At 39.3% G+C, this 288,358-nt stretch overlaps 2 protein-coding genes and 1 long non-coding RNA gene across 5 annotated transcripts; 1 reads left to right on the forward strand and 2 right to left on the reverse strand.

Moving 5' to 3' along the window:
* Positions 1-1,851: 1,851 nt before the first annotated feature.
* LOC121142800 lies at positions 1,852-75,134 on the reverse strand. Its single transcript, XR_005879905.1, has 3 exons — positions 74,999-75,134; positions 4,458-4,645; positions 1,852-3,630 (listed from the first exon to the last, which is right to left on the reverse strand). It is a non-coding gene; the product is annotated as an uncharacterized LOC121142800 (long non-coding RNA).
* A 230-nt stretch (positions 75,135-75,364) lies between these two features.
* On the forward strand, positions 75,365-141,461 carry Bard1 (BRCA1 associated RING domain 1). Of its 3 annotated transcripts, none has more exons than XM_005070529.4 (11): positions 75,365-75,616; positions 86,769-86,825; positions 89,801-89,949; positions 96,426-97,363; positions 104,027-104,107; positions 105,609-105,781; positions 114,595-114,703; positions 121,718-121,850; positions 122,456-122,548; positions 137,679-137,776; positions 139,068-141,461. In XM_005070529.4, the coding sequence occupies exons 1-11, from the start codon at positions 75,477-75,479 to the stop codon at positions 139,398-139,400; spliced, it is 2,304 nt and encodes a 767-aa protein (XP_005070586.1). In that variant the 5' UTR covers positions 75,365-75,476; the 3' UTR covers positions 139,401-141,461. The 3 variants fall into 3 exon arrangements, with proteins under 3 accessions (XP_005070586.1, XP_012969107.1, XP_012969106.1); XM_013113652.3 differs by lacking the exon at positions 75,365-75,616 and adding an exon at positions 75,659-76,088; XM_013113653.3 differs by lacking the exon at positions 104,027-104,107.
* A 56,170-nt stretch (positions 141,462-197,631) lies between these two features.
* On the reverse strand, positions 197,632-197,895 carry LOC106021176 (60S ribosomal protein L39). The gene has a single exon (XM_013113718.3). It carries the CDS (start codon positions 197,840-197,842, stop codon positions 197,687-197,689), a length of 156 nt encoding a protein of 51 aa, XP_012969172.1. The 5' UTR covers positions 197,843-197,895; the 3' UTR covers positions 197,632-197,686.
* Between the last annotated feature and the right edge of the window lie 90,463 nt (positions 197,896-288,358).

Here is a 288,358-nt window from a genome sequence, read left to right on the forward strand (position 1 = left end):
TCCTTTGTTTTTTTGTTTGTTTCTGTTTTGTTATTGTTATTGTTTGCTTGTTTGTTTTTTTTTTAGTATAGTTAACCTCTTTAGGTTGGAGTTTTCCTTTTCTAGTGACTTCCGTAGGGCTGGATTCGTAGATAGATTTTGATTAAGTTTAGTTTTATAATGGAATGTCTTATTTTTTTGACCTATGGTGATTGAAAGTTTTGCTGAGTGTGGTAGTTTTGGCTGGCATTTATGATCTTTTAAAATCTGTAGCCTATCTGTCCATACCCTTATGAATTTTAGAGTATCTATTGAGAAGTCAGGTGTAATTCTAATAAATATGCCTTTATATGTATGTTGCTTTGTCTTTTTCTCTTACAGCTTTTAATATTCTTTCTTTGTTCAGTGCATTGAATGTTTTAATTATTATGCTCCCATGGACTTTCTTTATGGTCCAATCTACTTGGTATTCTGTATGCTTCTTGTGCCTTGATAGGCAAATCCTTATTTAGACTAGTGAAATTTTCTTCTATGATTTTGTGGAAAATATTTTCTGAACCTTTCACCTGGCTTTCTTCTCCTTCCTCTATTCCCATTTTTCTTAGATTTGGTCTTTTCCTAGTGTTCCAGGTTTTCTGAATGTCTTGTGCCAGGATTTTTTAAGATTTAACATTTTCTTTGACTGAGGTGTCCATTTCTTCTATAATGTCTTCAGTGCCTGAGATTCCCTCTTCCATCCCTCTGTTGTTGAGTCTTGCTTCTGACATTCCTGTTTGAGCTCCTAAATTTTTCATTTCTAGGTTTTCCTCAGTTTGTATTTTCTTTTTTGATTCTGTTTCCACTTTCAGGTCTTGTACTAGTCTATTCATTTCCTTCTACTGTTCATGTTTTTGTAGATTTCTTTAAGAGATTTATTTATTTCCTCTTTAAGGATCCATATCATATTTATAAAGGCTATAAGGTCTTTGTTCTGTGCTCCAGCTATGTCTCAATACTTAGAGCCTACTGTGGTACAGGATTTCTAAACTCCAATGGAGACATAGTGCCTGACTGTTGCTGCTGTTGTGTTTTTATGCTGGAGTTAGAGTCTAGGCACCTGGTAGAAAATTCTTCTGTGTACCCTATAGATGTGGTCACTGGGGGTTCTGGGTAAAATATGCTTCTAGGTATTGAGAATTGACACACAGAAATGAGAATGCACTGGGAGGCAGGTGTTGAAGGGCTCCACATGAGGGAGGAAAGTAGAGTGTTGCACCAGGATCTGCTTTAAAAAGAATGAGGGAGTGGGGGGGGGAGGCCACAGTCAGTAGTCTGCTGCAAAGCTTGGGATGAAACTAGGGGATTAGATATGGAGAAGAGGAGGGAGAGTAAAGATGTGAAACCAGCCTTCCTGCCTCTCCTATGTGTTTCTTTGGCAGGCTTGGCTGCCTGGTTTTCAGAGAATTCCTGCTAGAGCTGGGAGCTGAGATACCAAGGTGAGGAGGGTTGAAGGGGATCTGAGTTACCCACTGGAGATGGGGGCAGAGAGGAAGGGGAGGCCACGCCAGCTGGTCTGCTACAGAGATGGGGGTGAGACTGGGGCATTGGGTTTGGAGGGAAGGAGGGAATGATGAAGATTATCAGTTATGCTACCCGCTTCCCTTGCTAGTGACAACAGTGAACTTTTGAAAGTAGGTTTTCAATTCTCTTCTCCATAAATAAGTGGATTTCACTAGCTGATCCCTAAATTCATTCCAGCCCCATGAGCCTGGAATTCAGTAATTCTTCTATTTGAGTACCTCTGAAAGATTTACCACTGTTTTGAGGGAAAATAAAACACCTCAATGTGATTGAAAAAATCTTATTTTTTATATTTTATTTTGAAAACTTTTCTTTAATCTTCAAGAGACCATCAACCATATTAACACAACATGAATGTGTTCAATGTATGTAGCTATTGTTAAAATCCATTTTCCTCTGCCACAAAATGAGAGAATCTCTTGAATATATGACCTTCCAGTTGTACAATGATATACTAATGTACTAGTATCTTAGTTACTTTTCATGTCTTGTAATAAGTTACCATGACAAAACCAACATTAGGAGAATGGGAAAATTTTGACTCAGTTCAAGGGTAAAGTCCATAATGGTGGGGAAATTACAGCATCAGGAGGTTAGAGCAACTGATTACTGTATACACCCCCACCCCTGGTCAAGAATCAGAGTGATGAATGCTTTTGCTAAGCTCAATTTCTCCTTTTCAGATGGCCCAGGGTGGTGCCACCCACAGTGGGTGGTTCTACCTATCTCCATTAATTTAATCAAGGTAATTCTCTAAAAGCATGCCAAGAGCATCACAGCTCAGTAAACTGCATGGGAACCTTCTGAGTGATAGCATAGGACACACATACACATAGTCAGCCCAACTATGGGACCATATGTTTGACTGATCCTTCTGGAGTCTTTTCAGCTGATCACTGTTAAGATTTTTTAAAAAGTAGGGTAGCAGATTCTGTTATTAAAAACAAGCTGTTGACCTTCAATAGTTCTCAGTTCTTACAGATAAAGCATATACCCAGCACATCTCATGCACTAAAATTCATCAGTTACAGCATCAGATCAAAGCCAATGCCTTCAAACTTTGAATCTAAATATAGATGAACAGTCTTGATTCTGTGATTGTAGTTTCTTAGGAACAATTGCAGAAATACTGTTCATCCATGTCTGTGAGCTTGTAATACCCCCCCCAAAAGCTGTCTGCCTTACTCCCATATACTCGCAAAACCGTGGCAAAGTAGACATAAGGTATTATAAATAAATATTCTTATATTAAAAGGGGAAAACCTGGGTCAAGATGGATTTTATATCAATCTTTTGTCTGTTCCTGATTTTGTTGGTAATATTATTTTAATTTGTTTTTTATGTGGTTGATTGGTTGTTCATCATTTGTTTTCATTTTTATTACAATTGTTGTGGGCTTAGGCATGTGTTGGGCATGGCACATGTTTGGAGGTCAGAGGACAACTTTTGGGAGTTGGTTCTTTCCTTGAATTACGTGGGTCCCACGTTATCAGGCTTGCTCAGAAGCAGGTTTGCCCACTGAGCTGTCTCACTGAATTCTCCTTTGTTTGTTAAGACATTATCTCACCTAGTCCAAGCTGGCCTCAAACTCATTATGCAGCCAAGGATGACCTAGAAATTGCTAATCCTCTTGCCCCTAGGATCAATGTCTGGGGACCGTGCATATATGAAACCATCCTGTGGCAATATTTTTGTGCTAACATAGTTCCTCAAAATTCTGTGCATTTTCTGTGAATCTTCCCGATGTTTCCACACCTTGTCTAACAAGGTCACACCTTAACTAATGAGGCTCTTTGTAAAAGATCTTTTCTCTTTTCAGGCTTTCTATTGAAAGCCTGGAAAGCCATGTGCTTATTAAACTTTCTGGAGGCCTCTCGTGTGTAATGAGAATTTATGGAGCACATCCTCAACATCCTTAAAGTTTTTGACAGCCAGTGAGATGGCTCATCTGGTGAAAGCACTTGACAACCAAAGCCTGATGGCCCAAGATGCATGTATGATGGAGGAGAAAGTTGACCGTTGTAGGCTTTCCTCCAGCCTCTTTCTGGGTCCTCGAGAACAGGGATTCTTAAGAGTTTTCTACTGGTGACCCTGGGAATACGGGTATATAAAAACACAATTATTTGCAAATAAAACATTTACTGATGATAAACTGTAAAGAATATGGGTATATAAAAGTAGAACTATTTACAAATGAAATATTTACTGATGATAAACCATAAAGAATATGGGTATATAAAAACAGAACTATTAACAAATAAAACATTTACTGATGATAAACCATAAAGAAATCTAGTTTAAGTTAATCCTTTGACATACATACAATTTTACCATTTATCAAAGGCAGGAGCAAATTTTACAAAGTTGATGTGTTACCTTATTTTTACATAAAGAATTAATTTTGGCTATTTCATGCTTTAGGATACAGAGCATCTTTGGTTTCTTTTTTTTTTAATTGCTTGGTACTTTGATTTTATAATAGTCAACACTGAGAATGCTGCTTCTCTTAAATATATAGTACAAAATGGCAGAAGTCCAATTAGGAGATCTCAGAAATTATTGAAAATTCTGTTCTAATCACAATGCAAAATTCGTTTGGCAATTTTATTCTTATTTTCTAATATTTTATTGTTCTCCCAGCAACAGTCCCTAAAAACACCTTGAAACATTTCTCTTTCAAACTTTAAAAATAGCACATTCTAATTCAATTTTTTTTTTTTTGGCTTTTTCGAGACAGGGTTTCTCTGTGGCTTTGGAGGCTGTCCTGGAACTAGCTCTTGTAGACCAGGCTGGCCTCGAACTCATAGAGATCCGCCTGCCTCTGCCTCCCAAGTGCTGGGATTAAAGGCATGCGCCACCAACGCCCGGCTACACTCAAATTCTAATGTTTATACTAATACATGATTTTTTTTTCTTACTTTAGATACTTTCACTTCTTTTCCTCTTTTTCCTTCTTGTTTCATCACTCCTGATTTGATCAGGTTCCAGATCTGGTCCCCAATTCCAGTGATGTTGCTGTTTCCAGGACAATCAGAGCATGATGCTCTCCTTGACAGAGCTGCTCATTGAAGGAGGTAATGGACACATTTCAGTTGAACCAGTTGTCCTAAAGGGACAAATAGATTATTTTTTTATCTTTTTTTAAATTTAAAAGGAAGGGTATGGCCCTTCATGGGTGATCTCCAGAGTCTGGATGTTGCATCCGGAGCAGGGCCTAGGCCATCTCCCATGTGTCTAGGCTGAGAGAGCATCCCTCCATGTGGAATGGGCTCCCAAAGTCAATTTGTATGCCAGGGATAAATACTGATCTACTACCCAAGGCTCCATAAATTGCCGAGGCCTCCTCCCTGACATCCAAATTTAGGCTGGTCTGGGGTCCAAGAGCTCCCTCTTGTTCAGGTCGGTTGCCTCTGTGGGTTTCACCAGCCCAGTCCTGACCCCTTTGGTCATCACTCCTCCCTCTCTGCAACTGGGTTTCAGAAGTTCAGTTCAGTTTTCAGCTGTGGGTGTTTGCCTCTGCTTCCATCAGCCACTGGATGAAGGCTCTAGGATGGCATATAAGGTAGTCATCAGACTTATTATCAGAGAAGGGCATTTAAGGTAGCTTCTCCACTACTACTTAGATTGCTAGTTGGTGTCATCCTTGTAGATCTCTGGAATTCTCACTGGTGCCAGATCTCACCTCAAACCATTTTAATGACTCCCTCTATTATGGTATTGCTCATGCTGCTCTCCTCCATTCTCCCTCCCCCCACTCAACCTTTCTGCCCCCCCCCCAGTGTCCTCCTCTGCCCTCCTCTTCTCCCACTCTCTTTTTCTCAGCTCCCTCTCCCCTGCCCCATGCTCCCGATCTGCTCAGGAAATCCTGTCCCATTCCCCTTCTCTGGGGTACCTCGCATATCTCTTTTAGGGTTCTCCCTGTTTCCCAGACTCTCTGGTAGTGGGATTGTAGGCTGGAACTGCGCTGATCCATGTCTAAAATCCATATATGAGTGTCAGGGCCCAAATAAGATACTTCAATATAGGCCTCAGCTCAATTCCAGGAGCTCTAATCTCCTATTGTCTTTTAGAGTAGGCTGGTACCTTTGGATGGCCTGGCCACAGTGGGGAATGCCTTCTAGTGTGCATAACAATAGATCTAGACCCCTCACCCATCATCGGTGCTAGTGGAACATGCATGGGGGCCAGAGAGCTTTACCTGAAGACTAGTGAAACCTGCATTAAGGAAGGTCTCAGGGTTTGTGTGCATGCATTCTAGGACCCTCTCTAGGGTTAAAGGAAGTGTTTCCTAGTTAGCCCTATATACATGATAATAGATGTCTTATGGCAGTACCCCTGCTTTTGGAAAGCTATTTAAGAAGATGCTTGAATAAACTGGTGTCTCCAGTATGGACTGAGAGCCCTCCTGAAATGACAAGATGTCTCTGTCTCAGGGTAGCCAGGACTTCCCTGATCCACACTCCCCCACTCAGGGTCGAACCCAGGGGTGTTCAGCTGGTTCCAGGATAGATGTCCTAATACAGCTTAGGACTGATACAGGCTGGACCCCAACATATGAGTGAGTACATACCATATTTGCCTTTTTGTGACTGGGTTACCTCACTCAGGATGGTTTCTTCTAGTACTATCCATTTGCTGCAAATTTCAAGATTCCATTGTTTTTCTTCCTCTGAGTGGTACTCCACTGTGTAAATGGACCACATTTTCTCTATCCATTCTCCAATTGAGGGGCATCTAGGATGCTTCCAGGTTCTGGCTATTACAAATAATGCTGCTACAAACATAGTGGAGCAGATGTCCTTGTTGTATGAATGTGCATTCTTTGGGTATATGCCTAAGAGTGGAATTGCTGTATCTTGTGGTAGACTGATTCCCTTTTTCAAACTGAGGAATCTTCATACTGATTTCCAAAGTGGCTGTATGAGTTGGCACTCCTACCAGCTGGAGTTACAGATAGCTGTAAACCTCCAAGAGGGTCCTGGGAAGTAAACCTGGGTCCCCTGCAGAGCAACACATGCTCTTAATTGGGAACCAACTCTCTCTAATCCCTAAAGATATTTTTTTTGTAAAACTTATATAAGCAACTCAAACAGAACATTTTTAAAACCAATCATTCTAATATGGCATAATATAAAGACACAAAACTTTATGGATGTCAAGTAATGATAATAGAAAAAATATCAAACAATAAATTGTTTAAAGAATCTGGGCTCTACAGATTATTCTACCCAACAAAGCTTTCAATCACTATAGATGTAGAAAACAAGATTATCCATGACAAAACCAGATTTGAACAATATATATCTACAAATCCAGACCTACAGAAAGTACTGGAAGGAAAACTCCAACCCAACGAATATATCTACACTCTCAAAAACAGTAGGCAATAGATAATCCTACTTTACCAAACACCAAAAGAAAAAAAGGGGGGAAATTCACACACAATAATACCACCAAAACAAATCCAAAACAAACAAGAATCAACAATTAATGGTCATTAATATCCCTCAATGTCAACGGTCTTAAATTTCTGAAAAAAAGACACAGGCTAACAGAATGGAAATGAAGACAGAATCCATCCATCTGCTGCATACAAGAAACATATCTAAACTTCATAGACACAAGAAACAAGCTGGTATAGCAATCCTAATATCTAACAAATTAGACTTCAAACTAAAATCAATCAAAAGAGATGAAGAAGGGCATGTCGTATTCATCATGGAAAAGTCCATCAAGATGAAGTCTCAATTCTGAACATCTATGCCCACAATACAAAGGCACCCATATTTGTAAAAGAAACATTATTAAAGTTCAAATCACATGTAAAACCTCACACACTTATAGTGGGATACTTTAATACCATACTCTCACCACTAGACAGGACCACCAGACAGAAACTTAACAAAGAAACAAAGGAACTAACAGAACCAATTGGGATTAACAGTAATCTATAGAACATTCCATCCAAACACAAAATAATATACCTTCTTCTCAGCACCACATGGAACCTTCTCTAAAATCAACAACATACTCAGCAACATAGCAAACCTCCACAGATACAAACAAACTGGATCACCATGGTTTAAAGTTAGAATTCAACAACAACCCAAATTTCAGAAACCTTACAAATTCATGGAAATTGAACAATGTGCAATTGTACCATTCCTGGGTCAAGGAAGAAATTTAAAAAAAGAAATTAAAGACTTCCTAGAATTCAACAAGAATGTAGACACAACATACCCAAATTTATGGAATACTTTGAAAGCAGTGCTAAGAGGAAAGTTTATAGCATTAAGTACCCACATGAAGAAATTGAAGAATAGCCACACTAGAAAATTAACAGCACAACCAAAAGCTCTAGAACAAAAAGAAGCAAACTCACCCTGGAGAAGTAGATGCCAGGAAATAAGCAAATTGACATCTGAAATCAATAAAGTAGAAAGTAGGAAAACATTACAAAGAATCAATGAAACAATGATTTGGTTCTTCAAGAAAATCAACAAGATAGACAAACCTTTATCCAAGCTAACCAAAAGGCAGAGAGAGAACATGCTAACAAAATCATAAATGAAAAGGGGGATATAACAACTGACACTGAGGAAATCCAGAGAATCATCAGGTCATACTTTGAAAACCTGTACTCCACAAAATTCAAAAATTTAAAGAAAATGGACAATCACAGATAAGCAATTTAAATAGACTTATAAACCCCAATGAAACAGAAATAGTCATCAAAAGTAACCCACAAAAAGCAAACAAAAAAACCCAGGACCAGATGGTTTCAGTGAAGAATTCTACCAGAAATTCAAAGAAGAGCTACAACACCAGTATTCCTCAAAGTGTTACACATAATAGAAGCAGAAGGGACAAGGCCAAACTCTTTTAATGAGGCTACAATTTCCTTGGTACCCAAGCCACACAAGAAACAAGTAAGAAAGAGAACTACAGACCAATATCCCTCATGAACACTGATGCAAAAATACTCAACAAAATACTGGCAAATCAAATCCAAGAACACATCAGAAAAATCATCCACCATGATCAAGTAGGTCTAATCCCAGGGATACAGGGATAGTTCAACGAAAATCTATCAATGTAATCCACCATATAAACAAACTGAGAAAGAAAAACCACATGATCATCTCACTAGATGCTGAAAAATCCTTTGACAAAATCCAACACCCCTTCATGATAAAGGTCTTGGAGAGATCAGGAATAACAGGAACATACCTAAGCATAATAAAAGAAATATACAGCCAACCAACAGCCAACATCATACTAAATGGAGAGGAACTCAACGGAATTCTTCTAAAATTAGGAACAAGACAAGGCTGCCCACTCTCTCCAATATCTCTTCAATATTTTAATTAAAAAAGTTCTAGCTAGAGCAATCAGACAACAAAAGGATATCAAGGGGATACAAATTGGAAAGGAAGAAGTCAAATTTTCACTATTGCAGTTCATAAGATTGTTTACATAAGTGACTCAAAAAAAAACTCTACACAGGAACTCCTACAGCTGATAAACACCTTCAGCAAAGTGTCAGAATATAAAATTAACTAAAAAAAATCAGTAGCCCTACTATTACAGAAAATAAAAGGGCTGAGAAAGAAATCAGAGAAGCATCACCCTTTACAATGGCCAAAAACAACATAAAATATCTTGGGGTAACACTAACCAAACAAGTGAAAGACCTGTATAGTAAGAACTTTGTGTCTTTTAAAAAAGAAATTAAAGAATATTCCATAAAATGGAAAGGCTTCCCATGCTCTTGGATAGATAAGATCAACATAGTAAAAATGGCAATCTTGCCAAAAGCAATCTACAGATTCAATGCAATCTCCATCAAAACACTGGCACAATTCTTCAGAGACCTTGAAAGAACAATTCTCAGCTTTAAATGGAAGAACAAAAAACCCAGGATAGTCAAAACAACCCTGTACAACACAGCAACTTCTGGAGGCATCACCATCCCTGACTTCAAGTTCTATTATAGAACCATAGTCCTGAAAACATTTTGGTATTGGCACAAAAATAGACAGGTAGACCAATGGAATGTAATTGAACAGCCTGATATGAACCCACACACTTATGAACACCTGATTTTTGACAAAGAAGCTAAAGTTATACAATGGAAAAAAGAAAGTATCTTCAATAAATGGTGTTGGCATAACTGGATGCAAACATGTAGAAGATTGCAGATAGATCCATACCTATCACCATGCACAAAACTTAAGTCCAAATGGATCAAAGACCTCAACATAAATTCAGCCACACTGAACTTCTTAGAAGAGAAACTGGGAGGTACCCTTGAATGAATTGGTACAGGAGACTGCTTCCTGAACATAGCACCAGTAGTACAAACATTGAGATCGACAGTTAATAAATGGAACCTCCTGAAACTAAGAAGTTTCTGTAAGGCAGAGAACACAGTCAGCAAGACAAAACAGCAGCCCATAGGATAGAGAAATATCTTCCCCAACGCCACATCTGACAGAGGGCTGATTTTCAAAATATACAATGAACTCATGAAGCTAGACACCAAAACACCAAACAGTCCAGTTAAAAAGTGGGGTGCAGAACTAAATAGAGAATTCTCAATAATGGAATCTAAATTGGTTGAAAGACACTTAAGCAAGTGCTCAGCATCCTTAGCCATCAGGGAAATACAACTCTGAGATACCATCTTACACTGGCCAGAATGGCTAAAATCAAAAACACCAAAGTGTTTATGCTGGAGAGGATGTGGAAAAAGAGGAACACTCCTCCATTGCTTGTGGGAGTGCAAACTTGTACAACCACTTTGAAATCTGTATGGTGGTTTCTCAGGAAAAAGTGAATCAGTCTACCTCAAGATCCAGCAATTCCTCTCTTGGGCATATACCCAAAGAATGTACATTCATATAACAAGGACTTATGTTCATCTATGTTCATAGCAGCACATTGTTTGTAATAGCCAGAACCTGGAAGCAACCTAAATGCCCCTCAACTAAAGAGTAGATAGAGAATGTGATACATTTACACAATGGAGTATTGCTTAGCGGAAAAAACAAAACACAAAAAACAATGAAATAGCACAAAGAGGGATGCTCTCTCAGCCTGGACTCTTAGGGGAGTGCCTGGACCCTACCCAGAGTGAAATGACAGACTCTAGATATCCCCTATGTGGAAGGATTTGGCAATAGGGTGGGAGTGTGGAGGGGAAGGGAGTGTGGGAGGAGGGGAGGGAGAGGGAACTGGGATTGACATGTAAAACAAACTATTTAAAATTAAAATAAAAAATGATAAAAAACAATGAAATCTTCAAATTCACAGGCAAATGGATGGAACTGGAAGAAACCATCCTGAGTGAGGTAACCCAATCACAGAAAGACAAGCAGGGTATGTATTCACTCATATATGGATATGACTACCAGCCTATAGTCCACACCACCAAAGACACTAGGTAACAAGGAAGTCCCCAAGAGAACGAATAGCCTGAAGTAGGGGAAGGGAACAAGAACTCCTGAGCAAATTGGGAGGGGGGGGGAAAGGAAGGTGGGAAGGGGAAAGGGGGAGAAAGGGAGGGGGAAGGAGGACAGGAGGACTGGGACAGGGTAGGAATAGAGGAGGGCAAGAAAGGAGATGCCTTGATAGTGGGAGCCAGTATAGGCTTGGAGAGAGGTCTGGCACAGGGGAAATGTTAGAAGATCCACAGGGATGACCCCAACTAAGAATCTTGGCAGTGGTGAAGAGGCTACCTTTGATGCCCTTTCCCTATAATGAGATTGATGACTACCTTGGTTGCCATTCCTAGAGTCTTCATCCAGTAGCCGAATGAAGCAGAAACAGGCACCCACAGCTAAACACTGAGCCATATTCCTGGAATCCAGTTGCGGAGAGGTAGGAGGGATGAGCAAAGGAGCCAAGAGGGTACTAGAGAAACCCGTAGAAACAGTTGACCTGACCTAGTGAGAGCTCGAAGACCCTAGTTGTAAAGCTGGGGAACAAACATTGGACCGAACCAAGTCCTCTGAATGTGGGTGCCAGCTAGGAGGCCAGGGCAGTCTATGGGATCTCTAACAGTGGAGCCAGTGTTCATCCCTTGAGCACAAATGAACTTTCGGAGCCCATTCCCTGTGGAGGGATACTATTGCTGCCCAGATCTGGGAAGGATGGTCTGCGTCCTCCCCCAAATGATGTGACAGACTTTGATGGTCCCCTGTAGAGGGCCTTACGATATCTGGGGACTGGGTGAGAGGTTGAGTTGGGGCATCGTTGGGAAGCATGGGAGGAAGGGAAGGCAAGGGAATGGGAAGATGGATATGTAAATAAGAGAGCTTGTAAAATAAAATTAAAAAAAAAAGAATGTGGGTTCTACAACATGTTCCTTTTTAAAATATATGCCCTGGTTATTGAACAGTGGCCTTGGGAATACTAAGCATGGGATCTACCATGCAGCAACTACACCCCAGCATGTTTCTTACCTAAGTTTCTAACATACTTCTTACGTTGCTACATTTGGATGGCCTAGTTGAAGTAATATGTGCCAGGAACATAGTGCACTAATGTGTGTTCCAGTGTATTCGTTTTTCTATGTCCATCCAGAAAATGTGCTAGGATATATAAAAATTAAGCTAGTAGCTGTGGATATAATTAGGTGCTAAGGGGGCTTGCATATGCATACGCAGCCATATATTTGCTCCTCGGTAAGCCCCCCCCCCAATAAAAACAAAATGCAGACCTGGATATGAAACAAATCATGGAAGTTTACCTCATATGAATAAAAACTGTTTCTGATCTGTAACCAGTCTTTCTCTGTCCCACTAGCCAGCTCCAAAATAATGATTTGGAGACTTACTATTAATTATGAAAGGCCAGCCTTAGCTTAGGCTTGTCCCACTAGCTCTTTTTAAAAATTAATCAATTTACTTATTCTAAGTGTCACATCATGTATCTTGGTCCCATTCATTCCTTATCCCTTCACATCTGCCCTGCCTCCCTGGACTCCTTCCCCGAATTCAAGAGAAGAAAATGAAAAAAAAAAAAAGGGAAAAAATTAAAGATCTCGTAACGGAAGCTGCAGTGTGACCCAACAAGTCACACCGAATTCGGCTGTGTCCATACATCTCTACATGCAAGTGTTCATTGCAAAGAGTCACTGGTCTGATTCAAGGCCCCTCCTCTCCACACTACATGTTCTATGCTGGTCCCCCACTAGGACTCTTCCTGGATATCTTGCTGGCACCCTGTGTTGTGGAGATCCTACAGCTTCAGGTCTGCGGGTCAGGTCCCTTCACATGCTCCAGAAGATCATAGATGGTGTGGATGTTGAAGTAGGCCAGTCATAACCCTGCGTCTCGGTCTGGCAGTGTAGAGTTAGTCCACCAGATGGAAAATGGGTACAGCTCTCCCATGGTTACAGTTTCGGGCTAGCTCAATTACACCTGCGCTAACTGTGCTGCCACATGAGGTGCAGGGCCTTATCTCCCGAGTGTTGAAGCTGGTGGAGTTCAGAGATGGTTTGGCAGGGCAGTACAATAGAGCCCAACCATGTTAGCGCAGGTGTGAGTGAGCCAACCCCAAAGACGTGAAGGAGCTGTTCCCATTACCCACCTGTCCTGTGGTGGCCTGGGCAGGGGAGAGCTATCTTCCCTACAACCCATGCCCATCAATGCCTGGAGCAGGTGGAAGAGCTGTCCTTATGGTCATAAGAGTGGGAGAGCTGTCCCTGACCCCCACCAGCAGCACCACTCTGATGTGGACATGGGATAGCTGTACCCATTTCTCATTTGTCTTGTGGCAGCATGGGCAGGGGAAGGAAGCCTTCCCTTCACAAGCCCATCAATGCCTGGGGCAGGTGTGAGAGCTGGTCCTATGGTCCTAACAGTGGGATAGCTATCCCTGACTCCCACCAGCAACAACCCTCGGGAGAAAAGACCCTGTACCTCACCAAAGTAGCACAACAAAGCTAAGCCTGTTAGCAGAAGTGTAGGTGAGTCGGCCTGAAATCATGAGCATGGGACATCTGCCCCCATTACAAATCTGCCTTGTGGCAGCATGGACAGAGGAGGGTACTTCTCCTCAACCATGCTGCCACAAGACAGATAAGAAATGGGAGCAGCTCTCCTATGCTCACATCTATGGGGTTGGCTCACCCACACCTGCACTAACAGTGTTGGCCCCATTGGGCTGCTCTTGAGAGGTGCAGGGCCTGCTGTCTGAGTGGTGCCCTTGGAGAGCAGAAGAGAGTATCTGATTCCCTAGAACTGGAGGTACACTTACGAACAGCCATGTGTGTTCTGCGAATTGAACCCAGATTCTCTGAAAAAGTAGCTAGTGCTCTTAACTGCTGAACCATCTCTCCAACCCCAACAAACAGAAGCTTGCTACTACTTGGACTACTTGGTTGAGTTTCTGCTAATTTTCTTTAATCTACCTAGATATGTTTTCCAAGAGCCAAAATAGTGAATTTCACAGAGATATGACAGGGCCATAAGACCTCATCTTTAAGTCTTCTGTAATTCTCCCTAGGTCACAGAAGACATAAAACCAAGAAGACATCAAAACTTTGAATAATGCTTTCTACTAGGTCCATGGCACTTATACAGCAATTTACTTAACAATTACATAGTAAACATTCTTTTCAAGCACAAATGGAACATTCACCAAGATGAGCTATAAATGGATCTATTAAACAATTCTTATTGTTTAAGGATTGTCTAAATTAAGGATTACAATAGAATAGACTATATTCACTGAGAATAATAGAATCAAACTAGAAATCAAGAGCAAAAACTCATCTAAAAATCCTCCCATATTTTGAAGTTAAATAACATCCTTGTAAATATCCCATGAGTCTTAGAAGAAGCAAGGAAGACTAAAAAATACTTTAAACTCAATGAAAATGAACTCTACCTGTAGATAGAGTTGATGTTTGCTTATATTCTGTACTTGTCTGAATTACCTAGGTCTGTCCAGAAAATGTGCCAGGGAAGGTAGAAGGTAGAAGGTAAAAGTCAGCCTACTAACTGTAGTCTCAGAACTAGAGCAAATCAAGACCTCTAGATAATGTTTCCATGTGCTTGGTACCACTAGAAAAAGAAGTCAGAGATGAGGGTATGTTAGGAGTGTTTTATTGCAGGTTGTGATCATGCATTCAAAAGGAAACTCTGGCCTCTCAAGAGAGAGTTGCATCACTGGACTTTTGGCTAGTGCATCTGCATGGGTAAACTTGAATGAAGGTGAGGATTATGCAAGTAAGGGGAAGTGAGGGACTATTCTAGGACCAAGGTTGGTTTTTCCAAGAATACGCTTTTTTCCTCTTATATTGAGTTTTTGGATGTGACTTGGTATCAGGTGCAAAAATCAGGCCATTTTTGTCAGATACTGATGCAGAGATGCCAATTAAAATGTAACAGAGAAGAGAGAGACGTCCTTATGGTTCACCATATTGGATCCTAATGGCTTTTGAGTGGTCGTGTGTCCATAGCTTCAGCTGTCATGTGATATGCTACTCTACAGTTGTTAGTAGCCTCCAGCCACCATGCCTCTTGTTTTTCCTATGCCTATTTATTCTGACTCACTCAGAAAGACATTTGTAATTATTAATGTTTATAATAGATAGGAGCAAAAATCTAAAATCAGTAAGTTAAGCTTTAACCCAAAGAACTTAAGAAAAAAGAGAAATTAAGCAAATGAAAAGAATGAAGAGAAATATGTCAGACATATTGTAATCATTATGTCTGGAGGCTGAGGCCTAGGCTATTTAGGGAGTTAGAGGCTAGCTTGAGATACACAAGGAGAGTCAAAAGGAAAAGGAGGAGCAGGAGAGATGACAGCAGTTAAGAGAGATTGTTGCCCTTCCAAGGGACAGCTCACAATTTCCTGTCAGTCCCCATCCAGGTGATTTGATGTTCTCTTCTGGCCTCCTCAGGCATACACATATACACAAGTGGACACACACACAAATAAAATAAAGAAAAATGATCTTAAAAAAAGCTAAAGCTGTCAATTTAGTTTAATTTCATTCAAAATAAAATAAAAGAAATACAATAAATTATATAACATTATATATATAGTCATTAGCTGTTGAGAGAAATTATTTGTCACAGCACAGTCCCGCCACCCTTGAAAGCCCCAAATAAACACACAGGACCTATATTTATTATAAAACTATCGGCTGGTGGTTTGCATTTCTTAATTATTAACCCATTTGTTTTAATCTATGTATTTTCATGTGGTCTTGGCTTAGCAGAGAACACCTTGCACATGTGTCCTCTCTTTCCAGGCTCTACATGATGACTCATCTGCCTACATTTCCTAGCCCTGCCTATACTTCCTTCCTGGCCAATCAGTCAATCAGTATTTTATTCATCAGCCAACAAGAGAAACATACACACAGAAGGGCAGCTCCCATCAATTATCTCTGAGTTCAATTCCTTCTGACATGTACTCAGGACTGAATATGTACAACATGGTTCTTTAGATACTGGAATAATTCAGACTATAAAGTCTCTTTCTCTGTAACTTGACAGTTGTAAGCTGCCATGTGCGTGATAGAAATTGAACCCAGGATGGGGGCGGTCAGGAGGAGGGGGACTGGGACTGATAGGTAAAATAATATTGTTTCTAACTTAAATTTAAAAAAAACAAATGAATGATACATAGAAAAAAAGTCTCTTTCTCCCTCTCTGTCTCTCTGCTTGTCTTTTATTTATTTATTTTCTTTCCTTTGGTTTTTCAAGACAGAGTTTCTCTGTATAACAGTATTGGCTGTCCAAGAACTCTCTCTGTAAACTAGGCTGGCCTAGAACTCACAGAGATCCACCTGCCTCTGCCTCCCAAGTTAAAGGGACAGGTCACCATTAGAAAGGTTTCCTGTCTTTTATTAACACATTTCACACACTATGAGAAAGAAAGCAGTCATCCACTTAACCACTTTAAGGTATGTCTTCGCTGTTACCTGTGTGATGAACATGTTGGATTTTTAAGTTACGACATAAATGGTGCCACGGATGAGGGCATAACCAGTCCAAGGGCAGCCTGGTCTTCATAGTGTCATCTGCAGGTCAGCTAGCCTGGAGTATATAGGGAGACACTATTTGCAAATAAATAAAGCAAGGGAGTTGTTGTTTGGCTTGAGATTTGAAGGAAGTATTAAAAGGCATCACAATTTTTGTTTGTTTATTTTAAATAAGAAATATCTGATTTGGTTTCTTCATAGACTTCCTTGACTTGGTCTTCATCACAACACTTAGCAACCAAATTTTAATAATCTGTTTTACAAATACACCTAAATGTAGCACTCCAGAATTTAATAATCATATCATTTTGCTTCTTAATAAGTCCTATTCATAAATCAAATGTAAAGCTGAAGAAAACAGATGATGCCTCTTGTTTTGTGACCATTTTTAAGTAAGAACCTGAAGATTGGTCATACTTCACAGCTTCCTGCAGAATAGTCCTCGCCCCACAGGTGAATAAATGACTGTATGATGGTTTTAATAAATCATGGATATGAGTATAAACTCTAGAAAAAGCCAACAAATACAGAATTGTTAAAAAGTAGAGATTTTTCACAAGAATCAAAATACAAGTAAATATTTGTTTATGTTAAAATTCTGTCTTAATTGGTGGGTAGCTCCTGGCAATAAATTAGTCAAATGAGGCTCACTGGAGATGAGTGGAAATCCTGGGAGTTTCTCAGCATTACCACGGAGCAAAGATTTGATGAATCATTGTCTTCAAAGATGCTGACTTCCTTTTAATCTTACAGTAGTTTTTCTTATCCTTAATGATGTGTTGGTTGTACAATGCCATTAAAATACAGTTGATAACTTTTTTAAAGGTTAGGTGTATAGTAAAGCCTGAGGTTATGCTTATACACTGGAAAATGGTTTCTCTCATATTTCTGGGGGTGGGAATTGTCTAAGATAAAATCACAAGTTCTGTTGTGCACGTGGAACTTCAACTCTTTATCAATGTCCTTCATCTGGCTACAGTCACTTTTTCATGTGCTCTATCCAGGATTACTATCATTTCTGCATCTCCTTCTTCCAGCACGCCATTCTTTCAGCTTACTACAGATCGGGATGCAGGCACCCTGGTTTACTGTGAGTGCCTCCCTCTGAATCTTTGCATTCCCGCATTCCCTTACTTGGTGCTTTGTGCATTTGTGGCTTCTCATCCCTCTTGGAGTTATCCATGACTTTGAATTTGCATCAGATAAGCCTGAGTCGGAGAGCAGAAGGGGTGGTTGTTACTGTGGACTTACTTATCCCAAGAGGTCAGTGTAATGGTTTAACAGTAGGGGTTAAGGGACATCACAAGTCATACCATGCAACAGGACTCACATAAGAAGTTTGTTGGGAGGGGGGTGAAGAGGCGGTCTCTGAGTGAGAGCAGAAGGAAGAGCTCACTTAATGAAAAGGGGCTGTGTACCTTGACCAGCAGGTCTGCCCCAGCAATCTCCCACAAAGGAAGAATGGTAACAATGGAATTAAGCCTGGGATAGAGGGGGTCCCACTGTGGAGGGAGGGTGGCCGGGGGCAGGGTGAGCTGAAGGCTGCTGGTGGAGTTACAGTGGGAAGTAGAGTGGGGCAGGTAGGGGCCTGTTGCTGGAGAGACAGAGGAGCTGAAGGAGAAGTGGCTGTGTTCCTATAGTAGTCAGGATACACGCCACAACCACGGGACACTAAGTCAACCGGCTATGCCAGGTATACGTTCTGCTCCTGGTAAAGTTGCAGGATGGCTAACTAGTTAGACACTGAAGACCTGCAAGCAGACATTTAGAGTTCTGCAAACGAGCCTGTTGATAGACAACGAGTCTTACTAGGAAACCAAATTTGTCCTAGGATTTTTTTCCTATGACAGATAATGGCATATTTTAGAAAGCTTTGGCATAGAAATTAAGCTGTCTGTGACCTTTCCATGCTCTACTTAGGGCAATTATGTCTCAACTTCTACAAGAAAATTGATGTAAATCAAAGTTCCCAATCTCATCAAGATCCCCTAATGTGTCTTAAAGCAATAATATGTGACTTATGCTCTTGCTTCAGAAGCTTAAATATAAATGATATATCATTAGCCAAAAGACTATCTTTTGAATCTGACAGATATTACCTTTCTAAAATCTTATATGGCCTATATATGTCTTAATAAAAATAGTAAATTTTCCCAATGTAGAAGCCAATATTTAATTATTAAGCCAATTCTTTTGAATTTGCAAATATTTAACCATTTTGACCTATAAAATAGCAATTTCATATGATTTAACTAAATAACTTTGCATATATTATGCTGTTGTATTTTTCTCTGTGTACATAATGAAAATGTTAAAAAAGAATCTGATCATTTTTCTTCCTCAAACTATGCTTATACTTCTGTATTACTCATCTTAATGGATGTACCATTGGTTACTCAGGTCCCCATGTTGAACAGGTGCCTGTAGCTAAGTGATAATTTTACTTTGTTCTTGCATCCAGTGGCTAAGGATCTCCATCTCTCCTTAATTTTAATTTTATGCTGGCTCCGTTACTACTACCACCTCCTGGGCTCAAATGTAATTTGCTATAGATGGGGTCTCCAAGGAAGTTGTCTAAGATAAAATTGCATAAAGGTGGTTATCTGGGAACATCCTTGATCTTGCACCATGTTTTGAGGGAAGAGATGTGAGCAGGACTGAGGCAAGGAAAGTTGGGCTATGGTATCCTAAGAGAAGCTTCAGCATCCCACAAGGTGTTCTAAAGCTGATGTGGCCCCTGTGAATAATGCCAAGTTGGGGAAAAGGGATGAAACCTCCCTGTCTCTGCATCAACAATTCATTGAATGCAGTCTGGGAAAGGACAAAGCTTAGGGGAAGGCTGCTCTCTTCTATGATGCAATGTCTAAGTCATATGCTAGCTGTTACTGACTGTGTTCTCAGATGAGAAGATGAATTCCCCACTTCCAAAGAAATACATAGGTGTTGCATCACAGCATCCACTAGAGTCCATATGGACAGTTAGATTGTGTATTCATTAAACTTCCAAAGTCAGTTCCTCCAGGTGCTCGCAGTCACCTTTTCCATAAGAAATTATGGAAACAAAAACCTTATCTTCACCTTGGTACTTAGTCTCGAAGCTACAATTGCTCTGCAATGCCCTTCTTCTCTGTTGTTCCATAAAGATAGCCCTCTTCCTCTCAGCTATTCCTGGTGCAGCAGTCAAGTCCGTTCTGGTGTTGATTCTGAGGTCAGGGACTGGTAACTTCGCCTTTCCCAGATCACAAGTGCTGTAGTGTCTTTCAACATTAAAATCGGCAAAGGGTTTACCAAGAGATAGTGAAGTGTTTCTCTAGATGACAAATAAACTCCTCATTACTCCAATAGGTAAAAGCAGCTCTAAACTTTGCTGACCATTAGGGCGAATTACTCTTATGAACAGGATGACTGCGTTTCTTGCCTGCTGCTTCCTGGTTATGAAGAGCTTAAGGTTTCTAAGCAACAGGTATAATGGACTCGGGTATCTTTGAGGTAGAGTTCTCTCTTTGGGAACCAGGGTTCCTTCTAAATTCATGAAACCAAGAGTTGAGAAAAACAGAAAATTCTTCCCAAGTCCATTCAACCATAGTGACAGTAAATGGGATTATTTTAGCTTCTCATTTATAATTCCCATTCCATTAGATGTGGGGCTGTAGCTCTGTGTCAGAATATTTGTATAGCATCTGTAAGGCCCCGGATTCAAGCCCAAATAAATAAATAAATAAGGCAAAAGCCCATATTGGCACAGCAGCCAAAATCAGAGCTGCTGATTGGTTGAGCTTGTGACAGACAGGTGTCATCCTTCAGATAGGCTATCTAGTTCCTGTAGGGGTGAGGCTGGTGCACTAAACAGAGACATGAATAGGAACGTCAGTTACCTTTGCATCCTGCAGACCTTGAGGGGGATTACACTAGTCTATGTTATTTCTTTGGGATGCTATATTGTTTTGGATTTTAGTATATGGGCTGAGGAGGGGAACAGTATTTTAAACTTCCACTGTTGAGTAGGACAGTTCAGGTATCTAATACCTCAGTTATTATAGGTCATCACTTTTTCCATGCCTCTAGAAAAAAAAATCATGCCTTATGGTCTTTTCCAAGTACTAAATTCTATATATTGGAAAGATCTATCAAATCAATAAACAACATTGGATTTCCTTCCTTTGATCTAATACTTTGTGAATCCATTCCCATGTGTATTTTGGCTAAATCCTTCAGCATTTTGTGGGTTCTATTAGTTTTCTATTTGCTGGAAATGAATATCAAATTAGTAGCTGAGCTGTCTCCTTTGGACTCAAGAAATCTGAAAACCATGTGCCTACCAGGCAAGGTTCTCATCTGGACATTCGGGGAAAATCTGCTTCCACGATCAAAATTTATTTCTTGAAATTGGAGGACTAAGGTCCCTGTTTTTTTTTCCTGCTTCCTAAAGATCAGCCTCTCTTAGCAGCTAGAAATCTTTGGCATCCCTTGACATGTGTACCTCTCTACTTTTCCAAACCAGTAGTCCTGTGTTTCATTTCTCTCTTGCTTCAAATCTCAAACTTACTACTTCCCTATCAATTGAAGAAACATTTTTTTCTTTTTGTGTCCCCTTGAGATGGAACTTTGGTTCTTTATCATGCTAAACTAGCATTCTACTCTATCACTTGCTTAAATTCCTAGCCATTTCTTTGGAGATAGGGCAAACTAATTACTTTTCTCTTTCCTTCGACTAAGTATCTGTCTCAGAAGCAACTTGAGGAAGGAAGGATTTATTTTGGTTCACAGTTGAGGGTGCAGTCCATCATGGTTGGGCAGGTGTGTAGTGAGAGCAACTATAACCATGGTAGCAGCAACATGAAGCCATGGCAGCAGCAATGTGAAGCCACTGGTCACAGTTCATCTTCAGTTGGGAATCAAGATAGAGATGGACACTAGTGTTCCACAAACCTTTCCCATTTCTCTCAGTCTGGGACCTCAGACTATGAACTGTGTCTTCTTATCTCAGTTACGCTTCTCTAGAAACATCTTCATAGATACCCCCAGAGTTTTGTCTGTTGGGTGGTTTTAAATCCCACTACATTGACAATAAAGACATTCCACTAAACGTCTACCCTTTGTCAACTTGATACCCAAACACATCACCTTTATTTCATCACTGTGTTCTGCCTCTGATCCCCAAAGTCTCAGATTCATTGCATACAACAAGATGCATTTGTTTCATCTCTGAAAGTCTCTAAAGTCATAACAGTTTCATTGTTCAAAAGTATAAGTACTGAGTCTCTACTGAGACTAAGGCAATCTCTTCGCTGTCAACCCCTGTAGAATCAAAAGTGCAACTTACACACTTCTAATGTAAAATGGTACACAGTAATATTGCCATTCAAAAAAAAATGAAGGATGGGAGCACAGCATAGACTTATCATACCAAAGAAGGACAAACATCCAAGTCTGTAGCTCCATGTCCAGTATTTTGGGTTTGTGATAGAACCATCAGGACTCTAATAGCTATGAACAGCCCTACCCATCTGGCTCTGATGAGCAGAAGACATGTGATGTTTCTCATGAGCTGACTCCACTCTATACCTGTAGCTTTCCTCAGCAGACATCCCATAGCCTTGACATCATCAACATTTTGGGGTCTATGCTGCCTCTTAGGCTTCACCTTTACAAATTCACAAAATTATTTCTCAGGACACCCTTGCAGTAAATTCAACCTTGTCACAAATTTTTTTACCTCAACAGCTTTCAGGAAACTTGTTGCGAGCTTCCATAACCCCCTAAAACTTACATCATTCATGTTTGCCAAGGCAGTACCAAGGGGATGACTTAGCCAAGTTCTACTACCAGACCAAATGTGATGTAACCTGACTCCCTGGACCACAGTTGCAGCAATCTCTATGTAACTTTAGGATGAGCCTGGGGAAACAATTCCCTCAATGGTCATTCTGGAGCAGGATAGTTCTGCATCTTTAACTTAGACAATCTCCCTTATAATGAATTTACACCTTCACAAGTTGGATTTTGGTGTCTGATGTCTTCTTTTCGAGTAGCTTTCTCCTTGTCCCATAGCACAGTCCCAGGCTTTTCTTTAGTGGTGCTGGCCTTTTAAACAATTACATCTGCTTTCCCTTACCTGCTTTGTTTGCAACTTTTTTTTATTCTTTATTTTATTTTATTTTATTATTTTAATTTTAAATAGCTTGCTTCACATGTCAATCCCAGTTTCCTCTCCCTCCCCTCCTCCCGCACCTCCCCACTATCCCCTCCCAGCCTCCCACCCTATTGCCACTTCCTTCCACATAGGGGATATCTAGAGTCTGTCATTTCACTCAGGGCAGGGTCCAGGCACTCCCCTAAGAGTCCAGGCTGAGAGAGCATCCCTCTTTGTGTTATGGACACACGAAGTCCGTTTGTATGCCAGGGATAAACGCTGATCCACTGCCCAGGGCCCCATAGGTTGCCCAGGCCTCCTCACTGACTCTCACATTTAGGGGGTCTGGATCAGTCCCATGCTGGCCTCCCAGCAGTTCGGTCTGGAGTCCAAGAGCTCTCCCCTGTTCAGATCAGCTGTCTCTGCTGGTCCTGCCAGCCCATTTTTTGCCAATTTGTTCATCGCTCCTCTCTCTCTGTCACTGGGTTCCATGGGTTCAGTTCAGTGTTTAACTGTGGGTGTTTGCCTCTGCTTCCATCAGTCACATACCACCCTGAACGCGCCTGATCTCGTCTATTTGCAACTTTTAACTGGCTCTTGCTCCTTTCCTCACACAACTGTGCAATTTTTATAACTAACTGCCTCCCCCCCCCATTTAAAGCAATGAGCATGATCAATGGCAGGTCCTGAATGCAGTGGCCTAATTTTCCTCAGTTGAAAAAATTAATTCATCATTTTTGAAGTCATTCTCACCCAAACTTCCAGGTATAGGCAGGATAAAGCCAGACTATTTTCTAGAAAAGTCAGCTCTTAATAGAATCCTGGTCTCCTCTTAAACCTCTGATGTAGACTTGCATTGTTCCTGTTTTTAGTATTAGCTCCCAAACCCCTATCAGAATAGTCTACTAAGATCTGCTTACAATATTCAAGGGTTTTCTAGTTCCAAACCCTTCCATGTTGCTCACACAAACCAGTTTCCACACCCTAAAAGTCATGTGATCAGATTTATCATGGCAACAGCTCACCTCCCAGAACCAGTTTTCTGTATTATTTTTTTTTCAAGGTCTTATCTTACCAAGAACACTAGACTTCATTCTCTCCTCCCAGGATCATGTGGTGACTCTCCACTCGTGACTACATTTCCCAGAATTCTCCTCAGCTCCTAGTCCCACCTATCTTGCTTCCCTGTTGGCTAACAGTGGTTTATTTATCAACCAATAAGACAGCAAATACACAGAAGGACTTCTCCCATCAACTGTCAATATTAACCATCTCAGGAAGACGAGGTTTATTTTGGCTCATGGTGTTTGAGAAAATACTCCATTGCAGTGAGGAAGGCATGGTGTCAGGACCATGAGGCACCAGGTGATATTGCATCCTCAGTCAGGAAATAGGGAACAATAAATGATGGTGCTCCCCCCATTTTCTCCTTCTTACCCAGGCTAGGACACAGCCTATGGAATGATGCCACTGCCATTCAGGGTAAGTCTTCCCACTTCATTTAAACTTCTGGAAATACTCCCACAGATATATCCAGAAGTTTATATTTTAGGTGGATCTAAATCCTGTCAGGCTAAAAATCAAGATCTTGAGAGATTGTCCAGGCTAGCCTTGAGTTTGTTCTGGAACTTACTCAAAGAGGCCTTAGACTTTCAATTTGCTTGGATCAACCTCCCCAAGGAGCTGAGAGTTCAGGTCTGAGCCACTAGAAAAACTTTGTTTTCACAGGTACATGTCTGTAATGCCAGCACTTTGTGGGCTGAGGCATGAAGGCTGTGGGTTTGAGTTGTATAGTAAGTTTTAAAGAATAATAAAATAAAATTATATTAAAGTTGCTGCCATAAGTCAAATTCATCCAGGAAAAGGTCTCTACCTTAAAAATAGATTTAAGGGCCTAGGGAAATGGCTCAGAGGCTAAGAGCACTGATTTCTCTTCCAAAGGCCCTGATTTCAATTCCCAGCTACCCACAAAGTGGCTCACAACCATCTATAATGAGATCTGGTGCCCTCTTCTGGCATGCAGGCATACATGCAGACAGAACACTGTATACATAATAAATAAAAAAGTCTGAAAATAAAAAGGAATAGATTTAAGCTTGACCATGGTGGCACATGCCTTTAATCCCAGTACTCAGGAGGCAGAGGCAGGTGGATCTCTGAGTTCAAAGCCAGCCTGGTCTACAGAGCAAGTTCCAGGATGGCCAGGGCTGTACAGAGAAACCCTGTCTCTAAAAACAATAACAAAACCCAAACCAAACCAACCAAGCAAACAAAAAGATTTAAAACCTTACTTAAATCTGCAAAATCCCTTCATAGTAATATTCGTATTGGTGTTTAGTTTAGTTGGATAACTGAGAGGAGGTAGGTGTACTCTTCAGGGGTCTTCAAGGCAATCTTAGAATTCTTCCTGTTTCAAGGGCAAGGAGCCTTTATTCCCTTGCATTAGTAATATATTAGATGTAGGCTGTCATGAGTATGTAGAATGACCTTGGGAAAGATTAATCTGTGCAGCTGAAGCAATTCCACAGTGGGCTGGCAACTGGGAACTGAGATCTGCCTGTCAGTTGCATTCCCTGGAGCTTAGAAGATAAATTCTTCCAACCAATAGAGGACCTGGATGGTTGATGGTTTATCTCTTCCTTTTCATTGTCACAGATCTTACTATATCTCGATTATTCAATCCACATTTTAGGTTTGCCACCTTCTTTTCCATTCTTTACCTGCAAACAACAGCATTTTTTTTCTACAGAAAATACAGATCATGCAGTTCCTCAAATTAAAGCAATTCCCTAACAAAATTGAAATATGTGAATTATTTATTAATAAAAACATGAGCAGTGCCCTTCACACATATGCGCTTCTTGTTTGGAAATGATCTACATGAACTGTTAGTTTGTTATATGAAGATACCAGTATCAAATGCTATTTTCTTACTAAGAAAAGCTTACATTTCTTCCTTATTTTTTAAGAGGAAAAATAACCCCAAATATCCTACTGTTTTCTCATTGACTTCACTCTAGAGGCCCATGCTATAGACGCCAGATTTTGAAACAACTTTAAATTTCACTTGGATAAACAAACCATTTCCATAACCTGCCTGATAGAAAGACCCTGGTGTACCACAACACACCCAGTCAGCTCTGAGGAGGAGTTCTGATCCAGGCTATCCACAGCATTAAGATGATGAGGTTGCCTGAAAACAAGATTGCTCGGGGATTTCTTTACATTGTGATTATTCACCCTGGTGATTGTGAGTGGAATTCCAATTGTTTTAAGCAAGCAGAGGAGCTGTTGGACCACCTTGACTGTAGCTGTACAAACTTGAAGGGACAACCAGGAGAAGGAAATGATCAAATGCTCAATTAGAATTTAAGAAAAAAAAGACTACAAAGCTGAATTTAAAACCCTTCAGTTGTAATGAATTATAAAGTGTGGAAAGTATTACTTCTGGTTGTGTGATTTGTAGCAGATCACAGGGAGAATGCGTGCAATCTTTTAGCAGTGTCACTGTCTTTCAAGAAAGGGCTTTCCCAGGAGGGAGAAGAGGAGGTGATGGAGTATATAAACATGAAATTATCAATGTTAAATTAGAAATAGAGAAGGGAACTTGCTTCAGTGTTGTTTGTATGGCAAAATTTTTCATGTTTTTTACTCAGCTTTGGTTTATAGTTTTTAATAATTTTTTTCTAGCATGGAATAAATACAGCTTACCTGAAGCACATTTAAGCAATGTCAAAATGTAATAAAATTCGTGGCTCAATTTTTGGAAATTGTTTCAAAAGTCTTCTTTTCTTCTTTTTTTTCAATAGTCGATCCGACTGGAAGCAAGAGAGAGCCACCTGTGCCCCGACCCCAGATCTAAAATCACTCTCTGTCAGGTCTGAACATGTGACCATGCCCAAATGGGCATGGTCGGCACTACAGGGTAGATATCTTACTACAGTCTTCCTTTATGAAACTACAGTTATGAGTAAAAAGTCATCTCTTTTTAAAGTGACTTTACATAATAAGAATATGGAGCTCAAATGAAATTGATCTCCCTACTACTGTTTGTTCTGCCATATTCCCTCCATGAGATCAATGCTTCACCTTCAATTGTTTAACTTCAACTGAAATTGGGAGACCAAAGCAACTTAGGCTATTTAATAATAAAATTACCCTATGCTGGCACAGTTTTATATGTTTCAAAGCACTTTTACCTTATTCAATTTTGTCTTACAACAAATCTAGTTTTTATTGTTTCTCTTCTGATATACAAGTGAAAGGAGGCTTCAAGTATTCTTGGTGTGTTTTTAGTTATCCATTTAATTAACATTAAAGCTAAGGCTAGAACAGAAAGGTTTCTGTTTCTGGGATAGAATTCTTTTCTTCTCTATGTCATTACTCCTGATATGTTTATGGAAATGAATCAAGAGTGTATCTTCTAAGACCTGCAATGAAGAATTCACAGCTATTGTGAATTTTTCAAATTCCCCAAGAGAGTCAGATAAGTGTAATGAAATTAGCATTATAGTCTTTAGATGGATGAAGAACGATCAAGAATATTCTTGTAAAACCCAAGTAAGAATCAGACAAATGAAGCATCAAGAACATTGCCAAAGTTGAGGAAGCCTGTGAAACCATGCAATGAAGCAGAAAGTGATGGTACTCCAGTCTTCAGTTTCTCTAATAAGGAATTTTGATTGGGGTAAAGCTCAACCAGGAGAATTAAAGACAGGTAGACTGAGCATACTTTAGTCCTTCAGTGATTGAAAAGATTTTCAGAAAAAATCTATTAAACTACATGTTACTAATAAATATAAGCATTTTTGAGATACAAGTCTGGAAGGGAGGCTAGCTTGATTAAAATTAAAATGTTAGCATGAGGGACTGGAGAGATGGCTTAGAGGTTAAGAACAGTTGCTGCTCATGCAGAAAGCCTGGTTCGAGTGACTGGGATCCACACTGTAGCTTGCAACAACCTATCACTACAGTACCAGGAGATTTGACCCCCTCTGCTGGTCTCTATAGGTACTCATGTGATGCATATACATACATACATGTAGACAGGGGACACACTTATACACATGAAATAAAAATAAACAGTCTTTAAAGCTATATCAGGCTGAGCATGGTAGCACATGCCTACAGTCTCAGAACTCAAGAAGCTAAGGCAGGAGTATTAAGAGTTCAAGGCTAGCATGAGATACATGAGATACTCAGCAAGATTCTGGTGTGTGTGTGTGTGTGTGTGTGTGTGTGTGTGTGTGTGTGTGCGTGCGCGTGTGTTTTCTGAACAGGTCGTATGCCTTAAATGTCCTCTGCCACCTCAAACAAGTAACAGGCTGAACAAAATCAAAGAATACCAGAATTTATAAGAACTAGTGTTCCAATTTTGAGCATTCAACTATAAGGAAGCAAGGTCTTCACCTGTGTGCTAGGAATAGAGCCTGTGCTACCATGGTTTCCAATAAAGTCAGAAAAAGGATTCCAGTTGCTATGCATTCATGAGGAATTTATAGTCAGCTTTTGTGTTTGAAGAAGCATCCAGGTTTCCTATGAGACAGAAGCCATGAGAAAGAAGTTTACAAAATTACAGTGTGAATAAAGGTAATTTGGAAGGAAAGGCATTTATTTGGCTAGTTTCAAATTATACAGCCTAGAATACTGTTTAAGCAGGAAAATTCCCATTTCAACTTGGGCAGCTAGAGTTACTTAGCATGATTTAGTGCCCCAGCTTCCATTCATCTGCCTGCACTAATATTTCTCAAAGAGAGGAAAAGTAAACCTGAAAAGGATGCACTCACTAATGTGTCAGTAGTCCTAGACCAAGGTGGAGGTAACAGGTTAGGTAACCCACCAGAGAATTAGTCCCATGGCATCTTACTTGGGGTTTTTATTGCTATGAAGAGACACCATAACCACAGCAACTCTTTTTTTTTTCTTTAGAATTAAAGGAGTTTATACAATACAACACCAATAAAAGTTATTGACAGAAATTTCATGCTGTATAAATACTTCACAGCAACACTTATAATAAGGAAAACATTTAATTGAGGGGGCTTGACTACAGTTTCAGAGGTTCAGTCCATTATCATCATGGTGGGGAGCATGGGCAAGCAGGCAGTTGTGATACTAGAGTAGTAGCTGCAAGTCCTACGTCTTGCAGGCAACAGCAAATTGACTGAGACCCTGAGCGGATCCAGATCATAGGAAACCTCAAAGCCCACCCCCACAGTGACACACTTCCTCCAGCAAGGCCATGATCACTCCAACAAAGCCACACTTCCTAATAGAGCCATTGTCTATGAGAGGATGGGAGCCAATTACATTCAAACTACCACACGTGGTGTCTTAGCTCATGCTACCTTAACAGCTCATTACAGAACAGGCGACTTCATCAACAAACACAGTTATGGAAGCTGCAAGGCCAAGGTCAAGCTCCAATTATGGTATGAAAATTTCCAGTTAAATGATTATGTTTTCACTATGACACTGTTGGAAAATAGAGACTCAATCCACGCTCTAAAGGTCTTTCTTATAAAGACACTAACCACACTCATGACTAAGCACTTCCCAAGGCTGCATCTCTCAATACTACCTCACTGGGGATAGGAATTTCAATTTATTAATTCATTCGGTCTATAATGCTTGCTAGCCTGAGAAAAACAGAGTGGAGAGTTCTCTTTGAGAATGAGAAGCAGACTCACTACTGAAGGGTAGGTCTCTCTGAGTGTACCTGTAAGGCAAGAGCTCTTCTGTCCTCCGGATATTGAGACCAGACGGTGAGAGAGGAAGAAGGCCAAAGGATACTTGGCTTGCTAGGTCTTCTCACTCCATGTTCCCTTGCTAGTGGCAAGGAGACCAAGATAGAGATTGACATGCCAAAGTACAGCTTTAAAGACAGTAGGAGGTAGTAAAGGGAAATAAGCATGGAGATGAAGGTTCTGGCTTTGGGCTAATTGAGGACCCAGCTGAGACTGTGAACCTATTCTAACTAGTAGCTTTATGTCCCCAGGTGCTTGTAACGAGCTAATAAAAATTCAGATTATCCACTCTGCAAGAACTACAGAAAAAAATTGCAGACCGGGAGGTGGCTAGGGTGAGCAAGATGCCACGGGGAAGAAGTAGAAATACTTCCTGTATCCCAAAGCTTGCTCATCCTGGAGTGATGGCTGAGTCCTGAGATGAATGAAACTTGAGAACCACTTATAAAGCTTGTGTTTTCCTTCCATGAATTCAGCCTAAAGGGATCAAGTTGATAAATGATTTGTTAAGATGACAAATATTTTCTCAGGGGGAATATATAGAACCTAGACAAAATGTTTTTTTTTTTCTTTTCCCAGCAGCTAGTTCAGGAGAATTCCTTTGTAGGAAAAAATGGGCAGTTTTGTTGCAGTAATATTCTGCTCATAATGGAATCCCATGAAGCACTCTTGTTATCTCCAAAAATTTATTGGTAGGAGAAGCAGTAACTGATGTAACAGGAGAAAGGGGATAGGCATAGGATCTGGGAAAAACAAATTTTCAGGAAGACAGGACAACAGACTTAATTGTCTGGCTTATCAGATGTCAAGGAAAAGAGAAATCATTAAATCATTGGCTAAGTGACTTGTGCAGAATTCCACCAGTCCCATTACAAAATTACTTGTAAATCTTGCACTTCTCATTAGTATCTTTGTAGAAGGATGTGTGTGTGTGTAAAACCCAGAGTAATGAAGTAATGAATTATCTGTCAGATATTTGAGCTAGCATATGTGATGATTATTTCTACGTGTCAAGTTCACTAGGTAAAAGGATTCAAACAAAATTATTTTGATTGTGTCTGTGAAGATATTTTGGGGAGAGATTGGCACTTGAGTCTCTATGCTGAGTGAACAATATTGTCCCTATCAATGTTGTGTGTGTGCGTGCATTCATGCATGCGTGTGTGTGTGTGTGTGTGTGTGTACAGAGAGAGGGAGAGAGAGAGACAGAGACAGAGACAGAGAGAGACAGAGAGAGCTTAGTAGGAAGAATTTATTGATATTCAACCCTCTTCTTGACTCAGAACATAACACAAGAGTGCCTGGAACCCCCCCCCCAAAAAAAAACAAGAGTGCCTAGAATCAATCTTCATATGCTACTAGAATGAATCCTTGAAACTTGAAGATAAAGATGGTCTATCATGATGAAACCAGCACTGTCTCAGCAGAGTTCTGAGGCTCAGAGATGTGGTCATTACATAAGAACAGAAACCTGTTTGCTTATCTTGTTTCTTGGAAAACCTGGGAATTTATTTGCCACTGAAACTATAAACAATATGCCAGTAAGGGAGTAATAGCATGAGTGAAAAACAAATGATGAAAATGCCACTTTTTAAGACACAGCTATAAAATCGAGTGCCCTGGTAATAATTAAAGTAACATGATTTTAGAATAACAGAACCCAGGTGCCATCACTTTATAATTAGTGATGAGGTTGACATAATTTATATAGTAGACACAGGGCATATACTAGCCAAGGAAACTTGGCCAACAAGAAATGTAATGCTGGTTGGTTGGAATAGTGGGGAAGACAAGTAATTGAGCACAAAGTATGACACATACATGTGAAAATGCCATAATGAAGCCAATTATTTTATATGCTAAACTGAGAAATTAATTTTTACATTGAGATTTTAAAAGTTCAACCATCTTTCCTTAAAGTCTAATCTGTTGATTTTTTTCTTCCCAAAAGAGTACTTCTTGGAGTTAGATAAATAAGCCACCAATAGCAATTAATTGTTTATTAAAAGCTAGAAATAAAATAATTCATTGTAATGGTTTCTCATTTAGGAATTGTCAATTAAGTTATAATTAAAGATTTTTCTACGAGTACAGTTGTCCAATTAGAAACTGCCATCTAATACCTAATGGGGACAAAGTCAAAAGTTTCTTCACCTTACTTCCTCATTTACTTTACAAAAGTCTTCTTGCCATTTTAATGGAATCCTGAACTTCCCTAGTAGTCTGTAGCTGTGTAATTCATGGCATACATCTTTGATTAGATGAATTATTTAAAAATTGAATGTGCCAAGTTATCTTTTGCCACATAAGGTAATTTGATACTGCCCAGAATGGCTGGATTTTGGATGTATTTTGAAGTTTAGATGAGTGATGGGAGAAGGAAGTTGTCTAGATGTCTAAAAAAAAGTTTTCCCTGGCCCGGCATTGGTGGCACACGCCTTTAATCCCAGCACTCAGGAGGCAGAGGCAGGAGGATCTCTGTGAGATCTAGGCCAGCCTGGTCTACAGAGTAAGTTCCAGGACATCCTCCAAAACAATACAGAGAAACCCTATCTCAAACAAAACAAAACAAAACAAAAGTTTCCCCTGATTAGCTGGAATCATTAAGTATCTGCCTGACAGAATGGACAAGATTTCAGGGAAAGCAGATTTTTCTGGAAAACAAGGAGTTGGATTTCTGTTAGCTTAAGTTGAAGAGAACTAGTAAACACTCATATGCTTTCAAGTGAACAGTTTGCTAGATCTATTTAGAATTCAGGAGGAAATCCACATAAGAGATACAAATTTGGGGCCTCGAGAGATGACTCAAAGCTTAAGAGCACTGCCTGCTCTTGCAGAGGTCCTGAGTTCAATTCCCATCAACTACGTGGTGGCTCACTATCATCTATAATGAGATCTGGTGCCCTCTTCTGGTGTGCAGGCATATATGTAGGCAGAGCACTGTACATAATAAATAAACAAACAAACAAACAAATAAATAAATCTAGAAACTAACGAAAAGAAAAGAGATACAAATTTAGGAGCCACTGGCAAATAGATAATTTTTCAAATAATGAGAGTGAATGAGTATACTACAGGAGCAGATGTAGTAATAAAGAAAAGAGGGTCAAGGCTGGGCATTGAAAACCAAAATGCTAAGAGCTTGAAAGAGCAGGAAACACAGATGAAGGAGACTGAGAGGAGGATGTCAGCAGGATGGATGAAAGCCCAGGAGGCCAATGGGTGATAAAATGTAAATTAAAAAAGAGGAAAACGCTCTCCTAGTGCTGCTAAGTCAACCCAAAAACGACTGGTCATTTATGAGTGAATTGAGCAGTGCCAAGGTCATTTTAGTTTCCAACTATATTATAAGGAATCACTTCTGGAATCTACTGAGGCTCAGTGAACATGTTAGTATTTCTGGAGCTGAAGACAACACAGACTTTCTCAAAGATATGAGAAAAGTATACATGAACAGAAGGTAGGACTCTTAGGATAAACTATAGTCATTTTGCAATTTGCCTAAGGTTAGTCTCATTGTTGGCGATAAACACTTGAATAATATGAATGGCAGATGAACAGCCAGCCTTGGTGCCTTAGGGGAAAAATACACTAACACTAGGATTCTCCTGGCAGTCAAGCCAGATTAATTTACTGAATGCTCTTACAATAGATTTCGCTGTAAAAATAAATTGGATAGTAGTTTCAATTGAACAATAGTACCAAAAGTTTCCAATTTCAAAGTGGTTTGGGCTACTTACAATCAATGGGAAGCCCCCTAGGTGCCCTGGAAATGATGGCTGGATTCAGTTTGGTACTGCCACTGACAATAACACTGGAAGCCAGTTGGCAGTAGGTATGAATTGTTCAATGAGAATTCAAAAAGGATAAATTTTACCCCCCAAGAAATATGCTATACATGAAAATAAACCAACTCAATTCCCCATCAACTCCCCCAAAACAGAGAACAAAATAAATCCAGATCATCATTTCATTCATTTTTATTATGTGATTAAAAATTTATTCTAGGTCTAGTTTTAACTTTGATGCAATAGCTTTTTCTTTACAATGACAACATTTGATTTGGATATAGGAATTGTCTTTAGCTGACTTTATCAATATTTAGTTTCTTCTTTCTTAGTGGAGAACACAGCCTCCTCCACTCTCTTGACAGTAAACATACTCAAGGCAAAATGCCTATACCTTTTTTTGGTCCTTGAAGATCATGTGACAATCTAGCACCCACATGAAGAGGCTCACACCTGTCTATAACTCCAGCTCCAGGGGGGATCTAATGGTCGCCTAAATTCACAATTTAAAATAAAATAAAATAAAATCTCTTAGAAAAGAAGTAGCAAATACAAGAGAAGTTCTTTCCATCCTCCTTTTACTGCCTAGAATTAGGGGATAAAGTCTCCTTAGCAGGAGGTGCCACAGGAACCTATAAACAAAACTTGTTCCAACCTTATACCATTCATTTCCTCCCCCTTTTCCGGGGGAAATGTGTACAAATGTCTGCTTACTCCAGATAGGGAACTGGTAACAGACCAAAGCCCAACTTGATGAACCAGTGAACTTTCTTGGGGTTACTTATAGGCATATGTGTAAGGGGTTACTTACATGGATGATTGAAAAGCAACATATGACCAAAAGCCCACCCCAGCATGAGTCACAACTCACAAAGGCTGGAACCCTGGAGTTCTCTGCACCACTTGCAGGCCAGAGGTAAGAGAATGTATCCTTAGCAGTTCTTCCTGCTTGTATGACCTTAAACATGGAGAGACCTTATAAATCTGCTCAGTTTCAGGGACTCCCTGAGACTTCTGAGTTATCTACTTCTTGTGTCTTAATGAACCTCCCTCAACTTTCTGGGTCTGTGGTATTTATTTTTTATCATATATATTATACATGTATCTGTGTGTCTGCCACATGTGTACAAGGGACTCTGGGAGCCCAAAGAGGGTGACAGATCCCTGGAACTGAAGTTACAAGGAGTTGTGAGCCACCTAACATGGATGTTTAAACTGAACTCATACCCTTTGGGAGAGCAGTAAGTGCTTTTAACTGCTGAGCCATCCCTCTGACCCCAAAACTCTCTGGGTATTGAAAGTGTCCATCTAAGATGGTCTGTTCCTATTCAGTGCCTTTCCCTGTCCTTTTCTAGAATGTGTTGTTCTTTACTGATGATATTTATATAAGTCAGAGTTCCAAGGCACCGGTAAGTGATTGTTCACTGTTTCTTCTGTGTCACTCATATGTGTTTTTGAATTGCATATTCCTTTGCTTAGTTCCTTCATTGTTGTTGTTAAAGAATATAAAAATGAGAAGTAACAACAGTTTGGTTTAAAGCTCTTAACTGATTTTATTTGTGATTCTAAATCAGGCAACACTTCATTCTACAAACTACAATAAGTGCTCTGATGAGCTGAGCACAACAGACTGGCTTTATAGCCTGACAAAGGCTGACGAAAGCAGAAACAAAGAGCAGAAAGACCATCATTTCAAAAGCACTTCCCTCACAAGGAAACAAGGAAAGAGAAACACAGCTGATGGACTAATAGCAGATTACTTCCGGTGACTTCTTGTTTTAGTTCTATTGTTGCTTGTTTGGGGCCAAGGTTTTTGTTTTGTTTCGTTTTTTTCCTTTTTGGTAAGGATTAATGCGAGAGAGAACCTTACTGCTGTGCCAACTCTGGGCTGTTCAGAAATTCATGTATCAATTTCCTTGTTTCTTAGAAGGTCAGATAATAACATGCTTTTGCTTTGGTGATGTGAAATTTTGGTACAAATGAATCTGCTTTGGCTTCAAGTCTGATCTGGAGGATCCAGTGCAGTAGCTGTAGTCCAAATCAGTGGATTTCTATAATTTTCATTTACTAAGGGTCTCAGCTGAAAAATGTAACTAGAGGTAAAGCTCTGTCTCCTCTGTCCTGATGACAAAGTTACACCCTGAGATCCCTGTGGAGGCCGCAGACTTCGATAATTGGGCCCAGGCTTTCTCCTTGAAGGTTCTGATACCTTTCTGGATGCCTTGAGGAGCAGGCATGCTACTTGCAGAATCTCTAGTCACCTCCATTTCCATGTCTGGGAGCTTCATTAAACTCCTGTCACACCTTGCTCCTGAATTCATACTTGGTAATGCCCATCCCCTTGATCTATTTTCTTTTATTTAAACAATATTTTAACTTACTCTGTAACTTTGATAGAGCAAAGAGGAGAATTAAACAGAAACACTTTATGTTTTTTATTCATCTATAGACATGCAAACAAAATACAACTTAATATCTTGAGTCCAATAAATAGCAATGAAATAGGCAACACCATTTCTTGCCTTTGACCCTCATCTATATAGCTTCCTTTTTTCTTAGCTAGCTAACTCCAACTTACTCCACATCCTAGTTTAAATCTCATTGGCAACATTAAACTATAGCTTGGTTATTTCAGAAAATCAGTGATTAGCGATTTCAAGAACATTTACTTCCTCATCCATAGTGTATGCTGTCAGAGTGAGGTCAAGGTGGAAACCTGGTGGCCTGTGAGTGAGATCCTCCTTCCTTCCAGGGATCTCCTTCTGAAAGGATGTCCCTTTACAGGGGTGAGTTTTTCTTTCCAAAGTCTCTGTAAGTTGTATTGAGCCTTCCAGGGCAATTGCAGACTAAAGGAGGCTCTATGTGGATAGAGATACTTTGTTCGTCTGTAAAATGGAGTTAAACTGCAGGAAGACATATTTTACTTATTTCAGTTTGGTCCTAAGTGACTTTGAGCCAGCCCTAACCCCTCGCTATCAGTAAAATAGTGCTGAATGTATTCTGGCTTTCCCAGGGGCTATTTTGGAAACCAAATGAGATAACGTATTTGAAAGTGTCCATAAGAATAAAGTGTTACACTAGCACTGAGTCTATTCTTAGCAAGTTGTGTGAGTTTAACATTCATTGGCATTCATGGCCAATCTGAAGATTTCTTATTCATAACTCCCAGGTCTATACATTGCTTCCTTCTATTCTGTATTCAGTAGAACTGTAATTCCATGTAGATATAAGAACAGGCTCAGACTAGTTTCAGAAAGCAAGAAAACATTTTTCCCCTTAAAACAATGCAAGTGTATCATAATGATTTTTTCCTAATCCTGTTGAGTTTTCTTCTTGGTCTCAGTGGGAATCTTCTGAGCCTTCCTTACACTTTCACCAGAGAATATTTATTTTCCCACATAAGTTGAAATATTCTTTTTGACAGACTCATAAGCTGAATTTTGATTGTTTATTAAAAATAAGCCATTGCTTCATTTTTCAGCAAGAATCAATTAGTTCTTCCAGAGAAAAGTATTTTTATGTATTATTTCTTTTAGTTAAATTACACAGATCTGACAAGGTAGTGATGGTTTATACCTTTAATCCCAGTCAGAGTAAGGCACAACTCCATGGGTATGAGGCCAGCCTGATCTACAGAACAAGTTCCAGGATAGCCAGGGATATTATACTGTCTCAAAAACAAAACAAAACAAAACAAAAACCAAAAACAGAGAACAAAATTACATAGATCTGTAGACACTTATCTTTAAAAAACTACATTTTTGTGTCCTATCAAACATTAGCATGTACTTCATTTCCTGCCTGCCACCAAGGCATTATGTTTCTCTATTCATCAAATATTATGAATTTGCATCATGAAAAATAATCATTGCCTACTCACATTGGATGTTTAAATTTTCCAAGTGGTTTAAGTTTTCCTATTAGTGTCCTTATAAATCTTTTTTCCCCTGGAACAAGAAATACTTTCAAATTGGCAATGAATTACCTTAGGGGAAAAATATAAGGATCTATCATTTATTTTATTCTTTTAATTTGTTTTATTTAGTGTTTTGGCCATACTAAGGATCAAACCTAGATCCTGTTACACTAACAAGGGCTCTGCTGCTTAGCTGCATCCAGGCCCTGTTTCTCGTAAAATGATAAGCACTGGGTAAGAGTATTTCTGCTTTGATGTGGCTCTCTCAGGTAAAATTCTCTGAGCCATCGTGATGTGTTTAAATAAAACCATCCAGTCAGTCTTCAAATTCAACCAACCTACCTCAAGGGACTGTGAATGTACTCCACAGTCTGCACACCAGAAAATGGAGCAGCATGTCCCGTATCAGTTTATTTATTCATTTAGAGACAGCTCTGAGAGGCTATTAAGCAGTAGTTAATGGGTTCTGGTTTCGTTTAGATCAACCTCAACTAGGAAATGTAATATACCAGAATCTGCAAGTGTCATGTTGGAGAATGAACTATATCAGCCAGCATTTTAAAACTGCAATCCACCAGGATACATGGGTCATTCAAAGTTATCTTTTAAAGATTAGTTTATTCTTATTTTATGTGCATGAGTGTTTGCTCACACATATGTATGTGGCCCCATGGGTGCCTGGTACTCACACTGGCTAGAATAGAGTGTTGGTTCCCCTGGAACTGGAGTTATGGGCCATTGTGAGCTGCTTTGTAGGTGTTGGAAGCTGAACCCAGGTCCTCTGCAAGAACAAGTACTTTCAATCACTGAGGCATTTCTCCAGCCCCTCTTTCAAAGTTATCTTAAACACAGAATATTAATAAATTAATGAATAAGCACAAATACTCAGTAGACTATAGAACTGGGAGCTCAGCGATTGTGTTAAGGCAGAAAAGAAAATAGGTTCATAGCTGTGTGACAGAACACCATAAAACATTGATGCGTTTAATTTCATCATAGAAGTTTGGAAATATTTTGCTAGTAGAAAGATATATACACATACATACATATCTATCTATATATACACACAGAACTGGAAAGAACCTTGCGTATACTTTATGCTCAAGAAATATTTACTGAATTAATGCATGTATGTGAGAAACATAAAATAATTGTAAGCACATGTGACCATGAAAAAGGCAAGAAAGCATGGCCAGTTATCTATAACTGTTCTAATCTGCCTTAGTTATTAGATGGACCCATTCTGAACTGGAGCAAAACCTAGATTCACTTTGTGTGTATTCTCTAACCTGGGACAGCAAGCACAACTCTTTCAGGAGCTAGACAAGACATGAGGGAGCAAAGGGACTGGAGACTAAGGATCTGGTAACTGGACCCAGAATGTCACAGCTCTTGCTGCCTATCACCACAAAGGGGATGAGTAGGTACAGGGATTAAGTCGTTAAATTGTGCTTTATTCAGAGGAACAGCAATCTGAGAAGGCAACAAATTAACATCTTTAAAAAAAAACATAATTCTTTATTGATTCTTTGGAAATTTCACAAATTGCATTCCAAACCCACTCACCTCCCAATTTTTCCATATCTGCCCCAACCCCTGCAGTATGCCCCTCAAATTAATCAAAAACAACAACAAACAAAAAACTCCAAATACCTCATTCTTCCATCTTTCCAACACTTCTTTATTCATTCCATTAGCATGAGGAGGTGGGGTGTGTCTTGAAGTATACCTACCCCTTTTGTCCAATCAGCCCCACTGGCAAAATGTTCGTTGCAGTGAATCATTGTTGAATTCAAGACCACTGGTTTCCGGTACACCAACACTGGGCTGGGACCTCCTCAAAACTCCTCTGGGATATCCTATTGTTGCCCTGAGTCATGGAGATCTTGTGGTTATCATTCTATAGGACCAGTCCCTCTGTGCACTCCAGCAGGTCAAAGATGGGCAGCTATTAGGATGGGCCAACCCAAGATCCAGGATGTAGGTCTGGATGGTAGTAGAGCTGGTGGGTCGACAGGGGCCATTGGAACCACCCCCTCAGGTGAAGGGGCAGAGCCAGCTCTCTTAGGCACATGACTTTGGGGCCACCTCTTCCATGCCTATGGTGCAGCATGGGGCCTTCTCTCCTAAATGCTGGGGTCTACTCTCCCATGGCAGGGAGTGGGTATATGCCTGCTCCATTGCTACGGGCCAGGGCCAGCTATACCCGGGCCAATGGGGGACAGGTCCGGCTCAGAATGTCCCTGGATTTTAACATGCATGTTTCCTATGATCCGCTGTGACAACATGAGCCATGGGCATCAGCCCAGACCCTGGCTGCTGTTGGGCCACAGACCCAGAAATGACCCTCGGCAGCAGCCCTGGCCCAAACAATACTGTGGTCCCAGTGACAATACAGCCCTCAGACACCAACATGGCCACAGGATGCAGCCTAGACCCCAGACAGCAGATTAACATCTTAAAAGTCTGCTGCATGTCTCGATGTCTGCTAGCAAACTTTATAGGGAATTAAAAAAAAAAGGCAGCGGATAAACCCACAGCTGATTGTTGCCACTCTGGTCCAGGTGGTCTGCCTGTCTCTGAGATTCATGGTGTGGGCTCTCTTCTTATCATTTGCATCTATGCTCTTTGTCTTCATCATGGTCACTCTCTGTGCCCTTGGGGTTACATCCTAGAGCCATTGAGCCTCATGTTTCTCCAGTAGGGTCACTTGGCTAGAGGTTAAACCACAACAAATCTTTAACAGTGAGTGCATGCTGAGCTATTTACATGGTGTGTATACATATGAAGTAAAAATGTGTCCTTAACATGAAAAAGTGTCCCTATCTGTCCCCTATCATTTCTAAAACTGCTTGGTACTAGACATATGTCAGGTTATGGATTTTTTTCAGATTTTTAAATACAAATCCATGAGCTATCTTAGGACCCAAGTGTAAGCATAAAAATTCATTGGTTCTGTTCTAGAAAAAAAAATGAGAACTGCATTTGGGCTGCAATCTTTTATATGAGGTCAGGTATGGAATGTCCTACATGTGATGGTTTGCTGCCACTCAAAGTTTTCACAATTTGAAGGCTTTGAATCTCCGTATCAGTACTGGGAGTGGCGAGCGCAGACCAACCTGTGCTTGGTCCCAAAGGGCAGGTTGTTCTCAGTTTTAGCAGACAACTGCTACCATGCAGTGAAGAATCTTACTATGACTCTTTTTTCCATTTTTCAGGACAGAAAAAAACACAAAACAAAGCATGACTAAATCCAGAAGGTTTTGTTGTGGCTTGCTTCCTTTCCTTTCTTTCTTTCTTTCTTTCTTTCTTTCTTTCTTTCTTTCTTTCTTCACCTCATGGGGCAAATAAACATATTGATTAGAATCTGACTCTTGGACTCTTATTTTTGACCTGGAACTTAATCTTTCTGGGTTCCCAATCATATAAAGGCGTTGGTGAGTGGTGTGTAAGGAAAATGCCACTTACGAGTGATTTCTAACATTTTACATTACAGCTCCTTTAATGGACGTGAAAGGAAAAAAAAATAGTTGCCAGGCAGTGGTGGCACATGCCTTTAATCCCAGCACTTGGGAGGCAGAGGCAGGCGGATCTTTATGAGTTCAAGACCATCTTGGTCTACAGAGCGAGTTCCAAGACAGTCTCCAAAACAATATAGTGAAACCCTGTCTCCGAAAAACCAAAAACTAAAATAAAAGAATCTGGAAGTATGAGTACTTTTCTTAAATTTCCTCAGTGACGGCATTTGGGATAAAATTTCAGAGTATCCACTGGCTCCCTTAAGGTTGTTAATAAACTTTTAAGAATCATATGGATCAAGTCAAAGACTCCCTGGCTTAATCAACTACAAAACTAAAATATAACAATGCCTATCTTTTTCTAATTCCCAGGAATTTCAGACCAAAATCTGGGCTCAATTATAATAAATAATTAAAAACTTTAAATGTCTGCTTTTCAGTTTGATTTTTTCTCCATGCCCTTGATCATGTATTTTATTTCCTCTGTTCCCTTAAATAATAGCCCTTTCATTCTGTTTATTGTTTTTTGCTTTATTGCTTGCATTTTTCTGTAGTCAGTCCATCCAAAATTAGTTAAGCAATAAATAAGCGAATAAATGAATAAGAAATGACAGTAAATTGCAATACAAGTAATAAAAATGTATTCACATAATTTTGTACCAAATAAAAAACTGAAAACAATCAACAAAGAACAGTTTGTCTCTAGGGTCCTTGTACCTCTCTCTTGCCCTGTTATTTTCTCTGTGGGTATTCTATTAGCCCTCCTAACTGCTCCCATGCTACCTTAGCTCCGCAGAGTGTGCCATGGTTGTTCACAACTGAAACGTGTTGTCTTGTGGCAGCAATCTAGGTCACAAATCCATGCTGGGCCAACTTTCCTAGCCCTTTTTTGATTTCTTTCTCTTTCAGCAGAATTTCAGAAGCCTTTGCTAACTGTATGCCTCATTTCTGACCCTTGATCACATTCTGCATTGTAACGTCACTGCTCCACAACATGACTGTGCCATGATGCTACTCAAAGCTTGGCACCTCGTCCTTCTTTTGTTTTTGTTTTTTGTTTTTTCGAGACAGAGTTTCTCTGTAACTTTGGAACCTGTCTTGCAGCCTGCTTTGTAGACCAGGCTGGCCTCGAACTCACAGAGATCCACCCGCCTCTGCCTCCCAAGTGCTGGGATTAAAGGCGAGTGCCACCACTGCCCCACATTTATAAACTTCATGGCACCTAGCAAAGTGGTGAGGATGGCTTGGTAGGCATTGCTCGAACTGCTTCTCACTCGGAGCTTCCTAGTTTTCCAAATTATTATAATTGTATCAAAGAGAGCAAAAATCGTTTGACAGAAATGTCAGTTGTTAAAAAGTTTACACCTGGTGATGCAATGAGAACATGGGAACCTAAAGGTATGGGTAGGTGAAAGATATTCCTTTCTGGAAGCCGTAAGGGCTCATGCTGTAAGGATTTGAGTGGATTCCAGTCATGATGAAATGAATACAGAACACGCGGAGCAGTAGATTAAAGAGGGAATACGTTCTTTAATATAGACTAGTAAGGTAGGAACTTATGGCTTCTGATAATTTACCTACTCATTTTACATTTTTATTAAACCTGCGCTGTTGGAGTAGAAGTTTATTAGACTTTGGGTGTCACCTGCTTTTCACTGCAAAACATAGCCTTCAAGAAAATGCTAATATGGCTTCTAAAGGTTAACGTTGCCAGTGTCAGATTTTTCTAGGCAGCAGTTTAAAAGGTTTGACATTTGCTGAGTAGCCCCTGAGAAAGTGCCTCTTATTAAAAGTGTGCCTCCTCTTACAAAGCAGCACTTCCCAGGGCTAGCCTCCTTTCAGCTAACATGGAGTGCCTACCGTATATGAGGCACACAAGGATGGAAAGGAAGAAGCTCCTGCTTTTAAGTCAGTGGAGGCAGTGAGACTGGACCATTAAAGAGCAAACACTTGCCTCTCTTCTCTCCCACTGTTTATTGAAGAAACAAGGGACAAGTGCCAGGAAACTATGAAGAAAGACTCCATGCCCATGAAAGGATCTTGGCCCACGAAGCCTTTCGGGAGCATAGACTTATGATGATTTTTTGATTTTTTTTTCTGTTTAGTGAGATGGATTCTAGCGATGGAAGCCAAGGTCTGGCACATACTAAGCATTTGCTCCGTTCCTGAGCTGTATCCTTACATCCGGTTTCATGTACTGCATCAGCATCATCTATGAATAGTCTATTATCTATTACGTCTTAAATTTTTATTTCTCCCTGGACATGGGGTTCCAAACACAAACTATCACATCTAGAATTTTAGTGGGTTCTGGGGATCACACTCTGGTCCCCTCCGTGTGAGGCAAGTGTTTTATCAACCGAGCTGTCTCCCCAGATCCAAATCCTGAGTTCCATCAGGATCTTCCTTCTAAAATAATTTACAGAACGAAGATAAGTGCAAAAGATATTGCACAGAGTTTGGAAAACAGCTGCACTCTTGAGAAAGAAAAGTCAGTCAGTCTATCTGTCTGTCTGTTGCTCTCTCTCTCCCTCTCTCCCTCTTTCAATCCCCCCAGCCTGCATACATGGGCGCGCACATACACACACACACATAATTAAATAGTATAGTTTAAAGGTTAAAATTTTATACTTTCAAGTTGTTTTAGATTAGAAGCTTGGGACAAGCCATGGGGTAAATATATTTTTCTAATAATCACTTGGTTAAGATCAAATACCAGCTGGGTGTTGGTGGTGCAAGCCTTTAGTTCCAGCACTCAGGAGGCAGATGCAGGCAGATCTCTGTGAGTTCTAGGCCAGCCTGGTCTATAGAGCGAGTTCCAGGACAACTTCCAAAGCAATACAGAGAAACCCTGTCTCGAAAAACCAAAAAAAAAAAAAAAAAAAAAAAGAAAAAAAGAAAAAAAGAAAAAAATCAAATACCAAATTGTTTGTCATATGAAAATATGCCTTTAAAATACCATAGCCTGGGGCAGTTATTTTGAGCACAGAAGAATCTATTCGCTGATTTAGCTTTCGTTGTGTAACGACATGTCTGAACAGAAATGGTCCCTCCTGAAGGCAAGGAGAGCTACAAGACTCAGGAAGGAAAAGAAAATTACAAGGCTGAAGCAACTCATGAAAGTTCCAAGCTCCTCCTCATTGCTGCAGTGAGCAATTACTGCAAGAGAGGAGACTCTGCTGTCAGTGGAGCCTCACACAAGTTGAGCAGGAAGATCTGGGGATGCAGTCAGTGGAGACTCTGTAAGTTGAGTGGGGAAGATCTAGGGGTCCGTGAAGACCCTGCAAGTTGAGCAGGGAGCTCTAGGGGTGCAGTCAGTGAAGACCCTGCAGGTTGAGCAGGGAGATCTGGGGATGCGGCTTTTGTGGGTGCTCATTCATGCTGGTGTTGGGGAAGTGCGTCTGGTGATGCAGCTGCATTTGAGGCAGGTCCCTAGAAAACACCTGCACCTAAAACCTACATAAGCCCAATAGATTCCTTGGTTTGTCAAGCCATACTGGAGTGAAATTGCTTCCATTTGGGGTAAACAGACCTTTGTTTGAATCTCCCCGGGAGGAGTCACACAATACTCCAAACACTAACCACAAGCTCATGTCATCAAACTGTTAGGCTTCTTTATTCATAATTTGACCTTCAAAATATAAAAATATAAATATAAAAGTGATCACTAGAATCTGTAGAATCCAAAATTTGAATGCTTAAGTGAGATTATTCAGGGTTTAGAACTTAAAGGCATTCTTATCTAATAACCTAAAAAGTATCCTAAAAATAAAACTTTAATGTCTTTTAACAAAAACTGTTCTTCCCTCCCTTATTTTTAATGATATGTATTCATTGTAGTATTGGGTTTTACATAGATCATTTTTTTCAATTACATTATATATTTCTTTGCTTTTTAATTACAATTTGTATTTTTTTCAGATAGTTAGCTGAATATTGCCTTTAGGATGTAATAATATTTTTCCCATTCCTAATCTGATATCCCTATTTAAAATGTCTTCACTTTTAGGGGAAAAGAGTATTAATAATGTTCAAAGTTTATGCTATACATAAAATCCCACCACATTACAATGTGATTGGTTTCTCTAGCCCTAGGATGCATGATACATAATTTAGAATAAAATCACAAATCCATCAACATAGACTGAGTCCAACTTTTCTTAATCTAGTCTATCTGATCCATTAGAATCAAGATCATTCTGCCTGACCTCGGGCTCCCATTTCTTTTGTCTGCCTAGCCTCGCAGCATTAGTGAGGGAGCTGGGATTTCTTAAGAACATCAATGCCCAGGATCTTTCCCCATGTATCTTAAAAGTTTGGGTTTCACATTTTTACCCCAACAAATGTAAATTCTGTGGCTAGTCAGCAATAAGCATGACAGGCCCTCCAATGGGTCTTTGAATAACAGAACAGGACATCATCCAGGTATTGAATGGTGACAACTTTATTCTTAAGCCTCACTGGAAAGAGTGAGGTCTACCAACCTGTAGTTTTGGCCTATTGTACTTCTGGTGCTAGGCAGCTGCACACTGGCTACCTAGTTGGATGCATGCGAAGGAACACAGATCTTTCCCAGTGCTTTGTTTGCTTTTGAGGACTTGAGGTTTTGCTTCCAACCACTTATTCTCTCTGCAGCACATCTTGCGTTTGCGGCTTGCTTTTCCACTGGGTCCCCGCCCCCATGGCTCTGCTGTTCCTCTTCCCACATTGGCAACATTTCACCTATGGCAAACTCATCATGTTGGTGGCACAGCTTTACCTCCTCCTGCAGGAACAGCAGGCACCAAGTGAACAACTGTCTGCGCTGGCACATGTCTGAATATGAATATCATTCTGGCTCGCTGGAGTACTGCTGGCTGCGGTACCTTGTTCATTTGGACACCCCCTTTTGCCAATACAGAATAGCTAGACACAAGGGCAAAGTATCCCACGATTTTCCATACCCGACTGCTAAATATTCGTCATGGGTACCCATGACACTAGTTACCCCCAAATGGTCACCACAGTGAAGATTATGTCAACCCAGGTCTGCCAGCTGCCACCAGATTCTCCTCCTAACAGCATTTATATTCTGTGTCCCTAAGTCACTGGGGCCTATTAGGTGGTGGAAACTTGGAAAAATAAGGTTTACAGAGAAGATAGGTCATCGGGGTGATTGCTTTGAAGGAATATTTGGACCATGACTTATTCCTGTCTTTCTTGCTTTCTGGTTGCCTTGAGGTAAACAGGTTTCCTCTCCCACACCTTCCCTCCTTGTGATGCAACTGGGCTACCTATCTTGTGTTCATAGCAACACCATCCAGAGACCATGAAATAAAAATTCTAAACTGTGAGCCAAAATTAACCTTTCTTCCCTGTAAGTTGACTGTCTTAGTTATTTCACTACGGTGGTGTTTCACTGACTAACACATTGTAGAGAAACGATATATTGGGAAGCATAGAGGAACATAATACTGTTTGGGTAAATTGGACAGAACCTTCAAATGTTTTTAAATCTAATAGCTTTAGAATAAATTTGAAAGGAAACAGGTTTTATACTTCAAAGTTGATTTAAATAAGTACAAATAAAGGAATAATCACAGACTCTTTATAAATTAAAAATAACTGTACAGATAAAATTTTCAATTAATTATAAAGTGTACAATGAATGGAACTTCGGAACAATGTGTTACTAGTTTGTTAAAACTGTATAATGGGTGCTGGAGAGATGGCGCAGAGGTTAAGAGCGTTGATTGCTCTTCCAGAAGTTGTGGGTTCAATTCCCAGCAATGACATGATGGCTTACAACCATCTATAATGAGATCTGGTGTCCTTTTCTGGTCCTCAGGCATACATGCAGGCTGAACACAGTATACATAACAAACAAATAAATCTTTAAAAAACAAACAAAAACTATATAATAGGTCAGAATGATATAGACAGCCAGCTTTCACATTTTTGGTATAATCTCAGTAAAGATGATACAGAAAATGCCATTCACACTAGTATTAGTAGTTTCGAGAATTTGCTTGTTAGTTGAAGACAAACAAATACCATCATGCTTCATCAAATTTTTGCCAGAGTAATCCCTGATTGTCAACTTGGTGAGGTAAAACACCATGTATTGTACTTTCTCAATTTTTAGAGACAGTAGTACACAATCAGTTAGTTTGTCTGGCTTGAATATATATATTGCAATATGTGTTGCCTGTACTCACTGGAGAGCATGATCAAACTCCCCATAGTCAGCCCCTTAAAGAAAACTGTGTGTTTCCTACCCCTATTCCCACCAGAATTCCCACCAGAAGGCATAAACTATGAAGAGTTATACTTCAATATCCTTATCATAACGTTTTAAAGTTCTCTTCAATGGCTCTCTCTCTCTCTCTCTCTCTCTCTCTCTCTCTCTCTCTCTCTCTCTCTCTCTCTCTCTCGTGTGTGTGTGTGTGTGTGTGTGTGTGTGTGTGTATGTGCAGGGGGAGGGATTGTCACAGAAGCTGTCTATGTCTCTCATTCTCAACTGTGGGTGTGCAGTCATCAATACCACTGCAAAAGAAGTCAGCATCATCTTGGATCATGAACTTCCACTGGGTTTTTTGGCCACAGCATCTTTTAATCTCTTCTCACCTCATAGGGTCTACTCTATACTATTTGTGAACAAATTCCCATCTCCCTCTTATAAGGACACATGTGGTTGCATTTAGGGCACACGGCTGAGAACTTTCTGAAAGACATTCCTGTATCAAGTCCTTAGGCATACCATCATTGTTGTTCACACTCTTCTCAGAGTCATATATAAATTTTAAAAACCTGTTTAGAATAATTTCTAATCATTGGGTGATGTTTATGCACAATTAAGTTTCTAGGAACTTACAAACGTTTGATAAACATAAATTAAACCTAGCATATAGATGAGTTTATTGATGAATTCAGTACAAAGCAAGACTAATGGTAATTGAGAATCGTTTTAAGGCAACCTTGTTATTAATATCACTCCCTTGGCTTATCTTCAATAATAACACTTTTTTCATGTTCATTAGTTGGGGGAAATGACTTTTGCATGTAGGACACAATATATTTTGCCCTTTCAATAAATGAATGCCAAAACTCTCATATCCACTACCCTATGGGAATTGATAGACATCTTCTGATATTGTTAGAGCATATGTGTGGCAGATAACAGTGAAAAAAAAGTACAAAAAAGATAAACTTTAAGGAGTATCTCCTCTCGTCAAAGCAAATACTTATAAATATATCCTCATAACTCTAAATTAAAAAATAAATAAAATAGTGTTCCAAAAAGAGCACAATATGGATCAAACCTTAGAAGATGTACACACTCGTGATACCACAGAGCAAGCTTGTCCTATTCATTTAGCAAATCCCTATTCGGCAACAACAGTTTGACTTCTAACAAACCATACTTAATTATTAATTTAAAAGACCTAAATTTAGTTCACATTTTTATCATGTGTGGTGGTTTGAAAGAAAATGCCTCTCAAAGGCAGTGGCACTGTTAAGAGGTGTGGCCTTATTGGAGGAAGTTTGTCACTGTTGAGGCTGGCTTTAAGGTCAACTTTTGCTCAAGCTTCCCTCAGTATGACTGTCAGTTGACTTCCTGTTGCCTCTGAGTAAAGACTCTCACTCCAGTACCACATCTGTCTGCATGCCGCCATGCGCCCCTGCCATGATGATAATGGACTGAACTTCTGACACTGTTAAGTGAGCCCCTCAATTAAGTGTTTTCATTTATAAGAGTTGCCATGGTCATGGTGTCTCTTCACAGCAATAAAAACCCAAACTTAGATAGAAGTTGGCTATAGGATTGGGTATTGCTATGAAAGGCTAGACCATGTGTTTGTTTGGAGGAATATGGAATTTGGTACTTTGGGTCACCAAAGTAGTAGTAGGATGCTTAATGGGCCATGCTAGTAGGAGCATGGAAGACAAAGAGCTAAGAGTTATTTGAACTGTCAGGGGCTTGCTCAAGAGATTTCAGAGAAGAATTTTATTATGTTGCCTAGAGCTCATTCTCGTAATATTTTGGTTAAGGAAGAGTCTGTCTTTTGTCCTGGTCCAAAGAGTCTGCCTGAAGCTAAAGTGAAGAGTTTTGGATTAATTCTATTGGCAGAAGAAGTTTCAAAACAGCCTAGTATAGACTCTGTCATGTGGATATTAATGGTAACTAATGAAAAGGAGCAAGTTGAGCAAGGAAAAGCATTTGAGGAGAAAAAGGCACCAGAAAGTGGAATGGAGCTAAATCCTCTGCTCAGGGAGATAAACAGATTTGCATGGAGACACTTAGGAAATTAGAAGTTCTCTGAGATGGCTTTGAATTTGGCTTACAGAATATCTTCAATAAAGAAACAGTAAGCATTTAGAGTAATGGTGAATCAAAGTATAAGTCTGAGTGTCTTAAGGGAGGAAAATTCCAGAAATGTGAAGAAATGGGAGGTAAAAGCTAGTTAGTAAAGGTTGTCACTGCGGTGGTTTAAATGAAAATGTTCCCATAGTCTTGAACATTTGAACACTTGATACCCAGTTTGTGGTGCTGTTGGTGTTGGAGAGACTTAGGAACTGTGGCTTTGCTAGAGGAAGTATGCCACTGGATGGGCTGGGGGCTTTGAGAGTGGAAACCCTCATCTACTCTGCTTGCTCTCTGTGCTTCATGCTTGTGAGCTCTCAGAAGTCTACTGTAGCCGCCATGCCTAATGTTTGCTGCTGTACCACACTACCATGGTGGATAGTCATCCCTCTAAAACCATGAGCCAAAATAAACTTTTCTAAAAGCTGCTGTGGTTACACAAAAGTAACTAATACAGTCCTATGGTGCTGTTTCCAGATTGATACAGTGTAAATTTGTTAGGGACAGTAACAGTGGTGCAGGTTTGCATTTCTAGCACTCAGGGAGGTTAGCTACATTAAGGAGATCTTGTCTCACAAACAAGAGTAAGTTAATAAAAATAATTATTCACAGTGGTCAACAATTGCACTTCCTAGTAGAGATGGGAAGAGGTTACTCCTTTTTCTTTATAAGGTGTGCTCATAAGCCAGACAGGAGAAGGACAGAGAGTTTCTCTTTAATCTGCTCTTCTTAACTGCCTATAGATTAAAATCATTACACCAAAGGTATATTTTGTAGGGTAGCATATACTGGCCTCAAATAACCATAAACATAATTGCATTCTTTTTGTGTGTGGGGGTTAGAGACAGGGTTTCTCTGTATAGCTTTGGAGCCTATCCTGGCACTCACTCTGTAGACTAGGCTGGCCTTGAACTCACAGAGATCTACTTGCCTCTGCATCCCGAGTGCTGGGATAAAAGACATGTGCCACCACCACCTGGCTATAATTACATTTCAAATAGTCACAACATAATATTTTCCATATATATATATCATATATATACAATTTAACAAAGAACAATCTTAAAAACTAATAATTTTATGCATTCATTCTTTTTTCTGTGTTGGAGATTGAACAAATAAGCTTCATGACACAAGCCAAAATATTCTTTCACTGAACTACATTCTCAGCTCCAATTTTTACAAATTTAAGTTAATCACAAAGAAAATCTGCTAAAATAAAACTTTTTATTTGCTGAGAAATGGCTATCCCTATTTAATGAATAAGCAATTACTTTTCTCTACTGTATATATAGAATGTATATATGATATATATGACATATATATGTGATGTGTGTGTGTGTGTGTGTGTGTGTGTGTGTGTATTTTTCAAAACAAGGTTTCTTTGTGTAGCCTTGCCCATGCTATCTCTGTAGACTAGGCTGGCCTCAGACTCACAGAGATCCATCTGCCTCTGCCTCCTGAGTGCTGGGATTAAAAATGTGTGTTGCCACCACCACCTGGCTTCTACTGTATATCTTGAGGTTAAATTTTGAGATGAGCAACTGACTCCCAAAGACTAAGAGCATATTCCCAGAATTTTTTAATGTACCTGAAGAGGTCAGAGGACAACTCTTAGGGAGCCATTTATCCCCTGACACCCAGTATGATCGATTGATTGACCTCCTGTCATCAGAACTTCAAGCAAATGTCACTACCTAACTGCAGAGCCGTTTTACCAACACAAGAACTCTCTTCTTAAAAGCTATTTAGATAAGGGAATGTGTTTTCAAGTGGATTTATGTATGAATGTATGTATATAGGGCTTGTTGATTTTCTGACAAGGCCTCACTCTATAGCCCAGGCTAGTTTCAAACTCATAGCGACCCTTTGCCTCAATCTGGTGTTGGGATTACAGGCACAGGCCACCATACTCGGTTTACATTACCTGATAAAAATGTACACTGCAGGAATTTTTAAAAAATACTTTCTGAAGAAAACAAACAAAATTCATTTTCTACATGAAAATCAAGTTTTAACAAATCAAACCTAGCAGAACACACAAAACCTCAGGAGGACCCTATTGTATTATTATTTTCCTCTATGTAAAAACAAATCTCCTCACTCTGGATTTGAAACTTAATCTCTTCCCTATCCAATGCACTTTTTAAAGAAAATTCTAAGCATCGGAGACTCCCACTGCTTGAATAAATTTCGACGTCTTCCTGTACTGAGTAATTGAAAAGAGGATTATTATGATTCAGCCAAGGCCCTCCATAAGTGAGGAACAAGCCATATTGGTACATTTGCTCCCAGTACATTCTAATGAACCACGGGTAATGAGTACATGATTGTTTGGATACTTATTGTTCAAGTAAGCACTGAGCACACAATTAGGTTGAAGTTCATTCTTAAGGAACAATCTGTATTTTAAAGTATATTTTCAGATACCCTGTGACTGATCTTAATGGACTGCTGTGGCCAGTAACAAACCTTCACATACAAAATGTAAAATGATTACTCTTTATAGAAACACGTTTTATAAAGGATTTTATTATATTTCACTCAAAGAGTTACTAGGTAAAGTGTGGACTACTATTTGTGATGAATTTTCTTATCAATAATTTCATGATATTTTAAATTTCTCACATACAGAACACATGTTTTTGAAGAAAGAATATTGCATCTCACTAAAGTCCTATTGGAAATGAATTAGAAATTGGAAAGCAACTCATAATTTAAGGTTTCTTTCCCCTTTCTTCCATTTTTTGAATTAAAATACTGATCTTCTACAAACATCTTTTACTTTTTACTGTACTTAAAATTATATTAAACCTCATAAATAATAAGTATGTTGTTTTTGTTCCACATTTCTTCTAGATATTTAAACAACAAGCCATGTATATGAAGCTCCTTGTGAAAAATAAAACATGGAACAAAATGCCTTAACTTCAGTAAAAATCTACCTTGATGTACAGAACTAAATAGAGAATTCTCAATAGAGCAATATAAAATGGCTGAGAGACACTTGAGAAAGTGCTCAACATCCTTAGCCATTAGGGAAATGCAAATCAAAACAACTCTGAGATACCATCTCACTCCTGTCAAAATGGCTAAAATCAAAAACACCAATGACAATTTATGCTGGAGAGGATGTGGAGAGAGGGGAACACTCCTCCACTCCTGGTGGTAGTGCCAACTTGTACAGCCACTTTGGAAATCAGTATGGAGATTTCTCAGGAAAATGGAAATCTGTCTACCACAAGACCCAGCAATTCCACCCTTAGGCATATACCCAAAAACAGGCACATTCATACAACAAGTATGTCTGTTCCACTGTGTTCATAGCAGCATTATTTGTAATAGCCAGAACCTGGAAGCAACCTAGATGTCCCTCAACTGAAGAGTGGATAGAGAAAATGTGGGACATTTACACAATGGAGTACTATTCAATGAAAAAAAAAACAATGGAATCTTGAAATTTGCAGGCAAATGGATGGCACTAGAAGAAACCATCCTGAGCCAGGTAACCCAGTCACAAAAAGACAAACATGGTATGTACTCACTCATATATGGATTTTAGACATGGCTCAGGATAGTGCCAGTCTACAATCCCACTGACAGAGAGTCTGTGAAACAGAAGGGAACCTAGGAGAAATATGCATGGTACCCCAGAGAAAGGGAATGAGACAAGATCTCCTGAGCAGATTGGGAGAATGGGGGGAGGGGAGAGGGAGCCAGGCAAAGGAGACAGGGAGAAGAGGAGAGAAGGACATTGGGGTTGTGGGAAGGATGAGTCGGGTGAAGAATAGAGGAGAGCAGGATGAGAGATACCGTAACAGAGGGAGCCATTGTGGGTTTGAGGAGAGATTTGGCACTGGTGAGATTACCAGATATCTACAATGGTGACACCAATTGGCAAACAAAGCAATAGGGAAGAGACTACCTTAAATGACCATCCCTGATCATGAGTTTGATGACTACCTTATATGCCATCCTAGAGACTTCATCCAGTGACTGATGGAAGCAGAGGCAGATACCCACAGTTAAACATTGAACTGAACTCCTGGAACCCAGTGACAGAGAGGGAGGAATGATGAGCAGGGGAGTCAAGACTGGGCTGGTGAAACTCACAGGAACTGCTGACCTGAATAAGGGGGAGCTCTTGGACCCCTGGCTGATAGCTGGGAGGCCAGTGTGGGACTGATCCAGACCCCATGAACGTGGGTGGCTGTCAGTGAGGAGGCCTGGCCAGTATATGGGGCCTTGGGCAATAGATCGGTATTTATCCCCAGCATACAATCGGATTTTGGGTGCCCCTTCCACAATGAGGGATGCTCTCTCAACCTGGATTCTTGGGGAAGGGGTAGGCTCTGCCCTGAAAGAAATGACAGACTCTGGATATCCCCATGGGGGAATGGAGTGGAGATTGGGTGAGGGGAAGTCGGGGAGGAGGCGAGGGAGAGGAAGCTAGGATTAACAGGTGAAGTAAGCTTGTTACTAACTTAAATTAAAAAAAAATCTACCTTGACAATGGTTGTACTTCTCTTTACCCAAAAGGGTATTGGCATTTATCATTCTGCTTGGAATTCATATTATCTTAACCAGGGTAAGATTTTTGTTGCCTTGACAAGACACAGAACTCCTGATTCATGTGGATATAGAATGAGAGCAGCACAGTATATCATGACACTATACCAAAGCTGTTTCACAAGATTTTTGTCCTATTATAAACTGATTTTAAAATACCTGTGCTCTATGAAGGCAAAGCGCTTAAATACTGCATAAACCTTATTTAGTGCTCTTCCCCCATCCCTTCTCGCTGGAATGGACCACATGGTTTAGCCTTTCAAAATATCTGAGTGTCTGTAGTAATTTCCCGAGTAAAGAGAAAAGCCTCCTATGCTGCTAGATTCTGTTCCTCATTAGTCTTATTAATTGACCAATAATGAATAAATTTAACCTTATACCCTGCCTATGGCCATACCACCCTGAATTTGCCCGATCTAGTCTAATCTTATACCCTGTAGTGGTACATCTGGATTCTGTACTGTAATATTCATATGAATAATGTCTTTGTATGATATAGTGGCTCTGTTCTGTCATTACAGTTGGAAAGTTAGAGAACAATGGAGAAATGCATTCTGATGTGGACTTGACAGCTAAAATGAAGACAGACTTTACTCTGTGAAGAAGATGATACGTTCATCTGTGCTCTAAGAGGTTTGTATGGTAGACTTTGTTTTTTACAGTTAATGGTGATCAGTGAGATCATCTGAAATGATACTACACTTCTGAAAATAGAGGAGTAAAGTATTCTCATTTGTTCTTCATGTGATAGGAAGGAAATGATTCTTTTCCTTGAGATAGAGTTGGACAGCATGGGATGTAAATTCTATGAGAACTTGGTTGGGTTTTCCTTCACCTTTATATGTCTGGTACCCATTTTAACACAAAACTAAAAGAACTACAGATGGGGTGTTGCTATTTTCAACATGGTTGGAGAATGAATGCCTGACGCTGACAATTTGCTCCTGTCTTATATACCTCCCTAATGATGGGATTAAAGGCGTGTGATATAAGGTGCTGAGATCATCTTTGTGTGAACTGTTTCTCTTTAGGACTGGATTAATCTTGTGTAGATCTGGGGTGGCCTTGTACTCAAAGAGATTTGTACCTCCTAATCCTGAATCCTAGGATTAAAGGTGTGTACCATCACCTCCTAGTTTCTGGCTGCTGGGATTAAAGTTGTGTGCCTGGATTCTATGGCTTGTGGCTGACTTTGCTTTCTGAATCCTCAGGCAAGCTTTAACAAATCATAAATAATATATCACTACAACCCACCAAAGTGTCTTAGTTACTTTTCTCATTGCTATGATAAAAGACCATTACAAAGGCAACTTATGGGTGACAGAAATATCTTTAGTTCTGTCACCCAGCAATAAACACAGCTGACTTCTGTGTTTTCCAGTCACCATGAAGTAAGTGTATAGGAGCTTTGTCTTCCAGCAACCAGTCAGTTCTATAGTGGCCAACTGCCATAGTTTGCCAATTCATTTCAATTTGCATAGTATCTACTGGGAGGCAGCATTTGTATGCCCTGGTTGAGGATCTGAGTCCTGTAAGACTGTGCACACTCTCCCCATCACTTAAGTGACTGCAAGCCTACCGATGACTCTGATTAATATTGTAGAGGTGGCTGACTGAAGTCAGAGACATACTTATGCACATTTACTCATTTATTATAGTGGACGTTACACCGGACAAGGGTGAAGAGATGTGTTGGGGGAAGTCCTGTGTATATGTCAATAAAGTACTGTTGAGCCTATAGAAAACCTAGATAGGAGGGACTAGGAGTCCAGGAGGATTCTGGGAAGGAGACACACAAGAGAGTTCGAGATGTAGCCGCATGGGGTAGGAAGCCGGGAACTATTCTCCGGTAAGAAACATACTTAGATTAACAATTATGGGGTAATTACTTAATGCAGAGCTAGCCAGTAAGGGACAAACAAGGCCAACAGCTTCATAATGAATATAGCCTCCTGTGTGTTTATTTGGGACTGATGCGGTTCTAGAACCAGGCTGGCCGGCAGAGCCCAGGCGACTGGCGGGGGGATAAACCAAAGCGGCTAGCAAAGAAAAAGCTTCCCTTAACAGAATGGTGTCAGGAGTGGGATCATGAATTTCCACGCAAAATAACAAAAGCTTTAAAGGAATTTTAGAAACAGAAGAACAGAGAGAAGCACAGATTTTTGGTAGCAGCATTTTTCTCAGGTGTGCTCTGTTTTGCTAACGACAAGCCGAGATTCACGTGGCTCGCTTACGGGAGTCTTCCTGACTCGGCATAAAAAAAAAAAAAAAAAAAAAAAAGCAGGGTTGTTTTAAGAGACTCTGCTAACGATTGAAAGGTGTGTACGTACAGCTAGAAGTGGTAGCTTTTGCTGGATGTCAGCATGGACTGAGGCAGTAAGCTGTAATCACGCTTACGCCCGCCATCTTGAAACGGCAGTTTAAAACAGCCGCAGTTTTACAGATAAGACACGTGGCCAGAAAAACATAAAGATTTACAGTAAAGTCAGACTTGGATAAAGAAAAACCTCTAAAGGTTTACAGTGTGTTTAAAAATATACGTGAGATTGAGAGAGAAAATGAAACGGCAAAGTGGTAAATAAATACAAAAGCTGGCGTTGTGGTGGCGCACGCCGGTAGGAATTGCTCCAGAGGCAGAGGCAGGCAGATTTCCAAAGAGACACCCTGTCTCAGAGAAAAAGAAATAAAAGTGAGAGAAATAAAGTAATAATAAATAAATAAGCCACGTAAAGATGGAAAATACACAGAGAGTCTGGATACTGTACGCTATTATGTTTTTCAGTTTTTTGCTTGCTCAGGAAGGAACTGCTACTAAAGTACACTTGCTTATAAATGCTGCTAAATTAATACAACTTATATCTTTTGAAAATACCTTGACTTCAAAATTTAAGCATAAGGATATGTTACTCGGAAAAGGAGTTTTTATTTATGTTTCTACAGAAAATGAAAAGCTAAGGATTCCTTCCATGTTTCTGTGGTTTCACGAACCAAGACCCCCGGAAGCAGTGGACCAGGTGTTCCAACGACTGAGACAGCTAAGATGATACAGCCTTACAGACCCCGAAAATACGGACTTATACAGGTTTCTGAGTTTTGTCATGACCATCATGGTGTGAACAGCGCCCCCTTCCAGCAGGAACCAGTTTGGAATGAGCGACGTCCCAATTCCCATCTTGTTTATAAATCTTTGTTTTCATTTAAATGGGATTGTTTATAATTGGCTAGTGATCACAGCCAATCTTTTTTAATGGTAAAAAGGGGAATTATGGTATGGGTATTGTTTTTCATTTATTGATACAAATTCAAGGTCAATTTTGTGATGTTTATATTTCTCCTCTTGATTAAGTATTGTGCTTATACTGATCTTCTAAAATGTAATGCATGATTGAATACAGACTATAGATAGTTACTTATAATAGAATTTATAGTTAGGTAAGTTAGGTTTTCTAGATATACAGAAATATATTTGACATAAACAGTCTTCAAACCTCTCAAAGACCTTCAGAACATGGCATTTAAAATGGTTTAGGGTTTTTCTTGACAATGAGAAATGTCTGCTCTTGGCAGCACCAATTACATCTGAGAGGAAGATGGGCATCGAAGAAACTTGTTATGGAGTTTGCTTTCAACATGGCAAGATTAGCCATTTGGGCAAGAAACTGCTCTTGCCTAGACTGTTTGACTGCTGTTGTATAAACTGGACATGCAGGACCCACAGGAAAGTGACTACTGAACTCAGTCTTACAGGGTTCCTGCTTCATGAAGAGTCTACGAGACTGTCTGCAGGACAAAGAAAAATGACTGACAGACTGCCAATGCAGATGGACAGTTTGAAGTTTCCTGCTTTGCTGAGAAGTGTTCCAGACACATTGTGGCCTATGGGCTGAAGATGGATGCCCCAACGTTACAGAGGAACTTCGGGTGACTGTCCAGGCAGTAAGATGTCTCTGTCAATCCTAGTGTTTATATATTATCCTTCTGTGGTCTTTGATGGAGTTGAAGACAGATAGTTATAGTTATAGTTTTCCTTAGTTATAATAAAAGATAAGCTACATATAGGACTTTGGACTCACAAGGATGGGATGGATGATATTTTCTTTAGATCTTGCTAAATGTTAATAGACATAATACTGTAACTATGTTCTTATTTGATAACTGTTCTGTTATATACAATTTGACTATGTTAAAGTTAAGACCTTTCTTTTTGTTTAAACAGAAAAGAGGAGATGTTGGGGGAAGTCCTGTGTATATGTCAATAAAGTACTGTTGAGCCTATAGAAAACCTAGATAGGAGGGACTAGGAGTCCAGGAGGATTCTGGGAAGGAGACACACAAGAGAGTTCGAGATGTAGCCGCATGGGGTAGGAAGCCGGGAACTATTCTCCGGTAAGAAACATACTTAGATTAACAATTATGGGGTAATTACTTAATGCAGAGCTAGCCAGTAAGGGACAAACAAGGCCAACAGCTTCATAATGAATATAGCCTCCTGTGTGTTTATTTGGGACTGATGCGGTTCTAGAACCAGGCTGGCCGGCAGAGCCCAGGCGACTGGCGGGGGGATAAACCAAAGCGGCTAGCAAAGAAAAAGCTTCCCTTAACAGAGATGCATTAGACAAGGTATATGAGAAAGGAGGTGTGGCTTCCCTGACCTCCAGGAGTCTCCAAGTGTTGAATTAGGTGGAAGCTCTCTGAACATTGCTGCTTTGGGTTTCCATGCAGGTTGCATTATGCAAGAACAATTGACCAACTCATGTCTGTTAGGTTTCAAACCCAGAACAAATGGCTGAGGTGACTATTTAACATCCCAAAGCAGGTTGCCAGGTTCTCCCAGTATCCCTCAATATCCACCAATGATGAACTTAACCAGTTCCCCTATCCCTTTGTCTCCCTTCTGAAGAGCTTGAGGGGAAAGTGTGAGGTTGAAACTTTGAGAACTTGGTTGGTTTTCCTCCCCATTCTGGGGTTACAAGGGCTTTTGAAAAATGGCCACATTATCATAAACTCAGGTGTGATTGAAAGGGGCTTAGTAAATATCAAAGAGCTGTCGTTTATCTTGAAGTTCTTCAAGAACTGTTTAAGACCCGCGCTTTAATAAAAGATACTTATTGCTCAGATCATTTAGACAATGACAAGGGTTAGAAGAGCTGAAATAGGAACAGGACAATCCCCTGTCACACTGTCATAACATCATTCCAAAACTGGTAGGCTTTGAGCCAAGTAGTACTTGAAAGGCAAGAAATACTCATTTTAAGCAATGCTTAACCTTTTTGAATAATTATAAAGTACTCAACAGAACTGAGTTCATCAAGATTGCATGTCTTCAGGCATGTTCAAGCTCTATTGCATATAAAGAGACATAGTATATAAATACCAGAAGAGGACATTAAGCTGTGTATCTGTTTGATTCAATACTAAATTTATTCCCCAAATGAGCGGATAAAATGACTATTTTAATTCAATATTTTTAAAACTTATTTTTAGGGGGTGGATCTTTTACTACCTTATATGAATGTTGTATAATAAAAAATTACCTAAAGTCTGAGGATATTTCTATTTAAATTACAGGGCTCTTTTTGTTTTCTTTTTTCCTTTTGTCTGCAGTTCACCTACTAGGATAGAAATAGTTAGAATTTGTGACTCTCGCACAATGTTTCAACTGTTTGTTCTGGCACCCTATAATTCAAAAAAGGAAATTTAATTCCTACTTGGAAATGAAATATAGAAATTTCAGAGCAAGCCGCATTATCTATTGATCACAATGGGAGTTGCACAAAACCTCCAGAAGCTTTTAAAAGGAGATATTTTTTTCTGAAGGCAATTGTACGCTGACAATTAAAGTTAATAATTTTGTTTTAACTTAACAAAGGTGGGGCTGGCTGAGTACTTCTTATTTTAAAGTTTGAACAAAGAGCAGGATAATAATCATCTCTGACACGTATGGTTTACAAACCGCTTTTATATAAGGTATGCCTATTTGATCTTCATAGCAACATGATGAGAAGGCAATTATTATTTTCCTTATTTCAGAGTCCATGAAAGGAAGGCAGCAGCTGTGAGCTCTGAGGACAGGGCCAACTCCTTGTCACTCACTCACCTTTGTCCTTCTAGCACCTTAGCAGTGTTCTGCATTTCCTGTTGCTGTGATAAAACAGGCTGACAAAAGCAACTTGAGGGAGAATTGGCTCACACTTCAAGGGTATATAAATCATCACGGTGGGGAAGTTGCAGTGGCAAAAGCTGCCGTTGGTCACACTGTACCTGTAGTCAGGTAGAGGAGAATGAAGAGCCTGCAATTAGCTCACTTTCTCCTTTTCTTTGAGCAGTCCAGGACACTAGCGCAGGGAATGGTGCCACCCACAGTGGGCAGGTTAATCTAATGAAGACAATTTCCCGTAGGTGGCCCAGGAACCCATCTTCCATGTCATTCTAGATTTCATTAACTGACAGTACAGATGAACCACCACTCGAAGATCATTTGAGGCATGAGACTAGTTGGAAAAATTAAACATTAAATGGCTTAACCAGGGAAACAAATACAGCATACAGATGGGGTAGGAACACACAACTTAGAGCTCCAAGAACACTGCCATAGCCTTTCTTTTCCTATTCTCCAGTAGTTATCTCTTGTCCCCATCTCCTGACACCACCATTGGTATTCATTACATTTTTATTAAATACTTAAAAATGCATCTTTCATCTTAGTTTTAAATACTCTTCACCACTAAAGATTAGTTAGAAAACAAAGGGTATTTTCCCTTTTTCCTGACCATTCCTTGTTTTGATGATTATTCTCACAACCTCTACCTTTACCGATAGCACTAACCCAGAAAGATGTGGCAATGTTTGCCATGAAGTCACTGATTTTGTAAATAAAAGAAAATAAAAGATTGTTTGAAAAAACAATCAGGTCCTATGCCCACAGGACTGTCATTTCTTGCCTCTGACAGGATGATCCTATGGTGTTTGGGATGGTGGGGGAGTCCTGAGAACTGGATGATAGAAATCTAGAAATCTAACCAGTTCTGGAGCCTTTGATCATCTTGTTTCCAGTTGGGATGGGACAATACTTATATATGTTTATAACAGCAGCAGCAGTAACAGAAACACAGCTGGGTATGGTAGTGAATACCTGCAAACTTAGCACTAGGAAGACAGAGGCTAGAGGATCTTTGTGAGATAAAACCAGTTCTGCTTATTGAGTTCTATTCAACGGGCTACATAGTAAGACCCTGCCTGAAAATCAAACCAAACCAAGTAAAATATCCACTTACAAAACAACAAAAATAGGCCTGTCTTACCCAGTTCTACTCAGTAAAAGACTGGATTTCAAACACTGAGCTGAACTCTGGAATACACTTGCAGAGAAGGAAGAGTGATGAGCAAAGGGGTCAAGACCAGGCTGGAGAAACCCACAGAAGCAGCTGACCTAAACAAGGGGGAGCACATGGACCCCAGACTGATAGCTGGGAAACCAGCATAGGACTGTCCCAGACCCCCTGAACATGGATGTCAGTTTGGAGGTCTGGTTAATCTATGGGGCCTCTAGTAGTGGATCAGTATTTATCCCTAGTACACAGTACACAAATGGACTTTGGGAGCCCACTCCACATAGAGGGATACTCTCTTAACCTAGACACATGGGGGAGGGTCTAGGCCATGCTCCTAATGATATGACAGACTTTGAAGATTCCCCCATGGAAGGCCTCACCCTCCCAGGGGACCCGAAAGGGGATGGGATAGAGAGTCTGTGGGGGACAGAGGAGGAGGGGAGGGAGAGGGAACTGGGATTGACATGTAAAACAAGTTTGTTTCTAATTTAAATAAAATAATCAGATAACTGGAAAACTGGAAAAAAAAGATTGGATTTCAACAAGACTCTCCCCTCCTCCCTTCTCTCTTCTCTTTTCCCTTCTCTTTCTTCCTTCTGTTTCTTTTCATATCCACTCTTCCTCTGTCCCTCCTTCCCTCTATAATAACTTAATGATTTATTTATAATGCGTGCAGTGCAGTTACTTCTGCTTACACAAAAGGACCTATTGGAATATGAAATTTCTTCACCCTTATACTCAGTTCCGCAGTTTATACGGCATTTTCCAGGTCTCACAAGTGTATGGGTTTCAGATTTGTTTCCATGAAGTACTTACAAACTTCTTAAAAAGCATTATGCGATGAAAACCTCTTGTTCTTGGCGTGCTTAGCTGTCTAACTCCTGAACTTTTAGCAGACTGTGTTTTTTCATTGCAGGACTCCCCTCTTACCCCTTTCTCCTCTTGTTTCCTCATGCTCCCAAATTGACTTTTCTCTCATGGTATCATAAAAAATGGTGCAAACATTGCCCTTTCCTGCTTTGGATTTTGCTAATATGTATCCCCTAGCCACATCAAGAATTTTCTCATGCCATCCCATCAAAGAAATTTGTTCTGGAATGTTTGGAAAATGCATTGTTTGTTTCATTGATGCATGGTATCCATTTATAGCCCAGGATGACCTAGAACTCTCTTTGTAGCTCAGGCAGGACTCTAACTCCTGATACTTCTGCCTCAACTTCTGAGTGCTGGGCTTGCTGGGTTTGTGGTACCATGCCTTTTAAAAAATATGCTAAAGATACTTTAAAAAGAAAAATTGGGTGCTGAGCTGTAAGCTCAATGTTAGAACATTTGCTCATAGTGAGTTCCTGCTGGATTTGCTTTCTAGTGCCTGCCCCCAGTCCTCTACAATTCCCATTGTCAGGTTCCATTCATTTTTCTCCAGATACTTAGGTTACATTATAATTGTTCTAATTGCAACTGTATGTCCAGGGAGAAGATGGTGTGTGGAAAGGACATGAAGTGAAGATAAGCTAAGGAGCTTGACAAATTGGGTCACATTAGAGAGCTTGCTGAATACAAACTACCTGGGAGTATCCACAGAGAACAAACATCACAGGAGAAAAGAGAGTTAGGCACAGAAATAAAACTATTGTAGGATCAAAAGGTCAGATCTGTTTAGGCTGAGGCCTGGTTTCTTCTACTTCATCCTCATTAGTTGACTCATATATACATAGGAAGTATACTTTGGGCTATCTGGGTACTAGAGGTATTATGATGGGTACACAGAAATCCTTGCTCTTTTAGCATGCACATATTATTAAGAAATACAGATGGCAAGTTAGGAGCAAGTTAAATATACAATGTGTTAACTACTGATGTGTGTTGGAAATACTTAAAGAAGGAAAAGTGAACTGGGCCTGATGGCACATGTGTAATCACAGCTACATAGGAGGCTGAAGCAGTAGGACCACAGGTCCATGGCCTGCCTGGACTACAGCGCAAGTTGAAAGCCAACCTGGACAACTCAGTGAGACCTACACTCAACATAGAGCGGAAAGAAATCTGGGGCTGGAGAACATTTGTGGATCACTTCCCTACTAAGGTCCTGGGGCCTATCCCTAGCACTAGGATGGAGGAAGAAAAGGAAAAAGGAAAAGCGATGCAGGAGTATTCTTCTAAAGCAGCCCTCTATGGACCTGTGCATGTAAACAGCAACAAAAACCTAGAACTATTTCACAACATGGTGTTGGTGGCAGGAAAAGGCAGTCTTCTGTTTGAATAGAACATTGTTATCATTGTGTGTCTAGAATATTAGTTTTGTACTGGAGGGATATAAAGCCCCCAAAATGAGGACACATGACTTCAGGCCATGACAAGCATATGAACCTAGATAGAAAAACAAACAAACAGACAAACAAACAAACAAACAAAAATTATAGACTTCAATTACCCTGAGACATGGGCAATATGCCATATTATTCTGGCAGTACTGACTTTCTACAGGGTGGTGGTCAGTGAAGGCACTAAATGTCACATTAGGCAGGGGCACTGATGTGCTGGTAAACATCGGATTGTGACTTTTCTGAGTGTGTTTCAATATCTTGGTTGATACATTGAATTAGTGAGAAAAAATTAGTAAAAACTTATCGTTTCTATTTGTTTGTTGTTCTTCTGATTCTGTTTTGAACACTGGGAGGAGATCTGGCTGACTTTTGTGGGGTGGCTACTCCCAACACAACAGCAACAGACATGATGCACCCATGCCTTTGTGCATGTTAGGTGTAAATGCTCCCACAAAGGCTAATTCCAAACTACCATGGTGATTTCATTGAATTGGGCTGGCAAGAGATGTTTAAGAATATCCCTTCAAATACTACAGTATTTAGTCATAACAATAAAAATATAAATATTATCAAGAGCATAAATAATAAGAAAATATGGTAAAATATTTAGGAAGTGATAAGTTTTAAATATTTATTACATTTGTTTTAAAATATCATAATCCCTTTTAAGCTGTGAATGGTAGTACAGATACAGAGTCCCAACCACTCATAGGTAGAGCCAGGAGGATCAGGAACTCAAGGACATCTTCAACTACATCATGAGTTTGAGGCCTACATGGAAATCGCCTAAGAAAATCAAAATAGACAATAGGAATACATTGTGAATTTTATATTTCCAAGTGACTTTAAATTACAGTTAAATTAAACAAATAGCTTGTAAAATTCCTGGAAGATTTAACCCATGATTCTTGTGAGCCCATGCATAGCTCATGACTTGGATGATAGCAAAGTTATACCAGTGTAGTTGGGTTTGGGGTAGTGCTGTAGGGTTGTAATCCTAGCACTTAGGAGGTACCAGCAGGCAGGCTGCAGTAACTTTGGGACCAGTTCCGGGTCAGTTAGGGTTGCATAATGAGACCTATCTGAAAAAGAAAAAACTAAAACTAAAACCCAAACTACGAATAAATAAATAATGATTATTTTGGATGTAGCAATGCTTATCTCCCATCTCAGATGTCCCTGAGCTATTTTAGTTCTTTAATTTTACTCTCTTTCCTTTGAGTCGACTAGGCAGTTTTCTCTGAATATCTAAACACCACATTACCAACTCTCTCTGAGGGTGACAACAGGAACAGACAAAAGCCTCAGCCATTAGTCGCTGATTCCTGAGAGCCTCCTCTGTAAAGGTGATATTTCCACTGATTTCTCCCCAAATTTTATCAGTTCCTTAATGCAACTAGTTGTGTGCTTGCTATGGCCACTGCTGTCTAATATGAACTAGGCTGAACTAAATGGATTGCTGTTGTCTGACTTTTTTGGATTGTGGGAAAAGAAGTGCTTCAATTCAGTGTCTCGGCTCTTCAGTAAAACGGATGCAGTTTCCCTGTCCTTTGTCTGTGGGGATGCCCACAGTTTTGCCCCTCTGAAATAATCCTCCTCCTTCTACTATTTCCAACCACTCTGTCTTCCAGGCTTAAGCTTCCACTTTCCCTCTCCCACAAAAGCTACCCACTGTCACACCAATTTCCTTAAAGCAGTTTTAAACAGTCTTTCCCCTGCTCTCTCATGATATTATTTGTTACCACACACCCACACAACTGAACAAAAGTATTATGCCGCATACCTATTTCCATTGTTTCTTTTATTAGCCTTGTCAGCCTTTCTGCAAGAAGAGACAGTAACTTAAAACTTCTGAGGTCTTATGGCAGCTTGATATCCCATGCTTTGCTGAAGCCCATGGGAGGCCTGACCCTTTCTGTGTGACTATGGAGGAGGGGGAGGGAGAGGAGGGGGTAACAGGGGAGGAGGGAGGAAAGGTTGCAAAATGTATCAATAAATTTAATAATAAAAATTATACTAAAAACAAAGAAGTTCTGTAATGTACAATGCACAGTCGTCTGGGAATTGGTGTGCACTCTTAGTATTTCAATTTGGCTTTAAACGGCATCCTTTGAAGTTAAAATGAATTCAAACTAGGTTACAAAAGTCTGGGTTTTGAAGTCAGGGAGACCTGGATCTAGTTCTGTGCTGTGCTGCTTGTAGGTTGTACATCCCTGTGAAACTTACTAACCACTTAGGATCCTGTTTCCCTCTCCGCCAAGACAGATGATGGTACCCACACTATAGAGCTGTGGTTCTCAACCTTCCCAATACTTCAACCCTTCAACACAGTTCCTCGTGTGGTGACCCGCAAGCATAAAATTATTTCAATGCTACTTCATAACTGTGATTTTGCGAATGCAATACATCACAATGTAAGTATCTGATAATGCAGGATATCTGACATATGAGCCCCCAAGGGGGTTGCAACCCAGAGGTTGAAAACCACTGCTTAGAGTGACATAATTACATAATGATTTGGGGTTATACAGATTCTTTCTAGGGATTAAAATCAGTGGAATATGTATGTGCATGTATGTGTATTTATGTGTTTGAGACAGGGTTTCTCTATAGCCCAGGCTCATCTCAGAAGTGTGGTCCTCCTGACTCTGCTTTCCCAGTGCTGGGACTAAGGACATGTGCCGCCTAGTCCAGCTTTGTTTTAGATTGTTTTGAGGTAGGGATTTGTAATACGGGCTGGTCTAAAATACTCTATGTGCTCCATGTTGACCTTAAATTCTGGATTTACATGGCTCATCCTCTAGAGTAGGTGGGACTAGAGGGATGCACAACACAGTGACTTCCTTTTTCCTCTTATTATTAATTATTAACTAATTTGTTTAATTTTTAAATAAAATAATGGGTTCATTATTTTATAGTTCTTAAATCTAGGCTTTACTAGAAGGCTCTAAGTGCTAGGATGTGTCAATAACATTATGATGCAAGCCCTCCATTGTGGATGGGTTTATCCATCCATATGCTGGTGATAAGACATTTTTTATTGTTTATTATTTTATATGGGAAAATACATAAGGCATCATTTCAGGTAGTGAGAAAAGTAACTAAATAAAGGCATATGCAATAACATTATTAAATCTCACAAACTGGTGAGACTTAGGTAACTAAATTTTACTACACTCTTCTAAAGTCTAAGTGCATTGCCTTTAAAGGGCTCTACCAATACTAAGGAAATAAACCCAACACAAACAACGCATCATCCCCCAGATAGTATATAAGGATGGGGAATAACAGAGCTGAAATGCACTTTATAATTGATCACAACTTTTATGATAGTCATATTTATGGAATACACATTGCTTATGAGGTATATTCAAATATATTGGTTACTTCCAACTGGTCTTTTGAAAGAAATTTCAATCATTGCATGGATTTGATTAAATTGGCTATGGAACTTTGAAGTACAATGGAACCCAAGTAGGGCCAGTGCTCATTTCCTAAATGAACACTTTATGTGCCAACAAACAGCTGCTGGACTCCAACAGAATCTTAAACAAGCTGTTTTTAAATTTTACTGACAGCTGGTTTTGGTGATTTTTGTCAACAGAATTTTCCTGCTTTGCATCACGGCACTCTTTTATTACAGTGTCCCTTCAAAGAATAACTTGCTCGCCTTAATCACGTTTACTGAGATTTACGACTTAATGCTTATTCAGTGGTGGGGTTCCTCAACACAAAATGTCAGTGAGCCTGTTATAAATTGCTTCTGGCATTGCTACTCTGTCTTTTATTTGGCTGGGAGTATTTCCACCTGAAAGTGATAAATTTCTGCTATAACCGCTTTATGTGCTTCAGTAATTACACTGTACCGAAAAGGGGCGGGAAGGGGGTTTCTCCTGAGGTATTTCCTTAAAAACAGCAAGTAATAAAGAGCAGTGGAATGGGCCGGACTCTGACATCTGTTGAACAAAAAGCAATGACCAATGAGTTATCAGTGCCAGATGGAATTTGACAAGTGACCAGGAAGTACAGAAGATACATGAAAGTCTATCAGTAGCCATTTCTAGAGGGGCCTATTGTAACTACACCCTTAAACTAGCTGCTTTGGATCCTATGACAGAAATGTGGGAGTGCCACACAATAATGCTGTTTACATCCTTCCAAGACTATCTCAAAACATCAAACCGACGCTTCTGGAGCCTTGGGTAACTTTTCACTGAATGCCAAGGTCTACATGACATTGAGACCTAATCTGTATGTGCAAGTCAAAGAGACTGCAGCCTGTCAAAACAGTGCAGTTATGCACACAGTCCGCTGCAGCCCATATCTTGATCAATATATACAGGCACAACCAACCGGATCAAGGGGAGAGCCACATTAATCATTATGATATCCACGGGTGGTGGATATTGACTAATTTTTATCCTACTGGTGTGTGTGTGTGTGTGTGTGTGTGTGTGTGGCTGTGCGCACGCGCACGTGCACGCACATGTGCTTCTGTGCATGTGTGTTTTCATACTCTGTCTATTTTACTTAGGAAAAACTAGCATCAATTGCTGAGCATGTTTTTCTCATAAAGCAGCAATACAATGATATAAACAAAAGAAGTTAATTAAACAGTCATGAAGATTCTTCTTACCAGGTCCTTATGACAAGCCAAGGAATCTTAGGGATCCAGTGGCTGCTTTATTTAAGATGATACTAAAAGTGTTTCTGATCATTAAATAGGATTTCACTTTCCTTTCAAGGCTATTGCATCATTTTACAAAGGAATTGCTATAGGAAGAATCTTTCCTAATAGAATGAATTGGATTTTGCAAGGAATAATTATTCTTTCATAAAGGAATTTATAAGTATATATACCTGGCCTAGTTCAATTCAACAATAATTCAACCTGTGCTAAATGTGAGCAAATATACTGACTGGTCATTTTGAACTATCTTTTAATTGTATGAGTTTAATTCTGTAATGTCCATGGTAATAGGGGCTCCACTGACTGTGTTACACTCTGGGCTTTGGGCAGTTTCACGTTCTGTGATTCCTTTCAACAACCCTGTCAGTGTGTAGTCGGTAGTTCTTTTTCCTCTGTTCTTTTCTTCCCTTTTCCCTCTCCTTCTCCATCTCCCCTGTTTCTTCCTGTCCTTATGTCCTCTCCACGTCTCACCATCCTAAGTGGGACTTCATATTTGTGAAGTGTGTACTTATTCACTAGACTATATACCTGGCTCAGAGACTGATATAAATTAATCCTAAATTAGGCGGAAAAAAAAAATGGGTCCAAGGAGATAATCCTAGGTAATGGCAGGGCCTGGTTTCTAACACTGTTTTGCTGATCTCCAAGCTCTGTGTGCTTAATCATTCTGCCACATTGGATTCCAGGGGGAGAAAAGCCAGCATAAAGCATATTACTTTAGCTTGTTTTAATAGCATTTTTACACAGGAAGGCTAGCTCAGTCAGATGTGCACAGCAGACACCATGATCCTAAATTCTGTGGCTGCTTGTTCATTAATTAGCATACTTGATTGCTCCTAATCAATTGCATTCAAACTGCATTTTTAAAAAAAGCTTCGGATGTCATAAAAGTCTTTCCCTCCCCCACACCTGCTTCCTGTCCTGAGATTAGGTTTCTCTGTGTAGCTCTTGCTGTCTTGGAACTCTGTAGACTAGTCTGACTTCCAACTCAGAGATCTGCCTGCCTTTGCCTCCCAGGTGGGGATTAAGGGTGTGAGCCATTACTGCCCAGGCAGAGAATGTCCTCTCAAAATATCGAGGTGATTAACCCCATTGCATGTTTCCATAATGGAAATCCAGAGAAGACTGAGGGTGAGGGTAGTGATTCATAAAATATCCTCACCAATTTGTAAATTATCCACGGGAGGAATGTCTGTCTGGATTCCAATACTCATATATTCCATTTTTTTTTTTTTTGCTATATATGCTTATCTAAGTGGCCATGAGAAAGCTTTACCACTTATAAAACCCTTCACAACACAGGCAGAGAAAAGGAATAATGTGACAATTTCCAACAAACTATTCTGTGACATTGAACCTGAAGATCAGGAAAGAGATCCAGACTGAGATGCCTTTGTGTACAGAGGCATTGCCAACGATAACGGAAGTCCTCTGGGGAAGGTGTGGGAGAGCGTGGGAGCACAGGATAGGTAAATAGGTTAAAGCAAGCAGTTTGTATGCCTCCGAATCCTCCTAGGATCACAGTGTTAATTTGGGAGAGGATGAACAGTTTTAAGTCTCAGGAACTTTGGAGTACTACTTAGTTGGAGAATATATGCAAGTGAAATGGAGCTACAAGCCTAACTTTTTGTGTGCACAGCTGGTTCTCAGGAAGGAACTCTGAATGGTAAATAGGAAACCACTTAGCCCCTTTAAAGTGAGAAGTGTTGTAAACTAAGGCTTTAGTAATGCCTTATTGGTGTACTGGGTTTTGTATAGATTTTTTTCTTCCTCTAAGAGAGTAATTCTAGTATTCATTCATACTCTCCTCATTCTTGTTGGGGGTGGAATAGGTATTGTGAAGGGCTCTATCACCACTCAAGAATTACAATAATTCATTATTATTGGACACCTCATCCTAAAAAGGTTATTTGTGCTTAACACACACACACACACACACACACACACACACACACACACACACACACACACGAAAGAACTGACTCTTGAAATTGAGCATTTATGGTTGACGGGAGGATCTGGTCTCTAAATATAAAACTCATCTCCAGTAAAACTCATCTCCAGTAATAGCAGAGAACTAGCAACCTGAGTGATAGCAGAGTGAGCTGGAAGCTATGGGATGGACAGGTATAGACAGGAGGGTAACCTTGTTTATTCTTTTTAAGGCTGCTATTACCACCATTACACAGCCACGAGAATGACATGAGCCCTGCAGAGAGGTATCTGGGCCATGGCAGAGGGAAAGAAACCAGGAAACTAGCAGAAAACCCATTGCATTCGCATCACAATTGCTTCGGCAGCATTGCAGAAATGGCCCAATTGCAATCATCTGTTCCCAAAAGTATTTTACAAAATGTGAAATTTTCATTTACCCTGATCACAGTTAAATAGTGCCATCATTAAAAAAGCATTTGATAGATGTGTTCCATGTTCTTCTTTAATAAGTATGGGATTGTCCTCACTGCTATCACTTCTAGGATGCTTATCATTATAGTGGATTCACACTTATGCTCCTGTGATAGTATCAAAAATCTATATTAATTATTGTTCTCATTTTTTCAGATAAAATTAATGCTTAGAGAGTTGAAGATTTGACTTACGTCCATAATCCTAGTACTCAAGAGGCTGAGGGAGGAAGATGAAAGGTTCAAATCAGCTTGGGCTACATAGCAAGACCCTATCTCAAAAATGAAAATTTGATATAGGTTACACATTCATATGGGATTATAGTGGAACTGAGTCCTGAAATTACCTGTTTACTGTAGTGAACGCTGCAGTGGCTTTCTTAGTTTTAACATTTGAAGTTACCTAGGACTTGATTATCCTGAGGTTCAGCAAAGAGTAAGCAATGGCTTGACCGAGTTTGTGATCAGGGACTAACTTCTCTGAGTCTCAGAAAACTGTGTGGTGAGTTTGTTTGTATTAAAGTCTCATGAAAAGCTTTATGAGCCCCAACAGGAGAGGTTGGGATGTGACTCAGTGATAGAGTCACAGGGGTTAGAGGTGGGGTTGGGACTGGGATTTGATTTTAGTTTTGTTCAAGTGGTGGATTTTTTGCTAAGTCACTCAAACTTGTTGGGCCTTTGTAACATAGAGGATTGTTGAAGTTGCTCTGAAAATAAAAGCATCAGGGTCAAAAATTAACATCTCTGAGCCCCACCCTAAATGCTTCTTTTTACAAAGGGTTTTGTTTGGCTGGGCTGCTATGACAAAATCATAGTTTTGGTGACCAAAGCATCGGAATTTATGACAGCCTTGAAGACACATCCAGGGTCGCTGTCAGCATGGCCAGGTTCAGATGAGCAGTTTCCCCACTTTCTGTGTTCTTCTGTGGTAGAAAGCGAGCAAATTCTTCCTCACCTGAAGATTATGGTGGTTCTGTTAATCTCAAAGATGGGAGAAGAAAGACCACTAGATCACTATGGTCAAACTAATTACAGAAAACATTTTTATTTGCATACATGGCTGCCTCCCCCTAGGGTAAGGTTCTAAAGGTCAGCACTAGACACCAGGAAGACAAGGTTTTCATAGTTCAGGGATAGGGAGTTTCCAAATGGGGCATTTGGTGGAGAAAATAGGTGGGGTTATAGGAGCAGAACATAAGCATAACAAAGTTAGTCATAATGAGCTCCTGAAACAAAGAAATGACTGCGAGGTAGTCATAAAAAGGTTTTCATAACAACCTTTTGAAACAGAGGTAGGTGTTGCAAGATGGTCACAACTTTTTGAGACAAAGACGTTTGTGACATGGAACAGACTGTACAGAACCATTTGTAGCTGGGGTTACAGGTGGGACATAGCCCATACCTTGAGAAAGAGAAGTTTAATCATAAACAGGAACGAAGCTGGTTTGTCTTTACTGTAAGATGGCTTTCAAGCCTAATACAGGTTGGTTCATCAATTCCACTCTCAAAATCTCACTTAAACCTAAGTGTTTCCATCAGGCACTGCCTCCAAATGCCATCCTATTAGTGGCTAGGGTTTCAGCTCATGAACTTGTGACAGACACTATGATTCAGTCCCAAGTTGTACGCTATAAGGCTTGAAGCAGATAGTTAAGTGAAGCATTTACAATAGACCTGGTTGTAAGCATTTCGGGATGGGTCGGGACAGGATGGAACAGGAGTGGGCCAGGTATTCTGGCACTCGGGAGTCACAGAATACTGAGTGTTACACAGCTCAGGTGGAAAGGTATCCTGGAGCTCGGGAGCCAAGGACCACCACAGGTTGCAGTAAGCTTGGCAGCTTACAGCCTTGCCTCAGAGAAAGGCTTCTCCGCTGTATCAGCTCTGCCCAGCAGGACAGGGTCTTCCAGCTGGGGATGTTCGCCTAGTGTAGCAGTTTTGCTACGCAGGAGGTTTCTCGGGCGAAGTTGCTACAGTTCAGCTCTGCTCCTGGAGAGCAGGGGAGCGGGGAGCAGAGTGTAAAACTGCAGGGGAGCGGGGAGCAGAGTGTAAAACTCCGCTCTGCCGAGGAAGGTTTCCCGGGCAAGTGTTACAGCGCTGCTCGCTATGCTATGCCCAGGGTCGCCTCTGCTTTGTCGCCGCCGCAAAAGATCTTCACCCGAAGCTCATCCAAGGGGTTTATTGGAAGACAGCTGGACCAGCCAAGCTGAACATACACAGGGTTTATATAGGGATTCTTGGGGGTGGGGAAGTTTTTCCAGAGTTGGGATTGGTCCGATTTCAGTGCTGAGCTCAGATTGGCTAGAGCTCTGCTCCGGGATTGGTTACGTTTTTACACAGGATTAGGGTCAGATTTGGCTCTGGTTTCAGGGCCAAAGTGTGTTTCTTTCTCTAGTCCTTTTTAGCCTTTTGGCTCCAATTTTAGGGCCAGGGTACATTTCTTTCACTGACTCTGATTCCAGGGACAAAGTGTGTTCCTTTGGCACTGGTTTTAGGGTCAGGGTACATTTCTTTGGTTCTGGTTGCAGGGCCAAAGTGTGTTTCTTTGGCTCTGCTCAGGGTGTGTTTCTTTGACTGGTCCCTTTTCCCTACACTGGTGCATATGAATTCAAGTCTTCAACCTGATTTAGAGTCCCACACTACATGGACATCCCAGCACTATATTAAGGAACAGGAAAAGACAGATGTAGTGAATCTCTGGCCTTTTGTGCCTTGGAGGGAGAAGATGGGAGACATACTCATATAAATATACATGCTACAAACTGTGATGTTAAAAGCACATGGGAGCTGGGCATTGGTGGCACATGCCTTTAATCCTAGCACTTGTGAGGCAGAGGCAGGTGGATCTCTGTGAGTTTGAGGCCAACCTGGTCTACAGAGTAAGTTTCAGGGCAGCCTCCAAAACAATACAGAGAAAGCTTGTCTTGGAAAACAACTAAACAAACAAACAAACAAAAAAACAAAAAAAAGCACATGGGAGAATCTAAATGGAGGATCAGGAAAACCTTTCAAGAACTCTTGTTCTTGAAGATCTGAAGGAACCTGGTTAACTTAAGAGGAAAATTCCAGGTTCCAAAGTGAATTTTTGTGTAAAAAACCCAGTGGCAGCAAGACAGAGATTTTCGATGACTTGAAGACCCCATGGGAATAACAATGGTATGTTTCCCAGGTTGGTACAGGCCATCTTATCAGATTGCATGGAAATACGTTTAGAGTTTTATTTTTATGGTTTCTCTGTGTAGCCCTGGCTGTCTTGGAACTCTGTAGACCAGGTTGGTTTTGAACTAAGAGATCCACCTGCCTCTGTCTTTGGTGAGAGGGACTCCAGCACTGCAAGGGCGCCCTTCCAGACCCTGGATTAGAAACAAACCACACCTAAACACTTGTTTTCCAGAGAGATGTTTTTATTAAGGGGAAGAAAGGTTAAAGTAGCTGCTTTCTGACTGAGGCAGAAACAGCAACAAATGACCTTGCAGGTGTAACTTTTAAGAGGAGGAAAAGGGGACATCTGTGTTAGAAGGGGTCAGAGAATTATCTAGGATGAGGTGGTAAAGGAGATAGAGGATAAGGGAGAAGGGGAAGGGGACAAAGGAAGGGGGGTGAGAGGTATTTGTCCTGAGGGGACAAAGGACTGCCTTTGGGTAGAGAGGAGACAGAGGAGGCATACAGGCAAATGGAGGGCTATAAAGTGTTTTAGGAAGAGGTGTTTAATTTTAATTTGTCATGTTAATTAGGTGAACCAAAGGGGGCTTCTGATTGCTAGACCTTGTTTGTCAGCCTTAGGTGGAGGAAGTGGCCAAATAAGGGAATAGACCTTGGGGGCTAGCTTTAGAAATGTAATCAAATGGCAGAAGGGTAAGGCCTGGCAGGGCTAGTCTCTTCATCCAGAGTGCTGGGTTAAAAGGTATGTTGCCATCCGCCTTGCTGATATTTACAGATTAATCAGGGTAGTGCCAAGACGAATTTTGTGTTTGACAAAGTGTTAGATGGCTTTAGTGAGGTCTAAGGATTGGAGGAGACCTAGGCAGATGTGTGGATCCCAGAAAGAAGGTATAGCAACAATTCTGGGGAAATAGATGCAGCTGGAGATTTTAAGCAGAGAAAGAAGGATTTAGATTAAAGTAGGGGGAAACTCAAGAATGTGTTAATAGCTTGGAAACTGAGGAGGGGCTCAGTTTTGCTTGCCTAGTGCTGCTTGTAAAATATTCAGATCCCAAGGAGGTCTGGGGATTTGGCTGGTACAGTGCTTCGAGAATGAAGGAAGCTCTTAGGCTCAATTCAGCTCCAAGGAAACTGGGCATGGTGGTACATAATTTGTAATCCTACATCGCTCACCACCTGGAGTAAGATCAGCAATTGAGAAGTTCAAGGTCATCCTTAGCTACAGTTTAAGCAAGTTTGGAAAACAAAAGACCCCGCTTTAAAAAAAAATCCCTGAGGAAGGGGGACACTCTTTAGCAAACAAAAACATCTTACGTAATTTTCCATATTTTAAAAGTAAACCGGAACTTGTAAGACATGCCTTTGATCGAATATTTACAGCTGGGTAAAGATTAGATTGAAACCTTCTTTTTACCGGGTCATTATATCTTACAGCAAAGAGAAAACGACATATTTCTTATGTAGAGGGTAAGTACTTTTATCGTCATGGGAAAAGCTTTTCCAAGTTCAACAGTTAGGAAAATGCCTACCTTTGCTGAAAGCTTCCGAGTCAACTTTCTGGGGGCGTGGTTGGACTTCTGGGTAGGAGGTACACAAGTCCGGCTCTGGAAAGAAACCCACGAGGAGCTCCGCCCCTTGACGTTGAGGGCGTGGCCTTAGGGCCGCGTTCCTCTGTTTCGCTCTCCGGAAGTTCGAGCTCGGTATGTCCCGCCTCCTGGGGCTTGAGGTGGAGATCTCAACTCACGCCTTCTCATCCCGGCGCACAGGGACCTTCACTGCGTTCCAGCAATCCGGCTCTTCAACCCCTGAGGTCATGGCCGCAAGCCTCGCCCCTCCGTTTCCGGAACTCTGAGTCTCCGCCCCCAGCCCCTGAGGGCGTGGCCTCTCAATTTTACCGCGTTTCGGCAGTCCAGCCCCAGGCGTCCGGCGGGATCCGGCGGCGCGCAGCGGGGTGCGGCACCCGAGCAAGCTTGACCTCCCGCCGTCCCCCGGCTCCTCGCCTAGGGGATGCCGCGCAGGCCGCCGACCGTCCGCTCCGGGAACAAGCCTTCTCCCGCGCCCGCCATGGAGCCGGCTGACGGCGGCCCCTGGGCCCACAGCCGCGCGGCGCTCGCCCGCCTGGAGAGGCTGCTGCGCTGCTCCCGCTGGTAAGTACCGGCCTGGCGACCTGCTGTCGCCTGCCCCTCCTGACCCGTTCCTGTCTCATCTGAGTGGCTTTCCAGTCACAAGCGGCAAACTGGGTCCAAACGGCACTTTTCGAATTTTCGCGGGAGAACAGCCTTGGGGGCGTGGCCTAAAACCCAGCTCTCTGGCTCCTCCCCGAAGGTGACGCTGCGAGCTGGGTGGATGAAGGTTTCCCGGGGTCTTTAGGTCGGTGGTCCCCTCGTGCAGAGCCTAGAATACCCCCTTGAGACTGACCTTTTGTACCTTGTCCTAGTAGCTGTCTCGGTGTGGGGGAGAACGGGTGGGAGAGATGGTGACCTGCTTAGGGGTACTTTGAAGACGGCAGTGTGGATGGGCATCACAGGTTTTCCTTCGCTTGATGGAAAGACTATGGCACTGGACCACTGATCTCCAACACGCCCTATCAAAAGATTTTATTCTGTCCAAAATACTCTGGTGAGTGGGACTTCCCTACCTGTAACTGTTTGTTGAGTACGACCCAGGAAGTGCCCCTCGTTTCCCAATTTTCTCTTTGGCAGTAGTGAATGTTGAACCTTTGGCCTCTAGCACTCAATTGCTGCAGTGTTAAACAGTAACTTTTTTTTTAAGTCAGAAAGACTCAACTGACACCGAATTTTGCTCGTACGTTATTATTATTTACACAATCGTAGTGTCTGAAAGAATGACAATAGGGTCCTTAGAAAAACTGGAGATTTTGTTATCCTGAAGACATTCTGAGCTCTACTTATGTTCTCCTGAAGCATATGGGTCATCCTTCTGGGCATAGACATCATCTGGAACTGTATTTCTAGTTGCAATTGCAGAAGCTAATGATGGCTCACACTTGAAAGAGTTGAACCAAAGATAGACACTAACATGGAAAGAGCATTTCACTTAGAATGTGCTTGCAGCCACATCTTTGATCCTCTCTGTACCTCAGTAACAATAATTTGCTCACTTGTGTGTTATTTTGTTAATAATAAACACTTATTGAACACTTAAGGCATGCCAGACAGTGTTCTGAGTGTGGAGAAGTCATTAGTAAGCAAAGCTTGACAAAAAACCCCAGTGTTTCTGTCACTCTGCCACAGGGGTCCCATACCTTCTATTTGGGAGAGAAAAAAAAAAAACTAAACTATACCTGTAAATTGTTTCCTGTGGTGATTATCATATGGTTACAAAAAAGGTGATGAAAAAATGATTTAGTCTGTTTGCTGAATTATTTGGAAAAGACTAACTAGGTAAAGTATATCAACAACCTATAGATTGCTCTAAAATTAAACAGTTTCCCCTTTTACCAACTGCCAACTATTTCTTTACCATATAAATTAAGTGAGCTTACCAGTCAAGAGCCTGAAGACAGACAACAGTACTTAGGCCTAGACTTTTAATATATTACATCCAGTTAGTCAGAGAGTATTGGATTTCCTGTTTTTTTTTTTTAAATTAGTATATGAACCTCTGGTATATGAACTAAATTTAACTATTAAGGGATATAATTTCATATAGGGCTTTGAGTTAATGTTTTCCTCTGAAGTGTCAGCAAATATTACTTAAGTTTTGCAAATAGTCCATTTTCTTTCTTTAAAAAGGTTAAAACAGCAGGTGGCTCATGCTGTAGAGAAGCTGGCTGCTGGCTTGATTTGAACTACGGACAACTTTCCAAATATAGTTTTGTATTTTTTTTTTTCTGTTAATACAGTGACTTGCTGTGAAGCCTAGACTAGCCTGAAAGATTTTTTATACCCATGCCATCCTTAAATTCAGTGATCCCCTGTTGTTGCCACCTTAGCTCCAGGATTGCAGATGTTTCCCACCATGCCCAGCTCCAGACTCAGTTTTTTTTTGTTTTTTGTTTTTTGTTTTTACGAGACAGGGTTTCTCTGTATTGTTTTGGAGGCTGTCGGTCCAGCCTCAGTTTTAACAAAGGAACTGAAGTTTAAAGACCCTCTGGGCAAACAGTTTTACATTGCACTGGGAATGGTTTACGTCACACTGGGAGAGCTTTTCCCTTTTTGCCTTCCTTCAAGCTCTCTCTGCCTGTCCCCACCCTCTTACTTGCTACAAAAGAGCCACCCAGGATGGTCTGCTTGCTTTGGCTTGGCTCATCATCATCCAGAGTGTCGTCTTGTCTTCTTTGAAATCGTGTATGTCCTTTTACAGAGCTTCAGAGTCCTCCCCAGTAGGCTGGTGATTACCCCGATTACCCTCATATTCAGCTTGCAGCTGTCATCTCTCTGGTGTTCCCAGCTGTCACCTGTCTTGTGTAGCACATTGGATCTGTTTTGCAGCAAGCAGGACTTGCTCTTGGAGCGGATTGGCTACATTGCAGTTCATCCTTTCCTAACCTTTAACATGACTATGGCTTCGAGGTGATGCTGGTGAAAGTGTTCAAGAGGCCAGGTGTGACGTCTGTGTTAGGGCCAAGCCTCACAACTAAGCAGAAGCTATTTATTTAAAGATGGGGGAAAAGGAGACTAGCAGGAAGCAGAATACGAGTGTGTTCCTAAAGGAAGCAGGAAATGTATATAGGAGCTGCCCTGTCAAAGCTCCATGTGTCCCTGGTGCTCTTTTGTGAATTAAAATTAACTAGGTACTTCCTGGCATCATATCTTTGGGGTGAGGAAGGTTGGGCCTTTGAGCTTTTTATATCTCTTTAGAGAAGATTAAAAAGTAATCATAACTTTGAAGGTAGTTGGTTTTCGTTTTTCAAGGTATCCCTCATTTAAAAGACAATGATTTATTTTATATGTAAGTGTATATAGATAAATCTGTGTGTGTATGTGCATGTGTCTTGAGACATTCTTGCTCTGGGTTCAAACTGTCTTGGTATTCACTGTGTAGCCCAGGGTGGCTTTAGACACATAGTGATCCTTCTGACTCAGCCACCCAAATTTAGTGATTGTAGACGTGAACTTGGCTTTCTTTTATGTCTTTTTTGGGAGGTTTTGAGGTATCAGTATAGTTCATGTGTGCTTTAAATTTGGGATCCTCCTGCCTCAGCCTTGAGAGTGCAGGGACCACACACTATACATGGATTCTAGGGGCTGGGTAGGTTGCTCAGTGGTTGCCATGTTTGCTGTTCAAACGTGAGGACCTGAATTCAGATCCTCAGTTTCCACATAAAGTGAGGCTGGCTGTGCACACCTGTAACCCCAAAGTGGTGGACACTGGCTGAAATGATTATCTCCAGGTTAACTAAGATTGTCCCAAGAAAATTAACTGAAATGATCGAGGAGAGAATATCCTAGCACTAACTCTGGCCTCTGTATGTGCCTACACATGCATTACCACACATAAATACAGCATAACTTAAAAGTATACATACAAATGAAAGGAGATGGATAGACACCCATCAGCCCGGCCCAGCTTCAGGTCCTGGGTCAGTGTTACTCTTTGTTTATTCATTGTTTACTTAATGTTAACAGGATTGCCTGTTTTATACTAAATAGTATATGAATGTTCCTAAAATAAAGCACAGATTTCCTGACTCCAGCATTTAGTTTTCTTTAGGAGTTTAGGATCTTCAGAGTGATTCTTACAGGTCAATGATCCTTAAGTAGGATGATTGCTCCCTCTGGTTTGCTGTGGCACTGGTTGGTTATTCATTAGAACTAGAAACTACCGAGGCATAGTAGCACAATGCGTTTTCTACCCGCAAAGCGTATGTGCTCAATTTTAAGGAGCGTAAGGGATAACAGTTCAGGGTAAGTGATGATGAAGGCCCAAGAGATGTAGAGAGGACTTTGCTTAGGTCTGTATGGCAGAGGAAAGCCACATGGGCTTTGCAGTTGTACCTTTCAGATGTGGGTAGATTTTTATTACTAGACCCATTAGTCACAGTGATGGTGGCGAGATATTAGCAAATGATTGTATGCTAGGAATGGGAGGGTAAACAGGAATGGGTGAGATGGTCTAGGACTTAAGAGCAATTAGATCTTGAGGAATAAAGCCTAACAACAAAGAGTTCATTCAGTTTACATAATTGATGTTCCGGTTTGCTTCCCTGTTGTTGTGATTAACACCATGACCAAAAGCAATTTGGGGAGAAAGGGATTTACTTCAGATTATATTTCTAGGTAAGGGTTGATCACCCAGGGAGACCGTGGCAGAAACTCAAGACAGGAAACTAGAAGCTGGAACTGCTGCAGAAACTGTGGACTACTGCCTGCTCTCTAAACAGAGCTCGGCTGGCTTATCTAGCCCAGGCCCAATTGCCTAGGGATGTTGCTGCCCGTAGTGGCCAGGGCTCTCCATATCAGTCAACACAATTAGCCAATCTGATAAGGCAGGTTTTCCATTGACATTGCATTGACCCAATTAACTCTAGGCTGTATCTAATTGACAGTTAAAAAAAAAAAAAAACAACCAACACAACAACAACAACAAAAAACAAACCAGCACAGCTGACTTCCTAAGGAAAGCTACTCATGTGACCTCCTAGAATTCTGGTGTCCTTATGAACATAAATGAATTGGCTTTTAAAGTTGTCTCCAATGTATAGATTTCATAATTGACAGTATTGTTTAAAGCTTTTAATAAACATTTAACACATATGTAAAGAGGTGCACAGATAGTGTCCAGCTTGTACCATATTCTCCATTCTAGAATTCATTTATTCATGTCATTTATTTATGTGTTATTTTACTTATTTGCTTGATATCTGTCTCCAATTATGGTATAGTTCTCATAAAGACAGCTTCACATTTTTAGCCAAAGTGCCAGATATAATGTTTCTTAGTGTTAAAATAATAAATGAAAAAAATTAGGTCAAGTGGGTCCCATTTTCAATACCAAGATGAACTACTTAATGCATCAAGGGAACAAGAGAATCCTCTATTGGCTTCTAGTGTTAATTACCAGTACTGAGCAGTGGTTAAGGTCTCAAGGCAGCTGTACATGTAGGTCAGTCTGCCTTCTGAGATTTGGAGTTAAAAGTACCATATATGCAGCCCCATTATGGGTGAAGGCCCTGCTGATGTTATATAGGGCTTGTGACTTCTAGAGAAATTTACCAGGCACATGGGGCGCCTTTTATTTTCTTTAGTTTCAAGATAGGGTCTCATTATGTTGCTTAGGTTGGTCTCAAACTCACAGATTCTCACTCCTCAACTTCCCTAGTGGTGGGATTGCCAGTGCATGCCACTGAGTACAGCTTGATGCCCCTTTTTCTGTCCCTTATACCACAAGTGAAAGTATCACTGGTAAGCAGATCTGGGCTAAGAGGAGACATTAGAGAGGGACAATGGACACATGCAAGAGTTACTTGCTAGTGTTTGAAGTCTATTTCTAGAAATGAGAAGGGAAGAGAGGAATGCCTGGATGTGAGCCTTGAAATCTAACATTCGAATGGCAGATGAAAGGGATGCAGCTTTAACAGGCAGCCAGAGCAGCAGTTGCCTAGATGTTGTTTTACTTTGGAGGAAAAGGAATAGAAGGCAGACACGACCCTGTTGGATCAGGTCTACCCGATAGTCACTGGGCCTTGTATAGCCTAGTCTCCTAGGATAGGATCTACTATAATTAGTCATTATTAAAATTCTGACGTGCATTTACTTTTGGGATAATTGTCTCATTCATTCAACATTTGCTAACACTAAGCAATTACATACAAATTTAAGGTTTTCCCATGTGATTTACCAAAAGACTCTGGTCAGGGAAGCAGATCAGTGCCTTGCTCAGCCATCATCAGAGAAGCTTCCTTTCTGTGTCAGATGTGAACAGATACAGAGACCCACAGCCAGGCAATATGCAGAGAGTAGACACCTTGAAACACTTAGCCCAAAATGGGATGTCTCCATCAAATCCCTTCCTAGGGTTCAGGGACCTTTGGAGGCAGAAAGAATGTAAGAACTAGAGGGGATGGAGAACTCCAAGAAAACAAGGCCCAGTGAATCATCATGAGTTAAAACTTATAAGAAATCAGAGAGACTGGAGCAGTGTTCATCAAGGTCTGCACCTGGGTGCTTACATTGTGGCTGTGAGCTTATTGTTTTTAATGGGATTCCTGAGTGTGAATGTATCGTCTCTCCTCTTGTGTCTTCCTTGCACTATTTCTTGGGTTCTTTCCCTTCTGGTTGTTTGTTTTGTCTTATTCTGATATGTTAGTCTTTGTTTAATCTTATTTTATTTTGTTATCATTCCAAAGAAGTCTGTTTGTCTCTAATGAGAGAAAGGGGGTGGGTCTGGGTGAGGGGGTTTGGTGGGAGGAGGAGTAGAGGGAGGGGAAACTAATCAGGATGTATTATGTGAGATATAAATCTCTTGAATAAAAGGAAAGAAATAGTTACAAAGAATAGTATGCTTAGTTGGGCATAATGGCTCATGTCTATGATTACAGCACTTGGGAGGTAGAAGCAAGAGCATTATGAGTTGAGTTTAGCTTGAACTATACAATAAGGATGTCTCAAACAAAGGACCGTACAGCCCAAACCAAATGACTAAGGACCTTTTACCTTACTTATTAAAGGCATCGCTTATTCCCTTAAAGGGAGATATAACAAATTGCTTAATTGGCTTGGAAAATTTGTACAGTTTCATGTTAAACACACTGATCTACAACTTAATACCTTGAGGATCATGTAAGAGCACCGGAGTCCTTGTTCCATCTAATATTAACTAGCAATTGGTACCTCATGGGAGTTTTAGGGGAGCCTTTCAGTTAAATACTTCTGCTTCATTAGTATAATCTCAACTGAATTCAATTTTCCTTTTAAAGAACATTTTATCAGTAGGATTTTTTTTTTTAGAATTTCTTGTTCTCACTGTTTAGTTTGTCTCTAAGTTATAACACATGGGTTGTGCTGTTGTCAAACCCACTACATATAAAGTTAGAAATGTGAATGTAGTTGAGAGTCATAAAGCTGAGTTTTTAAGAGGATGGGGTTTTAAAAGATCTTGTTATCAAGTAAGTGTCTTTGCTGAAGTTTTTCCTTTGTCATGTATTTGTGTATCCTAGAAAATAGGGTAAATGTAGAGTGATGAATTTTTGCACAAAGTCTCCCAATTGCTTCATCCACTAAGGATTATTGAAATCCATGCTATGTGGGTAAAAGGGATTGGGGAGCTTAAAAAAAGTCACATGTGAAAGGCTACAGTGTATTTGGAGTTAAAGGAAATGAGTATCTGGCAGTTAAAATAAAAGTGTTTGTTTTCAGCATTAAATTCCAGAGTCCCAAATTAGATGCCATTACTGCTCTTTGGAACTTTAGAACATTTTATATCTCCCTTAAGTCTTATATTAATTTGTGTTTATAATACCCCACTAGATTGCAAACCCCTTAGGAAAAATGGCAGAGTAAGTTTAGTGTTCTTCACATGCCTGGTAATTGCTTGTAGTCTTTTGTAGTAACACTCAGTGCTGGAGTGAGTATTTTTACCTTAATTTTAAAGGCTTATGCCTTAGCATAGTTGACAAAGGTAAACGCCTGTAGTGAATACATTCTTTATCTCTCATCACTCCTGAGGTCTACAGTTGGGCTTCAATTCATTCTTTTTACCTCTAGGTTTTCAAATAACATTTATAACCCCATTTCTAGGTTGTTATCTAGTTTAGATGCTATTTCCTTTCTTCTTATTCTTACAAAGTTGAATTTTCTTATTCTGTATTGACCTTGTACTGTAGAAGGTGCCTGGGTATAGCATTCAAAGTCCAAAGTAATTTTCCTTTATTAATTAAGTCCTCACTCCACTATTCTGTCACATCTCTTACAACCTTTGAAAAGTCCTATGTGACTATTTCTATTTAAACAATAAATATGACATTTTAATTGGATTTCTTTTTCATAGTTTGAAATTTTCAAATAGTTTCATCATGCGTCCTTGAAGGCAGCAAAGATGTTTTACTTTTTAAACATTTTTCTTTAGTTTTGAGGATTTCATACATGTGTTCAATGAAATATGAGCATAGTTGTTCCCTATTTCCCCTCCAGTTCCTCCTATACTCTCTCAACCTACCCTGCTTCCAACGTCATCATTTTAAATTTTTTCTTTAGTCCATTAAGTCCCATTAGTGCTGCCCTTATGTATATGAGTGAGGGGCCATCCACTGAAGCACTGGAACCTACCAGTGGCCACACCCTCAAATGATTTCCTCTCCTTTCCTCAGCAAGTCGGTAAGTCTGTATAGCTCCTTTGTAAGGCTTGAGGCCCGAAGAACATGTACCTCCTCTGTGCTTCTGCTGTCTTGATCTTATTCTCTGGAAGCTTTTAAAAGCTTACCTAGATAATGTTTGGTGTTCTGAAGTTTTATTATTCACAAGCATCTATTATACTCAACAGAATAGCTTGAATAGCTTGGTTAGTATCTCTTAGTTGTAAGATAAAATTCTTTCACTCTTGGTGTCTTCTTAACCAAAAGTTAGGCTTTGACATAGATGAATTCCACCTCTGCAGTGTCTGCCTTGTACCTTCCCTTGAAGTTGGCCTTGCCTTCTCTCCATTTAGCCATCACATTTCCCTCATTGCTCTTTTCCCTAGAACCCATACAGAATTCACTCACATTGCCCATGTCTTTTCTTATTTGTAAAAACCTTAAAAAAGCCCATCTATCCCACTAATTAGAATCGTTCCATTGATCAGTTATTCATAGATATCATACTACTGCTAATTACACGGTAACATATTGCTAGGGTGAAGGATAAGAACTTCAGAAAAGGTTCAGAGTTATCTTAGGAAGGAAATAGATTTAGAAACTGAATGCAGACATTGAGTTTACCTGTACCAGAGAAGGCCTACTGTGTCACTGGGTGTAGCTTGAGCATAGGAGGCCTCAAAGTCCACCCCCACAGTTTCCCATTTCCTCCAACAAGGCAATACCTATTCCATCAAAGCCACACCTCCTAATAATACCACTCCCTATGGGGTGGGGCATTTTCTTTCAAGCCACCACATTACCTGTGTATGCTTACATGTTAGTGAAAGAAAGGTGGTTCAAACAATGATGACCACAAACTTCAAACAGGGAAGATATGGGAGCTTGAGAGCAGCCCATCTCAGGAATGAAGAGTACCCAAGGAAGGGCTTCTATGAGACTGAAGGAAGGGGTGAGGTTATGGAACAGGTAGCAGGGGTCTAGATGGTCACAGGTTCACACGCCATGTGAGGTTCTTAGGAGCACAGGTGGCTTTGAATAACCATGCAGTCATTGTTTAAGTTTTAATTTATTAATCATCTCATCATTATAGAGATACAAAGGTAAAGAATTACTGCTTTTTAGAGGCACAGTTTTTCTTTTTCTCCCTTATTTTGGGATAGAATCTTATTTTTTTTTTTATGCCAAGATGTCTGGGAACTCATTCTGTAGCTTAAGCTGTCCTTAAACCTAGGATCCTACTACTTCTGCTTTCTGAGTGTAGGGGAATTAGGTGTGCATTACCGCATCAGCCACCTTTCTGTCTTTTTTTTTTTTTTTTTTTTTTTTGAGACAAGGTTTCTCTGTGACTTGAGGCTGTCCTGGAACTAGCTCTTGTAGACCAGGCTGGTCTCAAACTCACAGAGATCCACCTGCCTCTGCCTCCCAAGTGCTGGGATTAAAGGCGTGCACCTCCAACACCCGGTCTTTCTTTTGCTTTTGAGACAGGGTTTCTCTGTGTAGCTCTGGCTGTCATGGAACTCACTTTGTAGACCAGGGTGACCTAGAACTCACAGAGATCTGCTTGCCTCTGTCTCCTGAGTACTGAGATTAAAGACCTGCGTTGCCACCCTGGGCTTCCTTCTGTTGTTATTGTGGTATCCGAAACTGGAAGGCAGAGAACTCTGGGCCTGTCTAGCATTCACAAAGGTCTTATATCAGCAAAAGTGGCTCTGAGTCATTAAATCTTGTGGTTTTGTAAATGGCATCCAGTGAACTACAAGGATGATCAGTTTCACTGTAGATCAAGATAGGCTTTGACTAGGGTGATGCTAGATACACAGACAAGGTATAGGAAATCCATGTTGTAGGGACCAAGTAGAATTTAGCCATTATGAGAGAGGTGGTTAGGCTTGGTAGTTCATATAATACAAATTACAGGAGCCACACACAAACTGGTTACAATGATCTTATTGCTAGAGTCACCAAACTCATGTTTGTTAATCTACCCTATATAGCGTGATCAAAAAATGAGTTTTTTGAAAGTAATGGGTTTTATAATGTCAGCGAGCAGCACTTTTAGGAGCTTGAGAATAACTTTCTTCTTAGTCCCTTCCTGAAAGCTCCATTTCACCATAATGTTCATATATATAACAGAGATGTGGAGAACTGTTTTTTACTGCTATGTAGTTTGTGTTTAGGGTAATTGGATAATAATGGTGGAAACACCTAAAGGTCTTGGAGTTGGTGTAATAACCAGGAAGTGGTCATCCTTTGAAAGCTTCTTGTGTGCTATGTTCTCCATGCATTGCCCTGCAGGGCTTAGCACATGTGTGTTAGGAAGAGCCTGTCCTTTCCATGACTTCCAGGGGCAGTAGGCATTCTGAGGGACAGCACTGGGGAAGTTTTCTTCTGCCTTCCTTCCATGTATTGAATCTCCTTCAGTCTGAAGACTGCCAGCTTGATTTGTGTCTGGAATTGTTTAAATGATCAACTAGCTGTAGACTTAAATGAATGATCATATTTGGTCAAAACTTAAACAATGGGTTTTTGTTTGTTGTTTTTAAATGGGAAGCTGTGTATTATTATGGTCGAGGTGTCCCAATGTCCTACTTTTCTGGGACAGTTCTGGTTTGTATCTCTGGTCCCAACATTCTGTTCAGTTCAGCAACCCTCTTGACTCTGAGAAATGCTCTCATTTGGATGACAGGCCACATTTTGAGATTTATGGGTTTCACTTCAATTCAGTTGGGGAAGATGTGCCTTATCTGTTGAAAGTTGAAGTTTAGAGGTACTTGAACACTCATCCCTTTCCCTAGCCTCTCAACAAATGCATTATAAAAAGTACTAAAACTTGTCATGATGTTGAATTTGAATGTAGCAAGTATGTATATGAGGTGTGTGTGTGTGTGTGTGTGTGTGTGTGTATCCTTTGCAATAAATGTATTCTTAATATTTTCTACTTTGATAAAGAGAGAAACAAGGTAGCGTTGGGGCTTGGGTTTGTAACATATTGGGCATGAAATGTTTATGTAATAATGATGTATCTTCCTTTCTTCAATCAGCACTAATATTCTGAAGGAGCCAGTGTGCCTAGGAGGGTGTGAGCACATATTCTGTAGGTGAGTAGTTAGAGCTTGATGTGCACTCTGGTGTAATCGTGATGTCTGTCCAGTGTGTGTGCACTCTGGTGTAATCGTGATGTCTGTCCAGTGTGTGTGCACTCTGGTGTAATCGTGATGTCTGTCCAGTGTGTGTGCACTCTGGTGTAATCGTGATGTCTGTCCAGTGTGTGTGCACTCTGGTGTAATCGTGATGTCTGTCCAGTGTGTGTGCACTCTGGTGTAATCGTGATGTCTGTCCAGTGTGTGTGCACTCTGGTGTAATCGTGATGTCTGTCCAGTGTGTGTGCACTCTGGTGTAATCGTGATGTCTGTCCAGTGTGTGTGCACTCTGGTGTAATCGTGATGTCTGTCCAGTGTGTGTGCACTCTGGTGTAATCGTGATGTCTGTCCAGTGTGTGTGCACTCTGGTGTAATCGTGATGTCTGTCCAGTGTGTGTGCACTCTGGTGTAATCGTGATGTCTGTCCAGTGTGTGTGCACTCTGGTGTAATCGTGATGTCTATCCAGTGTGTGTGCACTCTGGTGTAATCGTGATGTCTGTCCAGTGTGTGTGCACTCTGGTGTAATCGTGATGTCTGTCCAGTGTGTGTGCACTCTGGTGTAATAATAATGTCTGTCCTGAAGTGTGTGCACTCTGGTGTAATTGTGATGTCTGTCCAGTGTGTGTGCACTCTGGTGTAATCGTGATGTCTGTCCAGTGTGTGTGCACTCTGGTGTAATCGTGATGTCTGTCCAGTGTGTGTGCACTCTGGTGTAATCGTGATGTCTGTCCAGTGTGTGTGCACTCTGGTGTAATAATAATGTCTGTCCTGAAGTGTGTGCACTCTGGTGTAATCGTGATGTCTGTTCGGTGTGTGTGCACTCTGGTGTAATCGTGATGTCTGTCCAGTGTGTGTGCACTCTGGTGTAATCGTGATGTCTGTCCAGTGTGTGTGCACTCTGGTGTAATCGTGATGTCTGTCCAGTGTGTGTGCACTCTGGTGTAATCGTGATGTCTGTCCAGTGTGTGTGCACTCTGGTGTAATCGTGATGTCTGTCCAGTGTGTGTGCACTCTGGTGTAATCGTGATGTCTGTCCAGTGTGTGTGCACTCTGGTGTAATCGTGATGTCTGTCCAGTGTGTGTGCACTCTGGTGTAATCGTGATGTCTGTCCAGTGTGTGTGCACTCTGGTGTAATCGTGATGTCTGTCCAGTGTGTGTGCACTCTGGTGTAATCGTGATGTCTGTCCAGTGTGTGTGCACTCTGGTGTAATCGTGATGTCTGTCCAGTGTGTGTGCACTCTGGTGTAATCGTGATGTCTGTCCAGTGTGTGTGCACTCTGGTGTAATCGTGATGTCTGTCCAGTGTGTGTGCACTCTGGTGTAATCGTGATGTCTGTCCAGTGTGTGTGCACTCTGGTGTAATCGTGATGTCTGTCCAGTGTGTGTGCACTCTGGTGTAATCGTGATGTCTGTCCAGTGTGTGTGCACTCTGGTGTAATCGTGATGTCTGTCCAGTGTGTGTGCACTCTGGTGTAATCGTGATGTCTGTCCAGTGTGTGTGCACTCTGGTGTAATAATAATGTCTGTCCTGAAGTGTGTGCACTCTGGTGTAATTGTGATGTCTGTCCAGTGTGTGTGCACTCTGGTGTAATAATAATGTCTGTCCTGAAGTGTGTGCACTCTGGTGTAACAGTGATGTCTGTCCTGGTGTGTGTGCACTCTGGTGTATAGTGATGTCTGGGTATTATCTTCCCCGAGTTGTTCTTTAGAACTGTTTTCATTTACAAATAAATAAAGCCCAGAACTGGAGAGATGGCTCAGCCATTAAAGACTAGGCTTACAACCAAAATAAAAGAAATAAAGCCCAGAGGGGAAGTTCCAAAGGAAGTAACTCTGCTAAGGTTTTGGAAAGCAGCGATGCCTTTGACATAATTCTCATATGTTCTCTTAAATATCATAGTTTTGAATGACTGAGATACTAATCTTTCAAAATTTATTGAAGTTTAATTCTCAAATTTCCAAGGTAGGGTGACTTAGGCATTTATTGTTGTGGGTCAGGGGCAGAAGGTCAAGTTCTGATACATGGTGGTAGACATTGTTCCCTCTGAAGGCTGCCAGGGACACTCTGCTTGCCTAGTTTCTTGTAGGCTGATAGTGAGGTTTTTCCATTGCTGTGACAGGTTATCTGATTTAAGCAGTTGATGGGTGGATATTAGTCAACCTTTTTGTCACTGTGACAGAATACCAGACATAAGTTATCTGAGGAAAGACTGGCTTGAGGTTTCAGGGATAGTGCTTGACTTTGGTGAGTTTGCTGCTTGGACACCGATTTTGCATTTTGGGGTTAGTGTAACAAGCCAAGTGCAGGGCATGTTCATCCTTCAAAGGTCTTGTGAGAGAACCTGTGAAAGGGCACTGAGGTGGTAGGAGCATATGGAGGTCATGGCGGTCAGGAAAGAGGAAGGACTGGGGGTTTGGCACTAGGTAGAACCTTCAAAGGCATAACTGTGTGACTTCTAACCAGGCCCCATTTCCTAAAGGTCCATCTTCTTCCCAAATAATACTTCATGATTGAGGACCAAGTATTCAAAGTGAGTCTGTCAGTGATACTGGTAATGTTATGTTTGTATCATAGCCTCTAAAACACACATTTGAGATTCATATATAACCGGAGAAGAATTCATTTTGGTTCATAGATTTAGAGGTTCTTAATTCATAGTCCTTAATATTGAGACTGTATTTGTTCACATCTATACAGCCTTACCCTTTAGGAGCCATAGATTTTGTTTGATGGGAAAAATTAGAGATTGTCATGCTAAGTAAGGTCCCGTCACAGTAAATTGATCAGAGACTTTACATATATGTGCATATTATATTCTCAAAGCACACTGCTTTACCATTCTATGTAAAACAACTGCTGTTTTTCTTCTGCTCATAGTCTCTAGTGTTTGGAGTTCAGATTCTACTGAATTTTCTTTTAATGTTTTCAAGTGTGTGTATAAGTGACTGTGTTGGATCAGGATGCCCTGTGTGTTACACACCAGCTTGGATCCTGGACCTCAAGATAAATAGACAATTGGACAGCATGATTCAGCTTTATAGGAAGCTTCAAAATTTGCTACATGACAATAAACTTTCAGGTGAGTAACATACCGTTATTGTTTTGTTAAAGAGTGGACACATTAATAATGATAATGCTTACATGAAGAAAGAATGGATAAAGAATTCTGAATAATGTTGCTCAGATTTTAAGATTAGTAGGTTTTTTAAAAGTTATCTTGAGAAATGAGATAATTTAAGTCTCAACTTTATAGATTAGGTACCAAGGTCCAGAGAAGTGAAATGTTCTTGCCTCTAGTCACATGTATAGTTAATATGAGAAGCAAGAGAAATAGTGCTCATTTCTTCATGTCAGTCCAGAGAGTCTCGCTTTGCACTGATGGCTTTCTACAGCTGGGATATTTTCTGTAGACTGTGGATGCTATAGTGATTTTATTTATAATAGTGCTTAATTCACTCAAGTCCCTTGTTACAAGATAGAATACAGTATTCTGCAAGGATCACTTTTCTAGACTGAATTAATTGGGTATACATTTTGAAAGAGCAAAAATCTAACACTCATTTTCTTTTCTATTTAAATGGGGGTTAATGTTTTTCAAATTGTTCTTAGACTCTGTGTATTAACTATATATCTTCCCATTGTGCTTTCTGCTGAGAACTAATTGGCTGTGAAAAGAAACTAAAGTGCTTCGAATTTTCATAATTGGATGTCGGATTTGTGTTTTCATTGACCAAATCATATCATTTTAGCATGAATTTATAGGAGAACCTGTCTGGCAGAATGCCATGGAAGATTGATAGTGGTAATATGAAATTGTTGGCTCTTTTTCTGTTTTTAAGTCTTTTGTTCTTTGGATTCTGATGTGATTCTACTAGTAAAGTTGACTGAACAAAATTAAGTAAGTCAAGTATTATTGACAAGTCTGTATTTTTAAGAATGCAAGTCATAGTTAAGCCATGTTTACATTTAGTTCTTTGGCCATTGTATTACTCTCCTGTTTTTCCTTTTTTCTTTTTGTTTTTTTTTGAGACAGGGTTTCTCTGTCTAGCCCTGGCCGTTCTGGAACTCGCTCTGTAGACCAGACTGGCCTTGAACTCACAGAGATCCAACTGCCTCTGCCTCCGAGTACTGGGATTAAAGGTGTGTGCCACCACCGCCCAGCTTAGACTCCTATTTTTTAATGACAAAATATGCTATTGTAGTACTGTGACTTATGGTATCCAGGTCTGTACATATATTTTATAAAGTGCTTGCTTTAAAAAGTATTGTAGTTGTAAGTCTCTCTTTTTTTTTTTTTTTTGGTTTTTACGAGACAGGATTTCTCTGTATTGTTGTGGAGGCTATTGGTCCAGCCCGGCCTCGAACTCACAGAGATCCGCCTGCCTTTGCCTCCCGAGTGCTGGCATTAAAGGTGTGTGCCACCACCGCCCCGGCTGTAGTTGTAAGTCTCTTAATGTATTGAGTTCAAGGCTGACTATTCAGTATTGGATAACCACTTGGGGGACACTTCTCTAGCTCCCAATGTTCATTAATTTTCTGTAGTTCTTTGTGTAGGTTTGAGGCCTCATGAGATTTTCCCTTTTACGCTATCATGTCTGTTGGAGTCGTTGGTTCTGGTCTTGTTTGGGCAGCATATATTTGTGTATATAGTTTATTATATGAATAACAACTGTGTGTGTATGTGCACAACAACAAAGAAAAATTGGCCATGAATTTGAGAGAAAGCAGGGTGGGAGAATAATTAGGAGGGGATGGAGGGAGAAAAGGGAAATGATGTAATTATGATAAAAAAGAATAAAAGAAAAATCAAGATTATAAAAAAGAATGTATTGAAGGGGCCTAGAGAGGTGGTTCACCAGTTAAGAGTATGTATTACTCTTGCTGAGGACATGAGTTCAGTTCTACTACTCAGGTCAGTTAGTTGGCACTTTCTATATCTCCGTTTCCAGAGGATCTGATTTCTGACTTCTGTGGGCACCTGTACTCATGTGTGTGCATATATATATCAAATTAAATCCTGAAAAAAAAGAAAAAGACTGCATTGGGAAAAGAGTTGTCATTAGTTCATCTGAATACTTTTCCTCCTTAAGAACAGTGATGAAGTGTGTATTTGGAAGTTGAAAAGATTGTGTATCTGATCTTATCAACCTCTGTCTATTCCTCATATGTACTTTAAATTGATGTAGTGATTCCCAATATTGGCCCATGGGTCTTTGACAATGTCAGAGTTGGGAATGGAGAAGAATCAATGAGTCACTTGAATTACTTGGACAGTAGGAACAATATGTCTTTGAAAGTTGCTTTCATTAGATTTTTATGGCTGTTTCTGATTGTTAAGATTATTGGCCAAGCACTGAAATGTGGGATTCTACTTTGAGATTGTCATATTTTAACTTGATTCTTCTCTAATACTGTGCAATAATGTGCTAAGTTAAGGCAGATGCTATAACAACAAGCGACAAACCAGATGGCTTAAATAAAAGAAAGTGTCTCCGTTCTGGAGGCTTGAAGTTTAGTTTCAGAAGTGTCCTCTCTGAGACCCTTGACTTGTAATCATGGTTACCTCATGTCCTCATACTGCTTTAGGGCATTCATGGCAGTGCAGCTTCATCTTGTATGAAGTCTGTCTAATATAAACTTTCATTAAGATTACATTTGGGTACCAGGTATTAGTTATGTTTTCTGCATGTGGATTTAGAGAGCAGAGGAAATATCACAGTTTAATGCATAAATACATAATTTGACAGTTTAAATGGTGCTAAAATGGGAGGAGGGTGGTCTTGCCTTTGTAAGCTAAATGCCATCTGCAGTGGCTCACTAGGGTATTAGGCACCTTGGGGTACAAAAAAGGAATGACATTCCTAGATTTTTACTGTAGTGAAAGGTGTTTGAACCGTAGAATAGTTTTTGTATTTTGTGGACAGTGGAAAAAGCGAGTTTCAAACAAGGTTTAGGATAGTATCTGGGCTCTTTTAGAATATGCTATTGTTTTCCTATTTTGAACATTTGTTTGTTTGGTAGGTATTTGCTAAATTTGTTGAATTAAGTTGGATAGAAATCAGCAGTGTGGGACTGGAGTTTACATCCCGGCTCACACTGCAAGTTGACCATGCTGTAAGCACCTGTGACTTCAGCTCTGAGAGATCTAACAGCCTTCTCTGGCCTTCCTGCTGTACAGGTGTGAGCACTTGTACACACAGGCCCAGGAATGTCTGCACTCTCTCTCTCTCTCTCTCTCTCTCTCTCTCTCTCTCTCTCTCTCTCTCTCTCTCTCTCTCTCTCTCTCTGTCTCTCTCTCTCTCTTCTCTCCTCTCTCTCCTCTCCTCTCTCTCTGTCTCTCTGTCTCCCCCCTCCACACACACATGTAAGTAATCTAAAAGAAGAAAACAAAACCAGCAGTGTGTCTTTGCTACCTTGATAGGAAATCACAGAAATGTTAGAAAAATTTACTGAGTATACTTCTTTTTATAGTACATATTTTGTTTCTATTTTAAGTTTTATCATTATCAACTTTTCCCTAAGTCTTCTCAAAACAAGCCTGCTCTGGCGAGCGTTTCAGTTTTAAGTCCCCTCTCCAGTAGCTCCTTTGTTTTTTTTATAGTCCATTTAGTATAGGTAGTGAGGACCTGTGCTAGTGTATCTAGTAAGTATTTTTAAAACTAAATTTAAATGATAGAAGGTGAAATTTTTTTTTTCCAAACAGGGTTTCTCTATATTGTTTTGGAGGCTGTCCTGGAACTCTGCTCTGTAGACCAGGCTGGCCTCTAACTCACAGATCCTCCTGCCTCTACCTCCCGAGTACTGGGATTAAAGGCGTGAGCCACCAATGTCCTGCTCTCTCTCTCTCTCTCTCTCTCTCTCTCTCTCTCTCTCTCTCTCTCTCTCTCTCTCTCTCTCTCTCTCTCTCTCTCTCTTTTTGGAGTGAAATGTTTTATAGGTAGAAGGAACCAGGAATTTGGAACAAGTAAGAATGCTCTTGTATGAAAATGATCTCACCTTAAGACAACGACATCAGACTGAGTGATTCCTGAAGCCTTAGCTAACTCCAAAATTCTGTTACTGTTAAATGATCACATGTTGAAATGCTGAACTAAGTAGAATGGTTAAACAGCTCTCATGTTTGCTCGATCTTTAAACAAAAAACCTGTAGTTCATAATTTGTCTTTCAAATGAACCTTGTTACTTACATTTACTACAAACTATGCAATTATTATAATTAAGGTGAGAACTTGTCAGATCATGGACATAGTATATGATACACTAGAGATGAAGAACCCTGATTTATAGGAAGCGTGCAAAGATGAGCTTCTAAACATTTCAACAAATTTTTTTCAGTTCAGTGTACTTTAAAGAGAAGAGGTTGTCATATTTTCCTGATGGCCATTTATGGATAATTTTAGCTTATTCTTTATAACAATATATTTTCTACTAATAGAGTTAAATTTAAAGTTTCTATTTTCCCTTTGAATCCATCGTATTAAATCAGCCCTTGCAGGTGCTGGTAAAGTTCTGTGGAATGTGTTGGTGTTGGTGACATTAAAATAAAGAACTTTGATTGTGCTTTCATAGGATCACAATTTGCATTTCCCTTCTCTAGTTGAGGGAAAGATGCTGCTAGTCCTTTTAAAGTGATTACACAGTGTTTCATATATGCTGTGACTTTATAACAGACGGAGAGGAGTGTTTGGATAGCCATGTTGCTGTTGTTATTTTAAATAGGCCTAAATACATCTTAATTTACAGAATAATTATTCTTCAGTGAAGGTGTTAATGTTACACAGATGGTAAACAGAGTGTTTGCTTTCATTTTTTCTTAAATAAGGAACTAGCTAGTCAGAGATTTCTCAACTTCTGTTGTATAACTTATAATAGAGAATGATTTGGAAAGCTCACAATGTACAGCATTACAATCCTTTGATATAGATTAATGATAGTGAAATCACATTTTCTAATTGCTTCTCTTTTCTATGCTTATTATTAAATTTTAAGTAAAAGAAAGCACGGCTAAGCAACATCTTAGTAAGACATATGTCTGCGTTTCTTGATAATTTGTAGTATATTCTAAAATATTTAAATTCAGAGAATAAGATTCTTTTAAATGTCATCATTAAGAAATTTGCTATGCAGAGGAAGGACCATTGTTTCTCTTCTTGAAATGAATATGATAATTTATCAAGCTTAGACGCATTCATCCATAAAACAGTTGTAGCTGTTAATAACATGATTTATGTTGTAGCAACTGAGTTGTTTTGCTTTTTATCTTAAATATGCTGCATAAAGTCCAGAATTTACAGTTATTATTTGTGGTTCTCCTTGCTTAGTTAGACCAAGTGAAGTAATTAAAATTCCTGAGCAAAGGTGTCATCTTAGCCAGTAAATGATTGTGTACATATAAATTGCATGGTGTGTACTCTCATTCGCTGCTTTATAGGTTAGGAAACATTCTGCTAAGGTTGAAATGTATTTTCTTTAGATTTGGGGTTTTTAGTCTATTGAATGTGTTATCACCGCTCACATACTTTGATTTCCCTTTAGCTGTCCAGTTCTGCTTCTTATTAGTATTATAAACACTGAGAAATCAAGACTTGACTGTTTCTTTAGTTGAAAATGTCATCATCGCATTTAAAATAGTAAATTAAAACCCAATACAACTTTTCACAGGCTACTTGAGGATTAACCTTTAAGTCTTTGTAATCCTGAGGGCTTCTTAAGAAGTAATCCCTGGTAACATTTCATTTTGACCTTTCTTTAGACTGGAGATTGTATCAGAAGTGGCTGGGTTTCAAAATCTACTTATCACTGAAGAGAAAAGACCTTGTTGAATTTAGATGTGTAGTCTCTCTGTGAATGGAAACCTCATTCTCATTGTTTTGATTTTCAAGATTCCATCTCAGGAACATTGTGCAGACCATATATTGCTCAGCAAATTATTTTGATGGCTGTGGGGAATCTACCCTCATTCATTTACATAGTTTTGCTTGTACTGGGCCTTATCTGTTTACTGTGCTCCCTTGTCACCAGGAAGAAGTGGCAGCCGCTTTAGAGCATAGCCTAAATGCTGCTATTGTTAGGCTGGATCCTATGTGACAGTCTTGCAGGGTTAAAAACTAAAAATTACTTACTTATTAAAACACAGTATTTTCCATTTATTCTTTCCTTCCTAGGGTGATTTTTACCTGGTGGATGTGTTTATAAGATGGGAGGTGAATTATAGACAAAGCAATTCTAGGCACTTAAAAATTGGTAGTGTATGCCGGGTGGTGGTGGTACACGCCTTTAATCACAACACTTGGGAGGCAGAGGCAGGCGGATCTCTGTGAGTTCGAGGCCAGCCTGGTCTAAAAGAGCTAGTTCCAGGACAGCCTCCAAAGCCACAGAGAAACCCTGTCTTGAAAAACAAAAAAAACAAAAAAAACAAAAAAAAAAAAGGTAGTGTAGCAGTAGAGAAATAAAAGTTGACTGTCATTAGGAGAACTAAAAGCCATATTAATCAGTAGGTAAAACTGGAGAAATTAATCCTCATAGCATGCTTCTTTTCCTTTTTTTCCCTATCAGATCCAAAAGACAATACATCTAGGACAGGTTCATTTGGTAATGAAGAAAGCAAGAAGAATTCAGTAAAAATGTGGTTTAGTCCTCGAAGTAAGAAGGTTAGATATGTTGTGAATAAAGTGTCAGTACCAACCCAGCCTCAAAAGGCAAAGGATGATAAAACCCAGGAAGCCTCCATATATGAATTTGTTTCCACAAGTCCCCCTGAAGTTGTTTCTAAGAGGGCTAAAACAGCTTCTAGAACATCTGCAAAAAAGAAGCAGAAGAAATCTTCAGCTGAAATCAACCAGGAGGGGAATTCAAGGCCAGAAACAGAAGATAGTAGGTTTGATTCTAAAGAGGAACTGAAGGAGGAAAGGGTTGACTCCTGTACTGAAGTACCAGTTATGGAAAGTCCACAGGTAAATCGTGAAATAGACTTATTAGCTAGTGGTTCTGTTGCAGAATCTGAATGTTCTGGAAGACTGACTGACGTCTCTTTACCATTGGCTGAGCATATAGTATCTCCAGGCACTGTGAGCAAGAGTGAGGAGACTCCTGAGAAGAAGGTCTGTGTAAAAGATCTTCGTTCAGTAGGGCAAAATGGAAATCACAAAGACTGGAGCAGGCCTCCTGATCCTGCTTCTAAGAATTGTGAGAGCAACATTCTGTGCCCCAGCAGCGATGTCATTAAACCAACAGTGCTTGCAGAAAATATACTCTTGGTTGATTGTTCTTCACTGCCTTCAGACCAGCTTCAAGTTGATATCACACTCAGGAGAAACAGTAACATGTCAGATAACTCCTTTAGCCTTTCACCAGGCACACCCCCACCTCTGCTGAATAATTCAACTCACAGACAAATGATGTCAAAGCCTTCCACAGTGAAGCTGTCACCCAGTATTACGGCCAGGAAAAGAAATCACAGAGGAGAGACTCTGCTTCATATTGCTTCTATTAAGGTAGGCTGCCTACTCTGAACTAAATCTTGGAATGAGACCATATTAGTTTGCTATTACTATAACAAATACTTGAGATAATAAGAGAAAAGATTTAATTTATTTCACAGTGTTATAAGTTTCTGTCCATACCCAATAGGTTGTGCTGCTTTGAATTTGTCATGGTAGATGTGTTTTGTGGAACAAAGCTGCTCATCTCATCATTGAGACGCAAGAGAGGGAATGAGGAAGGGGTGGAAATCCTGTTCTCTCTTCATGTCCAATGAAGATCTCAAAGTAGAAGATTGTGGAGAGAGGTTGGGGGAAGGGAACCCTTCCATTAACTGTACTCTAGGGATCCCATACTCTTGGAACAACTCCAATTTTTGGACTTATGTCTGGTTATGTTTCAGGTGATTTCTGCTAAGCCTGACTTATAACATTAGTCTTTTGGTCATCTTGTCATATTTATAAAACATCTCTATACATAAACTGTTGTGCTGTTAGTACTTCCCAGACATAGGTAGTGAATAATTATTATGCTCCATCCAACTATACGAACTATATCGTATGTATCAGAAATCACCCTAGAGCAGAAATAGCCACAGCAACAAATAAACTAATAAAATCTGACAGGCACTTTCAGGTGGCTTACCCACAAACTGTAGATTATATTCTGTTGTTCTAGGCATGAAATAGCCGCAGTAGGATACGAAAAAAACTTCTTCATTGATGTGTTCATGATTGCTTTGTGTAAGTTATCTCAATAAGACCATTTGCTTGAAAATTAAAGTTGCCTGTTTTGTTTTCTTCAGCCCAGTTATCAGATATTATTAGTTAATTGATTTATTACACTTAAACATGAATTGATTTGTATTGTTTTTTAAACCATTAACCATCTTTTTAAAATTTTTATTATGAGCTGGATGTGTATTTGATTTTTTTTTTTTTGTTTTTACAATTCTGGGAAACAAACACAGGGACTCACTCAAGCACTCTTACCAAGTCACTGTGCTTTCAACTTCTGTGTTTGACTTGTTAGACATTATCTAGGAAGAAAAAAATATCAGTGGGCTTATCAACATAGTTTTCTTTTTAGAAATAGTTTTTATTTAGTTCTCACCTTAAATCACTCATTTTAGCAAGAATCAATTGTCTAGATATGTGAGGAAACCAAATACTATAATTCTGTTGTCTTACTTCAGCTGCTCATCTTCAGAAAAAGATTTGAATGGGCCTTAATGTTAAAGCTACCATAAAATGGAGCAAGGAGCAGGGAAATGAGTTCATTTTGCACAGGGAATTCAGAGTTGATGACCTTTAAAGCACCCAAAATAAAGAAGGGGAAGTAACAGGTTTATGCAAGTCCAAAAGGAAGGCTTCCCAGGGTTGCTGCTGTGGTTGTTAACTTTTCCCACAGCATATAGGTAGATGTGCAGTTTTGTCAGTTCATTGGACTTTTGAGATGATTAATCTTGATTGTTAGTCTTTTTGGAGCTGGATCTGCTAGTTCACACTTGCAACTCTAGCATTCAGGAGACTGAGGCCAACCTGGATTATGTAGCTAGTTCAAGACTAGCTAGGACAGAAAACAGATCCCCCCCCCCCAATTGCCCCACTTCTGGTACCAGCTTCTTTCTTAGCTATTGTTGTATTGCTGTGAAGAGACATCTGATAACTCTTAGAGAAGGCATTTATTTGGAGGCTCACCTACACTTTCAGAGGTCATGTTTAGAAGCAGACAGGCATGGTGCTAGAGGAGTAGCTTGAGAGCTTTACTTCTTCAGCCACAGACAGTAGGGAGGGAAGGAAGAGGAGGGAGAGAGGTGGGAGAGAAAGGCATGGTCTTTTGAAACCTCAGATCCCACCTCTAATGATACATCTTCTCCAGGAATTACACACCTTCCCACAAACAGTTGATCAACTCGGGACTAAGCATGCAAACATATGAGCCTATGGGAGACATTTTCATTTAAACCATCACACATTTCACCCTTTGGCCCTCATAGGCTTGTAGCCATACCACAATGTAAAATGAATTTAACCCAACTTCAAATGTCTCCATCGTCTTTCAGTCTGAACACTGTTTGAAAGTCAGTCTTTAAACCGACTTCTGAGAGGCTATAGAACTGTGGAGCGCAGGGCCTGTTTAGCGAAAGTGGGTCACTGAGAGTACCTTTCCAGGCTTGCTTTTTTTCTGTTACTTCTACTTCTCTGCCTCCTAGTTGCCTTGATATGAATTGCTCTATGCTAACTCTGCCATGATGAACCAAAACCACTTGGAAAAATAAACCTTTCTCCCTCCAAGTTGTTTCTGTGTTGCAAAAATAAGCAACACAAAATTGATTGATTGTACTTTGTTCGGTTTTCTGAGAATCTAAGAGGCTGATATTTCATGATGCCATGCAGACGTTACAGATGTTAAGATGGCAATTTGAAGGCAAGGTGCTGAGAATCTAATGAATTCTAATTCTGGGTAGGGAGACAGAAACTAAGAGGATCTGCTTTAGAGTGTGGCTTTGCAACTTATACTTCCAGGCAGTCCTGTTTGTTTCCTTCATACTAGCATCAAGCAAGTAAGCATACAAACAAACTGGGATTTGTGGTATGTTGAAGATTTTATTTCTGGAGTACCATGTGGAGTCAGCGTCCAGCTCCTTCAGTTGCTACCCATCTCTCCCTTTGTAATACTAGTAGCTTTTTGTATGGCTGAGTTGTCAGGATTATTTATTTATGAAATTACTTTATTCCATGAATTCTAAGAACCAAGAGAACTGTTTACTATATTATAAAACTCCATTCCCAAAGGTCATTTTGTTCTCTCTGTTTAAAATGACATCTAATTGCTGAATGGGGCAAAGTTTTATCTGCTCAGCCAGTTATATTAGCTGGAAAATGTTAAGTACAATGGGTAAATAATTTTTATTGTACTTAATTGTAATGTGCTATAGTTTTTATGAAGATTTGTTTCTTAGTGGTGTTTTTGAAGAGCCAGTCTTCTAATAGGAAAAATGAATTGTTTGCATGCTTATGGAGAGTTACTTTATATTGCTGGAATTGCACATATTCACAGTATGTGAGACATAAAGAATCTTTCCTTTTATTGCAAAGTTGCAGAGACATAAATTGACTTGGGCACACACTTCTTTTTTTTTTTGTGCCTTTAAAGTATCACTTGAAAATACCAAAGCATTTAAGATTTCTTCTAAGTTTTCATAAATACTTTCCTCAGATGATTTTTCTTTCCAGGGCTTTAAGGAAATCACAATTATTCTTTTAAGTTGTAAGGAGTGAGAGAGTGCTTCTACTTAAAAAAAATAATAATTCTGTTAGAGAAGAAAGTAATTTAAAGTGACCAGAAGCAGAAGTTAATTTATTTCCTGGAAACTTTGTATTGGTGCAACCTATCCAGTTACTGTGGACCCTTCCTAATTATCATAATTTTATTTATGTGCATGACATTAAATTTACATGAAGTAGAAAAGATGAAAATAAGACAAACTTTAAAGTATTAGGGAGGAGAAAGCAGCTAAGGTCTAAAAAGCAGCAGTTTGCTAATCAGTGGTATGTTTTAGGGGTATACTATTAATAGAAGGCCTCCCTTTGATGATACTCAAAAGTGACATGAAAGCAAAGTGGGGCGTCTAGGAAATAGTCTGCTCGTGTCTCTAACACTGCCACTCATTTCCTATTGGACTTTCACATGTGGCTTCTGTTTCTCCCTTGTTTCTAGTGTTTTCTTGGCTTCTTAGGTTATTCTGTTTTGTCTGGTTTGTTTGTTTGTTAATAAAGAATTAAAGGAGAAGAAGTTTTGAGAATTTGTGTGTGTGTACACTTTGTGTGTGTGTACACTTTTTGGATGCTTTCTTGTTGAAGGTAGGGTAGATGTGGTCCTGGCAATTCATATATACAGTATTCAGGGAAATTTAAACAATTCAAATTTTATGTTGGTAGGGCTTCCTAAATTCATTTGGAACTTGAGTGTGAAACAAAAGTGGCTAAATTGTGTTAACTTGCACAGGAAGTATGGACTTTATACCATAGGTATTTGAGGCAAATATTTTCTAACTGGGCAGTCTTCCCCCCCCCATATATCCATTATACATAGTCATGAATTTCATAATGACATTTCATACAGTATCTAACATTACGTCAGCTGTTTCTTCGTGTTCCAATGTCTTTCCTTTTGCTGTGAAAAGCATAACCAAAAGCAGCTCAGGCTAGGAAACAGTTTGTTTCTACTTACCCTCTGGGTCTGTCCTTGGTTGATGGCAGAAATCATGGAGGAATGAATGCTGCTTACTGGCTCACTTACACTCTGGCTCATGCTGAACTTTTACACAGCTCAGGCCTATCTGTCTGCCTTGGTTGGGATTTTGCTCAGGATTGTTTGGATCTCCTTAGTCTTTACTGGCTCCATATGAATTTTAGGATTTTTTTTTTCCTATTCCTTTTAAAGCAAGGTTTGCTTGCGTGCATGTGTGTGTGCATGTGTTTGTGTGTGAGACTTAGTGGTAGTGGTGGTGCATGTGAGTGCAGGTTCCTGAAGAGGCCAGAAGAAGGGAGGGCATCCGCTTACCTGGGGCTAGAGCTGTAGGCAGTTGTGAACTTCCTGATGTGGCTGCTGGGAACCAAACTTACATTCTTTGCAAGAACAGTAGGCACTCTGAACAAACATATTTCTCTAGCCCCTATTTTATTTATTTTTTATTTCAATGAAGATTGTCATTGAAATTGTGGTGGGGATTACATTGAGTCTATGAAATCTCTTTTGGTAGTATGACCATTTCCAAAATATTCAATATTTCACTCAGTTGAAATGTATTTATAACTTTCTTTTAGGCTATTAAAATTTAGTCATTTGGTTAATTTATAACATTTTAATATATGTTGCACATGGATTAAAACAAAAACACTTTTAGCTACCATGTGAAGATGTTCTCTACTTGAGAAGTAGCCCCAAATATGGAAATAAGAAAAGGAAATTTTAGGGGCTGAAGATGTAGATCAGTAGGGCCAAGTGCTTGCCTAGTTTGCAGAGCTTAGAATCTCAGAATTGCAGAGAACCAGTTCTTGTGGCTCTAGTGGCTGCATAAACTCATCCCACTGTATAAAAGCTTTTCCTAAAGCTTTGTGTTGCTTTTAAGAGGGTATGATACCTTTTATAGCTAGAGATTTTTTAAAAATGGCTTTGAGGGTTGACCAATACTTTGATTAAATAGGTAATCAACTATGGCAAACGAGGCTAGAGCCTTCTGCCCACATTGAATAAGGAATGCATATGATAATGAGACTGCAGTGTTGTATAGGTTGGAGATTGTGTTTCTGGGGAAAGGAATAGAAAGGTTGGGAATGTTAGAAAGTGGTAAAGGACATGCTTGAGAAGAGAGAATGCAAGCCTAATTCTCAGCCTTGTCTGCTTTGCCAAGGCTGTCTTCTGTTAAAGGATAGCAACAGAGGGGATCTTATTGACCAACTATATCAGGATACAGAAAGCTCAGAATTGGGAGGAGACTTACTTTACTGCCTGCCTGTCTCCCTTCCCCCTTCCCTCTCCCCCCCTCCCTCTCCCTTTTCTTATCTTTTTTTTTTTTTTTTTTTTGGTGACAGGGTTTCTCTGTGTAGCCCTAGCTGTCCTGGAACTAGCTCTATAGACCAGGCTGGTCTCGAACTCACAGAGATTCCCCTGCTTTGCCTCCCTAGTGCTGGGATTAAAGATATGTGCCACCATTGCCCAACTGCAAGGAGACTTAATTTTCATGTCATTTAATAATTGAAAAGATCTTAATAGCTTGAAGGGAGAATGAATATTATCTGCTGATCCTTTATTTCATCTTAATACTCTTATTTTCAACATCTTGTTCATCTAGATTGAAATCAGGCTCTGATGCTATATTATTTCTCCTCTCTTCCTTCTGCCTTCCCTGTGTCAGTGAGCCATTGTTGAAAAGTTACTATATGGATCTCTAGATTGCTGGTCTATGAGAAATGAGAAAGATAGAAAACTGTTCAGCTAGTGAGAAAAATATATAAGGAATAGTATGGATTTGATGGAAACTGCATTTTCTACCATTCAGTTAATTGATAATGGGTAGTTGTTTAGTTCCATAGCAGAAAATAAAAAAGTAATGCCAATTTTGTGTGTTGTATGACTGTTTTTCTCAATCCCTTTCCTGGAATTTTAAACAGAACACCTGCTTCTGCCATGAAGATACCTTTGGTGCCTATAAACTAAATTAGTGACTTTGGGTAAATTGAGTAACTACCAATAAAGCAGGACTTTTTGGCAGTTTTAACATTGGTTTCATTGACTAGCTTGTTTGCTGTAAACAGTTTTGTTTATTTTGATGCTCAAAAATTATTTTCATATATGTTCAAAATGATGTTTTTACAAATGAAATGATGACTTGAAATTTAGGGTAGTCTCTGGCTAGAGGTCTTCATTTTCTTTCTTGAACTGAATTTTCAGTATGGATTGTTAGTAATATTCAAGTGCAGACAAAATGACTTGGCATCTCAGGATTTTAGAGACATAATATTTCTTGACTCACGAGCAGCAGTCATGGCGTAAGGGAAAGATTCATTTACCTTGAAGAAGACAGAATCTTTAAAAAAAGACTCAGTAACTTCATCTCATTCATGATATATTTTAATGTCCTTTAATTTTTTTTCCCGTTATTCTACCAGGGAGATATACCTTCTGTTGAATACCTCTTGCAAAATGGAAACGACCCCAATGTTAAAGATCATGCTGGATGGACACCGTTGGTAGTTTTCCTTTGTGTATCTTTGCTGTGTTGTGGATCTCTTTGTTTTTTCATCCTTTTTATGCTTATGGCTCTAGTTTATGGTTTCGTGGTTGTTCATATATCATGCTTTGCCACCTACACTCTTTAGTCTGAAGAATTTATGTTTTGACCAAGTATGAAAAGAAAGTTATTTTTCATCTAGCTGTTTCAGTTGTGACAGGAAAGTAATTGACTACCTTTTGAGTACTTTTAGATATAGGAGTACAGTTTCACTGCATTGTTGGAAGTCAGCTCATGTGTGGTGGTAACTGCTACCTACAGTGGACATCAGGCTTCATTGCCCATGCATGCCACTAGAACCAGAGAGATTTTTGGTTTCATGAACAGAGTAGTTGGAAGGATGGAATGTGATGGCCAGCGAGTACTTGGATCTTGGCCTCTTTCTTATTTTAGCCATTTGTGAGTTGAGGAAGTGGCAGTAGCAGTAGAAGACTCTCGTAAACATTTAAAAAGTCTGTTCATTATTGCTGTCATCAATTGCAATGGGAAGAAAAGTCTGAAAAAAGATTGGAAAACACATTTGGAACCACTTTTAACATGGACTAATGAAGACAGTAAGCATTGGATTATAATGTAGCCCCAAAGCATCCACAAGGGAGGTGGGTGCCTTTATCTTGTAAACTAGAGTTTCAGCAGAGAATTGAAACTCATTAGGCCAGGTACAAAAAATGGCTTAAAGGTATAATATATAAATATGTAATATTTATATGTGTTAAAATAAGTGTGTAGCATATATAAAATGACTTCTTGACAAATTCTTAAGCCAAGAGGGCTTAATCAGGATTCAGTTCATCGTGTGTCACAGGCTAGCTAACATCAGTTAGGAAGGTTGGCTGTCTTAGTCTTTCCTAACTCTCTTGCTCTTTCCTTTGTTACTAATCCCATCATTTTTGTCTATTCAGAAAGGACATTTGAAAGCCACCCCCTTGTTACGTCTGTTGTCACTGGCACCAGATACCCGGTAGTGTCCATCAGCAAAGAGAACATGTCTTGTAAATCGTCCTAGATGTCACTTTGCTGGGTGATTATGTGTGAATGTTGATGTACAGTTTGAGTTGGTACGTGGTTCGAAGCACTCAATTCTCCTCAGGCTTGGAGCATTCCAGCTCTGTATGTGGTCTGGTTGTTGCACATTAAGAGTTTTTTTTCTAGCGTTGTAAAATTATTGTAGAAAAATTTCACAGCTGTAGTTGCTTTAAAGCACATTTTAAAAAGAAAAGCATGTGATCAAAGACTTGTCCTTTCTCATGAAGTACACATATTTTCATCACTGTGTACTTTTTACCATGAAAATGACGATTAGTGGCTTTGACTTTGTCAACAGCCTAAGGTTTGATGGTAGTTATATAAGAATAACTTTATTGATTTATTGTTATCAGTAATTTTTCTAAAGTATATTTATTAATTCACTTTTTCCTTCCATCCTCTTTACTATCCCTCTAAAACTGATTTTTTATTAGCATGAAGCCTGCAGTCATGGGCACCTGAAGGTAGTGGAATTGCTGCTCCAGCATAATGCTTTGGTGAATACCACAGGCTATCAGAATGACACACCATTGCACGATGCAGCCAAGAATGGCCATGTGGATATAGTCAGGGTGTTACTGTCCAATGGCGCCTCCAGGAATGCTGTGTAAGTAGTTGCCTACAATTTTCTGAATGGATTTATGTTCTTGCATGAAGGAATGTACTGAAGCAATAACTACTCAAGTTGGCATTCTGGTCTCTCATCTTCTACAGGTAAAGTTAGATGTGGTAATCAGCATGCATGTTAGAGTCAACGCTCATGCTTTCTTTTTCAAAACTCATGCATTTGAAGGAGATTTCTTCTCTGCAGAAACAATATCAATTTCATTTAGAAACCCTTGTTTCATAGACAGATTCACTTAGTGGTTTATATCTTGTGGATTGAATCATACTTAATAAAAATTAGATGCTACTTAATATTTTATACTTAATACAAATTAGATATTTAATTTTTGTGGTACTTAATACTTTAGACTCATTTTAAATATTCTGTTAGCTCTTTCTGCATATTAGTTCAACAAAAGTTAAAGTGTATAAGAATTCAGATATTGGGCAAGTGCAGTTGAATTTTCTCCCAGATTTTTCACATTATTCAAATGAGACTCTGAGCAAATTGTTTTGCAGTGTCAGGGCACAGAGGAGCATCAGTGAATGCTGGCGGCTGCATCTTAAAACTGCTATTGTCAAGAGTATCACAAACAAATGTCGTATGCAGAATTTTATATCTTTAATCTGGAACTTGGCTCTTGTCTCCCTATATGTTATTTTACTCTTCAGTTAATTAGGTAGTTGAAATGAAAATGCAAAAATTGCTTCTCTGCCCTCATTGCATTTGTAGACTTCAAAAGAGTCCAACGGTAGCCTCCCCCTTAGTAGAAAGATATGTAAGAACCACACCATGTAGGTCTTTTGACTTGTAAATTTTAATAGGTAGCCACTTAACAGTTGAAAAATAAATCACTAATGAAGAATATAACATAACCTGGTGCTTCTAACTTCATTAAGTATGTCAGTCCTTCTTTGTTTCCCATCACAAATTGTAAGGCATTTGGGTTAAATTCTGGGGGAAAATGTGAGTGTGTGTGTGTGTTTGTGTGTGCGTGTTTTGTTTTTCTGTCCGTATGTATTTGTATACAGGAATCTCATAGAGGTAATATATAACTATGTGAATACCATACAAATATGACCCTCCTGTGGGTGTGGTAAGCCATTTGATAAAGCAAATGGTTGCTTGGGTCAGGTGAAACCTGTAGTTTCCACCCAGGGTTCTTAAATCAGCCCTGACTACTTTAATGAATGGAGCACTGGTCATGGTGTTAGGGAATCCAGCTTTTATTTGTGACTCTATTATTGACTTTATAGCCGCAGGCAGGTTAATTTCTGTGCTTTGGTGTCCTCACCTATAAAACATGGGTGCTGCCTGCTGCTTTTCTATTTCTTTAGAGCATAGTGAGGATTAATGAGCCAAAACACAGAGCCTGTCTTGTGGTTTGTACACCATGATTCTTCACTGTACTGTGAAGACTCGTTAATATACAAGGAGTAGGCATGGGGCAGGGAATGAGTCTGCCTTCACAGGTGCTTTCTCAGAGATCAGGTGCCTGCCATTTTGTAATAAGTGGCCTGCCTTGGCAAAGTGACACAATTAGACACAGTTAAGCACTGTCTGATAAACCTTTTCACATTAAAGAAAATGTTTAAGTGTCAGTGTCTGCTGTTGATGAGCCAGTATCCATCTATATCTTACAGACACTTGGAAACCACTACTCCAAAACAGTCTTTAGAGGTGCTAAATTTTTATTAAAATTTAAATAGCACATGTGTCCAGTGCCTCCTGCGTTGGTCAGGTGGCTGGTACGGGTAGGACAGTTGGGGAGGAGGATGTATTTGGGAACAGAAGTTGAGATTGATGTTGGATAAAGGTTAATTGGGTAGATTTATCCTTTGAATTCGTGCTGTCACCTTAGAACTGTTTGGAATGTGTTGTGAGGAAGGCATGCTATCCCTCCTTTTCAAATGTGGAACCAGTGCTTAGTCTGCTGTTGAGAACTTTTCCTTGAATGGACATTGCATTCTCAAGTAGAAAACTATTATATGGACCAATGGACCTATTAATTGTCTTCCTGCCTTAGTAAATTTTTAACAGAATGAATCCTCTACAGAAAAGGTAACTGTTTTATGGCATTCAAAAGTATGTTGCTCTTTTGAGAGATTGTGCTTTTGCCTGCTCACAGCAAGCAAAGTGATATGAAAAATTAAGTCTTTGTGAATGCAGTTTTATAGTTGTTCATAAAGCATTCCATTCATTGACTCTCTTGACATTCTGTCATGCCCTGTAGGTTTAGTTTTGTTAAAGTGCCTAGCTTATGTTTTTGCATGTTGGATGATCTGCACGTGCAGACATAAATTTTTGTTTGCTCATCCTTACTTTTTCCTGTTGCTACAGCTGATTCAAGGCACAGCTGTAGGTAGGTGTCTACTATGTCACTCCTGTATGGGAAAGGACATTAAAGAATTTTATTGTTGTTGTCTGAACACTGTCTTTGGGGTATAACTGAAGCATTGGACACCTCAGCTTAACCCTTCAAGAAATGAAACTCATCTTTGTAATCAGTCTTGATGGTAAGAAAGAATCCTGGCCAAGAAAAGGGTTTTCAGTTCCTGTCTCATACTCTTTTATCTTTAGATGGTACCGTACAGAGAAATGAACATTTCTTATATTCAGTAAAAAAGCATGCTTGATATATTTTCCCTTATTGATCATGTGATGTATCATCAAGTGGAGGAAACTATGATACGATTAGCACTTCAGGCATAACCTACCATGGTTTCTTATTCTTTTTTTTTATTCTGTAGTCTCCCAACAGAGCAAATTCAGCAGTGTTTGCCGTCACTGTACTGGTACTGTCTGCTAGGCACCATCTTAAGGACTTTTGATGTATTAATTCATTTGGTCTTCCTAATAGTCTTAGAAAGCAAGCTGTATCAATCCCATTTTACAGGTGGCAAACAGGCACTAGAGGTTGAAGTAGTTTTTGTAAGGCCACACAATGATCCTAGACCCAAAACTTGAATTAGGGCAGTGTTCCTCTGTAACCTGGCTCCTAGCTATCATGCACGACCATGCCATTCCTCTTGCTCACACCTGCTTAGAGAACTCTTCAGGGTCTTGTTGCGATAGGAGAAACATCTACCCTTTAACACTATCTCTTTTTGTTTCATAATCAGGGCATAGCTCCAGCTTCTCAAATCCCTTATATCCTGTGATACACAAGTGTGCTCTACCTCACCCCCGTTTCTTTATCTGTTTTCTCCCTCCTCTCGTCATTTTCAGGATTGCAGATTTGCCAGACTATCACACAGTACCCACACATCCTTCTCTCTGCTTGGAGTACTCCTATTCTGCCTCTGTTCCCCTTTCTAGCTTTGGAAGTTTTCACTAGACTTACAAGTTCTCCCAGTGTGCTTTTCATTGAATTCTGTCAAGATGCAAACTACATTGGTTCCTTAGTGCCTAAAAGAGAGGGAAAACCCACCTTGTTGAATATTTTTCAAGCTGATTACATAGCAGTGGTTATCACCTCTATGCGTGTATACACATACTCTTTGTGTGTAAACTGCAGAAATGATTGCTTATTATATCACATAGACACATGTGCTATTTGTTTTCATACAGTCTATTAGTCAGTATTTCAGTGGTACTGATTTTCCAGGACTTTTTGTTTGTTTGTTTACTACTTATTAGTTAGCAAAACACAGTAATTTAGGAACTCTCAGATCTTCTGAGAAAGTTGGAAAATGTAAAATCCTTATCTTTGTCTTTAAAAATTTTAAATGAGCCGGGCGTTGGTGGCGCACGCCTTTAATCCCAGCACTCGGGAGGCAGAGGCAGGCGGATCTCTGTGAGTTCGAGACCAGCCTGGTCTACAAAGTGAGTTCCAGGACAGCCTCCAAAGCCACAGAGAAACCCTGTCTCGAAAAACCAAAAAAAAAAAAAAAAAAAAAAATTAAATGAAATGTATTTTCTGAACTATGATTTAAATTCCAAAAGGAGCCTGGCATGGCGGCTCATACCTTTAATCCTATCACTTGGGAAGCAGAGGGAGGCTGATGTCTGTGAGTTTTAGGTCAACCAAGGCTAGACTACACCGTGAAACCTTGTCTCATGAAACTGAAAACCAAACAAAAGTAAGGAAAAGGGCCAATAAAATGGCTAGTGGCACAGAGGAAAGGCACTCGCCTCTAGGCCTGATTGGTATGATTTCCATCCATCCATGGGGCCCAGGTATAGGAAGGAAAAGTCCAATTCTTGCCACTTGTCCTCTGGTCTTCACACAGACACACACACAAATAAATGAGTCTAAGAAAAAAAAAATCAAGCTCTAAAAGTAAAATCACAGGGCAGTCAGTAGGGGAAGGCATGTACTAGAGAAAATGAAATAGGAAAATCTGCTAATATACTGTGCTATAAACCAATAGACAAAATTAATAAAAAGGATAGGATTTTTTTTGGTCAGTGATCATATGATATGCTTCAGTAACCAGGAAAACAGCGCTTTTAGAAGGATTTCTAATGCATGAAGAATATTAACTATATGCTGTTTCTTGGAGTTCACTGTCTTTTAGGAGATTTTCTTTGATATAAGGAATGGTTAGAGGTAACACATGTGGCAGTTGTTAGTACATTGTCAGGAACCTGTATTCTAGAAATATCTTAATTATTCCACTGACCCAGACACACTTGCTTTTACATTTTCACAGTTGTGTCTCTTTCTCTAATGTTCATTGCCTTCTGTCTGATAAGAGTTCAGCTCCCTAGAAGTAGAAGGCTTTTTTCCATCTGGTGCATACATTTCAGCAGCCATATTGCTTATTTCCTCCTCAGGCTTTTCACATTCATCTACCAAATGCCACTTTCCAGTCTTGGCCCAGGGCCATTTCATTTACCAATGTATATTCTTTACCTCCATTTTATCCCATTACTTACCTTTGATATATACTTGATCAGTTTCATATTTATTTATTGAGTTAGTATTTGCTTTCAGTGGTGTGTGGAGAAGGGAAAGTTTAGTACACTCTATTCTAGATACTTGATGTGAGTGTTAAGACTTATGTGTCATGCCAGACAATAGAGAACGCTGTGTTTATATTTGGGAAAAGAGTCATTGTGCAAGCTCCTTGTCCTTTCCAATAAAATAATAAATTATGTCTATTTTGAGTTAATATGTCCTTCTACAATGATGGAAGATAACTAATTTGCCTCTGTTCTGATTAGCAGTCACAGTGTTAATGACTAGGGTATGCAGCACTTTGTTTCTTTTCCTTCAGATATCTACTTTACACAAAGGGAATAAATAATGTGAATATTTAAATTGAGTTTTCATACTATGCCTATAACCTGTGTTAATCCATCCATATATTTTGGAAAGAGCACATTTTGTATGTGTCCACATAAGAAGAGTGGAATATAGCTCATGTTTGCTTGCTATGGTTAAGTTTCTGCTGGTAAACCTGTGTCTGTTTCCGTATTTCTGTTGATGACAACAAATGTAAAATTATGACAGTGCAGTAGGCCATGTCTTCTATGCAGCGGGACTGGGCTTAACCTTTCCAGTGTGGTATCTGTAGATAATAAATATCTAATAAAACTACTAGGCAGTTTGTGAAGAAATTCTTCAGAATTTGATTGCTCCAGACCATTTATTCATGTGGAAGTCTGCCATAGTCACACTATGGTGATGATATGTTGCGGAGTACTTTCATTTGGCATTTTTTCATGTTGTCATAGGGGATTTTTACCTCTGCCATTGTAAATAACTATGCTCATGTCATCAGTTAGTGTGTTAAATTCACTTGACTAAGGTTTTTCTCTGAGGTCTGAAATCTCCTTGTACTTGTTAGAAAGTCCTCATGTGTTAGAGCATATACATATTTTAAGTAAAAACATATACTATGACTTTGTTTATCCATTTTTGCAGTTGGTTTAAGAATTATAATCTTAGCTGGGCAGTGGTGGTGCACGCCTTTAATCCCAGCACTCGGGAGGCAGAGGCAGGCGGATCTCTGTGAGTTCGAGGCCAGGCTGGACCGACAGCCTCCAAAACAATACAGAGAAACCCTGTCTCGTAAAACCAAAAAAAAAAAAAAAAAAAAGTAAAATCTTGATTCTTCAAATCAGGCTTCTATTTTGTGGTTGTCATTTATAGCATATGTCTATGAGGAGGCATATAGTTGGTATATAAGCAATATGGATTTGAATATGAAATTGGGAAGTCTCCAGTAGAATGGATGAGATCCTTTTGCAATGCTTTGACATTACTTACTCTAACTGTAAATAATGGCTCGTGCCACATTGTTGTAAATCAGGAACCTAAAATGCAGTTGCTTTTTACCTTGACTGGAGAAAGAATGGTGTGGACCTGGGCCTAAAGGGTAACCTGAAAATGCAGCCTTATCACTGTTTAGTCAGTACCGTTGAAAGAAGACAGCAATTGAGCCTGTTGTCATGAATACTGTCATGAGAGATTTGCTGTGGCTCATTTCTTATCTTAATCCACTAGCTCTCTTTTCCCAAGATGACATTATAATAGCTTTCTCTAAGGTCGTTGACTCGGAGAGGCTTAGATCGTAATGTGTGTGACTTCTGTGACTCCTCAAACAAAGTTGACACTTTCCTTCTTCCCTTAATGTTTCATTCTTTTTCCTTTAAGACATTTTTTACACACTCAAAGTTATAAGATTAGTATAGTACCTTGTTAATATTTTTTGTATCTCATTTAACACACCGTGTTTTCACTTTTGTTTTCAGTGCTTGAGTACTGTGCATGTTTGACAAGCACTGAACCCAGAGCTATATACCCAGCCCTCATGAACTTTAATGGAATATATATATACCATATTCTTAAAAACTGTAAGAGTTTACAAAAGATAACTTCATTTTGAAAGTTTAATACCACAGTATGGTATATTAAAATATATTTTGAAATGTTCTTAAATTATAAAGAAGAGGGATGGTTGACCATGTGTTGTAACTTTAACAAATTATTTACAATGGACTTGTTAAGCATGGGCTATATTGAATGTTACTGAGAATACAAGGCAAATGTCACCTAAATAGATCATTAAAACCTGTTGCTGCTTTATACTCTGTGAAATGATGGGGTCGTACTTTCATCTTTGAAATTTCTTCTAGTATAGCACGCTGTGATTTGTAAAGATGTATGCATTCAGAAATCTGCATCAGGCTGTTCTCTGAATCACAGTAGTTAGCTTTACAGTGGCCATGATTTATTTAGAATACATACACATATGCAAACCCCCCCACATATACAATGATAGTATATAAAAGTAACCTATCCATTATTTTAGTGTTTGTTCTGTGATACAGTTTTCCTCATAGTGCTTCCCAATGACTTTCCTATGGCTATATGTAAATTTGTATTTGTTTATATATAGACAATAGCATCTGTAATAGCTCTAGTAAATTGGATTTATGTTTGCACATGAAAGCATCTCACCTCTGGTGATTAATGACTATGAAATATTAGGAAATAAAATATGAATACAAAGAATACAGAATTGTGAAAAGTTCACATGTAAGTTATATTCGGTTAAAGATACTCCTTATAATTATTGGTTTCAAAATGAAAATTTCCATTAAAATTAAATTTTAATTTAAAATATTTTTAGAGAATATATTTGATCATATTATTTCCCCTTCCCCAGTTCCTCCCAGAGTCTCCCTACCTCCCTACCAGTCAATTTTTACTTAATTGATTCTTCGTATTTGTTGTTGTTTCTATTTCATTGACTTCAGTCGTGGACTTAATTATTCCTTTCCCTCTATTCTTATGGTGTTAACTTCTTGTTGTTCTGGAGCTTTCAGGTGTGTTGCTAAATTTCCAGTATAAGATCTCTTCAAATTTGTGATATAGGCTTTTAGTGCTGTGAACCTGCCTCTTTGTACTGCCCTTGTGTCCTATTGGTTTGGGTGTTGTGTTTTCATTTTCATCCAGTCATAAAATTTCCTTCTTGATTTTAGTCTTGATCCATTTTTTTTCCATTTGTAGGGAGTTGTTCAGCTTCCAAGAGTTTGTATACTTTTTGTGGTTTCTAGGTTGATACCCAGGTTTAACCCATGGTGATCAGATAGGGTACAGAGTGTTATTTAAACTTTCTTTTGTCTGTTAAGGTTTATTTGTGGTCAATTTTGGAGAAAGTTTGTGGGCTGATGAGAAGAAAGTATATTCTTTAGTGTTTGGGTAGAATATTCTATAAATGTCATCTATGTTCATTTTACTTATGATGTTATTAACTACAGCATTAGTTTTGTCTGTCTATTGTCCTGAGTGAGAATATATGACCTGTCCATTGACAAGAGTGGGTATTCAAGTCTCCCAGTATCACTATGGTAGGGTCACAGTTCTAAGAGACTATAAGGATACTTTGACTTCTTCCTTATCTGTTTGTCCTTGCTGTCTTTTCATTGTTTAGAGAACTTGGGAGACCTTGGGTCCACATTAAGAGGTCAAGTCCCTAGTGGATGGGAATCGACTGGAAGGACGTTCTGAGTCCCAGCTATATGTGTTTGGCTGTGGACACTGGGGATCTCTGGTAGAGTGGTTCTGTGGGTTGGTGGCATCACAGAGGAAGAGAAGGGTGAAAGGGACTGCAGGAAAGAACTAGGGGACCCTGGGCCCTCAGCAGGAGGCTAAGTCCCTAGAGGATGGAGGTGGGCCGGGTTCCTTCTTTGTTTCCTCACTGATAGTAGATCCTCATGACTAAGTGAGCTCCGAGTCACTACAGTTACAATCGTGTGTTATTAAGGATGTTGAAAACTGGTTGTGGAAGTACATCTATTTGTTAAGAAGGCAGTTATACATTTTATTTACGTAAACACATCTGTACTTGTTTTACCAGTAACATATTTGGTGTACGTCCTGTGGATTATACAGACAATGAAAATATAAGATCATTATTGCTGCTACCAGAGAAGAATGAATCATCCTCAACTAGCCAGTGCTCAGTCGTAAGTATGGATTTAGCTTTGGGACCATTTATATCTTTTATTGAACTTGAAAGGACCATAATATGAAAGCTTCCAGTTAGCAGACAGCTTTCATTCACCAATTATTGTGCCCTTCTGGAGTACTGACTACTATGGATTCAAAGACATAATAAGAATATATCTATCAAGAAATGTTTATTGAACCCTGTATATTTTAGGCAGCATCCATATAAAAATGAACATGACTGAAGCAACTCTTATTCAGGGAACTTGCTTGCCAGTGAGAGGTAGAGAATGTAAATTGAGAATGCAGTCATTTCAGAAGTGGGCACACAAGTGCCTTCAGGATGGTTTTGTGTTGTGTACCTGGTGGGACGTGCTAGCCTCCTGAAGGACACTGATTAGTGAGGCCTTTTAAGAATCGGTTTGAACTAAAACTTGAATTATGACGGGGAGGCAGCCAGATGGCCACATAAAGGACATTGTATAGAAACCCTCAAATAGATGAAATGGGCATGCTTGGAGATTACAGCTAGTAATTGCTAGAGATAGTGAGAGTCTGAGAATAGAAACATTGAAAGGTTTCAGAGTGCAGGAGAGACAAGAGTTGAATTTTGTTCTGACATTTGCTCTTTTGATTTACAAAGGGAATCTGTGGAGTGTGTGTAAGAGTGAAAGAAATACCACTTAGGATTGTGACAAGCAAGTGCCAACATGGCACAAACTAAGCGAATAGCGCTGAAGGTCTGTAAGAAAGAAAGAGTGAAGTTCAGGGTATAGTTTTCCCAACAGTACTTTCTCTTGGATTTTCTATGACAAGTGGGGAATGAGTAGAGTTAGTATTACTGGAGCCATAGATGAGCTGGTGCCATTTGCTGGCATTGGAAAGGGGATCCTTTATCCTAGGTGCCAGTTTTACATCTATTGACGGAGCTGTTAAATACTAGTTAGAAATGTGAGCATGTGAGTTAGATAAAAGGTACAAGTTAGAGACACGGTAGAAAAAAGATCCATGCCTTGTGATCCCATAGCCAAGTAGAAAATATAAATGTAAAAATGCTTGTTATAATTTGTAATGTAAGCAATGAAGTATGCAAAAATTAATATGTACAGTAGACTCTCAAGGAAGCTCACTTCAGAAACTGTCAGGAAGAACTTCTAGAAGGTGACAGAGGGTGTCTGAGAGAAAGCTGATGGATGCAGGTGTGGAAAGTGACAGAAAACTCCTAATCAGAAACATTTGACCGTTATAAAGATCATCCCATTGGCAGTTGTGACTGCACTGAGAACCTGTTTTTTTTTCCTTTACTCGCCATGCTTGATTTAGTGGCTCTGGTGTTACTTGTGTGCCCTTATGTCTGTAGGATGGTTGCTGCTGTTCCACATATGACAGTGGCCAGCTAGAAGAGGACATCAAAGCATTTTCTTGGAGCCTTCACTGAATTCTTTCTTGTGTTTTATTGGTTAGAACTGGCTGCATACTGTTTTTGATGTATCGAGGGAGAGAGATGGGCCAGATCTTGTAGGGGAGCTACCAGAACAAAATTTGGCTTTTTCATGTAGAAGATGGGAAGAGTGGGTTTTGTGCAGAAAGCTAGCAGTGCCTACTGCTTCAGCTTCTGAGAGGAAAGGAAGCATAAAAACAGACACATAAAGAACAACTATTGGGTTTAGTGTGCAAGGAGCATGAATGATGTTAAAGAGTTTTAGGGTGCAAAGCCAGATTGGGATCAGCCTATGAAAGGCCTTAGCTTTCTTAATAGGGAGTTTAGATTTAATGGGGCATCATCAGTGTGTTTATACCTGGAGCAAGATGGTTTGCAGGATGACTTGGAGTCAGAAGAAACTTAGGTTGAGTGGAGTCTGCTGTGGTAAAGGCTAGGATTAATGAGGCCTGGAATGAGGGGTGGTGGTTGTGAGATGAGGATGGAGAGGAGAGACAGACACAGAGAGCTCACTGTTCAAATGCTCATGTGTTCAAATGATGAGGGGCTTACAACAGTATGACCAAACTTTCCTGTTGTCTTAATGACTGATATGTGGCTACAGAAGCTCATGATAATAAACACATCTGTGTTAAGTGGAGGTAGTTGGCCATGTGCAATTGTTAATTTACATCTGAGATGTGATACCTCTAACTGTCCCCACACTTTGCTCACTCAACCCAGGCTGCTTTGCTGGCTTTTGTCAGGCTGAGATGAAGCCATAACTGTTCTGCAAAGCCCTTCTTGTCCAGAAAGGACAGTGCAGTAATGACTGATGCCATTGCTTAGTTACAGATCTAGCCTAAGGTCTTTATAATTTGGTGTGGTCATAGGTGCTATCATGGATAGTTACCTTTATACCCTGAGAACCTTTATCTTTTGATTTAGACCACAGTCTGATAAATGTATTCCAAATGATAGTTTGGGAATGAAAAGGACCCAGAAGTCAGCGCTTTAATTTCTTCCCTTTTAAAAATAGGAAAACTGAGACCTAGAAAGGTCTTGATTTGCCCAGGATTATTAACCAGACATTAAAACATTTTTTTAATGGACCAGTTAGAACTCAGATTTCTTAAGTCATTCGGTTCCATCATACTTTATAGATTGGTACTTATTTTACTCATTTATTCTTGAACTCCCTGCTAGAACATAGTATATTTAAGTTGTCATCATAGATTATTTTAAATGTGCCAGGAATACAAATACCTCTATGCTATCCTTAGAGTCTGATTATGATAATTACTTTGAGAAAAGGATTTTTATTTTGAAACCTAAAAAACATACAGTTTTTGTGTGCCATGTGGCATTGACATTATTGTTATGTCTTTTTGTTGTTTTGAGATAGGCCTTCATTATGTAGCCCAGGATAGCCTGGAACTTGAAACCTACCTGCCGCTGCCTCAAAGGGTAAGAGGTGTACAACACCATGACTGCGTTATTTATTCTTAGTGATTGATATGTAGATAAGGAGGCTAATGGATGATAAACAAATCTGTGTAAGTGGGAATGGTAGGTTATTGCAGTTGTTAAAAGATAAGGTCTAGGACGTGATGCCCCTCGCTACTACCGGACTTCACTCGCTCAACCTGGCTGTTTTGCTGTGTCTGTAGTCTATCATGTATGTTCCCTTTCATGTCCTAAGCTTAGCTAAGGACATGAACAGATTTGAGGAGCCACTGTCCTCCTATCCCACTTCCTTACACCATTCAGAACTAATTATACCTGGGAATTATTTAGTTATACTGCTAGGAGCTGGAACTAGAACCTTATATTTGCAGTCCATCCCTGAGCTACATCCCCAGTTCTGGACCATTTATTAAAATTAGTAGTCGCCCAGTGCTGCTCATCTCACTCACCCCCTTGTTCCCTTTTACCACACAGTTGAGAAATGGCATCATGCTCTTCCTCTAGTTTATTTTTCTCATCCTCATTAGAATGTACTGTGTGAGTGTAGGGATTGGTTCACTACAACAGGTCTTTGCATGGACTACAGTGTGGCAAGTACTGAGTCTCAGTTAAATTTTGTTGGCTGAGCAAGCTTTCATGTCTGAGAGTGGTGGGTGCCTTGTGCGCTGGTCCCCACATGATGTGGCATCTGGAATACTTAGTTTATACTGTAAGCTGTATTGAGTAGCTCCTTCAGGGAATGTGCAGGTGGGTAAAGGTGATAAGTTGGTGCAGTTGAATCTATCTGTGTTTCATTCGGAATTGTTTCAAGTAAGACTTGATGACCCTGCTTCGAGGCTGAGAAGCAACCTCTGGTTTTAACCAAAAGCTTCCTGCCATGTCCATTTAGGGACTTGTGCCCACGTCCCTTAAAGCAGCATGCTTATCTTTTCTAGTTTTTCCTGATTCTTTAATTTTTTTATTGTATTTGCTTATGTTTATATGTGGGTGTGGGTGTGGGTGTGACTCCGTGTGTGTGCATGCCTAGATGTGCATACCATATGCACTTGTAGAGGCCAGAAGATGGACAACAGGAGTCGCTCTCCCCTACCACTTGGGTCCTGGGGATCAAATTCAGGTTGTCAGGCCTGGCTGCAAGCTCCTCCTCCCCCAGAGCCATCTCTTTAGCCCTCTTTTTAGATTATTGATAAATTTATTAATAATAACAATTTTATCTAAGAAAAATACCACATTGAATTTAAGTTTTGAGTTTATTTAATGCCAAGAAACATAATCTGTAAGTCTCTATAAAGGGAGGTTATTACCTTTGGGTTCTTTTGAGCATCATGGTTTCAAGATCCCCTTGAATTAAACATGCAGTCCCTATGATGTACAATCCCAAGTTGCCATGTGACTTTGGCAGCTGTTTGTTGTATTCCTTAACTATAAGAAATTGGTACCAGTTTTTCTATTTTATGCAAATTTAAAAAAAGACTGATAGGAAAATACTTGACCCACTTTGATACTTCCCTTGGTTGGCACAAATAGTATTGTATGCTATATTTAGAACTGATATATTTTCACTCTTTTTATTTTGTACATAGACCTACTTTGCCTAAAGTGGAGTCATGCAAATCAAGAAGCAATGTGTTCTCTGCAGAGTTATTTTTTTTCTTCCTTTTATATGAAAGTCACAATAAATTTCTTTTTTTTTTTGATTCCTCAATTTTTTATTTATTATTATTATTTTTTATTTTCCATTTTAAATTTAGATAAGAAACAAGGTTGCTTCACAAGTCAGTTCGAGGTCCCTCTCCCTTTCCCTCCCCTCCTCCCGTGTCCTCCCCCCCATCCCCCCCCCCGTTATCCCCCTCATTCCCCCAGGGAGGGTGAGGCCCTCCATGGGGGTGTCCATAGTCTGTCATTTCATATAGGGCAGGGCCTAGACCCTTCCCCAAGAGTTCAGGGTGAGAGTGCATCTCATATTGTTCTATGGGAGTCCAGAGTCCGTGTGTATACTTGGGATGGGTACTGATCTGCTGTCCAAGGCTCAATAGATTCCCTAGGCCTCCTCACTGACACCCAGATTCAGGGGGTCTTGATCAGTCCCATGCTGGATTCCCAGGCTGATGCCTGGGATTCAAGAGTTAACCTTTGTCTGGTCAGCTGTTTCTGGGGGTTAAACCAGCCCAGTCTTAATCCCTTTGATCATCAGTCCTCCCTCTCTGATACTGGCTTTCTTGAGTTCAGCTCAGTACTTAACCAGCCACTAAATGAAGTTTCTGTTTCCCAGACTCTCTGGCCATAGGATTGTAGGCTCTGCAGAGTTATTTTGATGGCACTTATTTAACAGAGAATAATATTTGACAATTGCTTTTTTTAAAGTCTATTTTTTTGTTTGTTTGTTTTTTTTAAGGCAGGGTTTCTTTGTGTTTTTGGAGGCTGTCCTAACAGCTCTTGTAGACCAGGCTGGTCTCAAACTCACAGAAATCTGCCTGCCTCCTGAGTGCTGGGATTAAAGGCATGTGCCACCACTGCCCAGCTTAAATCTATTTTTTATTTTAAAAGTCTTTTCTCATTTTACATACCAATCCCAGTTCCTACTCCCTCTCCTCCTGCTCTCCCCACTTTCCCCTGCCTCCCCCCCCCCATCTACTCCTCAGAGAGGATAAGTCTCCCCATGGGAAGTCAGTGAAGTCTGGCATATCACTTTGAATCAGAACCAAGGCCCTCCACCTTATATCTAGGCTAAGCAGGGTAACCCTCCAAAGAGAACCGGTTCCAAAAAGCCAATTTAAGCACTAGGGCTAAATCCCCGTCTCACTGCCAGTGGCCCCATGGACTGCCTAAGCTGCACAAGTTTGACAATTGATTTTTAATATCATTGTAATTGAACAATTATAAAAATATACTGAACTATTTTCATGTTACAGAGTATTTACACTGTTTGGATTTGGCTTGGCTGTGTTGTCTTACAGAAAGAGTAAGGGAATGTTTTAATGTTTGTGTGTCTAGCCAAACCTTTGTTATCAGAGCCGTAAGTGAGTAAATTTAGCTTGCTGAACTTAATTGCCAAGCTTTGTCATTTTAAAAAAACCTTGTGATATTTTTGTGTACTTATGTACTATATAGTAGATCTCATTTAATTTACTGTGAATGAATTGAGTTCAGCTGCCTCATGTATAGCTTCGCTGTCATATATAGAGAGAGTCTGAATGAATTATCACTATTCCTACGGGAAGTTAATGTTTTAATGCTAGCTAGCTTCCTCTCACCTAGTTGCTGAACTTCAATGGTGCCTTTGCTGTTTCTTCATGCTCTGCAGAGCACTGAAAGTCCAGCTTTCCAGTGCACATTTTTACTCACTGTGTGTGGAGGCCCAGTGTCTTGTGTTGTGTGTTGCGTCTTGTCCTCAGTGCAGCAGTGCTGGTTTTCGGTTTCCTCTCTGGGTCACTCCCCGTCCCTCACAGGCAGCTTCTGTCCAGTGCTAGTTCTGTTTGCTCTTCTTTGCATGCTCCACCGTGTCATTGTTCTCCATGTCTCTTGTCAGCTCACATGCTGTCCACCAGTGCTGTTGTCTCCTGTAATGCTCAGTGGAGATGCTAAGCTGAACACACTAGACTCTGTAAGCTAGCCTTTCTTTTTGTCAGCAACAGGACTCCTTCCTGTTTGTGGGTCTGCTTTTTGCACTCTTCAGTTCACTTGCCCATGTTCTTCTTTTTGTTTAGTGTCAAAAAATTCATTTCCTTTAAAATTAGTGTTGTATTTTAAAAATAATCTTAGCTTAAACTGAATCAACCAAGTTCGGCTTTAACTTTTTGGAAAAGGGATGCAAAATTGGTCATTTTTAATGGCTGTTTTAGGTTATTGGGGGCAGAATGAAATTATGAAATTGTACAGGAATTCAGTTCAGCATCAGGAAAAGCTTACCTGCATGAAGAGAGCTATTCCAGCTGACACTGACTTGGGAGGAAACTAATTAGAAGAATAGTTATTTAAATGGATTGAGTATTAAGAGTTATGGTTACTGATTTGGTAGGAATTACTGGGGATTATTAACTGGAACAAGGCAATTCATAAAATAAATCCCCCATGTGGTGGGTGTGTGCCTTCTCTCTGTTTCTTGTGTGTTTTACCATGGTGCTTCTCCATTTTTCACTAACAGGGGACTGCTGGACAGCGAAGGGATGGGCCGCTGGTGCTTATAGGCAGTGGGCTTTCTTCCCAACAGCAGAAAATGCTCAGCAAGCTTGAGACAGTTCTCAAGGTTAAAAGATGTGCTGAGTTTGACAGTACAGGTGAGTCATTGGATTTCTCTCACTCTCTGTCTTTGGTAGAAAATAATTTTAAGTTAGTCTCTTTAAAGACCAGCCTTTGATAATTTGTGTAAGTTTTAAGCATTGGGTTATGGTTAGATATTTTTCATCTTGTAATCTAGAGTCTTTCTATACTTTATAGTTTTAATGTACTTAAGAGGTATGAAATGTTTATTTTGCTTGTTTGGGGTCCTGGGGATAAAACCCAGGCTGTTCACATGCTGGTAGGCAAGTGCAGTACCACACAACTGCATCCTTAACAGGAACTGTAAAGTTTCCCCTTATACATATTTTAGGATGGAACACTGCTAAAGCACAGATTTGAGTTTGTTAATAAAGTATAACACAGTGTGATACCACAAATCATTTGAAAATAGCTGGAAAATTTGTGTTTGTTAATATGCTTTTATGATCTATTTTGCATGGTGATGGCCAAGCTAAAAGGTACTGAATAAAAGAAACATTATACTCAATATAAAGTTGCCTTTGATAAAAACTTAAATGTAAAGTTAATAAAATAGACTTTACTGGTTATAAAAAATAGGGAATTATTTCGGGGTTTTCCTTACTACTTTTTTGTATCTTAGTAACTCATGTCATTGTTCCTGATGATGAAGCTCAAAGTACTCTGAAGTGTATGCTTGGGATTCTTAATGGGTGCTGGATCCTGAAGTTTGACTGTAAGTACTGATTTGGGAAGATTACTAGACCAGTTAGTGTATGCCTGTCCCCTGAGACAGTCACTGTTTTGAAAATGATTCAGGTATCGTTGGTGCCATGCAGATATTTTTAATAAATGTGTTTAAATATACTTTGATTTTTAAGGTAGTCTTATTTTGCAATATCAAGTATATTATTAAAGAATTAATGTAGTTTGTTGTTAACTTTGAAGTCTGAACAGTCCACATTAATGTTAAATGACGTATTTGCCAAAATATGTTCATGTTTTAAATCCATTGCGTGGTGTAACTATGAAGTGAAATTAATTTATTGCTTTCCATTTAAAATTTCTGCAGTTTTACCATAATAACATGCTTTTAATCTCGTGGCTAACTCAGTCCTTTTGGGCAAATGTTGGGGAATTTACCATTTCGTTCTACCTGATCCTATTATAGCAGCCATTTCCTCGGCTTCCATTGAAACTATATTTCCATTTCTCTCTTTTTGGCAGTTAGATTGTGGCTACCTCCTACCTTCCCTAATGTTGCTATATACTTCTCTTAAAACACGCCGCCCCCCTCCTCCCTCCAAACCCTTTCCCTTCTTCCTAGCTATTTTCTACTCCTTGGTACCTGAAGTGTCTGCCTTTTGGTACTATAGGCTAAACTATGATGACAGATGCACAAGTTGTTACTAAGTGTTTCCTTAGAAAGTTAAGTGGCTGCAGAGGATTGACCAGGGAGGTTTTAGGATATGTAGTTGAGAAGCTTGATGTCTGGTATGCTCAAGAATGATTGAGGGCCAAAATTTAACCTGTGCACATGGAGTTGCTATGTATTGTAATTTGTTAATCTTGTAGAGCTGCAGTTTCCTGAAATGATAACTATACCAAATCTGAAAAATAAGTATATTGGTTTTAAGAAGCACATTGCATATTAAAATTCATTAAAAATATTAGCTTTGTGCTTTGAAGGCCTTATGGTAGCATGATTATCTAGATCTTACCTTTGAAGTTGATTTGCTTTGAAGAGCAGTTCAATGTCAGCCGTTCGTATTCATGTCCTCTTAAAATTGGCTTCCACTTATTCCCTATGGTACTAGTCAGGTCTCATGGGTGTGATTAGCTATGAGGGGACACCACGCCATCTTTTCTCCTCATTCTCCATTGATAGTTGCTTCCAGTCAAAACCAGTTTGAGAAGCATGATAATTGATTGGCATATCATTAGCAATGTCTGTGCTTGAACTTTATTTTACCTTTCCTGTCTGTAAAAAACCTCTTTGAGTCTCAGTATTTAAAAACTTCAAATGCCTCCAAGGTTATGGCTTCTTCTGTACTATGCCTGGGTCAGAACCATTGCCAATGGTTAGAATGATTCGATTTTCATATTAATAAAGAAACCATGTGGACTTTGAATAATCTGATGCTTCTGAACTTTGAGTCTATTTCTTAAGAATTTGCTGAACTGGCATTTGGTTACATGTACAGGCTATGATCCATTTCCATAAAACCTACCTTCTGTCGGAAATGTGAGTTTTGTCACTTAATGGCTTGGCCATGTCAGTTTTATAGAATCACTGATGGACTCAAGCTGACTTAATAGTGTGGTATTTGGTGATTCTCTCAGTAGTGAGAATCCTCTAGTGCTGATGGTGGTTTTGGGATAAAGGATGGATAGGATTTCTTATTGAAGTTCACATGTTCATATTTTCTAATGTAGAGCCCAAAGATAAATAAGTTCAAAGTTTGAGACAAGTATTTAATTAGTCACCTACCTGGTCACTGGGCTTATAAAAATAAGTCATATACTCTTAAGGTCTTTCTTTCCTAACATAGATTCTTCAGTCTGTTTTTCAGTGTCAGGCACCTCGATTTTTTTTTGGAAAATTTGGATTTAGAACTATCTGAAAATCATATACATTAAAGAAAAATGAAGGGATTTCTGCTTTCAAAATTAACTATAAATTAATGATAAAGATGCATGACTTACTAAAACTTTCTTGGGTGGGATTTGTTGGTAGATAAAATTATTAATTGGAATGATTTCTTATAAATTTAATATTAACTTTTTATGATGCTTCCCATAAACCAAATGAAGAAGAATTTTCGTCGGCTGTGTACATGTCCTTGTGTTAGAGGTTGATAGCTTCCACCTTTCCTTTTGAGACATAGTCCTGGAGTTTCAGTGAACCAGGCACTCAGAGATTAACTGAACAGGCTTACCGCCATCTAGAGATCTGCCTGCCTCTCAAACTCTTTCCTACTTCACTGTGCTAGAGTTATTCCAGACTAGTGGTTCTCAACCTTCCTAATGCCCTTAATACAGTTACTTCCTCATGTTATGGTGACCCCAACCGTGAAATTATTTTTGTTGCTCCTTCATAACTCTGATTTTGCTACTGTTATGAGATGTAAATATCTGATATACAGGATGGTCTTAAGTGACTCCTGTGAGTCTTTTAACACCCCAAAGGGGTCATGACCCACAGGTTGAGAACCACTAGACTTCGTCTGTGAACTGAATAAGGAAGAGCAGGGAGGACAACTCTTGGTGTTGCTTTCTGATTGGTTGGGGGTTCTGATAATTTGCCTGAATTAGGTAATACAAGTGGAATAAAAATGCATCTGCATTACAGTAGCAAGAAGTGGAGAAGGACCCGGGTAGGGGTAAAACAGTTGTGATTTTTCTCATGACAACTGTTGGGAGGTAAGTGCACAAGAAAAATGCATGGTGGGGCCTAAAGCAGAGAATTGTTTTCCTGTTTTGAAATGGGCTTCCAGTATAATCCAGGCTGGCTTCAAACCTTGATCTTTCTTGCCTGAGCCTTGAGTATGAATGCTGGGATTACAGTCAGGGTGCCCATATTCTAATTCATTTTTAATGGTTTTAAAAAGAAAACTTGTCTACTGTATTAAATCTACTTCTTATAGCAATGAATTCAAGCCTTCATGTTCTAATATCAATTAGAAAACGGTTTTAGACTGCTCAGGACTTTAATCTTAAAAAGAGAAATTAGTACCTGTATTTGTAGTTATTTCCCACCTACCATAATAGATTTTTAAATTTGTTTTGCAAGTTAAATATTTGACTGTAAGATGCTGAACTTAAGTTTTCTAGTTCTTAGAAGAATCTTTGGACATTAGACAATTTGTTCTTTAAACAGGTAGTTTTGATGTTATTCAGTGTACAGGTGTCGGTACTGAGACGCAAGTTTTCTTTAAAAAATTTTTATGATATGCTAATATATTTTGTGATAGGATTGGTTTGTTTTTTTATATGTGTTAAGGAAAATAAATTCAGCATTTTGTTTCAAGAAGTATATATTTGTGAATAAATATACTTATAAGTAGAATATTAACTTGAAGTATAGGAAGAAAGTGAATGATAGTATTTATGAGACAATCTACTGTCCTATGACAGTATTTTCAGTGATATTCCAAAGGGGATGTTTACGATAACACATGTACTGTTTAGGTTTTTTGTCACTTGACACAGCTAATGTCATCTGGGAAAGGGGAATCTCAGTTGAGAAAATGCCTTCATTGAATTAGTCTTTGGGCAAGTCAACGGGACATTTCTTCATTAATGATTATAGTAGAAGAGCCCAGCTCACTGTCGGTGGTGTCCCTTGGGTAGATGGACCTGGTGGCTGAGTAAGTCAGGGAGAAAGCCAGAGAGCTGCATTCCTCCATTGTTCTGCTTCAGTTCCTGCCCCCAGATACTGGTAGTGTCATGGCATGTGTTCCCCACCCTCACCCCTGCCCTGAAGTGCAGGCCCTGACTTCCCGAGTGATCAGGACATGTAAGCCAAATAAACCTTTTCCTTTCTGTGTTGCCTTTGGATCATGGCAGGGGAGAAACTCACCTAGGATAACATGACTGGAACATTGAGGATTCCTTTTACACGTTCAGCCTTCATTTCATCATCGCTTCACTCATTTCACACAGTGAGCTCATTTCTTTGATACTTAACTGCCACCTGACCCTTGAGAGATTGTGGTCACAGTGGACTTTTTTATTCTCCATTTTGTCTTTGTGTAGAAACTGAGTTTTTTTTTTAAGTGTAGCACAACCATAGTCTATTTGACTAAAACTTTTAATATACTCATTTGCAATGAAAGATTCCTTTGGTTTTACAGCCTGAGTGTTGATTTTTAACTGAATCAGACAGGAGCTCCATGGATGTGTTTTTATTGTCATTCTGAGTGACATAAATTCCTAGTTTAGTTCTAATGCCATATCTATTCAGACTCTTGATTTTGACATGGAGTGATGTTTATGTATTCTAACTTTCTTAAAGGAAATTTGTTGACCGAGAATGATATTTAATTCCATGCTTTCAGTTAGGAAGAGCCAGAAGCCCCAGAACAATTGCAGTTTGTAAAAACCAATGACTCTGTATTCCTCTAACTTTTGGAAAAGTAAAGACACTGTTTTGCTTCCCATGAAAGATAGGGCTTATCTTCCTGTGGACACTATTGATCTATATCTTTAAGCCCTATTCGTGTTTGTGTATTATTTCATAATTTTGTGTAGCTGTGGTTCTGTGATAGTTTGAATGTTAATTGACCCCCATATTCTCATAGGGAGTGGCACTATTAGGCAGTGTAGCTTTGTTGGAGTAGCTATGGCCTTGTTGGAGGAAGTGTGTCACTGTGGAGGTGGGCTTTGAGGCTTCCTATGCTCAGAATACTGCCCAGTGTCTCAGTCAACTTCCTGTGGCCTGCATAGAAGATATAGCCAGTACACGTCTGCCTGCACAATGCCGTGCTCCCTGTCATGGTGATAATGGTGATAATGGTGATAATGGTGATAATCTCTGAAAGTATGAGTGAGCCACCACAGTTAAACTTTTCTTTTTCTTTTCTTTTTTTCTTTTTTTGTAAGAGTTGCTGTGGTCCTGGTATCTCTAAAACACCCGGACAAAGACAGAGTCAGTGGCACTCCTTTTAACTCTGTTTCCTTTGTTGATCCCTTTCTCACAAGCTTCAGAAAAATTCCTGAGCTCAATATAAATTGATGAGCATCCGTGTACCTACAATGAAGATTTATCTATAAATTATGTTGTTATGAGCTGGAGACAGGAATGGATGCTAGCAGTTTAGAATAAAGAAATACTTTTCTCTATATTATAAAGCTCTTTTTTAAAAATACTGATGTAGCTCTGATAGTCATAAGTTGTCTGGATATGCAAAGAACCCTGACTTTGCCAAGGTTGTCCAGAGCTACTCTAATGACTTCACATTAATGATTTTGTAATACTTTGGGAATTGTGCTTATCCTGCGTGCATGGAAAAATAATGTAATTTCTGGGCCAAAAGGAAACTAACATGAAATAGTAGGTATGGTCAGGAATCCATCTGTACTCAGGAAGTCTGTCTGTATAGGTGATTTGTTCCCTTGTCTCTGCAAAGTGATAGCTCCAGTTAAAATCTTAATATTATGTTTAAGGTAACAAAGATGAAATAAAGTGTACAGTATGTAAGAATAGTGATTCAACACATTCAAAGTATGTATGATTATGGTAGATTGGAATATATGTGTTTACATATATAACTATCAAGTTAATCTAGTTTGAAAATTACTAGTGGAGAAAACAAGCAAAACTATGATCTTGAATTTTTCTTTTTTCTTCAAAAGGACAAATAAAAGTATCTTTCTGCCAAAATTTTAATAGCAAATGTTAGCATAGTGATGGACTTTATTAAGCTTTTATGATAGATATAAAAGGATTGGATTAACTTTTAAGAAGTAGCATTAAGTTTTTAATGGCTTGATTTTGAACTAATGATGTAAAATATAGAGATCAGGAATTATGGTATATATTATATTTTATATGAGTTAATGAATAGGAATGTTTTTAAGTTATCATAGAGATTAAAAAAATCTTCAAATGGAAAAATAGGTTAAGAATTCCTGTTGTCATTTGCCTGATTTCTGTGGAATAAGTAAAACTTTCAAATAGCCATTATTTTGACTTGATAAGTAAGTAATATTTGGCTGGTTGATTCTTTCATTTCATGGTGATATTACTGTGTCATTTAAATACTGCAAGTTTAGAGTATCTTATCTGTGTTCTTTTACTTGCTTAGTAGGTCGATTTATTTGATTAAAGAAGGTTCACAAAGATAGACGTTTGGGCAAATATCTACTGAATAGTGTTTGTCTCCATTCTGAAACTCGGGGTACCAGTTTGACAGTGGCAGTTTTGGCATCAGATTAAACAAACTCCTTAACCCATTGAAGGCAATGATAAATGTATTTGTTGTTCTCCATCCTTTCTCCTGTTCGAGTTCTCAGCACTTTTTTACTGTGCGTTGTCCTTTTTGGCTCATCTCTCAGAAATGACTGTTGTCCTGTTAATTCTTAAGAAATTGATCATGTGATCTACAGTAAGAGAAATAGAACATATCAACTCTATTTAAATAGAGATAACTGGTGTTTCTTTAGGTGATCTTTTTTTATATCCAAGGAGAAAGACTTAAGGAAAAGCTGACCAGGAGTTGGAGGATATCTGAGTTTTTTAACCTCAGTTGTGTCCCAGGAAAACCATTTATGCCTTTCAGGATTTCTATACTCTCTTTGACATGACTAGGCATTGGAATTGCAACCTTAGCATGTTGCTCAGCTTTGCCAAACTTCCCAGGGATTTCAGTGCCACGATAGCAGCTTTATAAAAGGACTTTGTTATCATTCAAGCAATTCTAGATTTGAAATGTACTCAGTTTTCTTTAGCTGGTGCTGGGCGGCATAAGCACTTGGTGTTTTTTTAGAATAAAAGAATATCAAAGGAATGTTGGTTTAGCTCAGTAGTTGTGACTAGAGCACTGAACTTCTGCCTTTACAGTTGAATTATTGAATGACACACTCTGATAACTGGCCTCAGCATGTTATTTAGTTCTGTGTGTATTGTACTAGAATGAGGTGAATGTCAGCTTGTCACTCAATGGTAGTAAGACATCCTTACCAGAGGGACCTCTCTGGACTCTGCTTTTACACCTTTGCACCCATGCCATGAAGCCAGCAGAGTAGGCTGTAACTGTGGACTTCAAAGTACAGCCATGAAATTTGGTCTGCAGGAATTAGGGTCTGTATTCACTCCAACTTGTAAACATTCTTCTGACTTTTTGCAATTAAAACAATAACTTAAGTTTACCTGTCAACTGCTACAGAGTTGAGGAGTTTGTGAACCAGGGCAGAAGCACTGGTGCCTTCTGGTAGGAAACCATGCTACCCTCTCGGTGGATGTTTTCCATCTCACATCTCGCAGTGCTATACTTAGCAAACTCTAGTCTACCCAGGCTGAGTTTGTGTTCTCTTGACTGGCAATGGCATATTGTTAGATAAACAGATACCACTCTGAGAGTTAACCCACCAAATAAGCCCATCAGACAGGTAAAACAGCCTCTGTAGGTACCATCCACCTTATTCTGTAATTGTCTACTGGCCACTCTGTAGGCATTGTTGCACTGGTATTCAGCTAAAGATTGGATTGCTCTGCAGATAAAATTAGGAGTGGGTGTGTATATGTATGCTAGTGATAAAAATGAAAATAATAACTTAGATATAAAAGAGTAAGTTTGTTGGTGATTTTGCTAGAATGTTGATAACCTTTTAGGTTCATAGTTTGTATACTAACAGTATGTGGCCAGCATCCTGTGCATTCTTGCTAGGATAGTATTTTGACCTAGTCACAAATCTTGAGTAGATTCATTCCAGTAACTTCATTCCACATGCACTATCCTTTCTTTTGAAACAAGGTCTCACTTAGCTGAGGCTCTCCTAGAAATTACTGTGCTATCCAGGCCAGCCTTAAACTCAACAACTGTCCTCCTGCCTCAGCCTCACCAGTGTTGAAATTCTAGATATGAGCCATCATACCCAGCCCAAGTTAATATTAGCTACATTAGTAAGCAAAGATGCCCCTCAACTAAAGAGTGGATAGAGAGAAAACATGATACATCAGTTATTTAAAATAATGCTGTTTAAAATACTTTATTGCCTGCCAAACAATTTATAACTTAGAATAATAAGATTCAGGACTTCAGCTCCACAAACTCAAATGATAGAATTTTAAAAACCGGGGGAAAGTTATTTAAACATCAAAAGCTAGCTGGTGATGGTGCACTCCTTTAATAATCCCAGTACTTGGGAGACAGAGGCAGGTGGATCTCAGTGAGTTTGAGGCCAGCCTGGTCTACAAAGTGAATTCCAGGACAGCCAGAACTGTTACACAGAAAAGCCCTGTCTTGAAAAAAACCCAAACAAACAAAAAAACCCACAGGCAGACCCAACAAATTAATAATCATACAAATAGGGAATTATGGGAAGTTTCTGAAGTGTTGAATTTTTAACGTATTTTATTTTTGTTTATGTGTGTGTATGAGTATATGTGCAGTGCTCCCACAGGCCAGAAGAGGTGTGGGAGCCTCCAGATGTGCAGCACAGGCAGTTGTGAGCTGCCTGATGTGGGTGTGTAATCTCTCTTATCCTCTGCAAGAACAGCTAGGGCTCTAAATCTCTCTCTAGTCCCTGTTGTTGAATTTTAATGCACTTTAACAATCCTGAATGGAGGGAAAAGTCTATTGAAGGCTCTCAACTTTGGAGAAATGGGATATTCAGTTGCTAACATTTTCTTTTTTAATAATATGCAAGTTCTTAGAACATTCAAAGCAGCTTAAAATCATTTGACATATTCAGAATCACGTCTTTAAGAGTCCAAGGTTTAACTTGCATACCAAAAAATATATTTTTATGTAAAATACACAGGCTTTAGAAAGCTCAGCAGTCTTGAGTTCAAATTCCCATTCTGCCACATGTACTAGCTCAATGGCTTTGAGCCAGCTAACTGCTGTGTCCTTTAGTTCTCCTTCTGAAACGGAAATAATGCATAGTAAATCCTATTGTTTGTGGATTCTCCATTTTTGAATTTTGTAATTCCCAAGTCAGTATTCAAAAAGCCTTTGTAGTTATGTGGCATATTGTAGAACTTGAGATGCAGATGAGCATGCTCCTGGCTGAGATAAAGCTTGTGAGTCTTTGCCTTCTCCATTCAGCTGCACACCTTAAACAAGAAGGGGCTCCTTGAGTACGCAGAGCACATTTCTCACATGTACTTGTGTTGCTGAGCCCATGTTTAAAATAGTCCCCATGTATAGTGCTGCCATGCTGTCCACCATTCCAGATGCAAAAAGACTTTTTTCTAGAGAAAACAGTTGGAGGGAGATCTTTATTCATGCCCAGATTTTAGTGTTGTTCCAGTGTTAATGAATGGTACGGTGGAAGAATGATGGTGATTCTAAACATGCACAGAACAAGAAGTATTCATCAGTTTACAAAAAGGTTGGAACCAAAGCCCAGCACTGCATTTCCAGAGTAATCTGAGTATCTCCACACTCAGCGTTCACAGCTTCCTTCTACAACAGACTACTGTAGACAAGGAACATCAACCACACCAATTTGACTGAATACAGGGAACGGCACACACAGTTAAACACAGGTGGGAGCTGCAACCCAAAACAACTGTCAGGTCTTTCATTGGAACACCGCCAGCATCACTAAATGGGAAGCAGGATGGCCCAGCAGGTATCAAGCCTAATGATCTGAGTGAGCCCTGGGCCCCCACCCATGTGGTAGCGAACAAGCTCCTGCAAATTGTCCTCTGACTTCCACATGCATGCGCAGTCACACACACACACACACACACACACACACACACACACACACACACACACACACACACGCGCACAAAGTAAATAAACATAATTAAAATGAGGTCTGGAGACATAGCTCAGAGGTTAAGAGCATTGATTGCTCTTCCAGAGGTCCTGAGTTCAATTCCCTTCAACCACATGGTGGCTCACAAACCATCTGTAATGAGATCTAGTGTTCTCTTCTGGCATACAGGCATACATACGATCATGCAGAACACTGTGTACATAATAAGTAAATGAATCTTAAAAATAATTTAAACGATTTTAAAAATAAAGTTAAGCTATTTAAGAAAGAAAATGCAATAAGTTGTGCTTGGTAGTGTTTTGTCTATTTTTCCTGTAATTTCATCAGAAACTACATTAGTATATAGTTGTAGCTCATTAAGAAATACATTTCTTTTAATGTTCTTTGGTAGGCCCTGTGCTCATTAGTGGGAATTAATATTTTTGGAGTATTAGACAATGTTTATGCATTTGGGTTGTAACAATGCATCTGTTCCTGGGATGGATATCAGATTACATAGCATCTGTAGATTTCATAAAGGAATGTTTCTGTGTGGCTTTCCACTAATGAAAATAGATGAGAAGAGATGTGTTGAAAAAGATTTACAGGTGTTAAGACTAAAACAGCACATAAGCAAATACCTACTATTCAGTCTACTCGTCTATACCCAAGGAAGTAATGAAACCTTTTGATTTTTCCACATTTCCTTAATGATATTCTAATTTTCCTCTTAACATTTAATATTTCATTTTTTATTTAGTACCAGAGATGAAAGAATTAAAACTCTAGCTGTGCACAATTTCCTACCTCACTACAAATTTTGCATTTCAGTTCCCTACCACTGCCAAATCACTAATACTTCTAGAATATTTCAGCAACAATTTTAAAAAAGGAGGTAAATTGGTCTAGAATTGTGTTTTAGAAATGAGTATGCATTCAAACATTTTTACTAAAAAAATCCAATTACTTTTGCTTTTAGTATATCTGAACTAAATGTGAAATGTAATGGCATTTTTTTTCTTTTAAATTACCTCTCTGTCAATCTGATGTAACCTATTCTTCTGAAGGTTTCTAATTAGATTGGAGAGGGGGAAAAGGTGAATCTCAAAAGCGAGGATCTGGTTGTCCGACTGTATCCTTGACCCTAGTTCCAGAATTGGCTTTGTAACAGAAATGCAAATTTTGTTGAGCCCTGTGAGTTTCTGAACAAGAGTAGAGCCTGCACTTCGGCTGGTCATATGTGCCTTGACTTGAGCTGCCTGTCATCCTATTGACATCCTTTATATTTAACACATGTGTACCTGTGATGTTTTATAATGAATTATTTATTGACAGAGGACAGTAGAGCTGTGATCTTACATTCATTTTGAGTACTCCCTTAAAGCCTTCCAGTTTTAATGAAAGTCCAAGGTAAGGTTTGCAGCAAAAAAGAGTACAGAACTTTTTTATAGAAAGATGACTAGTTCAACTTGTAAATAGTAGGTACTTAATAATAAAGCTGCAGAAGGCCCTAAAGGGGAAGGCTGTGTCAGTAAGTGGGTAGCTTCTGCTTTCCTTTTTTATCAGTGATCTTGGCAAATCAAAGCACAGACTAAATTTATTTATTTATTTTGTAAAAGATGTCATGAGCTTCAGTTTTTGTCCTTTGCTCCATGTTTGTAGGTTGACTCATAGACATTTTATATTATTCTAGTTTGGGGTAAGAGAAAAGAAAGCTTAAAAATAGCCTAGGTCAGCATAAAGTGAACTGTTACTCTTGGGAAGTACGCATTGTCTTACATGTCACCTTTGGTCTGTCAACATGGTCTTTCTTTTTTCATCCTCACATAATTCTGTTTATTTCAAGCACAATATGGGATGGTTCTGGTGCTAGCAGCAGATTGACACTTGGTTCTGGACCAGTCCTACTTAGAAATGAGCCTTTTATGTACCTCTGCAGAGTCCAGGTGTCACCCTTCTTTGGAGTTCAGTCACTGGCAGTTTTCCCCTATTAGGATGCTAGCATGTGTCTAATTTTCAGTGTATGCTTATATAGATAGATATTTCTTCCGGGTAAATTGTAGATAGCAGTGGTTGAGGATATTGAATTTTGATATCCAAAACTACTTTGAAATAGCTAAGAATTTGAACTGTAACTCTATTTCATTATTATTATTATTTAATTGTTCTACTTTCCTGTTGTTTTCTCAGTGATGAAACTGAGGTCATTGAGTGAAATAATCTCAAAGGTCAATAGAAAATTGTCTGGAGATTTTGTTCGTATAATGAAGATAGTTTACTATAAGATCCATTTTGAGATCTTTTTTTCAGGCTTTTGATAGACCTTGTATTTTTAAGTTTATTATTTTTAATGTCTTTCATCAGAGTATAAGTATATCAGTTCTTCCTTCCCTCTCCTTCCTCCAGCTCCTCCTAGTCACCGTCTGCAAAATCTCTCTAATGCCCCCCCCCACTTTCAAGTTGATCATCTCATTTGCTTTTATATTTAAATAAATACACACACAGAGCTGTGTCTGCCTTTGTTGTTGGTGTGTTTGTGGTTTCAAGCTGATCACTCTGTACTGGTCAGGAGGCTCATCCCTAGGATAGGCTGATTCTCCTCCCGGTAGACAATAGTCGCCTGTAGTTTTTTGTGTAGGGTGAGAACTCCCTCACAAAATGTTCCCTCTTCCATGTTAATGTGTTCATGATAGAACTATTGTTCCTGTCTATTTCCAGGAGAAACTGTTTCACAGCATACTTATTGGCATTCTGGCTCTTCTTCTGTGATATTCCCTGTGCCATAAATGCAGGAACTCCTCCCTATGATCTTTTGATCTCTGCATTGTATCCAGCTATGCTTTTCTGTGATGGTCTCCATCACAAAATGAGGAATAGTAGTTACACTTACCTGTGGGTATAAGGATAGGATTTAGAATGAAGTAAGTCTACCAAAGTGGCAGTAGAAGATTCTTTTCTAAGGTCCATGACCTCACTAGCCCCAGAACTAGCTAGGTTTCCAGTACCAGGCACAATTTCCTTCCTGGTGAATGGGCCATAAGTCCAACCAGACAGCTGTTGATTGACACCTTTATGCATACCTTGTCATGCTGGTAGTTGTCATGGTTCATAGGTGGTATAGCTGGGTAGGACTGTTGAATTGCTTATGTCTCAAGCATTTTCGGGAACCATGAAAGCTATACTGAGGGGAAGACGCTTTCAGGTCACATTCAGCTTGAGTCATCCCAAGTGTGCAGTGTTGTTCAGCTGTGGGGGCCCAACCCCTGAGAGACAACCAGGGGCTTCATTGATGATCTCCATTGCTTTGGAAGTCATTTGGACAATACTGATCTCAAGTCTTCAAAATGAGGTTTCTTGTGTCTGGTAGTGGGTTTTTTTTTTGTTTGTTTGTTTTGTTTTGTGGTTTTGGGAAGAACACTGTCAGCCAAAATGGCTTAACTCCGTCATATGTGTATACAAGTATATATGTATACACGTACATGTATGTATTATGTATAGTTTTAGGTATATACAAACTAATATGATTCCTTGAAGTTTAATCAATCAACATTAGCAATATTTTTATTTGTCCCTCATCCCGCATTCTCCATCTGTTTTAACCTCCCTCTCTCCTCACCAGTTGGAGCCCTTTCCTAGTTATTCCATTTCCCACTTCATATCACTTATACCCTGCTACTCTTTACTAAGGGCCTCCCCTGCTTGAAGGCGCTTCATGCTTTTCTGGTGTCTGTGGTTACTACATGTTTTGTACTCAGATCTGAGAAGTTGAGGCTAGGCTGACAAGAGAGAACATGTGATAGTTTGTCTTTCTGGGTCTGGATTACTCCATTTCTTGTATTTTATGCATAGAAAATGAGACAGGTGGTATTGTTAGTTTTGTTTTTATTTCTTTCCATAGGCAACAGAACTAAGCCTTATAAGTTTATGTAATTATACCAAAGCACTAAGTCACTTGACTTAAATTCCAAATTTAGTTGTACACATTAAAACTCATAGACACGCACACGCACACACACACACACACACGCACCACACACACCCTGTCCTAAGATGTTGTATTCTCCTATATTATTGGTCTTGGTCATGCTATTTTTAAGATGCAGTCAGCTTAGGACTTTCCTACCTGCTACGCGGCCATAGCTCATGCTTTTTAAGCTGAAACTGTAAGCACCCTTGCCAGTTCATAGGAAGAATTCTTTCTCCAGAGAATATCAAGCACACTTCTCTGCAGGAATGGTGTCAACGCCCAGGCATGTCATGGGCTCTGCTCAGTATTTATTTTAACGGGTCCTGCTGAGCCCCTGTTGTGTGGCTTGCTGAGGAAGGAGCTCTGCACAAAGGCACTTCCCTAACATTGCAGCACTGGAGACTAACAGGAGACCACTTATGCAACTGGCAAAATGAGCACAGGTGTTAAATGCTCAGTTCAGACTGTGTACCAAACTTACTTGTGGTGATATTCTGTTTGTGATCTAACAAATAAAGCTTTCCTCAAGATCAGAGTGCACAGCTAGCCACACTAGTTAGCCATAGAGGCCAGGCAGTGGGGCACATGCCTTTAATCCCAGCACTCAGGTGGCATAGGCATGCAGATCTCTGAGTTCAAGGCCACCCTGGGCTACACAAGATTGATCCAGTTTAAAACAGAAACACTATCAGGCAGTGGTGGCTCAAACCTTTAATTCCAGCATTAGGAAGGTGGAGACAGGAGTGATATGACTGGCTGGACAGAGAAATATAAGGAGACAGGAGATCATTGCATTCAGCTTGAGGATTTGTAGGGACAGGATCATCCCTTTGGTCTGAAGATTCAGTAGAAGTAAGAGGTCTCTCTTGTGGCTGGCTCCTTTACTTCTCTGACCTTTTGGCATTTACCCTAATATCTGACTTTAGGTTTTTATTATTAAGACCTATTAGAACTTATGCTACACTTAATTGCCTAAAATTTTCCATAGGAAGGAAGGATTTCTTACATTTTTAAAGCATTTCTAGAAAGCTAACTTTAACATTTTCTTTTTTTCCTATGTGGTATGTGTGCAAATGTAGATGTCAGAGGCAACTTTTGGGTCTCGTCTGTCATCCTCCACCATATTTTTTGAGTCAGGGTCCCTCCTGGAACCTGGAGCTTACCATTTTGCCTAGGCTCACTGACCCATGGCTTCTTGGGGATCTGCTTGCTCTCCACAACCCTAGTACTGGGGATTACAGGTGCATGCTGCCACACCTGCTGGGGATCCAGACACAGTTCCTAAGGCTTGCGCAGCACAGTGTTCATCACCTCTCTAGCCCTAGCCTTACTGTTTTCTTTTGGGATAATTGGAGTTTTAAGGTTTCAGAATATTTAGGACATTTAGGGCAACCATGAAGAACAGACAACTTAGATCACAAATGCTTACTTGGTATTTGTTTGATTAGCCCTCATTTCTTGTCAGGGGTGAAAGCCTGTCTGCACAGCAAAGTTCGTGAACAGGAAGAAAAGTACGAAGTCCCTGGAGGTCCGCAGAAGAGCAGGCTCAACAGAGAGCAGCTGGTATTTTCCTTTACATACTACTTGCTTGTTCTTATGGCTTCACGTCATTATCACCATCGGGAAATCTTTGCCCTTTCAGCCAGTACAGGTGACTGATTAAAATTTTAATTGTGCTTATTTCAAGCACTTGATTCTGAAAGATGATCACGGTGTGCAGTAAAATCCAGAAGGTAATAATTTCACACTGTTAATGGATTTTTGGCATCTTGAACATGCCCATAAAGTGTTCAGAATCGGAGGTAAATCTCAGATACAGGAAGGATCTTGAAAGAAGACTTACAGCTGTTGCTCGGATTTAGTTACCATATGTCTTTATTGCCACATATTGCAGTTTTAATGGACAATATTCCATTTTGTGTGTGGGTGTATATGGTAGAAATGACAGACATTTTCTAATTGGATCTGTAGCTATGACTTTTCATAATCTGTCGTATACTGACAACGCAGCTTTGGAATCCTGAGGACACACTCCTACCATGGCTGCCCAGGAGAGCTTCGGTAGTATGTAGGGACCTGAATGTAGAGGAACAGAACTGAACTGTCTGTGGGACAGTTTAAATGCATCCTGACATCACTAATGCTTGCTTTGGATGTCTTGGATTTTGGGAGATTTAGATCCTACCCATGGGTACAAGCATCCTGATGAAGAGTTGTATGATTCGTTTTATTTTGTTTTTAATTTTTGGACAGGGTCTCACTATATAGTACAGACTGACCTCGAACTTGCTGTACTCTTTCTTGGCTAGCCTTAATGCTAGGTGTATACTGCCATGCCTTGCTACAGCGTTTTTGTTTTTGGTTTTTTTTTTTTTACTACAAAGCACATCTGAAGTTTTAGGAGAATTAAAAGGAATCAGGCAGTGGCTGAATATTAGATGAAAAAAATCATAAATAAGAAACACTTATTTTCATGGCTGAAGAGATATCTCAACAGTTCAGAGCACTGGCTGTTCTTCCAGAGAACCTGGGCTCAATTCCTGGCACCTACATGACAGTTCACAACTGTCTGTAACTCCAGTTCCAAGAAATCGGAAACCCTTATACAGATGTACATGCTGGCAAAACACCAATGTCCATAAAATAAGAATAAATAATCATGAAGTAAAAAAGGAAACATATTTTCTTAAGTATACTTTCCTGATCCAGTTTGTTGATTGAAATACAGTTTATGCCAGTAGCTCATTAGGATGCTTCTTACTGACTCATGACTATAGGTTTTGTGTCTTACATTCATATACAGTGTTTTAAAATATTTGATCTACTTTTAACAATTGTTTTCTTGCTATTTCAGTTGCCAAAGCTATTTGATGGATGTCACTTCTTTTTGGGGGGAACCTTCAAGCATCATCCAAAGGATGACCTCCTTAAGCTCATTGCTGCAGCAGGAGGCAAGGTACTCAGTAGAAAGCCCAAGCCAGACAGTGACGTGACTCAGACCATCAACACTGTTGCGTACCATGCTGACCCTGACTCTGACCAGCGCTTCTGTACACAGTACATCGTCTATGAAGATCTGTTTAATTGTCGCCCAGAAAGGGTTCGGCAGGGCAAAGTCTGGATGGCTCCTTCCACTTGGCTTATCAGCTGTGTGATGGCCTTTGAATTGCTTCCACTTGACAGTTGAGTGTCAGACGGTGAACATTTTAAGTTGAACATGCATGGTTTATGAGAACATAGCCATTGTGATTTGTTTGATCATTCACATTTTTATGGATAGATAGAGCCATTTATATTTCCCCCCTTTGAATTGCAAAATAAAATAATTGATGCTAGATGAGGAATTCATTTAAATGCCTAAATTGCTTTTAAGATTTTTTAGTTCTCTTGAGGTTGGGGCTATAACTCAGTGGTAGAGTCTTCATGAACCATGCATGAGGCTTGGGTTCCACACTAGGAACTGAAAGGGAGTTTTTGTTTTACAAGTGACCTGTGATTTTTGATTGATCATGTCTTTCAGTTTTATCAGCATTAAAGATTAATAAGTGAGATGGCATCAGAACTACTTGTTAAATCTAAAAGTGGCCAATCACTAATTAAGCATCTTTTAGTAAACAGATTATCATATGATTTATTCTACGTTTGTTATAATGATAATAGAGTTTCTGTCTAAGTGTGCCACTATAGTTTAAAAGTTCTATATGCAGTTACCTTTTTCTTACATTGTGTTTTAGTTTCTTTTATTTTCTTGGCCTTCAAGTTTATTTATTTTTAAAATATGTATACACATCAGGAAATCATGATATGAACCATTGGGTGTTAGTGACAAAATCATCGGTATACAAGTGTGCAAGCTTTCTTTGTACATATTTGCTATCTGGCTACTGTGCATTTGTGCATACCTCTATTTTCTGTAACTGCCTTTAGTGTGACTATTTCTTAGAAGGTCTTGCCAGTTTAGAAAATTGTCAAACATCACTTCTTTCTATCAGAAGCAGTCTGTGTGTTGTCAATCTTTCTGGGCATTACTAAATTAAGTCTCTGTAAGGGTCAGTCCCCTCCCCATTCCTTTGTTTTTTCTTTCTTCTTTCCCTCCCTTTCTCCTTTCCTTCTTTTTATTTTTGAGACTGGGTATGGAACTCAGGATCTTTTGCATGCTAGGCAGTTACCTGCCATAGAACTGTATCTTTAGCCCAGGTTTGATCTTGGTCTTTTCTTTCTTCCTTTTTATTCATTTATTTATTTTTGGTGGGTAAGGGGTTGGAGTGGGGGCCTTGCACATGTCAGGTAACTGAGCTACACTACTAACCCTGTATTTATTTTGAGACAGTCTTAGTAGGTTAGCCAGGTTGGCCTTGAACTCACTGGTTTTTATTTCTCTATAAAGGTTTTAGGTTGGTGAATAGGCAAAAGTTGGAAATGAATTGACTCATATCATTTTCACCGTATCTTACACATAGGCCCTCACAGTAAATATGGAGGTGAGTGAGAAAAGCTTCCTCTTGGTGTGGAAGCAGCCAAGGCAGTGAAGTAGGGAGAGCATTGCCTGAGCATTGGCACACTGGCAGCTTACCCAGTCTATCCTGTGTGTCCTCATTGTGAGTGGACAGGATCTATATCCAGCTTCACCGAGTAGGACTAGGATATAGGATATTGCAGACATACATAGTGTTTCCATAGGGATACTCTTCAATGTGCTGGGGATGGGGTGGGGTGCTGCTTAAGGGAAGTGAGGGCTGAGTATATATATCTTTGGCCTGTTTGCTGGACTTGGAGTTAAAGTCACACAGCTGAGCCACGCACGCCCACTCAGTGACTAGGGATGACTCATAATGTTGTCTACAAAGACTTCTGCTGCCCTGTTGTTTGCTTTTGTAGCTGCTCATCCTGTCTGAATGCCATCCTTCTAGCTCCTTTATTGTTTTTCTTTCCACACTGCTGCTTGCTTCCGAGAATTAGCATCAAGTGTTTCTAGGTGCTCCCTTTGCTCTTCTCTCCATTTGCGGATACTTTCAGTCTCTGACTGCAATAGATCCACTTCTGAAATAGCTGCATAACTGTCTGTTGAACCATTGCTCTCCTGGTCAAATTCCCTATTCGTCACTCAGCATTCCGAACTGGTTTATGTTAAGCTTTAACACTTGAGGTTGTACTTCCTTCTATAGAAATGCTTATAATTTTTATTTTTTCCTAATGGATTTAACTTTTACTCTTATTTAACATAAATCATTAAAATTATTTGTGCTTATATCTGTGTCTTCTATAAAAATGGCTTATTTCCATATTGAAGAATGAGACTCAACAAGACTTCTGAAAAAGTCTTCCAGCTGTGGCGTTTGTGTGGTTTCATAAAGCCCAAGGTGCCTTATTAGTTTACTTTGCTCATTGCTTTTCTCCCACCTGACAGCTTACGATGGAAGATTATTCTAGGTTTTGGTTTTCGGTTCTGGGTCCAGCTCTTCCTGGTGGGTCAGTAAGAGTTTAAACCAACTGACACATCCATTGGTAGGAAACAGAATCATGGATGCTGGTTCTCAGTGTTCTCTCTCCCTCCCTGCATCCAGTGAAGCCCTCAACCTGTGAAATGATGCCACGGCACCCCTATTCAAGAAAGGTCTTTCCACTGCACTTAACCTAATTTAGACAGTCCCTCCCAGACATGCCCAGAGCTTTTATACTAGCTGATTCTGACCTTGTCACACTGACAGTGTTAACCCTCATAGGTGGCTTTTGGTGCCGGGAAACTTCTGTTTGAATGGTGATGTGTGAGATTGAAGTTACTGGGTTATTCTGACTTGGCCAGGCTTAATATAATTGTGATTAAGATGCAGCTTACAAGGAGGTTCCTATAGAGATTTTGAAGCCAGACTATCTGACTTTACTGTTTGTTTTCTAGTTTATCTACCTGAGCCCCCAGTTGCAGAGTTGAAGGTATATTTTCCTTTCATGAATCTCAAGTGTTCTGAGCATATGGCAACTCAGGATCACCCTCAAGGACAACTCAAGGACAACCCTGAGGTGATGGCCCCGAGACATCTCTATGTGCAGCTTAGGAAACAGTAGCTTGTCTCAAACCAGATGGCTATTCTTTTCTTCCCAGTTTGACTGCTGGCTGTCCTATGCTTTACTGAAATAAGTCTTAACAACAAGAGCCTGGCATGTCTGGTGAATTTCTTGTCTGAATTCTCTTTATCCCATCCACACTGACCAACTACTCCCATCTGTAGCCTTTCCTTACCCATTCCACTAAAGTTCTGTTGAATTTTCATCCCTAAATGTAAGCATTGTTGATATCCAAACTGTGTAGGCTTCCACACTGCAGTGATGGACCATAGGAAGGCCTGCTCATTCATTTTGGGCATGATGATGCCACAAGCAAAGCTGTCTCAGCATGAGCCCAGGGTACCCTTGGATGACTTTACTTCATCAATTAAAGAAAAGCGACCAAAGAGGAGCTTGTTTCTAACGTCAGTTCATACTTTGTGAGACATACAAAGGGAAATTATTCATCTACCCTGCTGCCTAAAGCAGTGTGACCTGGATGACATCCTGTGATTGGGATCTGAAGGTCTTCTTCTGAGCTTAACGTAGCTTTGGATTTCTCAGAAACTGTTTATAAGTGTTAGATAATTGTTGTTGAAATTTTGAAAAGAAACAATAAAAAAGATGGCATGGGGGTGAAGAGATGGCTCATGGGTTAAGCTTTCTGGTTGCTCTTGCACAGGATCTGGTAACAATTCCCAATACACACATGAAAGTACCGCTGCCTGTAATTGGGCCTTCACAGGCACTACACTCATGTGGTACACGGACATATATTCAGGCAAAAATTTATAAAAATAAATAAAATCTCTTTAAAAAATTAAGGAAAAAGTGGTCTCTAATATAGGATTTATAAACCAAGTTATGATACTTTGTAGCACTAAAAATAACCTGACACTGTTGAGAGGACCATGTATGTAGTCCATTCACCAGAATTCTGGCCACTCTAGTGTGTATTTTTTAATTAGTTTTTACATTCCGCTGGACATTGGTGGCACACACCTTTTAATCCCAGCACTCGAGAGGCAGAGGCAAGAGGATCTCTGAGTTCAAGACCAGCCTGGTCTACTAAGCGAGTTCCAGGACAGCCTTCAAAACAATACAGTGAAACCCTGTCTTGAAAAACCAAAAAAAACAAAAACAAAAACAAAAATTATTCTCTACATTCCAATCTCAGTTCCCCTTCCCTCCTCTCCTCCTGCTTCCCCACTCCGTCCCTCCCACCTCCTATCTGTTCCTTGAAGAGGGTAAGACCTCTCTAGGAAGTCTGTCTAGTGTTTTTTTCTTTTTGCTAGGATTTGGAAATGCAGAGGTAAGCCATTCCTTGGGAATAACAATTGCCACACCTGCTTTTTCCTATTCTTTAATCATGCACATAGTCTGTCCTCAGGATCACTGGGATTTGTTCCAAGAACCCCTGTAACTGAAACCTCCAGGTGGTTAAGTGCATTATAGAAAACAATGTTAGGATGTAATGTTTGTATGTAACTTCTGTGTGTGCCTGTAGGATTTACATTGTCTTTAGCTTCCATTCCAATACAGTGCAAGTACCATGAAAATACTATTTAGGAAATGATGACAAGAGGGGAGGAAAAAAATGTATAGAACAGATGGAATGTTCTTTTCTAAGTATTTTGGTATGTTAAGTTATGGATGCAGAACTTAGAAATGAAAAACTGACAGTAGCCTTCATAATTATGGGAATAACCTTACATATAAATTTATTTCCTATATTATTGCATATATAATTTCAAATGGTTACAGCTCCCTGCTAATAGGCTGTATCAGTCTGATCTCTGTTACTGGTTATCTGGACTTTCTTTATAAATTGGTTAAAAATATTTTATTGTAGTCATTTTTTAATTAATTTATTTTTTTACATTCCAATCCCAGTTCCCCCTCCATCCTCTCCTCCAGCTACCCTTCTTTCCCCATCCCCCACATCCCATCTGCTCCTTGAAGAGGGTAAGGCCGCCCCTAGGAAGTCTACTAAGTTTGTCCCATCATCTCCTTGGCAGGACCAAGGTACCACTCCACCCCCACACTCCTGTGTCTAGGCTTATAGTCAATTTTTATGGAGAAAGTATTTTCAGTGTGTCAGATTAAGCCAGTGCTTGTCATCTTTACAGAGCACACTGCACATCCTTCACATTTAAATTAGGTCCTGAAGTTAGGCTTAAGACATCAGAAGTAGAAAATGATCCCCTTTTCATTGCCATAATGTTACTGGTTGATTAGATTTGGGCTGTAAGGTACAAGACATTACAGTGAGTGGGTTCAGCCTTTTGGTAGTATTTGGTAGTAATTTGAGATGACCTTGCTTGTGTAGAGTGTGGGTTGAGGATGCAGGCATGGAACAGCAGAGGCTCACCGTAAGTCATGCCACTCACTAGGGCCAGGGTGTGCACAGCTGTCTAGTAAAGTGGAATTTTTGTGGGAGTCTGTGGCCTGCCATGTATTCCTGTGGATTTACTGGACTGGGCTGGGACAATGAGAAGCAGACATGGTATTCTACATTTGCTATAACCACCTTGTCTACCTGAGCAGATCATTTACCATGTTTTGATTTTGAGACCAAACCAATCTTAACACCGCTCTACTCTTTTATACACCTGCAGCTAATTGATCAAGTTCATTAGCTGGAATTTAACCATCTAAAGCAACAGTTCTCAGCTTTCCTGATGCTGCGACTCTTTAATACAAGTTCCTTATATTATGGTGACCCCCAACCATAGTTATTTTCGTTGCTACTTCGTAATTATAATTTTACAACTGTCCTGAATTATAAATAATCTGATATTTGAGCCCTTCAATGGATCACAACCCACAGGTTGAGAACTAAAGCTAACCTATGTTAAACAAAATGAAACTGTACAACTGAAATAGTTCAGCTCCGCATGGTTAGCATACAACATACTCATCTATAAAATCTTTTAATGTTAACATTGATATACTTTCTGCTTTCTTTACATTGAAATAAAAAATAAGAAAAGACTGACAGCCAGTTGTGGTGTGTGCCTTTAATGCTATCACTAAGATACAGAGGTGGGCGAGTCTCAGTTCCAGAGGTTAGCTGGGTTCACATAGTGAATTCCTGGTCAGATAGGGTTTCATAAACAGAAAGCAAACAGCAACAGAATGCTCAGCAAGATGGCTCACTGGATGAAGCATTTGTCGTGCAAGGATGAAGACATGGTTCCTAGAATCCACATGGTGGAAGGAGAGAGCCCTTCCCACTGGATGTGCATCATGGTAAGTACGTATACACATGCACAACAAGTAAAAATATAACAATAATTAAAAGACAATCCCAGTCAATTCCATGTTGCTCACTCAATTCAAAGTCGGTCTTACCTGGGGCTTAGTGTCTCTAGTTGGGGTGGCAGGGTAATGTCTACATATGTGCACATATGTACCCTCAAAACTTTTCAGAAGGGAAGAGGAAGAAATGTGGCTTCCCAGGTATTTTCTGTGCCTTTAGTTTCCACTGTGGCAAGTTGCAGCATTAGCACCGTTTATTTTTGGAATTACCTATAACATGGTTACACAATTTAGAGACTGCATTTTTCATTTAGTCAGGCAAAGTTTTGTGTGTGTGTGTGTGCACATTCACACTCTTCTCTGAACATAACCAAGTCCGTGTGTGTGTGTGTGTGTGTGTGTGTGTGTGCGCGCGCGCGCGCGAGCGTGTGCACTTCCCCAGGACTCACATTTCTGAGACAAAGCTCTGGAATATGCAGTAGAGGATTAATGCTTTGCTTTCAAGTCATTGCATTCTTATTCCCATGGCAGTGTCTCTCTTCTTGCTGAAGTCCTGGACCTGGTGGTAAATTCAGATTGCTTTTCTAGCTGTGGAAGTACTGATTAGCATGTGATGTTTAATTTCTGTTAAAAGAAATGAATTCTAAAAAGGAAAGTCTACAGAGTTGTTCCTGTTGCCCTCTTGCTCATCTGTGAGAAAGCATGAAGGGCAGGTAATTGACTTCCAGTAAGTACTCTTATTTAGCTCGGTGTGGAGACTCATGTGTGCATAAGCATTTTATCCTTTCTCTTAAAAATGTAGACCTGGCTTTTACATCTTAAAAGGAAACCGAACAAGAATCTGACACTGACTCACTGAGCAATCCATTCACTGGTTCACTGAATATTTATTGAGCACCCACTAGATATAGGGCTTTAAATGACTCATGCCCACAACCATCGCTGAACGGTTCCTTATGGTATAGAGTCAAAGGAACAAGCTTGACTGCACAGGTAACCCTCCTGGCAAGACACACATTTGTCCTATGCAAGAACACTTAATGTTTTTTTAGGACATCATTAAACAACCTATCGTGCCACACATGCCTTAGTTGGTAAAAGAATTAATCAGTGTCTGCTCCAGACATTTTCAGGTACTTTTTGGGAAGATGCACCATAGGAACCACTGAACAGGCCCTGAAGACTTTGGGAGGCTGTGTCCATAGGATTTGTCTAAGAATTCAGAGGAAATGGTTTAGTTTGTTGCTTTTTTAAAATTCCCATTGAAATGATACTTTAGTCTTTTGTAGAAGAGAAACTCAAGTCAGAAATGAGAAATGCTATTTGCTAAAACTATGAATTGAAAATGAGTTGTTTTTTTTTTTTTGGCTACCCATGTTTAATTTGCTAAGTTAATGAATTTAATCTGAAGATAATTTAAACAGTAAAATCTATTCAGGTGCGTCAAATCTAACTTAAAAATGCTTTTAAATATTCATCCTGGCTTTCTATGAATACAGATGTAGTTACTAACTGGGAGGGTTGGCTTTTTTTTCCTAATGTCAGTTTTTTTTTTAATAGAATGTTGGCATTTGAAGAATTTATTTTGTAACAATGATTTTGTGCACATTGAAAATGGTCTAAAAGCGTTATTGGGTTTAGTTCCAGTGGTGGTGGATCTAAAACATGCTTCTTGTACCACTTGCAGTGTCACCTGTACTGTTTTGGTATTTACCTCCCATGTGGGACGACTGTCCTGTGTTTTTGGAGTTGTGTGTTTTAGTTAGCCATTGATTTTTCTGTTCTAGTACACAATGGTCTGAAAACTCAGATTCCTTTCCCTCTGTCTTCCTAACAGATCATTTCTATCTCTTCCCAGAATTTTCAACAAAATTACTGTGGAAATATTTATATTTCAGGTTATGTGCAGTGAATGTTTTTCATAGGGGGGATAAATTTTAGTGTTTGTCTCAAACTTATTACTTAAAACAATCTGTTTAAAGCTTGGGTGTAACTGTTCCATGACTTTTTACTTCTCTGCAAGAAGACAAAGCTGTTGCTATAATATTCTCGATTTTGTTTGTCCTGGAAGTGGAAGCAAGTCTTCTGAAGCCTTCTGTCCCACTCCCATGCAGACTGGTTGCCGGTGTGCTCATGCTGTGAGCTCTTCCCAAATCAGGGAGCCCACTGCTTCTCTTCCCTATTGAATTTTCTGCACTCTTTTACATATGTATTTTGTTGAAATTTCTCCTCCAGTATCTTCACCAGAGTGTAATCAGTAAATATTTGGTCTGCAATATTTTCTGTTTTTATTTTGAGAATTTCATGTCTGAGCACTGTACTTTTATTCTGCTGTCATAACCGGACAGGTTTGGCTTCAGGAGTGCTTTGAGACAGGTGCCATAATCTAAATGGGGGTTCTAATAGTGCTATGGGGCAGCTGCTTCCCTCTGAGTGAGTTTTTTTTGGGTGAATCAACCTGCTTCTTCCTTGTCTGTTGCCCTTGGCAGATATAGTTGAATACCTCACATAAGTGACTGGTAACCCAGTGGATGTTATGTTGAGGGCAATATCCAGTTGTTGATTGCACTATTTATGTTTCCAGGTAAAGAATTGAGCAATGCCTTTGGTATCCATTTTCATTTATTTTTTGAAAACCTAAGTCGTAATCTTCTCTATATGTTTACTAGCGCTTTAACATAATGCCATTTAGGAATAATAGCACAGACTTTCCTTAAATGCAGCCTTGCTTTTTGAAAGTAATATTTGCAAAACCAAGAAGTCATCTGTGTGTCTTGGGACAACTTGCCTACAAAACTTAGAAAACATTTTTTTTTCTCCAAATGACACATGAGGCCATGAGCTTGAATTTCCAAGTTATCTCCTGCCCAGAAAAGGTCAGTAATTCTCTCTGAAGTATTCAGCATACAAAAATGTCAGCATCTCCATGATTAGAGTTGTTAAGAGCAAGCCTTTCTGTCTTATGTTTATTTTCTGGCCTGGCCCTTGCCTTTAGATAGTCCTTCTAGGCCACATTCACAAGAGGTCTGCCAAAGTGCTAATACACACCATCTAGGTGTCAGGATAGCATGGGGACTTAAAGGATAGAACAGAAAGTTACCAGTTAAGAGGAACTAAGAGTCAAGTCTCTTTCAGTTGGTGACCATGGCAATTTAAAGGAGATGAAATATCAAGCAGAAACTTCAAAGGAGAAGGAGAACGTACTGAAGTAGACATATTGCTTTGTGTCTGATTGGATTCCAATTCCTCGAGGGATCATCAGGTAGGCCCTCCCTCAAAGATGAGCTTGGGCTTCTGTGCGTTTCCTCTAGGAAAATGTAGCCACTTAAATTTCATTACATCTCTGTGTTGTGGGAGTTAGGAGCAATAAACCACTTCACTTGTTTTGAGTAGTAAATAGTCCACAGAAGTAACGTTCAGGTGGTTACTCCTGAGGAAAATTGTAAAAATTATATAGTAATTTTTGATGGAATCTACAGAGCAGAACAAGGAATTTAAGAGATAGGATCATTGTTTCTGAGATCACCAGCATGTGGGGAATGTCAGGAAATGGTGAATTATTCCTGATTTAGATTTCCCTTTCCCCTCCATCTTGTTCCTAGACATTTTCTTGCTAACTTTGTCACTAGGCATATTTATTGGGATCTTCCCTTTACATGTGTTTCTGCCTCTGTCCTCATCTTATATACTGAACAGAAGACTGGCTGTATTGTCTTTTGGCTTGTCACTTGGTTTTGTTCCATTCACACAGCTACATGTACCCCTTTGCTGTTTGAAGTCCCTTTTGACTGTTAATAGTATCTCATATTCTGAGTCTACATACTCTCCAGTTCCTTTCTGACTTTGCCAGCCCAGAGAAAAGAAGTGTTCATTAATTTCTTGGATTTCCTCACATTTATACCCCTTCCCCCAGGTCATCTGCCTTCAGAATGGAACACACCTGTTTTATTTGCCACTTATTAGTCCCCTTACTTTATCTCCACTGCCATCCAAATACGTCTTCAACATTCACTCAGTGTTGCTGGCAAAGTTACCAAAATTTGTGTTTGCAAGTTCTGGGAAGAGTCAGTGGTCCTTTGGCTCTTTGTAAAACATCTGAGACTTAATAAGATGTGTCCCATAAAGCAGGGACTGTGCAGTGCTGACAGCAATGAGTGCTGTCTTGTTGCATGCCTGCTGGATCAGGCAGTGTTTGGTAATTTTGTGTGCTGTTCTTCCAGTCACCTTCACTTCCCAGGGAACTACCTTTGGCCCACTTGGAAGATGAGAAAATGAGTCTCTTAAGACTTGACCAAGGGCTTGAGCTGTCTTTAGTCTTTCCGGGAGTTGAGCCTAGTCCCTCAGACTTGAGAACTCTACATATTAACCACCTCCTTTGCCATCCACAATAACTACTGGCCTGTCACAGAAGCTTTGGAAGACTGGAGGGAGGAGAAGCCCTGCAGATGGGAGCATACTGAAGAAAACCCAGAGGAACGAGCTCTAAAATACTGTGGAAGAGACAGCAGACACATATGCATGCCAGAGTGTTTTAGAGATGGCCTAGCTTTAACTTAACACTTTGCATTTGAATGATATGGGCGAGTAAGTTCATGTTCGGCATTCAGTTTTCTCCTCTGTTTAAGGATGGTAATGATACCTTGAGGAACTCTGAAGATTAAATGAGTACATGGCATAAATAATATGGTACATATCTCAGAGATCAGGCAATTGCATGTATTCTGAAGGGTAACTGCCTAAACAGCAGAGGATTTTTTTTTTTTGTCTTACATAGCTTGAAGTCTATAAAAAAGTGGTCCAGCATGGTATACACTGCTTCTCCTTCCTCACCAGGCATCATTGGTACAGATGTGCATTAAAACTATTACTTCTGCATTTTAGACCAAATGAGGGAAAGAGGGCAAAGGAGCTCTGACAGCCACGCCCAGCAATTGCTTTGTCTTAAGGCCCAGAAAGTCACATGATCAACACATCTACCAAGTGCTGACTGGCAACAAAATTAGCATGGGAGAAGGGCCAGCATGTGTGTGTATACATAGTGACTAAATGTGTAGAATAGATACCCAAAGAAGCAGCCTAACATACACAAAAACTGTGGCAGAAGAGAGTGGCCTACTGCCAGTAGCAAACCTGAGCAGCAGCAGCTAATTAGTTCAGGTGGAGTAGGTTGGAGAGTGGGAAAATGTGCCTGCTACATATGATAAAATATAAGTAAGATAGGTAAAGAGAGCTTGGCCCTTTCAAAGTAATGACAATATTTTTTAAAGGATCACAGTCACATCTTATGTTGGTTGGAGTGATAGGGCCAGGTCTTGGCTTGGGATTGGACTACATAGGGATTTGTCATCTGTTACTTTATCCTTTAACCTGGATGCACCACATAAGTTAGACTTGACAATAAAGTGGAATGTTTTTTTCAACGTAGTCCCATAACCAAGGGAAAAGCATAGAATATTCACTGAGTAGAAAATGGTTGATACCATACTCCTGACAATCAAGATAAGATATATTTTATGATGACAGACCACATCATTGACTTAGGATATGGAAATATTACAAGGAACTCATTTGCTAAACTGCAGCAGACTTGATCCTTTCTAGAGCAACTGTTTAGAAGTCTCTAAAATTAGAATGATTTAGTGGCTTACTTGGCATTTGCAAAGCAGTTTATTTGTAGTGAAAAATAGAATCAATGCACAGGCTCCATTGTTCTAACCAAAAGTATGATCAAAGGTTAATTTAACCTGGAGTGTATATATGATTGGGTACATTTAGATACCATATTGGTGTAATTTTGTTTGGCTAAGTTGGTTCCATGTGAAGACATAGATAAGTCATTTCAAGTCTCGGATAAATAAGGGAATGACAGTTCTACATTGCAAGATGGTTTTTTCAAAGTTACATGAAATTTTATTGTGTAATATTTAATAGTGAAGATGTTAATATCAAGTAAATTAATTGCAAAACCAGCTAGGACTGGGGAGATGGCTCCAGAGACAGAGTTCTTGCTATTGAAAGCAGCTCAATCTGATGCCCAGAAGCCATTCTGTTGTTTTGTCTTTGAAGATGAGTGTGGTTGAATGTGCTTGGAATCCCCTCAATGTGGAGGTAAAGATAGATGGATTCCTGATTCTCACTGGCCAGGCAGCTTAACCCAGTAGTGAGTGTCTGGGCAGTGAGTGACTGTGTCTCAAACAAACAAACAAAAAACGAGGTGGACATCCTGTGGAGCAATACCCAGGGTTGACATAATGATACTGTGTAAGTTCACCGCTTATGGTAAATACTTCTATATGCTGGGGAATAGACAGGTGAAAAGGGTATTTATGTCTTCCTTTCTTTAAAACACTATTATAACATAATTTCAATGTGCCAGATCTTAGTTTGGTGTGGTGGTCTACAACATTAATCCTAGCACTTGGAAAGCACAGGCAAGAGGCTGAAGAGTTGGAGGCCATCCTGGGTCTATAGCAAATTCTTACTTCAAAAAGAAAGGAAGGGGTACCTCCTACCTTCTCTACTAAGAGGTTCGATATGGCTGGATTTATGTTGAGGTCTTTGATCCATTTGGACTTAAGTTTTGTGCACGGCGGTAGATATGGATTTATCTGCAGTCTTCTACATGCTAGTGTCCAGTTACGCCAGCACCATTTGTTGAAGATGCTTTCTTTTTTCCATTGTCTAATTTTAGCTTCTTTGTCAAAAATCAGGTGTTCATAGGTGTATGAGTTAATATCAGGGTGTTAAATTTGATTCCATTGGTCTACCGATCTGTTTTTGTTCCAGTACTAAGCTGTTTTCAGGCCTATGGCTCAGTAATAGATAGAGTTTGAAGTCAGGGATGGGGATGCCTCTATTGCACAGGATTGTTTTGGCTATCCTGGGTCTTTTGTTTTACTATTTAAATTTGAGAATTATTCTTTCAAGGTCTGTGCAGAATTGTGCCTGTATTTTGATGGGGGTTGCGTTGAATATGTAGATTGCTTTTGGCAAGATTGCCATTTTTACTACACTGACCCTACCTATCCAAGAGCATGGGAGATCTTTCTGTTTTCTGGTATCTTCTTTAATTTCTTTAAAGACTCAAAGTTCTTGCGATGCAGGTCTTTCACTTGTTTGGTTAGCATTACTCCAAAATATTTTATCTTCTTTGTGGCAATTTTAAAGGGTGATGCTTCTCTGATTTCTTTCTCAATCCTTCTATCATCTTTATATAGTAGGGCTACTGATTTTTTTTTTTTTTGAGTTGATCATGTATCCTGCCACTTTGCTGAATGTGCTTATCAGCTGTAGGAGTTCCCCAGTGGAGTTTTTTGGGTCACTTATGTAGACTATCATATAATCTGCAAATAGTGAAAGTTTGACCTCTTCCTTTTCAATTTGTATCCCCTTGATTTCCTTTTGTTGTCGTATGCTCTAGCTAGAACTTCAAGTACAATATTGAAGAGGTATGGAGAGGGTGGACAGTCTTGTCTTGTTCCTGATTTTAGAGGAATTGTGTTGAGTTTTTGTCCATTTAGTTTGATATTGGCTGTTGGTTTGGTGTATATTGCTTTCTTCCTGAACTTAACACCAGTAGCACAGACACCAAGATCGACAATTAACAAATGGGACCTCCTGAAACTAAGAAGCTTTTGTAAGGCAAAGGACACCCAATGGGAAAAGATATTCACCAACCCCTTATCAGACAGAGGACTGATTACTCAATAGAGGAATCTAAAATGTCTGAGAGACACAAAAAAGTGCTCAACATCCTTAGCTATCAGGGAAATGCAAATCAAAACAATTCTGAGATACCATCTTACTCCTGTCAGAATGGCTAAAATCAAAAACACCAATGACAGTTTATTCTGGAGAGGATGTGGAGAAACAGGAACACTCCTCCACTGTAACTTTGGAAATCAGTATGGCAGTTCATCAGGAAAATGAGAATCAGTCTACCACAAGATCCGGCAATACCACTCTTGGGCATATACCCAAAAGATGCAAATTTATACAACAACGACATCTGTTTAGCCATGTTCATAGCAGCATTATTTGCAATAGCCGGAACCTGGAAGCAACCTAGATGACCCTCAATTGGAGATTAGATTGAGAAAATATGGTACATTTATACAATGGAGTACTACTCAGTGAAAAAAAAAACAATGGAATCTTGAAATTTGCAGGCAAATTGATGGAGCTAGAAGAAACCATCCTGAGCAAGGTAACCCAGTCACAAAAAGACAAAAACGATATTTACTCCCTTATATGTGGATTTTAGACATAGAGCAAAGGAGTACCAGCCTACAATTCACACTGTTAGAGAAGCTAGGAAACAAGGAGGACCTTAAGAGAGACAGACATACATGGTCCCCTGGAGAAGGGGGAAGGGACAAGATTTCCTGAGCGAATTGGGAGCATGGGGGAAGGGGAGAGGGAGTTAGAAGAAAGAAGGGAAGAAGAGGCAGGAGAGGAGGACATGAGGGAGCAGGAAGATTGAGTCAGGGGAAGAATAGAGGAGAGCAAGAAAAGAGATACCATAATATATGGAGGGATTATAGTTTTAAAGAGAAATCTGGCACTAGGGAAATGTCCAGAGATCTACAAGGTTGATCCCAACTAATAATCTAAGCAATAGTGGAGAGGCTACCTTAAATGCCCTTCTCTAATAATGAGATTGATGACTATCTTATATGCCATCCTAGAGCCTTCATCCAGTAGCTGACTGAAGCAGAAGCTAAACTCTGGAATCCAGTTGCAGAGAGGGAGGAGTGATGAGCAAAGGGGTCAAGACCAGACTGAAGAGACCCACAGAAACAGCTGACCTGAACAAGGAGTTGCTCATGGACCACAGACTGATAGCTGGGAAACCAGCATAGGACTATTCCAGACTCCCTGAACGAGGATGTCAGTTTGGAGGTTGGGTTAATCTGGTAGTGGATCTGTATTTATCCCTTTGAGACACTTTGGGAGCCCACTCCACACAGAGGGATACTCTCTCAGCCTAGACACACAGGGGAGAGTCTAGGCCCTGCTCCAAATGACTTGATAGAGTTTGAAGATCCCCCATGGAAGGCCTCACCCTCCCTTAGGAGCAGAAAGGGGATGGGATAGGGGTTTGTGGGGGGCAGGGGAGCAGGTAGAGGGAACTGGGATTGACATGTAAAAAAAAAGTTTGTTTTTTAAGTTAAATAAAAAATGGAGAAAAAAATAGGTTTGTAACTGGTTTTGGATTGTATCTAAAATATCCCCGAAGGGGGGGAAAATAAAAGAGGGAAGGAGGGAGGGATGGAGGGAAAGAAGGAAAGAGAAATAGAAATGCCTGTTGCTAGTAAATGACAAGGATCTTTAGGGTCTTTAGTGTGTCATGCTAAAAGGAACACCAAGGCTAAGCCCACACTCTACTACAGAGCTACACTTGAGCAGTCCAGGATCAGTACCAATGTGTGTGCTCAAACATGTGCTTCAAGTCTGATATTTTTATCATGTTTGTAAGATTAGCATTCTCCTGCCTGTTAAAAGTTAACAAGAAAAAAATGCAGAAAAAGGTCCAAAATTTATTTCATCAAATAAAAAGCATTCAAAACTTTAGAGAACAATTAAAGTCTGGGCTGCCTTTGGATTTTTACCAGAATCCCAGAACTCTCACCTTGAGGGTTGCTGGGTCCTGTTGCCATTGTCCTTGGAGGAAGATAGGCACACTTGTGCCCTGTCATTCAGAGTGGAGCCTCTTTCACTGTGGTAATGATTGAGTGCTGGCTTTGGCTGCTGGTTTTTTGCCATTATGAAGATAAGAGTCGTGGCAGTCATCTTGAGCCCCTGATATTTATGTAGATGTGCTCTGCACAGCAGGGTGGATTGTGTGCTACCTAATTTCACATCACTGCTAGGCATGATTGGGCCTGTACAATGTTTCTCAATTTCTTGGAGCTGCCACATAAAAGTCAAGGATATATTAAATTAAATCTCTGTCTCCTGATAATGAGATCTGTGACTGCCACTCATATCAGAGCACATTCCCATATCTGAGACTTTGAGATGTCAAGTATTTCTGTCTCTATCAGAATAAATTCTAGCATTTCTGAAGTGAGGTTCAAATTTCACATTTTGCCAGAAATTTATATTTATCTTATCTATTTAGAGCTTGGCATTGAAAGCATCGTTTTGTTTTCCTCTTGCTTTGTGTGTCACTGCCAATAATGGTGACTCTTAAATCAGAGTTTAGTCAGCAATATTATTGATTCATGAGACAGAATATTATACATTTTCCTCTTTTGTAGCAGTATTAGTTCAGTAGAGGAGGTAGTTGTAAAATATTTATTTTTCTGAGTAAACTAAGCAGACATGAATCGGGACACATGGGAAAGAAATATATGTTCTTCCAAAACAGGTTTTGCCAAGGTGTTTTATGACAATAACCACACTTTATGTTCCTGTCCTTTACAATATTCTGAAATTTCTAATACAGCATAAAATAAATTTACACTTCCTTCTTAAAGACAGCAGGTGTGGGTTGTGCTATCAATCTCTCAAGTTAAGGTGTATTGTGTGGTTAGAAGCAGAGTGACTCAGCAAACTCAGTGTCTGAGGTTCTAGTTCAGTCCCTCTAGTCTCACCCAGACCTTCAGAGAGTCGTTCTCTCTCCCTCTCTCTCTCTTTCTCTCTTTCTCTCTCTCTCTCTCTCTCTCTCTCTCTCTCTCTCTCTCTCTCTCTCTCTCTCTCTCTCTCTCTCTCTCTTTCTCTCTCTCTCCCTCTCTCTCTCTCCTCTCTCTCTCTGTAGGTTATATATCTTTGTTTTCAGATGTAGGAGGTATTTGACATACTCTCCATTATAAATTCAGGGCTTATTCCAAGTAATTTGAAAAAAAAGAAACCAAAAATAAAAACAGACAAACAAATACCCAAATTGATGTACTTGTTGAAGGCAGACCAAGTTCTCAGCTATTAAGAGAAATGGGAAAAAATGTCATTGCTGATCTGATGCCTGATATCTTAGATGCAGGTGCTCTGGAAGCTCACCAGATCAAAATGCAAGTTTGCAATAATCATAATGATATTGTCAGAATAATCACAAGCTATCTGTGTTGCACAGACATAGGTTAAATCAACAATATCTTTAACAAGTATCTTAAACTCTTAAAAACTATGGAATGATTTTTATTATATACAAAGTATTACTGGTTGGTTACCTTCAGACTGTGTTTCCTTATGGTTTCGTATGATTTCATGGAAGTAAGTACTTTCTTGAGATATTGTTTATATTCTTAAGGAGAAAATTATATGTAGATTCTCTTTATCCTAAATCTTGTAATATATTTTACTTCGTAGAATACAGAGAATATTTTCTTGAGCCATTCCTCATAATCACATAATAGTATAAGAGAATCATGAATTACAATCAAGATTAATCTTTGCATTAGATTTTCAGTCATGCATAGATTCCTGAGCATCTTTATAAATTAGGACTTTAAATGGCATAGTCTATTAAGTTCTCAAAGTAAACACACAAAAAAGACCCCAAAGCTGTCTGCAGTCTAAGGTTTTGTTGTTTTCAGTGTGGTAAAAATATTTGAACTCCAAATTTGGCTCTGAACTTATAAACCTGCAAAATCTACACAATGGTACAGGAAATGTGTTTTGAAAAGTAGTCAGAAATCAAAGGTCAATTCAATATGACTAACAAAATTAGAGATTACCAAAAGTGGTTTGCTTTTTCTTGCTTTTTATATTGAAGGAAAACATTTTATCTGTAAATGTCATTCCCTTCAAATGCTCAAAATAATTTCTAAATGCATAAATATTTTATTGAAATTTTCACACTGCTTGTCCAAAAGTCTTCATTCTTTATACCTCACTTACTTTTGACATTATAAATGCATATGTCTTGAAGAGCATCATGTTTTTCAATAAATATTTACATAATGGCTAGGTCTGGTATTAGTCAAGGCAATGTGAATTCAAAGATGATTCAAGAGGATAAATTGGTATTTCCTGATGATTTAATAAGCTTAAACATGATTATTTTAAGATAACAAATATTGTAACTTAGAGTTAGGAGAAACCAAATTGTATTTTATCGTACTCTATCATTACAGTGTATGCATCAGATGTTATCATGTAAGAAAGTGATGTCTGAAATGTCCCACATTTTATGAATGTGTATCTTGACAAACTCAGCTGGATGGTTCTTCATGTGTCAGCTTGGGTGGCAAACATCTGCAGTCTTGACTGTGCTGTCATTCAATGGAGTGCAGTCCGTGGCCAGTAGTTGGCTGCGCACCCTCCTTGGATCCTGATTCTTCTCCACCTGGCCTCTCGCTCTGGATTAGACTTCTAAGAATATGGCAGCTAGGTTCCAAAAAGACATATTTCAAGTAGTGAAGGAAAAAACTATACATTTCAGGCTTAGGCTCAGAGGTTACATTGTATTGTCTGTGCTGCAAAGTCAGATAAGTTGTTAAGAAAGGAGTTTTGTCAGAACAGAAGAAAGGACACAGATATTTACAGCAATTGTCACCCAGGCAAACGAAGGAGATGTTCTATGTCTGGTGACAAATTGTCACAGTCTTCTGTAAATTGTGTCATATTGGGCTAGTACTTACGACTTGCCTTTTTCTACCAACATCCCTTATTGCATAATGCTTAAACCAAATCTTTTGATCTGTCACACAGTTTTGAAATAAAATAGATAGATAAAAAGGCTGCCAAACAATTTCCATCATCACATAAAAATAGAAGAAAAAACAGACAGTACATAAATGCTTGTGTTCATTGTTCACTGGATTTAGTGGGCCACCAGAAACTTCGAGATTGTGGTACATACAGTTTCTAGAGATACCTAGATGTTGCCTCTTACTCCACTTCTCTTGTTCCTTAGTGGAAACTTATAAGCTTGTAACTGAGCTAGCCTGCTCTACTCCCCAGTGTGTGCAGTAATTAGTGGTGTGACTAAGAGCCAGTGATTGAGCATCATGAGTAGCAGGAAACGCCTTTTTTTTCCCCCCTCTTCCCTCACATTCCTCTTCAAAGTGGAGAACTATCAGGCAAGGATCTGCCTGGATATGGAGTGAGAGAATGAAAGGAGGTTGTTCTCCATGACATTGGAACCCATATGCCAGATCCTAGCTGCCAGCCCTGAGATCTCTTTCATGTGAGATAGGTGAGCTTCTGTCTCAATAAACCACTTTAAATGTGAACATTTATTATTATAAAGAAGCAGTCTAATTCATACTGATCCACCTCATAATCTATTTTTTTTCATTCTGAACTTAAACCTTAAACTGAGGAAGGAACCAAGAGTGGGGAAAGGGGGAGGGAGAAAGAATCCCGCAAGAAAGTTAATGTTTGTTCTATGAGTTCAAGGAAAACTAGCAACAATCAGTGTTAGCTATTGGGCTTTAGCAACATCATAACAATTTGACAGAATGTAAGACACAAAAGTATGTATGTAATCAATGCATCCCTAAAGCCTGTGGTATAGTGAGCCTGGACTAATGCATTCTTTAGGACAGCATCATTAGCAAAGTAGACATCGAGTAGTAGGAAAGAGTGCTGGTCAGGAGTCACAGGTTTGAGTGCAAGAAACCATTGCCACCTGTCAGCCATGTTACTAGTTACATCTTGATGTGCTTGCTTATGAATTAATGACCTATGTGTTAGAGCTTTCATAATAAATTAGCACCCACAGCCAGTGGACACATCAAAAATTTATTTTTTCATAGTTCCTGAAGTAAAAGTCTGAGATCAAAGTGTTATAAAGGTTGCTTTCTTCTAGAACGTTCTCCATGGCTTGCAGAAGTCATCTTCAATGCTACCACATGATGCTCCCTCTGCATACCTGTGTCCTAATCTCCTATAAGAAAAATGACATATCATCTCCCATAAGTGAACCTAAATTTAAAAATAAAATACATCAAAGACAAAAAGACTAAGTGAGGAGTGTCTGAAAAGGGACAAGAGAGGACACATTTGACAAGGTGTGTTACCTGTATGTGTGAAAATGTCTCAATGAAACCTATTATTTTGTGTAATATATTCTTTTTTTGTTTGTTTGTTTTTTGTTTTTGTTTTTTTGAGGCAGGGTTATTCTGTGGCTTTGGAGGCTGTACTGGAACTAGCTCTTGTAGACCAGGCTGCTCTTGAACTCACAGAGATCTGCCTGCCTCTGCCTCCTGAGTGCTAGGATTAAAGGCATGTCACATTGGAATAGGACTCACCCCAATGACCACATTTTAACTTACTGTATTTCCCCCAAGCATCAATACTTAATTTTTGGGTTAGCATACAAAACAGTGAGTTATTTATTTACATATATATGCTACCTACTTAAAGATGCTATTCCCATCTAAGAGTCACATTCTCAGGTGGGTTTTAATATTTAAATTGAAAGATAGGGTAAAGACACAATACAGCCCACAATAGATTGTGTATAGAAATGATTTCTTGATTATATGGTGGTTGAAACCAACGTCGAATTCTATATGACACCCCTATTGAAATGACTCAGTGTAGGTGTGGCTATGGGTAAGAAGAGCTAAGATGCTTCTTTGTAAGAAGACACTTAGCAGGACTATCAAGATGGAAATGGCTCAACAAGTGCCCGTTACCAAGCCCGATGATTGGCATTCGGTCCCTGGAGTTCTACATTGTGGCAGGAGAGAACCAACTCCTGAAGCTGTGTACACACTTTAAATGTAATAAATTTAATTTCAAGATGATGAAGAAGATGAATATGATGATATTAGTGGTTTAGTGAGAAATTGTGGAAGTTCCAAGTGTTAAGGAGTCAGAGCTGAATTCAAAGTTGAATCCTAAAAGAGATGGGAAATATCTATGAAATAACTTTGTCACTGCAGAGAAACTATAGATCAGCTGTCCAAGATGGAGGTCAATTGTGTATGCAGTTCCTCTCCTTTTTTTAATGAATCCCCATTAATATGATGATGAAGGATTAAAGGCCTGTGGCATGCAGGAACAGGGGTTGACTTTAGCAGATGCGCCATTTCAGTACATTTTTACAAGTGAAAAATCAGATGAAGTAATGTTGATCAATGGGAAGAAATGGTGGAAGATGTAACTTGGAGTTTAAATAAAACAAGGCTCAGTACAATAAAAATTGTTCAAGAGCCACAGACCTAAGACAATAAGCAAGAAGGTAGAGAAAAGCAAAAAGCTATGTTAGTAGGCTTGTGTATACTACTGAGAAGTTGCCTATCATCACACTCTGCTCTATTTCCCCCTTCAATAATATGTAGCTTATATTTCCCTCTGTGGACAAGAGGAAAAGCATAGAGATCATTGTTAGATTCCTTTAAGTGTGGGCATAATTAGGATGACTTTTGAGTGTGTTGAGTAGTGCCTATTTGAGTTTGATGCTTGATAATAATAGATAGCTATTTCAAGACATGTGTGAAAAAAGCCTGGTGCTACCAAAGCTCACCAACTCCCATTGTAAATATGAGATCACCAAAAGCTGTGAAAAATATATAACATAGAGATGAAAACAAATAAAGAGAAAGATTGCCTGCAGATGAAACAGAACCCATTTTTTTGTAATCTCAAAGATATTTCATGCATAAGATATGAACAGAATTTATAATATTTGGGAAAAGTGCCTACGAATGAGTGATTTTTTTCAAATAAACTTTGAAATAGAAAAGTTGGAAATAAGGCAAGAAAATCTCCATAAGGTAGACAAATACATAAAAATGAAGACTAAGCCTACTAGTCCAAATATTTATGATCAGGATATCAACAACACAGACACAAGAAGTATGCAAAGCTTGGGTGATATATGTATATATGCATAACCCTAAGTTTAGATATTTAGGAGGATACTGAGGTTAGACACTGATCACTATAATTTTATAATTCTAGTACAATTGCTAAAGAAAACTGTTGGTACTTCAAAGGTTGCAAGGAAGTAAGTGTGCACTAGGTTACTCACAAGCTGTAAATGGAATTCTTAATTTCTCTAGATAATAAAAAGCCAGAGTCAAATATAGAAGAAAATGCTGAGAGATCAGAGAGAAGGAGCAATCCACAGCACACCTTACCTCCTTAGTGACTCAGGAGACAAGAGAGTGATTTCCTGTTTCTCTCCACTTATATCCTGTTTCTGCCCAGACACCTAACTTCCTGTCTGTCTGTACAGACCTCCAGACCTCTATGGTTTGCTAGTGACAAGCTCCATTCTCTGACCCCCAGACAGGCTTTATTTGTACAAGCAAGATATCTCCATATATCTGCCTTTTTTGTCTATAATTAAAAATAAGGTTATAACTAATATAAGAAAATCTATATATAAGTACAATAACCATATACAATATGTGCAAGGCAATATATACATAAACAATGTCTAGTCCATAAGCATATGACAAATCCCAAGAAAATACTACATTTTATATTCTTTCTTGATGAGTCCAAAGTCTTGTACCTAATTTACTTTCTATGCAAGATATTAGCCACAGCAAGCTGTTCGTGTTAATTTTAAAATGTTTTGTTTTTAGTCCTCCACTGTACAATTCAAGACAGGCTGTATTCATGGCGTAACACGAAACAGCTTCCATTTCACCTGCAGGGTAAATAGAAGAAAGCCAGTGTCCTTCAGAGTGCATACTTTGATTTTCTGACAAAAATCTCTGCTAAAGGACATGCCGAAGATTCGGAGTTCAGAGAAAAAGAGTTTTCAAAAAATCAAAATGTTATGAGGAGTCGGCCAGTGAGGAATTGAGTCTACCTGAAACTACACAAGCACAAATCCATTATGACATGTAACTTTGGATGGGTTATCTCTTCCTTGCTAAGGAGTCAGGTCCTGCCTAGTTTACAGAACTCTTCCTCAAATCAGAAGTTTACTTTCTTACACATGACATGCCCAGAAGGAAAAATAAATCAATTTCTAAAAATGTTTTCAATATTTTTTAAAAACACGAGAAGACTTCAGGAAGCTAATGTCCAAATGTAGATAGTTTTTTAAAATATAGGTATGAGAATCCTAGATTCCAGATAATAATCATTGAAAAGTGTGTGAATATATATACACATACATGTGCACATATATACCTACACACATAAGCAGCTATATATAGCTTAATAATAGCTAACAAGTAATATTAACATAAATAATAGTCAATGCTATTAAATACTTGGGGCACATGCCAGTAGTTCCAGTACTTAGGATGTAGACTCAGGGGAATTTCAGAGTTAGGGGCCAGCCTGTATGCTGTGGTGACGTCTCTGACACTTCAAGCTGTTAGCATAGTAAAACTTTGTCTCAAACAAACAAAATGCAGTAGGATACGTTGGACCAAAAACAAAGGTGAACTCAAAGACTATAGACTTAACTCTAAAACCCAAACTTGTAAAATCCTCATAGAGGTATAAAATAGTCAACCCCACAACTGTGGGGTAAGCAATGATTTCATAGATATGATACCAAATTCATAATGTGTGGAAGGAAAAAAAACCAGATGAATTAGACAACATCAATATTCGAAAGGTTTTACTTCAAGGGAAGCTACTAAAAAAGTGGAAAAGCAGTCTAAGAAGGGAAAAAATATCTGAAATATTGTATCTGTTAGCAAGCTTGTCTCCATGACAGGTAAAGAACTTGTATAACTTGACAATATAAAGGGACAAATAACCCAAATAAAAATGTATGAAGGCAAGGAGTAGATATTTCTCCACGGAAGATAAATGAGTAGCCTATAAGTATATGAATGGTGTTTGACATCATTAGTTATTAGGGAAACACAAAAGCATAACAAAATGCCACTTCACACCTATAAAGATGCCTGGAATGTAAAAGTGACAGTAATAGTTATGAAGGCTACAGAGAAATGAGAACACACGTCCACTGCTGCTGACAGTGAAAAATGCTACAACCACTGTGCAAAACAGCCTGGCAGCTCCTAAAATGATGAAGTATAATATTACCATCCACTTGTCTAACTCTTGGGTATAAATCCAAGAGAAATGAAAGCATGTCCACACCAAACTTTCGCACAAATATTTATAGTGACATTATTAATAATAGCCAAAACAAAACATAGTAATCCATGCTGTGGAAACCATTCAGCCATAGAAAGGAATGAAGTCCTTGGCAATACTGTGAAATAGAAGAAACTTGAAAGCATCGTGTTAAGTGAAAGAAACAGGACTGAGAGGAGCAGCACAGTTCTCTTCATCTCGCAGAAGGGAAACTCCATATCAATTAAACAGCTTCCTGCTTCCCCTCTTTCTAGTATCCTGCAAAAAGCATCCTACTTTTTCGACGTTAAGCACTTAAATGAACAGAATCACACAGAGTTTGTATTTCTATTTCACCCCCACCCACCCTCACCCCACCCGGCTATACCAGACACTCTTCTCTGAATGCTGTTAGTTAGTTCACATTCCACTGAAGAAGGGGAGGTCCAAATCCATTCATTAGTCTAAGCACCTTCTGTGAGGCAGGGAATTCTCCAAGGATGCTTCATGTCTAATGAAGATGATGTGAGATCCCCTTGATTGCATCCTGCCCCTATTGACTTACTCAGAGCTTCATCATCAAGTGAAGTGGTGGCGCCTCGAGGCACTTCCTCTCCCAGCAGTTCCCGCCTCCCTTCTCAGGCAGCACTGTATATCACCAGGCACCAGAAACCCCAGAAATTAGGTTTTACGGTTATAATGAGATCAGCAAAGTGTATAGCGGATCTGAATGAGAAGCAAATTTTTGTATGCAGTTTCCTCTGTAATAACATTTCATATTTTCATTAATCTGATCCACAGAGAGAATCAACATCGTGACTCTGGGAGAAAAGAAATAATAAAAATTATTAATATACGCTGACCTTGGTCTCCAAATTGATGTTTTATAGTGACTCGGAATTACTACATTGAACAGTTCTTTACAGGTAGATATAAACACATGAAATTGAATTTTTTCCTTTTGCAGACACATACAGCTTGCACTTATGAAGCCAGTAGTTGTTAAAAATGATACGAAGCCATATGTATATGTGTGCAATGAAATAGGCTGTAAACCCAGGAAAAGGCTTTAGTCCTAACAAGAGTACTAGAGTTTTAAGAAGAGCTACTCTTTTGTGAAAAGTTAAGGTGGACACATCAGTATCTCTCACTGATTTTCTGGATTGGCAGGAAAAAGTAAGTTGGATTGTAATTAGTTTGCAAGGTAGAAGTTCTTCATAATTCAAAGCCTTCTCCCTGGAATGTAGCTCTTATTAATGTGCTGGTAATTCCTCAGGGATTACAAATCATTTAAATTCCTGTAAGTTGCAATTTTAATTATTTTTTATTACTTAATTTTACCAAATGGGCAAATTTATAATAAGGAAGAAATTAAGTACAATGAACATGTAAATAGGAAAATACATCTTACTTGTACATTACACTCATGGGACTATTTAAAATTGTGTTAGGTCCTAGTTATTTTCTTCTTTTCTTTTTTTTGGGGGGGGAGGTGAGAATCAGAAAAATCTGTATGAACATGGTGATGTGAACATGATCCATCCTGTATTTTATATATTAAAACCAAAACAAGTATGCATGGAGAAGCACTAGTGTAAATGGGATAATGCATGCCTAGGAATGTTTAAGATTACCTCTGGTGAGATACCTGAAACATTGGTGTTTAGGCAAATTTTATCTCATATTGGTTAAATTCCCTAAGAAGTTAATTCATTGATCTCTACCAGGGAAAAGTAGTTACTAAAACAGACTCTATCTTAACTTGTTTGTGGGTTGTTTATTGTAGAATGACACCCATAGGCTCACAGATTCAATTGCCTGGCCATTAGGGATCAGTGCTACTTGACAGGGATTAGGAGGTATGATCTTGTTGAAGTAGGTGTGGTCTTGTTGGAGGAAGTATGTCACTGAGGGTGGGTTTTGGAACTTCAAGCCAAGCCCATTGTCTCTCTCTTCCTGCTGCCTGATGAAATGGATGTAGCACTCTTAGCTGGAAAGATCTCCAGGATCATGTTGGCCTGCAAGCCCTGCTTCCCACCATAATGATAATGGACTAAACCTCTGAATGTAAGCCAACCCCAATTAAATGCTTTCTTTTATAACATTGACATGGTCAAGGCATCTCTTTGCAGCAATAGAACTAAGACACTGCGGAATGGGAAGATTATGTAGTATTGCTATGTCTGAAGTTTAAGAAATTTGTTTAGCACATAGTTTCTTTCCTAAATACAGGAAACTTCCCAAAGCCTTCTTGAACTTTCAGACAGTGTCAGCATGTTGTGAAACTACACCCTGTAGAGGAGGAACACATAAAACACAACATATATCCATTTATCCATAATAGTAGAGGGAAACTTGTCTACATTTCCCCCCTGAGAATCAAGTATAGAAAGATATGGTCAAAGTTCTCACATCCTCTGTCTAATAGGCATCTTTAATTGCCTTCAGTTGACTGTGATTTTCATAGCTTGACTAGCCTATTTCCACTTGACCTATCAGTCGTATTCCAATGTTGTAAAATTTTATTAACCAAAGCTTCTTATTAAACTATTTTAAGATTTATTTGTGTGTGTGTGTGTGTGTGTGTGTGTGTGTGTGTGTGTGTGTGTGTGTGATATATGGAAGTACCCAAGGAGGCAAGAAGGCAGCACTGGGTTCCCAAGTTACCAGCAGTTTTATGTTAACTGATGTGGGCTCTAGAAATTGAATTCAGATCCTTTGGAAGAACAAGAATTCTTCTAAGCTTTCTCTCCAGACCCTAAATTATTATATTCAACCTGTTCCTTAATTTCAGGCTTCTTTTTGTTAGACATTAATATAACCTCATGGCTCTTTCTTGTCTCTGGTCTTTTGCCTCCTGAACACATCTGCTTTGTCACATTGTGTTACTGTCTGACCTACTGCTGCATGTGCCATTTTTTATTGCTGTAATCATAGTTATTTCAGTATTTGAGTTGATAAAATTTAACTTGTTATCAAAATATCTAGAATACTCACAATAAGCCCCAGATATTGCTGGTAGACAGCAGAGTTTCACTGTTTGAGGGTCAGTCTTGATTGGATTGAGAGGTGGTAAGAAGGTTAGTTAGACACACTCGCAGCTGTGCCCCCCCCTCCAGAGTTATCAGAGATAGTCAAATCAACAGAGCTCTGACCCAATGAATGGCTCAATCCTTTGAGGATTTAGGATTTGAATAGACTGCTGGGGGTGGGAGAACTGTGGAGGGTAAAGTACGGCTGGAGGTCAGAGTTCACTGGGGCCATGTCTTTGGAGCTATATGTTGTCCTGGCCCCTTCTTGTGGCTGTACTCTGCTTCCCGTCCACTAGCATACGAGCATTTCTGCCATGGCCTCTCCCACTAATGGAATGACACCTCTGAGGCTATAAAGAAAATAAATCATTCCTTCTTCAGGTTGTTTGTGTCAGGTGCCCAGTCACAGTGACAAGAAAAGTAACTAGTCGACAGTATGGCATTGTTTAAAGTCATCTAAGTGGTGAGTGAGGCTTTCCTTTTTAAAAAATTCCCTTTCCACCAAACACCCTCCAGATATCAGAGCTGCCCGGATAAGTATGCTCTTAGCAGTGTCCCCAGGATCTGAAACATGTAGGTTGCTCCTTTCCTGTGTGGCTGTGGTTGGTACCCGCCACTGATGCTGAAATGATTTTTTGCTTCAGATCTCTACAGTCAGGTTCGTTCATCACTTTCTTGAATCTTTCTGGGACTCATTTGTTTTCTTATTTTTCTCTTTCTGAAAAATATAAGCGAACATATGTCTTTCCTTATTGTGAGAGAATCAATCAAGTGGGTGCCACTTTCTGTAGCATTCCTGTATATAGGTTTATGTTGTCTTTTGGCTTTACTGTGTTCAACATGTTGGTAGAGTTGCCCTGGCATAAACATACTAAGACTGCTGAAAACTTCAGATGTCACACAGAAAATCCCAGTGTCTGAAAAGTGTTCCCTCTTGGTAAGAGCCCAGAAAATGAGTCACCATAGCAGATTTATCATCCCATTTCAGTGGCTAGAGCTGAACTGATAGGCAAATTAAGCAATCAGTCATTGAGGAAGGAAACAAATTCATCATGAGTGGCTTATCCAAAACAAAATTTACCCTGATGGAGGAGAATCCTAGTTCTACTGATGGAGAATATTCCAGGACAGGATTGGCTATCATGTAGGCTAGCCAAATATTTTGTAGAATTTAAGGATATGTAAGAATGAAATTCCAGTGGGTGAGCTTAGACCAACCATTTTGTTCCTGTTGTAGTTGTTAGTATAACACTTCTTGACAGAGTAATCTGACCATTTGGAGTCACTTATCTTATTCTTATATAATATTTACCCAGCTGGATGATATGTAGAAGAATATTTTGGCAGAGAGAAATCAATAAAAAGGCTGTTTTGGACTAGATCTAGAATCATACTTTTGATCTCAGTTTCACTTATTGGCAGAAACTGGCCCTAAGCATCAGATAAAGTTTGCTGACTGGCATTGCAGTCCTCTAAGCCAGAGGCTACAAATGACCACAGGTATCTTGTGAGTCAAAGATGTACTATTTCAACGTTATAATAATTTTGTTCAGTTTAGTAGCTGTTATTGGCATTTAAAAGTTAGGATATATCTAAAATGCCAGATTCCTTTGAAAATTTTTATTTGTGACACCATTGTGCCCATACCCTTCAGGGCAGTGATTTAGCCAGGGTTACCCGGTACCGGACTAGTAGAATGGAGTCTGTGCTCTTGTGACCTCCACTAAGCTGCTAGGACCAGTGTCTTCCTACACAAAAGTATTACATTCCTTGAAGGCACCTGTTGGGCTCTGTCTTATTTAAAGATGAGACTGATGTCAAATCAGTCTGTATATCACGGCCATATTCAATTTTGACAACAGTCTTCACTTCACACGTTTTTGATTGCTTCTAGTTGTCTTTAAATATTTCCAACATCTTTAGTAACATTTTGTTCTGGATGTGAAGATTCCCAGTGTCTACTGCATACTCTTCTTGCCATGTCCCAGTGACAACATATTTGTTTTAGGACTTTGATCAGAAAACTTCCTTTATATGTAATATTTCTGTGGACGTCTGAATAATACCTGGCCCCAAAAGATGCATGTGCCCTAATCCTTGGAACCTGTGGTTATGCTATATGGCAAAGGTAATGTTGTAGTATTATCTAGTTAAGGATTTTTGGAATGTGGTATTATTCTGTATTACTCAGTTGGTCTCTCTATGACAGGAGATCAGCCTTGGAGATGATGATGTGAGGATGATATTACAAAGTTAGTTAGTTGTAACATGAAAAATAAAAGATCCAGAAACAGATATTGGGGTTCAAGCATGAGCTCTGTTACTCTTCACTCTTGTGTAGGCTATAGTAGCCTTAAACTTACAGAGATCTGTCTACCTCTTAATCATGAGTCCTGGGATTAAAGGTGTGTACCACCCTTTCCTGTTCTCGATGGCTTGAGGCTTGCTTTGCTTTCTGAATCCTGAGGCAAGCGTTAATAAATCATAAATAGTATAGCACCACAGTTAATAGTGCCAAGGAGACCTAGCAGCACAGCAGAAGATAAAGGTTCAGAAGGGATCAATGTTTCTTGAGACAGATTCTAGACTTCCAGCCTTTAGAATTTGAATGGATTACATTTAGTCTATTCTTTTTTTTTTTTTTTTTGGTTTTATGAGACAGGGTTTCTCTGTATTGTTTTGGAGGCTGTCAGTTCAGCCTGGCCTTGAGTGCTGGGATTAAAGGCATGCGCCACCACCGCCCGGCCCATTTAGTCTATTCTTAAGACACAACTGTTATAACTACAGCAAGAAAATCACTACAAGTTGTATATTTGGCATATAAATGTTGCCTTTTCCCTGAAGAACTTCTTGGTCACCAACACGAGGCAGAGTCTCACTGACTCTAGAAGTATGCATAGATTGCAAGGTTATTGAGAACAGGCCATTTGTGAGTTAATGTTGTATTTGTCCTAGACCTTATTAAGTGATTGAGCATAGCCAATAATTATAAAATGTGTGTTGAGTGAAAGGAAGACAGGAAATAAGGAACCACAGGGGATACTGAAAACTAAAATGGTCATGGAGAGCAAGTGTACCTAAGTCTCCTGGGATGCTTGAACAATGAGCATAGTTAGTAAACTCCATAGTTAGTACTTTAGTGCATCTGGGGTACTTACATTGGCTTGATGAATCTTCAAGAAAGAACATGGTAGAGAGGAGAGGATGGGGGTTCTTGACCAAAGCAGACAAAGTGGATATCCTCTTGTCCTTGCAGGTGGATGTGGGATGGACTATGGAAAGCCTATACTGCTTATTGAAGCAATATATGAGGAGACTCCAATAATCAGTATTTAAGTTTTGCTTCTACCAAAAGAAATGTTCCTCCTCAATGCTATGGAGTAGAGAATACTAAAGACATGTTTTTGTTCTTGTGAGACCTTTGTTTCCAGAATGCTACCTCAGTCTAGAAATTGCAGATTCCTTTAGCAAATGAGATGAAGATAATTTTTACTTGTTTTGTGACACACATTAGAGTAGGTTACAGCTGTCTACATGGACAATGTGTTATTTCAGTGCAACCTAGACATTGGCATCGAGGCAGAAAGTCTCCAGGGAAGGTTACACATTTGCATAATGTCAGCAAAGGTTTGTGTTCCTGTTTAACTGACATCGATGGGCAATGACAGGATGCCAGACAGCTGTGTTGATGACAGAGTCTCTGAAAATAGAGAGTGCATGTGTCTTCCAGATGACATCAGCCTTCAATTATGGGAAGATGAGAGGACATCCAAAGGAAGGAGAGTGGGAAAAGGTGGGAGAAAAGCCACCTGGGAGTCAGGGTGACAGAAGGTGGCATTTGATCACTGAACAAAGGAGAAAAGGAAATGTTTAAATTATGTCAGATTCTGTGTAACATAACGCGGAGCTTGGCACAAATGGCTTAAACATTTTGCATAGAGAGTTGATGGAAGCAGAGAGCAAATAGATTCAGATTAGACTAGTATTATTTGTGTCATTTTCCCATCCCGCTGTATTGATTGCAAGCTGAACTCTTGTTTTTGTGTGCAACCAGAATGAAATGTGCCCTTATGCTCTGCTCCTGTATTGGACCATCAGACCAACCTCCCTGTTCATGTGCTGTATCCATTCCAGTGAGGAACTCAGCACTTGGTTCAATTTCTTAAAATAATCTATTTCAAGTGTGAACACCTTAGAGTAGCAGAGGCATCCTTAGTACCTAATGGGTGATATGCACCTGTGTGTGTGTGTGGGGGTTGTTATATCACACAAATAAACCCGGAAAACTGCTTTTTTTCAGTAACTGCTATTATTTTTTTATTCTCAAACTCAATAAAACAAAGAATTTTCTGATGAACTTGACTCACACAGAGAGAGTCGCTTTCAATGTTTCTGCATCCCTTCAGTGGCTCACTCTCCTAGTAGGAGTCCCCAAAAGAAACTTGGAGATGAGGATACTTACCTACATAAGTGATTTACTTATCACACCCCCACCTCTGAGAGACTACAGAAGGAATGAAGAAGCAGATCACAGAATGGAAGGATCTGGTTGAGTCCTGAAGTACACCAGATCCTGTGAATGATGAATGATCACAGTGGTTTGTATGCTCTGCAGTGTTCATCACTTAGCAAGTGCGGGACCAGGATTATAGGCGTATATACTTGAGACTTTCCACATGTAAAGATATTGGACTCTAGTTGCCAAGAGTGGTCCCTCAAAGACATGCTGCTATGGCCCTGAGGTGTAAAAGTACACATTGATTCTGAGGTGCTGGGGCACAAAGACACAGGGTATAGAATCTGGAGATAGATGTACAGTGACAACATTGGCTTCATTTATCAAAGTGTTCTTACTGAATGTTGAGTACCCTTTCCAGGGGAGCTCTAGGAGGATGTTTTTACATTGATTAATTGATTAATGCGTTTATTTGTTGCATTTTGTTTATTTGTTTATTTATTAATATGTTGGTGCATGTGACTCAGAGCACAAATTAAGGTCAGAAGACAATTTATGGGAGTCAATTTTTTCCTTCTACTGAATGGGTTCTGGGGTAGCAAGTGTCTTAATGAAAAACTGAGCCATCTCACTGGCCCACCAGGAGGAGTTCTGGATGACATCATCTCTCCCTACAATGCCATTTCTATTTTATGCCATCAAGAGATTTCTATATTTCTCTTTATTTTGATGGTTATTCATCGGGACACATTGGTCTTCAAAATGGTGTGGCAAGTGGGATGGTTTAAACAGTTCATGATGTCCTGTCTACACGAATTCTTCACCGTCTTAACTCCTTTGGAGTACTTGCCTCCACTGATTGTAATCTGTACCTCACATAACTTTCTTATTATATTTCTCTCTCTCGGTGTGTGTGTGTGTGTGTGTGTGTGTGTGTGTGTGTGTGTGTTTGCTCTAATTAATCTCTCCCGACTAGTTTTGGAGTGACCTCTTGTCTAAGGGCTTTCTTTTCATGGTCCCTGCATTTTAGCTGTTCTATATTACTATATTTTAATAAGAGTAGACCTCACAGACGGCATTTACTTAGCACTCTTCTGTGTCACACTACTTAGAAACAGTTTCTTACATTAACCCTGAGAAATGGGAAATATCTTCTTATGGATGGGGAAACTGAGGCTAAGTGGGAAACAAAACAGAAACCAGCCACAATTTCCCAATGATCCCTCTGCTTCTTTATGGAGCAACAATGGTCTTTGCAAATCAAATCTCAGTACCTTTTCCTATTTCATCATTACTCAGCCCTGTCTCCCAGACATCTGGAGTTTGAATTTTCTAAAATCAGGGGAAATTAAAGGCAAATGCATGTTTGAGTTCTCCAAGGTCAATCATAGTTGTTGTTTTCTTTGGCAAGACCTGCTGTTGAATAAAAATCCATTCTGCAGTCCCTGTGGGCAGTTTGCTAACTAACAGCAAACCAGATAGCTGTTCTTTACTGAAACCTTTTTTTTTTTTTGAATTGATGTTTTCTGTCCTCATTAGAGGCTCTTAGCATATCAAAAAGGTGTTTTAAAAATCACTCTGAAAAATCAAAAGAGCAAACCCAAGCATTTTTTGATGTATCCATAATGAGGCTAGCTACTCCAGTTAATAAACAGGCTGAAGCACTATGAATAGAAGCCTCCCTCTGGTGATCCCCACAGATGAGCTTACCCTGCGAGCCTCGCACTTCTGTCTGTTAAGACTAAACAATGTCATGTGGTAAGAGTCCTTTTCTCCCCACTGGAGTCAGGCTAGCATCTTTTTTTGTTTGTTTTGTTTTTTTTTTTTGTTTTTTGTTTTTATGAGACAGGGTTTCCCTGTATTGTTTTGGAGGCTATCAGTCCAGCCCGGCCTCAAACTCACAGAGATCCGCCTGCCTCTGCCTCCTGAGTGCTGGCATTAAAGGCGTGTGCCACCACCACCTGGCTCAGGCTAGCATCTTTAATTTTAGTCTTAAACTCTATATTAAATAAGCTCTGGATTAGTATAGCAAACTATTGGAAGACCTCGAGAAGATGACTGAACTCTATCTTGTGCTATCAAGTTTGGGTTTGGATAAGAACTGGATGTTGGGTGAGATGCAGAATGCGCTCAAGTATTAGCAAGTGGAGAGTAGGTCAGGGAACTCTCTGGGAAAGTCTCAGACAAGGATTAAAAGTTGGAAAGGATGAAAAACAAAACAAAACAAGAAAAGATTTGAAAGGCATAATTAGAAAGGCCAATGTCCCTGCAGTATGAAACCCAGAAAGTAAAACAAACAAACATTAAAGGACAGGAAATAACATTTAAATAAGTAATGATGAGGGTAAGTTCAGCATACAAAAATCTGTGACATGCTACCAATTAGTAACATGGTAGAAACTAGCATAAGACAAATTATTTTTCCTAACGGCAATAGAAAATATAAAATGTTTGGGAATCAGCTTAACAGAAGATACACGAGCATAGAGAGTTTTATGGTTGGTTAAACAAAGATATAAATAGTCAAGATATACAGTATTTTTAAGACATGGCTCCATCCCTAACCAAGACTCTATCTGTACTTGAGAACTGCTGGGAAAGAGAAAATCAGTTTTCTCTAATGGAGTGTCACTGGGTATATCAACCACACTCTAGGGCAGGTCCCATGCTCAGCAGTAGCTGGTCAGCACAAAATGGACTCCATGTATATTAGATCCATTGATTTAGTTTATTTATATTTTATTTTTGTATGTGTATAACCTTTTGTTTTGTTTGGTAGTTTTTGTCTCTTTGTCTTTTAGTTTGTTTTGCTTTTTGTTTTGAGAGAGGAAGAGAGAACAAACATGAAGTTGGGTGGGTAGGAAGGTGGGGGAGGATCTAGGAGGAGTTGGGAACGGGCAAGTGATAAGATCAAAGTATATTATATGAAAACAAAATTTTAAAAGTGATATCACCTAACACAGGAAAGAGCTAATTTATTTCTCAAATGAATCTTCAATTTAATTCCATTCTATTTAGAATTCTTGAAGGACTCTTTCATAACCTTTGTATGGCCTTCTAAAATTCTTATGGGTAAATCATTGGCAAGACTTTTATAAATAAATATAAACTTTAAACAAATCCAGAAGGGCATTACATATCAACCCTTATAATTTAGTACAAGGAAGCAAAACCAGTGTAACGCTGGTGAGGAAAAGAACCAGCTAAAGGACCAACATGAAGACCCAGAAATGGAGTCACATGCTTTGCCATTTACATATGACAGTCATGGCATTACAAATCAGCAGATGTCATTACAAATCATAGCATATATTTTTAATACCAGTTGGAGAAATTGTCCCTCCATGAAGAGAAATGATGGATTAATGTTATATGAACCTCAAATGAATCAAAGGCTTAAATGCTGAAGATAGATTTGAAAGCTATGGGAAATAAAACAGAGAAGAGTATCTTTTGGGACTTAGTAGAAAGACTAAACCAATTAGATACCCCAAGTATAAACCACCCAGAAAAACCCTCATGTACTTGACTTTCACCATGGTATGTTGTTATTGTTATTGTTTTGTTTTTCTTTCTAACACTTTTCCATACCTATGTTAAGATGTGGTGAGAGCGGGGTGGTGGTGGCGCAGGCTTTTAATCCCAGCACTTGGGAGGCAGAGGCAGGTGGATCTATGTGTGTTTGAAGCCAATCTGGTCTACAGACCAAATTCCAAAACAGGCTCCAAAGCTACACAAAGAAACCCTGTCTTAAACAACAACACCAACAAAAAGATGGGGTGAGAGACTGGAGGAAGAATATTTGCACTGTATCTAAGATGTAACAAGACGTTAAATATGGGAACTACAGAGGATACATCATATATATCGTATGAACATGAAAGAAAGAAGGTGAATAGAAAACTGCACAAAAATAACAAGTGTGGGCAATTTAGAGAAGGGGAAGTAAGAGCTAAGAATGTATACAGAAAATGCAGAAGAAATGCAAAGTAAATGTACAGATACTGCTAACTTTGCCGGGTGTCCAAACAGGTAGTCATGGTATAGATATGGAGGCTGTAAAGGAAGGAATCCTGAATTATAGTCATCTGGAGAATGTCTTGAGTATTTAGTGACAACAATAAGGCTGTAATACTCTCAGACTCCACTGCCCCCCCCCATTGTATGAAAAAGTTAGACATAGATCCTAAGGCTATGCAACGCCAGTTCTAGTGTCATTTAATGTAGATGTACTCTGAGACCCTAGTTAGCTCATTCTGTATGAGAAACTCAATTATAGACTCCCAAGGAGATGTGCTGGAGAAAAGAGTTTGTATGTGATAGATGACCACCCCTTCTAGGAGAATCAGCACTCAAGCTGTTTTCTGAACGTAATACTTCGTTGCTCCAGTATTAGCCAACTCTGTTGAAAAACAGTAACGTAACTAGAACTATAGATCAATGTTAAATTAAAAAGCAAACCCCAAATAATGACGTAAAATGTGATTCAAATCCAATATAATATAGTGCATAAACTTTTATATCTTCCAATGTATGTTAATATTACATATCAGCCTATGTACACAAATATGGTCATGAGGGGTGTATGCCACAAATGTCCACCAGATATAAGACACGGGGAATGGGAGAAGAGAAATGATCATGACATGAAAGCAAGTGTATAAGCTATAGGCGGTGGTCTCGTTGGCTTGTGTCTGTGCGCCTGAGATAGAGATGAGTAGAGACAGAAAAAAGAGGCTGCAAGTGTGTGAAGGAAGCAGGGCCTTCTGGAGGCACCCGATCTACCATCTGGGCCAAATAACCAGCAGCACAAACCACTAGTTTGCATTCCTTATGCCCTTTCACACACGTAAGCCATCACCTGATGCATAGAAAACTTCCCTCTGGAATTGTTTTGATGACAACATCTGGGATAACAGCAATCAGACTCAGTAGAAACAGCCTCAGTAGAAATAATCCAACACTCCCTTTCCAAAAGCCTCCCTCAAAACGACACGTATCTTTTGATTACATTAAGAGAAAACTATTTTTGAGTTACATTTTCCCCTATAGCCATAGGCAGAAGCCTCTGTGCTTTAAATATTGTCTTGATATAAATGTAAAAGTGATTGTGGGCAGGAAGCCAGGGAGGTTTCGCCGCTTCTGTGTTGTGAATGTTTCTTCGCTGCTGTTTACACCTGTCAGACCAGAAACCAACAAGATACTGGAGTGCGAAGTCACACCTAGTCTATATTTTCTCCTAATGACTCTGTTGTCACCTTGAATTTGGATGTTGGCTGACCTAAGTGCCCAAAATCTATTCTGATGAAAGGCCACTGGCAACTGCTTGGGGGGATGTCTGCCGATAGATTCCTAAGTAGGAAATGGGCATGGAGAATCAGTTGTGTTTGAAATTTAAAATGTCGTAAAATTAAAAAAAACAAACAAACAAAACAAAACCCACAAAATTATAATGTCCAACTTCTGGTGATTTTTTTTTTAATGTTGATGCTTGGCATCAAATACTACTCCAAGGAAATCATTCTAAAATGGAATGTAGTGAGAGTTCTGGGTATATTAAAGTTATGGGATGATAAGAAAGGAAGCTAGCATTGGTCCTGGAATATTCAGCTTTGTTATATGTAAGAGCAGAGATTCGAGAATTGAGTGAAGACACCAGAAACATTTAATGCCCTTCCTTCCTACAGGGGTCTCTTAGTGCCTTACCTCTGCCTTGAGCAGGTATTGAGAGACTGTAGAGAGAGTAAACCCGGACCTGTATCTGGGCTTGCCTTCCAGTGCCTGAGGACTGCCTGGGGACCGCCACTGAGCTTCCCCTACCGGTGGGAGCCTATGCACCCCAGATTCCTGGTCTTCTTCTCCTCTCGTTTTCTTTCTTTTCTTTTTCTTTTTTTGTCATGGTTAATCTTAACTGACAACCTTGTGGAATTTCACCATGGAAACAAATTTCCAGGTGTGTTTGTGATTGGTTATCTAGATTAGATTAACTGGGGCTTGGAGAGCATCCTAAATGTAGGTGGTACCGTTTCATGGTTTGAGGTCCCAGACAGGAGGAAGAAGGAACTGAGTACCAGTTCTCGGCTTACCGCTTGAAGATGGAATGTGATCAGTTGCCTTAAGCTCTGGCTACCATAGCTTCCCCTCCAGATGAACTGTAGTCCCTTGTACTGTGAGCAAAACAGTCCTTTTCTTCCTTCCATTGCCTCTGCCAGGCATTTGGTCATATCCAAGAGGAAACTAATACACTGTGCTTGGCTATTTGTAACTTTGGAGTGTGAACTAATTATAAAACTGCATCTTCAGCTGTGCCTACAGATTATGTGTCAGAAATGTGGTCACTTAAAATACAAAGCAAAGCATCAGTACATTTTATTTTCAGTTTTGAAAAATTCAAATATACATGCAAACACATAAGCATGTATGAACAGCTTCCAACAGTTTATGTATTTGCATAGGTAGAAAACATACACACATGTAAATAACAGTTTGTAATTGTTAGACTTTGTTCATGTACTTGAAGGTATGAACATGTACATATACTCATGTATATACATCCTCTGTGTGTATATGGACCTGTTTGTATAATTCATGGACATAAAATTTAACTACTCCAACTTTATCAACCCACGTGGCCTGTTAAAATCCTAAAACTTGAATTCTGTTTTATAATATTTTGTAGTTAGAGGAAGGGCATGGGGTGGCTGCCTTAGTTGCTTGGACCACACTTCTTTGTGTATCTTATGTTCCTACCCTTTCAGTTTGGTAGGCCAGGACTCCTAAAAGTGTCCTGGTTTGGTTGAAAAATTACAGGGTTTCTCTGCTTTGGTCTCTACTCCTTTGGTTTCCTACAATATGCATATTACATCCAAACAAATCTTAAGGCCCATTTCACCAAGTATGAAACTTGTATGAGCAAGAAGGCGTGAAAACAATGATACCGTGTGCTCTGAAAGCTTGACAAGGGTCCATGTCTTAGTCCTCACAGACTTCAGGCAATTTCTTGTCTAAAGTTCTTATGAGACTTAAAGCATAAATAATTCTGAGTGCTCTCCTTAATAATAAAAAAGGCAATCCAAGATGATGAACACAAACCTAGCAATAAAAATGAATATTCATCTAGCAAGAACAAAGGAAGTAAAGTTGCACATCACAGAGCTGACAGGTGGCATCTGACAAAACCCCAGACCATAGCATAACAGCCTGGTCAGTGCTCTGACTTTTTTGCTGAATCTCCCTTGGAAACTTCTTGTTCATTTCTTCATGCAATAGCAAATTATAAATTACTTGTTACTATTTCACTTTGTCACAAGTATCTACCTTTCTAGTTTGCTTTCAAAGAGTTTTCTTGTTTATTCTCTTTTCAGATTTCTTTTTATCTTGTGTGTGTGTTCTGAGGCCAGAAGAGGGTATTGGAGTTTCTGGAACTGGAGTTACAGACAATTATGAGCCATCTTGTGGGTGCTGGTAATTGAACCTGGATCCTCTACCAGCGAAACAAATTTGTTTAAACACTGAGGCATCTCTCCAGCCCATGGACATTCTATTTACATAGAGAGATTCCAAATATCACATGCCTTCACTGAAAAAAATAAGGCTGTAGTTCTATGTATATTCATTTGTCTCTTCAGTTAGTTTTTTTTTGCTGTTTCTAGCATTAGATTTACTCATATCTTATAACCTTCATATCTTCCATCATTATTATAATGTAATAGTGTCTTACAATTATTTTATTTTCTTTCTGTTGTAACCCCTAAGTTATTGTCTGACAATAATATTGTCATGTTTTTAACATTTTAAATAAACTAAGAGAAAATGTAAGCTTTATATTAGGCATATAATGGCTTTCTAGCTGTCCTCATTCTTAGGATAAATTTGGTTTTCTTGGGGTAGCCTTTTTTATGTTCTTATTTAAATTAGAAACATGAATGCTTCAAATGTCAGTCCCAGCTCCCTCTCCCACCCCTCTTCCATTGTCCCTCCACCAGCCTCCCCTCCCCCAGCCCTCCACCCAATCCCCACATCATTCCCCAGGGAGGGTGAGGCCCTCCTTGGGGTGATCTCCAGAGTCTGTCATTTCATCCAGGGCAGGACCTAGGCCCTTCCCCATGTTTCCAGGCCAAGAGAGCATCCCTCCATGTGGAATGGGCTCCCAAACTTCATTTGTACGCCATGGTGAGCACTAATTTACTATCCAAAGCCCCAGAGATTTCTGAGGCCTCCTCACTGACATGACATTCATGGAGTCTGGATCTGTCTCCTGATGGCCTCTCAGGCATCAGTCTGGGGTTCAAGAGCTCCCTCTTGTCCAGTCAGCTGTCTTTGCGGGTTTCACCAACATGGTCTTGAACGCTTTGCTCATCACTCCTCCATCTCTGTCACTGGGCTCCAGGGGGTCAGTTCAGTGTTTAGCAGTGAGTATCTGTCTCTTCTTCCATTAGTCACTGGATGAAGGTTCTAGGATGGCATATAAGGTAGTCATCAACCTTATTATCAGGTAGGGGCTATTAATGTAGTCTCTTCACTATTGCTTAGTTTTTAATTGGTGTTATCCTTGTAGATCTCTGGAAATCTCACTAGTGTCAGCTCTCTCCTCAAACCTATAATGACTCCTACTATTATGGTATCGCTCATCCTGCTCTCCTCTATTCTTACCCTGACTCAGCCTTCTTGCTCCCCCATGACTTCTTCTCCCCTTCTCTTTTCTCCCTTTCTTTTTCCTGGTTCCCTCTCCCCTCCCCACATGTTCCCAATCTGCTCAGGAGATCTTGCCTCATTCCACTTCTCTGGGGTATCATGCATCTCTCTTGGGAACCTCCCTGTTTCCCAGACTCACTGGCACTGGGATTATAGGCTGGCACTCCCCTGATCCATGTCTAAAATCCATATATGAGTGAGTACATACCATTGTTGTCTTTTTGTGACTGGGTTACCTCACTCAGGATGGTTTCTTCTAGTGCCATCCATTTGCTTACAAATTTCAAGATTCCATTGTTTTTTTTTTCCCCTCTGAGTAGTATCCCATTGTGTAAATGTACCACATTTCTCTTTTCATTCTTCAGTTGTGGGGCATCTAGGTTGCTTCCAGGATCTAGATATTACAAATAATGCTGCTATGAACATAGTGGAACAGACATCATAGCAGCATTATTTTTAGTTTTTAAAATGAGCCAGATGGACTTCAGTCAGCATTCATACTCACTCAATACTGTGACCACACTTTTGTGTGTGTCTTCCTCTGTTTTGAAAGTCTGTACTTTGTCTTACTTTTGGAAATACGTTTTCTATTAAATATAAAATTTCAGATTGATGTTTTATGCTTTAAATGTATCAGTATTATTTTATTGTCTTTGACTTGGACTATTTCTGATGAGAAGTCACTGTATTTTTTCATTTTGCTTTCATGAAACACACTGCTTCTTTAGCATTGGCATTAGTGATGCCACTGAGTACATGTGCATTTTGAGCTTCTTTGGGTTTGTAGTTCTTATTAAACTTGAAAATTTAGGGTCAACACTCATGAATTTCAGTATTTTATTTCCATGTATGTTCTGGATGTTAACACTGCCCAATAAGTAAATTCCCGTTTTGTTCAGAGCTTTTCCACTCTTCGTTCAGTTTAGACGGTTTCTTTTACCATGTCTCCGCATCACTGTGGTGTGCAATCTGAGAGAATCTGACATTCCTGATACTGCACTTTTCACTTCTAGAACTCCTAATTAGTCCTTTCTGTAATTTCCATGTCTTTCCTTGTTTTATTTGTATTCCCCTTTGTATTCTAGTGTGAATTTCCCCCCTTTAATTTCTAATTTTCTTTGCAACACTTTCCTCCTTTTCTGGATTCTTTTAAATAGAACTTCAGGAATGATCTAGAATTGGGATTTTGTATTTTCTAAAATTTAGAGTTTTGTTTTGTTGGGCAGAGGCAATGGTATGTTTGTTTTAGACTTGTTCTTGTAGTCTGAGTCATGAGGGTTTCCTACAGTGGGCTTAGGTTAGTTCCATGTTAAGGCATGACACTTTTGGAATACATGGTTTGTTCTAGTGCTGTAAGGAAGTCTCTCTATAAGCTGACTGGAACTCACATGTTTCTTGGTCCCTAGTCAGCACTGAGAGTCACTCAGCTCACAGTGCAATAGTGTTTCTTTTAATGAAGAAGCCTTTGGAGAATTCTGGAGCTGTTGAATAGCATTCTCCTGTCCAGAACTCGTGCTGCCAAGTTCACTTGCCTCCATGAACCCTACATTGAGCAAAGGGGTTTTCTCCTTGTCTGTGCTACACAGCCTATAAAGAAAGCCAGGGCAATTTCAGAGTCTTCCATACCTGCTTATATTATTGTGTTCTGTTTTTTTTTTTGTGTGTGTGTGTCTGTGTGTGTGTATAAACTTTTATTGACATTATGCTTCATTTGCTAATTTTGTTGGGAAGATATCAGGTACTATTTAATGACTAGAAGCAGAAATCATATCTTACAATCTTATCAAGAGAAAAACCTTAAAATAAGTTATTACTACAAAGTTAAAATTCTTTTTTTTTTTCGAGGCAGGGTTTCTCTGTATTGTTTTGGAGGCTGTCCTGGAACTCACTCGGTGGATCAGGCTGGTCTCAACTCACAGAGATCTGCCTGCCTCTGCCTCCCGAGTGCTGGAATTAAAGGTGTGCGCCACCAACGCCCGACCTACAAGGTTAAAATTCTTGTGTAAGCATTCATTAAATGACTGAATTTTTCAAAAGCTGGGTGGACCTCTGCTATTGATAAGAAAGAAAGCCTAATGATACAATCATATCAGTTAGTTTGCCACAAGATTTCAATATATTCCCCAGGCTGTTTCTAACATTATGGTTTCAAAGGGATGCTTCTGCTTAAGCTGCCCACTACAGGCATGTCACTATGACTGAGTAATCAACTTTTATCTATTAAATTTTTGTTCATTTCCTGTCCATTCAATGATTGTGATCTTATTCATCTTCATATCCTTCCCCTCCCATTCCATTCCTGCCGGCCCCCTCTTCCTCCAGCTAGACACTCCTCTGCAACTTTCTTATGCATATAGCCACTGCTGCAGTGTGTTCATGGGCTGATCAGCTTTCAAGTGCCACTCATTGCTAATAGCTATTAGATCCATGTTCTTGATTAAGACACAAGGAGGGGAGAGGAGGACATGAGGGAGCAGGAAGATTGAGTTGGAGGAAGAACAGAAGAAAACAGATACTAAAATAGAGGGAGTCATTATAGGTTTAAAGAGAAATCTGGCACTTGGGAAATTTCCAGAGATCTACAAGGGTGACACCAACTAACAATCTAAGCAATAGTGAGGGGCTACCCTTAAATGCCCTTCTCCAATAATGAGATTGATGACTACCTTATATGCCATCCTAGGGCCTTCATCCAGTAGCTGATGGAAGCAGAAGCAGATACCCACAGCTAAACACTGAGCTGAACTCCTGGAATCCAATTGTAGAGAAGGAGGAGTGATGAGCCAAGGGGTCATGACCAAGCTGGAGAAACTCATAGAAACATGTGACCTGAACAAGGGGGAGCTCATAGAACCCAGACTGATAACTGTGAAACCAACATAGAACTGACCCAGAACCCCTGAATGTAGGTGTCAGGTAGAAGGCCTGTGTAATCTATGGGGCCTTGGGCAGTGGATCAGTATTTATCCCTAGTATACGAATGGACTCTGGGAGCCCATTCCACATAGAGGGCTCTCAGCCTAAACTTGATCCGGAGGGCCTAGGTCCTACTCCAATTGATTTGACAGACTTTGAAGATCTCCCATGAAAGGCCTCACCTAGGGAGCAGAAAGGTGGTGATGTGATAGGGGATTAGTGAGGGGTACAGGAGGAGGGGAGGGAGAGGGAACTGGGATTGACATGTAAAACAAGCTTGTTTCTAATTTAAATTTTAGAAAATGAAAAAAAGAAAAGAAAGACACTTCAATTATTAACTAATAGCTTTCATAATATAAGGTATGTCAGGATATAAAATAATTAAAACACTATATATATGCCAAATTGTCAACATTCTTTTAGAAATTTCATTATTATTATTATTATTTTGGTTTTTATTTTTGAGACAGGGTTTTTCTGCTGTAGCTTTGGAACCTGTCCTGTAACTTGCTCTGTAGACCAGGCAGGCCTCAAACTCAGAGAGATTCACCTGTCTCTGCCTCGCAAGTACTGGGATTAAAGGTGTGCAACACCATTACCCAGCTAGAAATTTTATTCTATGCACATGAGTGTATGCCTCCTCTGTGTATGAGTACCATGTATGTCTCGAGCCTACAGAGGCCAGAAGAGGATGTTGGATGCCCTATAACTGGAGTTATAGATGATTAGCTTCCTTAAGGGTGCTAAGAACCAAATCTGAGTCTTCTGTAAGAACACCAAGTGCTGTTAACCACTGAGCCACTGAATTATTAAAAAAAAACAGAGACAATGCAACACTACAAAAGTTGCTGCTTTCTCAACCAGCTTCCTTATAGTTACTGTTGTTTTTAACTGCCCGTGCATATATAAATTCCATGCAAATAGTTAATTCTGCTTTGTCTCACTAGCAATTGTATTTGTGTATACTAAAATGCATCTTTGTATATTTTAAAGGAAAATTTCATGAACCAACATTATTTTAACAGTGGTCCAATATTTCATTGAATATACCATAATTTCTTTAAAAGTATTTCATATTTATGAATGTTTCCTTTCTGCAGTTGTCATTAAGAAGAGTACAATTGAGAGCTTTGCATGTGTTGTGTGTCCATGTGCCACAAACTCATCATCCGAATGGGGCATAGTACTAAATAGATAACATACAAATGGCCTTTCAACACAGAGGTCCTTTAATACTGCACAATAATTTTATCTTCCCAAGTTAAATGAGTATAGGAAGAAACTTTAGGCACAAAATTTACCCCAAGAGATTATTGTGTTTCGTAATCCACTGTCTCTTCTCAGGGGCTTCCCTGTGATAATATGTGGTAATAAGTTTTTTTTTTAAAAGAAAGTTAATTATACCCTTACACTGTTTTGATCAGTGGATTAGACAAAGAAAAGCTTGAAATGTTGGCCTTTTTGCATATGTAAAAGGAAAAACATACTTCCATAAATGAAAAGCTAGATTCATGGGTGCTTCCCCTCATTTTTTAGAATCTAATCTACTGTGTAAACCATTAAATTGGCTGCTTGCATTAACCAGAGAATTGCTTTTGTCTTGCCTTTATTTTCTCATTAAGCTGTCTCGGGGCATCACTCCTAACTGAGGAAACTCTTGTTGACTTTTTTAAAAAAATGCGTAGTAGCATCATGTTGATAGAATTAAGGCTACAACAAGTCATTCCTGGCATGATAAGGCACATGCATTCCTTCATATGTTAAGAGAAAAAAATTCAACTCCACCAAAGAATAATTGGGAGTAGTGAAGTCATTCAAATACCTTTCCTTCTCTCTAATTAACAACTTTGTGTATTGAAGAATTCCCAGTGGAAGCCTAAAGACATTACTAAAACAAAGCAGAAGCTTGGCTTTTGTAATGTAAAGATTCTTGATAGACACATGAGAGTCTGGACATGAAATAATTTTTAACTCCTTGCAATGAAAGGTCATTGTGTATGACACTGAACTTAAGTTTTTCCCAAGGCTTTGATTGTTAATTGTTTTTTTTTCCTTATCTACGTCCAGAGAGTTTCCCAATCTTGCTTGCTCCATTGTGTTTCTTTTATAACAACAACCCCCAAACGTTCAGAATTGATAACCCAAGAGGTATTTCGTGAGAGTGGAAACTATTCTAGGACCAGATCTTTGGAGAAAGTCTATCAGAGTCCCAGTTAGGTCACAGCATAGCAAATCCTGGTGATGGGGAGAGACAGATGGCTCTATAAGGAGGGAGGAGAAAAGGCTCTCTAGAATGTTTTCTTTTCTGTTATATGTAACACTTATTTGTTGGTGAAAAAAATTGTCTTATTTTGAGTAAGATTTGAGTCACAAAGTGAAATGACCATTACCTCAAGCTAAATGACTTACAGAATAATTATTTTCCCCAAGTATGTAATTTCTTCCCTACATGTAGTCATTTAAAAATGACCTGTATAGTTGAGGTACCCATTTAAAAATCAGATAAAATAAAATACATTAATTTTCACAATTAAAAGAATAGTACATTGCCAGTACAAATAGAAGGATTTTGGTTTAGGACTGACATACCTGAAAGTCAACTCTAGGGCAGAGTTGCCAAGCTGTGTCTGAAGTTTTTCTCCTCTAAAATGAGGATTAACTAAAGTCATATAATTAGCTGCTTTATCATCTAGCTAGACTAGATGATAAACTTTTTTTGTTTTAAATTTAATTAAATTACTTATTTTAATGAACTTACAAACAACCACATCACACAGATAGATTATGATAGTCACTTAAAAAAATACTTGCCCAGTCCCAAAGGCTACAGATCTTTGTGAGTTTCTATACAGTTATAAGGGCCAAGAGAAAATAACGTTAAGAAAGGCAATCAAGAAAAAGTACCATTAGGTGATGAAGACTGAAATGCAGGCAAAAGGACAGGAGTCATAGAGGAGATATAAACCTAACTGTTTTTCCAGTTTCAGCTGGAAACTTTTTTTTTGTGGTGTATAATTTACATAAAATGTAATTGATAGTGAAAATGTAAGACCCTGAGCTGTTTTCTGAAACACCAATGGAATCATATAGCTGTGGGAAGAATAATAATAGCACTCCAGGGACTGCATTTGTTGGCATCATACTTACACCACTATGTCCTTAGAATCTGTGGTAAGCTTGGGTTGACCAAAAGTTCTGAAACTTGGTCATGTGTCTTTGCAATGTCTTCTTCCCTTCCTTCCCCAGCCTTCCATCACTAACCAACCACTGATATTAGCCTTTTGTTAATGTAGATTAGTTTGTGTGTTTTAGAAAGAGTTTCCTAACCTTAGCCCAGTTGACTTTTGGGTACTAGATAATTTCTTGTTATAGAGGGTTTCCCTGTTGATTGCCAGAGATTTATTACCATCTCTGATCTGTTTTCACTACATTTGCCCCTGTTTTAAGAACCAAGAATGTTACCAGACACAAAAAGATGTTACCTGGGAGGAAAATCTGGTCCTAACTGTGAAAGCACTGTTCTAGACTTTTATAGGCATGGAACTCCAGGTTGTGTGTGCTTTACTGTGTGGCTCTATTCCTTCAGCACAATTATTTGCAGGTTTACACCATAGAGATTCTTTTCCTTAAGCTACCTGATCAGAAGAGTCTCTGAGAGTACTTGGTTTGCCATCAAAGTATGTATGCATTTATATAAGCAGTTATCAACCTGTGGACCAAGACTCCTTTGGGCATATCAGATATCCTGCATATTGGATATTTACATTATGATTCATAACAGTAGCAAAATTACAGTTATGAACTATCAATGAAATAATTTTGTATTTGCAGGTCAACACAACACAAGAGAGTGTATTAGAGGATCACAGCATTAGGAAGATCGAGAACCACTGGTCTACATCATTGAACATACAGGGGTAGAAAATCATGGACTCTGAGTCTAAAGTAGTTCTAGTTATTGGCAGCTATATACTATTGGCATAAAAGTATCTTGTTTTCTTTGTAAGGTTACCAGAAAGATCAAATTTAAGCAATGTAACACCGAAGTAATAGAATTTGTGCTAATGTTGCAGTATGAGAGAATATAATGCTTGTGACATATAGTTAACAGATATTTATAGAGTAGTCTAGGCAGCATGAAATTACACTTAGCATGTTCTATAAGCCAAGTGAAAAATAAACATAGCTCTATGATTGAGATACCGAAGGAAGAGAGAATGGAATGGTGATGTGGTCTGACAAAATATTCGTGTAAAGCTATGTACTGGGATGGAAAACACCTGACCTTCATTTTGAAGGATAGGTAGGATTTTATAGGAAATTCTTCTGTAATGATAGCCATGGAAACAAGGAGTACAAAATGTCCTACTCTGTTTTGGGAACTGTGAATGGATTTCTATTTTGATAGCATAAAATAATGGGAGATGAACAGTAAATAAGAGACAACAATGAAGGATATATTTGGTCTTACTAATTAATTTAGACTGCTTGACAAATGATAGAAAACTAGTAAAGGATTTGAAAACCAGAAATGTAAACCAGTTAGTATTTCTGCAAAGATTGCTTTGTTGCCAGAGTGTGGAATTGATTTAAATGTCTGTTCTCATTACTGAAGCCTAGGAATTTTTATTTCATCAATATTTTATAGTATCATTGTCATAAATTAACATTGATTTTTAAAAAAATTATGTTTCATTACTAAATGGCAAAAAATGACTTCGCAAGAAGGAAAAGAAGTCTTTTAAAACATAATTTTAATTTAGACAGCCAGGTAAGTAGAGACAGTAGGCTTTCTTTTTTTCTGTTTTCTTTTGGCAGATGCTACCATGTCTTATTTTCCTCCCCCTTTTAAAAATTTGCCTTTAGCCTTTGTATTTGAGATTGTAATTTAATTACAACATGTCTCCCTTCTCTCCTTTCCCTTCCTTCTTTCCTACCTCCTACCCCTCCCTCATACCACTCCTCACTCTCCTTCTAATTTGTAGCCTATGGTTGTTTGTTTGTCTTTAATGAATTGTTATAACATTAGTAGATATCAGATCTTGCCTATCATGAGACATCATTCTACTAATACTTCATCAGGTTGCATCACTTTTCCTTTCTCTCTCTCTTTTAATGGATTGCTTACATACATATGTATATATATATGTATGTATATATATACATATATATGTATATATATGTGTGTATGTATATATATATACACACACATATACATGAATTTACACATGTATTCCTAAGTGTAACCTACTCAGTCTTTCATGCTGTATAATGCTACCTGTATTTATATTTTCAGGGCCGACCATTTGGCATTTGATAACCAATTGGTGTGCTCTTTTTTTTGGAAAGACCCTCCCCTGCCCACAGCTTTCCTCAGTTGTCTGCAGTTCTTGTGTAGGGTTGAGGCCTTGTGGGCTTTTTCCAGTCTAGTTTGGCATGTTCATTGGTGTCATCCTTCTGTAAGTCACTTTTAATGTGCTTTCAGTTCAGGAATGACAGTTTGAAATTACTACCTGCCTCCCTTAGAACACCAAAATCCCTTCATGGCTGAAGGGCAACAGAGTGAGAGTAGGTGCTGTGATGGTTCCACACAGTGAAATCAGGGAACTTTCTCCTCTCGAGAGAGGTGAGAGAACAGCAGTTCTTGAGAAATGAGCTGAACGGCCTCTTTTGAACCAAGAGAGAGGCAGGCTTTACGAGCCACAAACTTGACTCCGTGTTTTCAGACATGTAATGATCCCAAGCCACAGAGATTTTTAGTGAGTCATTCTTCCAAACACATAAGGCTGCCATATGCTCTTGTCCTGTACAAACAGAGCCCATGTGCTTCCTTCCACAGGACATCTTGAGACCTCTTTCAAGTATATGCTCTTAGTGTCCCATTCTTCCTTCCTTTCAAGTACAGCAACCTGCCCTCTCCTAACCTATCAAACGTCACGAGATCTCATTTTCTTATCTAAATGCCATTGTTCACTTCCTCACCTCAAGGCAGATTTGTGAGGGTCCTGGTAATACTCACTTTATCAACCAAATACCATCATATTGACGTTAGAACGAGCAGAGCGTCCTTCTTTCCTCCTTTCTCTGTGCAGGGTACCTTTGATAAATAGCAGTCTTGTTTTTATATTTTTGAGTTTGAAGTTGCTTCACAGCAGTACTGACTTAACCCACAGTATGTGTTCTGGGTTTGTCATTGCCTGTCAAATGGAAACTAGGTATTAGAAGAAAACTCACAAAAGACAGGGAGGAGGGATATCACAGTGACAGAAGAGCTGGGAGAAAGACTATACCCTGGGGTGAGTTGTAGGTTTATTAGTTGAGATGTACTTGAACAGTTGGCATTTCTGTCAGTGGTCTCAGAGTAAATATTGAGTGCCAGATTGTATCATCTATTTTATCCATTGAGTGCATTATCAAAGACTGAAGAATAGGTAGGTGTATAGGAAGTCATGAGGATAGAAACCATCTGCAAGGAAATTGAAAAGCAAACTTCTGTGTGTGGCGAACTCCTTTATTTGAGGAGAGGGGTCAGGATGACTGACACCTTTTCCATGGGTGAACTTGGGGATCTGGAGATTACCCAGAAATGTACACTTTTTTTCCTCTAAGAGAGTCTGTTAAAGGATTTTGTGAAGCTCTAACCATGACCATAGCTACCTTCCATCAATCCTGTCACTATCCTGCTTAAAAAACACATGCCAAGTTACGTCATATTAAATCAATGTAAGTAAGTGGTACTCAGAGACAGTGATACTCTTAAAGTAGGAATAAGAAACATGATGAGGTGGGCTGAAGAGGTTACTCAGAGGTTAAGAGCACTGGTTGCTCTTCCAGAAGTCCTGAGTTCAATTTCCAGCACCCACATAGTAACTCACAACCATCTATATTGAGATCTGGTACCCTCTTCTGGTATGCAGGCATGCATACAGGCAGAACACTATATACATAACAAATACATCTAAAAAAAAGATACATGGCAGGCCACAATACTCGAGAATGATCAGATTGTTTTGGGTGGGCTCATGTTGTGGAATTAGAACTAGAAAAAAGATGTAGCAGGTAGGCATGATTGGTACACGCTAGTCATCCTAGCACTTTTAAGGGAGGCAAAGGCAGGATGTTTGAAAGTTTGATAGTAACCTGGTATATATAGTAAGTTCCTTTCCCCAAAAAGGAAAGGAAGAAAAAGAAAAAAAGAGGAGGAGGGGGAGGGGGAGGAAGAAGAGAGGGAAGATGGAGGTGAGAAGGAGAAGGGAATGAGTCAAGATAGGGAAAACTTAAGTGTTATAAACAATTTAATATTTCCACAAGCAACTTTTGTTGGTCTTTGTATTCAAATAGTGTCCTAGTTCAGTTAGATAACAGGGATGCTTTCAAACCTAAGTCCAGATGCATGTATTTTATATGTACATATTAATAGTCTGAATGCAAATATGGTAAATTCAATGTCAGACTTGTATGATTTGTACAAGCAAGATATCACCACAGACTCGTGAACTTTGCAGGTCATTTAACGTATGTTTTCTGTTACCAGAGCTAAACAAGGTAGTACTCACTTTCTGTTTTGGATTCCTACATATATCCATTCCTCTTTTAAGGCTCAGTAGGCAGAGCCAAGGGGATCTGTGTGAGTTCAAGGCCACCCTAGTCAACAGAGTATGTTCCAGGGCAGCCAGCACTACACAGAGAAACCCTGTCTGGAAACTGCTCCCCCCAAAAAAAAACGTTTTCCTCAAGATTATTAGTACTTTAGCACTTATTGCACTGAGTTTGTTTGTTTATTTATAGAAACACTCTTTTTTACATATCCATCCCCCCATTCCCTTGCCCTCCCATCCTCCCACCGATCCCCCAATCCACCCACCAACCATACTGATTTCCAGAGTGGTCATACAAGTTTCCACTCCCACCAGCAATGGAGGAATGTTCCTCTTTCTCCACATCCTCTCCAGCATAGACTGTCATGAGTTTTAATGCTTACACATCTGCTTCTCTCACTGAATTTGGAGGCTTTGAAAGCCTTGACTATCTTTTTAGGGTATCAATGTCATGGTGTCTTTAGCGTGGTCCATGTCAAGGCAAATGCTGCAATATCTTAATGTTTATGTGACACAGCATGCTAATAAAGAAGACTGATCTGGAAGGAAGTGACCATTCTGCAGGCTCCTGTAACCCCCAAATTAACCAGTTTTCCTAATGATCTGGAGCATTAATCCAGGGCACATCAAGAAATATGTATGGTGCACCATTTAGGGAACTCTGACCTTGCCCAGTGCTGGACTCAGTAGTAAAGAAGTAATACTTCATAAATGTTTGTCTTCCTTAGTTTTCTATGATCAAGGCACCTTATAAAAGAAAGCATTTAATATGGGGCTTATGGTGTCAGAGGGTTAGAGTCCATGACAGAGCAGCAAAGGCATGGCAGTAGGAATAGCTGAGTACTTAAATATTTGTCTTCAAGTAGGAGAGAGAGAGAGAGAGAGAGAGAGAGAGAGAGAGAGAGAGAGAGAGAGAGAGAGGGAGAGAGATTGGGAATAGTATGAGTCTTTAAAACCTCACAGCCTACCTCTTAGCATAATGTCCTCCAACAAGGTCACACCGCCTAATCCTTCCCTAATGGCTTTATCAACTGGGGTCCAAGTATCCCCATATATTTCCCTATAGAGGGTATTCTCATTCAAGCACCACAGTACACTATTGATTTTTGCCTTGTAAAGACTTCCATTCCCAACTCCATTCTGGTACTCAAAAGTATAAGCCCCATTTCATTCTGACTTTTTTAGTGTAAAGTGCAAAATGAAATCTTGAACCCTTTTTCTTTCACTGTCTCTCGTAAGACAGTATGGCTCACCTAGGAACTTGTGTAAGTGTCTTGGAGCTTCTAAGGTGGGCAAGACCTCTTGCTGCTGCTTACTTACTGATTGATTGTATGTTTGTCCCAATTTTATAGTGGATCATTAGACTCAAAATACAAGAATAAATCTAGGTACAAGTATCTAGCTGCTTTGTGTTAATATTCCATGATAATTGTGGGTGAGGGTTTTATTTCTCTTTAGTTGGTGAAGTGGGTTTTCCTGAGATAATGCATCCCTCTTGTCCCAGCTAATAGTTCTTGTGGGATAAGTAGGGTGGAATAAGCGGATAGTTGAAATGAAGTGACATGAAACTTTTCTCTTACAGTTACACCATGGAGGGTCCTGTCTCTTTCTGGCACTGAGTTTTGGGATGAGTATATATCATTTTTTACTTGAATCAGCTGTTCCAAAGTATAAATGGGAAAGGATGTTCTGGGACTTCAATTACACTTGACTCTTACACTAAGTCTCTGCCTCCTATTGGCTTTATCAGAAATCAGTATCACAACAACTTCCACTTTCTGATTCCTGGAACTGATCTCAATTTACTCTGAATTCAGCCCCCCCTCAATGGATGTTGCTATTTTTAAATCCTCTAAAACATCAGCAATCAATAGTTATTTATTAGTATTTAATATAGACTTGAAGAATGCTAAAATACAAGTAACCAGTGGTTGGTAAATAAATTCAAACTACATTTATGAATAAAACAAAAGGTAGATTTCTTTTCCTTTCATCTCTCTGTCTCTCATTATAAAGTTATCTGCTATGAACCTTCCTGCACCCTTTAAGGGAAAAGGCATATTAGAGTCTAGAAGTATTAATATGCTTTAGAAAGTATACACAAATATTCTGGGTTAGCCAAGAATTTCATAGAAATGATACCAAAAATACAAGTTATGAAATATAACTTACTTTAAATAAAAAAATCTGCTTTTTAAAAGACATCATTTAACATATGAAAATGAGTATTCGTCACAGGAAATATTTGCAAATTATATATCTGATTAAGGACTTATACCCAAAATATAAGTATAATTCTTATAACTCAATAATAAAAGACAAATGACCCAGTTGAGGAAAGAGCAACTGTCTTGAGTGATTTTTCCAGAGAAGTGCTATAAATGGTTAATAGGCATATGAGTAAATGCTCAACGTTGTTCACCATTAGGGAAACATATACAAAAACCAGACTAGATGCCACTTGAGATCACTGAGCTGACTGTTACAAAAGAGACAGACAGTAATATGTGTTGAGCATGTGGGGAAATTGGAATCCTCATGTCCTGATTTTAGTAATGTAGAGTGCAGCCATTTTCAAAAACACTCTAACGACTTCTCTAGATGGTAAGCTGTGCTATCATTTGACCCAACCATTCCACCCAGACATACTTAGTCAAGAGTAATAAAAGCACATGCTAATACAGAATCATGCATATGGACATTTATACCTGCATTATTTTCAGTAAGTAAAAAGTAGAAACAACTCAAATGTCCATCACCTACATCTAGATAAAGGAAATAATCATGTACTTGGACACCATTGAGCCGTAAGAGAAATGTTACGATGTGGGCTGTCCAGATGATAAGATATTTGGTTATTTCATAGGTTGACTGAGTTTCCTGATGTTGGAAAAGAGTATTTTTTTTCTTTCACATCCTATGGCTAGATGAGAAGGATGAGAAGAATTTATAACTGACAGGTGAGAATTGTGACAGAGGGAGGGAAATAGGCTCACATCCCTCCTGGAAGTCTGGAATCCTGGAGAGCAGGGAGAAGAGCTGCAGCTTAGCCATTTGCTTCTGGGCATCTCTCCTTTTCTGACCATGTTGATTTTAGGATATTAAAGTCAGGCCACCAGGCCTGTCCTGATGTGATGCACTTCATAATTAATTCACTGCAGCTTTATGGCTGGTGATTTTGCTGTGTGATTAGTCCTGCTTTGCATTTCTTTGTGGAAGACAGTAGATCTTTTAATATTTCATGCCTTACTTTAATATTTTTTCCTTCTTTCCTATCTTAGGGGTGTGGTTTTATTTTCACTCATTCTTGAAACCCGGAAAGTAGAAATTCTTCTTTCTTTTATGAATATTTACAAGGCTATTCTGCTGTTGCTTTTTGGTAAGTCCTTTCTTATCAGTTTAACAATATATATTTTTCTATTTCTTGCTGCATCATTTTTCTTAAAGTATCAGACATGGGTGTGGAGTTTTACTTAATTTGTGGGGATAGCCATAATAATCATTATATATGTATTTATTTATTCTTCTGCCTTAATCTGAACATGTGGTGAATTGCATTAATTTATTTTCTAGCTTGTTTTCAATCATTCATTTGGCATTCATTTCACATGTATTTATTTAGTACCCTCTATGCAGCAGATGCCATTTTGAGCACCAGCGACACAGTAATAAGCAAAGCAGTCATTATTTTTTTAAATACTATTAAATGCAATCTGTTACTATTTAGTCTTTTGCATTTAGATTTGAGATTCTATCTCAAGAAATATTAAAAACATACACACAAGGATATATGATAATGGATCATTACTATATTATTTATGAACATGCTCAGTAATGGGAGGATGTTGAAATATGTTTAATTTCTCCACAGTAGGACATAACATAGTGATTAGAAAAAAACATGCAGTTGAGTGTATGTGAATAGGAAATAAATAAAAATGTTGAAGGCTAATGTTCATGTGGCATCATCTTAATACTATAGAAATGAAAAAGAAATCTTATGTAACGGCAGGCTGACTTTGAACTTTCAATGTTGATAAAGACCATTTTGAATTCCTGATCTTCCTGTCTCCACCTTCCTGGCATTACCATGCCCATATCCCATCTAGCTTTGAATTTCTAGCAATTCTATTGCCTCAGCCCCATAAGCACTTGCATTCTAGGCATGAACAACCACAACATCTCTGTGCTTGTACCTTGGTGGGCATAACATCTGGAAGGATACCAAACAACAACAAATGGGGAATTGCTCTTGGGTAAAGGAGGAAAAGTGAGGAACATGGAGACAGATATTCACTTTTAACATAGGTTCTATGGCTTAACTTTTATAATTTGTTTATTTGTTCAATGGATATTAATACTATTGTAAAAGGGGGAAATTGAGGATTAGAAGGAGGATGTACAAAACACTTTGAGTGTGACTTAGTATTCACTTGCAGACTACAGAATAGTCACAGGCAGTTCGCAGCAGAGTGGTGGAATTCTTCATGGATTTGATGCCTTATTGTATCATTAGATAAACTGGAGAAGCAGACTGTTTTAGCATGTGCTACTGCAACAAACTCCTGAGCATAGGTAATTTATAATTTATAAAACCTTCATTGGCTCATAGTTCTGGAAGCTGGAAGTCCAAGATTAAGAAGCCAACATCTGATGTAGGCCATCTTGCTGAATCAGTCCATCAAGGGTGGCTGAAGGGCAAGAGACAATGTACAAGAGAGAGGCTGCAGCTCAAGACTGACTACATTAGAGATCCACTTTCTAGTAAGAAAACAACTCCTGAGGTGACGTCGTCAATGCATTTAAGAGTTCAAACCTTCCATGACCTGGTCATCTTTAAAAAAAATTCCTCAACTTTGAACACTATTACTTCAGGGATGAGGTTTGCAACACAGGAGCCTTAGGACACACATTCAAACAATAGTGTGGAGGTTAATGCAATTTCTGTAAAACCCCAAAGCCTGTGAACCCTACCACCTTTTTTTTTTTGTGATCAGAGAAGTTGTTATCTATGACGTCAAGAAGCTATGAGTCAGAAAGTTGGACATTACAGGATCATACCACTTCTGCTGTGATCTGTTCTGCTCTCTACCCTATGATTTATCTCCCTCCCCATTTAACTTATTTATAGATCTAAGCTGGCTTGTGGGTGTCTAATTGGTAGAACCAAAGTCTGATCTGAAACTCTAGCTGCAGAGGCCTCTATAAAGATGTAGTCCTCAAATTTCCAAACAACATGGTATAGGAAGAGGTACCAGAAAGAGGCTCCCATGAATGTTAGTAGGCAAGTCAAATGACATCTATCTCAATAAGCAAAAAACACAATGTCTTTGTCTCTTTCCATATTTCCATTCTTTCTTTTTTTTCCTTTTAGAAATGGTGTCTCATGGACTCCAGGCTGGCCTAGGATGACCATGAACTTTTGAAACTCCTAGATATACTTTACAAATGCTCCTTTTATGGGTATGAACCACCACAGCCAGCTTAAGTGCAATACTTTTCAAATGCAACACATTATTATTTCCCAACAAATATGGGGGGATTGCTGATTTACTGGAAAGGCATTTTCTTATTGCTAATAAATGTTTACTCATTTTTTATAGTAAAATGGCAAATAAGTAAGCCTAGGTCAGTGGTTCTCAACCTGTGGGTTGCAACCACTTTGAGAGTCAAATGATCCTTCCACAGGGGTTTCCTATGACCATTAGGAAAACAGATATTTACATTATAATTCATAACAGTAGCAAAATTACATTTATGAAGTAACAATGAAAATAATTTTATGACTTTCAGGTCACCACAACATGAGGAACTATATTAAAGGGTTGTAGCATTAAGAAGGTTGAGAACCACTGGCCTAGGAAATAAAAAGCTAATGCTATCATCTGAAATTCTGTCATCTGATATTAGTGGTTTGTTAATTAATTTTGTTACTATATTATGCTCTTTCAAACACCCATTAGTACAATTCCTGACAGCCCCCACTTTTAAAAATAGAAGATAGAAGCTGGGCACTAAAGCTGGATATTGCTTCAAAAGTAAATTAAGAATCATAAAGCACATATTGTCTTAATAACTTCATTTAAAAACTCATTGAAACAAAAACCTAAGTTTCAAAAAGTGAAATTCACTTTCAAATCACTTTCATTGAATCAAAAATAATTAGGCTATCTTTTCTTCATTTTTAATAAACTCAATTTCTGACTTGATAAAGGTTTGTTATTAATTAACTTTTAAAAATTCAGCAAAAAGCTACTTTAATGTGGCCCCTTCTCCTATGATTTAGGAAATTCTATATATTTCATAGTTATCAAAAAATAGAACCAATCTTTAGTCAGTGTCAGGTGAAGGCAAACATAACCACCTTAAGTCCCAGGCCTGTGAAGCTAAGAGGTTGAGAGAATCTCTTGTGTGTCCAGATCTGCAAAAATGAACATTTTAGAAGAGGTTTCTATCCTTAGTGAAAAGATTCAGGCTGCACAATCCTGGCTTTGATTTCCAGATCTGCTTCTCATGTACCAGGTGACCTTGGACTCATTATGAACCGCTGGATGCCTCCATTTATGAATCTGAGCAATGAGATTAAAGGGACTCCTATTTACTTCCTGGAGTTTGATGAGGGCTGCCAGCTCCCTCACAGCGATTGTCCTATATACATATTATAACTAATTAAAGTAAGGACAATAAGGTTTAGGAGAGAGCTAAACAAAGTTCTTTAGTTCCTGTGTAGATTTTAATCTTCAGATGACTTTGAGAGATGTATAAGTCACAGTAGCTAAATTATAGCACAAAAAAAAAATCCACAAGTCATAGGAGGGAGTTTATTTCAGACAATTAATGAATTATATCCCCACTCAAAATGAAATCTTTACTAGCATACATATTAGTTTATCTATTAATGTACTAGCTTGGTAACTTTTATTGCAAAGCTTAAATGTATCTACAAAGGCTAATCTGGTGGTTCTCAACCTGTGGGGCATGACCACTTTGGGGCCAACAACCGTTTCACAGGCATCACACGTCAGCTATCCTACATATCAGATATTTACATTATGATTCATAACTGCAGCAAAATTACAGTAGCAACAAGATAATTTAATTGTTATGGGGTCACCATAACATGAGGAACTATACTAAAGGGTCTCAGCATTAGGAAAGTTGAGAACAATTGGTAATCAAAATTCTTGGAAAATTATTTTTAAATCATAGTTGTACTTTGGTTGGAGTGAGTAGGTGAGATGAGATACACACACAGAGATAGACAGATAGACAGAGACAGAGACACAGAAAGACACTGGTCAAGAAAGAGTTTCAAGTTCCAAGACCCTTTTGGTCATCCATGACATTAACTTTCTTTTTTTTTTTTGAAAGGCTCTATACTTTTATTACTGGACAAATCATTCCCAACTTAAATATGACCAAATCTCCACGTCAAAAATGTTAAGCGTCATCTGGTAGCTTTGGTTGCGTTGACCATGATTCAGTGCAAACTCTCAATTCTTGCCATTGATTGTGTGAATTCTTACAGGCCCAGCTTGGTTCTCCTCCAGTGTCTTCTCTTGGAGCTGTACCTGATTTTGTTACCGGTTTTCATCCGAATCCACTGAGGAATAGGACGATTTTGCTTTTGTTTCTTGGCCAAGAATCGCTTGATTCTGAAAGTCTTGTGAGAAGACATGGTGAGAAGTCGATTCAGGCGTACAACGCACGATGGCGAAGGGAAGACGAAGAGCGACATTAACTTTCAAGGTATTAGTTGGTGTTAACTTTTTGTTTCTATTATAACTTCAGGTTTCTCAGAGGAGTCAGTGTTGTCCTTTCTCCACTATCTTATTTAAGCCCTCCCCACTAATTTCCTGCCGTGGGGGTCTGAGACTGTTCAAGGAAGATGATGATGATGACACAGGGCTGGATCAGTCTCTCTGGGACCATTTCAACAAATTCTTATTTTTCACTGTCTCCAGTTCCTCTCCCCAATCTACACTACTTCTCATTGTTTTTTGGAGCATAGTTCCCATAATTGCACCCTTTTGAATATGGAGAAACAAGGATAGGCAGGAATGGAAGGAACACAGTCCACTGTGCTTGGGTGAATTTTCAAGACCTTCTTGGTTGGTTCACCAACCTAAATCCCTTCCTTTTCTGCTGTTTGGCATTTCTGTCGTTGCCTGCCCTATTCCCTTATTTTTACACATTCGTATCCTGGAAGTCCAGCACTCCATTCATTCCCTAGGAAAGCATTCTCAATTCCCATCTCTTGGCTCCTCTGTGTGTTATCTCATAGCCTGCTTCCCGCATAACAGTCTGTCTCCCTTTCTTGAGCACCTACTTGCTACTTGATTTGCAGTCTTCAGGAGCCCAACAATGAATGTATTCTCTCTGCTGTGATTCGGTATTTTCTATTATAAGCCTGTAATAAATATGTGCTGTTAAAGAATTGTATCCAACACTGTTTCTGGGCTACATCCCACCAGGGTGGCTGTATGGTGGATGCCTATTAAGCTCTTAGAAAGAGAGAGAGGGAGGGAGGGAGAGAGGGAAAGAGAGAGAGAGAGAGAGAGAGAGAGAGAGAGAGAGAGAGAGAGAGGGAGGGAGGGAGGGAGGGAGGGAGGGAGGGAGGGAGGGAGGGAGGGAGGGAGGAGAGAGAGAGAGAGAGAGAGAGAGAGAGAGAGAGAGAGAGAGAGAGAGAGAGAGAGAGAGAGAGAGAGAGGGTTACAATTTATTAAGTGGGCCTCTGCCAGCCCCAGCTATTTTCTCTAAGATGAGTTGCCCATCATTAAAACTATACTGCCTTTTGAGGAATGTGGGAATCCTTTTGTGTTCCTACCCCTAAAAATATCCATCTGGATGTCTTCCAGGCCAGCAAATTGTAAGTAGTTAATCAATGCCATTAGAAACTGTTGTTAACCCAGGCCCAGAACCAGGGTTAAGTGTTGGCCCACCCCAACATCCACCCCATCTGTGACCTGTTGGAACACAGGGATGGTGTGGGGTCAGTCCTGGTCCTGTAGACCCAGGGCTGCAGGATCTCCATGTCACTGGGCAGCAGCAGGATACCTAGGAAGAGTTCCATGAGGGCTCAGTATGGATGGTATAGTAGAGACCAGGGGCCTTGAACTAGGCCAATGATTCTTTGTGATGAGCGCCTGTGTGTAAAAATGTATGGGTAAAGGGGTTTACTGGTTAACTCACTGTGTCACACTGCAGTTTCTATGATGAGATTTTTTCCTTCCTCCCTTTTTTCTCTTTTCTTCTCATAAATTTTATTTTGTTTTATTCTGGGGCACAGGAAGACGGGTGCGAACAAGAGGCATGATGTGAAAGACGCAAAGAATAAATAAAAAAAGTTGAAACAGAAATTGTAGTCAGTAAAATCAATGCTGAACTTCATGTCACATTTCACTTCCTGCCCCCTCTGATGCTTTGCCTGTCTGACTGACTTGTTTTTGTATGTTTTCCTTGCATAGGTTGGATCTGGGCTATCTTTTGTGTTTCAGCTGAGGGAACTGTCAACCTCTATTAATAAAGATAAGACAGTATTTGGAAAAATGAGTGAGATCTTGGAAAGAATGCATAGGTAAAGTTTCCTCACCCAATTAGGCATATAAACATTTCACCAAGGATAGCAGACAGCCAGCCTGCTCTTTCCAGTATGTAAGTCACCCTCCTATCCTATCCTTTGTGCCTGCCCTGAACCTATTAGAGAAAACCAAAGTCAACAGATTATCACAAAATGACAAATATTAAAATTTCCCACCAAGCAGGCATAAGATAGAAATTAAATTTAAGTAGAACACAAAGTAGCACTTCTTGAACAATGAAAATTGTGATCTCAGATTTGGACCTATAACGTACATATTAGATATGTCTTCCTTAGGTGGTTTTGTTAGATTATCTAGTTATTATGATAACTGCTGGCTATGCTAACATTCAATTTCTAAAATCCTTGCCTAATAGTTACTTTGAATGGATGAGCTGTTCTTGATAATCTTCTCTGCTCAATCTTTTAGCCTCCACTAGGCAAATCTTTACCCTCATTACTGTGACTCTTTAAATTAGATTTATTTATTTATTTTTTATCCTACATGCATTGATATTTTGTCTGTGTGGATGTCTGTGCATCGCCTGTGTGACTGTTGACCAGGCAGGCCAAAAGAAGGCATCAGATGCTGTAGAACTGGAGTTCCTGATGGTTGTGAGTTACCATGTGGGTACTAGGGATGGAACCTGGGTCACTTGAAAAAGCAACATGCCCTTAGCCACCAGAGTCATCTCCCCAGCTCCCAGGAATGGAACCTGGATTCTCTAAAAGAACAATATGCTGTTAGCCACCAGAGCCATTTCCCCAGCCACCAGAAATTGGCCTGCACATGGTGACAAGAGAGGACATCAGTTGCTATAGGTGCATGGTACAAACTTTGAGACTTTGTAAATCTTTTACAGCTTCAAATTTCAAGGGAATTACCTTGTCATCGATTTAGCTAATACGTAGCATTTAAACACTTTGCTGAATAAATATATTCAATTATAACTAATTTGTTTCTACAAAGTCCATACTGGATACTCCTAGGGACTAAATGGTAGGGAATTTGCTTAGTATGTGATTGTCCCTGGGACTGGTGCCCAGCACCACAAGAAGGCATCATCTTTACTTCCCCCCACATTTATATGCAAATAATGCAAGGGATGAAAATTTAGGAAAAGAAAAATTTCTAAAATGAAATAGCACAACTGTGTCTTACCATGCCCAATCAACACCAAGAGGAGCAGCAAAGGCTAAGAATTATACCTTCAGCTTATGCATCACAACACACACTGAGCATGTACCAAGAGGTGGGGGAACACCTTACAAGCTCCAGACCAGCATGCTCACCCACTGGGAGGACACAGGAAACTTGCATGAGGGGAGGGGTTTCAGAAGGTCTAGTTGGAGGACCCACCATTTTGTTTTTTATAAAAATGTGCGGAGAAAATGCAAAAGGGTTGAAAGAAATAAACCACTGTGCTCTGGCTGTCACTGGGTAGCCATAATGTCAAGAAGATTGTTATTATGCTAAGAAGCATATATGCCTGTATGTGGAAAGCAAAAGCTGATCAAAATGGAAGCACATCGCATACCTGCTGAATAGGTAGGCTAGCATGCCTATGTGGGCAAAAGCAAAACTATGAAGAGATGAATGAGGGGGCATTTAAAAAAATACAAGTGTGGTGGAAAAGAGTTAGTGAACTCAGTCATTCATAAAAAAACAAGGCAAAAGACTGACCTGATGGCTAAGAAATCTGATTTCTTTGAAGGTAGGACAAGGTATGGTGTTTTTGTTGTTGCTGGTGTTTGTTTTTGAGCAGATATATGTCCCACTGAAGGAGTTATCCTCGGGTTATAGTCTAAAAGACTTTGTCCAGAATCATGTGTGAGGTAGCAATTTAATCAAAATCAGGCGTTGGACTTCAAAACAAGGGGTTGAGGGGGGAATGGGAAGTCTGTGATTAAGCATATAGAAAGGGATTTCAGAGAAATTTGCAAAGGCTTCATATAAAAGAAAGAGCTGGCCCAGGACTGTCATTTTCAGAGCACCTAGCTACACGTAACTTATTCAGGGAATACCTTTACCACTCCTCAGCTTCACTCTCAACCAGTCCTGAAGATGCTTTACTAACGTTACCACCAGCAAGCTGCAAAAATCCAGAGTAAGAAAGAAGCATTTGGGCTGTCATCCTGTTCTACATTGTATCTGAGATCTAACATAGACCAGAACGTTAATGTTCAAGCCAAGAGGTTGGAATTGGAAGGGGATGTAGACTTTTAATACTAGTCCTGATTGTAGCTGTGTCATCTTCAGATAGGCTCTCTGATGTTCTTATTATCCTAGAAAAGAGACTATGCCTTTATTAAGGAGGCACCAGAAAATTATGGAAATTCTAGCATTTCACCTGAGGAGCAGAGAACAGTGAATTCATGGAATGTATTTCCAAGAAGCCACCACGTTTTCTGAAGACACTTCCTAATTCTCTTTCCTGTGATTTCTCTTCTTTTCATAGACCAGTCTCCACAGCACAGCAGTAGAGCTTCACAATGTTCAGAACAAAGTCTCCAGGAATTGATTTCTTTCCATGCCCAACTCTATCTCCATTGTCCTTCTAGAATGCTCATATCTTTTCTTAAGTGCCCCACGTTCCCTCTCATAGTCATCCTAACCTATCTATCCAGAAGTTATGAGATGCACCTCATCTGATCAGGTTTTCTTTCTGTCATAATAACAATCTTCTTGATGTTATGACCACCTGGTGACAGCCAGTGCACAATGGTTTATTTTTTTTCAGCCTGTTTGAGTTTCCCATACACATTTTTATAGAAACAAAATTGGAATCATGTTATGGTTCTGTGTCCCTTTCTCAGACCTTTACTAAAGTCTTTAAAAGAATATCCAGTAACAAGAGTGAAAACCCTTTGAAAAGGACATTGAGACAAAGTGGGACAATGTAAAGCAATTTAACGCTATTATTTTCTATAAAGGACAAGGTGATGGCCTGATTGTAGAGGGCTGCCATGAAGGACAATTGCTGTGTTCTGAAAATCAGTTAGTTGACTTGCTGTGTGTAGCCAGCTGCTGCATACGGGACCTTTAGTCTCCACTTCAGCCCTACAGCGTACCCAGAAGATATGACATGAAGTTGGTCTCGTGAACCACAAGCCACCAGTCTCTGCTGAACCATCAGAAACACTGGTAACTGCAGCGGGACAAGGATCCCGCTGCTATTTCATTAGCTATGCCTCCGCCCCAGTTGGCATTTTTTTGTTTAGGAGTGTTTTGTCTCCTTTGTACAGACCGCATGCCTGTTGGGCAGGAGGCTCAAATGCCTTTGTGTCTTGTCTTATGTTATTGCCCAACAAATGTAATTTGGAAAAATAATGAATTTTGCCTATTTAGGATTTATCTACAAAGACTGAAAATAACAAAGGTATTTTAAAATCTTATGTCATGCAAAAAATACATTTTGAGAAGATGTGCTTAAATCAGGAGACTCACAACATTTCAAGATGAAATGAAACAGATTAGAAGTAGAAAGGGATTGCCAACTCACAAGTTCATATTCTTTTGCTTTGCTTTTGGATAAAGGTCTATACACATTACAATTTCCCCTAACCTCTAGTGTACTACCACCTGCGAAGCAAGGGGCCATACACCGCTCACCATTGTGCTTGCATTCCATCCCTACCCTATATTTATCCTGTGTCAATCATTTGTGTATATTTTTTGTTTCTGAAAGCATTATAATTTGGGTGGGGACATTCATTTTCATTCATGTGGTCTTCCTGATGTTCCTAACCTAATGTTTTTGAAGTACAAACAGGTTTTCATGGCAGAATTGTTAAGTCAATGATATAGTAATATAGGTGATTTTGAAATATTAGAAAAGGGTTTGGAAGTTTCTTTAAAGCTTCTTACCAACAAAATGAAAATAGACACTAGGCTGAGGCAATAACCTGCCAACTTCTGAAAAACGAAGGGCTTACTACTATACTGTGTTGAGCCATGATGTGGGTTCTCGATAAAACGGATGTAGAAAGCAGCACCTGTTGTTTGCTGGGGTGAAACTCTGGCTGATCGGGCTATAGCAAGCTCTCTGCAAGGCCATTGCTTATCTAAGGAGTTAGGATTATGCATTTCCTTTCAAACCCCAGCTGTCAGGAGGGTAGTTTGTTTTTCTGAGAGCTAATCATTCACTTTCAGTTCCACAATTATGTCCTAGACCAGCAGTTTATGACACCAGCCAAATATCTCACTGGGAAACAGAAATTATTTTGGAATTTTATACAGCTCGTTTAGACTTTAGGGGTGAAGGTTCATTGCTTTCTTTGCCCATTTCCTCTACTTCTAGTGCCTTCCTTGTGGCCTAGTGGGTTATAGCCATTTTCCCCAGTGGCTCCTATCAGACTGAGAGCTTGTCAAGGTTCACACCCCTATCAGCCACACCCACACAAGTCCTCTGATCTTTAGTTTTTACATACTCAGGATCCATCTGCTTCTCTCTTCAACCACTGTTCCTTTCCTGGTTCAAGCCATCATCCTTTCTGTCCTTTCTTGAAAACAACAACAACAAAAACCTTAACCCATCTCCTTGCAATGTCTCTCACCTTATGCAGTGCAGTCTCCTCATGTAACAGTGGCTGCCATCATCTTCAGGGTGAAGTTCACAGTAAGCATCCTCTTTCAAAGACTTTGATCCTTCTATCCCTGCCTCTGTCTCCACTGCCATCCAGTATTCTTGCCCGCCTCCTCCACTCTGTCTTCTGATGGCACAACTGATGTTCTTTCATCTTGAAATCTTTATACCCTTGGCCCCTGGCACTGAAGCCCATACCTATCTTTTTTTTTCATCATAAGTTCTTCCTCAGCCAGCTCTTCTTTTCTTTGGGGTATATAACATCTGTAATTTCCATTTGGTAACAATGCACATTTAAATTTATCTGTTCTCCACTAAGCTGAAAGGTTCATGATTCCATTTCTCTTACAGTATCAGCTCTGGAACTGAGCAATAGAAACTAACCTTGAAGCCCTGAGCCATGAGTATCTGACTACGTGAGTGTCTGGCTATAGAAGAGGTAGAAATCTGAGAAAATTAGTCACAAAGAATTAGAAATCTAAACAGATTTATTACAGAAGTCAAGTCGTAGCTCAAACATGCAGAAAATTAATATAGTCAGAATCAGAACAACTATAAATATTTTAATGTAAACCGTTCCTATGTTTATACACATAAAGATGTAGCTTGGCAATCTGATTCTTTTCATTGGTGAATTACAAAACCATATCTATGCTGTCAAATATTTCATTAAATACAATTTTAAAAAATTAAAAATTTATTATTTGAGAATTTCATACAAATGTACAATGTATCGTGGCCATATCTACCTCCTATTTCACTTCTAATGCCCCATTCCTAGCCCTCAATAGGTCAGTGACCATGGTATTTGAATGTTTCAAAATTGATGCCTCATGGTTGACTCACTGTAATTTTTCTTTTCATTTTTGCCTAAATATTTGCTTCTGAAAGGTCATGCAGTCACTATGCTATTAGCTTTTGGAACAGCTGGCTAGGTCAGTATATTAGTCTAAAATCTTCAGAAGAAAAACATAGACTCTGGAATTGTGTTTCTCAGATGAGAGTCACAGCTATATCCCTACCAAACTGTATACTTTTTATGGAAGTTACTAAGTTTGAATTTCAAAGACTGTGCAAAGAACACTTAACAGAGCTGTTTTGTGTGTACGGCACAGTGTTCTGAAATTTAGGCACAGTGTTTGTCAGGTCTGCACTACTTTTCATTGTCTAGAATTGGAAATGTGCTGAGATGAATGGACAGTTTCCCCTGTCCTTGGCAGTCACTATTCTAATCCTTGCACCTCTGAGTGCCCCTTGTAAAAGTGAATCTTTGTTCCCAGTGACTAGCTTATTTCTCTTAGCATGTTTTCCAGATTTATCCATTGTCTTGGCTAGTTTTGTGTGTCAACACAAGCTAGAGTAGAGTCATCAGAGAGGAGGAGCCTCAGTTGAGGAAATGCCTCCATGAGATCCAGCTGAAAAGCATTTTCTCAATTAGTGGTCAATGTGGGAGGGCCCAGGCCATATGGGTGGGGTCATCTCTGGAATGATGGTCCTGGGTTCTATAAGGAAGCAGGCTGAGTAAGCCAGGGGAAGCAAGCTAGTAAGTTATACTCCATGGTCTTGGCATCAGCTTCTGCTTCCACGTTCCTTCTCTGAATTCTTGTCCTGATTTCCTTCAGTAATAAACAGCAATGTGGAAGGGTTAGCCAAATAGTCCCTTTCCTTCCCAACTTGCTTTCTGGTCATGATGTTTCATAGTAGCAATGGAAACCCTAACTAAGATATCCATGTTATCATATACTGTACAATCTTCTTCTCTTTAAGTTTAAATGACATGCCATTAAAGTATCTACCATATTTACTTTACCCACAGATTTAACAGGTTGTTTTAAAAATTTGCCATTGTGTAAGTCTTGTATGGACTATGAGTATTTCTTAATTTCTGTGTTTTAGCTCCCTTTGCTATAAGATATAACACAATCCTGAATCAGACTTTTTGTAAATTTCCTTGAATACTTCCATAAACTTTTTTCTTGCTTCCTGGAATCATCCTTTCCTGTCCAGATCACAGTATGTTCTCTATTGGTGCTTGAAGCACTGCCCAGATATTCCCAGTCTATTGTTCAGGACTCTTTGGTGCCTCTCTCTGCATACAGGTCTCGCTCTCTCCACACCTGTGGGCCAATCCTGCCTCCACAGTCTCACTTTTTTGTTTGTTTGTTTCCTGCTATACTTTGTCTCAGCTCCTGTCGATGCCCTGGCCTAGGAAACTCTTGTTCCATGCCTCCACACAAACACTGTAGTTGGAATTCTTTGAACTGCCAACCAGCTCACAAATAAAGACATGGAGACTTATTAATTATGAATGCTCATACTTAGCTTAGGCTTGCCACACTAGCTCTTTTATTTATTTTTATTTTTATTTATTTTTTTAATGCAGAAAATCACCAGGGGACAAAATTTATTTAGAAGTACCAAGTTCTAAATATTTCTTTTTTTTTTATATTTTATTTTCCAGTTTAAATTTAGATAAGAAACGAGGTTGCTTCACAAGTCAGTTCCAGGTCCCTCTCCCATTCCCTCCCCTCCTCCCCTGCCCTCCCCCCAACCCCCCCCCCATTATCCCCTCATTCCCCCAGGGAGGGTGAGGCCCTCCATGGGGGTGTCCATAGTCTGTCATTTCATATAGGGCAGGGCCTAGACCCTTCCCCAAGAGTTCAGGGTGAGAGTGCACCTCACATTCTTCTATGGGAGTCCAAAGTCCGTGTGTATACTTGGGATGGGTACTGATCTGCTGCCCAAGGCTCAATAGATTCCCTAGGCCTCCTCACTGACACCCAGATTCAGGGGGTCTTGATCAGTCCCATGCTGGATTCCCAGGCTGATGCCTGGGATTCAAGAGTTAACCTTTGTCTGGTCAGCTGTTTCTGGGGGTTAAACCAGCCCAGTCTTAATCCCTTTGATCATCAGTCCTCCCTCTCTGTTACTGGCTTTCTTGAGTTCAGCTCAGTACTTAACCAAGGGGAGTCTGCCTCTTCTTCGATCAGCCACTAAATGAAGTTTCTGGTTCCCAGACTCTCTGGCCATAGGATTGTAGGCTGGCACTCCCCAGATCTATGTCTAAAATCCATATATGAGAGAGTACATGCCATGTTTCTCCCCTTGTGACTGGGTTACCTCACTCAGGATGGTTTCTTCTAGTGTCATCCATTTGCCTGCGAATCTCATGATTCCATTATTTTTTTCTGCTGAATAGTACTCCATTGTGTAGATGTACCACATTTTCTCTATCCACTCTTCGGGTGAGGGACATCTAGGTTGCTTCCAAGTTCTGGCTATTACAAATAGAGCTGCTATGAACATAGTGGAACAGACATCTTTGTTGTATGAATGGGCAACTTTTGGATATATGCCTAAGAGTGGAGTTGCTGGGTCTTGTGGTAGGTATATTCCCATTTTTCTGAGGAATCTCCATACTGATTTCCAAAGTGGCTGAACCAGTTGGCACTCCCACCAGCAATGGAGGAGTGTCCCCCTTTCACCACATCCTCTCCAGCATAAATTGTCATTGGTGTTTTTGATTTTAGCCATTCTGACAGGAGTGAGATGGTATCTCAGAGTTGTTTTGAATTGCATTTCCCGGATGGCTAAGGATGTTGAGCACTTTCTCAAGTGCCTCTCAGCCATTTTAGACTCCTCTATTGAAAACTCTCTATTTAGTTCTGCAGCCCACTTTTTATTAGGGTCCTTTGGTGTTTTGGAGACTTGCTTCTTGAGTTCTTTGTAAATTTTGGAGATCAACCCTCTGTCAGATGTGGGATTAGTGAATATTTTTTCCCATTCTGTGGGCTGCCTTTTTGTCTTGCTGACTGTGTCCTTTGCCTTACAGAAGCTTCTCAGTTTCAGTAGGTCCCATTTATTAATTGTTGATCTCACTGACTGTGCTACTGGTGTTATGTTCAGGAAGCTGTCTCCTGTACCAATTCGTTCAAGGGTACCACCCACTTTCTCTTCTAAGAGGTTCAGTGTGGCTGGATTTATGTTGAGGTCTTTGATCCATTTGGACTTAAGTTTTGTGCATGGCGATAAACATGGATCGATCCGTATTCTTCTACATGCCAGTCTCCAATTATGCCAGCACCATTTGTTGAAGATGCTTTCTTTATTCCATTGTATATTTTTAGCTTCTTAGTCAAAGATCAGATGTTCGTACGTGTGTGGGTTAATACCCGGGTTTTCAATTCGATTCCATTGGTCTACCTGTCTATTTTTGTGCTAATACCAAGCTGTTTTCAGGACTATAGCTCTGTAATAGAGCTTGAGGTCAGGGATGGTGATGCCCCCGGACGTTGCCTTGTTGAACAGAGTTGTTTTGGCTATCCTGGGTCTTTTGTTTTTCCATAAAAAATTGATTATTGTTCTTTCAAGGTCTGTGAAGAATTGTGCTGGAATTTTAATGGGGATTGCATTTAATCTATAGATTGCTTTTGGCAGGATTGCCATTTTTACTACATTGATCCTACCTATCCAAGAGCATGGGAGATCTTTCCATATTCTGAGGGCTTCTTTGATTTCTTTCTTTAAAGATTCAAAGTTCTTACGATACAAATCTTTCACTTGTTTGGTTAGCGTTACCCCAAGGTATTTTATGTTGTTTGTGGCAATTGTAAAGGGTGATGTTTCTCTGATTTCTCTTTCAGCCCTTTTATCATCTGTATATAGTAGGGCTACTGATTTTCTTGAGTTGATCTTGTAGCCTGCCGCTTTGCTGAAGGTGTTAATCAGCTGTAAGAGTTCCCTGGTAGAGTTCTTTGGGTCATTGATGTAAACTATCATATCGTCTGCAAACAGTGAAAGTTTGACCTCTTCCTTCCCAATTTGTATCCCCTTGATCCCCCTTTGTTGTCGTATGGCAATAGCTAGAACTTCAAGTACCATGTTGAAAAGGTATGGAGAGAGTGGACAGCCTTGTTTTGTTCCTGATTTTAGAGGAATTGCGTTGAGTTTCTGTCCATTTAGTTTGATGTTGGCTGTTGGTTTACTGTATATAGCTTTTATTATGTTTAAGTATGTCCCTGTTATCCCAGATCTCTCCAAAACCTTTATCATGAAGGGGTGTTGGATTTTGTCAAAGGCTTTTTCAGCATCTAGTGAGATGATCATGTGATTTTTGTTTTTCAGCTTGTTTATACGGTGGATTACGTTGATGGATTTCGTATGTTGAACCATCCCTGCATCCCTGGGATGAAACCTACTTGATCGTGGTGAATGATTGTTTTGATGTGTTCTTGGATCCGATTTGCCAGTATTTTATTGAGTATTTTTGCATCAATGTTCATGAGGGATATTGGTCTGAAGTTCTCTTTCTTAGTTGTATCTTTGTGTGGCTTGGGGATCAAGGTTATTGAAGTCTCATAGAAAGAGTTTGGCAAAGACCCTTCTGCTTCTATTGTGTGGAACACTTTGAGAAGAATTGGTATAAGCTGTTCTTTGAATTTCTGGTAGAATTCTGCACTGAGGCCATCTGGACCTGGACTTTTTTTGGTTGGGAGACTTTTGATGACAGCTTCTATTTCCATAGGGGTTATAGGTCTATTTAAATTGCTTATCTGTTCTTGATTTAGTTTTGGCAAATGATAGCTGTCCAGGAAGTCATCCATTTCCTTTAAATTTTTGAATTTTGTGGAGTACAGGTTTTCAAAGTATGACCTAATGATTCTCTGGATTTCCTCAGAGTCTGTTGTTATGTCCCCCTTTTCATTTCTGATTTTGTTAATTTGCGTGTTCACTCTCTGCTGTTTGGTAAGTTTGGACAAAGGTTTGTCTATCTTGTTGATTTTCTCAAAGAACCAACTCTTCGTTGCATTGATTCTTTGTATTGTTTTCCTGGTTTCTACTTTATTGATTTCAGCCCTCAATTTGATTATTTCCTGGCATCTACTCCTCCTGGCAGAGTTTGCTTCTTTGTGTTCTAGAGCTTTCAGCTGTGATGTTAATTCTCTGGTATAACTGTTCTCCTGTTTCTTCATGTGAGCACTTAGTGCTATGAACTTCCCCCGTAGCACTGCTTTCAAAGTGTCCCATAGGTTTGGGTATGTTGTGTCTTCATTCTCATTGAATTCAAGGAAGTCTTTAATTTCTTTTTTTATTTCCACTTTGACCCAGGGATGGTGCAGTTGAGCATTATTCAATTTCCATGAGTTTGTAGGTTTTCTGCAATTTGTGTTGTTGTTGAATTCTAATTTTAAAGCATGGTGGTCTGATAAGATGCATGGAGTTATTCCAATTTTTTTTTGTAGCTGCTGAGGTTTGATATGTTGCCAAGTATGTGGTCGATTTTTGAGAAGGTTCCATGTGGTGGTGAGAAGAAGGTATATTCTTTTTTATGTGGATGAAATGTTCTATAGATATTTGTTAATCCCAGTTGGGTCATTACTTCTATTAGACCCTTTGCTTCTTTGTTGAGTTTCTGTCTGGTATTCCTGTCTAGTGGTGAGAGTGGTGTATTGAAATATCCCACTATAACTGTGTGGGGCTTTAGATGAGATTTAAGTTCTAATAATGTTTCTTTAATGAATGTGGATGCCTTTGTATTTGGGGCATAGATGTTCAGGATAGACACTTCATCTTGGTGGGTTTCATCTGTGATGAGTATGTAATGACCTCCTTCATCTCTTTTGGTTGATTTTATTTTAAAGTCTAATTTGTTAGATATTAGGATTGCTACCCCTGCTTGTTTCTTGGGTCCATTTGATTGAAAAAAATTTTCCCAACCTTTAACTCTCAGGTAATGTCTGTCTTTGAGGGTGAGGTGTGTTTCTTGTATGCAGCAGAAGGAAGGGTTCTGTCTTCGAATCCATTCTGCTAGTCTGTGTCTTTTTATGGGTGAGTTAAGGCCATTAATATTGAGGGATATTAATGACCATTGATTGCTCATCCTTCTTCGATTTGCGATGGTTGTTGTTGGTGGAATTATGTGTGGAATTTCACCCCTTTGTTCTTTTGGCTGTTGGTAGAGAGGGATTCTCTAATGCTTATGTTTTTCTGGTTGTAGTTAGCTTCATTGTGTTGGAGTTTTCCTTCCAAAATTTTCTGTAGGGCTGGGTTAGTGGACACATATTGCTTGAATCTAGTTTTGTCATGGAATATCTTGTTTTCTCCATCTATAGTGATTGAGAGCTTTGCCGGGTATAGTAGTCTGGGCTGGCATCCATGGTCTCTTAGTGTAGGTAGAATATCTATCCAGGACCTTCTGGCTTTCAGAGTTTCCATGGAGAAATCAGGTGTAATTCTGATAGGTCTGCCTTTATATGTTACTTGACCATTTTCCTTAGCTGCTCTTAATATTCTTTCTTTATTCTGTATGTTTGGGGTCTTGATTATTATGTGGCGGGGGGAATTTTTTTTGTGGTCCACTCTATTTGGTGTTCTGTAGGCTTCTTGTACCTTCATTGGCATGTCTTTCTTAAGGTTGGGAAAGTTTTCTTCTATGATTTTGTTGAATATGCCTTCTGCCCCTTTGAGGTGGATTTCTTCTCCTTCTTCTATACCTATTATTCTTAGGTTTGGTCTTTTCATGGTGTCCCATATTTCCTGGATGTTTTGTGTTAAGGATTTGTTGGATTTAAGGTTTTCTTTGGTTGATAAATCCATTTCTCCTAGTGTATCTTCAACACTTGAGATTCTCTCTTCCATCTCTTCTATTCTGTTGGTAATGCTTGTATTGGTAGTGCCTGACTGTTTGTCCAGCTTTTCTATTTTCTGCCTTTCTTCAGATTGTGTTTTTTTTAATGTCTCATTTCAGTTTTCAACCCTTGCAGTGTTTGCATTGCTTCTTGCAATTTTCTGTTTATCTTTTCGTCTATTTGTTGCCTTTTATGAATTTTTTGGTTTGCTCTTTCCTCCATTTCTTGCATTTTTTGGTTTGCCTTTTGTTCCATTTCTCACATTTTGTGCTTTGTTTCTTCTTCCATTTCCTGCCTTTTTTGGTTTGTTTCTTCCATTTTTTTCATTTTTTGGTTTGTTTTTTCTACCATTTCTTGCAATTTTTGCTTTGTTTCTTCTTTCATTTCCTGCCTTTTTTGGTATGTTTCTTCTTCCAATTCTTGCATTTTTTGCTTTGTTTTTTCTTCCATTTCTTGCATTTTTTGCTTCATTTCTTCTTCCATTTCCTGCCTTTTTGGTTTGTTTTTTCTTCCAATTCTTGCATTTTTTGGTTTGTTTTTTCTTCCATTTCTTGCATTTTTTGGTTTGTTTTTCCTTCCATTTCTTTGAGGGATTTTCCTATATCCTCTTTTAGGGCCTCTATCATTTTCATGAAAGTGCTTTTAAGGTCGTTCTCTTCTGCTTCGTTCGCATTGAAATGTTGGGGTCTTGCTGGTGTGGAGTCTCTAGAATCTGGCGGTGTCATATTTGTTTTTCTGTTGCTGACTGTGTTTTTGTATTGTCTCTTTCCCATCTCTTCTTCTAGTGGGTGCAGAAAGATCCCCTTACTGGTCTGGGGACCAGAGTTCCCTTTTGGTGGGTGCTAGCAAGTCCAATAATCTGGTGGTTCTTCTATTCCTTGTCCAAATGCTGGTCCCGTGGGTGGAGAAGAAGAACAGGAATCTGGGGCGCTTAGCCTCCTACCTGGTCCCCTGGACCCTATGCTGGGTCCTGTTGTACCTGATCTGGAACAGCTACTCCCCTGGTCTCCCTGCCTCCTCTGGTTTCCTGGTCTCGTTGGTGGGAGAGAAGATCTGGAGTCTGGGGTGCTTGGCTCCCGCAGGGATTGGGAGCTCTGTGCAATTCCCAGGCGATCTGCAGGCACTGGAATGCAGGAAGGGAAGCCGGCCTGTTTACCTGATGCTGCCCGAGGAACAGCTGCTTCCCTGGACTCCCAGCCTCCTCTCCTTTCCTGGTCTCGTTGGTGGGAGAGAAGATCTGGAGTCTGGGGTGCTTGGCTCCCGCAGGGATTGGGAGCTCTGTGCAGTTCCCAGGCAATCTGCAGGCACTGGAACGCAGGCCTGTTTACCTGATGCTGCTGGAGGAACAGCTCCCACTAGCTCTTTTAACTTAATTTAACCGGTTTCTATTCATCTATGTTTTGCCTCGGGGTATTTTACCTTTCTTTCATTCTGTATGTCCTACTTACCCACTTCCTCCATGTCTGGCTGGCAGGCCCCTGGCCTCTCTTTTTCTTTCTTCACTGAGCTAAATTCCTCCACTTACTTCCTCTCCCTGCCCAGAAGTCCCTGACTATAACTCCTCCCTCATATATTTGACCATTCAGCTTTTTATTATATTAATTAGGTGCCTTAGACAGGCAAGGTAAAACATCTTTACATAATTAAACAAATGTAACACATCTTTGTATAGTTAAATATTCCACAACAATACACTTAAAATGAAAGATTCCTCTCAAATTCCAATGAAGCTATTCTTAAGTCTTGGAAATGCTCTATTTTCTTCTCTGAATGTTTGTAATACTTTGTGTTGACTTCTCTCTGGCCATTGACTTGTATTTTGTGTTGTAGTTACTTTTAATTTTGGAGAGTTTAGCATGAAAGGACAAGAAAACCACATGACTCTCTGCTTTGGCTCCCTATTTCCCCAAAAGACTGCATCTTTATAGGCAGGGCTCCAAAGGCTTTTGAGGCTAAATCTGACTACATTTTATGAAAGAAGTCCTCTTTTTTAACCATGGTGTGTAATTTATGTAACTATGGTACGATAATGCAACTTATTCTGCCTTATGAGACCATCTTTCCCCACATTTATTGATTTATTTATTTAGGATTTCATATAGTTTGATCATGTTCTTTCCTCTCCCCCATCTCCACCAAGATACATCCCTATCTGCTTACCCACCCAAACTCATGTTCTTTCTCTCGAAACAAAACAAAACAAAAACAACAGCAACAATAAAATTGAATTCACATTTGTATTAGCCAACTACTCCTGGGTGTGGGCTTGCCCTGGAGTGTTGTTGATATACTTAATGTTATTTCATTGAATTAAACTGATTTCCTCTCAGGAGGTATCAGTTGCAAATAGCTGAACAGGGGTGGGACTTTATATTCACTTCCCTGTCTCTCACTGCTTGCATTTTGCCTGATTTGAACCTGTTCAAATTCTGTATGTGCTATCACAGTCCCTATGAATTTTGACCATTAGTAGTATTGTGACTACTGGGCCCTGGCGACACTATTTCCTTGAAATCTTTCTGCCTCCAACTCCACATAGATCCCTGAGCCTTGGATGGAGGGGTATGGTAAAGACAGCCCATATAGGACCAAGTGCCCCAAAGATTCTGGACACCCACTATTTTATCTCAAGTATTCTATGCCCATTGGTTATAAACACAGTGTTTTCAGCATAAATTGTCATCAACATTGTCTCTTTCTCCATTCCCACTGTAGCACATTTCCTGTGAGTAGATGAGGTTCCTGGTGGTTATTCATTATCAAAACATGTCTGTTCCTATTATGTCTTCACCAGAACTTGCTGTTACCTTGTCACATTCTAGATGGTGCTATCTTTCAAGCACAGTGAAAAGATGATGTTGAGGACAGAGTTATAAATTCAGTGCTTCATGTATCTCACACAACAGTAGCTGCATGCAATTGAAGAATGGCTGGTTTTCAACAAGCTTTGGTTAGCATTAACTTTAGAGTGTATGAGTCAGGGACCAAGCTAGGAACTCTGATAAGCCTTTTTGCTTCATGAAGCTAAGCATCCATGTAGTATCACAACCAGTATCTCAGTCTACCTGCCTCAGAGTTGGGGTAAAGGCCATGCAGCTTATGGCAATATACTAGGCAAAGGTCTTAACTATCAAACCTGTAACATGGGAAACAGGGGAAAATTGTGTTTTTAGTTCTCTTTGGCAGCTGTCCTTCTCTAATAGAAGCTGGTGAGGGGCAATATATAAGCTTAACGATTCTTGATAATTGAAGTTTGTGTCTGTAGCTGGTGTATCTCATTAAGCCACGAAGGATAACAGGTTGTTCAACTGCTCAAAAGCTTCAATGAGAGCTGAGACACCCCTTCACCAGAATGTATCACATTCCCTTTACTCCTCAGCATTTGGGTAAATATCCAGATAGTTTCTGTGTGGTGGTTGACAGTCAGGTTTGTCAGTTGCATTTGGGAGGAAGAATCCTCTTCGGTTTGTCATCAGAAGTCAATAGGCAGAAGGAGGTAGGAGAAAGGAAGACAGTCCAGGCTTAGGTAAGATGCCAGAAGCTTAGGATAAATTCACTGGTTGTTGTCAGGGATAAGATCCAGAATTCAGGGTCTTTCTGAGAACTTGACTGCAGGACTCCAGATCTCAGTGTCGGTCTGCCACCCCCATCTTCATCCTCCTCTCTCTCTCTCTCTCTCTCTCTCTCTCTCTCTCTCTCTCTCTCTCTCTCTCCACACACACTTTTTTCTCTCTCTTTGGTATGTTTTTAAAAAGTGATTTACTTACTTTTATTTCATATTCATTGGTGTTTACCTGCATGATGTATGTCTGTATGATGGTGTCAGATCCCCTAGAACTGAATTTACAGACAGTTTTAAGTGGCCATGTGGGTACTGGGAATTGAATCTGCATCCTGTGGAAGAGCTTCCATTGCTCTTAACTGTTGAGACATCTTTCCAGGCCTGAAAGAGTGCATTTTAGTCTTAGAATTCAGGAGTCTGGAGATTTTCTAACCATCATAAACCCCAGGGCATTCTTCTTGCTGCTTAATGATATCATAAAACACACATCAATTTATCTTAGTATAAATATTTCTCAAATATTAGCAGATGCACACACTATCATAAAATTTTAGCTCAATCATCAAAACAAAGAAGTTGACACAATCTTTTTGAATGCGGATTTGAAACTAATGATTTAGTTATTATCTGGTTCACAATTGTAAAGCAACTAGAAAATATTAAGTACTACAAACAGGTTTTAGAAGAAACACAGTGATGTCCCTTGGTGTTTTCATTGTGCAGGTCTTGTGTAAGTAGCCATATCAATTAGATTTCATGGGTGTAGCATTTCTCACATTTCTATGATATACAACCTCATAACAATCTTCCTGTTTCTTGGGCTCTTATACTCTTTCTGTTCCCTCTTCCTTAATAATCTCTGAGGCATAGGTACTAGAACTGTATTTTAGTTGTTTCTGTATGGACTGCATACCCCATGATCTCTTGTTCTCTGCATTTTGGTCAGTTGTGGTATTCTGTAATGATCTCCATTTGTTGCAAAGAGAAGTTTTTTAAAAGTGTTTTTTGTGTTTTTATTTAAATTAGAAACATGCATGCTTCAAATGTCAATCATAGCTCCCTCTCTCACCCCTTCTTCCTTGTCTCTCCACCAGCCCCCCCCCAGCCCAATGCCCACATCATTCCCCAGGGAGTGTGAGGCCCTCCTTGGGGGGATCTCCAGAGTCTGTCATTTCATCCAGGGCAGGACCCAGGTCCTTCCCCATGCTTCCAGGCTGAGAGATCATCCCTCCATGTCGAATGGGCTCCCAAAGTTCATTCGTACGCCATGGTGAAGACTAATCTACTACCCAAGGCCCCAGAGATTTCTGAGGCCTCCTCAATGATACTACATTCATGGAGTCTGGATCTGTCCCCTATTGGCCTCTTAGCCATCAGTCTGGGGTTCAAGAGCTCCTCCTTGTCCAGTCAGCTGTCTTTGTGGGTTTCACCAGCATGGTCTTGACCCCTTTGTTCATCACTCCTCCATCTCTGTCACTGGGTTCCAGGGGGTCAGTTCAGTGTTTAGCTGTGAGTATCTGTCTTTGCTTCCATCATTCACTGGATGAAGGTTCTAGGATGGCATATAAGGTAGTCATCAACCTTATTATCATATAGGAGCTATTAATGTAGTCTACCTGCTATTACTTAGCTTTCAGTTGGTGTTATCCTTGTAGATCTCTGGAAATCTCACTAGTATCAGCTCTCTCCTCAAAGCTATAGTAACTCTAAGTATTATGGTATATCGCATCCTGGCCTCTTCTATTCTTACCCTGACTCAACATTCCTACTCCCCCATTTCTTCTTCTAACCCCCTCCTCTTATCCCCCTCTCTTTTTCCTGGTTCCCTTTCCCCTCCCTCCATGTTCCCAATCTCCTCAGGAGATCTTGCCACATTCCACTTCTCTTGGGAACCTCCCTATTTCCCAGACTCACTGGCCCTGGGATTGTAGGCTGACACTCCACTGATCCATGTCTAAAAGCCATATATGAGTGAGTAAATACCATTGTTGTCTTTCTGTGACTGGGATACCTCACTCAGGATGGTTTCTTCTAGTGCCGTCTATTTGCCTACAAATTTCAAGATTCCATTGTTTTTTTTTCCCAATGAGTAGTACTCCATTGTGTAAATATACCACATTTTCTCTATCCATTCTTCAGTTGTGGGGCATCTAGGTTGCTATTACAAATAATGCTGCTATGAACATAGTGGAAGAGACAACCTTGTTATATGAATGGACATCTTTTGGGTATATGCCTAAGAGTGAAATTACTGGGTCTTGTGGTAGACTGAGTCCCATTTTCCTGAGGAATCTCCATACTGATTTCCAAAGTGGCTGTACAAGTATGCACTCCCACCAGCAATGGACGAGTGTTCCCCCTCTCTCCACATCCTCTCCAGCATAAGCTGTCATTGATGTCTTTGATTTAGCCATTCTGACAGGAGTAAGATGATAACTCAGAGTGTTTTCATTTGCATTTCCCTAATGGCTAAGGATGTTGAGCACTTTCTTAAGTGTCTCTCAGCCATTTTAGACTCATCTATTGAGAATTCTCTATTTAGTTAATTCCACCACTTTTTAATTGGATCCTTTGGTGTTTTGGAGCTTCTTGAGTTCTTTGTAAATTTTGGAGGTCAGCCCTCTGTCAGATGTGGGGTTAGTGAATATTTTTTCCAAATGTGTGAGTTGCCTTTCTGTCTTGCTGACTGTGTCCTTTGCCTTACAGAAGCTACTCAGTTTCAGGAGGTCCCATTTATTAATTGTCGATCTCAGTGTTTGCGCTACTGTTGTTATGTTCAGGAAGCAGTCTCCTGTACCAATTTGCTCAAGAGTACCTCCCAATTTCTCTTCTAAGAGGTTCAGTGTGGCTGGATTTATGTTGAGGTGTTTGATCCATTTGGACTTAAGTTTTGTGCATGGCGATAGATATGGATCTATCTGAAGTCTTCTACATGCCAATATCCAGTTATGCCAGCACCATTTTTTGAAGATTCTATCTTTTTCCATTGTATAATTTTAGCTTTTTTGTTGAATATAAGCTTTTCATAGGTTTGTGGATTAATCTCAGAGTGTTCAATTTGATTCCATTGGTTTACCTGTCTATTTTTGTGCCAATACCAAGCTGTTTTCAGGACTATAGTTCTATAATAGAGCTTGAAGTCGAATGGTGATGCCTCCAGATGTTGCTTTGTTGAGCAGGGTTATCTTGGCTATCCAGGTTTTTTGTTTTTCATATAAAATTGAGAATTGTTCTTTCAAGGTCTGTGAAGAATTTGATGGGGATTGCATTGAGTCTATAGATTGCTTTTGGCAGGATTGCCATTTTTATTACATTGATCCTACCTATCCAATAGCATGGGGGATCTTTCCATTTTCAGATGTCTTCTTTAATTTCTTTCTTTAAAGACTCAAAGTTCTTGCAATACAGGTCTTTTACTTGCTTGGTTAGCGTTACCCCAAGGTATTTTATCTTGTTTGTGGCAATTGTAAAGGATGATGTTTCTCTGATTTCTTTCTCAGCCCTCTTATCGTCTGTATATAGAAGGGCTACTGATTTTCCTGAGTTGATCTTGTATCCTGCCACTTTGCTGAAGGTGTTAATCAGCTGTAAGAGTTCCCTCATAGAGTTCTTTGGTTCACTTATGTAAACTATCATATCATCTGCAAATAGTGACATTTTACCTCTTCCTTTCCAATTTGTATCCCTTTGATCTCCTTTTTGTTATCTTATTGCTCTAGCTAGAACTTTGAGAGGTATAGGGAGAGGGGACAGCCTTTTCTTGTTCCTGATTTTAGTGGAATCACCTTGAGTCTCTCTCCACTCAGTTTGTTTGATGTTGGGTGTTGGTTTGCTGTATATAGCTTTTGTTATGTTTATGTATGTTCCTGTTATCCCAGATCTCTCCAAGACCTTTATCATGAATGGGTGCTGGATTTTGTCAAAGGCTTTTTTGGCATCTAGTGAGATGATCATGTGGTTTTTGTTTCTCAGCTTGTTTATATGGTAGATTACAATAGATTTTCATATGTTGAACCATCCCTACATCCCTGGAATGAAGCCTACTTGATCTGAGTTTTCTGATGTGTTCTTGGATCTGATTTTCCAGTTTTTTATTGAGTTTTTTTGCATCAATGTTCATGAGGGAAATTGGTTTGAAGTTGTCTTTCTTAGCTGTGTCTTTGTGTGGCTTGGGTATCAATGTTATTGAAGCCTTGTAAAAATAGTTTGGCCAAGACCCTTCTGCTTCTGTTGCATGGAATACTTTGAGGAAAATTGGTATAAACTGTTCTTTGAATTTCTGGTAAAATTCTGCACTGAAGCCATCTGGCCCTGGGATTTTTTTGGTTGGGAAACTTCCATGACTGCTTTTATTTCCTTAGGTGTTATAGGTCTATTTAAATTGCTTTTCTGTTCTTGCTTTAATTTTGGCAGGTGATATCTATCCAGAAAGTTGTCCATTTCCTTTAAATTTTCAAATTTTGTGGAGTACAGGTTTTCAAAGTATGACCTGATGATTCTCTGGATTTTCTCAGTGTCTGTTGTTATGTTTCATTTCCAAATTTTTAATTTGCATGTTCACAGTCTGCCGTCTGGTGAGTTTGGATAAAGGTTTGTCTATCTTGTTGATTTTCTCAAAGAATCAACTGTTTGCTACATTGATTCTTTGTATTGTTTTCCTAGTTTCTGCTTTATTTGATTATTTCCTGGCATCTACTCCTCCTGGATGAGTTTGCTTCTTTGTGTTCTAGAGCTTTATTTGTGCTATTAATTCTCTAGTGTGACTATTCTCCAGTTTCTTCATGTGCACACTTAGGTGTTATGAACTTCCCTCGTAGCACTGCTTTCAAAGTGTCCCATAGGTTTGGGTGTGTTGTGTCTTTATTCTCATTGAATTCTAGGAAGTCTTTAATATCTTTTTTTATTTCTTCTTTGACCCAGGAGCGGTGCAATTGTGCATTATTCAATTTCCATGAGTTTGTAGGGTTTCTGCAATTTGTGTTGTTGAACTCTAACTTGAAAGCATGGTGGTCTGATAAGTTGTATGGAGTTATTCCAATTTTTTGTACCTGTTGAGGTTTGCTGTGCTGTCAAGTATGTGATCAATTTTTGAGAAGGTTCCATGTGGCGCTGAGAAGAGGGTATATTCTTTTGTGTTTGGATGGAATGTTCTATAGATGTCTGTTAAACCCAATTGGGTCATGACTTCTATTAGTTCCTTTGTTTCTTTGTTAAGTTTCTGTCTGGTAGTCCTGTCTAGTGGTGACAGTGGGGTGTTGATGTGTGTGAGGTTTTATGTGTGGCTTGAGTTTTAGTAATGTTTCTTTTACGAATGTGGATGCCTTTGTATTTGGGGCATAGATGTTCAGAATCGAGACTTCATCTTGGTGATTTTTTTCATGTGATGAATATGAAATGACCTCCTTCATCTCTTTTGACTGATTTCAGTTTAAAGTCTATTATGTTAGATATTAGAATTGCTACCCCTGCTTATTTCTTGGGACCATTTGATTGAAAATTCTTTTCCCAACCCTTAACTCTGAGGTAGCATCTGTCTTTGAAGCTGAGGTGTGTTTCTTGTATACAGCAGAAGCATAGGTCCTGTCTTCGAATCTATTCTGTTAGCCTGTGCTGTTTTATGGGCGAGTTAAGACCATTAATATCGAGGGATATTAATGACCTTTGATTACTCGTTGTTATTTGTTTTGGAATGGTTGTTCTTGGTGGAATTGTATGTGGATTTCCACCTTTTTTCTCTTTTGGTTGTTAGTAAAGTGGGATTATATATTGCCTATGTTTTTCTGGTTGTAATTAACTTACTTGGACTGGAGTTTTCCTTCCAGAACTTTCTGTAGGGTTGGGTTAGTGGATATGTATTGTTTAAATCTGGTTTTGTCATGGAATATCTTGTTTTCTCCATCTATATTGATTGAAAGCTTTGTTGGGTATAGTAGTCTTGGCTGGCATCTGTGGTCTCTCAGTGTTGATAGAATATCTGTTCACGGCCTTCTGTCTTTCAGAGTTTCCATGGAGAAGTCAGGTGTAATTCTTATAGGTTTGCCTTTATATATTATTTGATCTTTTTCCTTACCTTCTCTAAGTATTCTTTCTTTATTCTGTATGCTTGGGGTCTTGATTAGTATGTAGCAAGGGAACTTTTTTTTTTGTGGTCCACTCTATTTGTTGTTCTGTAAGCTTCTTGTACTTTCATTGGCATGTCTTTCTTTAGGTTGGGAAAGTTTTCTTCTATGATTTTGTTGAATATGTTTTCTGTCCCTTTGAGTTGGGTTTCTTCACTTTCTTCTATGCCTATTATTCTTAGGTTTGGTCTTTTCATGTGTCCCATATTTCCTGGATATTTTGTGTTAGGCATTTGTTGGACTTAAGATTTTCGTTGACTTATGAATCAATTTATCCTGATGTATCTTCAACACCTGAGATTCTCTCTTCTATCTCTTGTATTCTGTTGGTTATGCTAGCATCTGTAGTACCTGGCCATTTCTCCAGTTTTTCTATTTCCAGCATTCCTTCAGACTGTGTTTCTTTTATTGTCTCCATGTCTGCTTTCAACTCTTGCAATGTTTGAATTGTTTATTGTAATTTTTGCTTCATGTTTTCCTCCCTTTCTTGCATTTGTTGGATTTTTTTCCATTTCTTTAAGGGATTTTCTAACATCTTCTTTGAGGGCCTCTATCATTTTCATGAAGGTGTTTTTAAGGTCAGTCTCTTCTGCTTCATTTGCATTGGGGTGTTCAGGTCTTACTTGTGTAGAATCTCTAGACTCTAGTGGTATTATATTTGTTTTTCTGTTGCTGAACACTAGTGTTCATCTCTCTGCCTCTTGATTATGGGATGCCTTATGTCCAGATGCCTCACTCACTTGCCATCATGACTTCTCCACCATCATGGACTTTATCCATCATGACTTCTCCACCATCATGGACTGCATCCATCATGACTTCTCCACCATCATGGACTGCATCCATCATGACTTCTCCACCATCATGGACTGCATCCATCATGACTTCTCCACCATCATGGACTGCATCCATCATGACTTCTCTACCATCATGGACTGTATCCATCATGACTTCTCCACCATCATGGACTGCATCCATCATGACTTCTCCACCATCGTGGACTGTATCCATCATGACTTCTCCACCATCATGGACTGCATCCATCATGACTTCTCTACCATCATGGACTGTATCCATCATGATTTCTCCACCATCATGGACTGTATCCATCATGATTTCTCCATCGTCGTGGACTGCATCCATCATGACTTCTCCACCATCATGGACTGCATCCATCATGACTTCTCCACCATCATGGACTGCATCCATCATGACTTCTCTACCATCATGGACTGTATCCATCATGACTTCTCCACCATCGTGGACTGCATCCATCATGACTTCTCCACCATCATAGACTGCATCCATCATGACTTCTCCACCATCGTGGACTGTATCCATCATGACTTCTCCACCATCATGGACTGCATCCATCATGACTTCTCTACCATCATGGACTGTATCCATCATGATTTCTCCACCATCATGGACTGTATCCATCATGATTTCTCCATCATCGTGGACTGTATCCATCATGACTTCTCCACCATCCTGGACTGTATCCATCATGACTTCTCCACCATCGTGGACTGTATCCATCATGACTTCTCCACCATCATGGACTGTATCCATCATGACTTCTCCACCATCATGGACTGCATCAATAATGACTTCTCCACCATCATGGACTGCATCCATCATGACTCTCCACCATCATGGACTGTATCCATCCATCATGATTTCACCATCATCATGGACTGCATCCATCATGACTTCTCCACCATCATGGACTGCAGCCATCATGACTTCTCTACCATCATGGACTGTATCTATCATGATTTCTCCATCATCATGGACTGTATCCATCATGACTTCTCCACCATCATGGACTGTATCCATCATGACTTCTCCACCATCGTGGACGGTATCCATCATGACTTCTCCACCATCATGGACTGTATCCATCATGACTTCTCCACCATCATGGACTGCATCCATCATGACTTCTCCACCATCATGGACTGTATCCATCATGACTTCTCCACCATCATGGACTGCATCAATAATGACTTCTCCACCATCATGGACTGCATCCATCATGACTCTCCACCATCATGGACTGTATCCATCCATCATGATTTCACCATCATCATGGACTGCATCCATCATGACTTCTCCACCATCATGGACTGCAGCCATCATGACTTCTCTACCATCATGGACTGTATCCATCATGACTTCTCTACCATCATGGACTGTATCCATCATGACTTCTCCACCATCATGGACTGTATCCATCATGACTTCTCCACCATCATGGACTGCATCAATAATGACTTCTCCACCATCATGGACTGCATCCATCTTGACTTCTCCACCATCATGGACTGCAGCCATCATGACTTCTCCACCATCATGGACTGCAGCCATCATGACTTCTCCATCATCATGGACTGTATCAATCATGACTTCTCCACCATCATGGACTGCATCCATCATGACTTCTCCACCATCATGGACTGCATCCATCATGACTTCTCTATCATCATGGACTGTATCCATCATGACTTCTCCACCATCATGGACTGCATCCATCATGACTTCTCCACCATCATGGACTGCATCCATCATGACTTCTCTATCATCATGGACTGCATCCATCATGACTTCTCCACCATCATGGACTGCATCCATCATGACTTCTCCACCATCATGGACTGCATCCATCATGACTTCTCCACCATCATGGACTGTATCCATCATGACTTCTCCACCATCATGGACAATCATGACTTCTCCACCATCATGGACTGCATCCATCATGACTTCTCCACCATCATGGACTGCATCCATCATGACTTCTCCACCATCATGGACTGCATCCATCATGACTTCTCCACCATCATGGACTGCATCCATCATGACTTCTCCACCATCATGGACTGCATCCATCATGACTTCTCCACCATCATGGACTGCAGCCATCATGACTTCTCCACCATCATGGACTGTATCCATCATGACTTCTCTACCATCATGGACTGTATCCATCATGACTTCTCTACCATCATGGACTGTATCCATCATGACTTCTCCACCATCATGGACTGTATCCATCATGACTTCTCTACCATCATGGACTGTATCCATCATGACTTCTCCACCATCATGGACTGCAGCCATCATGACTTCTCTATCATCATGGACTGCATCCATCATAACTTCTCCACCATCATGGACTGCATCCATCATGATTTCTCCACCATCATTGACTGTATCCATCCCTCATGACTTCTCCACCATCATGGACTGCAGCCATCATGACTTCTCTATCATCATGGACTGCATCCATCATGACTTCTCCATCATCATGGACTGTATCAATCATGACTTCTCCACCATCATGGACTGCATCCATCATGACTTCTCCACCATCATGGACTGCAGCCATCATGACTTCTCCACCATAATGGACTGCAGCCATCATGACTTCTCCATCATCATGGACTGTATCCATCATGACTTCTCCACCATCATGGACTGCATCCCTCATGACTTCTCCACCATCATGGACTGCAGCCATCATGACTTCTCCACCATCATGGACTGCATCCATCATGACTTCTCTACCATCATGGACTGCAGCCATCATGACTTCTCCACCATCATGGACTGTATCCATCATGACTTCTCTACCATCATGGACTGTATCCATCATGACTTCTCCACCATCATGGACTGCAGCCATCATGACTTCTCTATCATCATGGACTGCATCCATCATAACTTCTCCACCATCATGGACTGCATCCATCATGATTTCTCCACCATCATTGACTGTATCCATCCCTCATGACTTCTCCACCATCATGGACTGCAGCCATCATGACTTCTCTATCATCATGGACTGCATCCATCATGACTTCTCCATCATCATGGACTGTATCAATCATGACTTCTCCACCATCATGGACTGCATCCATCATGACTTCTCCACCATCATGGACTGCAGCCATCATGACTTCTCCACCATAATGGACTGCAGCCATCATGACTTCTCCATCATCATGGACTGTATCCATCATGACTTCTCCACCATCATGGACTGCATCCCTCATGACTTCTCCACCATCATGGACTGCAGCCATCATGACTTCTCCACCATCATGGACTGCATCCATCATGACTTCTCTACCATCATGGACTGCAGCCATCATGACTTCTCCACCATCATGGACTGTATCCATCATGACTTCTCCACCATCATGGACTGTATCCATCATGACTTCTCCACCATCCTGGACTGTATCCATCATGACTTCTCCACCATCATGGACTGTATCCATCCATCATGACTCTCCACCATCATGGACTGTATCCATCATGACTTCTCCACCATCATGGACCATATCCATCATGACTTCTCCACCCTCATGGACTGTATCCATCCATCATGACTCTCCACCATCGTGGACTGTATCCTTGCAGTAACAAGCCAACCCTTCCTTTCTTAAGCTGCTTTTTTCAGGTACTTTGTATATCTCTGAGCAAAGCAATTAATACAGGGTGTCATTTTCTAATCCTATCTGGTCATGACCTAGGATTCTCTTGTATTCTTTGGATTTTAGCAGCAGTCACCTGGATTTCTTAGTGTTTTATCTCCCTCTGAGCCCTCTGGGGTGGTGGTAAAGGCAGGGATTCCTTGTCCATACCCTGGACTTTCTGATCAGCTTGAAGCAAGGAATTTCTCCTTAAATCACAGAAAGACAGTAAGCATCTCTTTAGTTCACAAATTACATAGCATAGATTAGGGTTTCCATATGGGAATTCAGTTAGGGTATTTCTTGGTAAATGTATATACTTTTTTCCCTCAGATTCTAAATCTGGAGAAAAGCTATTTAAGAAATTAAGAAAAAGAAAAGCTATATAATTTTCTTATGGGAATTAAAATGCAGTGAATAGTATAAAGATATTGTTGGCTGGGAGGAATCCATTACCAAGTAGATAGCAATAAATGCTGAGTAGTGAGATGAAATTGACACTTGCAGCTTCAGAAAAGTCACATGTAGGAGGTCAGTGGCCATGGTCTCAGAAGTCCTGCTTGCCACTGTGAATGCATCTTGAGTGCATGCTCATGGTCATATCTGCTGCTAATTCTAGTTGATATGCAAGTATATATTTATAAATTTATGTACACGACATAGTAAGACTAATCCTTAAGGGGCATGGTAAAAAATAGCAACAGATGCGAAGTTCTTAAACTGGCAATTTTGGCACATGCCTCTGTGTAGTGATGTTAATCTTGCTAGGAGATTTAAATACTACATAATTTGAATACTGTTCAATGATATTTGCTGACATTTTCCAATATTTGAATGTGTGTTACAAATTACTGTTCACTGGAAAGGCTTGTAAATGTTTTCCTTTAAAAATACAAACTAGTCCATATTTGGCAACATATGCTACAATGTCCAAGTCAATTTTACTCTTAAATGTAACCAGCGTCATGTCTGGAGAGATGACTCAGTAGATAATGGAGAATGAGGCTCTTGGAGAAGAGGTAAATTTTGAACATACATGTTAGATAGCTCACAACCACTCCAGGTTTGGGGATCTAGTGCCCTCTCTGGCCTCCATAAGCACCAGCACTTAGGTGTACATAGTTCCTCCCCCATAAACAAAATTAAATATATATATATGTATATATATATATATATATATAGTATTTAATGAGTGTTGGTACAGAACAAAAGTAATCTCTATATGTGGAACATTTATTGTATTTCATTTCAGAATGACTTTTGTGGGTGTTCTTATGCTAATGATATGTTTTAAAAAATGGTTCTGGCCTGACAAGTTGACTCAGAAGGTAAAAGTGCATGTTGTCAAGCCTGATGACCTTTGTTTAACCCCAGGTTGAGATAATTTTTCTTTTGATTTAAACATGTCTTTGTTGCAATAAAAATAGAGAATAATAACAAAACTTATATTAATGTTTAGCAAGATACCTTTAACCTTTTATATCTAGCTTCATCGTATAAAGGCCTGACTTTCATGAAGCTATGTAATGCTATACTTTTAAAATGTGTGAAATAGTTTTATGGAAAACAATAAATAAATGAAAAGAATTTCTGAGAATTTCAATTTCTTGGTCCAAAATGCTGACAGCAAATACAAGGCCAGAATACAGAGAGACAAGCTTATACTTGGTGGCTTCTGCTGCTTGCTTTTCTAATTCAATGTTGTTTTCAGACTTACGTTAGCAAAAGCAAACACTTTCAAAGTGCTTACAGCATCTGAGTTTTCTAACTGCTTTGCATATATTAATTCAAAGCCTCCATCGCAAGCCTGTACATAGACTATCATTTTTTATAGGAAGAAGCTAGGGGACAGAAGGACCGTGTAGCTTGTTTGTGGCCACTTTATACATACATTGATACATATACATGAAATCTCTGTATTTTAAATTCTGTATAGTACTTTATCCTTTGAATTGCCATCAGTTTGTACTCTCCTGCAAGTGGACATCTGTTTCTAATTCCACGGTGAGTGTCTTCGAACAGGTCTCCAATGAGACAAGATACATAGATAGACAAGAGAGATGGCTCAGCAGCTAAGAATGCTTGTTGTTCTTGCAGAAGACCCCAGGTTAGTTCCCAGTACCTTTGTCAGATGGTTCACAATCGCCTATAACTCTATCTCCTCTCCTGGTCTCCATGGGTATCTTCCCACACATGCTCAAATACACATATTCATATAAATAAAAATAAAATAAATCTAAAAGGATACATAAATATATCTGTACTTACGTTTTGGTGTTAGAGTGTGTGTTATATGAATATAACCGCAACTCTGTGTGTATGTTTGTGTTATATGAGTATGTAACTAGCACACACACACACACACACACACACACGTCAGTAGAGGATGTCAAGTGTTCTACTCTATTATTCTCTACCTTATTCCCTTGAGACAGGATCTCTCTTTGAATCTGGACCTCATACTTTTTTTTTCTTTTTGGCCATATCTGGCTGGACCACAGCCCAGTGATCCTCTTGTCTCTGGGGAAACAGGCCTTCCTGATTAGGTCAGATTTTTATATGTGGGCACTGTGGATTGGAACTCAGGTCCTTATGCTTGGACAGCAAGCACTCTTACCATCTCTAGCCAGTGCACTAGGTTTTACTAAGTTGTTCCCTAATGGTCAAAGTGAGTCCTGCTTCTGTGAGCAATACTTCAAATTGCTGGTCTCTGTTCTCAGCCACGGTTAATTCAATCCGTCTTCAAAATCTTTGCTAGTGTGATGAAATGGTTCATTTTTTGGTATCATGTATCATCCTCATTTAATAAAGGAAACTATTAAAGGTAATCAAATTTTTACCATATGTTTGATTTAGCAAACCTGGCAGAGACCCATGGGACATCATAAATCAAAGTTGGATTGCAATAATGCTTCATTCTCTTTTGATAAGTCTCAAGAAGTTTAATTTTCCAGTTGTATCTGGCAAGTTACAAACAGAAGTATGGCATGCATAATATGATTTCTAGAATATTCCAAATTCCCAGGAGACTTTGAGAATGTTAAAATGCTATTGTCAATGGAGAAATCGGTACTGGGTGAGGTAAGGCTTGGGTGGTGTGTCTGCTTTAACCACAGAAGGTTGAAACGGCAGTAGGTAAGTGGTTGTGTGTTACTTGGCTTCTTACCTGTAAGAGGATTAAGTTGATCTTGAGAATTTTATTTCTCTTTTTGAAATGAAATTTTACATTTCCCCCAATGTATAAGAAGGAATAGAAGCTGGGTTAGTGAGATAGATGACTGTGAGTAAAGGCCCTTGCTGCCTGAGTTTAATCTCCAGAACCCATGTGAAGGTGGAAAAAGAGAGCTGACTCTGTGGTAGTTTGAATGTAATTGGTCCCCATAAGCTCATAGGAAGTGGCACTATTAGGAGATGGGGCCTTGTTGAAGTAGGTGTGGTCTTGTTGGAGGAAATGTGTCACCATGGAGGTGGGGCTTTGAGGTCTCATGCATGCTCAAGCTACACCCAGTAAGTCAGTTCACTTCCTGTTGCCTTCAGATCATGATGTAACCAGCACCATGTCTTTCTGCATGCTGCCATGGCTCCAGTCATGACAATAATGAACTCAGTCTCTGAAACTGTAAGCCACACCCTCAGTGAAATGTTTTCCTTTTTAAAAGTTGTAGTCACCATTGTGTCTCTCCATAGGGTCCACCAGGTTTTCCTCTGACCTCCATATGTGAGCTATGGTGCATGCAAACACACACACACACACACACACACACACACACACACACACACTAACAGTAATATAAAGTTTTATAAAAATAATAAACAATAATATTTTTAAAAAGACAGATGAAAACTGGGCATGCTGGTTGAAAGGAGAGGTAGACCTAATTACTTTTCCTCTTCCCATGTCATTTGTGTCATCTCTGTGGACATTCCTTTGGGGTACTGAAAACACAATCTAAACACTACTCAGCATTGTCCCTGAGATTGATTCCCAGTAGTCACAGTCAGCAATAGTGCAAATGGCTATCTTCAAAACTTGTCCAATGTTGTAAACATAAATGCCCTCCTAATACCAGTTGCTCTGATAAATAACCTTGATGGCACATGAGTCAAATTACATCCTTTAAAATTAGGCAGTGTTTAATGAACTGTGTAAGGCTGGTTTTTTTTCTCATTGTAAAGTTTAAATTTATCCATGGAAGTCTTGGAGCAAATGTTCTGAAACAGGTGACCCATGAGGATTCATTCCCATACATGAAAGGTCACAGCCCCTTATTTTTAAATGTTGGTTTCTACATCTCTACTCAAATGATTATAACTATGATACAAATCCCAAATGTGCTAGATGGAATTCTAGAAATGCCTTTAATATCACATCAACTTTTGTATTCTGTTTTCTGTGTGTGTGTATACTACTTTAAATTCCTCCTCATCCAACCCTTTATTAAGAAGGAAGACCAAAATGGGTTTGAGGAAGCCAATTAAAATGTATTTTCCTTTCTTATGTCAATTTTCTTTTAGTTTCTACTATGTTTTCTTGTGAGAAGAAATCAGTTTACGTTTTGCATAGAGATCTTTTGCATTTTTAATATTCAATTCCCAGCGAAATTCTCCACAATGCAATAGAAAGCTTGTAGTAATTAGTCCCTTGGATTTGATAAACATTCATGTGATTTAACCCAGTGGCCAACACACAAATACACATATTTATTTACTGATATTTGAAGTGTTATGGGGCAGAGAAAATAATATATGTGGAAATTATAGAAAAAAATTAAACAGGGATTTAGGACAAAACAACATGATGAATAATTTATCACCTTGGATAATTTTATTTATATATTTATTTTTAAATTTATGAGAGCATAAAAAATTAAGTCACTCAGCTATTTCCCCCTGCTCAGGGAAAGAAAACAACCAAAACCATTAATATCATTTTACTTTACAAGAATTGGACCTCAGTGAAAGTGCATGAATTTTTTAAACCTAAGCGTAGAAATGTATTTGTTGATGATGATCCATGTTCAGCTGGGGCGAATGGATACAGACTAATACTGAATGGATCTTCCTGTGTTTATTAGAAAAGAAAAGATGAAGACACAATGAGAAAGAATAAGAATTGTTATTTCTAGGAAGTGAGATATTCTTTAATGGCATATTTGTAGTGAACCTAATTTAATATTAACAATCAAGTATATTGGATCATAATGCAGAAACCAATACAATGAGTAGGGAAAAGATGTAAAGGAGAAACAAATTGCAGTTCATAGAACTATAAGAAAAATGATACATTCTCAGCTCGAAAGCCATCCTTTGAAGATGAGTGTGGCATTCCAAATATCAGAGAACCATTTTATTTGAGTATATTGTTATGCTTTTCTTGTGTTGAATAATTGAAAACCTTGAATCATTTTATTTCTGTCCTAAGACTTTCTTATAGTTTATTAAATATACTTTTTTATAACAGAAAAAATGAACAGTATAAAATTCAACAATTGGGGATTAATAAAAGTATTTTATAGCTCACTCATACACTAGCATGTACTCATTAAAACTATATCCAAAGCACCACTGAGTCATGTTTTCAGAAAGATACTTAATGACACTGAACACACTCATCTCTAATGTTATGTGAAAATGCATATGGGAATATGTTTTCAGTCTTACAAAGACAACATTTGCTTAGAGAAATGACAGGAAATAGCATTTCCTTTCCTTCCTTCCTTCCTTCCTTCCTTCCTTCCTTCCTTCCTTTCTTTCTTTCTTTTTACTTTCTTCCTTCCTTTTCCCTTTCTTCTTCTCTTAGGTGAGGTCTGAGTACACAGCCATCCTGACCTCTAACATGCAATCCTCCTGCCTCAGCCTCCTGAGTTCTGGGATTATAGATGTGTATCACCTCTCAACCACATTTCATTTTTTTCTTTTTTCATTTAAATTAGAAACAATCTTGTTTTACATGTCAATACTAGTTCCCTCTCTTTCCTCTCCTCCCCTACCCCCTACCGACCTCCTATCCCATTCCCTTTCTATGGAGAATCTTCAAAGTCTGTTATTTCATTTGGAGCAGGGCCTGGGCCCTCCCCCATATGTCTAGGCTGAGAGAGTATCCCTCTATGTGGAGTGGGCTCCAAAAGCTAATTCATGTACTAGGGATAGATGCTGATTCACTACCAGAGGTCCCATAGATTGCTCAAACCTCCAAACTGATATCCACGTTAAGAGAATCTGGAACAGTCCTATGCTGGTTTCCCAGCTATCAGTCTGGGGTCCGTGAGCTCCCTCTTGTTCAAGTCAGCTATTTCTGTGGGTTTCTCCAGCCTGGTCTTAACTCCTTTGCTCATCACTCTTCCCTCTCTGCAACTGGATTTCAGGAGTTCAGTTCAGTGTTTAACTGTGGGTGTCTGCTCCTGCTTCAATTAGCTACTGGATGAAGGCTCTAGGGTGGCATATAAAATAGTCATCAGTCTCATTATCAGGGAAGGACGTTTAAGGTATTTTCTCCACTATTGCTTAGATTGTTAGTTGGGGTCGTCCTTACATTTCATTTTTTAGTTAGTAAAAATATAGAAGTGATTCCCTTGCTCCATATATTGTTCACTATAAGATACTTTCTATAAAGATCTCCCTTTCTTATTTGCTTCATAGTAGTGTCTGATAGATTCTTAATGATTATATAGCAGTGGATTGTCACAAGCAAGGAAGGTCATATGATGAATGTCTGATCTTATCGTGAGTTATTTTAGCAAGAGGTTTATGAGTTTTATATGGAGTTGTGTGTACAAGTGTAGACCATGGAGTTCGAATGCCTTGCTTCTGATCCAATCTGACACTTAGCTGTGAGCCTGAAACACATGACTATTGGGACTTGATTTATTATAAGCATATTGGAAGCAGTGGATGGGATACCTGAAAAAGTAGTAAATATAGTACCTGATACTTTATAATGTATAATCCATGCTAACTGTATTTCTTTATTATTATGAAACATAAATTATGAACTTAAAAAAAATCACTTGTTGTAGACAGTTTAAAATTACACCGGAGAAAAGCCAAAGGTCACACAGCACAATGGTTTGAATGGTTAAATTAGGGTATTGTCACAAATATTTTAAACTTTAAAAGCAAAGAAGTGATGTAATTGAATATAACTATTATCTATCGATGATACGGAAAAGAAATGGAGTAGGTTAAACAGAATTTGAAATTAGGAGAGATGGATTGCTCCATGTATTTGAGAAGTCTCATTTTGCAAAGAGGAGGAACATGTCATATATTTTGGACATTTGGTGCAAATGCATTTTAATTGCATATAGTTTTATATCATCTGTTACCAAAAGATATGCATGTTGGACAGAATGATTTGAAAATAGTCCTATGCTATTTTTAATACTAAAAGCATTTTTCAAACTAATGAAATATAGTCACGGCGCCTCTACTGAATAACAAGAAAACTATACACAATCTCCAAGTTTATAATGTAGAATGTCCTTAATGTATAAACTCAGAGGCATCAACAACAGTGCTAGTCATTCATGGTAACGGATGCTGCAATGTATCACACATATTCTCACCCAGGACACCAGCATACAAGTTCCTGGCTGTTTACCAGGAAGGTGTCCACCTCAAAGTGGTCACAAAATGTCCCCCTTTGAGAAAATCTGATGTTTCTAGGACTTGTTTTACACGAATACCACATCAGCAGTCACGTCAGTAGGGCTCACTGGTCACATATAACACCATAGCGATGTTATATGCTATCCACTAGGAGACGGGAGGAATGTATATTTATTTGTTTGCTATCTCCCACTCACTTCTACATAATATTAGCGATATTTTTCTTTTTAGTTCTAATTGATACTTTAGAAATGCAGTTCACACATGTAATCCTCTGGGTGTTGATCCATTCATCTTAAGCTATGTCAAACTATAAAAGTCAGGACATTCATATACCTATTATCTCCATGGTTTTTTCTCACTTCTTCTCTACTCTCCCACCAATTTTACAGAAGAATTGTGTTTATGTAAAAGTATGTGTATATATGTTTGTGTGCATCATGCATGTTTATACACTTATACATACTTTATCTTTAATGTTGGTATGTACATATATTCATATATGTATATATATTCATGAGGGATTGTCACTGTCTAGACTGTGAAGATCTTACCACAGGCTGCCTGTAAAAATAAAGTAATAAAAAATACACCATATATTGTGACTATGTAGATTTTATTCATTAGGGAGGTAATTCTGTGTGCTTATGATTTCTCATAGCGAGGACAAACAGTGCTCTGCCAGTACTCCTATGTCATTTGAAGGAGACTGTCTCAGTATTAAGATGAAGTGGAGTTTTAGATTCATTTACTTTATAGTTGGCATCATATTTGAATGATAACTTTCTTGTATAGCTCGTCGCCACACCCCCTAGAAGTTCTAAATATATATATTTTTTCATTTTTATGGAGCTTTCATTAAGCTGTTCCATATCCTTTGAGTAATGTAATTGACTCACTTTCCACAAGGCGTTGGACGTCTTGCTTTGATGTTGAAACCCGGGGCGACTGTCTCATGGTGCTCCTGGCTCTCTGCCACCACTTCTTTAATTTCAATTTCTCTTTCTTGAACTTTCTTTTTTACTGCAGTAGACAATAACTTTAAGTGCTTTTCTGACCAAGGGGTTTTGGAGGATAAGTTTTTTGAGTTCCTCGTCTGTCCAAAAAATGTAACTAGTTCACCAGTACATTCACTTCACAGTTTAGTTAATCATAAATCATTTCCAACTGGCATTTGAAACAGTGCATTTACTGAAAATTTTGACATTACTTATACTATAGATACTATAGTCAATTCTAATCTGATTATATTTTATTGTTAGTTATCTCCCTGAGCCTGCCCAAATCTTTGAGCTATCTTTCTAAATTTGATGCTTAAATGTTTTTATAAGAAGATGACTCAGTGGGAGTCATTTATTTATTTATTTATTTATACTTTGTCATTTATTTATTTTTCTTGACCTTGGCAGCTTTTCAAGCTGAGAATGCTTTTTTGGGGGAGAGTACAGTTTTTCTTGGGTTTCTCTTTTGATCAATCCTCTCTATTTTCTTTGTGGAATGCTAGGTAGACAGATGTTGTACCTGCTGGATCCAGTTTCTGTGTCCTTTAATTTCTCTCTACTTTATCATTTTTTTTCTTTTAAGATTTGGATTTTTTTGGTGTGTGTTATTTTCAAATGTTTAACTTGGTCTTCAGCCACCTTCTAAGATTCAGTTTCTCCAGTGAGTTTTATACTTTGATAATGCAATATATATTAAAGGTATTTTTCTTGGTTTCTAGCCCCTACCTCAATCCCTGTTAAAAGAAATATTAGCCAGCACTGAATTTGTTTATCTAAGTCTCTCTATTATATTTGGTGATAAATTGTGATTTAATTAGAATAAAACATTATTTTTAGTGATGTGTATGTGTTCTCTCCTCTCTTTCACTATCCTGTTTACCCACTTTGGTCATTCTTCTCTCTATATTTGTTTTCAACAAATATTAGGCAACAACAGTACATTAATTCCTTTGGGTATGTAATATAGGTTTTCTATACCATGAAATAAACTTTCTACTCAAACGAATTCTTTTCTGAATGGAAAGTATAGTAGATTCAAAATGGCTGTAAATTATTTGGTGTTTCTTCCATCTGAAGATATGTACAATCTCTACCTCTTGATCCTGGATAAGGTTCATTACTTCTTAACCAATGAAATACAGTGAAAATTAGATTATGCCAAGCCTGGGACTAGGCCTGAGAAAACAGTTGTTTTTGTTAGCTTCCAGGATCTAGAAGCCGTACTAAAAATGAGGCTGAACCAAATTGTGGAGAGGCATCTCATGAATGGAAAAGGTGCCCTTGACTGAGACCCTTGGCCAAGATCTCAGAAGCCAACATCAAGAGGCCACTTATGCCACTGAATCATCTGGCTGCAAGAGTTCTAGGTGAACTGCAACACCAGGGCCATGTGGAGCATAGACGAGCCATTCCCATCAAGTCCTGCTCAAAATGTATGAGAAGAAATACAGTGCGTCTATTGCTGCTTGGAAACATTGAGTTCGGTGGTCATCTGTTATATAACAATAGATAACCAGGACAGAGACTGACTACAGGAGCTGTAAAATGGGCAAACTGTTGAGTACAATTTCATTTGAGGTCCATGTCCAAAAGAATGCACGGGAAACATTGAAAAAAGAGAACACAAAGGCCTCTATAAAAGTACACACTACTCATTTATAGTCACAGAATCTGATCAATAGTTGGGTGGGTAGGGACCAGAAGGAGTGGCTAGAACAATAGTGTAAGCCTTGTGTCTTCTGCTGCATCAGTGAAACACACCTCAAGTTCAAAGACAGATGTTACCTCAGAGTAAAGGGTTGGGAAAAGATTTTCCAGTCAAGTGAACCCAAGAAACCAGCTGGTGTAGCTATCCTAATATATAACAAATTAGACATCAAACAAAAATTAGTCAAAAGAGATGAAGAAGGTCATTTCATATTCATCACAGGAAAAATTCATCAGGATGAAGTCTCAATTCTGAACATCAATGCCCCAAATACAAAGGCACCATGGTCATAAAAGAAACATTCCTAAAACTCAAATCACACATAAAACCTCACACCCTTATAGTGGGCGACTTTAACACCCCACTCTCATCACTAGACAGGACCACCAGACAGAAACTTAACAAGGACAGAAAGGAAATAGAAGTTATGAACCAATTCAGTTTAACAGACATCTATAGAACATCCCATCCAAACACAAAAGAATATACATTCTTTTCATTGCCACATGGAACTTTCTCTAAACTCAAGCACATACTCGGCAACAGTCACAAGAAAATTGGAATAATCTCTTGTATCTTATCAGATCACCAAGCTTTAAAGTTAGAATTCAACAACAGCACGAATTGCAGAAACTCTACAAACTCATAGAAATTGGACAACACCCAATTGCACCATTCCTGTGTCAAGGAAGAAATAAAAAAAGAAATTAAAGACTTCCTAGAATTCAATGAAAATGAAGACACACCATACTCAAACTTATGGGACACTTTGAAAGCAGTACTATGAGGGAAGTTCATAGCACTAAGTGCCCACATGAACTAACTGGAGAATAGTCACACTAGAGAACTAACAACACAACTGAAAACTCTAGAACAAAAAGAAGCAAACTCACCCTAGAGGAGTAGATGCCAGGAAATAATCAAACTGAGGGCTGAAAACAATAAAGTAGAAACAAAGAAAACAATACAAAGAATCAAAGAAACAAAAAGTTGGTTCTTTGAGAAAATCAACAAGATAGACAACTTTTATCCAAACTAACCAAAAGGCAGTGAGGGAACATGCAAATTAACAAAATCAGAAATGAAAAGGGGGACAAAACAATGGATACTGAGGAAATTCAGAGAATCTTCAGGTCATACTTTGAAAACCTGTACTCCACAAAATTAAAAAATGTAAAGGAAATGGACGATTTTCTGGATAGATATCACTTACAAAATTAAATCAAGAACAGATAAGCAAGTTAAAACATAACCCCTAAAGAAATAGTAGCAGTCATCAAAAGTCTCCTAACCAAAAAAATGACACAAAAACAAACAAAAAGAAAACCCCAGTCCCAGATGGTTTCAGTGCAGAATTCTATGAGAAATTCAAAGAAGAGCTAATATTAATATTCCTCAAATTGTTCTACAGAATAGGGGAGAAGGTTCGTTGTCAAACTTTTTTTAAATTAGAAACAAGGTCGCTTCACATGTCAATCCCAGGTCTGTCTCCCTTTCCCTCCCCTCCTCCCACTCCCCCAAAATACCCACTCCTTTCCTCACGGAGGGTGAGGCCCTCCATGGGGGTATCCATAGTCTGTCATTTCATGCAGGGCAGGGCCTAGACCCACCCCCAAGACTCCAGGGTGAGAGTGCATCTCTCATTGTGGGATGGACACCCAAAGTCCATTTGTATGCCAGGGATAAATACTGATCTACTGCCCATAGCCTCATAGATTGCCTATGCCTTCTTATTGACACCCATATTCAGGGGGTCTTGATCAGTCCCATGCTGGATTCCCAGCCATCAGTCTGGGATTCAAGAGCTACTGCTTGCTTAGGCCAGCTGTTTCTGGGGGTTAAACTAATCCAGTCTTAACCCTGTCACTCATCATCTACCCTCTCTGTCACTGGGTTCCTTGAGTTCAGCTCAGTGTATAGCTGTGGGTGTCTGCCTCTGCTCCTATCAGTCATTGGTTGAAGGTTCTGTTTCACAGACTCTCTAGGAGTGGGATTGTAGGCTGGCACTCCCCTGATCCTGTCTAAAATCCATATATGAGTGAGTACATACCATGTTTGTCTTTTTGTGACTGGGTTACCTGGCTCAGGATGGTTTCTTCTAGTGCCATCCATTTGCCTGCAAATTTCAAGATTCCATTGGTTTTTTCCCACTGAATAGTACTCCAATGCGTAAATGTACCATATTTTCTCTATCCATTCTTCAGTTGAGGGTCATCTAGGTTGCTTCCAGGATCTAGCTATTACAAATAATGCTGCTATGAATAGTTGAACATATGTCCTTGTTGTATGAATGTGCATCTTGTGGATATATGCCTAAGAGTGGAATTGCTGGGTCTTCTGGTTGGCTGATTCCCATTTTCTGAGGAATCTCCATACTGATTTCCAAAGTGCCTGTATGAGTTGGCACTCCCACCAGCCTTGGAGGAGTGTTCCCCATTCTCCACATCCTTTCCAGAATAAACTGTCATTGGTGTTTTTAATTTTAGCCATCTGACAGGAGTAAGATGGAATCGCAGATTTATTTTGATTTGCATTTCCCTGATGGCTATGGATGGTGAGCACTTTCTTTTTTTTTAATTTTATTTTCCAGTTTAAATTTAGATAAGAATCAAGGTTGCTTCACAAGTCAGTTCCAGGTCCCTCTCCCATTCCCTCCCTTCCTCCCGTGCCCTCCCCTCCCCCCCCCCGTTATCCTCTCATTTCTCCAGGGAGGGTGAGGCCCTCCATGGGGGTGTCCATAGTCTGTCATTTCATATAGGGCAGGGCCTAGACCCTTCCCCAAGAGTTCAGGGTGAGAGTGCACCTCACATTGTTCTATTGGAGTCCAAAGTCCGTGTGTACACTTGGGATGGGTACTGATCTGCTGCCCAAGGCTCAATAGATTCCCTAGGCCTCTTCACTGACACCCAGATTCAGGGGGTCTTGATCAGTCCCATGCTGGCTTCCCAGGCTAATGCCTGGGATTCAAGAGTTAACCTTTGTCTAGTCAGCTGTTTCTGGGGTGAGCAGTTTCTTAAGTGTCTCTCAGCCATTTCATTCTCATCTACTGAGAATTCTCTATTTAGTTCTGTAGCCCACTTTTTAATTGGATTCTTTGGTGCTTTGGAGACTTGCTTCATGAGCTCTTTGTATATTTTGGAGATCAGCCCTCTGTCAGATGTGGGATTAGTGAATATCTTTTCCCATTCTGTGGGCTACCTTTTTGTCTTGTTGACTGTGTCCTTTGCCTTGCAGAAGCTACTCAGCTTTAGCAGGTCCCATTTATTAACTGTGGATCTTAGTGTCTGTGCTACTGGTATTATGCTTAGGAAGCAGTCGACTGTACCAATTCGTTCAAGGGTACCTCCCACTTTCTCTTCTCAGAGGTTCAGTGTGGCTGGATTTATGTTGAGGTGTTTGATCCATTTGGACTTAAGTTTTGTGCATGGCGATAGACATGGATCTATCTGAAGTCTTCTACATGCCAGCATCCAGTTGTGCCAGCACCATTTGTTGAAGATGCCTTCTTCAACAACAAGAGAACAAGAAAAGATATACCATAATAGAGGCAGCCATTATAGGTTTAAAGAGAAATCTGGCACTAGAGGAAAGTCCAGAGATCTACATGGATGATACCAATTATCAATCTAAGCAATAGTGGAGAGTCTACTTTAAATGTCCTTCCATGATAATGAGATTGATGACTGCCTTATATGCCATCCTAGAGCCTTCATCCTGTAGCTGATGGAAGCAGAAGCAGACACCTATAGTTAAACACTGAACTGAACTCCTGGAATCTAGTTACAGAGAGGTAGGTGTTATGAGCAAAGGGGTCAAGACCAGGCTGGAGAAACCCACAAAAACAGCTGACCTGAAAAGGGGGTCTCTCATGGACCTTAGACTGATAGCTGGGAATCTAGCTTAAGACCAACCCAGACCCCTGAATGTGGATGTCAGTTAGGAGAACTTGGCAATCTATGGGCCTCTGGCAGCTGATCAGTATTTATCCCTAGTATACAAATGAACTTTGGGAGACCATTCCACAAAGAGGGATACTCTCTCAGTCTAGACACACATGGGAGGGCCTAAACCCTGCTTTAAATGATGTGACAGACTTTGAAGATCCCCCATGGAAGACCTCACCCTCCCTTGGGAGCAGAAAGGGGATAGGGGTTTGGTGGTGTGCCGGGGAGGTGGGGGAGAGAGAGGGAACTGGGACTGACATGTAAAGCAAGCTTGTTTCTAATTTAAATAAAAACTCTGAAAAGAAAAAATAAGAATTATCATTACACAAGTATACATTTATGAAGAGTAGTCAAACTGATCCCTTAAAACAAATGCATTTCATTGGAAGTAAAACAATTAAAATCGGTTTAAAATACAGAATTACTTTCTTTAATACACCAAATACTTTCGATGGCTCCACATTGCATATATATTAAAATGTCGATCAAGTTTTTCTTCTGGGATTCCAAGCTCTTTGTGATCTGGGAAATATATTCTTTATGACAAACCCTACTCATTGGCTCTCCTTGTTCACCCATTCATGCTCACTATTCCTAGACCTAGTCCTCTGTCCTAGTCTCCAGGCCTGGTTTCCCCTTCTTTATTACTTTTCAGAACTCATTCTGTCTTTTAAGGGCCAAGTCTAATGAAATCCTTTCTGGCTTCTAGAGGTTGGGTAGTCATTCTCTTCTTGAGTTCCCACAGCAAGGGCTCGAAACATCAGTAGAGTATATGTCTTCTATATGTGCTAGTCTCTATGAATAAATCTTCCCCCTTTGAGAACACGTGGTATTATGAATCTATGTAGAACCTAAACTGTTATATGTACATAGTAAACAGTCGTCAGTGTTTTGGCTAATCTAGTTCCAGATCAGATCTGATGGCTAATCATGCCTATGTTCTTCCTTTCGTGTTAAAAAAATGACATCTATTTTCCATAAAACTGAAAGTTAGCTTTGTTTTTATCTTGTTACATGACTTCCTTGTTATAAATACCTTTCCTCCCTGTTCTCAAATATCCATTTGGGTTGCATTCACCTTTTAGTCTCGAAGCTTTCCTGAAAATCATCTGTGCCTTTGCTACTAGCAGGGTTTTCTCTTGGTTCGCTGATCTTTGGCCTCTTTGAGATTGTCTTGACTCTTGTTACCTGCCCCACATATTAAAACTGAGAGCACTAGCTACTTCTGTCTTGTTCCATTAATTATTCTTCCTTTATCTACTTCATTTTTTATAAATCTCTCCTCTATACAATTTCTTATTTCCTGTCATCTTTATTATCATTATTTTTTATGAGACTTTTACTCAGTAAAAACAAATGGGCTCAAAGACTTCTCTTTAATGGCATGATTGTATTCTATATGTCCAAATCTTGTATAATTATATACTATGCTCTGATTCTGCATTAGTGTTTTTACAAAATGACTCCATTCTTTCAAGCTTCTCTTCACCATTTATAAAAATGATATAACATAAGAAAACATAAGCCTTAAAATATAATGTCACATTTATTATTCTATGTGCACTAGGATTCAAGTAAATAGACATTTTTTCTAATACCATGAATTATTTATTTGTACACAGCTACTACAAGACACAGGGGTGGGGAGAAGAAGAATACAGATTGAGTGAGTCTACAGTATCTTTTAGCAGTGATTTCCATGGTGAGGTGGATGAATGTGTTCTCTTATTTTATGCAAAAAGTTATTACATTTATTTTTCACAAAGACCTGATCATCCTTCCATCTACCATGAGAACTTAAGAAGCAGAATCAATCACTCATAGCCCTCAAATAACCAAAAAATGTACTTGAGGCTACACTAACAAGAGCTCTTTAGGATGAAGTTTGTAGTTTTCAAAGTGTGTGTATGTGTGTGTGTGGGGATTTTAGTTGTTCACTGAGATTCTTCATTAATAAACACAAGCAGTACCTTATAAAATTATACCATCCTAAGCACTGCCACATGTATATTATGTATCAGTTATCACCATATTTGTTTATATAATTCTAAGTTTTTAAAGGCATAAACCATTTACACTGTAATAAAGAAAATTGTTCTCATAAGAGTGGACATCCTGACCATCACAGAGATCTTCTGGTAGATAGTTTTTTGGAAGCTTCAAGTGTTGCTCTTAAAAGTATTCAACAGAACATGAGGCTGGGAATAGAAAGAATAGAAAGGACTCTTGATGGGAGAGGAAATTAACACATTCAGAAAAAATGGAACTAAGTACATTCATGTAGTGAGTACAATATTGTAGTCAAGAACAGACTATGCATACCATGATAGTCTTCTAAGATTAAAATTCCTATATTTTTTGATATCAGAACATTTTAATTGTCTTTGTTTTCCATTTTAACTGTCTTATCAGAGAGATCTCTGTCCTGCCATGATGCTGAGCAGGGCCATTAGAGCCCCATACCAATTCTGAGGTCACTGCTGAATGAATTTTAACTCTGCTGTGCACATAGTCCTATCTGTCCAGTGAAGTGGGATTCAAGCACCGTCTCTCACATATCCATTTCCTTAGCAATTCCTGACCCTGCTCTGTTTTATTTTAGTCTCTGATACATATAGAGAAATCAGCAAGCAATAATCAAGTGTCTAATGGTTCACTTTAGCTAGCTGGACCAGAACTGATTTCCCTTGTGTTGGCTGAGGTTATGCAGCACTTATTTCAAAGAGGGATGCTTGGCTATATTACTCAATTTGCCCCTCAGATTAACGTCCCCACCCCACCATGTCCTATAGTCTTGGCTATGAGGGGCTCTTTCATTTTTTGTTTAAGAGGCTTTCCTAATGCACATAGTTCAAATGGAGAATACTCCCTGGTTATTATCAGTACTGAGCCATTATTAAAGTCCCCATCTGCTATCATTTCTACCTTGCTTTTCCTCCATTTTCACTGTCTAATTCTTCCCTTGAGTTCAAAGGTTTTTGATTGAAAGTGAAGCTATTTGGCAGATGTCTCTTTCTCTTATTGCCCCCAAGAAATGGCAAAATAGGAAGCCAATATTTCATTTACCTTCTCTCCAACTTTTCCTGTCTGTTCAGATGCTAATGTAGAAGATATGTGACAGTGGTAATACATAATCAACAGTAATTTATATATTTAGTATACCATGGTGTTATCTTTATTGAGAGTATACATCTACTTATTAGAAACCAGCTAACTGTAAAACAGTATAAAGTATCAAGCTGTACCTCATGAATATTATATTTACTGTGTCTCATGATTCTCTCATTTTTCTTTTGTGCTTGATTTAATCTCATTTTTTATGATACTAGGAGCAATGATAGAAACCATGTAGACATGTACATGTGTTATATATATGTGTGTGTATGCATATATTTTGTATATATGGATAGACTATATCACACACACACACACACACACACACACACACACACACACGCACACTCCCACCATATAGCTTAAGTATATAGCAGGCTGCACCACCTAACATTATGTGTATTCTGTGATGTCTGAATAGAGGTGCAGTGTTGTGTGGCAGTTTCCTCCCACATTAAAACATTCCATCTCCCATGGATAAAAGGAAAACAACTCAAACTACCTTCAGGAAGTCTCTGAAAACTGACCAGATTTCCTAGGCTCCTCCATCCTTGAGTAAATAATAAAGATGACTGAAGACTCAGACCACATGTTAAGCCTGGAAAAAGCAGAAACCAGCCAAGTTGCCCAGAAGAGGCTTTGAACAACGGAGTCGCTCAGATGGGATACTCTCCAACCTACAGGCATGCAGTGTGCCAGGTTCCAAGCTTTTGTGAGCTGTTACCTATGCTGGGGTGGACTTTGTTGTTGCAGCTATCTTTGAGTCATTTCAGTTCGTGTATGTAACCCCTCACCCACATTTCTGTAAGTAACTCCAACAAAATTAATTGATTCATCAAGTTGGACTTTGGTGGCATTGCTAAGTTGGTCTGTTGTGGGCTTCCTATCTGGAATGAGTAGTTGTGGGTGTTCTCCCCAGATAAGTCTTATCGCACAACAACTTTATCTCCTGTTTGACTTATTTTTCTCTTGTCCTTGATCTAATCTTATGTTGTTTTGTTTATTGTGATACTAGAAACAGTGCTTTATGCTATATGTATATGTGTACTATGTTTTACATATATGGATAGATTATATGGCATGGCACACACAATATATGTTTATATATACAATAAAACTTAGATGTATATTATGTTATACTTTCTAGCTTGATGTGTGTCCTGTGATGTGTGAATAGTGATGAAATCAGATAAGAAGGTATTTGCCATAGCATCTTTGCCATTAAGTAATATATAAGTAGCTGTATTTATTATCCTGAAGGAAGAATTTGACATTTATAAGACAACCAAGCATTCTGCAAGAAAACCTTGCCATTTTAGTGTCTGGATTTTCAAGTAAGAAACAGAATCCAAGCAAGGGGAGAGGTGTTGCAAATACTAGGACACCCTGGGGAGAAGAATGTTTCCTAGGGGAATATACCCAACTCACTATTAATATTAATGTTCACTGTTAGACATAAACAAGACATTTCCCCATGCTTTAGCATCCTTCCAGGGTGCATTTTAGTTGGCTTTTCATTTATCAGACACTTGTGTTATCAATTTAATATGTAAACTACTCTGTTACTGTTTTGGAACTCTACCTGCAGAGAGTCAAAAGGGAACATTTGCCAGTTCCCATTTTGGAAAAGGGAGTCTCTTCTAACAGCATTCAGTTTTCATTTTCATCTTCAAAACGACACAAGAAACTTAAATTCTGATGATGTCAAAGGGACACACACACACACACACATACACACACACACACTTTATTGAGTGTATAGTAATAACATGAAATATGTGCTCTGTGAAACTCATTCTTACAAGTGGAGTTGCTGTGAGAAGAGAAACTAGCTCAGCAGCCACCTGGAGTTCATACTAGATGCTGTTGAACCTGGTGAGGGGATGCACACATCTTCATCTTTTACACCACTGCAACCAGAATTCGTCATTTCACTCAGGACCTATGCAGCAAATTAATAATACATTCATGAAACACATGAAATTCTTTATTTTTCCTCTTCTGGGGAGGCTGACTGGGGGAAATAATTGCCCCATTTGCTCTTCCAACCCTATAGATGGGGAATTGTGAACCCAATATCATCCAGTTTTCAAAAATTAAGACATACTTTGAAAGATTTTTCTTCCCAAACCTTAACAGTGCAGTTTATTGTGCATTTCCTGGGATTCATGGAGAGTTTGCGAACTTCCTTAGGAGTCTGTTATATCAGAGGTACAGGCAATTACTGAAGACATGAAGGAGGCCCAGCTTGTTCAACATGGTACCTGATACTGTTGCTGTTCAATACATGCAAACAGCTTCAGCTACCCTTCATAACACAAGAGTGTGGTGTTATTTATGGTTTAATAAATATTACCTGAAGGAGCAGAATGCAAAGCCAGTCACACCAGTTAGCTATAGAAGCCAGGCAGTGGTTACACACACCTTTAGTCCCAGGACTCAGGAGACAGAAGCAGATAAATCTCTCTGAGTTCAAGGCCACCCAGGGCAACATGAGAGTGAATCAATCTAAAAGATTGACAGAGAACATGCCTTTCATCCCAGCACTAAGAAGAAGCAAAGGGTCACATATGGCAATTAGTCTCCAGCCACATTGAAGAGAGCATAGCAGTCTAGAATTCTGAGGTTTGGTGGAGAGCATTGCAGTCTGGAGATGCAATCTGAGGTTTGGTGGATCCCCCTTCTCTCTGACCATTGGTAGAGGTGAGAACTGTCTAGTGGCTGACTGCTTTGCTGATCTTCAGATTGAACCCTTATATGTCTCTGTGTTTTTACTATTCATGCTATACAAGGACATTCAGGACGTAGTCACAAACTGGAAAGAGCTCTTTGGGGATGATTTAAAGGACAAGTAGAGAATTCTTTCCAAGCCTAGAGATCAATAATCTTTCCGATATGATGACTTATTCATATTTCTAAACATCTTCACAGCTTCATCACACCTTTTAGGTCTACTTTGATTGACATGTCTTATCTTGGTCTCCTGGGAGATTATAACATAATTTCTAAGAGTCTTCTAAGTCGGGACACAGGTGACTCAAGGTTTTGTGGCAAATTTGCCTTTGAAAAGGCTGGAATGATTATGTGGGCTTGTTTTCTTTCCAAATTTACCCCTGTATGGAGAGCTCCCTTTATCAATTTTATGCACAGGTGGTTCATTTGTTTAACTGGCATTGTATCACTAGGCTTCTGGAGCAAGAAATGGTAGGTTTGGAAAAGGACTGAGTCACTAACGCTCTGAGAGGAAGGATCACTTAAAACTGAGTTTTTTTGTAATCATTCATGTGTTTATTAAGCAGTAAATAACAAATAAAGCACATTGATGCGCTTGTGCAGAGAAGTGGGACTTGAAATTAATTATTAAAGAAATATTCCCTTTAAAAACAAGGCACAAGCTTAACACCTTTGTCACCAGTACATTCTGGGACACTGTGATTATTGGTCATTCTCTATTTTTGACACTATGCATTGATTGTAAAGATTATCTTGGTATGAGTTTCCTTTTTGCGATATTGCCTTATAGGTCTGGGAATTGTGACTACTTGTTGCTTTGAGACTTGAGGGAGGTTTTCGGGAGTTTATGGATGTTTTTACCCATCTATTTAGTTATCTTAGAGATGAAATTTGTTTATGTATTATGTATAATATATATTATTGCTCCTTCATGTAGTAGTTAATAATAGATTCAAGTTTCTCATGTTTGGTCCCAACTATGTTGTTTATTGCTTTAGAACCTCAGGTAGGTTAACAAATCTCTGGTTCTTGTTTTTAAAATATCTTTTATTTATTCGTTGACAATGTCATACATATATGCAATATATCTTGATCAAACCTACTTCTAATGGTCTCTCCTAATCTCTCCTCTCACTCCTCCAAATACCTCCAAACATATTTCCCTGCCATCTTCATGTCCTCCCCTTAAAAAAAAACTCAGTCTATTAGTGATGTCTGCTGGAATGCTGGATGATCTTGTTGTCTTACCCTTGTGTGGGTCTTGTGAAGGTAATAATACACAATGAGTTCATGAGTGCAGTGACTATGTCACATCCAGAAGAGAATAGCTCTCAGAATTCCTTCCCATCCTTTGGCTCTTACATTCTTTCTGCCATTTCTTCAGCAATTCAATCTCTGGTTCTTGTTACCCAATCATCACACAACTATCCATTATCTTCATTTTAGTAGCTTAAAACTGTTGTATTTATTTACTGATTTGTGTGTGTACCCGTGTATGTGTGCCTGCTATGGTAAATGTGTGGAGGTCAGAGCACAACTTACAGAAGTTGGTTCTCACTTTCTACCATGTGGGTTCTGGTGATCAAACTTGCTGAGCCATCTGCCAGCCCCTAGTAACTTAAAAATACTTATTTGTTTCTGTGTATGTCTCTATGTCTCTGTGTGTAAATGTATGTGTGTTTGATCAGGCATACATGCCTGTGGACTTCCACAGAGGACAGGAAAGTATTTCAGGTGTCTTCAGCTACTACCTGCCTTCCTAATCCTTCACGGAAGGGTTCCTTCTTGAACCTGGGGCTCATGATTTTTGGGAATCACAATTCTTCTGCCTTCCCCCTTCAGAATGAGGACTATAGGTGTGTGCAAGGCACCTGGTTTTTATGTAGGTGCAGAGATCTGAAATCTGGTCTTTATGACTACTTAGCAAATACTCCTAACTGCTGAGCCATCTCACCAGCTCCCATATTCTTCTCAGGCAAGTTCATTCCCAGATAATTAAATATTTCACCAAGCTTGCACATTTAATAAGTGGTAAAGCTGAGGTTTGAACTTAGGCTGCCAGTTTCCAAATACATGTTTACATTGAAGTCTACTGACTTCAGCTGATGTATATAATTAGAAAATTTAATTTATGCTTACAGTAGATGAGAGAGTTTGCCATGCTTTTGCTATTGTTAATATTGGCAAACATTTTGTAGAAAACGATTATGAGGCAAACATGATGTAGAGAACAGGTATTCTACTAATTGTGCAGTGTATAAAAGTCAACCAAAGCTTACAGTACTTTTGTGAGAATGATGGTAGATTCGCAGAGTGACAAATTAGTGTCTGTCACTTCCATCTTAGCTCCTTTTTTTTAATGCTGTGAAGAAACACCATGATCAAGGCAACTTAGAAAAGAGAGCAGTTATTGAAGGGCTTGCTTACAGTTTCCGAGGGTGAGTTATAAATATAATGGCAGGAAGCAGGAGAGCAGGCAGGCATGGCCTTGAAGCAGCAGCTCAGAACTTACATATGGTCTACAGGCAGCAAGCAGAGAGATGACTGGTCCTGGCAATCTTCTGCAAAACCCTCCCCTCCATGATATACTTCTTCCAGCAAGGCCACACCTCCTAATTCTTCCCCCAGACAGACAGTTTCACCTATTAGGGACCAAACATTTAAATATATGAGCCTATCGGGGCCATTTTCACTGAAACCGTCATAGAGGCTAATTATAAACTGCAGAACAAACTATGGAGGAAGCAACATGGAACTCTGGTAGTTTAGCAAAGGAAACTAATAACCAAAGTGAAGGGCTAAGAAGGATCTTTGAATTGTATTAATGACTGAGCACGTGTTAACTAGATAAAGAGTGTAGGTATGGTAACTGTGCTTCCAAGAGAGTTTTCTAAACTTTGAAAAGCTTGTTTGAGGAAGTGAAAGATTGTAGTCCTGGCTATATGAGGTTGAGCTACAAAATGAGGATGAGAAGTTTATAGAGATTAGGTTTTGTAGGACAATGTGGGCAGTGCTAGAATTTGGAATTTCTTTCCTATATAACAAGAAGACATTTAACTTGGGGTACAAGTTTTGGTCTATATTGTGAAAAGACCATTCAGCACCATGATGTCCTTGTATCCACTTCCTAGCCTCTGGAGGTGCTATCCTTCAGAATAGGCACCATGGAAACTCAGACTTCCTCACACCCAGTTCCTAGTCATAACTTTGTAAGAAGTACCAGCATGAATTTTAATGCTATGGTTTTTGTTCCTGATGTCCACAAATATCCTACTTATAATTTTCACCTATTTCCAGTGAACTTTAATATATGAACTATTATATTTTTAGCACAACATTGTCGGAGTTCTCCTGCTTTTCTAAGATGACTTTCTTCCTCTTGCAGATGAGACATTATAAATGTCACATCCTGTGTTTGATCAATATCATTAATTTATATACTCATTACATATTTTCCATTGATTCAACTATAATTGTTATTATTTTATCCAACAAGTATTCCTTAAATAACTATTCTCAGCAGGCACTAGATTATCCATGGAGTATTAAGTAATGAAAAAATATCCACATCACCACTATTGTCATGGGCTTGAGAGTTAGGTCTGGGTATGGCAAATTTGCCATAACGATTTCAGATTTCAAGCCTAGAGCTTTCCTGAATGACACTCTGACCACTATGTACTCTCTGTCCTAGTTACATCTGTTCACAGATTGTCCCAATTCAGACATTTGGCAGAATCTTCTCTTGCTTTGTTCCTCTCATTCATCTCCTTTCTATTTTCAGATTTACCATCTTAGTTATAATTTGTACTTCTATATTTGAGTTATTGTTTTAATATACTAACTTGTTCTATTGGTCTGCAGTCATTACTTCATCCTGAATGGCATATTAGATTTCTTTTTTTTTATTTAAATAGTTAGGAGGATCTGTATCTAGACATCTTTTCTTAAAATTTATTTATTTACTATGTATATACATGTCAGAAGAATGTACCAGATCTCATTACAGATGCTTGTGAGCCACCATGTGGTTGCTGGGAAATGAACTCAGGACCTCTGGAAGAGCAGCCAGTGCTCTTATCCACTGAGCTTTGGGTTTCCTATTTTCCTGAGCTTTTGGGTTTCCTTTTTTTTCTGTTTCATATTTATTTTTATTATTTTTAAAGCAATCTTATTTTACATACCAACCCCAGTTCCATCTCCCTCCCTTAGTCCCATTCCCCTCACCCTCTCCCCCTACAATCCCTATCCATTTCTCAGAGCGGGTGAGGCCTCCCATATGGAATCATGGAAGTCTGTCACATCATTTGGGGTAGGAGCCCCCCCAATCTAGGCTGAGAAAGGTATTCTTAAAGCATATATTGATCCTGTCCTCTCTTCACCCAGACTTTCTGTGCCATTTACATTCTTACTAAAAGAATTATACTTTTTAAAAAAATTTAAATAAGAAGCAAGCTTGTTTTACATGTCAATCCCAGTTCCCTCCCCTCCTCCCCTGCCCCCCACCAACCCCCTATCCTATCCCCTTTCTGCTCCCCAGGAAGGTGAGGCCTTCCATGGGGGATCCTCAAAGTCTGTCATATCATTTGAAGCAGGACCTAGGCCTTCCCCCATGTGTCTAGGCTGAGAGAGCATCTCTCTATGTGGAATGGGCTCCCAAAGTCCATTGATGACTATCTTATATACAATCCTTGAGCCTTCATCCAGTAGCTGATAGAAGCAGAAGCAGACACCCACAGCTAAACACTGAGCCGAACTCCTGGAATCTAGTTGCAGAGGGTGGAATAAAGAGCAAAGGGGTCAAGACCAGGCTGGAGAAACCCACAGAAACAGCTTCCCTGAACAAGGGTGAACACATGGATCTCTGATAGCGGGGAAACCAGCATAGGACTGATCCAGACCCCCCTAAATTTGGTTGTCAGTTAAGAGGTTTGGGCAATCTATGGGGCCTCTGGTAGCAATAGTGAAGAATTATGCTTTTTAATTGAAACCAAAATCTCAAATTTTCAATCCCAGTTCTTCTTCAACCCACCTACATTTTGGTGCAATTATTGCTGCTTTTCTCCAAACACGCCCATGCTTTGTTACTTCTGTCTCTTTTGTTAATGAGATTTGTTCCATGTGTAATGCCTTCTAGCAATATGCTATCTGTCAAATTCTATCTTTCAAGATACACAAATATTGCCAGCTACTTGTCCAGCTGTTGAGTTCCCAAAATAAGAGCTTTCTCCCTTATTCTCATCTTTCTCCTTCTCCGTCTCCCTGCGTCTATATCAGTTTGTTACTAAGTAGGCAAATGCAGATGTAAGAAGTTTGTAAGCAGATGCTCGTTTTCATAGATGTTTATTCAATTCTTTGTCAGTATGTAACACTCCCACATTCTGTCAAATACTCCACGACACTGAAACTTTATCCTTCCTTTCCATGGATATTTTATAGAGTGCTCACCCTGTCCTAGAACACTACTCTTCATTGAACAAAAGTGAAAAAAAACATGAGTCTATTTATACACAAATACATACATACATGCATACATATATACATACATACGATTCATGTACAGAACTACAGTCTTAGTGCTGACCTGGCAGTGCCTTTATGCATTTATATTTTTTGAGTTTCATTTTTAATTAACATAACTATGCATATTTATGGATACACATTTAATTGATTGGGTCCACATATACATTGTACAGGGATAAGTTATAATATTTGGAATGCACATTACCTCTAACATTTTTTATTTTTTTTGTCACTATCTTGTAGTCAGTTTGGAATATAACACTGTAAATTATAACAATGCTTCCATGCAGGAGGATACTGGAAATTCTCTTGCCTGACTGTACTGTTGTACCTGGTGTTGATTCTATCTCTAATCCTAACTCCTTTTTCTTTCTGAAGTCTCTGGCAATTATTCAACTCACTTTATGAGATCAACACTTTTAGAGTCTGCAAATAAAGGAGGTTGTTGGAGTATTTGTCTTTCTGCAATAACTTATTTCAATTAATATAATATTTTCCAGGTTCATCCATGTTCTTGCAAAAAACAAAATTTTATGTTTTTAATGGATAAAATAGTAGTGTATTTGTAATAGTAATGTGTGTGTTAAATAGTAGTGTGTGTATGTGAAATAGTAGTGTGTATATATGAAATAGTATGTTTGTGTGTGTAATAGTAGTTTGTGTGTGAAAAGTGTATGTGTGCATGCGTGTGTATGTGCATTATATATTTTTATATATTAATCTCTGGTCTCTTAGGTGATTCTACATTTTGGAAAACATTCAGATGCTGGGAATAGTGATAAAACAAGCGTGAGAGTGCAGTTATCTACAGAATACTGATTCATTCCTTGAGCAAACACCAGGAATTCTAACAACTAGAGACTGTGTATTTACTGAGATGGATTTGGATGCTGCTGTGGCTGGGGGTATGAAAGGCAGCAAGCCCAGAGCACACAATCCTATCAAGTGGCACTTAGCTTACTGCACCTGTAGGAACAGACACAGTGAGGAACGATGTGTTTTGTTTCAGTGTTTATTCCTTTGTCCCTTGTATTTATTGTCTTCTGTTTATTTATTCTTTAAGGGGAAAGGCATTACAAACATACTTTGAACTGTGTCCAGATGATTATTGTCGCCCAGGATACATATAGTGGGGAACTTTATTATTTTATGTTTGAACAATCAATCCCACAAATGTAGAGAGAAAACTTTCGAGTTCAGCCTCCATCCTTATCCTAATCTAACCTTACAATCTGTAATTACACGAGTCCTAGATGGCCTTTCACTTTCAGAAACCAAACCATCATACTTTTAGATTGTAAGAAGAGAGGAATCCTGGTTGTGTGAGCTCAGGTCACCACATCATTACTCCATATGGAGATATCAGAGACCACCTCTCTTTCAGGGGAACAATTAGTTTCTTTATTTGGTTTACATTGGGAAGGATTGGAAAGGATTTCCTCTTAACATTCTGGGTTCTGTACAGTATCTGCCCCTCCTCACAGAAGTGGAATGAGTTATGTAGGTGACGAGTTGTAGGTTGATTGGAGAAGCTAATTTATTGAAAGTTCATGCAAAGCGGATTTAGCATGGTGTGAATAAAACATAAGACTTCTCATTTGCACAGAACATCTCCAAGGCCTTGGCCAGAGAATCTTCAATTAAAAGAGTGAGCAAGACTAATTGCTACAATGAAATACTTAGAATATACTAAAATCTTACACCATATATACAAATAAAGCCAACTACAATCCTGTAGGTATCTTTCCTCAATTGTCCATACAAGAAAACATAATCATCATGCCAAGTGAGATTCAATTATCATTTATTTTTCTATAGAAAATTCTGGAACAATTCTATCTTTTAGAAAGTCAAACAAAATGTATTCTTGGAAAACAAATGCAAGAAAAGACTGGTAGAAATGTATTCCAGTCAACTGATTAATGAAATTAAATTATTTTGTGGTTTGTGTCATTTGCTGTGGTTGTTTGAAAGAAAATGGCTCCCAAAGGAGTGACACTATTAGGAAGTGTGGCCTTGTTGGAGTAGGTGTGGAGTTGGACGAATATGTCACTGTGGAGATAGACTTTGAGGTCTCATATATGCTCAAGTCATGCCCAGTGAGAAAGACCACTTTCTGATGCCTGTGAGTCAAGATTTAAGAACTCCCAGTTCCTTCTCCAACACCATGTCTGCTTGGATGCTGCCTCGCTTCCCACCATGATGATAATGGACTAAACCTCTGAAACTGTAAGCCACCCCAATTAAATGTGTTCCTTTAGAAGAGTTGCCATAGTCACAGTAATAGAAACCCTACCTAAGACAGTTACCATGAAGAAATTTCACCTAAATAGGTACTTTTCTTTTGTAGCTAATTGATATTCTTTTTTCTTAAAAAAAGAAAAGACAAAGAAAAGAAAAAAAAACTATTGAAACTGTATAATCTCCAAGCACCCACACACACCTATATGCACCCTGGCCTCTGCTCTGTCTCTCTAGCTATGAACGGTGAGCAGAGTGTGTGCCCTTGCACATTCCAATCTGTCTTACTGACTCTTTTTTATTTTAATTTTAAATAGCTTGTCTTACATGTCAATCCCAGTTCCCTCTCCCTCCCTTCCTCCCACACCACCCCCACCATCCTCCCCATCCTCCCACCCTATTGCCAATTCCTTCCACATAGGGGATATCTAGAGTCTATCATTTCACTCAGGGTAGGGTCCAGGCACTTCCCTAAGAGTCCAGGCTGAGAGAGCAACCTTCTTTGTGTTATGGACACACGATGTCTGTTAGTATTCGAGGGATAAACACTGATCCACTGCTCAGGACCCCATAGGTAGCCCAGGCCTCCTCATTGACTCTCACATTCAGGGGGTCTGGATCGGTCCCATGCTGGCCTCCCAGCTGTCGGTCTGGGGTCCAAGAGCTCTCCCCTGTTCGGATCAGCTGTCTCTGCTGTTTTTGCCAGCCCATTCTTTGCTAATTTGCTCATTGCTTCTCTCTCTCTGTTGCTGGGTTCCTTGGGTTCTGTTCAGTATTTAACTGTGGGGCATAAGAAACCAGAGGCCTGTTCAGATCAGTTTAACTTTAGATAACATGGTGCTGATATAGATATCTGGTATGAGTCAGCTAAAACATGGCTGACATAGACTATCCAGAGGATCATGTGTCAGCTAATATTAGCAGACATTGGGAGGCTGAGAAACCCCAAAATAAACAGTGATGTAATCACTTATGTAACTTTTGGGACATTGTAGTGGGTTTTATATAAATATGATCTTGAGGTGAGAGGCATTAGTCTTTTCCCTTACCTGAGTATGCTCATGTCTGCCTATGGGCCTCCACGTTCTGTGGGCCTGTCTTGTGTGTGTGCGTGCGTGCGCATGGGAGTGTGTCTGTGTGTCCCTGGGCATCTGCTGGCACCTGCTCCTCCTCACACTCTCCTTAGTTTCCCTGTCACCTTCCTTTTCTAGGGCTGGAGCTGTAAATAGTACTCCCACCCAGGGTGACTATCCATAGGGCCTGATTTGCATATCTCACGAGACCTCTCAGAGGATACTGAGGCTGCTCCTGAAGGACCATTGCTGGGGAGCCAGGGTTCAAATCCGGAGGTTCACAGTAAACACAGGAGGAACTTTAGTGCAGTAGTGTTCCTCGGAAGGTTTTCCCTGTGAGCAGGCTAGGGCACTGAGTATTTCACAAGATCTCCAGAGGGTTCTAACCTATAGGCCAGGTCGAGATCTAGTGGTGTACACTATGGGACACATTCAGGATTAGAACTTTTTAAAACAACTACTTATGTAGGTTGTGCCCTTCAACACAGCATTTTCAGTAATTAAGGAGACATTTCACGTAGTTTTTGTTGCGATGTCATTCCAGTACAAATCTTGGCATTCTGATAAGGATAATACAGAAAATCTACGGACTGGGAAATCTTTGTGGTAGGAAACACTTTGTGTCTCCATATTTTCAAAATGGAATATCAGTATGTATTTGGAAAACCAAACTTTATATATTGAGGTGGCTGATTTTGGAGTTATGATACCACTGATTAAATAGACAACCATCTACAAGAATTTACATTTAAACTCTTTATCTATGACTTGAAGTTGGACAATCATATTACAGATTGGTGTGTGTATCCTGTGTATGATTTACAATACTCTGAATTAGCAGTTCTAAGGCCACATTACTAGAATATTCTTTAAATGCTCACAGTATTATTTTTCCCCATCAGAAACAAAAGCTCTCATGATGGTTTTTCTTAATGTTGTATGTTGAAAACCAAAAGGATTATGGTACCTCTGGGTTTCTCTTTATGGGCCTTAAAACATCTGGGCATTGATCCTCTGATGAGCAACTGCTTGAGAATGAAAGCAATTTCTTACTTGGGCTATCTGGGTGCCTTGTGGAGAAGGGGAAGGCTTTAACTACTATGTCTCTGTACTTATTACCATTCCATTTGGAAAAACATGTCACACAGGGCCAATGAGATCCAGTTACACTGTCGATTCTGCTCAGATGAATACCTGATGAAGCGACAAACCTTTTTAAAATGAATTTGCTGCTCCCATCAATTCCTTGCGACTCTATTGCAAGCCTGAAAATGTATCAAATAATGAAACTTGATCATCTGACCCTGCTAAATGCAGCAAGCAATGTCCCAGGCTGTACATGTGACAAGCTTTTATTTATTTAATTCTTGGTTTTAGAAATGCCGAGATTTTCTGCAGCCAAATGCTGTTTCTGTCTTCTAGATATTGTATTAAACAACAACAACAACCCAAACTGTCTACATAAGAAACTTTAATGGTACCAGGCCATTTGGAAAAACAGAGAATTCATTTACTTTAACTGCAGCATGGTCCTGTCATTGATTACAATAGAGGAGTTTCCCCAGGGAACAAAGATGCTGATTTCTGGTGGCTGATTCTACTACTGTCCAGGGAGTCCAGTCAGGCAAAGTTTCAAACAGATAAGGTCTCTATTGTGGCAGCAGACAGACATCTTTGGTAAGGGCATCTTTCCAGGCACAGTGTTTTGAACTCCATATGAACAGTCCTTGATGCTCAGGAGTATGTTTAGATCCAAAAGTCATTATCATGCTTAGAAAGCCACACCTTCCCTTGAAGAGTACAATTTTGATCTAAGTGTGGAGTTTTATCCTGGTGAAAGATTAACGTGCCTCACCAGAGCACTGAAACTAATTGTTACAACAGATGAATGAATTACATGTACAGAAGGAATTGTTCCCTTGCTTGGAGAGGGCTAGAAAAGGCAGAGTATATCATTTTCCTTAGTCATTTAATTATAATGGAATAATCATTATAGCACCTTGTTCCTGCAGAGATTCTGAAATTGAAGGCTTAGGTGTGATTTTTTTTCTTTTTTATCAGCAGCTGGGGATGAACTAAACAACCTCTCAATGTCCGTCTTCATTTGCTGTTTTCCAATACCCCCAAGAGCTTCTCTCTCTGATGCTAACTGTGGCTTGTCATAATTATGTGTCCATGTGAAAATGCAATGTTGACCTAATAGCAGTGGAAAATGGATTTTTAATTTATTTTCCCAGTCATAATGCTGAATTTGAATGTTTACTGGGTTTGCCATGCCTTCAGACCTACTTCCTCTGTGACTAATAGTATCAGAGCGGAGAGCCTGGGCCTTCAATATCTTTTGCTTTTATTTTAGTAGTGTGTGTGTGTGTGTGTGTGTGTGTGTGTGCACGTGCGCATGTCTTTTAGTGAGTTCATGTACACACATGCTTGTGTATGTTTGTAGAGATGTGATGCCCTCAGGTACAATTTTCAGGAACACTGCCTCCTTTGTGACAGGTTCTCTCATTGGCCAGTAGTTGGTCAATTAAGTTAGCCTGGCTTACAAAGTAAACCCAGGGATTAAGCCCTCTCGAGCTACTCAGAGTTAGGGATAGACTCATGTTTATATGGGCACTAGACATAGAAGCCAGGTCTTTATGTTTTTGAGGTAAATAAATTCTCTACTGACTGAGCTATCTCCATAGCCCTGATATTCTGTTGTGTTATTGTTTTTGAAAGAGGATTTCACTGTGTTGTCCAGACTGTGTTGAACATGTAATCTGTCTCCTTCAGTTTTCTGAGTGTTAGAATTACAGGTCTGAGCCATCATGTCTGGCTATTGCTTTTGTCTCCCACTTATCTTTGTATAACCACTCTTCAGTTATCCTTGGAGAAGCTTCCTAACCCTATTTCATTTCTCTATGGTTGGTCTGGAAATTAACCCTTCTCTTATGCTCTTTTGAGTACATGGACTGGACCAGGATTGGTACAGAAGGGACTAGCATCTCTTATTGGATGAAGGCCTACCATCTTCCTGGAACTTATAGTATGTAAAGCCTGGCATCCTCTGAGACACATGGAATAGTTCAGGGGTGGGTATGTCACTATGAATCTTGTAATTCATGCTCAATATTTTAAATATGCTATGTTTTATAGTTTTGTAGCCTTAATAATGTGGTATATACTGATTTTTCTTTGAGCTGCTAACTTTTATAAAAGGGCAGAGACAGTATTAATTATGAATGCTTGGCCTATAACTCAGGCTTGTCCTACTAGCTCTTATAACTTTAATTAACCCATTTATAGTAATCTACATTTTTTTGCCTCGTGGCTTTTTACTTCTCCTTTATCTTCTACCTCCTGTTTCCTCTATGTGTTCTCTGGCATCTCTTCCCTACCCAGGTTTATCTCCTTTCCTTCTCTTTCTGCTCAGAAGTCCTGCCTAACTTCTTCCTGCCTGGCTATTAGCCATTCAGCTCTTTATTAAACTAGTCAGAAGGTTCCTTTGTAAAGTAACATCTTCATAGTGTACAAAAGATTATCCAAAGATGGATGTGTTAAAACATGTCTTTAATCTCATCACATCAGGAGGCTGAGGCAGGCAGATCTCTGTGAGTTTGAGGCCAGCCTGGTCTACAAAGTGAGTTCTGGTATAGCCAGAGCTACACAGAGAAATGCTATCTTAAACAAAACAAAAATAAAAAAAACCAAAAAGAGTATCCCATAACTATATGGTAGGTTACAATTTGAGAGTCCCTGTTGGGCTGTGTGCTAGTTATCTGAAGAAACACACTGGAGAGATGGTAGGGTACAGACACATGCATTAAAATGATGAGAGTCAAATTGTCTTCTGATTCTTAGGTTGAATTGGATGCTGTTACTTGTAACCAAAAGAGGTCCTCTCTCATAAGTTTCCTTGTCATCATTTCATCAAATTAAACAGGTGATGATTCTGTAGGTTGTTTCTAAAGATTATTCCTGTGAATTGGAGTCTACTATACTGTGTTTCTGGATTATTTCCTCAAAGTTCAATCTTCAGAGTCCAAGACTCAAGATCTGCAGAGGCAAGAGAAACTGGGATCTCACTTCAGAGAGGAAACACTTGGGAATTCAGTATGCTTTCCTGGGACATTTGGAGAATTGCTGCTTCTTCCTCTGTTTCATTGCAAATGACTATTGTGATGACAAAACAACAAAAAGGAAGACAGAAAAACCAGAAATAATTTCACAAGGTCTATGAATCACTTTATCTACACACTGATACCTATAGAGGAGGAGATAGGAAGATTTGTCAGTGAAGGTAGAGTATTTGTAAGCAACAAATACCAATTAAATAGAACATATTTATTTAAGTGGGAAAAACTCTTCTTATGATAACAGTGGTTATTCCAGGCTGAGCCATCTCCATTTTTTTATCTGAATTTACAGCTAACTTTTCTTGTTGTTTTATTGATGTTTTTCATGTTAGAACTTTTATTGGCATTGCATTAATCACCTGATTATGGAGGTCTGGAATAGCACATGTGGGTCCTTTGAGCTGGGATAAAGTTAGTCTCCCTTGAACTCTTACTCTCTGCTTACAAATTTTGAGAAGCAGAATAGAAGTCATGCCTTGAAAGTCGTCAGAGCCTGGCTTCTGATTGGCCCTAGTCTTTCTCTGGGTCAGCAGGCAACTGCTTAGGACTGACTGTTTGGCAGGCTGAACGAGGCTAATTAGCTCAGGTGGGACTTGAGTGTAGGATCTCTGTGTCCCTGGCATCCCCTGTTATCCATCTGAGCAAAATGGATGCCTCATGACGAGTGAGAAGCTGGCAGGGCCAGCTTTATTTTAGCCAGAGGACTCACACAAGCAAGCGTCATGTTGTCTTTGAAAAGGAAACAATTGAAGTCCATAACCTCATTCTGCCAATCCTCACACCTCTCCTCTTGACTTCTAAACAGTTCATCAGTTCCAATAAATTAAGGTTACATTTAGTTGATAGTGACCTTACCTTTCTTAAAAGAAAGATCTTACTTCTATATTTTAATTACTGACTATATTCTGTTAGTCATGGATTGAATCATGTTCCTTCAAAATTGAAATCCTAATGCCTTGTACCTCCAAATGCTATCATATCTGGAGATGAAAGCTTTGTTATTCAAGGAAGGTGATTAGAGCAAGTTTTTAATGAACACCATGGGTATAATTATTAGAAGGGAAAATTTGGACAGAGCCATGTATCCAGGTATGGTAAAGATAAGAAACAGAGAGAAGACACACATTTAGAAACCAAGGGGAGAAATCTGGACCACATTCCTCCCTCTGCTCTCCATGGAAACCAGTCTTGGATTGAGCTTCCTGCCTCTGGATCTGCTTCTTGGTGCATTCCTTGATAATCTTTGCAAACTAACAGAGGATCTTAGTAGTATTGCAAGTTCTGTAATTCAGAGTGCTCATTTAGTCCTTGCTTTCTGAGGTTAATCACTATAGCCTAACTCAAGACCTAAAAGATCTGTCCACGACTCACAGAGAAGATTGGGTTTTAACTCATGGATTTGACTCTAGATTAGTGAGGTATTTTTCTCCTTCTATTCAGAACACGTTCAAGAAGCTAAAAGGGATATAGTGCTTCTCTTAAAGAGGGAAGATAAACATATTAAGAGTATAGACAAAAGATAATAGTATAAAATCCCATGTGCTTGCCACCCAAGCTTAACACATGCTAGCATATTTTCATATTTCCTTCAGATCCTTTTCCTCAAAGGAATAAGTCATTGCATATAATTCAGTTATACTCCGTTAAATCACTCCCTCTCCTCCACCACAAAGGAAAACACTACTTTTAATTGGATTTACATTTAGTCCATATTTTAATATTGCCCCTTTATATGTATTTATCTACCAATAATATAATATTTTGTTGCTCTTAATAAACAAAGTAAATGGCATGTCATCATCATGTCATCTATAACATAGATATGTGGTGGCATATCTATGAAAACATACATAGAACTAGATTTGTTGTTCAGTCATAATCTTTGAGATTTATTCTATAGGAAGAGTAAAGTGATATAAGCTAATATCACAGTTATTAAGCTTGTCTTTTGTGTGTAATATACCTAGCAGTCACATTGATGGGTCATAGATCAATACTTCTGTATTTTCATCTAGTAGTACCAAACTGAACATCAAATGGATTATGGTTGCTTACTTGATAATAAGTATTTCCTTATTTGATACCATCTGATCTTGCTCTAATTAAAAAATATATTTACTCTGTATCCAAATACAAGCTTAGGACTTCTTTGCCTTCCTACATCTGACCCTTATACACATTGAACTACTGATGCATTTTTGGGGTCTTCTAGGTAGGTTCTCTGAAGGGGTACTCATCTTCAGAGTTGGCAATACCACAGCATTACTAAAGGCCTATTATGGGAAAACTTCTGGTCAAAGAATGAAATCTGTGGCCTGGGTGAATATGTAACAGTTCATCTGGGTGGGGTCAGTGACTGGGCTGACCCCCTCTGGAAGGTGGGACCACACCTAGGAAGGCAGGTTTATTTAAGTTGTGCTAAAGAGTTATGTAGAATAATTATCTCCTTAATGATAAATACACTTTTCATCTCTGAATCCCTGTGCCTATGCAGTCTTGCAGTACCACAGCTATGCATCTTCATAAGTCTGCCTGCTACTATGAATTACCCAGAAAAGCAAACTTTCCCTTTTGTTCTTTCTACCTCTTTTCTGAGAATGCTTCCCATAACACTTTGTGCCTACCCAGTACTTTGGGTTTTCTAACTCTTTCTCTAAAACTCCCCACTCTACCAAGCGGCTGTCTGCCAGTTGTGGCTGACCTCCAGGCTAGCTTACCCCAAACAGCATGCCCCTTTTTCTTTGTTTTCCTTCTCCTCTGGGCAGCTGCCAGGAATTACAGCTTGTGTGCCCTGAGGATTTCTTTTAAACTCTTAAACTTCAAAAACAGGATGTGTACATATATACATACTATGCATATGATGTATATTTATATAATATATGCCTGTAAAATGTCATTTTCCATGTAATGTTATGTATTAATCATATTATGTTTTATAAACCGTGTTGCAACTTGCTTTTCTTGGTGTATTCATGAGGTTTATCAACTTTGTCATACTCACTGTTGTAGGTGAGTAAGTTTCACTGCTGTGTAATAGTCCATCATGTAAATATAGATCTTTTGATGATCTAGTCTTCCTTCTTTTGTTCTCCCCACAATTACCCCTTCTCATCACCCCATATTATTCTCTTATAGATATTTATGTTGTTCCTGTTTGCTACACACTTACATATGACTCCTAGTACATATAGGTAAAGGGTTTCAAATGCAGCCAAGAAGTTTGTTATAGCCTCTTTCAGATTTTCATTTTGCTCTTTCAAGATCTCATGTCCCCTATTTTACCCTATGAGGCTTGGTTTGTCTAACAAAGGAGACAAGAAAACACACTTAACTTTGTGATCCTACCAGGATATTTCTTTAAAAATTTTTTTTATTATTTACTTTTAAATTTAAATTTAAATTAGAAACAAGGTTGCTTCACAAGTCAGTTCCAGGTCCCTCTCCGTTTCCCTCTCCTCCTCCCGTGCCCTCCCCCCCAACCCACACCCCCAATATCCCCTCATTTCCCCAGGGAGGGTGAGGCCCTCCTTTGGGGTGTCCATAGTCTGTCATTTCATCCAGGGCAGGGCCTAGACCCTCCCCCAAGAGTTCAGGGTGAGAGTGCATCTCACATTGTTGGATGGGAGTCCAAAGTCCATTTGTATACTTGGGATAAATACGGATCTACTGTCCAAGGCTCAATAGATTACCTAGGCCTCCTCACTGACACCCACATTCAGGGGGTCTTGATCAGTCCCATGCTGGATTCCCAGGCATTAGCCTGAGATTCAAGAGTTAACCCTTGTCAGGTCAGCTGTTTCTGGGGGTTAAACCAGGCCAGTCTAAATCCCTTTGGTCATCAGTCCTCCCTCTCTGTTACTGGCTTTTTTGAGGTCAGCTCAGTGCTTAGCCATGGAAGTCTGCTCTTCTTACATCAGCCACTGAATGAAGGTTCTGTTTCCCAGACTGTCTGGCCATGGGATTATAGGCTGGCTGTCGCTCCGCAGATCTATGTCTAAATTCCATATATGAGAGAGTACATGCCATGTTTCTCTTTTTGTGACTGTGTTACTTCACTCAGGATGGTTTCTTCTAGTGTCGTCCATTTGCCTGCAAATTTCAAGATTCCATTGTTTATTTTTCTGCTGAATAGTACTCCATTGTGTAAATATACCACATTTTCTCTATCCACTCTTCTGTTGAGGAGCTTCTAGGTTGCTTCCAAGTTCTGGCTATTACAAATAATGCTGCTATGAACATAGTGGAACAGACATCCTTGTTGTATGAATGGGCATCTTTTGGATATATGCTGTGTCTTGTGGTAGGTTTATTCCCATTTTTCTGAGGAATCTCCATACTGATTTCCAAAGTAACTGAACAAGTTGGCACTCCCACCAGCAATGGAGGAGTGTTACACTTTTACCACATCCTCTCCAGCATAAATTGTCTTTGGTGTTTTTGATTTTAGCCATTCTGACAGGAGTGAGATGGTTATCTCAGAGTTGTTTTGATTTGCATTTCCCGGATGGCTAAGGATGTTGAGCACTTTCTCAAGTACCTCTCAGCCACTTTAGACTTCTCTATTGAAAATTCTCTATTTAGTTCTGCAGCCCAAATTTTAATTGGATCCTTTGGTGTTTTGGAGACTTGTTTCTTGAGTTCTTTGTAAATTTTGGAGATCAACCCTCTGTCAGATGTGGGATTAGTGAATATTTTTTCCCATTCTGTGGGCTGCCTTGCTGACTGTGTCCTTTGCCTTACAGAAGCTTCTCAGTTTCAGGAGGTCTGTGCTACTGGTGTTATGTTCAGGAAGCTGTCTCCTGTACCAATTCGTTCAAGGGTACCACCCACTTTCTCTTCTAAGAGGTTCAGTGTGGCTGGATTTATGTTGAGATCTTTGATCCATTTGGACTTAAGTTTTGTGTATGGCGATAAACATGGATCAATCCGCATTCTTCTACATGCCAGTCTCCAGTTATGCCAGCACCATTTGTTGAAGATGCTTTCTTTTTTTATTGTATATTTTTAGCTTCTTTGTCAAAGATCAGATGTTCGTATGTGTGTGGGTTAATACCCGGGGTTTCAATTCGATTCCATTGGTCTACCTGTCTATTTTTGTGTCAATACCAAGCTGTTTTCAGGACTATAGGTCTATAATAGAGCTTGAGGTCAGGGATGGTGATGCCTCTGGGATATGCCTTGTTGAACAGGGTTGTTTTGGCTATCTTGGGTCTTTTTTTTCCATACAAAATTGAGAATTGTTCTTTCAAGGTCTGTGAAGAATTGTGCTGGGAATTTAATGGGGATTGCATTGAATCTGTAGATTGCTTTTGGCAGGATTCCCATTTTTACTACATTGATCCTACCTATCCAAGAGCATGGGAGATCTTTCCGTTTTCTGAGGGCTTCTTTAACTTCTTTCTTTAAAGATTCAAAGTTCTTGTGACACAGGTCTTTCACTTGTTTGGTTAGCATTACCCCAAGGTATTTTATGTTGTTTGTGGCAATTGTAAAGGGTGATGTTTCTCTGATTTCTTTCTCAGCCCTTTTATTATCTGTATATAGTAGGGCTACTGATTTTCTTGAGTTGATCTTGTAGCCTGCCACTTGGCTGAAGGTGTTAATCAGCTGTAAGAGTTCCCTGGTAGAGTTCTTTGGGTCATTGATGTAAACTATCATATCGTCTGCAAACAGTGAAAGTTTGACCTCTTCCTTCCCAATTTCTATCCCCTTGATCCCCCTTTGTTGTCGTACGGCAATAGCTAGAACTTCAAGTACAATATTGAAAAGGTATGGAGAGAGTGGAACGCCTTGTCTTGTTCCTGATTTTAGAGGAATTGCGTTGAGTTTCTGTCCATTTAGTTTGATGTTGGCTGTTGGTTTACTGTATATAGCTTTTATTATGTTTAAGTATGTTCCTGTTATCCCAGATCTCTTCAAGACCTTTATCACGAAGGGGTGTTGGATTTTGTCAAAGGCTTTTTCAGCATCTAGTGAGATGATCATATGATTTTTGTTTTTCAGCTTGTTTATCTGGTGGATTACATTGATGGATTTTCATATGTTGAACAAAATCTGCATCCCTGGGATGAAACCTACTTGATCGTGGTGCATGATTGTTTAGATATATTCTTGGATCCGATTTGCGAGTATTTTATTGAGTATTTTTACATCAATGTTCATGAGGGATATTGGTCTGAAGTTCTCTTTCTTAGTTGTGTCTTTGTGTGGCTTGGGGAATCAAGGTTATTGAAGCCTCATAGAAAGAGTTTGGCAAAGACCCTTCTGCTTCTATTGTGTAGAATACTTTGAGAAGAATTGGTATAAGCTGTTCTTTGAATTTCTGGTAGAATTCTGCACTGAGGCCATCTGGACCAGGGCTTTTTTTGGTTGGGAGACTTTTGATGACTGCTTCTATTTCCATAGGGGTTATATGTCTATTTAAATTGCTTATCTGTTCTTGACTTAATTTTGGCAAGTGATATCTATCCAGGAAGTCGTCCATTTCCTTTAAATTTTCGAATTTTGTGCAGTACAGGTTTTCAGAGTATGACCTGATGATTCTCTGAATTTCCTCAGAGTCCTTTGTTATGTCCCCCTTTTCATTTCTGATTTTGTTAATTTGCATGTTCACACTCTACTGTTTGGTAAGTTTGGACAAAGGTTTGTCTATCTTGTTGATTTTCTCAAAGAACCAACTCTTCATTGCATTGATTCATTGAATTGTTTTCCTAGTTTCTACTTTATTGATTTCAGCCCTCAATTTGATTATTTCCTGCAGTCTACTCCTCCTGGCGGAGTTTGCTTCTTTGTGTTCTAGAGCTTTCAGCTGTGCTGTTAATTCTCTAGTATAACTATTCTCCAGTTTCTTCATGTGGGCACTTAGTGCTATGAACTTCCCTCGTAGCACTGCTTTCAAAGTGTCCCATAGGTTTGAGTATGTTGTATCTTTATTATCATTGAATTCTAGGAAGTCTTTAGTTTCTTTTTTTATTTCTTCTTTGACCCAGGAATGGTGCAGTTGTGCATTATTCAATTTCCATGAGTTTGTAGGTTTTCTGCAATTGTGTTGTTGTTGAATTCTAATTTTAAAGCATGGTGGTCTGATAAGATGCATGGAGTTATTCCAATTTTTTGAAGCTGCTGAGGTTCGATATGTTGCCAAGTATGTGGTCAATTTTTGAGAAGGTTCCATGTGGTGGTGAGAAGAATGTATATTCTATTTTATGTGGGTGAAATGTTCTATAGATATCTGTTAATCCCAGTTGGGTCATTACTTCTACTAGACCCTTTTTTCTTTGTTGAGTTTCTGTCTGGTATTCCTGTCTAGTGGTGAGAGTGGTGTGTTGAAATCTCCTACTATAAGTGTGTGGGGCTTTATATGTGATTTAAGTTTTAGTGTCTCTTTTACGAATGTGGATGCCTTTGTATTTGGGGCATAGATGTTCAGGATAGACACTTCATCTTGGTGGATTTTGCCTGTGGTGAGTATGTAATGACCTCCTTCATCTCTTTTGATTGATTTTATTTTAAAGTCTAATTTGTTAGATATTAGGATTGCTACCCCTGCTTGTTTCTTGGGTCCATTTGATTGGACAATTTTTTCCCAATCTTTAACTCTTAGGTAATGTCTGTCTTTGAGGGTGAGGTGTGTTTCTTGTATGCAGTAGAATGATGGGTTCTGTCTTCGAATCCATTCTTCTATCCTGTGTTTTCTTTAATGGGTGAGTTAAGACCATTAATGTTGAGGGATATTAATGGCCATTGATTGCTCATTCTTCTTTGATTTGGAATTGTTGTTGGTGGTGGAATTATGTGTGGAATTTCACCCCTTTGTTCTTTTGGCTGTTGGTAGAGAGGGATTCTCTAATGCCTATGTTTTTCTGGTTGTAGTTAATTTCCTTGGGTTGGAGTTTTCCTTCCAAAACTTTCTGTAGGGCTGGGTTAGTGGGTAAATATTGCTTGAATCTAGTTTTGTCATGAAATATCTTGTTTTCTCCATCTATAGTGATTGAGAGATTTGCCGGGTATAGGAGTCTGGGCTGGCATCCATGGTCTCTTAGTGTTGGTAGAATATCTATCCAGGACCTTCTGGCTTTCAGAGTTTCCATGGAGAAGTCAGGTGTAATTCTGATAGGTCTGCCTTTATATGTTACTTGGCCTTTTTCCTTAGCTGCTCTTAATATTCCTTCTTTATTCTGTATATTTGGGGTCTTGATTATTATGTGGCAAGGGGACTTTTTTTTGTGATCAACTCTATTTGGTGTTCCGTAAGCTTCTTGTACCTTCATTGGCATTTCTTTCTTAAGGTTGGGAAAGTTTTCTTCTATGATTTTGTTGAATATGTTTTCTGCCCCTTTGAGGTGGTTTTCTTCTCCTTCTTCTATACCTATTATTCTTAGTTTTGGTCTTTTCATGGTGTCCCATATTTCCTGGATGTTTTGTGTTAAGGATTTGTTGGATTTAAGGTTTTCTTTGGTTGATGAATCCATTTCTCCTAGTGTATCTTCAACACCTGAGATTCTCTTTTCCATCTCTTGTATTCTGTTGGTAATGTTTGTATCGGTAGTATCTGACCGTTTGCCCAGCTTTTCTATTTCCAGCTTTTCTTCAGATTGTGTTTTTTTTTTATTGTCTGTATTTCAGTTTTCAACCCTTGCACTGTTTGCATTGTTTCTTGCAATTTTCGGTTTATGTTTTCGTTCATTTGCTGCATTTTATGAATTTTTTTGTTTGTTCTTTCTTCCATTTCTTGCATTTTTTGGTTTGCGTTTTCTTCCAGTTCTTGTATTTTTTGGTTTGCTTTTTCTTCCAGTTCTTGTTTTTTTTTTTTGTTTTTGTTTGTTTTTTCTTCCACTTCCTGCCTTTTTTGGTTTGTTTCTTCTTCTTCCATTTCTTGCATTTTTTGCTTTGTTTTTTCTTCCCTCTCTTTGAGGGATTTTCCTATATCCTCCTTTAGGGCCTGTATCATATTCATGAAGGTGGTTTTAAGGTCATTCTCTTCTGCTTCATTTGCATTGGAATGCTGGAGTCTTGCTGGTGTGGAGTCTCTAGAATCTGGCAGTGTCATATTTGTTTTTCTGTTGCTGAGTGTGTTTTTGTATTGTCTCTTTCCCATCTCTTCTTCTAGTGGGTGCAGAAAGAGCCCCTTACTGGTCTGGTGGTTAGGGGACCAGAGTTCCCTTTTGATGGATGCTAGCAAGTCCAATAATCTGGTAGTTCTTCTATTCCTCATCCTTGTCCTGGTCCCATGGGTGGAGAAGAAGACCAGGAATTTGGGGTGCTTAGCCTCCTACCTGGTCCCCTGGTCACTTTGCTGGGTCTTCTCGTTTCCTGGTTTTGCTGGTGGGAGAGAAGACCTGGAAACTGGGTTGCCTGTCTCCTGCAGGGATTGGAAGCTCTGTGCAGTTCCCAGGTGATCCCCAGGCAGTGGAACACAGGCCTGGATGCAGGGCCTGTTGTACCTGGTTCCGCCGGAACAGCTGGTCCCCTGGTCTCCCTGGATCTGCTCCCTACCAGGATATTTCTATTTTATATAGATATCAGCCACTTAGATCTCAATAGCCTAGGAAGTCTTCTGTTAAGGCACACACCACAACTCATTGTTATTGAGTGGCAGCATCAAGACCAGAATCAAACTGTAGTTTCATGATGATATCACTCCCACATAGCCTTGATTTTAGCAGATGAGCTGGTATCAGAATTAGTCAAGCCAATAATAAAGGCAGGGCAGATGCCTTGATAAAATAAATCTGTTTCTATAATCTGTCCATCAATGATGATAATGACATTTGTTGGAATGAAAATAAGCACATTGCCAGTCTGTGTTTCTATGACTGACAAACTGTTAAGGAGTCAACACCAAAAGGATCATTCCTTTGACTGTTCTCTCAAACAGAATACATTAACCAAGCTAGGCTTCCCTTCTAGGGGATTTCAGAGCAACAGGGACTTTTAGCAAGCATCAGACTATTTGTAAATGTCATCACAGATGATCAAAGAATGCTTACCACTATCTCTGTAGTCACCATAAACCAGCCAGACTAAGGATTAAGGAACAGAAGAGCAGCCCCTGAATCCATAGTTGATCTCACAGGGGTGTCCTCCATAGCATTCAGTCACTTCACCCACTGGGTTCATGGTGGATCACTTTGGCCAATAGCAAGACAGATCCAGTACACCTCTTTGTAGTCAGCTCTATTACTCACATGTTTCTGGTTAGTGATCATGTTGGTAGTGATTGGTGTTTTCTCAGTTTGTCTGCTGCCAATAATCACCTCACACTGACCACAATCAATCAGTAATTGGTTGTCCATGTCTTTGACACCAGCCTGCATAGATTCCCCTATAGGAAATTAAGGGATGTTTCCAGGGCCTTTAGGTCAACTTGCTTATGAATTGTGGAGCCACATAGACCCTATATATTAGTGGCATAACAAGAAGCATCTAGTATGGGACTCAACAACTCCTTGACAGTGTGAGGCATCCACAGTGTTTGCTGTATTTTTCTCATTAGTTCCTTTCTTAAGCAGTTCATCATTCCTGGACAGAACACCACCGGCATTGTCTAGTTCTAGATTTAGGGGCATAATCCTTACATTTGACAAAAACACTACCATTTCTTTCTCTTGAACATTCTTCATCCCACTTACTGGACATATCATCAATATATGAGACACCCTCAGTCTCTTCAAAGTCAACAGGGATGCAACAACAAGATTATACTCAGGCATGGAGGTTTCTTGAGGCAACAAAGGATGATCTCAAAGCATGTTTGGAAAGGACCACTGCATGAATGCATATGAGTGGCATAGTTCCTTTATGTCCTTGAGTGTTTCTTTCAAAGTCCCGGTCTGCCTTTGAACAAACAGCTCTGTGAGGAGGAAGGTTAAGGAATCCATCTAATTTGACACTTTTAATGTTATGGTATAGTAATAAGGGCATAGGCACTAGAAGAAAATTGAGCAAGTTTTAAAAATTATTATTATTACTAGAGTATGTTCTGTTTTTTTTCCAAATAAAATGGTGTTGCACTTCACTTAGAGAGGTACTTGTCATGGGTATTGCAGAGTTGTAGTTAATACTCTTAGAGAGCTAGGCAAATGGCTCAGTCAGTGAAATGATTTCTGCATAAGCATGAATACCTGATTTTGGATGCCTAAAGCCAAGTAAAATCCAGGCAGCCTAGTCCATGCCTGTGACTCCAATGTTGGGTAGTGGAAACAGAAGCATCTTCAAGCTTCTCTGTCCAGATTACTAGTAGAAAAGAAAAGCGCAGGTTCAGTGAGAGACTCTGCACCAAAAGAAGGGTTTCTTGAAGATGCAGTTGAGGAAAGAGATTGTGTCATCTTCTGACTTGCACATCTAACTACTTGGACATGTGTTCCCAAACATGTATATGAACTATACAAGCACACACACACACACACACACACACACACACACACACACACACACCAAATTTAAGAATACACAAATAAAAATAAAGTACTTATAAAAGTGCCTGATTAGCAGAAAATGCTGGTACTCCTTAAATAAATTTGGAATCGGCCTATCAGGTTTCCTAAATTACTATATCCACATTTTTATTCTATGTTAGTTTTGGGGATACTTTATGATATCAAGGTTTCCTTTGTCTGTAAGTATCATATTTCTTTGTATATTAAAAACTTTTACCTTTATAATATCTAGATAGCTTTTTTGTCATATTTCACATAAAGAGCCTTTCATTTTTCATCACTATAGATGGTATCTTAGAATTTTAGACATTTTACTGTAACAAAGTTAAGTTAAACTTAGATTTGATAATATTTTGAGGAACCTTATTAAGTTTTGTTGTTTTTTATTTTAATTTTAAATAGCTTGTTTTACATGTCAATCCCAGTTCCCTCTCTCTCCCCTCCTCCTGCACCCCCCATCCCCCCCATCCTCCCACCCTATTGCCAATTCCTTCCACATAGGGGATATCTAGAGTCTGTCATTTCACTCAGGGTAGGGTCCAGGCACTCCCCTAAGAGTCCAGGCTGAGAGAGCATCCCTCTTCGTGTTATGGATACACGATGCCTGTTAGTATTCGAGGGATAAACACTGATCCACTGCTCAGGACCCCATAGGTTGCCCAGGCCTCCTCACTGACTCTCAGATTCAGGGGATCTGGATTGGTCCCATGCTGGCCTCCCAGCTGTCCAAGAGCTCTCCCCTGTTCGGATCAGCTGTCTTTGCTGTTTTTGCCAGCCCATTCTTTGCCAATTTGCTCATCTCCTCTCTCTCTGTCGCTGGGTTCCTTGGGTTCAGTTCAGTGTTTAACTGTGGGTGTTTGCCTCTGCTTTCATCAGTCACTGGAGGAAGGCTCCGGGATGGTTATAGACATCAAATTCATTATCAGGAATGGGCATTCAGGGTGGTCTCTACACTATTGCTTAGCTTGCCAATTGGTGTCATCCCTTTAGATCACTAGAGGTCACAATGGTGCCTGATCTGTCTTCTAACCTATGATTCCCTCTTCCCCCTATCCTACCTCCCCAGTCAACCTTCCTGTTCCCCCATGACCTACTCTCTCTTCCTCTTCTCCCCCTCTCTATTTCCCAGATCCTCCTCCCCTCACCCCTCGCCCTGTTCCCCATCTGTTCAGAGGATCTTGCTTCATTTCTCTTCTCTTGGGTACCATGTATATCTTTTATGTTCTTTCCTGTTTCCCAGACTCTCTGTCATTGGAAGTGCAGACTGGCACTATCCTGATGCATGTCTAAAATCCATATATGAGTGAGTACATACCATGTTTGTCTTTTTGTGACTGGGTTACCTCACTCAGGATGGTTTCTTCCAGTACTATCCATTTACCTGCAAATTTCAAGATTTCATTGTTTTTTTTTTCTGCTGAGTAATACTCCATTGTGTAAATGTACCACATTTTCTCTATCCACTGTTCAGTTGAGGGGCATCTAGGGTGCTTCCAGGTTCTGGCTATTACAAATAATGCTGCTATGAACATAGTGGAGCAGACATCCTTGTTGTATGAATGGGCATCTTTTGGATATATGCCTAAGAGTGGAATTGCTGGGTCTTGTGGTAGATTGATTTCCATTTTCCTGAGGAATCTCCGTACTGATTTCCAAAGAGTTGGTATTCCCATCAGCAGTGGGGAGTGTTCCCCTCTCTCCACATCCTCCCCAGCATAAATTGTCTTTGGTGTTTTTGATTTTAGCCATTCTGACAGGAGTAAGATGGTATCTCAACGTTGTTTTGATTTGCATTTCCCTGATGGCTAAGGATGTTGAACACTTTCTTAAGTATCTCTTGGCCATTTAAGCCTCCTCTATTGAGAATTCTCTGTTTAGTTCTGTACCCCACCTTTTAATTGAATCCTTTGGTGTTTTGGAGACTTGCTTCTTGAGTTCTTTGTATATTTTGGAGATTAGCCCTCTGTCAGATGTGGGATTAGTGAATATCTTTTCCCATTCTGTGGACTGCCTTTTGTCTTGTTGACTGTGTCCTTTGCCTTACAGAACATTTTAGTTACATGAGGTCCCATTTGTTAATTGTGGATCTCAGTGTCTGTGTCACTGGTGTTATGTTCAGTAAGTGGTCTCCTGTACCAACTCGTTGAAGAGTATCTCCCACTTTCTATTCTAAAAATTTCAGTGTGGGTGGATTTATGTTGAGATCTTTGATCCACTTTAACTTAAGTTTTGTACAAGGTGATAAACATGTATCTATCTGCAGTCTTCTGCATACCAGTACCCAGTTATGCCAGCACTGGGCATTTGTTGAAGATGCTTTCTTTTTTCCATTGTATAGTTTTAGCTTCTTTGTCAAAAATCAAGTGTTCATAGGTGTGTGTGATAAAATCAGGCTTTTCAATTCGGTTCCATTGGTCAACCTGCCTATTTTTGTGCCAATACCAAGCTGTTTTCAGGACTATAGCTCCATAATAGAGCTTGAAGTTAGGTATGGTGATGCCTCCTGAAGTTCCTTTATTGTATAGGGTTGTTTTGGCTATCCTGGGCCTTTGTTTTTCCATATAAAGTTGATTAATGTTCTTTCCAGGTCTGTGAAGAATTGTGCCGGAATTTTGATAGGGATTGCATTGAATCTGTAGACTGCTTTTGGCAAGATTGCCATTTTTATTATGTTGATCCTACCAATCCAAGAGCATGGGAGATCTTTCCATTTTCTGATATCCTCTTTGATTTCTTTCTTTAAAGACTCAATGTTCTTGATATACAGGTCTTTCACTTCCTTGGTTAACAATATCCCTAGATATTTGATGCTGTTTATGGGTATTGTAAAGGGTAAGGTTTCTCTGATTTCTTTCTCAGTCACTTCATCATCTGTATATAATAGGGCCACTGAATTTTTTTAGTTTACCTTGTATCTTGACACTTTTCTGAAGGTGTTTATCAGCTCTAGGAGTTCCCTTGTGGGTTTTTTTGGGTCACTTATATAAACTATCATATCATCTGCAAATAGTGAAAGCTTGACTTCTTCTTTTCCTATTTGTATCCCCTTGATCTCCTTTTGTTGTCTTATTGCTGTATCTAGAACTTCAAGTACAGTACTGAAGAGATATGGAGAGAGTGGACAGCCTTGTCTTGTTCCTAATTTTAAAGGAATTGCTTTGAGTTTCTCTCCATTTAGTTTGATGTTAGCTGTTGGTTTACTGTATATTGCTTTTATTATATTCAGGTATGTTCCTGTTATCCCTGATCTCTCTAGGACCTTTATCATGAAGGTGTGCTGGATTTTGTCAAAGGCTTTTTCAGCATCTAGTGAGATTATCATGTGGTTTTTCTTTCGCAGTTTGTTTATATGGTGGATTAAATTGATAGATTTTCTAATATTGAACCATCCCTGCATTCCTTGGATGAAGCCTACTTGATCATGGTGGATGATTTTTCTGATGTGTTCTTGAATATGATTTGCTAGTATTTTATTGAGTATTTTTGCATCGATGATAATGAGGGAAATTGGTCTATAGTTCTCTTTCTCAGTTGTGTCTTTGAGCGGCTTGGGTATCAAGGTAATTGTAGCCTCGTAAAAAGGATTTGGCAGTGAGCCTCCTGCTTCTATTGTGTGGAATACTTTGAGGAGTATTGGAATTAGCTCTTCTTTGAATTTCTGGTAGAATTCTGCATTGAAGCCATCTGGTCCTGGGCTTTTTTTGTTTGGGAGACTTTTGATGACTGCTTCTATTTCGTTAAGGGGTATAGGTCTGTTTAGATTGTTTATCTGCTCTTGATTTAGTTTTGGCAAGTGATATCTATCCAGGAAATTGTCTATTTCCTTTAAATTTTCAAATTTTGTGGAGTACAGATTTTCAAAGTATGCCCTGATGGTTCTGTGGATTTCCTCAGAGTCCTTTGTTATGTTCCCTTTTTCATTTCTGATTTTGTTAATTAGCATGCTCTCTGTCTTTTGGTTAGTTTGGACAGAGGTTTGTTTATTTTGTTGATTTTCTCAAAGAACCAACTCTTTGTTTCATTGATTCTTGTCAATGTTTTCCTGGTTTCTACTTGATTGATTTCAGCCTTCAATTTGATTATTTCCTGGCATCTGCTCCTCCTGGGTGAGTTGGCTTCTTTTTGTTCTAGAACGTTCAGCTGTGCTATTAATTCTCTAGTATGACAGTTCTCCATTTTCTTCATGTGGGCACATAGTGCAATGAACTTTCCTCTCAGCACTACTTTCTTTTTTTTATTATTATTTTCCAGTTTAAATTTAGATAAGAAACAAGGTTGCTTCACAAGTCAGTTCCAGGTCCCTCTCCCTTTCCCTCCCCTCCTCCCGTGCCCCCCCCCCATTATCCCCTCATTCCCCCAGGGAGGGTGAGGCCCTCCATGGGGGTGTTCATAGTCTGTCATTTCATATAGGGCAGGGCCTAGACCCTTTCCCAAGAGTTCAGGGTGAGAGTGCACCTCACATTGTTCTATGGGAGTCCAGAGTCCGTGTGTATACTTGGGATGGGTACTGATCTGCTGCCCAAGGCTCAATAGATTATTACCTAGGCCTCCTCACTGACACCCAGATTCAGGGGGTCTTGATCAGTCCCATGCTGGATTCCCAGGCTGATGCCTGGGATTCAAGAGTTAACCTTTGTCTGGTCAGCTGTTTCTGGGGGTTAAACCAGCCCAGTCTTAATCCCTTTGATCATCAATCCTCCCTCTCTGTTATTGGCTTTCTTGAGTTCAGCTCAGTACTTAACCGAGGGAGTCTGCCTCTTCTTCGATCAGCCACTAAATGAAGTTTCTGGTTCCCAGACTCTCTGGCCATAGGATTGTAGGCCGGCACTCCCCAGATCTATGTCTAAAATCCATATATGAGAGAGTACATGCCATGTTTCTCTTTTTGTGACTGAGTTACCTCACTCAGGATGGTTTCTTCTAGTGTCATCCATTTGCCTGCGAATCTCATGATTCCATTGTTTTTTTCTGCTGAATAGTACTCCATTGTGTAAATGTACCACATTTTCTCTATCCACTCTTCAGTTGAGGGACATCTAGGTTGCTTCCAAGTTCTGGCTATTACAAATAATGCTGCTATGAACATAGTGGAACAGACATCTTTGTTGTATGAATGGGCATCTTTTGGATATATGCCTAAGAGTGGAGTTTCTGGGTCTTGTGGTAGGTTTATTCCCATTTTTCTGAGGAATCTCCATACTGATTTCCAAAGTGGCTGAACCAGTTGGCACTCCCACCAGCAATGGAGGAGTGTCCCCCTTTCACCGCATTCTCTCCAGCATAAATTATCATTGGTGTTTTTGATTTTAGCCATTCTGACAGGAGTGAGATGGTATCTCAGAGTTGTTTTGATTTGTATTTCCCGGATGGCTAAGGATGTTGAGTACTTTCTCAAGTGCCTCTCAGCCATTTTAGACTCCTCTATTGAAAACTCTCTATTTAGTTCTGCAGCTCCCTTTTTAATTGGGTCCTTTGATGTTTTGGAGACTTGCTTCTTGAGTTCTTTGTAAATTTTGGAGATCAACCCTCTGTCAGATGTGGGATTAGTGAATATTTTTTCCCATTCTGTGGGCTGCCTTTTTGTCTTGCTGACTGTGTCCTTTCCCTTACAGAAGCTTCTCAGTTTCAGGAGGTCCCATTTATTAATTGTTGATCTCACTGTCTGTGCTATTGGTGTTATGTTCAGGAAGCTGTCTCCTGTACCAATTCGTTCAAGGGTACCACCCACTTTCTCTTCTAAGAGGTTCAGTGTGGCTGGATTTATGTTGAGGTCTTTGATCCATTTGGACTTAAGTTTTGTGCATGGCGATAAACATGGATCGATCCGCATTCTTCTACATGCCAGTCTCCAGTTATGCCAGCACCATTTGTTGAAGATGCTTTCTTTTTTTATTGTATATTTTTAGCTTCTTTGTCAAAGATCAGATGTTCGTACGTGTGTGGGTTAATACCCGGGTTTTCAATTCGATTCCATTGGTCTACCTGTCTATTTTTGTGTCAATACCAAGCTGTTTTCAGGACTATAGGTCTATAATAGAGCTTGAGGTCAGGGATGGTGATGCCTCTGGATGTTGCCTTGTTGAACAGGGTTGTTTTGGCTATCCCGGGTCTTTTGTTTTTCCATACAAAATTGATTATTGTTCTTTCAATGTCTGTGAAGAATTGTTCAGCATTACTTTCAATGTGTCCCATAAGTTTGCATATGTTGTATCTTCATTCTCATTGAATTCCAGGAAGTCTTTAGTTTCTTTTTTTATTTTTTCCTTTACCCAGGGATGGTGCAATTGTGCATTGTTAAATTTTCCATGAGTTTGTAGGGTTTCTGCAATTTGTGTTATTGTTGAATTCTAATTTTAATGCATGGTGGTCTAATAAGATACAGGGAGTTATTCCATTTTTTTTGTATCTGTGGATATTTGCTATGTTTCCTATTATGTGGTCAATTTTAGAGAAGGTTCCATGTGGTGCTGAGAAGAAGGTGTATCCCTTTGTGTTTGGGTGGAATGTTCTATAGATGTCTGTTAAATCCAGTTGGGTCATAACTTCTATTAGTTCTTTTGTTTCTTTGTTAAGTTTCTGTCTGGAGGTCCTGTCTAGTTGTGAGAGCAGTGTGTTGAACTCTCCTACTATTAGTGTGTGAGATTTTATGTGCAATTTGAGCTTTAGTAATGTTTCTTTCACAAATGTTTGTCCCTTTGAATTTGGGGCATAGATGTTTAAAATTGAGACTTCATCTTGATGGACTTTTCCTTTGATGAATATGAAATGTCCTTCTTCATCTCTTTTGATTGATTTTAATTTGAAGTCTATTTTGTTAGATATTAGGATTGCTATACCTGCTTGGTTCCGTTTGATTGGAAAATCTTTTCCCAACCCTTTACTTTGCGATACTACTGCCTGCCTTTGATGTTGAGATGTGTTTCTTGTATGCAGCAGAAGGATGGGTTCTGTCTTCATATCCATTCTGCTAGTCTGTGTCTTTTTATAGGCAAGTTGAGGCCATTCACATTGAGGGAAATCAATGACCATTGATTGATGATTCTTGTTTGTGCTTGATTTATTGGTAGTGAAGTTATTTTGTGTAGTTTCTCCTCCCTTTTTCTTTTGGTGTTTTGTAAAGTGGGATTATCTATTGCCTGTGTCTTTGTGAGTGTAGTTATCTTCCTTGGATCTATGTTTTCCTTCTAGCACTTTCTGTAGACCTGGATTCATGGATACGTATTGTTTAAATATGGCTTTGTCATGGAATATTTTGTTTTCTACATCTATGGTAACTGAAAGCTTTGCTGGATATAGTAGTCTGGGTTGGCATCCTTGTTCCCTTAGTGTTTGTAGGACATCTGTCCAGGATCTTCTGGCTTTCATCGTTTCCATTGAGAAGTCAGGTGCAATTCGGATAGGTCTGCCTTTGTATGTTACTTGGCCTTTTTCTTTAGCTGCTCTTAATATTTTCTCTTTATTCTGTAGGTTTGATGTTTTGATTATTATATGGCAAGGTGACTTCTTTTTCTGGTCCAGCCTATTTGGTGTTCTGTAAGATTCTTGTATTTTCATAGACGTATCCTTCTTTAGGTTGGGGAAGTTTTCTTCTATGATTTTGTTGAATATGTTTTCTGTGCCTTTGTGTTGTATTTCTTCACCTTCTTCTATACCTATTATTCTCAGTTTTGGCTTCTTCACAGTGTCCCATATTTCCTGGATATTTTGTGTTAGGCATTTGTTGGTTTTGAGGTTTTCGTTGGTTGATGATTGTATATCCTCTAATGAGTCTTCAACACCTGAGATTCTCTCTTCTATCTCTTGTATTCTATTGGTGATACTTGCATCTGTACTTCCTGATCATTTACCCAGCTTTTCCATTTCCAGCATCCCCTCATTCTGTGTTTTCTTTCTTGTTTCTATTTCAGCTTTCAATCCTTCAACTGTTTGCATTGTTTCCTTCATTTGTTTGGTTGTTTTTTCTTGGTACTCTTTAGATTCTTTGAGAGATTTGTTTATTTCTTGAATTTTTCCCCCATCTCATGGATTTTGTTTGTTTGTTTTTTTCTCCATTTCTTTAAGGGATTTCCTTGTTTCTTCTTTGAGGGTCTCTATCATCTTCATAAAATGATTTTTAAGGTCTTTCTCCTTTGCTTCATCTATGTAGTGCTTTTCAGGTCTTGCTGGCGTTGGTTCCCTAGGTTCTGGTGGAGTCATGTTGGTGTTTTGATTGTTGAGTGAGCTCTTATTCTGTCTTCTTCCCATCTCTTCTTCCAGTTGGTGCTGGTGGGGTCTTTCTGTCTCCACTGGTCTCCTTCCTTCCTGAAGCTGAAGCTGGGGTTGCTGGAGTTTGGGGCCTGGAGTGGCTGATGTCTTTTCTGGCTGGGATCACCGGAGTTTGGGGCCTGGAATGGCTTATGTCTTTCCTGTGTGGATGGGTCTTCTGAATGCCAGGAGTGTCCCAGGAATATTGAGCGGATGGGTGTCGATTGGGGAGTGTCATCCCCCCCTTCCCTGAGATCCAAGCTCACCTGGCTGGGATGGCCGGAATTTGGGCCCTGGAAGGGCTGATGTCTTTCCTGTGTGGGCGGGCCTTCTGGATGCCAAGAGTGCCCTGGACGAGGGGATGGGTGTTGGGTTGTGGATGGGGAGTGTTCCCCTGGAGACCCAAGCTCACCTGACTGGCTGGGATCGCTAGAGTTTGGGGCCTGGAAGGGATGATGTCCTTCCTCAAGTTTTGTAGTTTAATTTTGGAAATTACTCTTCTTTCTGCACATGATATATTTCTCATATGTTTAGAATCTTTTAAATATTCATTTATTTATTTTTTATGTATGTGTGTGTGTGTGTGTGCAGTTTATGTGCACATGTGCACGTGCACACATACACCCACATCAGAGGATAACTTGGAGGATTCAGTTCTTTCCCTCCACTATGTGAACCCTGAGTACTGAACTCAGGTTATCAGTCCTTTATGGATGTTATTTAAGGCATATTAGCACTATGCCTAGTTACCATGTATTTTCTATTGCTATTATGTGTGAGAACTTTTATTTCTGTTGCACTCTTTATTCTTTTGTAGCTGTATATATGCGATCCACTAAATTTTGTGTGCTGACCTTATTATTGAATGTTATCAAATTTTGTAACCTGATATTTTGCCAATTTTTCTATTTTTAAATTTTCTTTTGTTTGCATGTTGTGTGTGTGTGGGAACAACAGACCTTAGCCAGAGGCCCACTTCCCCATCAGTGTGGGAGCAGGCAGCGGTAAGACAATGTTTACTAAAAACATGTTTACAAAAACAATACAGTGCCCAGAGCAATAAGTTCCTGATAAGGGCTGGCCCACGGATATGCCCTAATCTTGACCTTTTCCAAAGACTAACAGCCTCTTCCTGACCCACCCACTGCCGCCTCTGGTGTCAGGGTATATATAACCAGCCAGGGTAGGAATAAAGTAGAGCCTTCTTGAGAAGCCTTCTTGAAGTCTCTGTATCATCAATCCCGACACCCTCAACACATTCTTAGACACAGGCTGTACAGCAGGCCCACCATGTGTGTAGAATATGTGTATGTTTGTGCTGATGTGTGCACATGTGTATGCGACTATGAATATATATGTGTGTGCCTGTTTATGTGGACCAGAGGTTGACATTAGGTGTTTTCTATTGCCCTTCACTCTGGTTTTGAGTCAGGATAATTCACTGAACTCATCAGTTGGATAAGCTGGCCAGTGAGCTCCAAGTATACCATGATTGCTACTCAGTCTCTCTACGTTGTAGGTATAGCTGAGGGTCAGTGAGTCTGGTTTTCTGAACTTCGATGGTCTTCCTTATGCTTTGGGCATTTTATCCTCTAAGGAACATTCTCATCCCCTTGGGTTTTCTATGTAAATAATAACACACTTGGCAAATCATAGCAGTTATGTCCTATTTTTATCTAACTAATATGTAATTTCTTTTTTTTTTTGAAATGGAAGGACATTTCTTGACTTTATTTTTTTTATTCTTTTTTTTTTTAATTTAGATAAGAAACAAGGTTGCTTCACAAGTCAGTTCCAGGTCCCTCTCCCTTTCCCTCCCCTCCTCCCGTGCCCTCCCCCCATCCCCCCCCAATATCCCCTCGTTCCCCCAGGGAGGGTGAGGCCCTCCATGGGGGTGTCCATAGTCTGTCATTTCATATAGGGCAGGGCCTAGACCCTTCCCCAAGAGTTCAGGGTGAGAGTGCACCTCACATTGTTCTATGGGAGTCCAAAGTCCGTGTGTATACTTGGGATGGGTACTGATCTGCTGCCCAAGGCTCAATAGATTACCTAGGCCTCCTCACTGACACCCAGATTCAGGGGGTCTTGATCAGTCCCATGCTGGATTCCCAGGCTGATGCCTGGGATTCAAGAGTTAACCTTTGTCTGGTCAGCTGTTTCTGGGGGTGTAATTTCTTTTTATTGTTTTTTATACTGACTTGGAATTCCAAGAATATATTGAGTCACATGAATGATGAAACCTAACTATCATGTGGATAGTTAGAAGCAAGGTAAATACAAATCAAGTCAGTAAACTCTTTGCATTGTTCTTTTATGCTAAAAACCATTGTTTATCTTGAACTTCCATTAAAAATTTCTGAGACTATAATATAGTTACAGCATTTTCCCTTCCCTTTCCTGCCTCCAACCCCTCCCATCTAACTTTCTCTTGCTGTCTATCAAATTCACAGTCCTTTCTTTTTACCCATTGTCGTGTGTGTGTGTGTGTGTGTATTTTTTCCCTAACTACATAAATATGACCAACTACAACCTGCTCAATCTGTATGTTACTTGTATGCATATGCCTTTAGAGCTGACCACTTGGTACTGTATACACATTTAATGTGGTCTTCCCTGGAAAAGAATATCTCTTGCAATCTCAGCATTCCTTAGTTGCTTCTCGCTCTTTGTCTAGGGCTGAAGCCTCATGAGATTTACCCTTCCACTTTAGCATGTGTATTGATACTGTCTCTGTTCAGGTTATGGCATCCATATTGATGAGACTCAGCAGGTATAGCTCTGGCATTTCTAGGAGATACAATATCACAGCAAACTTCTTGTTTTTCTGACTCTCATAATCTTTCTGCCCCATCTTCCACAATGATCCCTGAGCCTTGAATGTAAGAGTTGTGCTGCATATCAGATGAATCTATTGGGACTTGGCCCCACATCTACACTTTGGTTGGTTGTGGTTTTCTTTAAGGGTCTCCATCTTGTCTTGTACTCTCCATTTACTTCTTTGTGATTTTGTAACACTCAGCATTTAGGATAATACTGGTTCACTGAGTTACACAGATCTTTCAAGTGAAAAATTTCATTAGATAGTGTCACAAATCACATTTATTAATATAACGATGATCTTCTTAGAACAGTTTTAAAATATTGCAAAGCTTTCAAGCTCATGGTGATGAATGCCAATTTTACAAAACTCTAATTTTCTAATTTTCACTTGAAAGCTTGAATTTCATCACTGGCTACAGATATTGTTAATTGTCAGTTGTTTTCCTTGACATGTCAGAACTACTACATTTATTTTTCAGAAAAATGTATGCTAAAAGCCAAATACTGATAACTAGAGTTTGTCAACTGCTCATTCTTTCAAGTATAAATGGTTTGTCTTGGGAAGTGTAGTAGTTCATGTCACAATACGAACACCTGAACAATAGCTTTTTCTCCTGACAACTCAAATACTTCAATTTGTGCAGAAAGTGCTTTGTTCGTGTCCTCCATTTTGTCACACTATTAAAAAGACATATATTCAAGATTGAATAAAATTAATGATACCAAATCACATACAGTATTCATACTCTTTGTATATTTTTCATCTTTATGTGGCTTTTTTATTACTCTACTCCTCTACTCACTTTTTAAATACATTATTATTTTAAAACTATATATATATTTTTATGATGGTCTTTTTATTCTGCTTTGGGTAGATAATATGATAAACATACAAGCATATTAGATCAAATATCATCTTAATTTTTAAGTTTTACCCCATTAGTGAGTAATGATCAAGAAGCAGTATGACTGCTCAGGGAGAACATAAAATGATTATGTGACTGTCAGATGATAAGATACATGGTGTTGGCTGATGTACTGTCAACTGTCAGCAACATTAAAACTATATATTTTTATGACTGTCTATACCTTTTCTTTTCTCCCCAAAGCCTATGTATATTTTTAAACACACTGTAAACCATTTGGAGGTTTTTGTTCTTTTTTGGTCTGAATCTGTCTTACTGCATATCTGTGAATGTTTAACCTGCTAAGCAGTATGGCTAGGACCAAAGTCTCAGCTTTGGTGGCTGGCTCCACCCCACTCCTTGGTCTGTGAGAGCCTAGCTTCATGGCAGAGGGACTGGCAGGAGCCAACTGTACTGCACCAACTCTGGAGAGTTTCTGGTGTATGCTTCCACTGAGTAGCATGCCATCCACTGCTTATAAATTCCATTTAAGTGTTTGGTAGCAGGACCTCCCAAAAAGAGCCCTCCATGCCATCAGCTTGAACCAGGGATCCTTGTCTTAAAGGGGCCATGTCTCTGCTTACAGCCAATAAACAGAGCCAATCCAAGAAAATGCTGCTACCAAGAAGCTGTGCTTGACCCTGTTCTTTCGTACGTTTATAATCATTTGTTAAACTGTCAAGTTTTATGTGGAAATTCGGGCCAAATATTTGAGCCCCATATATAGGCAGAAGTTTCTGTCCCTCCAACAACTCCCAAATAAACACACTGAGATTTAATACACATATTTAACTACATATAAATGCTTGGCCAGTAGCTCAGGCTTATTACTAACTAGCTCTTACATTTTAATTCACCTGTATTCCTTATTTATGCTCTGCCAAGTGGTGGTACCTTTATTAGCATGGCAAGTTCATATCTTGTTCCCTCTGCATCTAGCTGGAGTACCCTGACACTGCCCTTCTCCTTCTCATCATTCTTAGCTTGGTCACTCCACTTATACTTCCTACCTGGCTACTGGCCAATAAGCATTTTAATAAACCAATTCGAGTGACAAATCTTTACAGTGTACAAGAGATTATTCCATATCATTTTAGTACCTAATTTTAATTTTCAGAATCCCAGTTGTTTCCTTTTCATATTTCTATTCATACTTGAATACTTTATTTGCATATTTTTCTTACATTACAGATATTATTTATTTCTTTGAGGATATGGAATATTTGTGTATTGAAGTCAATTTGTCCCACATTTCCATGATTGTATTTTATTTCTTAGCTTTACCATTTTAAATATGTTTGAAATTTCAGTTTGCAAGCTCACCTTGAGTAACACTTCCTTTTTGTGACTTTGTGCCCACTCGTTCCTGCCTGAGAATTTGAGAACTTGATTTATCCTATCTAAATAGAGTCAATTTTTACATTGTGGTTATATGCACTTGCCTTTTGGTTTCACTGGAAAAATGACAGTTCTGGTAAGAAGTCTTTCACCAGCTAATCTCTGGAGAAATTTTAACATGGGCACACACACATGAATGAATGTACTCTGAAATTTCTTGGCTTAGGTTGTTTCAGAGTCTGATGCCTTTGCTTGCCTCTGTTTTTTCTTTTTCCCTCTATGTCCAGATCTTGGATGTTTTGTATATGATGTAAGTTTGCTTTTAACCATTTTAAAATATCAAACTATGTATGTGAGTGTCAGAGAAGGCCACATGCTAATTCAAAGTGCCACTTTGACTTTAGAGTATTTCTTTAAGAAATTCTACTAGATAAAACTGTCACTCACATAATAATACAGGAAGTAGAGGTAGTGGATTCATTAGTTAGAATGTTTACAACAAACACAGTTATGCACATTGAATCCTCTGTTGCAGTCTGTGTAGTGTCTTACCTGTAACTGGCCCTCAGTGTCCATCAAAGTCTGGCAGATACAGATTTCACATCTGTTGTTTTGAATTTCTCTAGTGCTTGCTAGCCGGCCCTGACTTCTTATTGTCCCCCTGTTAACATCTCAATGTGATTGTGCCTCTTTGTTCTTTATCATATGACTTTTATTATACATCAGCAAGTACTCACAACTGATTTTTATATGTATGAAAAAATATGTGATGAAATAAGACATGTGACTTGACATAAAATTGAAAGTGGCAAACATATGGATTAGGTATAGAAAGTAAATGGGTGATTTTAGTAGGCTATGATTTTGGAGACTAACAGTCTTTGTAAAACATTCTGAAATAGTGAATTCAAGGTTATGTGGAGGACTTTAAGTGTTTCGTATTAGTGTTTAATGTTCATGCTGTGGTTTAGCATAGTGGAACACACCTGTGATCTCAGCCTTTGGAAGACAGAGACAGTAGCAATGCAATAAGTTCATGGCCATCCTGGTTTGCAAAGTAAGTTACATGCCCATCCAGGACTACATAACAAGATCCTATGTTAAAAATAATTCACTATAAATATTTATTAACTTGAAATAATTTGATTTGGTCTTGGATTATGCCTGTGTGATATTGTTTAAGAAAAAAAGATAGGAAGACTCTGTAATCTCTGAATTCCTCCACCAAGTGGCTATCACACTGCCTATTATGTATTGTGAAAGAGTCATTAATTTATAGTCAGTACAGATTGAACATTTGTTATCTAAAAATCCCAGATTCAGAATTCTCTGAAATCTAAAATTTGTTGTTTGCTGACATCTAACCCCCAGATGGAAAATTCCATATATCGAGGGTAGAATGTAGCCAAAATATAAGCTCACCAAGAGTATTGTATTGGATTATAATATCTTTGGGTTGTGTGCATGACCTGTGTATGAAACAAATGAACTCTGTGTTTATATTTTAGTCCCATCCATAAGATATGTCCTTACTGCCAGTTAGTAGTGGAGCATGCCTTTAATTCCAGCTCTTGAGAGGCTGAGGCAGGCAGACCTCTTGTCAGTTTGAGACCAACCTGGTATACAGGAGCTAGTTCCAGGACAGACTCCAAAGTTACACGGAGAAACCCTGCCTCAAATATGTATGTATATATGTATGTATGTATGTATATGTATGTATATATATTCTTGCATACACAAACATTCCAAAATAGAAAACAAACAAACAAACTAGCAATAAAACAACCAATTCTCAAGTCCTAATGATTCTAACCTCAAGCATTTTGGATTGGTAAAATATTCCGCTGACAGTGTACTCTCTCTGATAAATACCTTAACATCTGTATTCATCTCTACTGTGCTGCAAGTGAGCACATTATCAAGAGCACTGGCGGTTAAGAGTGTTCATATCCATTCACCCACATTTATTGGCTCTCTCTATGTAATGGTCTCTTCTTTATACTGTGGATTATTCAAATATAAAAATTAAGTGCTTGTTTTTGGAAACTTACTGTACTGAGAAGGATGGATTGTATGAGATATTACAACACTGTGTAATAGGTGCTGTGTAGATGTGGGAGCATCAAGTTATGTCTTGATATCCTGAAGAGGGAATAGTAAATGAGTCTATGAAAGTTGAACAAGATCTTCAGTGAGCATGTCACATTTGAGTAATATGAAAGAGTGGTAGGATTTTGTTCCCTTGCAAAAGATGAAAATTAGGTGGACATTGAGATATAGAGGATGGAAGTACAACTCTGGAATATGGAAAGGAGTAGAGAGACACAGGGTTCTTGGAAAATGGTCAGGTGTTATGACTGTATCACAACACTAGGCACTATCCTGAGAGACTGAGTATGACCTCAACTTCAGTTTAAGACCACCAGAGTTGTTTGTTTGTTTGTTTTTTAAGGTGCAAGGAATAGAATGAATACAACACTTGTTTAAAAGATGGAAGATACTTAGCTTTGAGATGGGTTCTGCTATTTACTAAGCCTGTAATTTTGTACAAACTGTTAAATCTCTTGAACTGTTAAATCTCTTGAAACTTTCTTCAATAACCTGAGGCAATGATAGCTTTGCCATTACAGAGAGCTCTTAAATATAAGTTAAATATTCTATTTGAAAATGTGTTTATATTGTGAACCATTGTATGGATTCAGCATATTGTATGTACATAAAATGCATTCAGAAAATTGTTGCATTAGATTGATGATGACCATAGCTGGAGGTATACAGATCCATCACTAAAATCAATGTAGGGATCTTCCAGTTAGACAGAAGTGTTAGGATCTGCTACCTGTGTATGGGGACAACTATTTTAGTCGTGAAGAAATGTGATTTTATTTAAGCGATTCCTTCTTTAGGAAGTATAGTCATACTTGGATATTCATGAAAAAATCTTTTGGGACCTCTTGGGGGAATGCTAACATTACTTACATTAAATAATTTGCCTGCATATAACCCATGCCTATCCTTTATACTAATAAGTATATTCCAAATCATTTCTAGATTTCTTACAATACTTAACACAATGTAAATGGTATGTGGAATGTTGATGGTATGTACACATGACATACTGTGTTGTTTAAGGAATAATGTCATTTATAAGTGTTTGTCTATGTTCAGTACTGATATACTTTAATTTTTATCCATCTGTTGTTAGATGAATCCACAGAGGAAGCATCCACAGATACAGAGGGTAGAGTGTAATTCCTAAGTCAGCAGAAACGGGACCCACATCACCTAGAGAAAGACTAACATTCTTACTTCTGTTTCTTGTGCACAGTACAAAACTATCAAACAACTCATAAGCCACCACATCAAACTTGGGTTTTGTGAACATTCAGAAAAATTTAATGGCAAGAGTTCTACATCTTCAACCTAAATTAGTCCCAATGTACCACTTCTTCCTTCAGATTCCAGGGGTGCCAATCAAATACAAAAGACAAAAAATACAATAAGAATCGGCTCTTTGGGTATCATAGCATCTTGACTTACAAGGCTTTAACCTTAGTTTCATGCTTCCTATGAGGACTGTTGCTGAAATTGCTTAAGGGCTGTATATATCAAGCACTGCTCATATTTTTTTCCATCTGAGTAAAATTAGAAATGAAACCTTTAAAGTCCTATTGATTCTAGACATGTTCTATATGCATTAAATCGAACCTAATGGACTGAGAAATGAGCACTGCAGCATATATAGGTAAGAATTACTTGTGTAAGGATATACTGCTCACATGCCCTTTATCCAGTAATATATGTATCAGTCTACAATGATATATAGCACTAAAACATTAATTAGGTTGATTATTTCTAAAATAACTAGAATTGATTTTCATTCAGGACACTTAACTTCTCACCATTAATTCATCACTTCTTGGCTTTGTTTCTCTTAAATGCAGGTGAACAAGATTTAATGAATATTTTTGTGATTGGAAACACTAAGAGTCTTAGCATGAGGACAATGTACAAATATGGATGACTATGCTGTATTTATGATCTACTGGTCATAGCTACAATACGTCTTCACTTGGGTTGTTTCTGTATGCAATTAATATTAATGAATTTTCTAATCTTCTCTTGTGTTATTGCACCTGCTTCACAGTTTAAATACCTATCAGTGCACTTAACAGATGTACTTCAAGCTGTATCATTATTTTAAATTGAAGCATTGGACCTGAAGCTCATATATCCTGTGGATTACTAGAGGCAGATACTTGAATATGTTTTAACACATAATTCAGCATACCTAACATTTAGTTCATTATATTCCCCAAACCCAAGCTTATTATACTGTGCTTCAGGTGTCATTCTTGGTGTGACCTTTCCCGTGCAGCTCCCATATTCAGTCAACTGCCAAGTCCTTACATCATTGCCTAAATTTAACT

Source organism: Mesocricetus auratus, unplaced genomic scaffold (assembly GCF_017639785.1).
Source record: "Mesocricetus auratus isolate SY011 unplaced genomic scaffold, BCM_Maur_2.0 Super-Scaffold_100010, whole genome shotgun sequence".
In the NCBI taxonomy this organism is placed as follows: Eukaryota; Metazoa; Chordata; class Mammalia; order Rodentia; family Cricetidae; genus Mesocricetus; species Mesocricetus auratus.

Bases quoted from the DNA above. Each gene is read 5' to 3' on its own strand.
- Bard1 (XM_005070529.4), top strand. From the start codon at position 75,477: ATGCCGCGCAGGCCGCCGACCGTCCGCTCCGGGAACAAGCCTTCTCCC. The intron at 121,851-122,455 runs GTGAGTCATTGG...TTTGTATCTTAG, and splicing joins TGCTGAGTTTGACAGTACAG to TAACTCATGTCATTGTTCCT. The intron at 137,777-139,067 runs GTATTTTCCTTT...TTGCTATTTCAG, and splicing joins GGCTCAACAGAGAGCAGCTG to TTGCCAAAGCTATTTGATGG.
- LOC106021176 (XM_013113718.3), bottom strand. From the start codon at position 197,842: ATGTCTTCTCACAAGACTTTCAGAATCAAGCGATTCTTGGCCAAGAAA.